The sequence below is a fragment of the Pezoporus wallicus genome, unplaced genomic scaffold (assembly GCF_028554395.1).
Source record: "Pezoporus wallicus isolate ANWC-B61680 ecotype Strahan unplaced genomic scaffold, APGP_CSIRO_Pwel_v1 contig_2012, whole genome shotgun sequence".
In the NCBI taxonomy this organism is placed as follows: Eukaryota; Metazoa; Chordata; class Aves; order Psittaciformes; family Psittacidae; genus Pezoporus; species Pezoporus wallicus.
The window spans coordinates 4,141,220-4,392,978 of record NW_026639840.1 but is presented as its reverse complement, the minus strand read 5'-3'; the positions used below and the strand labels follow the sequence as shown (position 1 = coordinate 4,392,978).

The 251,759-nt window shown below is 38.4% G+C and overlaps 2 protein-coding genes across 4 annotated transcripts; one reads left to right on the top strand and one right to left on the bottom strand.

Moving 5' to 3' along the window:
- The first annotated feature begins 40,932 nt into the window (after positions 1-40,932).
- Positions 40,933-207,259, top strand: RASGEF1A (RasGEF domain family member 1A). 3 transcript variants are annotated; one of them, XM_057416381.1, is made up of 14 exons: positions 40,933-41,242; positions 154,643-154,757; positions 184,122-184,301; positions 190,815-190,943; positions 196,139-196,276; positions 200,438-200,659; positions 200,939-201,013; positions 201,238-201,330; positions 203,115-203,217; positions 203,507-203,586; positions 204,193-204,384; positions 204,777-204,900; positions 205,406-205,478; positions 206,566-207,259. In XM_057416381.1, exons 2-14 carry the CDS (start codon positions 154,716-154,718, stop codon positions 206,588-206,590), a joined length of 1,476 nt encoding a protein of 491 aa, XP_057272364.1. In that variant the 5' UTR covers positions 40,933-41,242; positions 154,643-154,715; the 3' UTR covers positions 206,591-207,259. The 3 variants fall into 3 exon arrangements, with proteins under 3 accessions (XP_057272364.1, XP_057272366.1, XP_057272365.1); XM_057416383.1 differs by lacking the exon at positions 154,643-154,757; XM_057416382.1 differs by lacking the exons at positions 40,933-41,242; positions 154,643-154,757 and adding an exon at positions 181,320-181,477.
- A 12,417-nt stretch (positions 207,260-219,676) lies between these two features.
- Positions 219,677-251,104, bottom strand: CSGALNACT2 (chondroitin sulfate N-acetylgalactosaminyltransferase 2). Its single transcript, XM_057416380.1, has 8 exons — positions 250,955-251,104; positions 233,719-234,959; positions 226,038-226,254; positions 225,424-225,525; positions 225,001-225,179; positions 223,468-223,562; positions 221,916-221,997; positions 219,677-220,782 (listed from the first exon to the last, which is right to left on the bottom strand). The coding sequence occupies exons 2-8, from the start codon at positions 234,380-234,382 to the stop codon at positions 220,490-220,492; spliced, it is 1,632 nt and encodes a 543-aa protein (XP_057272363.1). The 5' UTR covers positions 234,383-234,959; positions 250,955-251,104; the 3' UTR covers positions 219,677-220,489.
- Positions 251,105-251,759: the final 655 nt, after the last annotated feature.

Here is a 251,759-nt window from a genome sequence, read left to right as displayed (position 1 = left end):
ACGAACATACCTGGAAGGGCCAAAACTGCACCCCCGATACAGATTAAGCTCAAGAAGGGAAAACAGCCAGCCAGGATTAAACAATACCCCCTGAAGAAGGAAGATAGGGAAGGAATTTGCCCAATAATTGAAAAATTCCTACGATTAGGACTGTTAAGGAGTGCCAGTCTGATTTTAACACCCCTATTTTACCTGTTTGTAAACCTGATGGGTCACACCGAGTGGTTCAGGACTTATGAGCTGTTAACAAAATAACTGAGGACCTTTACCCTGTGGTAGCAAATCTATATACCCTATTAACATGCTTGACACCGGAGTTAACTTGGTTTACTGTTTTAGATGTGAAAGATGCCTTCTTTTGTGTCCCTCTCTACAAAGCCAGCCAGAAAATCTTTGCATTTGAATGGGAAAGCCCTAAGAGTGGGTGCAAAACCCAGCTCACGTGGACGGTGTTGCCTCAGGGATTTAAAAACAGTCCTATGCTGTTTGGAGAACAACTTGCCGAAGATTTGGAATCCTGGGAAGCTCAGCCAGGAGAAGGGAAGCTACTGCAGTATGTAGACGACACCCTAGTAGCCATCCAGACAGAAGAGGCTTGCATAGCCTGGACAGTAAACCTCTTAAATTTTCTGGGACTTCAGGGATACAGGGTGTCTAAGAAAAAGGCTCAGGTAGTGAAACAGAAAGTGATTTACCTGGGCTATGAGGTTAGTGCTGGACAACAAACTCTGGGACAAGATCGTAAGGAAGCAATACGTCAAACCCCAAAACCCCGGACAATAAAAGAACTACTGACCTTCCTGGGTATGACGGGATGGCGTAGGTTGTGGATTTACAGCTATGGATTGCTTGTAAAGCCTCTGTGCGCACTCATTGCCAATGGAAACAGAGACCTCCAGTGGACAAAGGAGGCCACGCGGGCCTTCGACCAGCTGAAGAATGTTCTCAGGTCAGCTCCAGCTCTAGGACTTCCTGACGTGAGTAAACCATTCTTTCTATTCTCCCATGAGAAACACGGGATTGCCTTGGGGATACTGGCACAGAACTTGGGTCCATACCGACAAGCAGTTGCTTATCTGTCTAAGCAGTTAGACGCAGCAGCCAAAGGGTGGCCCGGATGCCTCAGAGCTGTCGCAGCAGTCATGCTAAACATTCAAGAAGCACGCAAATTCACTTTGGGTCAGAAAATAACTGTGCTAATGTCCCTTACGGTGTTCGCAGTGCTGGAAATGCAGGGTGGGCACTGGCTTTCTCCACAAAGATTTCTGAAATACCAAGCCATCATGGTGCAACAAGATGATGTAGAAATAGTGGTGACTAACATTGTCAACCTAGCTTCTTTCCTTAGTGGAAACGAAGGAGAACCGGTACACCACGATTGCCTGGAAACCATTGAGGCCACATACTCCAGCCATCCAGACCTGAAGGATACCCTTTTGGACAACGCAGAAACCTGGTTTACTGATGGGAGCAGCTATGTCATCAGTGGAAAATGACATGCTGGATATGCTGTTACCACCTGCAGAGAGGTAATAGAATCTGGACCTTTGCCAATAAACACCTCTGCACAAAAAGCAGAACTGATTGCTCTGACTAGAGCCTTAGAAATAGCAAAAGGAAAGAATATAAACATCTATACAGACTTGAGATAAGCATTTGGGGTTGTGCATGCATGTGGAGCCATTTGGAAAGAAAGAGGACTGTTGAACTTGCAAGGGAAAAACATCAAACATGCACAAGAAATAGTGCAACTGTTGAAAGCCCTCCAACTGCCTGAGAAGGCAGCAATTATGCACATCAAGGCACACCAGAAGGTGAGCTCAGAATTGGAGGAGGGAAATGAACTGGTGGACAGAGAGGCAAAAGAAGCGGCAAAAGGTGAGATGACAATAGAAGGGGCTCTAATTCCTGATGGGAAAATTTCCTTGGAAGGTAAGCCAAATTATGGTAAGGAAAATCAGAAATTAATTACAGACCAAGGCAGAACCTTCAGTGAGGAAGGGTGGGCTAGCACAGCACAGGGAAAAATAATTGTCCCCTCTTACCTGTTATGGTCCCTAGTAAGGAGTGAACGTAAAAAAAAAACGCACTGGGGGGGTGGATGCCCTACATAAATATCTAAAAAGAGAAATTATGGCTAGAAACCTGTATACTACTATCCAACAAGTAACTCATCAGTATCATCTCTGCCTCCAAACAAATTCCAAAAACAGCCATAGGCCAAAAATAGGCCAAACTGGGAGAGGTAATGGGCCAGGACAACAATGGCAGATTGACTTCACGGAACTGCCAAGAAAAGGGGGGTATAGATATTTATTGGTGTTAACAGATACCTTTTCAGGTTGGCCAGAAGCCTTTCCAACTAGAACTGCAAAGGCCCAGGAGGTTACAAAAGCACTACTACAGGAAATAATACCACGCTTCGGAGTCCCAGCCACTGTGTCTTCCGACAGGGGACCACACTTTTTTTCAAATGTAGTACAACAAATCAGTAAGCATTTGGGTATTGATTGGCAACTTCATACTCCTTATCACCCCCAATCAAGTGGTCAAGTGGTGAAATGAATCATCTAATTAAACAGCAAATTGTGAAATTATGCCAGGGAGCCAGTCTACCCTGGCCTCAGGCCACTTCCACTGGCCCTATTAAGGATTAGAACTAAACCAAATACACGAGAAGGATTGAGTCCCTTTGAAATTCTATATGGAAGACCATATGGGGTTCAGCAAGGAACATCTCCTCAAATGGGGGAAGAAATTATGAATACCTATGTAACAGAACTAGGAAAACAACTCAGAAAGATTGAAAAACATGTGGCTGGGACTCGGAGCAGGGGAATGGATAGCCCAGTACATAACATACAACCTGGAGACTATGTATATACAAAATCTGTCAAACCTGCCGGCAAAGAAGATCTTGAACCAACATGGAAAGGACCATTTCAGGTATTACTTACAACTTTCATGGCTGTTAAAATCAAAGAACAGGGAGCCCAGATTCATCATACTCAAGAAGGCTTCAAAGGCCCCTTGGAAAGAAACACCAGGCGGTAATCAATTAAAACTAAAATTTATTCAAACAAGATAGATATATTATAGATAGAAATGCCAAAAATTGTCTTATATGTAATCATTATATGCCAAGGGGGAGAGGGATCTGACGTGTGGGGCCAAGCCCTCCCTGGATATACCAGATATATGGGATCACAATTAAGTATTCAGCATCTAACCCTGTCTGTAATAGTTTTACTTGGTAATCAAACCAACTACCCATCTCCTTCTAAACCGGGAGACAAGAGGATAATTCAAGGAACTGTAGGAGAGACAGTCAACGTAGGATATCGATTAGATTGTAAAAAAGAAGATATAGTACGTAGAGCACTAAAGGGCAAGAATAAAACTACCTATAAGAAACCAACACAAATTAGTATAAGTACCCCAACTAATAAACAGGTAACAATTTGTAACCAAACTAAGACGACAGATTACTGGCACAATATTACATTAACACAGAATGTTGAGGTAGTTTGTCTCTGGGCTCACAAGACGAGTATCATTTAAATTTAAAATACATGTTAACTCAAGCACTACCACTATAGTGCCAATTAAAGTAGTTACTACTATCCAAACTCCAAAGATAAGTACCCGAGCCCCAATTAAGCTTGAACCCAAAATCTATGAAATTGGCCCATATGTAGTAAGGAATACAGGCCAACAACAAATACTGTTCAACCCAGAATGGTTCCTTAAGCGTGTTGAGTTAACAATGCAAATCAATACCTCCAAAATCCAGCCAGGTTGTTTCCCTTTCATAAAGACGTCCTCTGAAGGCTGGACAACATGGCTACAAAAGCAAGCACCTTTCAAGGATAGGATACGAAGAGATCTAACTGGAATACTAGGAACAGGTTTAGGGGTCCTAAATGGGATTGATTCAGAAGTACTAATGAATAAATTGGCCACTGCAACCAGTGAGTTAACAAAGCTAAGGCAGCCCCTGCAGCCTTCCTTATTGGCATTAGGAAATAGCCAATGGAAGGTCTCAGAAGTACTACCAAAATGGGAAAGAACCAAGGAACAGGATCATAGATTAATTCTGGACGCACTTGGGATAGCTCAGGATAATACATCCTTAGCTCTTAGTTGTATACAAGCACAATTATGGATGCAGTCTATAGCTGCCTTAATTATAAGGGAAGGGAGTGAAGATGTTTTTCCTATTGAATTTCGAAAAGTTATCTGGGATAATGCTAATGATTTGGAAAGAAAGCTTCAATCTTGGTGGACCCTGGTAAATTTCACCTATAACCCTATTACAAACATGGCTACAGCTTTTGTGCTCACTATATGTAATGCCACTACATTATTTACCCCGTTACTGCATTAGGATTAAACCGTGAGGGAGCAGTTCTTTATCTCTTCGAGCATAGAGTGTGGGCTTGGATGGTAGGTAAGTAATGGCAGACTGTAAATTTAGAGTCTTGCATTATGCGAGAACAACAAGGGTTTATTTGTGAAAGTAACACAATTGATGCTGAGGACATATGTCTTGACGTGGAGCAAGGCATCTGTCATTTTGAAGCTCATCCAGATACTACTCAAAAAAACTGTATTTATATATATATATATTGGCCAAGACTGCGTATGCCTAAGAACTGCTTGTACTTTCGTAAGGATAATGATAACATAACTGCTAAAAATCATTCTAATACTTGCATTTGTAACTTTGTTAAGATTATTGGATGTGACTTCACGTATTTAGCACCAATTGTATCCCACCAGTTACTAAAGTCTAATTATACTATGTATCACAAATTATCACCTACACCCATTGGAATGGACCTCACATTAATAAGACAACTGATAAAACACCAAGACTTAATTTTAAAGGGGGTCCAAGAAAGTGGAAAGAAGACCTTAATTACTGTTCATCATCATATGGATGAAAATAATTAGGGTCCTTCTAAGGGTAAGACAAGATACAAGTCATCACTGGTGGGATGTACTTTTTGGGTGGTCACTCACCGCAACTGGTGCTCTAAATATATTGCTTCACCCTACCATTGTTCTTTTAGTATTAGTTGGTATAAGCTTCATACTCTATTGTGTTATTTGTTTGGAACTGGAGAATGTTGCAACGAGTAGCAGCTCTAACTTTTTTGTCAAAGGGATATGGTAAAGCATTAAGAGATACCTTTCATAGTAACTCGCTAGGAGAAGAACCTATCTATTAGTAAAAGAATTTACTAACTTTATAGAAAAGAGGGGACTGTTGTGAAGGGTTAACAAATGTACAGGGGGGATAGGCCAAGCCGCTTGCTTAACAGTGTTACTGCTTGCTCATGCTTATTGGACTTGCAATGTACAAGGCAGTAGGTCAAGCAGCTTGCTTAGAATGTTACTGCTTGTTCATGCTTATCGTACCGTGTATGCTAGAACAAGATATGAGGACAGAGCTATTGTTGAGAGTTAGGGACCATGACTCGATTCCCATCTTTTGGATGCCTAGGCTGGCTGAAATTGGCTCTGCACTTTGGACAATGACCAAGCCTCCAGGGAGCATGCATAACGACTAGACGTGAAAAGTTCAGGCTCGAGGAAGACTCGTTTACTCCATCTTCAGACCCTCGCCCACGACCACTAGGAGGCACTGCGCAAACGCAAAGGACTTCGTAGCTCATTATAATACGCAGAGAAATAGGACATGAATATGTATAGGCGTGTTGTGCAACCTCATGCATATGTATAACTTTAGAGAATAAATGAAGAGGGAAATGATGCTGAGGTGTGCATGCCTTTGGAGGAGCTATCCCCCATGCGCCTCAGCGCTGAATAAAATCATACCTACTTTACAATTTTAACAAGGTGTGGAGTCTATCCATGTATCAGCACCTACATTGGTCCTTACACATTTTACTCGTGAAGAACACCCATGGTGCTGGAGACTTCAGCCTCAGAATTATGGTTTCAAAAAGTTTAGGGTTAGGGTTCAAAGAGCCACAAAGCCTACAGATCCAGAGACGCTGGTACTGCAAAAGGCATACCAGGACGACTAGGACACTGCACAAACATTGCTCTTTACACACATTTCTCATCTGGAATATCGACTACACTGGAGAGCAGTCTCAGTAGTAGAGTGTCAGAAAGGTTACAGTTATGGTTAGAATTAGCGTACAGGGAGACAAAGCCGACAGGTCTAGAGGCATTTTTGCAGCAAAAGGCATACCAAGTCGAGTACTACACTGCACAAACATTGGTCCTCACAAATCTTTCTAATGAGGTATACCCGTGGTGCTGGAGTCATGAGCCTCAGTTTCATGGTTTGAAAGTGTTTAGGGTTACAGTTACGGTCCAAACAGCCACAAAGCCTACAAGTCCAGAGAGGCTGGGGCTGCAAAAGCCATACCAAGATGACTACAGCACTGCACAAACCTTGTGTTTACAAACCTTTCTCATCTGAAACACATCCTGGACTGCAGACCACAGTGTCAGTATTACAGTGTGCTATGGCTACGGTTATAGTCAGAACTAGTGTACAGGGAGCTTCAAAGCCAACAGATCTAGATCAACTGGGCTTGTAAAAGGCATACCAAGACCAGTGAGACACTGCTTCAGCAATGGTCCTCACAAAACTTTCTAAGGAGGAAAAAGCCTGGTGCTGCATACATGAGCCTCAGTATTATGGTTTCTGAAAGTTTTGGGTTAGAGTTCAAAGAGCCACAAAGCGTACAGGTCCAAAAACATTGGGGCTGCAAAAAGTAGACTAAGACAAGTACGGCACTGCACAAACACTTGTCTGAAAGAATGCTTCTAATGAGGAACACCCATGGTACTGGAGTCGTGAGCCTCAGTGTTACGGTTTGAAAGAGTTTCGGGTTAGGTTTAGGATTAGGATTAGGGTTAGGGTTCCAAGAGCCACAAAGTCCAGAGAGGCTGGGGCTGCAAAAGACATACCAACATGAATAAGGTACTGCACAAAACTTGTGTTTACAAACCTTTCTCATCTGAAACACTGCTTGAACTGGAGACCACAGCGTCAGTATTAGAGTGTCCTAGAGGTTATGGTTATGGTCAGAATTAGTGTACAGGCAGCCTCAAAACCTACAGGTCTAGAGCCACTGGGCTTGTAAAAAGCATATCAAGACCAGTGAGATGCTGCACCAGCAATGATCCTTACAAATCTTTCTAAGGAGGAAAATGCCTGGTGCTGCATATGAGAGCCTCAGTAGTCCAGTTTCCAAAAGTTTCAGCTTAAGGTTCAAAGAGCCACAAAGCCTACAGATCCAGAGACACTGGGGCTGAAAAAAGCATACTAAGACAAGTACAACACTGCACCAACATTGCTCCTTACACATTTTACTCTTCAAGAGCACCCAGTGTGCTAGAGATGTGAGCCTCAGTGTTATGGTTTGAAAGAGTTTAGGGTTAAAGTTAGTATTAGGGTTACGGTTAGTGTTAGGGTTCAAAGAGCCACAAATCCTACAGGCCCAGACACACTGCAGCTGCAAAAGACACACCAAGGCGAGTATGGCACTGCACAAACACAGATTCTTGGACACCATTCTTGTGCCCAAAACCTGTGGTTACTGTAAAGCCGTGTCAGTATTATCGAGTGACAGATGTTAGGGTTACAGGTAGATTTAGGATTCAAAGACCCACCAATCCTACAGGTCCAGAAAATACTGTTTCTGCAAAATGCATACCAAGATGAGCATGTGTTGTGGTTGAAACCCAGTCAGGTAACTTGTTCACTCACTCCCAGTGAGTGGTGCCGAGCTGACAACAATCAAGGTCCGTGTCCGTCTCCCCCCCCCCCGCACCGGGGCTCTCCCCTTCCCCGCTCCCGGAGGAACGGGGAGGAGGATCGAGAGAGTGCAACTCCTACGGGTTGAGACAAGAACAGTCCAGCAACAAATCACCACTGCTACTATCAGCTAAAACAATGATAAGGGAAAATAACAAGGGAAGAGAATACGATACCACCGGCCAAGAAAGCGAGTTCCACCCGGAAGCCCCTGTCCTTCCGGGTAACTCCCAGTTACCCCCCCACCCCGGGCATGACGTGCTGTGGTATGGAATACCTCCCTGGCTAGCCCGGGTCAGGCGCCCCGTCTCTGCTTCCTCACAGCTTCCCCTCCTCCCTGGCAGAGCATGAGCCTCACAGAGTCCTTGGTCAGGGTAAACATCACTTAGCAACAACCGAAAACATCGGCTTCACCAACACTGTTCTCAAGCTAGAAGTCAAAACACAGCACTGCACCAGTTAACACAAAGGAAAAAACATGACTGCTACTGCTGAACCCAGGACAGCATGGCACTGCACAAACCCTATACCTTACTCCCATTTCTCCTTTGCAACACTGACTACTGGAGACTACAGCCTCAGTATTACAGTATCATAGAGGTTAGCGTTAAGGCTAGAGTTAGGGGCAAGGGAACATACAAAGTCTGCAGGTCAGAGCCACTGGGGCTGCAAAATCCATGCCAAAACAAGTACAACACTTCACCAGCATTGCTTCTTACACATTTTACTCATCAAGAGCACCTATAGTGCTGGAGACTTCAGCCTCAGAATTATGGTTTCAAAAAGTTTAGGGTTAGGGTTCAGAGAGCTGCAAAGCCTACAGGTCCAGAGACGCTGGCACTGCAAAACACACACCAGGACAAGTAGGGCACTGCACAAACATTGTTTTTTTACACACCTTTCTCATCTGTAATACCGACTACACTGGTGACCACAGCCTCAGTAGTACAGTGTCAGAAAGGCTATGGATATGGTTAGAATTAATGTACAGGGAGACACAAAGCCTATAGGTCTAGAGGCATTTTTGCCGCAAAAGGCATACCAAGACGAGCACTACACTGCACAAACATTAGTCTCTACAGAAGTTTCTAATGAGGTACACACATGGTGCTGGAGACATTATCCTCAGTACTATGGTTTGAAAGTGTGTAGGGCTAGAGTTAGGGTTACGCTTCAAACAGTCAGAAAGTCTACAGGTACAGAGAGGCTGGGGCTGCAAAAGACATACCAAGATGAGTATGGTACTGTACAAACCTTTCTCATCTGAAACACGGCCTGGACTGCAGACCACAGCGTCAGTATTACAGTGTGCTATGGCTACGGTTACAGTCAGAATTAGTGTACAGGAAGCCTCAAAGCCTAAAAGTCTAGAGCCATTGGGGCTCTAAGAAGCAAACCAAGACCAGTGAGACACTGCACCAGCAATGGTCCACCCAAAAGTTCCTAATAAGGAACATGCCTGGTGTTGCATATATGAGCCTCAATTTTATGGTTTCCAAAAGTATCGGGTTGGGGTTCAAAGAGCTGCAAAGCCTACAGCTCCAGAGACATTGGTCCTTATGAATGCTTCTGATGAGGAACACCAATGGTGCTGGAGTCGTGACCCTCAGTCTAATGGTTTGAAAGAGTTTAGGGTTAGGGTTAAGGTTCAAGGAGCCACAAGTACTACAGGTCCAGAAACACTGTTGATGCAAAACGCATACCACAATGAGTATAGCACTGCACAAACCCTGCACCTTACTCCAATTTCTCCTTTGCAACACCAACTGTACTGGAGGCTACAGCCTCAATTTTACAGTATCATAGAGGTAAGGGTTAAGGATAGAGTTAGGGGTAAGGGAACACACAAAGCCTGCAGGTCAGAGCCACTGGGGCTGCAAAACACAAGCCTAGGCGAGCACAACAATGCACCAGCATTGGTCCTTACACATCAAGAGTACCCATGGCCCTGGATACGTGAGACTCAGAATTGTGGTTTCAAAAAGTTTAGGGTTCGAGTTAGGGTTAGGTTTCAAAGAGCCGCAAAGCCTACAGGTCCAGAGACGCTGGTACTGCAAAAGGCACACCAGGATGAGTAGGACACTGCTCAAAAATTGTTCTTTACACACCTTTCTCATCTGTAATATCAAGTACACTGGAGACCACAGCCTCAGTAGTACAGTGTCAGAAATACCACAGTTACAGTTAGAATTAATGCACAGGGAGACACAAAACCTACAGGGCTAGAGGCATTTTTTCCACAAAAGGCATACCAAGATGAGTACTACACTGCAACAACACTGGTCTTTACAAAACTTTCTAACAAGGAACACACGTGGTTCTGGAGACATGATCCTCAATATTATGGCTTGAAAGTGTTTAGGGTTATGGTTAGGGTTCCAAGAGCCACAAAGCCTACAGGTCCAGAGAGACTGGGGCTGCAAAAGACATACCAAGCTGAGTACGGCACTGCACAAGCTTTGTGTTTACATACCATTCTCATCTGAAACACATCCTGGACTGGATACCACAGTGTCAGCAGTACAGTGTCATAGAGACTACGGTTACAGTCAGAATTAGTGTACAGGGAGCTTCAAAGCCTACAGGTCTAGAGTCATTGGGGTTGTAAAAAGCAGTGAGATACTGCACTAGCACTGATCCTCACAAAACTTGCTAATGAGGAACACTCCTGGTGCTGCACACATGAGCTTCAGCATTCTGGTTTCCAAAAGTTTCAGCTTAAAGTTCAAAGAGCCACAAAACCTACAGGTCCAGAGACACTGGGGCTACAAAAAGCATACTAACATGAGTACGACTCTGCACAAACACTGTTCTTTACACAGATCCTCCTTTCTAAGAGGATCACACATGGTGCTGGAGACATGATCTTCACTATTATGGTTTGAAATAGTTTAGAGTTAGGGTTAGGTTACTGTTAGGATCAGTGCTCAGTGAGCCACAAATTCTACAGGTCCTGAGACACTGGGGCTGCAAAAGGTACATCAAGACAAGCACTACAATCCACTAACATTAGTTCTTACAAAACTTTTTCGTGAGGACAGCCATGGTGGTGGAGGCATGAACCTCAGTATTACGGTTTCAAAAATTTTAAGGTTAGGGTTCAAAGAGCCACAAAGCCTACACGTGCAGAGACACTGGGGCTGCAAAAGGCATGCCAAGACAAGTACTGCACTGCACACATTTTGTTCCTTACACAACTTTCTCATCTGGAACAGCAACTGTACTGGATGCAACATCCTCAGTATTACAGCATCATATTGGTTACAGTTACAGTCAGAATTAGTGTTCAGACAGCCACAAAGCCTACACGCCCAGAGATATTTTGGCTGCAAAAGGCATACCAAGACAAGTTCAACACTGCACCAACACAGGTCCATGAGGAACACCCATGGTGGTGGAAACTTGAGCCTCAGTATTGTGCTTTCAAAAAGTTTAGAGTGAGAATAAGGTTTATGGTTCAGGGAGCAACAAAGGCTACATATCCAGAGACAGGTTGGCAGCAAAATGCATACCAAAACAATTACGGCACTGAACCAACATTGGACCTTAAAGGCCTTTTTCATGTGGGACACCCATGCTCCTGAAGACCTCAGCCGTATTTCCACGTGCCATTCAGGATAGGGTTAGGGTTCAGGGAGCCACAAAGCCTACAGGTCTACAGCCATTTGGGCTGCAAAAGTCATACTAAAATGAGTACGGTACTGCACCAATATTGGTCCTTGAACAACTTTCTCACGGTGCTGGAGATGTGAGCCTCAATATAATATATTCAGCCAGTTTAGGGAAAGTGTTAGGGTTCAGAGAGCCACAAAGCCCACAGGTCACAGCCACTGGGGCTGCAAAACACATGCCATGATGAGTATGACAGTGCACCAACATTGGTCCTTACACAGTCTTCTCTTGTAGGACACCGATAGTGCCGCAGACGTGTCAGTATTATGGCATCATAAAGTTTAGGGTAAGGATTCAGACTGCCACAAACCCAACACTGAGGCTGCAAAATTCATACAGAGTACAGCAGTGCATCAGCGTTACTCCTTACACACCTTTCTCATCATCAACACTAACTGAACTGGAGACCACAGCCTCAGTATTATGGTGTTATAGAGTTTAGGGTTACGGTTAGGGTTCAGAGAACGACAAAACCTACAGGTCTAGAGCCATTGGGGTTGCAAAAGTCGCACTAAGATGAGTATGGCACTGCACTAATGATGTGGTTTAAACAAAGTCAGCCATAAATCACGCAGTCACTTTCTCACTCCCCCTCTTTTTAACCTCCCCCTGCTCCCGGAGGGATGGGAAGGAGAATCAAAAGAATGCAACTCCCATGGGTTGAGGTAACAACAGTTTAGTAACTAAGGTATAACACAAATCACTACTGCTACCACCAATAATTATAATGATATAGGAAATAACAAGGGAAGAGAATACAACATCTGCTGATCGATAACTCCCTCCCCCCCGGCCTGACCAAGCACCGACTGATACCTAGTCCAACCCCACAGTAAACTAGCCCTTCTGGGTAAGGCACTGCATACACATTAGTCTTTTCAGAGCTTGCTTGTGTGGGACATCCATGCTGCTGGAGACATGAGCCTCAGTTCCACGTCACATTTAGGATAAGGTTAAGGTTCAAAGAGCAACAAAACCTACAGGTCCAGAGACATGGTGTTTCAAAATGCATACCAAGATGAGTACAGCACTGCACCGTCTTTAATCTTTACACACCATTCTCATGAGGAACACCCATGCTGCTCACTCATGTGAGAATCAGTATTATGACATCATAACGTTTAGGGTTAATGTTAGGGTTAGGGTTCAGAGAGCCCCAAAGCCTACAGGTATAGAGACATGGCTACAAAAGGCAAATCAATACGGGTATGGCTGTGGTTCACCATTAGTCCTTATACACCTTTCTTGTCTGGAACACTGTACTGGAGACCAGAGTCTCAGTATTATGGTGTCATAAAGGTTAGGGTTATATTTAGGGTTAGGGTTCAGACAGCCACGAATCCTACAGGTCCAGAGACACTGTGGCTGCAACAGGCATGCCAAATCGAGTACGGCACTGCATCAATATTGCTCCTTGCACACCTTTCTCATCTGGAACAGTGACTGTACTGGAGACCACAGTGTCTGTATTACTGTCTCATAAATATTATGCTTAAGGTTAGGGTTAGGGTTCAGAGAGCTACAAACCCTGCAAGTTCAAGTATACTGTGGGTGTAAAATTCATGCCAGGTATAGCATAGCAATGCATTAACATTGTGATATATGACTACTCGTTAAAAACAATGAACACTTATCAGAAATTCCATTAGACACACTCTTGTCAGATCTGTCATCATCTCAACCCTACATGCCCCACATTCGGTGCCATTAATAAATATTGTGGTTTAAGCCCAGCCAGCAACTCAGAACCATGTGCTGTTGTATAGAATAGCCCTTTGGCTAGTTTGTGTCCTGTTTCTGCTTCCTCCCAGCTTCCCCTCCTCCCTGACAGAGCATGAGACTGACAAAGTCCTTGATTGGAGTGAACATTATTTAACAAGAACTAAGAACATCAGCACTATCAGCACTGTTCCCAGACTAAAGTCGAAAACACAGCACTGCATCAGCTACTAAGAAGGACAAAAAATGGCTGTTACTTCTGAACCAGGGACACTCACACACATGGCACTCTACAGTCTCTGTTTTACTGTTATTGCTTATATGACTACATAGCTGCAATGCCTTGGAGAAGACTGTGCCAATGATAGGAAAATAAACTCTACAGTTACACACTAGTAACACCAATGGCTGAAAAAGCCTTATATACAAAGAAATGTCATTTAGTTTTTTTCTCCTCAAACACAGGAGATCAGAATTAAAATGTTCCTGTTACAGGATGGCTGTCTTCAGGGTGGAGAGATACTGACCAAACTACTCTAACTTCTCTCATGCAGATTGATTCTGAGCATTTCCTGTTCCAAGCATCAGCTTTTAATATTGCAAAACAATTTTTGTTTTTCTTTCAGACTCCACTATAGTGGAAATTGAACGGATTTGAGAGATTAAGCCATTAAAAATCTGAATGGAAAGATTTGTATAATGTCAAATACTGATCTAAATAGCATAATTTACATAGCCTAGGCATAAACTAGCTAATGGAGACTAACCACCAGCTGGATAGCAAAAGCTTTTATGAATCAGCTATCGTTATTAACATTTTTGGTGGATCACAAAGGGCTTTGACACCTACAAATGTTTGTGGTTTTGCCCCAGTCCTACAGTGTGAAAAAAATCCCACCCCAGTAACATTATTTTAAAACCCTCTGTTTCAATTTAGGCTTCACTATAGCTGTCCAAATACTGGTTCTGCAACACCTTTAAAATGATTTTCAAAGCTAGTAGTTTTATGTTGGTTTAATAAAATTAATCACTAGAAAACGTTATAAACTCTTTTGATAACAGCTGTGCTGAGAAAGAAACAGGAGAAGTTATGAAGTTACAGAGAAATGGAGGAGAAGAACTGAAGATGAAGTCTTGTCACTTGTGGCTGACAGGTTTATGCAGTAATTAGCAGTAATGTGGCTGTATTAGTGATGGTATGTAAGTTATGGGGAGAGTTCAAGGTTTCTTTCCATAAAGTTCCTGCAGGCCTACCTACAAGAAAATTTAATTTTATACTGAATGACAAACAATACCAGCTGTTTAATTTAAAACTGTCTCATTCCCTTCAACTACCAACCTACAGCTTCACAAGTAATAAAATAAAGAGATGAATGGCTTCTTAATTAAAAAGGAATTTAGGATGAAGCAGATATAATTTCTGCACATGGAAATAAGGAAGACTGTTTGAACCTATCTCACCTGAGACCTGTAAATGGCTTTTGTGATACAAAACTTCTCTGAAAACTCTCAAGCTGCTGTCCCCATATTCCACAAATAAAATTAGGGAGGCAGAACTGGTTTACAGAAAGATGATATAGATGATAATCATTAACAAATAAATTATAGCATACAATGTAGCAATAAACTCATCAATGTGACAGTTCAAAGTTGTGTGTTTTGTTTGAAAAGAAGGGAGAAATTATCTGAGAAATACTTTGGAAATAAATTGCAAAGTCATCGTATAGAAGAAAGACAACTGATTCTTCTTTTACAGCCAATGCCTAAGCTGAGAAGAAACCCCCATACTCTAGGGGATATCCTCAGCTGTAGTAAAATTATATAGCTAGCAGGGCACTGACACAGATCTAACATTATTTTAATTCGCACCCATTAAGAATTTTGAATCCTCAAAATTCAGCCCTCTGTGTCAGTTACTAAGAGGCTTCCCACCAGAGCTCTAGTCAGCATTCACAGCTCCAAATACACATTCTATCATTTAATTCCAAAAACTCTTTCAGTCCACAGGAGACTCTGCAGGATAGGCAGGAATGTGCAGGGCTTTCTTGAGGTCTTCTGAAAGAGCTGTCAGTCAGCTAAGGAAACAGAACTGGCCTAACTGAATGACAAGAGGACCCTGCCTGGACAGATCCAGCACAAAAGATCTCTCCCTGATTGAGAAGGAAGCACAACCTCATCTGTACAAAGTGCTCCTAGACTCATACAAACATGTCTTAACTTTTGGAGAATCTATGTGTCTGCCTTTTTCTTTCCCAGTTTCTGAGTGCCCAAGGACAGAGATGAGATTTGCAGACAGCAAGGTGAAGATCATGGGGGCTACAAAGAAAGGAGTAGTTCACACACCTGCATATCTCCTCTACCTCTGGATCAGAAGAGCAAGCCTGGGATAGTCCCAGTCCACTCAGGACTTAGTAGAAAACTAAACGGCTTCAGAGTGAGCAACAACTCCACCTCTTTTTATTGGCAACATTTGTTAGTACGGCTACAACAAAGGTTGCATTTGACTACATGGTTTTAAATTGCTATGATTTTTCTTTGGAAAAATAGCACTGTAATGTTTAGCAAGAGCTGCAAGAAAAATATAACTCAATTTTTAAATTAAAGTTGACTTTGCAGATTTCTTCAGTATTTTCCTCATGTACAAATTAAAACAAACCAGAACGCTGCTTGTGTCTTTAAGCAAACTGCTGTGGGGGAGGAAAAGGAAGTTGTATAAACACTCTTTAAATGTTAATTCCAGAGTTTAATAGTAGCTCACTGCAAGCCTATTAAATCCTGACTAAGTGCACCTGACAGACTGACAACAGCATAATGCTAATGCATGCCAGGGAAGAGCAGTAATTAGATTCTTTAAAAGGGTGAGATTTGGAGAAACTGTTAACAGAACAAAAGAAAATGGGGGAGGGAGAAGGAAAAGAATGATAACTTTTTTCCCCCATTATACATTTTTACATCTTATGTAAATCTCTGCAGAACCTGGGAGACTATCGGGGCTGTGCTATACAAACTTCTGAAATGGGAAAAAAAAAAAAATAAATCCCAAGACTACTATTGGGAAGAAGATGAGAGCTGTTTTGTTTTTACATCTTTATTTTTTGTGTGGACTGTGTGAACAAAGTAAGGTGACACTGAAAGTGTTAGATGTTAGAAAACAACCTGGAAAGGAGGTGATTCACTAGTCTGATATTTCTGCTGACTCCCTACAACTGGAAACTTACTTAGTGAATAATTTCATGAAGTGTAGTCTTTCTTTTTTTCTTTCCTGCATACATCAACAAACAACACTCATCCAAGCAGAATGGGAGGGAAGCAGATCTGGTTCACGTAAATCAATAAACACGTCATAGCGGGCCATCTCTTCTCTCTGAATGGTTGCATTATATTTCAATGGACATCCAAGTTAAAAGCCAATGTTTTGCTTTACAATACTAGCTGATTTGTTTAGTTCTAAATAATGACCAGATCCCTACTCTGAGATAATGCTCCAGAGGTTTAGAGTACTAAGAACTTTGTGGGGTTAAATTTAACATTTTGAAACTCTATTGAAATATAACATTACATCCAGCCTATTATAATATCAAAAATATGGTAAACTCCAGAAGGAGTCTGAGGTAATCTTCTTATCTTAAATTTTACTAAAACTTTTCACTTTTTTTCCAAATTATGAACAGAGAATTTCATGTTATATATCTGTTCTTTCTTTCAGACTGGTCACTGCAGCCTCATCCTTTATACTCTGTCTGTTTAAAAACAGCTAACAAATAACAAACACATAAAAACTCACACCACTTCTGAGATTCCAAATACAGTAAGACCTCTTGGTGTTAAAACTGTTTAGGTTACAGCCATGCTTTCCCAAAGCAGTGGTCTAACAAATGCATCATCCTATTTTGACAATAAGGGGTGACAGAAATCTGTGGCAGTGAAGGAACTGCAAAAAATTAACAAGCTGAGGCCATACTTAGAAAACTGAGACCAATGAGAACATCACGTCTCTTCCACTTACAGCAAACATTACATTAAGACCCAGAAGTGCATTTATGAAAACTAGATCCACTGTCTTAAACAATGGACTGATTTCAAACTGTAGGAATATTTTTATACATCTGCTTCCTTACCTTTGTAGAATAAGCTTAAACAATATTTAAAATAAAACTAAAGAAATCAGACTTCATAAACATTTCCACTTTTATTAAGCTTGTTCCTAGTTCTTGTACATATCAAAACTATCTGCTACATACAGTACTGTGGTTTTTCAAGTTATCTGTTTTACAGACCACCACTGGTTCCCAGGACCTGAGGTTCAGAAGCAAAATGATAGCAGTTAACATCCATTTCTTTGGTAGAACATTTGTGTGCCTGGTGGGAGACCTGTCTCTTAAACGGCTGCCCCAGGAAAGAGGAAAAGTCCAAGAATTAAAGTGCCTCAGTAGCAATAACTACCCAAGCTGTTCCATTGGCTCTGTGCTTGCTCTTTGTTAGAAACGACCTTGCAAAGGTAGAAAAGGCAGCAGGAGACCCTAAGAAATAGAAATTAGCACAGAAACTATTAAAGAGCAAAATCATATTCTAGGAAAAAGGATCCTGAAAGCTCACGAAAAGGTGTCCGTTTTTTCAGTTTCCCTTTCTAACTGATCTTATTTCAGTTTACTGTAGGGTACAAAATTCCACATCAGAATATCAGTTTCTAAATTTATGATTTCTTATATTGATGGATAATACATTTGGAGTTTTATGTGACATGTACTGCATCTTAAAAGACACTTGGTTTTTGTGGATCTGTGTTCCTCTCACTTAGGCTGGCGGTAAAGTATGGCTGAAAGCAGGAACTTAGAGGATGTAGGCTGCCTTTTATTATTATAAAGACATTTCCTCTAAGACTGATCCTTTTATTGTTGGACTCAGTTTGTGTCTTTAATGACACAGTGAAAATTGGAAGTGCTTGTTCACAGCTGCCTCTGTCCCTGAGTGGATCCCTTCCATCATTTTGGGTTCCTTGCAGGGGGCTGTGGTAATTTATTTGGTTACGCCAACTTCCTCACTGTGTTACCATTTGTCCACGTTAATGCAGCCACTCTGCAGATCTGTCGCCTCTCTCTCACCTTTTCCAGTTCCCATTTGAGCCATGTGGCAAATTGGCATGTAAGTGAGAGATTTAGCATTGGAGAATCTTAGTGACAGATGATCTTTGACATACCTTGCTTTCTTAACAAAAGTGTGTGCAACTGCCCTCAGGGAAATGAAACACTCTCACTTGGAACAGCCTGAGAAACTTCAAGTGGGGTGTCAAGACTGCCCACTGTTCCTTTTGTTCCTTGCTATTATTCCTCAGCATTATTACCATAATCCTCTCCAGATAGCAGCATTTGGTACCCTATCCAAAGAACCAGCAACCAGCTTCTATTTGTCACAGCTAGAGGGTCTCCTCAGCAGGGGTACCTAATACATCCAAATACTATCTTTGCAGTAAATTACAGATCACCACAGCAGACACAGCCATCCTGCTAGATTTGTGAACACAATTTCTGATCAAGTCAGCAGACTTTCACCCACCATGTGCTGTGCCCTCACACATAGCACCAAGCTGAGAAGTCTCACAATCTCTCATTTTCTATTTTGTTTTCCTATGACACCTGGGAGGACAGCCAGGGAAATATAGCGAAATTACTAGAACAGTACAGGAATAGGACTGAGGATTACTGCAATTGTCCAAAACATGCCTAAGAATAACATGTTATAATTTTCCAAGTGTGAAGAACTTAGAAGGTTTCATCTTCTCTTCCTGTTGGAGAAATCTCACATTCCCTTTTAAATAAGCAGACCCCTTTAAATAAGCTGACTTATAGCCTTTATTTGGAATGAGACAAATTGCTTGCCAGGCTTTCTTATATACACCACATATTTAGTCAACTTTGTACTTTAAAGATCAGAGAAGAATACTGGAAAAAAAAAAACAACAAAACAAACCCATAAACAAAGCAAAACAAAAATCCCACAAAAACCAATCAAAAAAACAGAAAAAAAAAAAACAACATAAAAAAACCCAAATGTATTATATTTTCTGGAGACAGCAGATGAGATGGCTGATGAGAACACAGTTTTTGGGAAGATGTCTTCTAGAATCCTTTAATGAGCGCTGCCTTTCTTCTAATATATTTATAATGCTCTGATGCAATTTGCAGACTATACTAAACCAGAGAGAGTTGTGAACATTACTCAGAGTTCAAAAACATGAGTGACAGTCAGAAGCATTAGTGGGCAGAAAATGACAGCATGAGTTTCAATTTTGAAAAATGCACAAAAACACCTCAGGAGACAGAAATAAGTATGCAGCTGGCCACTCACTGAGTGGAAGAAATCTAGTTGATACAATGTAAGAGAAGTATGAGCAACAGATACCCTCATGTTGTTGCAGCAATACTAAAATATAATACAGGCTTAGTCCAGTTGCAGGCTAAAATCACAGTGTCATAGAATCATAGAATCAACCAGATTGAAAAAGACCTTTAAGATCACCCAGTTCAACCGTTCCCCCAGAACTGCCAAGGCCACCACTAACCATGGCACTGAGGGCCTTGTCTACACAGTGTGTGAACACTTCCAGGGATGGTGGCTTCAGCACTGCCCTGGACAGCCTGTTTCAATGCCTGAGCACCCTTTGGGGAAGGAATTGTTCCTCATCTCCATCTAAACCTCCCCTGGTGCAGCTTGAGGCCATTTCCTCTTGTCCTGTCTTGTTCCTTGGGAGCAAAGACCAGCCCCCTCCTGGCTCCATCCTGCTGTCAGGCTGTTGTAGGGAGCCATAAGGTCCCCCTTGAGCCTTCTCTTCTCCAGACTAAAACCCTCCGGGTCCCTCATCTGTTCCCCATCACACTTGTGCTACAGGTCCTGCACCTGCTCCACGGAGACAACACATCACAGAGTGCAGAAATGATAACTGCCTGACATTTGGACAGTTTTTAGTGTGAGCACGCTATAAAGAATGAATTCAGTGTGGGATATAATAGCTGTAAGACTGAGTTAAAAACACTGAGTTAAGAAAAGGCCAGCAGAACAGATTAGAGCATGGAAGAGCTGATTTATGATGGAAGATTTATAGAATTAAATATTTATTAACTGGCTAGCTGAAAACAGAGACAGAATGGGAAGAGATAATCTGCAGATACATGAAAGGGTATTAACAATGAAAATAGAAGATTAATTATGCATGCCCATGTATGCAATATGCTGGCATGTGGGACTGAGTTCTAGTACAAATTTTAAATACTGAGGCCTGGACTGTTACTCAGTGGGGTAATAAGTGAAATGAATGGTCTTACAGAAAAAGCGCATAGAAAGTCTGTCAACAAGGAATCCTATAGTGACACCAACATAGTTAGCTGCCCTTTGATGATTCTTAGTGAGTTGTGGACACTGTGCTGTGATAAGCCAATTATCATGCTACAATATGGTTCTGCAGATCATACAGGACATACAGTGTTTGCTTAAATATGATTGTTCACAATAGCCATAATGGGCACCGACGATTCCAGAGTCAGTAGGAAAAAAAAACAACCACAACAATTTGTGTGCTCAGAGATGTGTATAATAAACATTGCTGAAATCACACCAGTTAAAATATTGCATGTTCTAACCTACAGTCCTAGAAACTCTTTCTTTAAGCTGTACGCTAACGATTTTCTGAAACATGATAAAAACCCTTGGAATTTGCTCTATACAACAGAGTAACCAAATAATCTGAATGTGTGAAAAGTAAATGTATTGGCTGCAACTGAAAAGCATGCTTTCACTGAAAGAGCCACGACTTCTACAGTGGTGAATGAAGTCCTAGTTCCAACCAGAAGAAACTTAAACAGCTTCAACTGTACATATTCATGTGGGGAGTAGGTGGAGAAGTACTGCTGTTACTCACTACTTACAGCAATAAATAATAAACATGCAAGCAGGACCTCAATATTTTCCTTTCTCCGAAAGATGAAGCATAAGGTCAGTGTCTGATTAGCCCACCCATAAACAGAGAAAGTAGCTGTGTACAGTGTTATCTGAAAGCCCTGTGGCAAGATTACTTATGATAGATTACTCTTGATCCCAGCAAACAGTGCAAATATAGTACATGCTTATAACTCCTCTGTTCAAATTTTTATCAACTTATAGAAAAACTAAGACAGCTATTCCATGAAACCTTCATCAGATATGTAATTAAATGTACCAAGGCTGCTCAATATCAACTTTGGAGTCATGTTCACACTTAGTAGTTTTCTGTGATAATCAGATGTACATCCTAAATGTACAAGACACATGGCATTGACTTTCCAAGTTTCAAATGAAAATATGGTCCATTTACACATAGATCTTGGAGAGAATATTCTAAAGGGATTTGATTTATTGAAAGATCTATCCAGAGCCAGTAATATTTGCCTAAGATTTACAAAAAATTCTGGGAGACTTAAACGAAATATCTGAGAAAATCAAGGATTACTGATGTTATCTTCAGAAAGAGGAGAGGTTTTTTTTATTTCTTATAAGTATTAATAAAAACCTTGTACTACTCCAAAAATTCTCATATTAGCAGTTGCAAGTAACAAGTCCTCTTAGTGAGGTATAAAGTACTTCTGATTAGCTTGCTCACCGTATATGGGATAAATAATGTCCCAGGTTGTAATTTCCATTTTTTAAAGGCTTCCCATAGACATACTCCTTGGCCATCTGTTCTCTGGACCCAATGTAAATGCATGTCTATACCATGCCCTTATGTGCTGGGGTAAGGCAGACAGCTATCCTTAGCTTCATGCCATGACGCCTCCCAAGAGAGGTATTTGTCAAAGAATTAATGACTGAGAAGAACTGCCACAGAAAGCTATAAAATAATGAATAATACAGAGAAAGTAAGTGGGAAATTAATTTACTATTTCTCATTATACAAGATACATAGGCAAATCAGGGTTGTTATGAGGCAGCTGGCTAAAACAAGCAAAAGTACAAAATAAGAATATTTTGAAGCTCCCTATTCAGACAGTACCAGGACTCAAAATAGAAGGAGAGGAATTAATGCAAAACATGCCTAACACTACTCAGAAAAACAATGATTCACATGCAGGCTCTGATTTGAGATGTCCCAAAACTACTTCCCAGAAGCGACAAAGATACACCAAATAGTTTTTTCTATATGTATAACATTGCTTACCTTCACAGGTTATCACAAGCAGGACGCTGAGCTAGGAGAACTTTTAATCAAATCCAGTATCTCAGTTTGTTTGGTTGCTTTTTTTTGTTTGTTTAAAATTTCATACTTCAAAATGAAGTATATTGATTTAGAAATACTTGGTTTAAAGAAAACTTCATCATCATTCCATTACCATGCAACAAATCCCACCTCTCTCCTGGGAGTTATAATTTTTTTACTGTACAAATACAAAACGTCCAAGTAACAAACAGAACCACTGTATTCAACCTATTTTTGAGCAGCTATACTAACAGTACTTAACTGATGTCCTCCCCTTCACAAGTATAACACCAGGGAACTTACTTAGTCACACAGGACCACATTAACTACATCTTCCACACCTGAATTCACATCTGAATCCAATTCAGATCTACATTGCTATTTCCAGAACTTCTCTATCTCTTGTTGCTTCCTTATAGATTTTTACTCTGTCTGCCTGTCCTGGGTTCAGCAGTAGCAGTCATTTTTCTCCTTCTTAGTAGCTGATGCAGTGCTGTGGTTTTGACTTTCAGCCCGGGAATAACACTGACAACACCGGTGTTTTTAGTTGTTGCTCAGTAATGTTTACTCTGACCAAGGACTTTCTGAGTCTCATGCTCTGCCAGGAAGGAGGGGAAGCTGAGAGGAAGCAGAGACAGGACACCTGACCCAAACTAACCAAAGAGGTATTCCATACCACAGCAAGTCATGCCCAGAATGTAAACTGGTGGCAGTTACCCAGAAGGGCTAGATCACTGCTCAGGTCAGGCTGGGTATCAGTCAGCAGGTGGTGAGTGGTTGTATTCTCTTCCCTTGTTATTTTCCTTATCATTATTATTATTGGTGGTAGCAGTAGTGGCTTGTGTTATACCTTAGTTACTGGGCTGTTCTTATCTCAGCCTGTGGGAGTTACATTCTTTTGATTCTCCCTCTCACCCCTCCAGGTGCAGGGGGTGGGGGAGTGAGCGAGTAGTTCTGAGTTACCGGTTGGGCTTAAACCACAACAGTTCTTTGTAGCACCCAATGTGGGGCACAAAGTGTTGAGATAATGACAGATCTGACCAGAGTGTGCCTATATGTGATAAGCATTCATTGATTTAGATTAATAGTCACTCATCCCAATGCTGATTTATTGGCTCTCAAAGTTGTTGATCTTGGAGTTTCAGCATGTTGTATCTTACTTACAGGTGTTATTTGCTGTTTTAGTGTTTATTGGTTGGGGGGCATGGGTGAGGGTTATTGTTTCACTGTACTTCATGGCAATGACTTCTAATACAATAGATTCATTGATCATGAACCTGGGCTGGTATGTGTTCCCAGTGTGGTCATCGCTGCTATACTTTGGGAGGTATATAATGGAAGTGTTTAGAAATTACACATCTTTTTTTCCTTCCTCAGGTGTTCAGCCTATGAAGGAGATATTCCCTCGCACCCTCTGCTCCCCCACCAGAATATTTACAGTGGGAGTAGATTCTGGAGGATTTAAAGATCCTGAATATCCTTTCAATGCCCTTGAAAGCACCCTGCTCCTCTTGCTGGGAACTAGCTTGTTGCTGCATTTGCTCTCTATGTTTTGCCCATGGCGTAACCGCCCTGAGAACACCCGATCTTGTCCGATAGTGGAAGCTAAGCAGGGTCTGGTTTGAGTGTTGTCTAGGATTAGGCGACGATATAGGATGACCACCAAGAGATTTTCCCCGAGGATGGACAGTCATGAGTGGCAGGGTGTGTGGGACAGTACGGGCAAGTATCTAGTCCAGTGGGTCCCTCCAGTACTTTGGAAGCATCGGAGATGGAAGGCAGCTGTATGGACTCCTCGATGACAAGTTGCAGAAACTGCTGACGGAGAGGGTGAATTGAGTCAGTTTGCCGAGGTGAAAGCCATCCAGCTGGCCCTGGACATTGCTAAACAAGAAAAGTGGCCAGTACTTTACCTCTATACTGACTCATGGATGGTGGCAAATGCCCTGTAGGTGTGGTTGCAGCAATGGAAGCAGAGCAACTGGCAACGCAGAGGTAAACCCATCTGGGCTGCTGCGCTGTGGCAAGATATTGCTGCCCAGATGCAGAACCTGGTGATGAAGGTATGCCATGTAAATGCTCATGTACCCAAGAGTTAGGCCACTGAGGAACACCAGAACAACCAACAAGTGGATAAAGTGGCTAAGATTGAAGTGGCTCAGATGGGCTTAGATTGGCAACATAAGGGTGAATTATTTTTGGCCCAGTGGGCCCATGACACTTCAGGCCATCAGGGCAGAGATGCAACATAGAGATGGGCCCGTGATCGAGGGGTGGACTTAACAATGGACACTGTTGCCCAGGTTATTCATGAGTGTGAAACATGTGCTGCAATTAAACAAGCCAAGCGGTTAAAGCCTCTTTGGTATGGAGGATGATGGTTGAAGTATAAATATGGGGAGGCCTGGCAGATTGACTATATCACACTGCCACCAACCCGCCAAGGCAAGCGCCATGTGCTTACCATGGTGGAAGCAACCACCGGGTGGCTGGAAACATACGCTGTGCCCCATGCCACTGCCCGGAACACCATCCTGGGCCTTGAGAAACAGATTTTGTGGCGACACGGCACCCCAGAGAGAATTGAGTCAGACAATGGGACTCATTTCCGGAATAACCTTATAGATATTTGGGCCAAAGAGCATGGCATTGAGTGGGTATATCACATCCCCTACCATGCACCAGCCTCTGGGAAAATCGAACGGTACAATGGGCTGTTAAAAACTACACTGAGAGCAATGGGTGGGGGAACTTTCAAGCATTGGGATACACCCTTGCCAAAGGCCACCTGGTTGGTCAACACCAGAGGATCTGCCAACAGGCCTGGCCCAGCCCAGTCAGAACTTTTACATACTGTAGAGGGGGACAAAGTTCCCATGGTGCATATGAAGAATTTGCTGGGGAAGACAGTCTGGGTTATTCCTGCCTCAGGTAAAGGCGAACCCACTCATGGGACTGCTTTTGCTCAGGGACCTGGATATACTTGGTGGGTAATGCGGGAAGATGGGGAAGTCCGATGTATACCTCAAGGGGATTTGATTTTAGGGGAAAACAGCCAATGAACTTAATTGTATGCTGTTGCCAGCTGTGTAATACTTTTATAGCCGTCAACTAGATGTCTCCAGGTCACTAGCGACTAGCCCTGACTTCCTTCCAACCCTCATCCCAACAGAGAATGATTAAAACAGACGAGCTCAGCAGTGACCAGACGAGTTCTGCGGTGTCATCAGCAGGCAACAATCCAACACTGCACAGAGTTTCTCCTGCTCTGAAAGACTGTTACAAGAAATGGAGTTCTACATCATGGACTGTAAGAGCTCAGCAGCTTTATAGGTGTTGCTCCATGCACTAAGGAATGATATCTCTCTCTTTGTGTGCGTGTGTATGCATATATATGTATGAGACAAGAGTGATAGTATATATACACCTCCAGGTGCAGGGGCGGGGAAGAAGAACGAGGGGAGTGAGAGAGCAGCTGCGTGGTTCTGAGTTACCAGCTGGGCTTAAACCACGACACTGCCTAATTGTCTTTTGATGAATCACCTTTCTCTTTTCTTATTGTTCTCTGAACCCTTTCCACAATTAAGAATGTCTTTTGTTTACACTGAACATCTTGAAATCATCACTTTCTCAAGTTTAGTCATCTCCTCCCTTATGCTTTCAGCCTGTTGTTCCTCTACTTTAAACAAATTTGGCCACTAGATACCTCAGTCTACTGAGTATAAGTGCAAAGACTATTATATCAACAGAAAGTGTCATCATAAATCTAACTGTCCCTTGACAAAAAAAAACAACTGGTGGGGATGGGAGGGGAAGCTGAAAATACCTTATGTTTTTTAGTGATACACAAATGAATCCAAAGGATACCCTAATGTAATATATGAACTTGAATCTGCAGTCAGGAATTATTTCTGAAAGATAAAATTACCATATATAGTGCATTACTAAGAGACTAAAATGTACTAAAATGATAACTGTCCTGGGTTCATCTGTAGCAGTCATTTTTCTCCTTCTTAGTAGCTGATGCAGTGCTGTGATTTTGACTTTCAGCCTGGGAACAACGCTCATAACACCAATGGTTTTAGTTGCTGCTCAGTAATGTTTACTCTAAACAAGGACTTTCTGAGTCTCATGCTCTGCCAGGGAGGAGGGGAAGCTGGGAGGAAGCAGAGACAGGACACCTGACCCAAACTAGCCAAAAAGGTATTCCATACCACAGTACACCATGCCCAGGATGTAAACTGAGAGTTACCCAGAAAGGCTAGTTCACTGCTGGGTGGGGCTGGGTATCGGTCGGCGGGTGGTGAGCAGTTGTATTCTCTTCCCTTGTTATTTCCCTTATCATTATTATTATTGGTGGTAGCAGCAGTGGTTTGTGTTATACCTTAGTTACTGGACTGTTCTTATTTCAACCCATGGGAGTTACATTCTTTTGATTGTCCTCCCCATCCTTCCGGGAGTGGGGGGAGTGAGCTAACAGTTGCGTGGTTTTCGGGGTTGCCAGCTGGGCTTAAACCACAACACAACACAATCATAATTTTAAAACAAAGGTCATACTTAGTTTCTTGCCTACCACTAAAAAAATGCATCTTGCTTCATATATGGACCAGTAAGAAAAAACTCCAAACTATGTGTTCCCATTAGCTGCAGAGGCTGCTAGGTTAGCACTGTCAAACAAGAAATAAAGATGTTAGTATTTCTAGACAACCACTTTCCTTTTCAACCCTACTGATGACTCAAGCTGTAAGAGCAAAGAGAAAAATTTCCTGCCATGTTTTAGGAAGCTCTTCAGTTTTTGTTGAGATAATTATTTTTTTTAATGTAAAAAAAAAAAAAAGACTCATGGTCACACCCAGCTTTGGTTCATACTGATAAGGAGGTTACACAAAGGTTTCTGTGCTATAACAATTTTATTACAGTATTAAATTGATGCAATATCAATTAAAAATACTGATCTCAAAAGTAAGTTTAATCAGGTTTTAAAATATATTTTTCTTAGATACATTTTTCTTAAAACATATATATTGATACTTTTAAACATATTTATTCTCTATCTACCTATTTTATTTCCTATTAATTAGCTGATAGCAAGCTACTAGTTTTCTCCTAGTAGCTTCTATTAGTAGATAGGGAAGCATGATGAATTCATAGATAAACAGAAATCCTAACTCTCTCTTAGGTAATCACCCTAGGGAGGGAGAAACCAAGTACTCAAGAGCTGAGAAATGTGAAAATACCATTATAGTAATTGTAGTAATTATCTTAACTCATCCCTGAATTAGGAAAAATTGCTACTGGTATTATATATTGTATAGTAATTTAAGCAGTGGTAAATATATCAAGTAAACACATGGTCATGTCAGGAAGACAATGTTATACACACTGTATTATCTGAAAATATGTAAGTGCAGATATTTTGGTATGTAGCATGACACAACGAGAGCCTGTATTTACATCCTCAATGCTTAAAGCTTACTTAGTATCTGTGAACAAATGGAAAATATTCATATTTAAAACTCTTGATTCATTTCCTAATTTTTCTATAGCATTCATTCAGAGAAATATCTAAAGGAAAATCAATTATGTATTTAACACAGAGCTGTAAAAAACTTCTTTATGCATTGCTGAAAATTGGCTACAGTTATCCTTTTCGCTACAGTCTCTATCAGCACAGACGTACCTGAAAAAGGTGCCTTAGGTCACTTAAAACTTTTTACCCTCCCACCCTTCCACATTTACATATATAAATAACTACAGATGTTTAAAAAATGCACTAACACTCCCTCTCTCCCACATGGACACAAAAGTCATTACTTAGGTAGCTGAAATGCTAATGTAGTCCAAGTACTCTTTAAAACAAATAGATTGAGCAATGGGTTCCAAGTCAAGTAGCACAGCCTGACTCAATCAAGTCCATGATGAGGTGAAAAGACAGAATGCATTTTTAAATTTTCCAATGATGTGTCTATTTTGCTCACTGGAGAGGATTTCTCTCTATTATTAAAAATATGATTTGGAAATAAAATGTTAATTTAACAACTCAGCATGTTAATCACATAGTTTTTTTCTACTGAATGCATGATTCGAAATTTTTGATATAAAAAGCAAGAAAAGTTACATGAACTCCTCCAATAATTCAGCATATAGAAGAGAAGCCTGACAAGGAGCAATGGCTATAAACTAAACCACAAGAAGTTTCACCTCAGCATGAGGAAGAAGTTTACATTGAGGGTGGCAGAGCACTGGAACAGGCTGCCCAGGGGGGCTGTGGAGTCTCCCTCTCTGGAGACATTCAAAACCTGCCTGGACACGTTCCTGTGTAGCCTGCTGTAGGTGGCCCTACCTTGGCAGAGGGGTTGGACCAGATGAACTCCAGGGGTCCCTTCTAACCCAAACCATTCTGTGATTCTGTGATTCTGTGATTTCTGTGAACTGTTAAGAGACAGGACTTCCTTCTACCAGCTCTTAGAAAAGTCAGTCCACAACAGCAACTTTCCTTCTGCTCTTTGGGTTCTTTCTACTCTTTCAGCAAAAGACTGATGGATCAGAGAGAGAAAAGGGATCAGCACAAATGCAGCAAATGCCTCACCAAGTTTGACAAATTCTGTATTTCAGACATTTATAATGGGCACAGAAAATGCTTGAAATCTTTGAAAAATGGGAAAGACAGAATATTGGATAAAATATCTTGAAAGTTTGTGTAAAACCACACTCTAGATCAATGATAGACAATCATTACAGCCTTTACAATACTTGTTTAAGAAATAATAGACAAATATTTTTCAGAAACCCTATTATTGTAGAATCAGAATGGTTAGGGTTGAAAAGGACCTAGGTCCAACTCCCCTGCCATGGCCGGGATGCATCACCCTAGACCATGTTGCCCAAGGCTCTGTCCAACCTAGCCTTGAACACTGTCAGGGATGGAGCATTTACCACTTCTTTGGGCAACCTGTTCCAGTGCCTTACCACCCTCACAGTATTTCTTTTGCTGTTTGGAGCAACCTAGTCGGAAGTAGGAACAAAACCAAATGACTGATATGATCAATTTCACTAGATGTTCTGATAGGAGGTATATTCTAGATGAACAGTTGAATAACTTACCATCTAGTCATTGCTCAGATTAACTTGTACAAGATCAATTTGTTTGGTTTTTTCATCTGCATAGACAAAAAAAAGCAGGGAGTGGGGAAGATAAAAGGATCTGAGTTGCCTCCACTCAAATGCAGCTCACATTCCAGAATAATGACCAAAACAGAAGATGAAAGAAGAAGATTTACATGGGGCTTATGAAAAAATTAGGCTTTGTGCTTGTGCTTTGTCTTTCTCTTTTTTCCCAGACTCATTTTCACATTGAGATTGGATTAATTTGGTGTAGACTGACTCATTCAGAACAGGTTAGGGGCTCACCTACTAGATAGCAGTTTAGCTGAGAAAGACCTGGGAGTATTGATGACAAGTAGACTATGAGCTGGCAGTGCGGCCTGGCAGCCAGGAGAGCCAACAGTATCTTGAGGTGCATCAGGAGGCATGTGGCCATCAGGTCAAGGGACTCAACACTGGTGAGGCCACATCTGAGTGGTGTGTCCAGTTCTGGGCTCCTCAGTACAAGAAAGACAAAGAGCTACTGGAGAGGGTGCAGCAGAGGGCCACATGGATGATCAGGGGTCTGGAGCATCTCTCATGTGAGGAGAGACTGGGGGAGCTGGGCCTGTTTAGTCTAGAGAAGAGAAGACTGAGAGGGGATCTCATTAATGCATATCAATATCTCAAAGGTGGGTGCTGAGAGGCTGGTGTCAGACTCTTTCCAGTGGTGCTCAGTGACAGGATGAGGAGCGATAGACATAAACTAAAACACAAGAAGTTTCACCTCAACATGACTATGTTGAAGTTGGCAGAGCACTGGAACAGGCTACCCAGGGAAGTTGTGGAGTCTCCCTCTCTGGTGACATTCCAAACCTGCCTGAACATGTCTCTGTGTAACCTGTTCTAGGTGACCCTAACTTGGTAGAGGATTAGACTAGATGATCTCCAGAGATTCCTTCCAACCCTAATGATTCTTGTGATTCAAGCAAGATTTTATCATCTTGCCTCTCACCTATGTTATGAAAACACTGCTGCAGTATGTGAAGTGATCTCAACAAATACTCTCAAAGAAACAGATAAAAATATGTTTTCATTTTGAAAATGGCCACGCAAAATTAACTGTCCATGGATCATGTTTATTAGACATGGGGAAAGCGGTAGCCTGTGGGTTTAATCTATGAAATTATAGACACTCATGCATGCATCTCAGACAGTAAACCAATTCTGCCAGAGCTGCAGTGAAGATTTTAAAGTTCTGTATTCCCCTTTTCTTCTATTATCTCAATGAAAAAGTGTTTCCAAATTAGAATTAAAAAAAAAATCCATTGTTTGTTTATTGAAATTTCTACGCTGTATTACAAAAAGACTGTGAAGACCTTACACAAGTTAATAAATACATGTTAATACATACTATTAACACTAGAAGATTCAAAACTTTCATCCAGCTGAGAGATGGTTAGGAAATAGAGAAAAGCAGAAGTCTGTGATAAAATAATTTATGCACTTAATTTCCAGTTCTTATTTCCTTGTGGAAATAGGAATGAAGTTTTGCTTTCTCTAAGCCAGAATAATTATATAATAATTATATAATTCTGAAAGCCCTTTCTACATCCAAACCCTGACTCTGCTGATATCACTGGGAGCTTTGCCAACAACTTCATAAAACCAGGTATTTACCTTTCATATTTTAACTGACCTAATAGTGATAGTTAATAAGGGTCAGTTATTGAACTGTATGACTGGAAGAACAAACATTCCAGCTAGTAGAAGGCTTAATCTCCTAAACATCAAATAATATTTTTTTTTAACATAAGTTGCTATTTCAGTTTGAAGAAAGGATTTAGATGTTAATTACTGGACTCATTATTTCTCATAATTCACAAAGTGGCTGCAGCAAAATATTTAGAAAAAAATCCCAAATAAAGGGATATATTAACCCAGATGCCTCAAAAAAGCATGCCACATCTGCAGAATTCTTTTAGATGAACACCTCTGTGCAGCTGGAAATCTGCAACAAGAACAGCAGCAATATTTATTGAAAATAGCAATATATATAAAAGAGTAAAGATGTTCAAGAAGTTAGGTCAACGACATTCTATTTTTTAAAATGTGGGAAAATTTCAAGTTTTCTTTAAAATACTCATCAATTAAGGAAATTAAACAATTGTTAATCACATTCAGATGTTTTATGCTGTTTTGCTGATTAAGTGGAAGATATACATGGTTGCAAAACAAACCACAAAAAAGAAAACAACCACAACAAAACCATGTTAGCTGACCCTTCAGAACTTTCAAATCTCTTCCGTACATACGACAGATCTTGGAACAACATCATATTGATAAATGAACAAACCAAAATTGTCTTTATTTGCTGACATTATTAAAAATTAATTGAACAGGCAAGTATTTGACAAGAAGCAAACAAAAAGAGAGCAACACTGTAATGGGGATTCTTGAACTTTCTAGTTCAAACAGGAAAAATACTGAAGCAGATAGAACAGAAAGAAACCTCCCAGCCAAGTTTGCTAATCAGTTGAGAAATTCTCACATAGGAAACCAATGACTATGTCTAATCAAACACCATTTGCAAAAGCAATAAAATCACATTTAACTAAGAAGTGACAAAAAAAAACAGGTGAACCAGAAGATAAATTTGGGATAATCTCATTGATTTAGAATTGGTGTTAACAAAGGCTTCTCTGTAGTTATGTATTTTGTCTATGGAAAATAAAATTTGGTTTGGTTCAAGTTGTTTACTGGGTGCAGCTCTTCATATACACCAATTCTGAGTATCTGCTGTCCATTCCCTGCAACTAAAAGATCTGCTGAGAACTAATCTTATCTCCTTGATAAGCAATACATTTTCAGCTGTAGACTGGTCAATTTAGTAACTGTTTCTGAATTATGTGTGAAATTAAAATTATACAAACCTAACATTAGTTAACACCATTAAGAACAAGCTATACTAATTATCTACTTGGTATTTTGGACACAGCTGCAGTAACGAGACAAACTCAGGTTGTGGGACAGATGTAGGGAAGAGGTGGTAAATTCTGCAAAGCAAGAACAAAATTCAATCCAGAGTAAAGTCAGGTATCTGGAAAAAGCTCCAGGCTGACCAGCCAGAAGGACTTTGCAAGTAGTTCCCAGTGCTGGAGAGAAGGTCCAACAATACTCAGGTTTAGGTATTGTTTCCTGATGACCAGAATACTAAGAGGAAATGGGAATCATACGCCTCCACTGCAAGACTTGGATGTAAGAAGAGCTCCTTATAACAAGAACATGATTCTTTTTCCACTACTTGAACTGTAGCTGAAGTAAATTAATTTGCAAAGAAAATACAGCTGCTGTTTCAGAAATAGCAAATGATTCAGATGTTTGGGTTGAACTTCTGAGTTAACTAGGCTTATATATATTATAGGTATTTACTTTTGCCTCTACACTCAATGTTGAGATTATTTTTCCAGTCTTTATTTGCATGATCACCTCAATGTAGGAAGGACAAAGACAAGACAAAATTAGAACTGGCAGATGCCACACCTGAGAAAGGTTAATTCTTTTTTTTCTATTGTGTTTTATCTGCACCAGTTATAGCAATATTAATAAAAGACGCATATTTAAAATTATATCAAGAACATTCTATGCATAGATGCTCAGATGATATCAAAGTAAACACACAGAGAAAACTCTCCAAGATTTTCCTTTTAGTGAAATTATCTAGATTATTTCTTTTTAAACTTTGAAATTTTACCATACTTACTAAAACATGGATTGCAGTTTCTGCAGTGAAAAAAAAATAGATGCAAACCTACTCAGTAGTCATTAGAAAATATTTCTATGTAGCACACAATTATGCCTAATAAGAATATTGTTGCACTTACACCTCACCCACCACTCAATTAGAAAGGTAATTGAAAGAAACAGCCATGCTTTGTTGAACAGATGTAGAGGTCTGGTCTTCATGAGTTTAGAAAGACTAACACTACAGTTTCTACTACCTCAATTTTAAATTAAATTGAAAATTAAAAGTGACATCCAAATGTCATACTTAGGCAAGGATGAGGCACATCACACTCAGAATTGTCATTATTAAGTAAACTCTCACTCTTTTTACAACTTTCTCAATTTCTGTCATTATATATGGTTATATCCCTGATACTACAAACGATTTCTGACTAGTGTATGAAACAGTCTAGCATGAAGCCTTTCCATAAGATTCTCTAAATCACAGTAAAAATTGCTGCACTGCATTTAGTTTAGACAGTTAATTGCATTATGTATTATGCTGTTATCAACTGTATCATTTGGCTGTTATTCATATTTATAATAAAGTCATTAATTATTACAGCATATTTAAGAGGCAAAAATCCTAGAAAGATAGAAAAAATTCCCGCTATAGAAGACTCTTCTTCCACTCTGTCAAATTCTAACCAGGTCAGCTGTGATTTTCTATGCTGAGAACCTTTCCAATATACGCTTGGATTTGTGTGTTCGTGCATGTTCACATAAAAAGAAAATAAAAAAAAAAAAAGAAGAGGTTATTAACTCCAGAAAAATTAACCCTTTATAAACTTTACATTTTTTCAGTTAACACAGATTAGTTCAGTTTTGCAAGTGAAATTTGTGGAAGACTCTCAGCACTAGTCTGCAAAGCAGAGAACAGTTTGCAGTCCCAGTGCTTTTGCCTTTGATGCTCACCAGCTCATTTTCTGTGTTTTTCTTAGGTTTCTGCATGGTACTAATAAAGCCTAATCAGGACAATAATAAGATGAGAAATAGAAGGAAAGTCAATGGTATCTTTTACAGTGAAACTCAAACAGTAAGCTATTACATGGAATTGAGGATGTGGCAAAATGTGGTGAGACCTTAGGCCAGTGACAGTTATAAAATTATGACACACTGCAAAAGCCGGACTGCATTAGGGGTTGATAAAAGCACTTGTTTGCCAGCACTGATTTCAAAGCTACTGAGGACTTAAAATTGAAATTACACTACATACATACACACACATTATTACTAGAATATTGTTTTTCATGTAACAAAGCTCTCATGGTGCAGAAGAACAAATGTTTTTCCAAACCAAGTTGAAGTCTCCTAAGACTTTAAAATCAAATCACAGCTTCTTTAGAATTAAAAAGGAGAGGATTACTTAGAAATAACAGCTGGCTCTAAAACAATCCTACTGTTGTAAAAATAGAATATCTTCTTCCAATAGCTGCACTATTTCCAGACTTTTTTAGTAACCCAACCCAATTGTTCTTTATTGCTGTGACCTCAGAATAGACATCAGTTAAATTGGGCATCCCTGTGTGATTACTTGGAGCTCACAAGTCTCATGCAATTAAAAGCATCAGTACTGACACACATTAGTGACTAACAGTTAATGCAAGGGCTAATTGATACCATCTTCCTCACAGGCCATTTCCCAACATCCATAGAAACAAACCCAGCCATTAAAATGTAATTAAATTTCCAGGATGCATAGGCTATGAACACTTCGTAGCTGAGGCACTTCACACTTTTTAACTTCTCCTTACCTCTCCAACCCAAAACAACTGCTGTGTCAGGCAAGACTTTATTTCTACCTCCCCTTACAAAAGTGAACTTATGTGTCACCAAGTACTAACTGCCAGCAACAAAAGCCAGCTCAGTGAAGCAAACTGCTTTCTAAGCAGGGAGACCAGCAAATGACAGATTATTAAGTAGTTTTTCTGGGATACAGGTATATAAATATTTTGCTAACAGCAGATGCCAATTACTTAGAATTTCAAGGCTTTGAACAATTTATTCTAAAATATATTTCTCCTATTGAAACAAACTGATTTCATTAACAACACCAACAAAAAAAGGCAATTTTAATTCCTTCTGAATCTTTTCCCACACTGTTTTTGTTTCCCACACTTCCCCCACACTCAATTAAAAAATAATCAAAGTGAAAAATGTTAGTTTGGGGTTGAGGGAGATGCTTCCACAACGGTTTTAGGGAGAGCACTGAGATTCTTAAATCAAGGTCTTTCTGTGTATGATGGTATCACTTTATATAAAAACGAAATTAGATATATGCTTTCAATTTTAGACAGCCAACTTGAGCTACCCCAAGTTTCTGGAAGAGTCAGCAATACCCAAAAATCATTCTGAGTATACCTCAATATGACTGCACTTGCCATGGGGAAATTTTGATGCTTTTGAATTAAAGGTAGACAATCACACCAGCCTCTGCTAAGAATAAAGCTGAAACATGCAGTTGAGAAAAGGTGTCTAATTTACCCCCTTATTCAACTGTCTGGCTCCTTGACACATAAACTTCTTGGGGTTTTGGTTCAAACTATTTCTGTTCTATGACAATCTAAAATGAAGTAATTCCAGATTTTAGTAATCTGGAATAACACTTGATACGTCACACTTCCCAACTCTTCCAAGTCAGTGACAGTCCCTTTTAACATTCAGTTTAAGGCATAAATTTGAAGCTGGTTTACAAGAAGAATCTTAACCACAGATCGTTGCTGGATCTGAATGCATTATTCATCTGAGGTGTATTTTCATTCATCTAGATGAACTATTCCAGAACTTAAACCAAAATAGACACATTTCTGGTGAGAAAGAAGGAAGAAGGAAGTGGAAAAAGGCCCTTCTAGCCTAGCATTTGAATGGACTGCTCATTCTGCAGTGTAAAAAATATTTTGTTAAAATATTTTCAGCCTTTGAGTTCTTCATCTTTCTTGGTTACAAGTAAATGTTGAGAGTTTGGTTCTATAACCATTTATGAATTAGGTTGCAAAAATTTTCTAAAAGCATCAATGACCAATTGTTGAAGGCTATTGCTTTAGAAATCTGAGATCATCTCAATATTCACAGATACTGATTCACTGATACAGTGCCACAGAATTAAGTTCACTTGAATACTCTGCAGGGAAACTACCGTCTTATCTGACAATATAGGGAGATGCAAATGTTTTCCGACATGGGTTGCCCACCTCATGAAGATGAGATATAGGCAGACAAAACAATTGCTTGAAAAGACACTGCAGATTAGTCAGTATCCCTTTCTTCATGATTAGGACAAAAAAGTGATAGTCAGTGTATTTTGATGAAGCATTGCATTATACATTAGGTGAAGAGGGTGGAAACCTCCAAACTTGCTAACAACAAAATAATGAACTACTGGAATAAGTTGACAGGGACAACTGAGAAACCGTACCACTGGAGTATTCAGCAACTGCAGGCAGAACCAAAAATGATGTAGGTTTAGCTTCACTGTGGCATAGGAATGAAATATATCCAATACAATACCTTTTTTCTAAATTGCCATTTAAAAAAAAAAAAACACCACCTTTTCACAAAACTGAGATTTTCTTTTTAATCTTACCAGGTTCTTAAGAAATAAAAATTTCAGCCTTTAGCCAGCTTCAGCAATCTTGAAATATTTTCACCAGTTTATATTACAATTCTTTATCTACAGATAAAAACTGATTTCTCTTTTCTACATAGGCCTCTTGTATTCTCCCTCAATGCCATTCCTCATGTTTAAAAAGTAGGCAGAAGCACAAATATCTACGCATAGCCAATGCCAGCTGTGTACAGCCATCTTTTCAGCCAAAGCACTCATCCATACCGCTTATTTCATTGGTTTAAAAAGCATAGTTTTTCATATTAATAACTTTACAGGCATAATAGCTGCCATTTAAAAAGTAGTGGTGCAACATCAGGGCGCAGATACTTGAATATAAATACATTTCTAACATCAAATATAATACTTCAGGCTGCAAATTGAGTATTGACAAAAAAAAAACAAACAGCACCAAACCTCAAACCATCAGCAGTTTTGTAACTGTTTTGCACTCTGGAATTGTACTTTATAAATCAGTGATTTCTGTATCTATCCGATCATCACTGGAGTAGGTTTGCTCTTAACAGTTAAGTTAAAGTTTCTCAGTCTATATTACTTTCCAGAACTCAATCGTCATTACTTCAACTTCAAAATAACGCTTGTGAAGAAGATATTGCACGACCAATTCTTGGATTTTGTTATTGAAGTTAAAAACAACAATGTTTTCAGCACCTATATGAAGTGCAAAATTTTGACTAAAGGGTAACTTCAGGTGGAGTTTTAAATACAACTAAACACAAAAATGTATGCCTTTGGAAGAAAACAGCAAAATAAAATAAAATATGCTTTGCTCTCATTTACAACTAAGAGCAAAGAAGAATGAAGGGATGAAACTGAGAAGCAATAACTTGGATGAGGGAAAATAAGAAATAAGTATATTGTTTGTATTGCATCAGATAAACTCAGAAAAAAAAAAAACACTGCTTTCCAGAGATTTGGGTAATTTCTTGGAAGGTGCCCAGCTACTTGAAAGATAAAACCGAACAGACAAAACCATGATTCTACAATCACGTGATTTTGCTGCACTCAACAATAAGTCAAGGGAAAGGACCAGCTCTGAGCTCATTCCATTGTATATTCGGAGATTGCTTTGCACATGGGAAAGAAAGAAAGAAAGAAAATCACAGCAGCCATATTCATATTCTTTTATATGGATGCCCTCTTGTATTCTTGTGTTTGCCTGAGCTGGCTTTGAATACTGCAATGATACAGATGTCACAGCTTCCCCAGGGAGCCAGGGCTTTATGGCAGCTACAGACAAATGCACTTACATTATAAATTTTTGTACACAACCCTGACAACTTCTGATTTACAATTAAGTCTTGACCTGTTCACTATCTCTGGAGCAAAGACTTCCAGTGATTTTGGCAATTGGTATGCTAAGGAGTATTCTGGCATATCCAAATCCTCACTATCAGGTATCAGTGAGGATGCCAACCAACTTCTCCAGAAAATAGCATTCCTGTCGTCAGCTAGTGCTTTCACAAAAAATCCTGGGTACCAGTAAAAAATACAGAAATCAGAGAAAGAGTCATACTCATGCAGCTTTTGTAATATCTATGTGTACATAGATAAGTGTAACTGAAATTATAATTTACTCTGTACTGATACTCTGAAACAAATGTTCATTGCCGAAAAAATAGCAGAAATCCTCCCAGCTGAACTGGGGACAAACTAATTCCATTTATCCTTAACCTCTCACACTGGATCAAATTTCAATGGAGAATGAAATTTGCAAAGAACTAATGCAGTATCCCATCAAGAATTTAAAGGATGAAGCTATACAAAGAAAGAGCAATTTCAAGCAAGTCCTTCCTACTTTTAAAACATTTTTCATATTCATTTCACTATTAATATTCATGTCTTATTGATAGGAACATGAGTTGGCAGTATAGAGGCATTTCTATCAGTGTGAAAGGTAGAATGAACTGTACTACAGAATAATCTACCAAGTTCATGGTTGTCTGAACTTGCATTAATGTCAATTACAGTCACTTTAATTGCTCCACAGAAGACAACAATTTATTATATCCATCTGCTTCATTTCTTTTCCATCAGTAAAGTCTGGGTAAGCAGCCAACTTCTGACTAAGGAAACACCAGTTCTGTGGGCAAAAACATATATGCATGTGTTATTTTTTTGCCAGGTGATACTGGCAACAATAACAAAGGTCACTTCAAAACATGCAGCTCTGGTTCACATCTGTAGACAGAGTTCATATGGTTACTGAGCATTTTTTACACAATACCAAGTAGGCAGAAGGGGAACAACCATCGTGTGATCATGGAAAGGGCATTATCAGGGTTCACTAATTAGTGGTACCAAAGACCTACTTCTCCTGAGGAATTTATGTCCATAGGGAGTTCAGGTAAAACGCTTTTGGGGATATTCTTCATGCTGTTCATTTACAGGCTGAATGAGGAAACTCCTCATATTCTGCAGCAGTACACAGCTCACAGATATATGGCTTTCACAACACCATGCAGTGTTAGATGCAGAAATCTATGGGTTAAAAGACAAAAACCCAAAAATAGTTGTTGTGGTGGTTCAAAGGTACAGTGAAAAAGCCCAAAGTAAGATTTTTGCCTGCAATCAGCCTAAGAAAATATTTCCTAAGCTTTTGGATACAGGCTGCTGTTCCACTTCATTGTGAATTATGAGGCTAGTAAATCCCTAGTACTTTCAGCAAAGTAAGAATTACACATATAATTAATTCATACATTTAAAGAAAAAAGTATCTGAAGAGCTCGTGTCTCATTCTCACAGGATCATCCTTATCCAATAACATCAGAATAGAAGAAAACATCATTCTGTACTCTGCAGAGGGAAACACACCTGCAACACCTAATGGATATTTACTGGCACAGTCATTTGCAGTCAATGTAAAACTACTATACATTGAGTCTTCTAATCAAGAATGCATACATACTTTAGTTCTTCAACCTTTATGCTGTTATTTATTTCTTTCCCTAGGTTTATTTGGAAAACATGTGTCAATTAATCAGGATTAAGACCATCCACTCACATTCATACTGAGAAAATAAAATGTAAAACATCACCCTTTATAGATACAGACAAATTTGACTAATATTCAGAGCCTCCAAACACCACTTGACACAGAGGTAGTAGCACTTTAGCTTTTCTTAAAGACTCTACTACAAATATTTTAATAAAGGGCCTTCAAAAGCCCACAGAAGCTTTTCAGACTTACCCTTTGATAGATGCTAAGAACTAGTTAGCAAACAGTGGGAACCTAAACACTTCTCCCTCTTTCCTAGTGACACTCAAATATTTATAGCTATCACCAACTTCCATGAAACTGTTCTGTACAAGTTTCCTAAAAAATAAAAAAAAAAAATTATAAACAAACATACGCATACAAGGGGTGTGTGAGTGCAATGAAATGATTAAGCTGCACTTTGGAGACTTAGGGTGATTAGAAACTAGCAGTTTCCCCAGAGAAGCTTCTGCCATTTAATGCAATGTTACCCACTCTAACAGCTTGCTTTTTCCTCTTGAGAATTCACTTTGTGAATCCCCAGGAAAGAGTCTGTCTCTAGCACTGATTTCTGATCTGCAGACACACATGCAAGGATGATAAACCAGAGGCTCAGAAATTATCCCAACCTTCCTTTCCGTTAGGTGTAACCAGGAAATGTCCCTCTCCCCAACAATCTCGTGTACAATTTTGTGCTTCCCAGCATTGTATTTTGTTTTTTCCCCTCTGAGGCCAAAATTACTGCCCTTGTCCTTGGCTTCCCACTCTCAGATAATCAGACTATAAAACTGGTGCAAGAAACCATGCACTGCTTTCCACACAGCCACAAGATAGGCTTCCTTTACTGAATATGTTCCGTGTACAGCCTGCAAGCCAGTCTCCAAATGAGAGAGATGACAATGTAATTGCAGAAATGCTGGGAAGTTCCTCTGAGCACAGACTGAAAAAGGGCAGGAGTAAGGAGGCTCTAAAATCAGAGAGTATCACGTATTAAAAGTAACTTCTCGGTGGCGCGTTGCAATGCTGAGCACCAGACAGAAAGAGAGCACGCAGCCACATGGTATATTCCTGCCTCTGCCTCTCTCCTCTCTCTTCTGGTCGTTCTCTTCGGCTTTCTCTCCCACCTCCTCTCCCCGCGCTGCCTTCCCCTCTCCCCCTGCCGCAGGCTGCAGAATGGGACACGCTTGCTCCCCAGCCAGCCAGCAGCTGTCACACAGCGGAGGCAGCCAGCAGCCGGTGCAAAGAGTGAGCCTACTCTGTCATTTAGGATGACTCACTGGAATCTGGCATTAATTTCTCTTTTTCTGTTAGTGGACGGAGAACAACCAAAAAGCTACACTGGTCTAGACCAAGGTAAGAGATTTAAAAGTCTTTTTTACCCTAAAGTCACCCAACGGTTTCAGGGTGCAAATCTGTGTACAAAATCTGGCACTGGAACTAATTCAGTGGGTGTCTGAACACCTGGCATTACATGCCACCAGAGTGCCTTTCTTTTGTTAACCCTGTGTGTTCCACCCAGCTATGCCTGGAGGAGAGATGGCAGGTCAAAATAGAGCATAGGCACTGTGTTTTCTCCCCTTAATGCAACTTTTACAGCAGCACTACCACCTGCTCCTGTGAACACAATAAGCTTCTCAATACTGCTAAATGATCAGGCATTGGTATTCTGCTGCTGGGAATATAGTGTATCAGGCGTCTGTCATGGTCACCGTATGGATTCGTTCCCATGGCAGTTGTTTTATCACTTTAATGAGCTGAAATTCCAGAGTCCACAGAAACGTTTCCCTGTCATTTCCCCTCCCTCTGAGGGATTCTTGTAGGATCAAATACATACAATCCATTTTCAGGCTTTTCAAAAGTAGTGCTCACTGAAACCACCAGAACAAGTCTGCTGAAGCACAGAGAGCACTGCACTACATATTCTGTCTGTATTCTTCTCTGTGGTTTTTCTTCTGTGAATCAAAAATTCAGTGTTGCAGGAAGGTTTTTGCAAGGACAGCACATGTCTCTGGCACAGGAATTTAAAGTAAAGGGGAAAGCTTCTTCTCCCATTTCTGAAATCCTGGCAAAATTCCCTTCTTCCATTTTCTGAACAGGTACAGTATTTAAAGCAGTGTTACCTAAGCAGGTTTCTGTTGGGGTTGATTGACAGTTTTTAGTAGTGATTTTAATGAAAAGCTTTACTGAACATCTACAGCTTCATTTCTGTCAATCCAATGCTTTTTACCAAATGGCTTACTTCCAAGGGTGACACCTTTAAAATTAACTCAGCATTGTGCTTTTCCCAATCTATGAACAGAATATCAGAGTAGGTAGTGCACACTGCAGAATTGTACAATCGTACCTTTAGATCTTTAATGGTCTAACTGCAGTGAAGACATTTGGTTTAGTTTACATGTTCTCTGTACTGTGGAAAGTGTTGCAATTGTAAATGGATGAACGTACATTTGTTACACATTATATGGTATTTTTGTGCAATATCTTACACGTTTATTTGTTCAGACCTCTTGTATACTGGCAATCAGTTTATTGACTTTTAAATCCACAACGAACTGCCTGACATTAGTGCTATGAAAAGGAATCTCTACTCAATGAAGATGACGGGTCCCACATTGATCACATCTAGAGAGATGACCAAACAGGTATCAGCAGTTGGTGCTGACCACTGTTCAGCGGCCAGATAGTCACCAAGACCCACAGTCTATTGATCCAGCATGAATATTTTTGGAATTAACTCAAAGACAGAAGTAATAAGCACTCCCCTTAGTTATTGCCCCTCCATGCAATCTTTTAATTAGATGAGGGGAAAACAGATTCTTATTTCAGAGAACTTAAATGACTTTGGTATGGATCTTGAGGAGGTAAGACAATGGCTTAAAGTGTCAGCACAGATTCTAGCTCATTTTCCACCAGAATATGGTACATTTTTTCATTCTACAAGACTGGAAAGCATTTACCAGCATTATGTTTTAAGATTATTTCTAATCATTTGGACAACTGTAGAGACTTCAGCATTTTTGGGATTTGCTTTTGTTTTTTATTATTATTATTGCTATTTTTTAATTTTTTTTTTCTTACCATTTAGATATGATACCTGACAGCAAGGGTACCTACTGTAGCACGTGTCATAGTCTCTGGGGTCTGAACAGCTATTTTTTAACCTGTCTGGAATACAAAATGATTCTGTTCACAAGTTGGGATTTTTTGTTTTATTTTCCTCTTTTCAGAGAAATCTGTATATTATCAGTTTTCATCAGCGTGGCTCTTTTCAGGTGAAATCTTCAGCTGTTTAAATGCAGACAATCTATTGTGATAACATTTCATTGTAACTTGGCAACAAGAGCTAAAAAAAATCAACTTACATCCATCTTGCATGCAATCCTTGTATTGTGCTGCCCCATACTCAGCAAATTAAACCCTTGAGATAAATTACATTCTAGACCAGTCAGTTTAATATCATTAGCTGGGCTGACCGGTTGTCCTAATTACAGAAGTCAAAGACTGCAGGAAGCAGCTGCAAAGTCAGCACATGTGCAAGGAGCTATTTGAAAAAGCAGAAACACATGCTTTAATTTGAGGCTTTTTTGTTACAACATGAATTATTAAGGAAAACTATGGCATTCAATATCACTGTCAAAAAATGGTCTGGCTATGATGGGATTACCACTGGCCTTTCTGTGAAGCGTCATTTCTGGTGTAATACTTTCACTGAAATAAGCAAACATTCACTTCCAATGTTATTTAGCTATGATCAGGCTTTTGGGTCATTTACTGGTGAGGTGGGAGGACAGCAAGAGGGAAATTAGCCATGCTGCTGGAGAGCAGCTTGAAAATTCTATCTAGTGTCCTGCCTACCTTACTCAAAATACAGAATCCACCATCAACGTAACTACATGTTCAAGGCGTATAACATACATAGCTGCTACACTGGAATCAGCAGGAAAAACCCCCAAGACACAGAGATGCTCAACTCTGGAGCTTTGATTGTGCCATAAAAGATTAAATCAGACACAAGCCACCTAACTGGAGTCAGGCAGCTGCTGTGATGGGTGGCCAGGGATTCCCTCAGCTCTGAGTTTCACATCCATCTTGGAATTTCACCTCCACTAACTGAAGTCAAGAGAAGCAGAAGTTTTGCTGAGGTTAGTTAAATGGATCTAGTCTTATAACTGATTTCATTCAGAAAAGATAAAGGTTCAGTGAAGTTCTTCAAATCAAAAAATCACCTTGAATAGAATCTGCTTCACTTCACTCCTCATTTATTTCTGTAAATATAATTTGAAAGTAAATCCCCATCCAAAGATGAAGAGCTCTAAACAATCAACAACGTTTTCACACAACGGGAACATACCAGCTCTTGATAACAACCTCTAGAAAGGTATCAAAATTCACCCCAACCACTCAATAAACCATAATCTCCTGCACATAGGCATGCAAAGATGGGCAAGAGCCACATAGATTCTTTCATGGTTCAATATTAATGTCACTCTTACTCAACTGTAACTCTATTCATTACACACTAAACTGAGTCAAGATTACACCTTCCTCCTCCTCCTCACCATGTAGTACTTTGTTAAAAGGTAAACACACAGTACATACAGGTAATATTTAGAACAGTTCTATTAATCATCATTAAAACAGCATTTTACATTAAACTGTACACAGACACTAGTTTTAGAGGAGGGGACATTTCCTACACTTGTATTGCTTTCGAGGAACTTCCTGTAACATAGCCTCACCAAGATTACATCTAATCTTAGCCCAAGATCAAGAATGTTCATAGGGAAGAAAATAAGGCACGTATGGTCACCAAAATACACATGGAAGCATTTTTCTTTCCTCAGAATAAAGTAATGTTAGTTTCAAACATCATGTAGATTAGGGATGAAAGAATTTGTTGGAGAGGTACTATTGCTTTATTTACCTTCAATTTCTGTATTCCTCAACAAACTTGACCACAGCAATGTCACATTTTCAGTCCAATAGAATTTGAACTTTTGACCACCCACACCAGTGAAGAGTACAACCAACTGAACCATAAAGGAGCATGTAAGATATGTGCAGTGTATCTTTGGATACATGTGTGAAAGTATTGCCAGAACCTAATATAAACACAAGGTACTATACCCATTTCAATCACAGCCAAGTTTTAACAGACTCTTCCTTAAAATAATGTCAGCAATTTTCAGTTTCTATTGAATTATTTTGTTAGGACTAATTCCTTTTCCATTATAATCTGTGTTATTTATTTATTTATTCCAAGTAGTGCTCTCTTGTTTTCTCCCAGATAAAACACAGATGGTGCAGCTTTCGAGCCACCATTTTAATTCTTTCTTGCTCAAACAAAGTAATAACAATATTGTGTTCACCACAAATTAGCTTTTTCCATACTTTTGAGCTTTGTCATAGAATTTGCACTTGTGAAAACTGATGTCTTTCAACAAATGAAACAACAGAAAACACATTTTTTTCTTCTTGTTTGTTTCATTAACGTGAAAAGTCTTTTCACTCAGCATCAGCTTACTTGTTTTCCTTTGACTGTAATTCAAATTTCCAAAATGATGAAAGTATGATATGTGTGTGTTCTCTTTATTTTTTGAGGCCACTTCATTATGGAGTTATTGGCTAGTTTAGGTATACTGTGTTAAAGACAATCTGTACGAATAACCTAACAGCTCAAAGGGAAGCAGTTTTAAGGGCAGAGTGCATTCCCTAGAGCGGTTCCAGTAGGTTATGCATTTGAAATTAATCTTAGACGTAATCTGAATTTTTGGCTATACTCAACAAGCTCTATGCAGTTTTTCCTTCCTATTTCTCCCTGTGTCTTTACCAGCCTTGTTGCATTAACATGTGTAGTTGAGAACAATGTTCTTATTTCTGAGGACACCAGCAATGTTGGGTAACATTTAGCAAAGTATGTATCATCTAAGTGATTTGTAGGTTACACAGAGGACAATACAATGACCCACTGGGTGAAGCCACTGGAGTAAAAGCCATCCAGGAGTAGGTTATACTAAGAAAATTACTGAGATTGTTGATTTATAAGGAAGCTTTGAGCTGTAGCCACAAACTACTTGAAACCATAGCAAAGTACCTATTTGCATATTGCAGAAATACCGTAATTTTTAGGGGCAAGCCCAATGCATCAAGCTGTACAAGGGCACAAGGGCATACATAAACTAAGTGTGTTGCGGAAATGGGAAATAAAGATACATAACCCTCTGTTACAGACTTCTTTCCATCTTTTACAATAAGAAGACTCAAGTTTTTTCTCTAGGTCCTAAGCAGTTCAAGTACTATCAATCACGAAATTCAAAAAGATAAAACAATCAAAAATCATATGAATGTGTGTGCTGTGTCTACATACATGTGCATGTATGACACCATAACAGGTTCAGAGGCAAAAGCAGCAAAAAACTACCTCAAAACAGAAATACGACTGCAGCTTAAAAACTCACATCTGATCATCTTTGGGGCAAGACTGTAGGCAGAAATAATAAATTCAAATAGGCATCCTCATGTACAGAGAGAAGAACATGGAAGTTTTGAGCAGATTAGCTTTTCTTCAGTTCCTAAAGCACCTACAATCTCTGCCTTGCTTACAACCACACCCTCACAGCCTTTCCATCACCACTAGATCATGTTTATACTGAATGCATAGTAAACTAGAAATTATACCATAAAACTCCAGGACACTGTTTAGGTCATAAAACACATAAAACCCTGCCATGCCATGGCGCAGCTCAGGCTTGCTTCTTGGGGACACCACTGCAGTGGTGTGCAGCAGAGCAATGCCATACCTTGTCAGCAGGTACCAAGAACCATGCATACCCCATCTACTGCATTTGGAGGCCAGGACAGATCAGAACTGGGAAATGACATAAATGATAAGCTAAAAAAAAGACAACCTCTACGTTACCAGAAATTGCTGAAAGTATCTACTACATTGCAGTTGTTCACTTTATTATAGCTGGTAACTGATTTGTAAGGAATCAGTACAGAAAGCCTTGCACTTCTAAGAAAGCCAGATAATTCTACAGCTAGTTTCTTCACCAGTGAAACAAGAAAGATTTGATTAAAACTGTTATCTGTAGTCTGAAATAGTAACCTGACAGTCATGTTTATCTTTCATAAAACAGCTTTAATGATGCTATTTATGTCTTTACATTTTTCTCATTGCTTTGCTTACTGTCCTCTGTTGCCACTAGTATTGTCACACTCTCAGTATTAGTAATACACCAATTACTGAGCCTCTCTGCTGTTTAATGGGTTTGAAACCTCAGGAGTCGAAAATAATTAAATTGGATATTTGTGCTTGCAATGAAGTTTGATATTTGATGAAAAAAATCCAACCAAACAAAAACCCCACCTAACAGTAAGATCCATATATATTAAAACCAAATGGTACCACTGAATAGTTGAGTGACTTCCAGCATACCGCAGTGATCCTGTAACTTCATCCAATTTTACCTTTGTCAAGCTTAGTATCTTATCTTGTGTAGATAAGTCCATTATTATAAAAATAGTTTCAAATCTTGAAAAAGATATAGACTGCAAGACTGCAACCTTATAACTGCTGATCACAACAGGGTGGCATCATTTCCTTCTGCTCCTTGCACATAACTCAAACCAGTTAACTAAAAGCCCCCTACCTTGCCACACACTCACCCTAAGCATGGCAATTTAATCTCAAAATGCATTTCTCACAGAAAGCTAGAAGAAGCTTCCAGAAAAAAAAAAGGGAAAGTGATCAGAGAACATGAGCTAGAATTTGACAGAGATGACAGGCACTTCTACCACTTCATTTTAAGAAATCCCAAGTTATTAATCTCAGGAGAATTGCAACATCACATCATTACCTTTTTTTTTGCTGTCTGAACAATCTACTTTTTCATCAGCTTATTGTTCTTAGATATAATGGGGAAAGATGAAAAACTGCTAGGTTTAACATTAATCAAAAGTTTATCAGTGCTACACCTCAAAGGGTAAACATAAATGTTAACTCTGTTTGTTCACTTTCTTGCAAAGGGAGTGTATAAAGTTCTCTGGAGCCAAATGCATACACACCATAAAGGATTCAAAAAATGAAAGCATGGCTTTTATGCAGTAAAAGAGAACAGAGCCGGGCGAGATTAACATCCTTTTGCAGCACTGTGATAGGATTTACTGACAGAGAAATCTCTCAGTTCCCTCAGCCATTCTCTGTATTCCCTACTGCCACATGAAAAATCTGTTTGCAGCACTGCTTTTGCTAATGAATAAAATGGACACAGCTAAGGGAGGAAGAGATAGAGCTGGAAAATGAAAGCAAGAAATGAGAGGGAAGGAAAAGGGAAAAGAAAAAAATATTTGCTCACCTCCTTTACCCCCAACATTTCCCACATTTATAATGGAATCATGGAACAATCAGTAAAGTAATAAGCATTAAGATGAAAGTGAAAAAGAAAGAAAAACAAAAGAAAAACAAAAGAAAAAGAAAACAAATACAAATGGAATGAAATGAAGTGGCAAATTATATAGGTGATGCTACAGATGTCAGCTCCCCCACACCCAGGGTTGTCCTGTAGTCCATACAGGACTCCTCCTGGGCAGGAGCTAAAATTTATGTGTTCAGATCCAAACCTCTTCCCAAGGCATTTGTACCTTAAGCTTGCAATCCTTGTGTAACGGAAGCAGGGATAATGCCTGCTGGAGAGGGAAGGGGGTGTGGGCAAGGGGGTTGGTACTGTTAGAGAACAGATACCATAGCAAAAGATGGCTGTCACTATGACATTAGTTTACAGTACATTACAAAATCAATCCAACATATTTCATACTTTTGTCTTTCATTACAGTGAAGCACGGCAGGACATATGGATTTTCTCTGTGGCAGTGGGACAGCAAAATATGAATTCTGATCCTTCTGTTGGCCAGTTCAGTATCCATAAATTGCCAATACAGCAGAATTCACGCTGCCTTTTAGTCTCCCACTGCTGGTACATGAGGGTGGGTATCCAGGAGGAGCATTTCTTGTAGATGGGGGAGGTATGGGACAGTGGATTTTATGATGCACTGAAAGACAAGACCTAGGAACAACCACTGAGATACAAAGAACATGGTGTGAGCAGATCCTTAAAAATACTGAAATAGCAGAGATGAAGGGAAGAGATGTGGATGCTAGTATATCACTAGCATAAAAATTGAAAGCTGCAGAACTAAGAAGCAATTTTATTTTCACCTGTTGTGACTCAGAGCCATGCTAAATCATGACAACCTTTTTCCACTGAACATTTAGATATGCCAGAGCCAAGCTTTCTACAGCAGTTAACCTGCTGGGAATGGGAAATTCTGTGATATTAACTGAGTACTTTGAGTAAGGAAAACCAGAAAAAAAAAATCAATAGAAAAATAACCTGGTATTATTTAACCTATCAACAACCTATAGTTGCTAAATAACAGCATTATTTTCATCCTTTGATCTGTAGTGTTAACTCACAGTAACTAATACCCCAATCACATATCACTTCTTGATATGTTTTGACAGCCAGAAAATTGTTCTTCTGCCTGAAGTTAGGAAACAATTTATTTTCTGAGGTGAAAATGTAAATACAACAAGACACAGCAGGAATAGCCCAGTCCTCCTCCAGTAAATATAATTAGTGGTACACATATTCAGCCCTCATTCAGAAACCTACAAGAACATACATTTTTTGAGTACTAAACTGCTTAGAGGGTAGTGGTTAATATTATTAAAAAAAAATATTAGTAATTGTTATGACAGCACACGCAGGACAGGCACAGGAAAGAAGAATAAACTAACTTTTTCAAATTTCAGATTGTATGAGAATTGTCCCAGAGAGGAAAAGGTAAGGAAACTAATATAAGGTCCCCCACTCTGGAATATAGACCAATGTCCTATAAGTGGTATCTCAGCCTTCTAAAGTCAGTCTCATGTAATTATATTTCATATAAATACAGTGCTTTTATCGCCTGCCCCTTGCTTCTGATCATTGCTTAGGGTCTGACTCAAAACTGCCAGCTCTTACCTAGGCCTCTGATTATAAACAACCAAATATTTCCAATAAGCAAGGCAGCAGCTGACTCCAAGGTTTTAAAGGTCAATAATTTATTTTTAGGTCAATAATTTCTTTTTAAAAATCAATATATTTGTAACTAGCTTGTAAAAGCTCCCAGCCTAAAAGTATGCTTAAATGGACAATCCAACAGGGCTTTTTTCCAAGCTGCATGGATTTTAACAGTGTTCACACTTGTCAGTTTTCAAGTTGTCTAGAAGGCTTTTTATAAGGGATGGGGAATTCTGAAGGTTTATTCTGTTCCTTTCCAGGAAGCCACCACTTCATCAGCCCCTATTCACAGCTTATCACAGACAGGGGATACTATTCAACAGCAACAACTCGGGTACATTAAAATAGGAAAAGTGTGTAAGCAATAGCTGAACAATGGCATTTCACTGTGTCAAAGGGAAGTGGGCATGGTGTGCACAGTCTCCCTGAAAGGACCACTTTCTTTCAGCTCACTCTGCTACCCAGCTGTTGCTATAAGAATCATCACTGTTTTAAAAAAGATGGTATTATCTGTGATCCAGGAGAAATGGTTGATGATAAACCCACCCATGTGTATAAATGTTTGCAATAAATAAGGATGCAACTGAATGAAATCTCTTGTCTTTCCTTGAAACTGTTTAGTTATTTATGTATTTAATTAATTATTTGTAGGCCTAAACTTTCACACCATAATGAGAGATACTCAAAATAAGCATGATTTGGAAATGTATTTGATTGAAAGGAATTTGGATAACTTCATTTCCCTGTTTGTGCTGCATCCTTTACTGTGACCACAAGCAGAAACAAACCACAATAACCACAGCCTAAGCAAAACCTTAAATAAAAAGTTACACCAGCAAGCTGGTGCTCATGCAAGCGAGAAGAGCCTATGTGAAAATAGTTTTAAGTGTTGCCTTTGGTTAAAGTTTATAGACTCCAAGGCAAGCCTCAGATATTACATCTTCAGAAGGGCTTGCAGAAAATAAGCTGGGGAGTAATACAGTCCCCACAGGAACCTAGTTTCCTAAAATCAGGTCAGCACTAGTACAAAATTAGATTCAATGTTCTGCTGACCAAAATGAAGGAGTGATTTTTTAAAAGATGATTATTGAGGGTAATAATATATCTTGCTGGAAGTCACCGAGTATGGCCCACAAACTTGCACAGTGGTTAGCTCCTTTGTCTTGCCAACATCTCCTAACACTCATTTGAAGCTCAAGCACAAATGAGAACTTATAAATTAACTATGCGGTCCAAATTGTTTAAAGTCAAAACATGCAGCACTATTTAGACAAATGATTACACTCTATATTTAAAGGGCATTCAGTACAAGACTTAGTTATCTATTATAATTGATTCCTCAATTAAATTGCCAAATTAAATTGCTGGGAGGGGGAGAGAGTGAGGAGAACAAGAAAACACCACATGAAACCAAAACCTATTCCAATTCAAATCACCTAAACATTCAAAATATGTTGGTCAAGATTGTAATTATAAAGAAGTATGATGTAGCAACCCTGGAACATACTAAACAATGATCTAAACAATTTTTTAGCATCGGTTCTAACCATATACTGTCTTGCAGTGCAGTAGCTCTGAGGCTTAGAAATCAAACTCTGGGGAGAGGGAAATATTCCTTTCTAGTAATGAAAGAACTGCCCTTGACTTAGAGAATCATCTGAGCAAAAGGACTGGACTGGAGCAATGAGTAAGGAGGCTTCACAAAAAAAGAACCCTCATTACTAACTTCTCAATACTGCAGGACTATTTTAAAATATTTTATTATAAACTTGCTTGAACAACAGGTAGTATTCTGAAGTGTGGTAAACTGCGTACCTATCCACCCCACTGTTCAGTCTTAGTAAGGTCTCATCCTCTCTGGATCCCTCTCCAGAGGACTATGTAGGCTAGACATATGGACTAAGGGAGATCCTGCTGACCACAGCCAGCATATACAGCAGTTCAGAAGGATGTTCAGAGAAGCATCTACTGCATAAGCAGTCCAGGAAATCCCACATGTGTAATCTGCAATGTGGTATTTTGTGGCTGATTAATTTTATAGAGTGTGTTAGGTAAGAACTCTCTGACTTGCTGAATCCAATATCAATTTTAATAAAACTCTAGTTGCTTGCTAATTTAGAGACACATGGTGCCACTTTATTGGTTTGTGCAATTGCTTGTTATCCGTATATGTAAGTAGTTCAGAGAAGCCTTTTGGCATACCTGTTTCTATCCAGAAAAGTAGACCTACACAAGTTCTCAATTACAAACCTAACGGTTTCATAAAAGAAGTAATTTAAGAACAGTGCAGCAAATTGATAAATACTCATATTTTTGTAACTTTCTAACATGATATCAACTGGAAAAAAAAAGTTCAAATTGAACTTGTAAACTGAAACATAACACAAAATCCAGGCATGACAAAAATCAGAGTATATTACTTGTCATGCAGACAAGGTACTGGAGAGTCCCAAACAATCATATCCTGCAAGCAGACAGTAAATGTTGCAAAAGATGTGCCTAACCTTACAAGGATCTATGGAACTGAAAAAGGATTTGTAAGCTATTCTGTTTCAGTGTCATACTCAACAAATAATACTTGGTGGGTTCCTGGTTCTGCTCCTTTTCTATAATCAGTAAATCTCTGAAAGTCATTCTCCACAGGATAATTTCCTTTTGCCATCTGATGCAGCATCTCTGTGCCCAGACTTACTTTGTTGATAAGTTCTGTAAGAACAAGGAAAAGTCCTTGTGCTCATTAAAACTGACAGAAATAGTTTGTTAATGAGACTATACCATCTCCCACAAAATTACAATTTCCTGAATTCCATGACTTTCCTTTAACTACAGCGTGTAAATCAGAATATTTTATAGATCATGACAATACTTTAGAAACAGTAGCTGATCTTTCCTGGCAATTCTCATGAGACATGTGCGATTGAACATTAACACCCCATTTCATATATTTAATATATTTATGTATATATAAATATATATATATGTGGGAATCCAGCCTTCCTTACATAGGTCCCATTTGTGTTCACACAGATGAGCCATCTACCAGCACCTCCTTAGCATCATCATTCAGACCAATAACAAAAGTGTCATCTAGGACATATCAGCCTGAGGATCTGATAGCTCTTTTCTCACTTTCGAGGCAACGTTGTGGACCTACAGGAAGCTGCATGATGGTACAGTGACAAGTATATTTTTTTAAGGCAATTAAAAAAAAAAAGTTAAAAACCCTTTATATGCAATGAATCATTTGGCTGTGCCCTTTGGTACAGCAGACTGGAACTGTAGGCTGACTTCATCTGCTACATCCTTGGTACATCTTCATTATGTCATGGCCAAAACTGCCTTCAGATCAGCCACTCCCCTTTGGACTTCTGAAGTCCTTTGACCCTCAGAAATGCCCCCGTGCACCCTCACAGGTGTTTAACTTCAGAACATCTTCTGAAATAGGAAACAACTAGATAGGAGCAAAACAAATCCTGTATTTTCAACCAGAGTTTTTTTTATTCTGACACATTGAGCTAAATTCACTGCTGAACTAGAGCAAGCTAATCCTATTGATTCCCCAGTCTGTACCTTGCTGGAAGCTGCTTTTCACCTATGACTTCCTTAGCCAGCTCTGCAGTCTAGTCTTACCCTGTGCACATGCCAGCCAGAGGACCTGAGGAGCTGTACTTGTCACATATACAAAGATCTTTAAATGGATGGTCTTCAGAAATACCCATAAAAAGACACATTTACCTCGAAAGATTCTTTTGAGACAGCTCCTCTGAAGTCACCCAGATTTTCGCAGTTTACCAGCGATGCAGCAGCAGGCTAATGCCTATGGTAGGGACAGCATGGAAATATCCATGCAAATATACAGGTTGTGTCAGCCTGTAAGATCAATTGTCGATATTTTTCCTAATTTGTACTTGGACTCCAGCAAAGGATTGCTGGCTCTGAGAGGCTTAAACCCAGCTGTTCCAAAAGAGGTTGTACTGTCTTGCCTATATTTTTCTTCAAAAGCACAGCTACAAAATCAAGTCATCAAGCCATGTGTATTTGCTGGCTTTATCTAAGCACTTGTAACACATGCATTGGCTATGATAAGCCAATTACACTCTTTTGAGACCTGATACCATCTGTTGAAGAAAACGCTGACAGTCCAGCAGGTAGTAGTTTCTCTGTCCCCAGTGGATTTCACATTTTACCATTTGGTACTCACAATTACACTTCCCAGTGCCAGAAAGGAAAATTAAGAGAAAAGCTTTAGTTATTATCTACTGTGAAAAGAAGCAGAAGAGACAAATCATGCACATGTGTATGTGTAAAGTCTGTTCTTGCATTTCCACATTTACTGAACTTCTGATTTTACCTTGAAGAGATGTAGGCTTTCAGTTGCCATAGCAACCATATTAACAAATAGCAGCATAGACTTCACACAAATGAGGTGATTGCCAGGACTTGGGGATAGTCTAACAGGCTTTTATTGCCACCTTCTCCTCCTCCCTCCCCCCAGTACATGCTTACTAGCCAACATAAACCCATCACTTTTGTTTTTCCTTATTGCATACTTTACATAACATCAAAGACTTTTGTTTAAAAGGATATACCTCTATCAAGGGTCTCTAAATTTGATATACCTTATTTTTCATGCCTGAGAAAGGGATCACATGATTGCAGCATTCTTCAAAAGGCATAAAATGATTTGCATTAATGTGTCTATCAGTGAGCTAACTGGGGGACTATAAATACTGTTCCTGTCTTCAGGACTACTTAGCATTTTTGCTCTGAAAGAGATGGGGGGAAGCAAGAAAAAGATAATCTTCTGAGACAGATGGGAAGGGGGGGAGTGTTCTGTACACTATTCAAAAATTAATGATGAATCTGTTGGTTCATTTAAAAAGTAATGATTTATAAAGGCTAATTACGCAGACCTCAACACCTGAATATTTCTATTACATGGCTTTTGTGGCTCATATACACTTCTCGAATAAATTACTAATACTCCACTGGATTAAATATTGACTTTGGCAGGGTTTTTTTCTAGAGAGCAAAATTTTATTTTAGCTGAAGTATAATAACTGCACTTCTCTAGTCTCTTCCATCTTATTTCTTCCTTCAAAGCACTTCAAATATCAGTCAAAACTATTAATTTGAAATATGGTCACATTTTCAGGATAAAGAAACTAAGACCCTACCTGAAAGAAACAGGAAAAGTCTGGGGCATGATCAACCATAGATCGTGGTATACATGATGAAGTGATTAACTATTCTCAACACCTAAGGATTTGCACAGCTGAATAAGAAAGATGAAGTCGCCCAAACAATCTCATATAATAAGCAAAGAATTTATCGATCTATTTAAATGCAACCAAAGTATATGTGTAAAGATACTCACTAAACCAAACAACAGAACTGTAGCTGGCTGAAGGATTATTCTGAATTCATATCTCCTCAGCCAAAGCAGTGACTTATCTTCTGAACTAAATTTATTTTCCACTTCACATAGGTATTACACTACCTCCAAAAGTGGCTTTCTTCCAAACTCTTAACTAGCACCATGTTAAAAATCGTTCAACAGAAGTGCACCCTTACGACACCTGGCAGCCACTATTCTACATCGCTACAATTAAGCATTTCCACTCCACTGTCCATTCCTACTTGAGGAAGACACTAGAGTCCTGAGACAAAATTTTACAAAAGATTCTTACAGCACGTAAATTAAGTTCTGCTTTTACATGTTTTGTATTAAACAAATGTACTTTCTGTTTAGCTAAAACAGACGACTATTATTTGATGTAAGGCACTACTCTTTCTACCTACAATTTCTTTTTAATTCTGCAATAAACCCTGTTTCCGCTGAGAGTCTTTCACACATATGTGGTTGGTTTGATAAAGTTAACAAGCCATAGATAAACTTGCATTCAGCTATTTAAACTCACTCTGCTCTTTTTTCACAAATACTGTGAAAACAATTAGGAACAGGTGCTGCTAGAAAGACTTATTTCTAAGTGTTTTCTCCTTCCCGCCCATATTTGCTTCCCAGGTCTCTGTAAAGGGTTAGAAAGATTAGCTTTAACACTCTGGCAATTTTGGCAGCAAATATTCAGTGCCAGCAAATGTGCCAGCAGGCAAATTTTCTTCTTTCCTTGCAAGCCATATCACCTTACTAGGATAAGCAGCTGCTATTTCACCTTTAAAGCTGACTGAATTCTTTACACATTTCATATGTCTGTGGCATGTAGCACCTTGGAAAGCCTGCACCAGCCAACCAGGCTCTGTGCTTATTTCTGTAGGGAGTTCTCTCCCAATATATTCTAATTATGCCTGAAATATTTATAGAACAGCTTCCATTTTAAAAATAGCTCAGAAGCCTAATATACCATAGAGTGGATTCGCTTCACCTACCTCAGGAAGACCACATAGCAGTTTGACAGCTCTCAGCACCACCCCAATCTACATTTTCAGGATTGCTGTGAAGGAAAAAATATATCCACCTAGCACTTCAGGGAGAATTTAGATATATAGAGAGATATATATTATACAATAACTGCAAAGTACGCAATGACATTCAGACTCCAGGATTACAAAATACCTAAGATGTAAAAACTATCAAATGGATCTTAAGTGTCCATCAGCTTATACAATATTGATTTTTACATCTTATTAACAGTAACTTTTGCAGGCTAGCACTATTCACCACGCTACTATGAGATTTTTCTTTTATTTATTTTCTTTCCTTAAAGAAATTGTCAGTTTTTGTAAGACGTTAAATTGGAAAAGTTTGTGGTTTTCCAGTCAAGAATGATTTAAAATAGAAGAGTCCCACAATACTTAGTAGCCCAGGGAACCTATGTGGGGTAAGCAAAGTCCCTGTTTCAAAACACTAGGAACTTTTTGAAACCACAGTCTCTGTTTTCAGGAAAGTTTTCTTTATAATATGGTAAGTGAAAGATGTTTATTGCCAGTGCCTATCTGCTGCATGGCTCAGGTTTGACAGTGGTGTGCACTATATGCTACACAGACTGATTTGGAGAAGGACTGAGATAATTTCTGGGTCATATGGGATGTTTATTTAGCTTAGACGTGTTGGAACTGCAAGGCAAACATCTGAAACAAAAGCTTACAAGTGAAGGCTGGCCAGACACATTCAACATACACAGGAAAAAGGGCTTTCTGCATCTGATCTTCCCGCCTTACTTGGCTGGCCACATTCAGAAGATCCGATGCCAGAATTGCAAGTAAGACCTAGACATTCAGATATCCAAAGTTCAAGCAGATTATCATACGCTGAGTCACTTGGATCCCTTGGCAGCAGAACATCAAACCAAGCTAAACCAGAAGAGGACCAAAATTCTAGTCTGACAAAAAGTAATTCTCTAGATGTGTTACGCTCTGTCAGTACCACATAATGTAATGTTATACCGAGACACCCAAACTAACCTAAGCATGCCAGTTAGTGAAGTAACAGACCTGCCTTAATGTACTTCTCTGTCCAGGTCCATTAATCCTTTTGAGAAGAAGCTAGCTTGCCAAAATGGCAAAGCAAGTATAAGCATCTCTGCATGACACTACATTATGTCCTGAAGTCGAGACTGTGTATAAAGAAAGTTTTTTGTCATGAAGACAACCAAGCAGTGGAACAAGTAGCCCAAAGAGGTTTTGCTACCACCATCCTTGGAGGTTTTCAATACCAGACCAGATAAAGCTCTGAGCAATCAGGTTTGATCACAGCTGACCCTTTATAGTGCAAGGGATTCAACTAGAGACCTTCTGAGGTTCCTTCCAATGTGATTTATCCTATGATTTGTCAAAAATAACACAGACACATATATAGAAAAACATTTCATGCACAGGAAAGATCAATTAATAATTTAATCAAAAGGGAAAAGGTGCATATAAAAGAAGGAGGAGTACGCCACATGTAAGGAGATATTAACTTTGCAACATACAAAAGTTTCTATTTGGAGAAGAAATACCACCATATTTAAAAAATAGTAATAAATTACAATAGTCTCTCATCAAAATTGTCCTAGTACTATAGGACACCTACCTTTAGTACAACAGGAGATCTACCCTTACAAAGTAGAACATTTAGGAAAACTTCACAAGTTTCAAGACAAAACTAAATGAACAGTAGAAAACTTCACCTTATGTTAGCAAGAAGTAAAAACTAGGAAATCTCTTCACTTTTCAATCCTCCAAAGTTTAATAGCTATTCTCTGTCCTTGCAATATTCACCATGCATTGTTTTCACTTTCTCTTACTACTTTCATCTCTCTTACTCAGTGGGCAAAAGGAAAGTTGCATATTGTTGTCCTGTGATTCTTCCTGAATGCAAAACTACCCTTTTGCCCTGGGTTCAGCAGTAGTAGTCATTTTTGCTCCTTCTTAGTAGCTGGTGCAGTGCTGTGGTTTTGACTTTCAGCCTGGGAACAGCGCTGATAACACCTATGTTTTTAGTTACTGCTCAAATGTTTAGTCTGACCAAGGAGTTTCTGAGTCTCATGCTCTGCCAGGGAGGAGGGAAAGCCAGAAGGAAGCAGAGGCAGGACACCTGACCCAAACTGACCAAAGAGGTATTCCATACCACAGCACGTCATGCCTGGGATGTAACTGGGAGTTACCCGGAAAGGCACTCACTGCTTGGTCGGGCTCGGTCAGCAGGTGGTATCGTAATCTCTTCCCTTGTTATTTCCCTTATCATTATTATTATTGGTGGTAGCAGTAGTGGTTTTGTGTTATACCTTAGTTACTGGACTGTTCTTATCTCAACCCGTGGGAGTTCATTCTTTTGATTCTCCTCCCCATCCCTCTGGGAGTGGGGGGAACGGAAGAAGGGGGGAAGTGAGCGAGCAAGACGGTGCAGCTGACAGAGTTTAAACCATGACACCTTTTAATATGGTGTGTGGTATTAATCACCATCTTCCTCCAGCTTCATGTCAGAGTTGGAAATTTTCTAGCATCTTCTCTGGGTGGCCATGTGCACATCATTCCCCATTTCTTCATTGCATCTAAGTGTGGGTAGCAACTGCAATTAAATTAACACATTTCAAGAGGGGTTTTTTTGTTTGTTTGGTTGTTTTTTTACATATTCAGACTCTATCTCATTTTCAACAGTGTTAGATTCAGAGAAATTAAACTACTGTCAATCCCAATAGATATAGATCAATGCATCTTTTAAAACAAGGGTTTTTTTTGTTGTTTGTTTTTCTTTATCCATGTCACTGTATTCCTTTCAGCTATTTACTTATTTGAAGGGAAAGCCAAGTATATTTTTCCACCCTCTGCCAATAAGATGACTGTTCTTTGGCTCAAGTTGCTCAATATATTCCAGACTAGAGCAGGGAAGTTATTTACCTTCAACAGATTGGCAGTGTTCTGCTACGTTAAACAGATGCCGAGTTTTGCAACTCATTTGTAACTACATATCACTGGTGGACTTAAAGATCTTTGTACATTAGCTCTTCACGGTTCCCAGAGGTCAAGATGCACATTAAAATTTCCATTCTTTCCTCCTCTGTGTTTGTGCTGTGTTCTAATTGTATTAGAAAACTTCGCTTAGCTCAGGTTGTGTGTAATTCTTGGAGTAGGTCCTTCCAAGCCTGTAAGATTTCACAGGTAGTAAGTACCACTACTGAATTCCTTGTACACTAAGTATCAGTTCTCATCAGGAAGTAAACGCAGTGAGAGCTGTGAAAGCTGTGAAAACTGCACACAAGTAACAGGAATATATATAATGATTTTGTAAAGGAAACTCCTACTCTAAAGTGTTTAGTTCTTGGACAAGTGTCTATGAAATGAACAGTTCAAACTTTCCCCTTGTAAATCTATAGATCAGCTCCTCTGTATAATCAAGCGTAACTGCAAAATCTATTATGACTTGTTAAATATGTTCCTAAAATAGACCCCAAATTGTAGAAGTATATGCTGTTAGATATTACCTATGTGCCATTAATTCACTCATTCTTCAATTATGTAATTTCTCAACAATCTAGGTCACTCCACACCTACACCATGCGTTTTAATCAATTTATATACAGTTATATACATATATAATCAATTAGAATATAAAATAATATATAAAAATATATGCAATATATGTATTCAATTTATATCGAGTTCATTCAAAAGAAATACTAAATAAAATATATATCCCATAGCAGAACATTTCAGCCTAGAAAGCGATAATCATATGCAACACAGGACAATATGAACATGGAAAAGATGTTCATAAGCACTAATGCACACCTACTGCAGTAAAACATCTAGCATTACACACCATGAGAAAGGATTGTTTCATTATCAGGGTTAGGCTAAAACCCCAGTTGATACAAAGTTGTCTCCTATAGGGAAATTTACATATAAAATTTAATGTGGATACTGTTGATAATGAATGAACAGAGCAAGAAGATAGCATGGTGGAGCATATACAATAAGAAAAACCAAGACTTTACTAGAAGACAGCATTACAACGGATATAAGAAAGAATAAAAATATAAACATTATTTGAATAGCATTTTAAAAGTGCATACTTGAACTTATTAAAAGATTCACTAACTTCTAATGAAATATTTCTACTTAAATAAGCATGATTCTGCAGAGAACCTTTTTCAAATATGGTGATAATTTTTTATAACATGATCCCTAGTAATAAATCTTTTATCTTTTGATCTTAGCGACAAAAAACATCAAATGAAAGAGCAGTCTTAGAAAAACATGAGGGTTTTTTCCATGTTTTCACAGTAGATCTACTCAGGAAAAAAAACCAAACAAACCAAAAAACAAACAAACAAACAAAAAAACACAAAAACCAGCCAAATAACAGAAGGTCAATGATGTACAGAATAATGAATAACTACTGCTGAACCCAGGACACCAATGAAAATTCATCATCACAAGCAATAAAAATATTCCCTGTTCTGGAAATGTAATTTCCAGAAATTCAGTGGCTCCCAGGATAAAATTTAAAGTAGGAACCTGGATAATAATCAGGTAGATAGATGATGAATGAAACAAAATTATAACAGACCTTATATATGTTATAACAAACATCATAAAGTACCTAGCCAATTCAGTACTGAAAAACATATTTAATGAAGTAAAATGGTTGCCAACAATACTTCTTTCATTTGAAACCGAAGTAAAATTTCTGCATTGAGGCTACTGTATCACAAGAAATTGACAAATTTCTCTGCATATAGAATCAACTAGATTGGAAAAGACCTTTAAGATAGCATGTTAAAAACAAACAAAAAGAGGTATTTCACCTAGCATACCTAGATCCTGAAATTTACTGACATGGCAGGTGTCAATTAGGAGGGAAAGGGAATTTGAATTGGCTGCCCACCCCTGGAACATCTGTCACACCCTCTCATCCTGGCCTTAGTGAACAAGTAAAAAAAATTATTTCTGAAAAGAGAAGCAAAACCCCTGCTATTGTTACAGAAATAATTTTTAAGGTCACATCCACCATTTTTATTGTTCAGCAATGTTCCTCAGAAGAAACATTATTACCAGGGCATACAAATTCTAAACCATGAAATTTTCTACAAAATGTTCATTTACTGAAGATGTATTAGGCTTCTGGTAAAAATAGTACTGGTTTTCTGAACACATAAACCTGTTGTTCAATAGGCATGTTGGAAAACATTTTCTTAGGACACATTTCTGCTATCCAACAACTCTATACTGCACAGTTGTGCAAGCCAGTCAGATCCATCACACACTCATGCATATATAAGCTCTGTGCAAAGAAACAAGCATAAACACATAGCATGAGCGACTTCACTGCAGAAGTCTGCAAAGTCAAAGTTAGAATTAGAAATCTATGCTGGGCTTCAAACATTAACATCTTACCATAGCAATTTGGTAAAAACTGCGTATTTTAAAATGCCAGCCGTGGGTGGCAATGCCTTGGTTATTTCCTACTATTGCTTAGAAATTTTATAAATATGATCTGTGTTCCAAGAACTGTTTCTCTTTTGCTGTGCAGATTTTTTTCTCCTAGTGCTACTTTTACCACTAGTGACAGATAAACCCTGTATTTTCACTTTTTAAAAGCATGTGGCATTTACTTGCCCTTTGTTTTCAATCATCCAATTTTAAACATCCAATGTACATTCCAGACACCATCTTGAATTTCTAACTTGAAGAATATATAATGAAAAGTGAAAAATGGAAACATACAAAAAATTCCTGTTAAAAAGTATTAACTGTGTTTCTACAAACAACTTTTCAATTTGTAATCTTTTTCATAAAAGCCTGGCAGAGCCACATACATTTCTCTAAGACTCCCATCTGTGTTCTTGTCTTGGTTTAACTCAGGCCAGCGACTAAGCACCACACAGGCTCTTGCTCACTCACTGCCCCCAGCAGGCTGCAGAGAAGAGCATTGGAAAGTAAAAGTGAAAAAAAATGTGGGTTGAGATAAGAAAAGTTTAAAAATAGAGATGATAATGATGATAAAAATAGAATAATAATAGGAATAGGAATAGTAAAAATTAAAATAACAAAAATGAGAGAAATAAAATCCGAGACAAACACACCAAATCACTGATGCCCAGCCAGTCTCTGAGCAGTGGCCGCATGGCCAGCCTTCCCCCTAGTTTTGCAGCTGAGCCTGATGCCATATGGTCTGGCATATCACTTGGGTCAGTTAGGGTCAGCTGTGCTGCCTGTGACCCCTCTCAGCTTCCTGTGCACCCCCAGCCTACTGCTGGTGGGGTGGTGTGAGAAGAGGAAAGGTCTTGACTTAGTGTGAGTACTGCTCAGTGATAACAAAAACATCCCTGTGTTATCAACACAGTTTCCAGCACAAATCCAAAACATAGCCCATACTAGCTAGTACAGAGAAAACTAACTTTATCCCAGGGAAAACCAGCGCAGCTGACTGATATTGTAATACAGAGTAGTTTTCTATCAGATATATTGAAACTTCAAACCCATCAAGGCACATGGTTTCTCAGAGTACTGCACACAAAAAAGAGCCTCTCATGAACTAAAAACAGGTTAAAAACTTATTTACGTATTCCTCTAGTCTGCAAGTAAAGCCTATAGAATTGGCCAGTGACAGAAATTTAATTTCTCCTAATAATAACTCAATTTTCCATTTGATTCCATTACTCTACTAAGTTTGGGACTATTATTTGACAACTAAGCTTAGGTATTGGTTTCAAAATTATTAATTTAGTTTTTCTACTTGCTACTAGGTAGTTTATTGTGACAATCTTTGGCATTATCTAGCCAGCTCTATTTGCAAATCATTAACATGGTTAGCTTGTCCCAGATGAACCCAAAATTTGGGTTGCTCAAAAGTTGCAAAATGGCTTAAAGATCTGATTCAGCTTGCTCTGCACACTGTCACTGTCCTTACGAAGAACCAGTGTCCTTACGGCATCACTAAACAAATCTACCTAAAGATCAATAGAAGAAAAATATTTACTCTCAAATAACAGCATATTCAACTGCACCATAGTAGAAGCTTTTCATTTGCAACTTTGTGTAGTAGAAGTAGGATAGTACGACCTTGTGGCCATCCTCTTTGTCAACGGCCCTGTGAGCAGAGTACATAACAGACAGAACAAGCAATGAAAACTGACGAAGAAAATGTGCATGGCCAGCCTGAGAGAAGACCTTGGAGAGAACAGAACCATCTATATTTTTTTTCTTATTACTTCCACTTAAAGAAGGAAAATTACAGATACCTCTGCTGAACTTTTCTGTAATTGTTTTTATTAGTGACAGAGCTGATTTCTAAAGCCTAGAATACTTCAGGCATATTAGCAGAGAGGGTTTTATCTTAGGCAATACCTAATCATAAAGGCAACATCTTTCTGCAGATACTAAACAGTCATCAGAATGAACAGAACACACAGATGAAGATGCATAATAGTCCTTTGATAGAGAGATATTACACCCAGTTTTTCTCCAAATGTTCCAGTATTAACTAGTGAAGAGAAATTTGATGAAGGCCAGTGCCAGCTTTTTATTATTGCTGTTTTAATATCTCCTATTCTATAGCTGTCAAATGTGTTATGAAAAAAACCTAAAAATCTTTCTCATACATGTTGAGCTCTACATTTCAGCGTAGGCAGTGTGTTCCAACAAGATATACTTGACAAGGAACAATTTCCTTTATGTTTTCAGGGGTTTTATTCATATAACATTTCCTTAAAAATGCGTCTGCATATTGTTAATTGTACATGGAAAATTACATAGAGCAAAAACATATTCAGATAAGTAGTAAATTTGTATTTTAAAATCCAAACCCAAAGGTCCTACACCCAGTTTTGTATGCCCAAAGCTTCACACCTGCATATTTGCAGTTGCAAAATTGCACAACAGATGTTATCTATGTCAGAAAGGGCTGCATAAATCTAGGACTCTAAAACTTGCAGTAGCACTTTAACTTAGTCATGACTAAATTCAGCAAAGTGAGTCATACACCATGTTTCCAGCAATGCATGCTACCCCAAAAACCTAACCTATAAAGGATTTGTACTTCTATTCAGTTTCCCAATTTACCTGCCTCAGCCTGCAACAATGTCATACTGCACTTTCACCGTGTCACACTTTCAACATATCTAGGGTAAAATCGCCTCAACATTAAGAAGCAGATAACCAGTTCCCATTGTCAAGGAAATTGTAACTTCAGAAGATAATGTCTCTTGGTTACCAAAGTCCCTGAACAATTTCACAAGTGTAGGTCAAGAGCCTTAGCTCAGACAATGTCCTGGTTAAACTGCATTTTGGTTACCTCTGTCTTTCCTTTTACCCAGTCTTGTCTAAACTAGATACTACCCCAAGAAAAGATGCATTTGCTTTATTATGCTGCCCTTGATCACTCTCTTCTGCCAACTGCTTCCTAACCTCTGTCAAGCCCTGTAATTTCCCACCAGTACTCACATCACCCAGTACTCCACCAGAAACAACAATATTGAGAATGCTGACCTATGAAGAACACCATATGGCTGCAGATGTTCTTAAGTACCATGTTGTCTAACCTGCCTCACAGTAAGCCCAGATGCCATGGTAATTAAAAGCTGGATACCATCCAGAGGCTAGTGTATAGCACACTATCAAAATTCTCCAATATGTAGAAATATTCTAATTTAGTAATAAATAATTTTTGGAAAATAGATTTAATGAGAGTTACAGCAAGAGACACAAATATAAACTAGGATGTGCATCTATAGAGAGAAGTAACTATGGGTCATCCCCATATAACCACATTGTTGGTCTAGTTAATACTTAGATATATTCTAACTATAGTGCACTGGAGTATTCTTGAAGGTGTATTTATTTTCACTCATCTTTTACTCATCAAATTCCATTTTTTTTCTATACCATTCCTGATAAGAATCCTTAAAAAAATTATAACCAGAAGTATGAAACTTTAAGCTTCATTGAACAAACAATTGTGCTAAACAAACTTCAAACAGGTATGTCTATCCCAAAGCAGCCTCATTTAAAAATTTAAATGCATATTCAAAGGAAATGCTGCTCTCATACTTCTTGCTTAACTTTGGGAACACAGAAGATATACTATCCACAATTTTCAGTCAAGCATTTTTATGACCATCAAATCAAATGAAAAATATTTTAAAGTGGAATACTCCATACAGCAACACACAGACGTGACAAAAAAAAGCTATATACTAACTAAACATTATTTTTATTTTTATTCTTTTTATTATTGCAGAAGTCAAGGCATATCTTCTCTGAATGCTCAAGAGAAAACATTATCCTTATTATCAGTATATCTTGATATTAAAATTACTAAATGTTACTTTGTTACAGAACATTTTTCTTTTCAATGCCCTCAGTGGATACCATCAAAAAAGGATGTGCTTACAAAGAGAGACTTACTTACTTTTTTTCTTTCTAAAGGCATGAAACTTACAGACAATCTATAGAGAGTATGCATTTAATGTAATTAGGCAACTAAGCGCATCCTTTACTATGCATTAACATTAAAGATAGGCTTTTAATGCATTCTAGGTATGTGTTCAGACAGTCACAGCAGAAGACAAATGACCATGATTATTGCTTTCAATTTTACTGTTTATTTCACCTCTATTCTTTGGATAAGTATTATAATGTAATAAATCAAAAGCAAGAGAAATTTCTCCAGTGAGCAACTAGCACGGCTGTGGGGAAAAAATGCCCCACTAGAAAATGTTCATCTGAAATAGTAGATCGATGTATGTAATTATATTTTAGTATGAAAAGGACTGATTTAGTAAAGTATGAGTTGGCTTGACCAGCTAAAGCACAGTTGAGAACCCTGGGTCCATAAAATTCGCTTGGAAATCTAGGTATGGTTCCCCTTCACATTTTCAGTAATTTCAGCTGCCAAGTAGAAATTGTCTCTCTTGAGGTACTCTGAACAGTTCCATACATGAAAATAATAAGACATCCATCATATGCCTATGCATGACCTTGATATAAATGGAGACCTTAGGTCACAACCATCCAATTATCACCCATGTTATTTCAGTAACTGGACTTTGATGTCTTTTACTGATTTCTATTGAAATAAGAAGTGATTCTTCAAAAGAAAAAGCTATTTGTTCAAGGAAACATAAGACAAGAGGAAAAGGGTAAAAAGAAGGCATAGGACCTATATACAATTTTTTCTTGCAAGTTTGGGGAGGTCCACTTGTTCCAAGTATCTGCCATAATTGGAAACAGATGAAATGGCTGTCCAGAACCCTTTGCCTCAACCTGATTTAATCAGTGTGCATTCCTCTGAACTCATAAACAGCGTTTCATTCTTTTCAAAATTTCTTTGTCTGCTCTGGGAATTTGGAGCCTTCCCAATCTGATTAGTTCATCAATAAAGCTACTGAGGACAAAAGTACACTTCTACAAAAGAGCTTGCTGTTCACTCAGAACCTTCAGGTTATGTTACTTTCTCTTCACGCAAGTCTCCTCCAGGAATGACTGCTTTTACTTCTATAGCAAAAAGGATGGGGGGGGGGGGGGGGTGGGAGGAAGGGGGATTAGTCAGGCTTGCACCAGTAATGTTAATTAGAAATAAACACAACACACCCACTTGTCCTATCACTAGACTGTGCATATGAGATCATGTTAGCTGTATGGTTTGTAGCAAGAGCATGACAGTAACCAAGATGACAGCACAAATGCTTATTTCAAATTTCTCTTACTAAAATACAGAGAATGTGGTGATAGCCAAATTTTTTCCCAAAGATAAAGCCCCGTCATCTATATTAACACAAGATCTCATTAAGACTAAAGCTTGTCTCAGCTAACTAGCATCAATTCTTGTATTTATCATGCCCAGTTTTAGTCAGCTGGTGCATGATTAGGGGTTCAAATTGGGGAAAGAAGAATCCAAAAAGTTGTACCACAACACAATAAGGAAGGACAAAACAACTCTTTCATATTAACCAGTCTTGAACTCCAGCACAACCTAAATGCATTTCTGAACTTTGAGAAAGGTTTCATTAAATTTCAGTGCACCTCTGCTCATATTACTTTCTAGTCAGTTGAATGCTTATCTGTACAAAACCTCCTGAGTTATGTCCATCATTACTTTCAGGTTCGTGGCTGCTCTAGCTTCCCTGACAGCATCAGAATTACTTCATTCTTCACATTGAATTGTTCTTCCCATAAATAAATTTCTCAAGTTAAATAAGTTCATTTCAAAGAGGTGTCGTCTTTTGCTAAGCACCATAAGATGTCAGTCACCCAGATGTATGATGGTCTTTAGCTACCTCACTCATCATGAACTGTCTCAGCATACACCTTTCCTTTGCACTTACCCACAGGCTTAATCCAAAATTTACTGAAGCCAAAGTGTAAAGGAAAAAGAGCCTTTTTCCTTTTCAGCACCCTTTGGATGATGTGAATTTCTTAACCCACAGTTCTCAATGAAAAAAATTATATTCAAGTAAACATGTTTCTGTCTGTTCTGGTGACCAGTCATTATCAAAGGCAAACTATTCTTTCCTTTTGAAAACATGGTACCATCTGGGGAAACCATAAAAATTATTCTAATAGTTTTTTAAAAATACTGTTGCTATTACCTTTTGTTTAATAAGCTCCTGAGTCATCACAGGAAACTTATTTCCTCAGAAGGGCTACAGAATCCACTGACCTAAATTTTCCACAGGTATGTGCACTAAAAAGATATTTTAACCTTGGGACTCAGTTCTTACTACAAGTTCTATATTTTATTCAGTCACTGTGACACTGCAGACAAAGAGAACAAAATACCAAACCTCAATTTTTTTATATAAAACCATTTCCCTTTAAAGCAATTAAATTTTTCTATCAATAGCTAATTATCTTCATGTTTCAAAATCTCACAACTCTACTTACAGGGTTGAGGGTTTTTTTTGTTTTTTTCTGTTTCAAGAATCCGTATTTTATTGTGTGCTAAGCTATGTCTAAGCTACTTAAATACTTTTAGCACACATTTTTGAGAACATCTGAAACTTCTAAAAAAACATCTGTATACTCACAGCACATTTTATGAACAGTCTTATCACCATTTTAGAAGATCATGAACAGAGGCAAAAGTGAGGTTAACTAAGAGGCACACAGCATCTACTGGGGGAATCATACAGTTGCCATTGTAACTGCATGGCCATAATTTTTGTCTTCATTTTATTTAAAAAAGAATCAAATAAAGTTTTCAGGAAGAAAAAAAGAAAAGTTATGGACATGGAGCATTCCAAGCTATTAGATTACTGCATCTTTGCACTTTCCACCCTAATAGTGTATCTAGAGAGATGTTAGTCAGTTATAAACAATTACAGAAATTGATTTGATACTAAAATAGGAATGGAGTGGATTTGTTATTATTATCTAAGAAACCCATTTCTCATTTTATTTTTATTGTTTTCCCTGATACTCTTTTGTTGCATTGCAACTAAATTAAAAGGCCCAACTGGTAGACAAAATATAACGAGTTATTGCACTGATATAACCTCTTCTGGGAATTGAAAAAAAGCTAAGGCTTTCTCAGCATGCCTCAGAAATGTTTTATGAGAAAATCATCCACAGTTCTTTCCATAATGAGAATTTGCATATCAGATACTTATTAGTTTGGAGTGGTAGGAAAGTGTTTACAAAAGGTCAAATCCTTATCTTCTTTCGTAGCCATTAAATAAAATAATTATAACATTCTTAGAAGTAGTTCGAAAATATTTTAGCAAAGTATATTTTGTTGCCTCTTGCAACTATTTATCAAAGACACCCGGGTTTAAATGTGTGGTTTTCAATCTTAACACAGACTGCATGAAGCTTAAGAACCATACATTTAAACATGTATAAGACTACAAAAATGGAGACAAATATAAGAAAGGATATGAAGAAACATTAGATTTTAGAAGTTAAATATATTAGGAGATCCCAAAGATAACATAACAGAAAAAAAAAGACAAATGAAATTTTCTAACATGCACAAAACATCTTAGAGAACCAACCGCCCACTCTCTCTGTCATTTCAACATGCTGTTCCCTAATGTATGCAAATTGTACATTTCTAACCTATATCAGTTTAACTATCTTATGCCATTGATTTTCTGCATGCACATCCTTTTATTATGGTATCATTAAAGTTACAGAGTTGTCAACCATTTAGCTAAGATAAATTTTAGCAAAAAATTTTTTTGGGGGAAAAAAAACTAGCCTGGCTTCACTGACATTTTATGAGGGCACTCATGCTATTATCAAATTTACAAACATTTTAAACTAACACGGTCATATGCTTTTATTATGCTATTAACAGAATCATCTTCTTTGCAATAAAGAGGAAACCATCAGACACCTAATTGTCAAGCTGAATTCCCTTCTGCTCATTGCTAAAATTGACTCTTTTCTAGTTGTTACTGCAGAAAGTCTCCACATAAAATCCTTAATACTGTCAGCCTCATTTTAGGGTATGTTAGACTTTCTAATGAAAAGTTCTTGTGTACTAACAAATAGGTGTTTAAGATATTACCTCTATAACACTCAGTTTACTTCCACTGAAATGTGTGGCACCAGCTAAACGCAGGTTAACTTTCTCCAGATTAAGCACTGGTCATACTGTTAGTAGTCATAACTACAGTCAGCATGAATGGGTTTCTTGTCACTGTAATTACCATAAATTCCCTATTTATCTTTTACCTAAAATACTGCACAGATTACAGAGAGAGCATAGTAAGGAATTGCAGAATCCTTTCTTAAGGCAGCCAACAGCCAGCAAAAAGCATGTAACCCCCCAGAGCAGTAAAACATAATTTTTTATCATGTGTATATACCCAACCACACTGCTATCTATAAAGTACAGCTGGAACCTGTATAAAAGTCTCACGTTAACTGTGTAATGTTTTCTGAAGACACTATTTGAGACAACCTGGTGTAGATTTGTCAGAGTGACTTTGCAGAATCTAAACATGCCAGACCTGAGCTTAAAGGCCTTCATTCACCCCTGCAGTGGATTCTGCAGAGCTATGCTGGTGCCTTTGCAAACGCCGCACTGTAGAGATCTATGTGCTAAAAGCATTTCTGCACCTCACTTTTATTCTTCATGATCCAGTAGACATAGAGACCCCCTGCTCTCCTCCATTATCAGAGACACCAAAACTTTGTTGAACAAGAGGGAAACATGTTTTTCACCTAGTGATGGACTGCCTGCTAAAGAAGTCATAAAGGTGGAGGTAAAGCACAACACATTTGGTTTCTAAATTACACCATTAATAAGAACGACTCAGAATATTCTCTGCTTCTGAGACAGCACACGTGCAGGAATGGTTTCAAAACCTCTTTGCATGTCATTGCCTTAGTTCTATTTCCTCCCAGACAGCACAGGCATATCAGGTGTTCTAAAGTCTAGGATAACTATAGTTCAGATCAGCGATCACCTATCAGTACCATTATACAGGCATCTAATTGCTGTGACAGACCAGAGATTTTTGGCAATAGAAACTAAACCAAAAATTCTTTCAACGAGAATTTTCTGGCAAAATAATCTGATTTTACAACATAGCTAGAAGTCTTCAAAAGCCCGTGATAGTTATTTTATTCAACAATTTACCAGCCATTCTGTAAGTCTACACATCTTCCTACCCACATAACAACCTTCTGAATCAATATGCCACTGGAGTGTCAAAATGAGTGTCAATAAGCTATAATTCTCACCATGTTGCAATATCTTTATTTTTCAGTCAGTTGTAAGCTGATCCTCTCCTTTCCTTGTTTTATTTCTTTTCCTTCCGTTCTAGGTCTCCTTCCAATGACACTCATTCGTGGTTCAAATAAAGCCGGAGTCTTTATTTCAGCAATAATAAATAAACTTGATAATAATTTGTTCTTCTCTGCTTACCAGTTATTTACATCTCCTTTCTAACCCTTCCCCCAAGGTTTTTAAAAAATACTATTAAAGTTAACATTTGAAAGGTCACCTCTTCCAAGCCCAGGCCTTTCTACAAACTTAATCTACTACCCCAAAAGACGGAAAACAGGCCTTTGACACCAAATGCGTCTGTTATTACCGACATTATTTAACAGGGCTGACAAAGCTGCTTGTTCTTTGTCACAGCCTCTGCCTTTCTGAGGAATGATGTGCACTGCTGTGAGAGATGAATAAAAATTGTAGAAGAGCATATTGCCATGGAAATACTTACAAATGCCTACACTTCTGAATCACACTACCACAGGGAGTTTCCAGCTTGCTGGGAATGACTCAAGTGTGTGTCTCCCAGTTGCAAATTATATTCCAATTGTGTCTAGATTCTGAAAGTATCCTCTTTTCTCATTATTTTCTTTCTGGAGTTGAGCTCCATGGCTCCTGCTCCATGAAACTAGTGTCTGTATTCTTTTTGCTTTTCTATTCTTTCCTCTGAACACATTCCATGGAAGTCACAGCTTCAAATATGGACTTTTAGACTAAAATCAAACCCTTTCCCCAAATACCTTTTGATGCTAACAGATATCTAAGCAAGGATCAGAATTATTTCAGAAATGTTGCCTGCTCTTCTGTTCCTACATGGAAATTTACAATCAGATCTTCATGAGAAGCCAGCGTCCACTTTCAATGCATACATTAACAGTAAGGCCACGATGTCCAGTTCCATGTATTTACATCAACCCTCCAGTGCAAATTAATCCTTTTGTTAGGACATAAGTTACTAAATGTCATTTGGGACTCGTTTGTGTTTCCATGCAGTAAGTGTCTGCAAAACTAAGGTACACTTTTCATATTTCCTCATGTCATATACTGTCAATTTCCAGATCTTTCAGCATTATCAAAGTTCAGTGGGTTTGTTTTGTGGGTCTGCTCAAGAGCGTTGTTGTTTTCAAGTGCATGAAATCTAGACTTTCCAATAGCTGCTCTGTGTTCAAAATGTAATGCATATCTAAATACCTTTGCTTACTTTAATCCTACTAAGCATTTTGACTAGCAAATGCCACAGAGATCAGTACAATGTCTTACTATACATCTTACTATTACCCTTTGGCAAATATTTTGTCTTTATCAGTATATTTTCTTGAATAACTGTGGGCTTTTAAGTAAGGTGCAGATTCTCTTCATTTTATGAGTGAAAATTGCCAAATGACCTTTAATATAATGAAGCAAGAATGACAATATAAAGGCTAATCCTTTGCAAATAGTAATGAGTTGCAGTATAAATTTGCAACTTAACCTTGGCTGTCAAGAAAATCAGAACTATGTTATGAGTTGCTAAGAAGAGCCTATTCAGTCTTTCCTTTGGATAAGCTCTAATAAATTGCATAACTGATTAATAAGTTGTCTAAGCAACAAAAATGTGGCAATTCAAAGTACAGTGGTCACCTTTACAAGAGTTATTGCATAAACCTTGCACAATTTCTCTCAGCACATTTCATCTTAGATTCCCTGGGTGCTATCAAAGCAATTATAATTGGAAGCACAATAGTTGTCATTAGGAAAGGCAGACCTGCATGTTATTGATCCACCCATGCCTTTGCTCTATCTTTTCACTGCCGACCAGTCCCCTTTTCTTAGAATGCAACTGGTGATAAAACACTTGTTCACTTAATTACTTTCATTAATGATGAAACTCAAGCTCCCGAACATGCAACAAAGACAAGTGACTAATTATGTATTGAGTTGTTCTTATCATATTAAGATCAGTTAATCCATGATGGTTCCTATGCAATTATTTCAGAGAATACATCTTTTTTTTCTTAGATGGAGTTTACCATCCAATGAAAAAGTAATTTTTTTAGCCCCACTATAGTCAGCCATTTTAAGATGACATCTTTAGGACACATTTAGGAGCTATAAAAGTGAAACATGCTTTCAAGCCAAGTTAGTGGGGTAACGAAATTACAGTGCTCTCAAGTGATTTGAATCTCCCTCTGATCAAAAGGAAAAAACACAGGTATAAGGGAAAATATAAATGCTTAAAAAATGCAATAAAGTATTCTCTGTCTTGGGAAATGTTGTAGCACCTGTTGTTATATTTTTTGACCTCTGCAGCACTACATGAACGCCTCTTGGTATTAACCGTACTGCAAAACTGTGAAATCATGATATGCAGAATTCACTGCTATGACACTGGTGTCTCCATTCTATCTTGTACAATGTGTCGCAGGGTTATTGGTAACATGCTCCATCCCTATACAATTTTTAATAGGACAAAAATGTTGAGAGTTTTAGAAGTGAAGATACTGAGCTTTCTGCAAAATAGTTCATTCTAAATAGCAGCAGAGTCTTGAAACAATGGATAAAATATCTTCTGTAACAAGTAACAAAGTTCCCACTTGGTTACTGTGCTCAGAAATATATTTCTTCCAATAGCTGCTAGCTCACAAAAATTCATACTACTTCACAGAGAATAATACCAGTTCCTTTGAAGGATAATTCACTGCGGAACTGCTCCCAGCAGGAAACACAGGCCAGGGCAGGCCAGCTTTTCCTTTTTTCTAACCTATGTAGTCCTTAAGACACATCTTTTCAGCATTGCACACTTTATATAACCTTGTGCCCTGAGGCATAGAACATATATCCTCAATTTCAAGTGACAAAATCAACACTCTGGCAGGCCTACAGCCCTCCCATTTGAAATATTTTGAATTTAAGCAATCAAATTTAAATAATTTAAATTAAATTTTAATAAAATCATGATGATAATGAAATCAGAAGCACCATATGGTACCCACTAGTGAGCTGGATCAAGGCTTTAGATCAATCTAATATGGGGAACGGGGTCTAAGCAGCATGTGGAGGAGTCTCCTGTACCATCAAGTTAGAAGATCATTCCTGAAAGGAGTCACTTGTAAGTAAAGATGCAGCTTTGATCCTGCATCTGCTCAATGCTGTCACTCACTTGTGTTTTTTTTGCCTAACAGGAGCAGGGGAATTATGATCTGACACTATGAAGAAGAAAAAGATTCAATTAATGGTTCTTCACCATGCACAGATTTAGGAATTAGCTGCAAGTCTGTCACTTGCTGAAAAGACCTATTAAAATAGAAGGTAAAAGGAAAAATTAAGAACAAAAGATAAAACTGGAAACAGCAAAAAGGGAAAAACTAAGCTCAAACAGGACAACAGGTCTGTGGGCTGATCCTGCTGTATGTTCATATCCAGTTGTTTCCCATCAAATATAGAGCATCAACCCTATTTACTGCACCAGCTTTCTAACAGTCCACAGGACTATGATATACAATTAATAACCCTATCCTTATGTCAAGGAAGTTTTCTTTTAATTCTGACATGAAAACAACTATTTATTATTTTTGTTCTGTTACTTTAGAGGAATAGTTCCCAGTACTACATTAAAATTTCAATTATACATAGTATAATTAAAAAGAAAAAAAAAAATCCCCCTCTAAAAAAAAACACACCCATCTTATTTAATGGTCTCTGCAAGACTAGGAGAGTGTAAATCCCCTCATATAAGAATAGGGACCTAAATTACAGTGAATAGAGTAACTTTTTTTCATGAAAATCTCTTGTTACGTCTGACTACAAAACAGTTTAAAATGAATGAAAACAACACAAAGTATTGTTAAGGAAGACTCTAAAGCTCTTGGAATACATCAGTATTTAAATATGACTATTATCTTCTTTCTCTAGTAAAACAGCAGCCCATATAGTTCAGAGCTCTTACAGGAACAAATTAGTCCGTCACCTGTGATCAGCAATGGTCTTAGCTGAAAGTAAAGCCAACCTCACTAGATTAGTCATTAGTAAAACAGAGTTGCTTTAACTCAAATTCCTTCATTTACCTTGGATTAAGTGCAAATACATGACCAACTATCAGGCTTGACCACTAACACCAATCACTTATTTGCATGTCTGCACTTTATCCCACTGAATTACATAGATAAACTCCAAATTGACAAACATGATGTGAGCAAAAACGTTTCCCTTGAAAGAAACCCCCCTCCCCAAAAAAAACAGTTGAAGCTACAGCATAGTTCCTACCACAGGCTTCTTTAAACATGGTATGCATACTGCAGTGAAATCAGGCAGACATAATTTAATTTCCTTACATTGTATTTATCTTATTAAATGCTTTAACTGTCCCTATCATGGAAACAGCTCTCTTTTAAAGGGATGGCCTACTTTAGACATAAGGTACATATGTGGCTCTCTTGAAAACCAACACCACATAGATTACCTGAATTTGTTGCTATAAACAGCAGATCAAGTATCAGCTGAAATTTCCTCTGAGTTACCATATTTCTGGGGTTTATTTGTACAATATTCTTCCACTTGGCCTGCTTTATAGTTGTACAAAGCAGTAAGTAATGCACCTTTCTGGCCTGGCAGCTATGGTGATTCATTGGAATAATTTTGCGTGATCCATAAAATACTTCAAAAATCACCTCTTGCTAGCAAACATCCTAGAAACCCTTATGGATATTTTTATGGAAACATTGTGGAAACAAAAAGATAAGGTTTGTCAGTAACTAAAACCATGTTAGAGAGTATCGCTTAAAAAGACTGCCTACAGCAGTGTGAGTAAAGCTCAGGAGAGTTAAAAAAAAACAACAAACACCACAAAAACCCAAACAAAAAACTACTCAACCAACCAAAAACCAAAAAAACCCAAAGAATCAATAACAACCCCCCAAAAAATAAAATCAAACAACCAAACAAAAAAACAACCAAACAAAAACTCCCTCTATGAATCTACTTATAATAAATTTAAGCAGCAAACCAAAAACTGAAAATGGAACTCAAAAGAATTTTTTTTCTTACCACCAAAGCTGCAGGGAACAGTTTACCAGAAATTCAAAGTCTGGTGAATAAGCCCCTAAAGGCTCACTTGGAAAAGCTTGAAAACTGACTGGAATTTTTCCATGAGGCATGAGATGAAAAGAGAGTCTGAGAGCTGCCAATATTTTGCCTCTCTACATTTGGAGACTGTGGTTTTTATCTGTGGATGGGAGAGGCAGAAAAACTTTGTGAAACCAGAACAAACGCTTTACAGTTCCATTATTTTTCCTCACAGATTTCTCTCCTGACATTAATTAAAGTTTCGTTAAGGTTATGTACTTGAAGAGTTAGTTTTCTTTTCATTCTTAAATAGCTTATTCACCTCGTGACAGATTCTGCTCTGCTAATTGCATTAAATGCTGCAGAACAGAAAGAAAAAGCTTACAGGAAGATGCTCTTGCCAGAGGTCCATGAAAACAGGTAGGAGCATACTTGCAAGTAAGCACAACGATATGAAAGATCCAAATATTCAGTCATAAAACAGCTCAAAAACATTGCACAGCCAGACAGTTCTTGCCCAACTCCTCACAGCTCAAGGACGATACTAGCATGAACTGTGTAGTGTACCTAGGCACCGGCTTTGTCATCCTCAGAATATGCTTCCAAAAAAGCAAGGGCTATAACACACAAGTTGTAGCACATTCTGCTGTAAGAGGTTAAAATGCTACTACCCCAGACATTCCTCCTGTTTCTCTGCACTGTCAGACAGTAACATTACAATGATGGTACTTGCATAAATAACCACATATGCCTAATTTACACCGAGTCAGCTATTTTTCACAGATCAGTCCTTCAGGCTGTTCTACACAAGCCACTCCCCATTGACCTACCCACTCCCATACAAAGACTGGTAGCAATATCAAGACTTATTCTAGATTTAGAGTCATAGAATCATAGAATAGTTAGGGTTGGAAAGGACCTTAAATTCATCTAGTTCCAACCCCCCTGCCATGGGCACGGACACCTCACACTAAACCATGTCACCCAAGGCCTTGTACAACCTGGTCTTGAACACTGCCAGGGATGGATCATTCACAACCTCCCTGGGCAACCCATTCCAGTGCCTCACCACTCTAACAGGAAACAATTTCCTCCTTATATCCAATCTAAACTTCCACTGTTTAAGTTTTAGCCCGTTACCCCTTGAACTATCACTACAGTCTCTAATGAAGAGTCTCTCCCCAGCATCCCTATAGCCCCCCTTCAGATACTGGAAGGCTGCTATGAGGTCTCCACGCAGCCTACTCCTCTCCAGGCTGAACAGCCCCAACTTCCTCAGCCTGTCTTCATACGGGAGGTGCTCCAGTCCCCTGATCATCCTCGTGGCCCTTCTCTGCACTTGTTCCAACAGTTCCATGTCCTTTCTATGTTGAGGACACCAGAACCAGGTGAGGTCTCACAAGAGCAGAGTAAAGGGGCAGGATCACCTCCTTCGACCTGCTGGTCATGCTCCTTTTGATGCAGACCAGGATACGGTTGGCTTTCTGGGCTGCAAGCACACACTGAAGCCGGCTCATGTTCATTTTCTCAACAACCAGCACCCCCAAGTCCTTCCCCACAGGGCTGCTCTGAATCTCCTCTCTGCCCAACCTGTAGCTGTGCCTGGGATTGCTCCGACCCAGGCGTAGGACCTTGCACTTGGCACAACTTCATGCAGGCATAAGCCCACCTCACAAGTGTGTCAAGGTCCCTCTGGATGGCATTCCTTCCCTCCAGCGTATCAACCGAGCCACACAGCTTGGTGTCATCAGCAAACCTGCTGAGGGCGCACTCAATCCCACTGTCCATGTCAGCGACAAAGATGTTAAACAAGACCGGTCCCAACACCGATCCCTGAGGGACACCACTCGTTACTGGTCTCCAGCTGGACATTGAGCCATTGACCACAACTCTTTGTGTGCAGCCATCCAGCCAGTTCTTTATCCACTGAGTGGTCCATTGATCAAATTGATGTCTCTCCAATTTAGAGACAAGGATGTCGTGTGGGACAGTGTTGAATGCTTTACACAAGTCCAGGTAGATGACATCAGCTGCTCTACCCCTGTCCATCAGTTCTGTAGCCCCATCATAGAAGACCACCAAATTGGTCAGGCAGGATTTCCCCTTAGTGAAGCCATGCTGGCTGTCACCAAGCACCTTGTTGGTTTTCAAGTGCCTTAGCATGCCTTCCAGGAGAATCTGCTCCAAGATTTTGCCACGCACAGAGGTGAGACTGACTGGTCTGTAGTTTCCCGGGTCATCTATTTTCCCCTTCTTGAAAATGGGGGTTATATTTCCCTTTTTCCAGTCATCAGGAACTTCACCTGACTGCCATGATTTCTCAAATATGATGGCCAGCGGCTTCGCAACTTCATTCACCAGCTCCTTCAGGACCCACGGATGGATCTCATCAGGACCCATTTCATTCACTACTTCTTTGTTTGCTTATGCTACAGGATTGATATTAAACAAAAAAAGGTGAACTTTCAGCTTAGATGACAGTTTTCTATCACTCACTCCAATCACTGAATTTCCCACTCAGTGGGATTTCTGGTTAGAAAAGCTAGATGATACTGTGTGTGTGGTAACCAGCAAGATTTTAAGCCTGGTGATGGGAATACCTTAAGCAGGTCAAAAGTTGAGAGATGTTTGGAATAACCACTAAAAACATAAAACTAAAACACCTGATGTTCCTCCAAATTTTCCAAGCCTGCAGAACTTGGCAGAAAATCTTGTGAAAAAATGTTGCCACTGTTTCATATTTCCCATCAGATTCTGAAGACTGAGAGTATTTCCTTATGCAGTAGTACAGCACAGATCGTTCTTACAAGAATCTGCAGGTGCTAAATTTATGCAAAACCTAATGTAATGGAGCTTTTTTCACAAGACCAAATTAACAAGGATCATTTTGCATTTCATAACCAGGTTTGTCTTTTTAAATGTTAAAAACAAGACCAAAATAAGAAAAAAGAAAAACTTTTTTTTTAATTAGTCAGGGATTTTTAGCAGCACTAACTGTAAGAGTCATCGGGACCTTAGCAATCCTCTAAATACGTGTCTAAAACTGCCTTGAGAGTGACACCTCTGGCAAGATCCAGACGAGCAAAATAAAGTTAGGTGATCAGTGTAAGGCCAACTCAGCACAGTACAGGCAATTCTTCTAATGACAAGAAAGTGGCTATTCAACATGTTAATCTGAGTTGTCATACTAGTGATTTAGTTACAACTGTTGTGGAAAAAGTAAAAACTTCTGTAACCTGGGTAGAAACTAGGGCCTATTTCTTTGACCTACACCCCAAAACATCTTTTTCATATGTATCTTTTAAAAGCTCTCTTTTTAGTAAGTATCAGTAGAATTATGGGAAAAAAAAAATGCACAGTAGCAATAGGACAAGTGGTACTGGGTTTAAATTTAAACAGGGAAAGTTCAGGTTAGATAAAAGGAAGAAGTTCTTTACTGTGAAGGTGGTGAGGCACTGGAACAGGCCTGAAGAGGTTGATGTGGCCCTGTCTGTGGCAGGTGGGCTGGAATTAGATGATCTTAAGGTCCTTTCCAACCCTAGCCATTTTATGATTCTATATAGCAGCCAATATTACACAAAGGTCCAATTAATTTCAGTGCAGAATCACAGTGCTTATGAAGAGCCACCTAAGACAGTCTTGCACAAGAAATTTACTGGGATGCTAACCACCTTATTTTAATCAGGAAAAAAAAAATCAGATACTTTAGAAAGAAAAAAATTTTGATGTAAAGTGTTCCAGCAGGTTAAAAAATATTGGGAAATGTTAATTTGAAAATTGGCTATAAGCTGCTTTTGTTACTTGAAAATCTAATCAGAATTTTCTGCAAGGGAAAAAGTTGTATTGAAAAATCTTAAGCTTTAGTGAAAACAGGGCACTGATGGGAAAAAATAATGAAAATTTAAATCAGGAACATGATATATTAATATAATAATACTAAGGTTAATTATACTGTCTTAATCAGAAACAAGACATACCTAGTTTTGTCTTTGCTTCAAACCGGGTAGAGTGGGGACTTGAATCTGCATCTTCTGACATCCAAATTGGATGTTATTACTCCTCCCTATCTGCAATTAAAAACACAGGGTGGGGGCAGTGGTGTAGATATTTATAATTCTGACAAGAAATCGGATTATGGACATAAATGAAAAACAAACTTTCATTGAAATGGTGTATTTTAAACCAGATTGAATAGAGAAAAACAGCTTAGATAGAAAAACTAAATTTATAGATTCATTCTCCTGCAGTCTTGTTAACTCATGCCAGTTTGATTACTGGAAAACTTCCCCCAGATCCTTGATATTTTTCTGAATTCTCTGATCAACAGCCACTTTGCATGTAGCGAGTTCCCAAAAAATTATGACCAGGTAGGTAACAGCATGCTATGTTAATTTTTCCTTACTAAAAAGAGATCCCCAAAATCTCTATTCTCCAGCAAACTGGAACCAACACAACTTGGTTAATATGTCACCATAGACAACACCACCAGAGTAGTGAGCATGTAACACAGAGAAACTGTGGTTTCCCCATATTGCTCTCTAAAACATGCTTTGATCAAGCCACCAGAGATGAGTGTTACTCTGCCCTAATTTACCTGTCAACTGGAAAGACAATTTTCTGCTTATAGTTGAAGGTGTCTGAACAGAGCTCACCAGAAACTGTCTCAAGACGCAGGCTTCATTTGAAAGCAAAGGTTTTGATTACTAATTCTGTGGCTGTAAATTCTAAAGACTAACTCAGTCTAAAGTCTGCTCAAGTATACTCTTAGTTGGCCTATCGCATGATTTCACATTGCCTTACAATCATGGCACTGAGTATCAATAATATGCATGAACTGCAACGGATTAAAGAGTACACAGCTTAGAGTCTCATTGTTGTGCTGTTACATCCATCTATCCAAATCTATGATTTTGATATTTTAAAAGCTTATCATGCATATCAGTAGTCAGCTGTTGGAGGGTTCAGTCATACCTCTTCAGAGGTGTGTCCTGATATTTTGTTAATATTTAGTTATAATATTTATTGGTTTTATAAATTATTATTAGACTTCAGAAATATTTTCACATTTATTTTCACAAAATATTACAGGTGTTTACTTTTTTAAAATCTAATTTCATCTGTGATACATTAGATATGCAAAAAGCATAATTAAAAGGAAAAATACTTTAAAATTAATTTACATATTAAAAAAAATTCATCATCTATTGTCTCAAAAAAATTCAGAATGCCTGCCTATGTCATCAAACTCAGCTATCTTCCACACAAGTTTTTGTTTCACCCTGTGTATGACATATATCGTAATGCCCAAGAACTTCTCAGCTACCAGCACATGATATTCTTACCAAGCCCAGGCTCTTCTGTGAAAACAGGAAATCAGCTTTTCCTTGGTATTACAACATTACCTTTTACATATGATTTTTCTAGTACCTTTTCTACAAATAATCAGGCTGTCATTTATATGTATAATCTGATCCTGTAAGTGAGCATGCAACACCATTGGAAATACTCAGTAGAAAAAGAGTGAAATAAAACACAAAATCTAAAGCATCTTCTGTTGAGATGTTTAAAAAACTAGCAAACATCCTAAATATATTTTGAAAGTATTCAACAAATACAGATTTAACTAGTAGCATAAGGAAAAAAAAAATAAAATATTATTTTCTTTTTTTTTTATTATCAAGTATCTGTGACTTCTATTAAAACTTCTTAGGGCATTTCTCTAATTATTATTTTTAAATGCTTGTGAATCTGTGAGAGAATGGCAGAAGACAGAAAGTGGGTGGAAAGATGCAAAGAACCATTGCACCAAGATTTATCTGGGAGTACAACATTGAGATTTGATAGGAAGATTTTTGGCTGAATAATCAATAAGAAGGATTTGGAGCTAAGAAAGGAGGAGGAGGAGGGCTGAGTCAGGGGAAGAAGAGGAAATGGCTACAAATTTAGCTGAGACAGTAACAAAAAAAATACCCAGATTGTCACCAAATTAATTATGCTGCAAGCTAAACTGGAAAACATCTCACCCTGTAGAGATCAATCTCAGCTTTGAAAAATATCTTTCAACAAGTACTTTTCTAAATGACTCCACCTCTCCCACCCTCCAATCTAGTCACACTGACATGCCACAAAGTATTAATAAATTAATCTCTGGGTGTTAACCTCTTAAGAGCAATGTGTGTAGGTGGGTGTGGTGTGTGGAATCAAACAGATAAAAGAAAATTAAAGAGAATTAATCTTTTTAACTGCATACATGCAACTTCAGTACTAATAATTTATTTCTGTCAGCACAGAGTGCAGGACTTAGCTGAAATAACAGGCAAAAAAAAAAAATCAAAGCTTCTCACACAGATGAGTTCACTATCATAAAACAAATGGGACAAAAGCTGCAGAGATTTGGGAAAATGGCTATTTTGTGAAAGTACTGTAAGGAAGCCTGGGTTTACTAGTTTCTAGTAGAGAAACTGCTTCAGTAATTTGGTGTGTAAGCAGTCTATTTCAGAGAGAAGCCAGCCAGGGTACACTTATAAAAAGACAGAAGAAAAAAAGGTAAAACAAATGAATTTAAAAAAGTCTAAAACAAATTCTAATCTTCTAGTCTGTACAGATGAATTCTGAAAATATTAAATAAATATCTAAATAAAATCAATGAAACATTTCAGTGATGTTCCCAAATTACTTGTCTTTGATAGCTGTTTTTCTGTGTTTCACAGTCATATGGTTTATAATTCACATTCAAAGAGCATTTTATGAGAAGTAATTTTGGGGCTTGCTACACAGTTGTCAGTGAAGAGAGAGATGGAGTAAATTAGACAATCTCCTACAGCAGTCATGAACACAGATTACTAAAAATGCCAGTCACAGAAAGCAGTTACTGAGACCCCCACATAATTGAGGTTGATTAGGCAAAAATGTTTTCAGTACAGTCAGTGAGAGTTTTGAACATTTGGTAACTCAAAACATCAAGTCTCAGCTTTACAGAGATTAGCTTTTCCCTATACATCACATTAATAGAAAAACGCCACTGCAATCTGTACAGTCACTATAGACAAAAGGAAAAGGACAGCTAAGATTAATCAATACATGTTCATACACAAATTTCTAGCAGTAATTGGTACATGTTTGTTTGAATCTTATTTTTGTAAGAACTGCTCTAAGTGGAAGTGGAGGAAATTGTTTTGTGAAGGCCACAGTCACATTTGATCCCATGTACAAGACCCTTAGATAAATCTACCTTCAGTACAGTCTGAAGGAAGTGATAAGGATCTTGCTCTTCTCTGTTCCCAATCCTAGTATATCACTACTAGTTTGGTGGAAATAAGCTCCTGATTAAATAGCTTGAGAAACAATTTCCAACTAATGCAACTGTGCTAGGTATCGGATATTTGTGTTTCTATTAGCAAGACTTAACTTTTCCTCTAGGTCTTTATAGTTAAAAAAAAAAACAAAACAACAGTAAGACAGTCTAATAAAATTATATCAACCCAATCATCTGTTTCTAAGCAGTGAGGTACCATCTGCCTTTTTCTGCAAAGTGTTTTCCTATTATTTCTATTGCTGTGGGTAGGATTTAGATTAGAGCACAGATTACACCAGCATTTCTGTTTTACCTTTTTCAAGCAAGTTCATCAACCTTAGGATTTAGGCCTGATTTTTTTTTAATTTTAATTACAATGTAACTCTCTATAGAGCTGACCTGTAATTATACTGACATGCTTTTGAAGCATGAAGTCTTGAGTATCTAACACATTTAGCAAAGCACCATATGCTTGCAGGCCTTCTTCCTCTAAGATTGGTTTCTCAGGGAAGATAAATCTGGTTCTGTGCAAACTAAATTAAAAGGTATATAACTATCTCTTATATAAATATTGATTTGGTCAAAGGGCTTTTTATTTACCTCTATTTATTTTTTAAACAACTGCTATCAGTGGCTGCAGAGGAAAACCTTAACAAAATTTGTTCAAGAACTAGAGCTTTCAGACCTGCTGGTTTCTTAAAATGTAAAAGCTTGTTGGAATAGAAGGAACATCCTTTCATCAATAAAATAGGAAATGCTAATCCAATAATCCTTGCTTTGAAATACTAAACCAAAAGAAAGAAAAAGAAAAACCTCAAACCTAACCTTCACATAAAGCCACCAACCTATTACGGGAACCACAATCCAGCACTGCCTTCATTAGTAGCAGTTTTACACCAGGCTCCTCTCCAGTAGTTAAAAGCTGAGTCTTGTTATAGCAGAGAAATTAACACTACAATTTATCAATCTGAGATCTGTTTGCTCCTGATTTATGAAAATTATATTCTTCTCACTACTTTCATTCCTAGTCTTAACCTCAGATTTGTTTGACTTAAACATTAAAAATAATGTCAATTTGTGTGTAGTGTGGCATCTAGAAAAAGAAAACTGGCATTGTACAGAAATTGCGTGTAGTGATCACAAGCAACACCACGTGCTTGTAGGATCATTTTTCTTTTTGGAAAAGCCATCCTAAGTCAGAAATACTTTTATTATTATTGAAGCCCTTCTTAAGGTTTAGAGTGTTTTTCTTGTCTTGATAGAGACAAGATTTCTTTGCAAAACCCAAATCCTGCTGCCTGGTTGGTTGGTTGGTTGGTTGGGTTTTTTGTTTTTTTGTTTTTTTTTCAGGCAAGATTTGTCCTCATATGGTTTCTTTTCTGCTTTTCTTAAAAAAAAAACCCCACTCTAAAAAGTCTTTGCAACCATTAACTGTGAGAAACCTTGTCATCCACCATTCTCTCTGATACCAAGGTTTCCCCAGTTGCCCCATTATCTTCATGGGGGCATCATAAGGCTCACAGTTCTAGAAAACAGTGATAAACATTAAAAAAAAAAAAAGTATCTTATTTCAAATTTCCTTTTCTGATAAATTTCTGATACCCAAATCACAGAAGCACTAATACACTAGGCCTTCAGAGAACAGAACTTAAATTTTAGTTCTGCCACTGCACTGATGTGTGACCTGGAAGAAATCATGCTTCTTTCTGCCACAAACATCTCATTTTTAATGGAAAGGAAAATGTGTAACTGTACGGATTTTAAAATCTCTACACATTAGCTAAATACTATTTCGCAGTTATTAAAATTATGAGTTTCCTGTATTTGTACAGTCAACATATATGCATAAAACTGATGATGTGTTAGAAAGTGTATGGTTTTATTTCACATACACTAAATACATCATCTGTATCTGACTATAAAGATTACTCTATGATTACAAAATAGCTTTATACCAAACATCTTTTATTTAGGAGTTAAAATAACAATTTTGTTCGGTGGGGAAAAAAAAATTACCTAGCCACATGCCACATTTAAAAAGATACATGTCTATAGAAGTTTGAGGTAATATATATATAATTTTATTTTTGTAGCTCTGACACACATAAATACTTTTTCTGAAAATGTTAAAGCCTAAACATTTTGCAACACAAGTAAATATAATGAAAGCTTACAGTTCAGTACTATATTATAGTTACCCATACTGCTTGATTATGGAAGGAACTTAATAAGAACATATTAGTTTTCCAGTACCACTCATTATTACTTAGAAACTGGACCTTTTGATAAGTTTCTTTGTGATATACCATATAATGTAGACATCCTCTAGCAATATCTACAAAGACTTGGATTAGGATCATGAAGATGCTGAACACTGTCATTTTTTGAAAGGTAAATTAGAACTGATCTTGGAGTAGATCACATCACCCAAAAATTGGTAACCACATTCAAGTAGTAATCATGAACTGACAAGTAACCTAAATGACCAATCAGAAATATTTCATGCATGGGTAATTCATTTCATGACTCTCTCTAGTGGCAGCAAACTGCACTAGCGCTTGGTATTAACTGTTCATGTTATTTTGGAAATGGTTTTATTTACAGGTCATTGTAAAATGAGTTTGTTTGCTCCTTATGTTCCTACAGCACATTTGAAAGTTAATTATAACAAGAAACTAAAGCTAGTGAAACAATAATTCAGTGCTGCTGAACAAAGACAGTCCATTTGAGAAAAGCTGTTCTCCAGCAAACTGATTCATTAACATAATAGGAACTGCAAAGCCAAGGCAGCATCTGTCACCACTGATAAATCACATATTTATATCTGACATAACTCCAGAATGGTAAAGACAAACCCTCAGCTAGGTTTAGAAAAGGTGTAAAATTTGTGAAATACTGCACATTCAGCTAATAATAACTTTTAACATAAATAACATAAATAACAATAACAAAAAAAACATTCCTCCAATAGCCCACCCACAAAATTAATTTCTCTCTGTCTAGACTGTAATGATGCAAAACAAGCTGCTTCAGGATGACAGTATAAAATGTGAATGTACTAAATGAAACGTTCTAGGGACCTAGAAGACTTAAGATCATAAGTGCATTTGGTATTCAAAAGACATGGACCAAATTCCAAGCTTGTCCTTGCCTCTTTTCTCAATGCTACCTTTAGAAAAATATAAATCCTTTATCTGCTTAAGACTATTGAACTTTTTTAATGAGGGATCGTGTCTTTCTATGGTATTAAATCTCCCAAGTAAAGAAGATAAATACTGAAATCAAGATTACTCTAGATAGCAACATAAATAATGCACACCATCAAAATCTATCAAGTGTTCATGTATTTGCAGCGTATCCCACTACTTGGGCCAAAGCTAGAAATAAAACTTTCTACTCACGAGAGTACAGACAGATACACCTCTAGAAGTTCAAGTACCATGCTCCTCGATTTACTTTTTTCTTTCCTGTTCTTTTTGCTCCTGCTTTGCCAGATACCCATATGCCAGTAGCATGGCAATTCAAATATTTTCCCACTGCAAATACGCATTGCTGCCTGAAGACAGCAATGAGGTATGTGGTGGGTGAAAGTAGCCCAAAGATTCCCCACACGACTTTGCAGACCCTGAACTAGACACACCGTGTCAAGGGCTAAGAAGATAATTCAGTTTCATTTTGTACTCATTTGATTGTAATTAAAATAGCATTTTCATAAAAAAATATGTTTGCATGCATGCTTATTTATGAGGGCATAATTTAGAAGTTTGTATGTCAAAATCAGATTAATGCAGTCAATAGTTATACCACATGGACTGACAGAACAACGTTCTACATTACACTGTATCTGAAAAAAAAACACATAGCACTACTTCTGAAACATAATCAGGTACATGAAGGAAATTGATGCCTGGTGTGATCTGAGAAATGAAACTTCGAGGGGAAATTTATTAGCCTACTGCAATAGATTCAGGCTTTAAAACTAGAGAAAGTGTGGAGTGCAGTTCCTTTTTAGGTGACTCCTACCTCAAGACCAGTGACAAGAAGAGGGCCAAAAAAAAGCTACTCCTGGCACTTCCTTGCCATGACAATTGAATAAAATGTTCACAGTGTCTTTTTTGCAAAGATTAACGTTTCAAGAAAGGTGAAAGACAGCTTCTCATGAAGTTAATGTCTTCATGACTACAATTCAGTAGACTCAGCAATCCAGGCCAATCACCACATAGACTTGGCTTTCAACAAATGTTAACTGGCTTTTACATTGTTAAGGGATTAACACATTATAACAGTATTAATTACATAACGTGAGCCATTTAGCTTTATTATCATCATATGTATACAACAGTATATTCTTCACAGGTAGATGATTTCCCCCTTCTGACAGTTTCTGGGAGTTTAGCTCATATGCTATAATTTGTTGGTTTGCATCTATCATGGACAGTAAGGTTTATTAAAGAAATAAATAACTTCAGCCTTCCTTTTTAGTGTTGCTGGAGGAGAAAAGAGAGAGGGAAAAAATCCCAATGACTGACAGCTCAGAACCTTTTCAAAATTAATTTATGGCATGAAGGTGCTGCCTACGCTGAAATCTGCCTTTTAAATCAGTGTATGTTACAATGGTGCACATTGATTATCTGTTTTGAAAGAGAAACATGACCCAAACATCATCTAGCCTTTATTCACTGCTCATTCTGACATGCAAGCACATGGTTAATAATAGGATTATATTTATATCAATCCTATTACATGACTGGATTACAGTTTCTGATCCCAGGGATGCTTTTCAGCCCTAACAGGGATTTTACACCCTGCATCTTTAAAGGACCAGCAGTTTCAGCCTATGAGCATTTTAGCTTCTATTTGCAGATACAAGTACATGCTGAATAAGGTAGCAAAAATGTATGCAGCTTGCACATATGCTTACACTAATAATTTTGTGAGCTCTAGTGATATAATTTGCTTTTATATTGTTGCTCTCTTATTAGACTAATTTAAGAAATTAAAAGCTACCTTTGGCAGGCTATGTTTCAAGAACAGACAAGGAACTCCAAGGCAAAGGCAAAGAACAATTTATCTCTCCTTCCTACACTGCAACTCCCATCTTGCATATTCAGACTTTACACTGTCTCCACCAAAGAGGAGTTATCTTTTATCATATCAAAATATGGTCTGAGTCCTGCTATGTCATATAAACAGGCTTAACTGTCTGAGTTCTAAAAGTGTCAATTCATGGAGTGTGGGATAATAAGAAAGCCTTTACTATTTCAGACTATATACTTGAATACAGAGTAACATTTATGTTCAAATTTTAAAACCTCAGCGCTATTAGGATAGTATTGTCAAGATAGAATAAGTATAGAACATCTTAATGCTGTTTGGTCTGGCCTATCTGGAAGGCATCACATTCCTATAAACATCCTATTAATCTTGCTGGAGACCTAATTTTTACAATGCTGAAGTAGTATTCAGTCATATGTTTTCCTTCCATTGCCATGGGTTATAGGAAAAATTCAGCGTAATTACCAGAAGAGCTTTGCTTTTATATATTACTGCTTTATTGCTTTTATGGTTAACAGAATATTGGAAACAATGGGAAAAGATGAAAGCTGATTAGAAATCTCAGTGTTAGCCCATTCTGAGTCAGTATTGAATATAGCTCTGAATTGAGGATAAGGAAAATTCATTACATATCATGAAAACACTCACAATTGAATATGAGCACTCATATTGACATCGTGCCAATCTATCCCTCCACAGCTCAGAGAGGAAAATGGTAAAAATTCTCTGATCTGCTAACTCCAAGTCAAGTTTTCCTTATTGCAGCTATATAAGGGAAAAAAATAAAAAAATAGAAGAAAACAGTAAGAAGCACAGATGGTAAATGGGTAACAAGTTCACCATCATGAATGTTGATAAAGTTAACAATTAATATGCACATACAGAAATAGTGACAGATTTCAAAACTTAGTGCAGCGCATTATGCAAACAGATATTCTGCTGTTGTGATAGCCAAGATCCCTTCCTTCCAGTTTTCATTAGGCTAAAACTTAGCTACTGGGAATGAACCAGCATAGGCCAAGTCTCAGCCATAACTGAAAGAGGTATAAACAATCATCTCCTCTCTCAAAGCAACAAAATCCTCTCAATAATCTGTACATATTCACTTGATCTTTGCATGCATTTCAACCTATAGTATTAAGTATTAAGAACAAAAATCTTTAACGTTTCACAGGTACATCCACCAATCAATCTAAAAGACCCATGGTCTAGTTTCTATCTTTAAACACCTGAAAGATAGTCTCGTGCAGTTTATGCTTGAAATTGAGGAACTTAATTGAAAGCCTAGTGAACTAAAAAACATTATGAATCCACAAAAGGATCATTTGCTTGTGAAAGTACCTGGCCTTGCCCAGCTGAGAATAAAATGGGAACACCTTTTCACTGGTTGTTTAAAAATAAATGTGGACAAAATTTACAGTCACTGACAAAACTGCCCATCTGATACAGTTTGTTTAAACAAACAGACAAACAAAAAGTTAGTGAGTCAAGAGATCTAAATGCCTGCACAGGAGGATCAGCTTATGTCTAAGTCCCATAGTCTCAAACTGTGAACTGAACATATGATGTATACTGCAAGGCAGTAACTCTAACTTGAGAATTTAAAAGCATAGAATGAGGTCAACACATTTTTTGGGGAAAAAGTGCTTACAATGCAGAGCAGTGAGTAGCCATGATGACTTGCGAGATGTGATCCTGCTCACTGAAACACGTTCCCTGTATCAGCACTTATGATTAGGCAAGAAACTGCCTGCAACAGCACTCTGCAACCACGATTAATTAGCCAGTAGATTTCAAAGGGAAACAAGTCACTTTTTCACAGTCTAGGGTCTCTAGATTAAAAAATTACAAGTACAAATGTAGGACTGCAGCATGTCAGCTGCTTACCTGATTTCATCCATCTTGAATGGCAGAGGTGCATGCCAGGCAATTTAAATGTTCTTCCATTTCACACCCAGGAGTAGAGAAGCAGCACTATGTGGTGCTGAATTGTCTCTGAAGATAACAACAATTAAAATGCTTAGTTTTCTGTAAAGCACAGGCTCTCTGGTCAGAAGATAGAGTAAAAACTTGATAACTAATGGTAAACATCTGTAATTTAGACCAAGACTTTATCTGAGTTGCTTATCAGTAAAAAAATAAATTTAAATCTTAGACTGAAATAAATGACAATTCTGCTAAAGTCTGAATAAAACCTGGACAAGCATTTGGCCTTAACATATTGCTGAATAGCCATACTCCACTGGTAAAATATTGTTAACAGTTTTATATCATTTATAATGTAAGCAACAGAAATACATATGCTAAGGTAACTTATTAATGAAGAAAAAAAGGAGTTATGTTACATCCAGTTAACAGCCATTCTAGTTCTAAATGTTAATCATAAAATGGTTTGGGTTGGAAGGGACCTTAAAGATCATCTAGTTCTAACCTCCCACTAGACCAGGTTGCTCAAAGGCCTGTTCAACCTGGCCTTGAACACATATCCAGCTTCACAAAAATGTAATGACATTGCTACAGAATGACACTTTTTTTCTGTGGAATTTTATTATTTGCTGTTATCATAGTGCACAATTATCATAGTAAATACTATTTACTAAAATATCCAGGAATGGTCAGATTTTTTATTTATCAATTAGAATTTGGAATAACATTTAGATGAAAAAAAGTTATTGTAGTTCTAGTATGAAAACATTATATGAGTAATCAGGAAAGGGAAAATACATGCTCTGTATTACCAATCATACAGCTCAAAAAAGCCACCAAAAGAGGCAGACATAAAAAGTAGAAAAAAATCAGAAGTGCAAAGAAAGAAACATAAAATGAAGAAAAGAGGGGATTCTAAGAGGAAAGGAAAGAGAAAAAAAGCATAAAGCAGAACAGAAGTTTTCTTTTGGGAGGCTTTGATTTCTAGCTTGGCTAGACCTTCACAACTTAAGGTGGCAGGTGTCACCGATGCAGGAGGAAGCACAAACCCTGGAGGCTCCTTCATTCCACTGAAGAGCAGGAATATTAAGGCCATATGACTTGTTCCTGAAGCATTATTACCTTTGACACTTTCAGCAGCCACTGCATAATCCCTAACATAGCATTATCACATTTCCTTATGTAGCATTTGACAAGCCCAAAAGTCACACTCAGAGCCATGGCTCATCAGCCACAGGTCCTTCCCAAATTAGGGCATTTAATACATTCAGGCTTGGTTAATGACCCATTTTTATTAAAATAATGATAGAACTGTGTGCACTAGACTACTAACTTTGGTACACAGGAAATTCCTACCTCTATCAAATACTCCGTGAGATGGGTTTCAGTTTCACCCTTTGTAAATAGGACATAGTAATATCTTCCTTCCTGTCATTTAATTTCTCTTATCCCATTAATCCATGTAATACATCATCTTTTAAACACTTTATATGCATATACCAACATCTGTCCAAGCTCAGTCACCTAGAATGTGGTTAGGGTTTTCAGGACAAGTTTCTTAGGAGTCAGATTGGAGTTCAACCCCAACATCCCAAACAGAGAGAAAACAGGCAAGAGTAGAGGAAACACCAAAGAACTTATGCACTACATCAATATGATAATGCATTAAATAAACACAGCTATAGGCAGACACTACTGGCAAAAAGGGAAAATATATTAACAGGAATATACACATAAAATAATATGAAATTCCTTTTTTACCAAGCATGGAAGGGATGGAATAGCATAGATCACTGCAGCAGCCCTAGGAATGAGTAATCTATTTTGAATTTTGAATGTTATCATTCCTTTCAGAAGCTTTTCAATGAATGACATGGTCCTGATTGTGTTGAAGGCAAACACTTAATGGTTTTGAACAGATTTTAAAAAATGAGTAACTGAAGTTTGCATTGTAGCAAAAGTGTCAACCTACATATGTTAAGAGCTGTCAAAGAAAGACGCCCAATAAGAAGCACCAGACAATCTGTGTGAGCACTATTTAAACCACCAATGATTGTGCTATAATCTTTGTATGTTCTTGATAAGAGCTGTTTCCAAACTGCCAGACATCAATTATAGCTCACATTGATGTTATGCAAAGTAATACACTTGCTATCACTGATTACAGCAAATTTATCTGCAAGCGTATGGTATAGTTACTCTATAAGACATGTAGCAGTCTACATAGTTCTTATTTACTAGCATGGAAATAACCAAAAGAACAGAAATTAATTAGAAATTATCCCCTTATGCTTTCAAATTAAAATTTTCACTTATTAGTAAACTGCAGACATGCAAGAACGAAAAGGCTTGCCCCCAACAAAAAAAAAAAAAACAACAGGAAGGAGGGAGAGTTATAAATACAAGATATAGATTAAGCACGTATTAATTCACTGGTGCAGAATTCACTGCCACATTGCTATGAAGCCCTAAAACTAGATTACCATGGTGCAGGTAGGCAAGTACTGCTTGCAAAATTTTGAGTAAGCTAGCTTGCACACTGCAATCACCACTTGTATTCCCTTGCCTACAAGCACTGTGGAATGTGTGTGAAGCAAAACCCCTGCCAGGGTCAGGGCTTTATTCAATGACCTCATCAATACGTTTGGCAGCAAAGCTATTGGAAAAAATCTGTGCATGTCAGAGAGTCATGGAGGTGTCAACATGCAATTAGCACCAGCCCACAAACAGTAACACTGCTACAAAGCTCTGGCTGTCTGTCAGGCAGCATATGCACTGTCCCACCTATTTTGCAGTGCTGACTGACTGTAAATGTGGTAGGTCAGCATCCAGTGGATGAAAGGCCAGCAGTATAAAGACCTGGACTTTATATTCTATCTCACAGATAGCGATCTAAGCTTTGCATCTCTTTCAGTTCGAGCCCAGAGGACTCTTGAAAATCCATCTCTGTAATTATCACATAGAATATAGGAAGTATTGAACTATTCTGACACATCTTGATCCACTATCCTAATAACCCCTGGATATTTATGGACTACCATCCTATTTCTCACATTTATGTGAACAAATTTTTATGCTTCTCAGAGTCCAAAAGTGTTTTCACAAATTAAAAGTGCACAAGAATATTTTGAGAGAGAAGGAAAATAGCAAGAAAGATGCATTTACCTGTGTCTAACACAGGCTTATTTCTCCAGGAGAAAGAAAAAAAATGCCAGCAGCAAAACCCTGTAATAATTGTCATGGTTTAACTCCCAGCTGGCAGCTAAGCACCGCACAGCTGCCTGCTCACCGCCCCCCACCCAGTAGGATGGGGGAGAGGATCAGAAGGGTAAAAGTGAGAAAACGCATGAGTTGAGATGAAGACAGTTTAATGGGTAAAGCAAAAGCTGCATACACTCAATGCAAAACAAGGAATTCATTCACTGCTTCCCACAGGTGAGCAGGCAGGTTTTCAGCCATCCCCAGGACAGCAGGGCTCCGTCACACATAACGGCTACTCAGGAAAACAAATGCAATCATTTGAAAAATCCCCTGATTTTATATGCTGTGCACGATGTCATATGGTCCAGGATACTCCTTGGGTCGGTTGGGGTCAGCTGTCCCAGCTGCGTCCCTTAGCAGTTCTTGTGCATCCGCACCCTGCTCACTGGTGAGGTGGGGTGAGAAGCAGAAACTGCCTTGACCCTGTGTGAGCACCACTCAGCAATCAGTTCAACGCCCCTGTGTTATCAACACTGCTTCCTGCACAAATCCAAAACCCAGTTACTACGAAGAAAATCATACCAGCCAAAACCGGCAAAATAATCTTGCTCAGATACCATTTTGTGCATGTAACAAAAGCATTAATTTCAATAGCTGGACTCTACTCCAGAAAATGAAATCATACTCACAGTTTGCAGCTGTAAGTTTAGCAGCAATACATAACACCGTATGCAACATTACTAGCCTTGGTGGCATTTGGTTTTCTCAACAATTGCTCAAGGCATCTGAAGAATCAAAATAATTAAGATTTGGAACCAGTAAGAACTCTGAATTTCCTTTTTTTTTCATGGAAATTTTGACAATTCAGAACTACTTTTAAGTCACATGGAAGCATATCAAGATACTCAGACACTTTTCCTTATCACACAGTTAAAATCTATTTCTTCTCTGCCTTGTTTAAAAAAATTAAAGTTTCAAACTATTACATTACACAGTAGCACTACAACATATGACATATCAGATAGGACATCAGTTACCACGGTGTCACACTGGACGTACTTCATCTTTCATTTTCTATAAAAAAAAATTATGAAGGCTATATACAGATTATATTTTCACAATTGAAGTGGTTTGTTTTATTCTTGAAGGAATTTGACATTGAAAAAATGAAACCTTTACTGACAAAATGTTGGTGCTGACTAGCCTCTGATAAAGAAACTGATGCTATTAATATTTCATTTTCACAGGCAGGAAATAAACCAAACCCCATACCAAGAGAACCACATCATTTTGGAAAATTAAGATTTCTTTTTTGTCTGTTCATTCTCAATGGGTGTGGTATTTTCCCTCCCACTCCAGATACTACTCAGCTTCAGGTTACCTCTAGTGTGTGCTCGGGACTAGACAATGCTGCACTGACAGAGCTGTCAGGGGGGTGGCTTTCACAGAAAATGCCTAGCAAGGACTCGAGCAAGTGTGCTGCTCTCCTGTCCAAGCAACCAAAGCAGTTGACATTGTTCCTTATCAGTAATAAAACCAGTTATGTAACAATCATGCAAACTAAATATTAATCAATCTGAACATAGTATCACCTAGAATAGTGATATGAACTATGGGCACTGCCTGAAAAGAAAACTAAATCCATACCCTTAAGGCCCACTTTCCATCTCATATGCCCCTAGCTGGTTGCCAGGCAACCAAAAAATTATCTATTGTGCATGTGAATTAAGAGTGGTTAAGGAAAACACAAGCACTCAAAAAAGATGTTTGCAAATACTATAAACTGCCCTCTCCTGTATGGTTTTTAGGACTTGCATGCCCTGAGCTAAGCACGCTGCCATGTGGTCCTAGGGCAGGTGACAGGTATGCCCATACTGTCATGCAGCAGCTTGCATATGTGTGTTCCCAACAGACGTTTGAGATGTAGCTTATTAAAAGGCAGCATGGATCAGGCAGCTCAAGTCAGTAAGGCAACCAAGCTATTGAACATGGTTAGATTTAGCAGTGCTTTCCAGAGGACCATAGCAACCACAGGAAATCAAGTACAATTTGGTTTATTTTTCTCAGGCAATCAGGACTTTCTTGCAATGTGTCTGCTCTGGGAAGGGATAACTAGTGAAAATGAGTGCTGGTGAGCTTGGAATACTACACCAAGACCCCGTATTCTGACCAGTAGCTAATGTCATGCGGTTTCTACACATCCACACATGTGCACACACCGCATTTACCAAAGGGAATTCTCTGCTGTGAACCATCTGTGTTTGCCGATTTAGCAAGTGATGACACATCAGAACTGAATTTCAGCACACAGTTAGAAAGGATAGCACAATGGCAGCAGGCTGAAAATATGGCTCCTGACAGAGCCAGGCAGGGGAGAAAATGGCACCGATACTAGGATACTTGTTTTCCATCAGTGTCATAATAGCTGGGGGAGGGAGAGGCAAATGCCTTATCTCCTCTGTAACAGGACAAGCCCTGCACCTTAGCAAAGTTTTGAATAATAAGGTTTATGATGGAACCCTGAAAGTATTGTTGGGTAGAGACCACTGGTGGTTATCAACCGGGCTGTCAACAGGGTTAGAACAAGTTAGCCACAGCTCTGCCTGGCTGAGGCTTGAAGATCTCCAGGGATGAGAGTCCAGAGCAGCAGCAGGCAGTCTGGGAGGAAACACATCACTCTGTTAGAGCCTTACAGGAAGGGGACAGCACGGATCCATGCTGGAGTTAAACCAGTTGTTTATGAATGAATGCCCTAGTGTTCTGTCCCTTGTCTCCAGAGACACTGATTTTCCTCAACCTTATATAATGTTATTACATAATCATTTACAGCTGGTGAATTAAAAAGGCTGGCTAAAAACAAATTCTCTCACTTGAGTATTGCTATACTTCTAGAAACTGGCACTATTTGTTATGATTGAGATATTAATAACAGTATCACAGAAATCAGCTTAATTTCCACTTGGACTGATTTTCATCTCTTCTTCACCTTTCCCTATAAATATACTGAGTCAGAAAATCAATTTTGATGATATAGATCTCAAATATACTTTTTAGTAAGGTGAAAATGGATTTGCATCTTGAAACAGGCTAAGCAAAATAATTTCTTTACAGATCCGTTTTTTAGGCACAGAAAAGCAAAAGCCTGTGGGTTTAGCCCGTGAAATTATGCACAATTGGATATGCCCCTGACATAGTAAAATAACCCTGCAAAGCAGCAATTTTGATTTGAAAACGTTCATCCACTATTCTAGCACTTAGCTGAAAGGGGGAGAAGAATGATACACTTACCACCACATGCACAATGCTTCACTGAGAGCACTTTTTCACTTTTTTGACTCCTGAGCAAGAGAGAAACAGAATAAAGAAATAAAGTACTATATGGAATTCTCTGCATTGATCTTAACTCACATTCGTTTTGTCTGTGGGACTATTCAGTGGGGCATCAGCACACCGTTTTCATGCATTCATTCCTTGAGAGCTACAAAATTATTACAGTCCCATTCTAAATCATCCATAAACAGCACAGGGAGCTCACACAGTCTGTGTTGAATTCTTATCTTTCAAACCCTAGACTAGCAGACCTCTACAGATACCCTCAATCAAAACTGAACTCTACAAAGATCTGAACAATCATCCACATGATACTCTCATCCACTCTAAAAAGAAAAAAGTTACTGTGATTTTTTTATAATAAGAATATTTAGGGCTTCTATATATTAAATACATGCAGATCCCAGCATATCTGTGATGGGCTTATAAATTTTGGTTTTCCCCTAAAAAGAAAAGATGTCCCTATAGCAAAATAAATTGCAGATTTTCTCAGGTGGCTAGAATCATACCATGACTACAGAGATTATATGCAAAGATAATTAGCTCCCATAAACAAAAAGACTTGCATGAATTCTTTCAAACATTGTGTCAAGCACTTAACACTTATTAGATGCACATCAGTTGTACCAGAAAACTAATCCCTATGCAATTGCTTTGTGTAACCACTAATTAGCCTGACGAAAGATACAGTTGTCCCCAGCCTAGCTACTCTATATTCCAGTGATTTGCCATACCAAAAGCTCAGATCCAACATAAACTTTACATATTAATGTCTTTACCTGATGCCTACAGTAGCCACATGTGAAGATGTCCTTTCTCCCAGGCACAATAGGTTACCTAACAGCATTACTTGCCTATTCCTCTATTTTCAAGGACTTCCAATTAGGATTATCAAAAACTGGCGTTACCACCAGCCCCAAATCCATTTCAAAGGGATGGTTTGACAATGGCTGGAGCACGTCCAAAGAAGGGCAACAGAGCTGGTGAAAGATCTAGAGTACAAGTCTAATGAGGAGTGGCTGAGGGAACTGGAGCTGTTTAGCCTGGAGAGAAGGAGTCACTCAAGGAGGATGTAGTGAAGTGGGTGTCAGTTTCTTCTCCAAAGTAACAAGTGATAGGACAATGACATGGCCTCCAGTTGCACCAGAGGAGGTTTAGATTCAATATTAGGAAAAAGTTCTTCATCAAAAAGGTTGTCAAGCATTGGAACAGGCTGCTCAGGGGAGTGATTGAGTCACCATCCCTGAAGGTATTCAAGAGAGGTGTGGAAAAGGCACCTAGGAGCCTCTTTTGAGCAGCGTTAGGTTAACAGCTGGACTTGATCATCTTAAAGGTATTTTCCAACCTAAATGGTTTGATGATTTTATGACATCAACACCACATTCATCCTCAAATGAATCGGAAGACTTTGCTACCTCAAGCCCACCAGCCTCAGTCTAGTCAGCTTCCAACACAGGCAGCAGCTTCTAATTAAAGACCTTAATAAATAATTGAAATAAGAGGGTCTGAGAGTATGGTACATATTGATTTGTAGAGAATACTCAATACTTTTCTATTCATTAAAAAAAAAAAAAAATCACTAAGAAACGCTTCCTCCCACAAATAATTATAATATCTCTCAGCATGCACCACAAATAGCCTAGACTGGTTTTTGAGCCTACCCTCTGGAGCAAGCCTGCAGTCAGTTCTCACCCTCCTTGGCTAGTGGTGAAACAAGAATCCCCTCCTCAATCCTGTTATTAGTCTACTGCCAACAGCAGCTTTTCAAGGTAATCTACACAAAAGTAATTTGTCATGCGCACTGACTGACATCTAGTTCTCACCTCATAGGCAAGAAAATCATTTGGCAAAAAATGTGTCTGATGCAGAACAGGTAAAAGAAATCCTCCACGTTAAAAGAATGCCAAAATGTTGAGAGAGACAGAGATGGCTTTTTTTCTTAAGACATCTGCAAAAGAAACCGAGTAACAACTGACTTCTAAATTTCCTAGGCTGGTATATAATATGAAAATAGATAGCATAGTGCCCTCAATATACCAGAATTGGCTGTGTGCTAAACAAGCCTAGAATATCCTAGAATAGTTTGCATTTTTTACTGCCACACACACCTAGAAGTCTGAAAGGAATAATCAGAAGAGACAGCTCTTCTCCAGAGACTGCTTTTTAGATTAATTTGCACTTAGAAGTTACCTAAGAGATAAGATATGCCAGTTGGTAACACTGACCAAGGAAAGGGATTAAGTATAAGAAATACCATTCAGAATGATATGCATTTCAGGACTGTGGTGTTTGCAAAATTTGTAATAAAATAAGGTTATTATTTTACTTAGGAAGAAATAACGAAATATTTTCCCTACATGAAACAAGTGGTTTAGGGGCAATAGGACAAGCAGAGTAGTACCCTCCTCCTTAAGGAATGGCAAATCCATACCGAAAATTTGCTGCGTAGTATGGACAGGTTGCTAAATATGTTTGGGGATTTACAAGAGCAGAGTCTACCAATCTGCAATGAATCATGTGAGAGCTAGCAAGATTAGGAACGAGGTTATCAGTGGGCAGTTCTTGGCAAGCTAAAACAGCTCCTCTTTCAAACAGCAAGCAGTGGGTGGGGAAATAGTCTATGAGTCCAGAAAAAACACTATGTCCTTCTATAAATCTTCTTAAAACTGAAAGCAAATATCTGTCTTCTTAAACAAGCCTACCTTGAAAGCAGCGAAGGATAACTAATCCAAGAGTTTATAATTCCTTTTAAAACCTACAGAGCAGTAACATTTTAAATCCTACTAATCTGGTATTTATACTACAGTATAAATAGCTACCACATCCTTGTTGATGCACAGGCATGATTCATTTTACTTTTTGCACTCCCCCTTCCTTTTTCCTCTCCCCACAGGCATGTACTTTTTTTCTGACTGTAACTGTAAAGGGGTGAGAAAGAAGCCTAGAAAACTTATGGACTAAAATACTAGTTATGTAACAGAAAATGCAAACAAAAGGTGGAAAAATCCTAGGATAAGAATAAAACTGCAGGCTGGGACCTAAGTTATAATTCTATTCCACAATAGCATTGCAAACACCTTAAGACTATAAAACTGTAGCACAGTATTTGCACTATTGGTAAGAGCTATTTCCAATATGTATGCTGTACTGAATTACTTGAAATGTCCATTCTGCAAAGCATTTAAGCATATAATTAAGTGTATGCTTAAGTCACACTGATTTTAAAACAGTTTAGACACACAGAAGTACTTGTAGAAGTAAAGGTGTCAGAATGAGACTGTTCCATGTGAACTACTAGATACTTTAGATGAAAACCAAAATTCAACATTTCAGTATTTGGTCCACTGCATGAAGGAAAGCTTTTATTAACTTTTCCTTGCACCAAAGGCAACCCATACCCTTAGAAAGAAAATTGAAAGAATGTGATTTTTCATACATTATAAGAAAACCCAAATAGGGAGTTCAAGGTCTTCTGCCTTGAATATAAATCATTTCAGTAGCATTTTTTTCTTGATTTATATTACACAAAGTACTGTGTACACCTTTAAAAACCAGTATACAGCACTAACTCAGGTCTCAGCTGTTCAGTTATTTCTCTAGCTTAGTTGTTAAGAGATGTTTGTCTTCAGCATTTTTCTTTCCTCCTCAGTGATGCAGAGAGAGACCAAGACACACGCAAATCTTAACCATGTACACACAACTGATTCAAACCTTCTTACCTTTTAATAAGTGTTATGTAACAATCTTAAAAGTGAAGGGGAAAATGTTGTCAAAAATATTTTCTTGTTGACCAAAAAATTCAGTCATGTAATTCTAGAATTAAGTGGTATACCATGGAAGGATCTGGGAGCATTTGCAGGAAAGTTGTATATTTTTCCCATTCTAGAGAAAGAAAAACACAGCAACTGTGCGACCTTTCCAAGGTCAAACTGCAACGAAAGTAGTGTAGAGGAGATGTCCTGAAAGGCAGGAACCTCCTGAATCCCCCTGCGTCCAGCCCCTTCAAAACCAGGCATAAATGTGCATTTGACTTTATTAAGTAGACCCATTTTTGAGTGGTAGCTTTCCTTAACAGCATACACATTCTATCGCACACAGTTGAAGTGTTATCGCAATTTCAGCTACATCTTTTGAGGTCCTTGCTTGTGTAAGATTTGCTCAGTATATTGATCTTTTTCTGCAGATCTTAGCTCTATCTTTTTCTACTTTTCAACAGGTAGATGAGCTTTACCCACAAAAAAAGAGTAATCCACAGTTGGATTACTCTTGCGATCAAACTGCTTGGTAAAGTGAGTGGTTCCTCACACTCTGACCCAGGATATGAAATCTATTAATGTGTCATATCTATAAGCAAAATTAAAACTGAAAACACAATATGCCCTTCTTAGGTAGATGGTCTTTTGAATGCTCGATGTAACTTCTCTCAGAAAATACTTTAAAAATATAATATTTATCAGAAAGCTACATGTCTGTTACTCAAAATGTAAAAAAATCAATTCCAGCTTCAACTCATCAGATATTTCTGTGAACTGAAACAGGACTCTATGTGAGAGAATAATTTATTTACACTCTGAGTTTTTAGGCTATAAAGTACTGTGAATCAAGTGACAAGACTGTCAACTATGTCACAGGTAAAAACATATGCAGATACACCCATGTATGCGTGTTGCAAAAATTGCATACAGCATTATACAGAGAAGCAACATAACTCAAAAATATTATAAAAACTCCTAAGATCAGGTGTTTTGACCAGATAAAAAATTACTAATAATTTTACATGTGTTCACATATTAATATAAATGTTATAACATTAAGAAAAATTAGATGTGCTTGGTTCAGCACAAATGAAGAGACAATTTCTTAGGTGTGGATATTCCAGTGCCTTAGACCTCTATTTATTCTGCATCTCATTCTGTGCTGTATGCATGAAGGAGCTTTTGCAAAAATGCATTGCAAGGTCAGCAGGGTGCCTGTGCAGGTACAGACATCTTTTACAACTACACTAATCACTTTTAAATTCAGATGCTATTTAAATCTAAATTTGGTCGAAGATCTAGGTTGCTTCTTTTTAAATCTAAGCCTAACAGGCTGACTACAGAGGTGATAGCAAATTTTAAATTCTGTGATATCTTCCTTTTTTAGCTATTATGAATCCCAGTATATTACTTTAAAGCCTAAAGCAGTTCTTCATTGTTTAGGATGCTTTATGTATAACTCTTTGAATGTTTTTTGGTAATTAAATATTTAGTCTCATGCGTTCTTCTCTCATTGCTCAGTTGTGTCAATGCAGGAAAACATATGTCTAAGCATAATTCATACTTGACCAACAGATTAAGAAAAATAAGTATCAAAGACTTTATTCTAACAAGATGCAAATTGCTCAAATTACCAAAGGCCAAAACCATAATTTTGGCCTAATTTTATTTGGGGATTGTTAAAAAAATATTTATTATTGGGTTTTAACATTTTTATATCCACATTACCACTTTTTAGAACATCTTGGTACAGACTGCATCCGAAGCATTGATAATATACATGTTGTTCGATACAGAGAAATAAAGCAAAATGTAGACACAAAAATGGAAATTACAGAGGACAATTTTTTCACACATAGCTAATACAAATTTATATAGTGTGAATGTGTATATAATATAGGCATATATAATTAAATGGCTTTCTACTAGTGTTATAACTGAAGAGACTTATTAAGGAGATGTAGAGTAAGGAACAAATTATACATTTGCAAATTTGCACAAAACAGAGAGAAATGATGAAAAAGAACCAGAGTACAGTGGGGATATATTTTTCAAGTTTCTTACACCGAGAAAAACTGAACCTGAAACAAATCTCTAGAAGTTCCCAGTCTTGCCAAACATTTGTCCCTAGGCATCCCATTAACTTTCAAGACACGGTGTCAGTACAATTGCTGCAAAGCATCATCAGTGCAGGTTTCAATACCAAGCTAAAGTTCTAGGTTAAGTGGCTGTTAAAGGGAAGTTTATTAATAGAGCATCATTTGTGTACTATTGCTCCCATATCAATTACATCACTTGAATGTTACAAAAGCAGGGCAAGCCAAGATATCCTAACTGGAACCAAGTCCAGATCTGCTCTTACTTTTATTGCTTCAAAGAGATAATGCTGAATACCAAGCTGCCCCAGCTGTGCCATACATTTGAAACATCTTTGCAGGGCGGATGAATTTACATCCAAAAAGCAAAAACGTGCTGCCTGTAATACTTGGTTTTCCACATGGCATTGCTGTTGTCAGCACTACTGCAACATCGAAAACAGGGAAAGGCTTCCTCACTCCTGAAGAACCATTGCATAGTTGATCTGTTGAAGCAGTGAAAGCCCCCAGCTAGCCAGGGGAATTGCTCTGGCCTGAAACTGCATGAAGGACAAAGACAATCTCACCTTGCAAGCCCCAAGAAGAGGGGAAGGAAACAATATCATGAGGTGCTGGAAGAATTTGGACAGCTGTAGTTTAAGGCAGTCAGAGGAGATGGCAATTTTCCAACAGAGGCCACTGCAGCCTGCAGCACAGCCCTAAAAAGCCAAGGTGGACAGGCAAATAATGGGTATGTCCACTTAGTACTCACCATATTGTGTCCCTTCAGGCATTCAACCTGGGTTTTCTGAAGCAGCAACACCTCACTAGTCAGGCACTCCAAGATGAAATTAAAGGTTTGTTAAACTCTGCAGAAGGCTACCTCAATGCAGGGTCTTTGCCCTCTGCCAGCCTTATATGGCAATATTGCACAAACACAACCTATATGTTATTGCTTAATCCTTTTTTCTTTTACATATATTTACTCCACAGCTTCCCAGGCTATATGGATTTTTACTGAAGTGTGAAGTTCTTATATTTTAATTATCACTCAGAAAGGTTGTTTTAAATCCTACTGTATTTGTAGTTATTCCCAGGTGTGTAATACTGATTAAGCATGAACACTTAGAAACTTTTTTGATGACTGCTAAAACAGTAAAACCAGTGCAAATGAAGCTAATATGTTGACAGTATTACGTACAGCACTAATACAAAAATAAACAATTTTGTAAAATGCAAACGAATTAACATTCACATATATTCACTCTCTTCAGTCACATTCAAACTTATTTTGTCAGAGTGTGGCACAACATCCTCACTTTGTCAAAGCTTTAACTGTGTTTCCCGATGTAATCCTTGTGGAGAGCAGTTTTGCTCTTTTCAGCACAACAGAAACATATAATCACATATAAATGACTTAACTGAAGTGATCGCCCAAATGGAAAGGCAATAAAACTAGATTTTAACTGAAAGTGCAGGAAAAGACTTCTACTTAAGAGCTGTCATAATCAGTGAAGACATTTCCAAAACACAATGGGTGGAAATCCTCACTTCCCTTTCTTTCCAGTATCTGGGCACAGATGTGGTTGCTCCAGAGCACAACCACCACCAAGGCACCATTTCCTCCCCTCATGTTCCTTCCTCCAAATGACAATGACTAGCATATCAGCAAGGCAGGTTGCATTGGCATAGCACACAGAAAATCCCTCTAGCAGAGATGGAAAACATACCACCATCTGGTACTTCACTGCTGGTGCAGTAAAGAGCCTCAGCCCAGGTGCAGCCAACCTTCAAGAGAGATTTTCTTGGTATACTACAGTACTACCGCAGAGGTTTCGAGAAAAATTACTCTGTAGATGCTTCATCACATATTTTACAACAAACAGCATCGATTCAAAGGAAAGTTAGTAAGAGTGTGCTCTTTTCGGGGTCCCCTCCTACCAGGTGAAGGAAGTCTTTTGGAACAGAATATTGCAGGTTAACTTACAGCATTGTTTTGGGGCAGAGTCATGTCTTTTAATTAATATGAAGTATTTCACCACTCTCATTTTCAAGCAACACATTAAATGAGAGAAATTAGACTAAATACACTCCACACACAATTTTTCTGTGAGCTTTCTCTGACTTGTTTCATTCAACAATTTATACCAAATTAAACCAAGAATGGTAACAGTAATAATGAATAGTAATAGTGTGACTCAAGTGAATCAAAACTTAGAAATTTTACAACTGCACCTTACATGCTTTTATAATAAGATATAAAATCTAGCCAAAGCGTATTAAAATACTGTTAAATCCACCTTTTGCACTTGGAAATATCACTTGATAAATTAATACAACTTGGTAAATAAGATATGGAAAACATATTTTGAATACTATTTATTTGTCAGCACTAGAAATCGCTGAGATGTGACTCTGGACTCATCAGTGGTGATTGAGTATTTATTGTTATCCTGATTGCATAGAATGCATACAGAGAAATATCCATAACTTTGAGACTCCCACTCTTGCCTTGTACGGCAAAACTAGAAATTAAATCAGCCGAACAGTGGAATAACTGGGAAATAAAGATTCCAGTTTGAACTGGGAAATAAGGATTCCAATTTGTATGTTTTTGACCTGTATGAAGTAGATGCAATATAAGGAATATTACATAAGTCTGTTTCATGAACGCATTCATATAAAAATTCCTTTTGAAGTTACTCATTAACAATTCATTAATAGTTTGACTAATGGACAGCCACATCATGCATAGGAGGATTTCACTTACTTGTCTCATGATGGCCTTTTTTTAATGTGCTCACAAGAGAATATAAAACAATGCAATCTCATAAGACTGGGGTTGGTCTACATCAACATTTTCCACTAAAAAAGTATAAGCACTTTACAAAACACTGTGAGTCACTTAGAGTCAGATAGGGTAGCAATTTATGAAAAAGATGATGGGGTAAAATGGGAAGAATAGCATAGAGAGTTCAAGACCTGAAGCAGCCTGCCTGAAGGCAGACCAACTACACTGTAGCTTTTGTTATTCTAATTATTAAAGACAAACATTGAAAGTTTAAATGAGATTGGCTCTTTACCTAATTTATCAATACGTTTCTGAAAGTCTAAGAGATTGTCCTACTATCTGGTTCATTTTAATAGAAATGCTTGCAAACATTCTGGGGTTTTCTGATTAAGATTAAAAAGTCAAGGTCTTCAGACAATGAAGTTATAAGGCTGACTGTCCTCAGCACAATAACTCTGCCGATGTTTCCAAGGGGTTAAGTTTGAAAATAAATGATTATGAAACTAAACGTTTTTCTGCACATGAACACATTATGATTTCTCAAATAAGTACAGAAAAAGCCACACATCTTTTAAAGAACCACATGTTTCTGCTTTTAAAATAAAAACAAATTAAAATATCCACAGGAGCTTTTACAGTGATTAAAATCTGCCAACCAACAGATCTAAGTAAGTTAATTAGTACCAGAAAAGCCTTACGTGATATGCAGTTTTAGGCAGTATCCTTTTGTCTTAAATTTAGATGAGTAAGGTAACTTTATATATAGAGAAGACTCATGTAGCAGGATACAAAAGACAAATAGCAATGTTGGAATAATTTTCACCTAATTTTTTTTTTTACCATATTTCTTATATTTGCTTAGTTACACCACAAAGCTCATACCAGCTAACAACAGCTATTTTATAATCATCTCTTTACCAAATACAAATGCCCATGAAGAGGAAACTTACTTTTTATAAGTTCAAAGAAAATATCTAATAGAGCTAAATGCCCAGCCAGAGACAAATCAAAAAGAAATTAAAAAAAAAAAAAAAAAGTGCCTTTTTGCCTTTTTTGGTGCTTTGGGGGCCTCTAACTGTTTGAAAGTCTTTGTAGCATTTTAAAATTATCTTCTAAAATAGTTGTCATTACAGCTTTCCCTCAAAAAAATAGCAAGTTGAAAACAAAATCCTGGCATGTGTTAGTTGGTTTTTAACAGTGACCAAGAGCATACACACAACATACAGGGCACCCAGTTGTAGTATCATAAACAATGAAAGTAATTTTTATTTTACTAAGGCAAATGGGTCTATGAAAATACTGAAAACCATTTTCTGTGAATACTAGCTGAAATTTTAAATTAATCTGCCATTGTATGTATGAGCATCTGTGTTTATTTTCTCTGAATAGACTATTTACTGGCAGCATTTCTAAAAGAATAAAGTTACTGACAGCACAATCCATGTAAACAGGATTCACTTCTTGCAAGCATTCACACCAAATGAAATTCAGTAAGGAGCTCTTCCAATGAAATAATAAAAAATAATAAATGCAAAGGAATAAAATGTGACTGAAGTTAATTAACACCTCCTATGTCAGCATAGGATCTAGGACCGCACAGCTGGGACAGAACATTCAGCCAGTTTTCTTATAACCAATATTCACAATTGCTGTTGAATGAACTGATGAAATTATTTGATAACTTCTCTGTGAAATACATTTGGGGAAAACATCCTCCATCAGTGACAATTTGTAGCCATGAAAAATGAAGAAATTAGTCAAATAATTAATTCTGAATTACAAACACAATTAATTTAGACAAGCACTTGAAATTACCAGTGTGCACAAATAAAAACATTAGTAGCAATTCTAGAAATGCAGCCTCTGTGCATTGTGCAGGTGAAGTGAACCAAATGGTTTCTTTGCAGAGACCCTTTCTGACTTATCCTTGTTCTACAGGGGAAAAAAAAAAAAACACACAAAAAAAAAATTTAAAAAATTGGGGATTTTGCAACTACACCTTTTATCCAGAAAAGAAAAATGGGGGAAAATGCCACTGCAGCCCACTGCCCTTAGAGAGTTCTTTGTGAACACAAGTGGGCTACAATGAAAGCATCAGATCTCTTCCCAAGCATATTCAAAAAATTTTTAGAAAATGGCTACCAGGCACTCCAGGCTGATGTTCTCCACTTTCAAATCCTTTGGCCAACTGTTATGTAACATTTCAACATTTTTCACTATTTTTCTCACCTCTAAAATTGCTCAACAGCCTACTTTGAAGTCCTGACACAACCCCTGTTTTGCCATCATACCCCAATCAGTGAAATAAGCTATGCTTTTTTATTCACATTACTATTGCAGCATGAGGAAAGAATATATTTGTAATTTTACCAGTGTCATTGAACTCCTTTTGGAGTGTTGCCTTTTGCATATGTACAAGATCACCTTCTAATTTACTGCAACTCAAGTGGTATCTCAACAGTGTAGCACATCATACAGAGTTCAGATGCCTGGTATTTTAAGGAATTTTTATATATATATATATTTTTTTTTTTTTTTTTTAAGTCCGCAACAGGCAAAGCTGTGTTTAAAGACAAGATAAGAGCAACATTTATTATATTGGAAACCTAATCAGGATAATAGGAGTCTCACAGTAACATTATTAAATCTGTGGGGAAAAGTGACAAAACTAATACTTGACTAACGCCTACATATTTCTGACTGTACATTTGTTTTTAGCAACAAAGCTTCAACAGCACTTTGTGACAAAGGCACCATCTTCATTGCATGATCTAAAGCTGGGGATCTCTGGGACACTACCACAATGCTTACTATAGTATAAATTGGGCAAGTCGTGCATTCCTTATGAGGGACTGTGAATGTTAATTTCTGGATAAAGTTTAGAAACATAGTTATGGAAGCAGACTATGGAAGAAAGAATATAGCAATTGCAGTCTTTTTTCCCAAGCCTAGCCTGAGATGTTGGCTTAGAGAAAGAGGCTTCCCTATGAGAATGTGCCAAGTCCTTTAACCCGTGAGAATTAGGGATTGCAGTGTGATTATCCACAAAAGGAAATGATTATGCATTTGAAAAACCTGTCTGTAATGGGCATTTCTTTCATCTTAGTTAGACTAAAGTAAACATTCTGCTTCTGTATTAGAAGCCATTAGTGTTATTACAATTGAAAGAATTCCAGTAGATGTAGTAAAAAAAATACCTGTATCGTTGTAAGGTTGTCTCATTTAATATTTCTTGACACCATATAATTTTTGCAGAAACTTATTTATTTTAAAGTAGACCAACTGATAATTGCTATGAAAAATAGAGAAGTTTTGTCTCTGCAAGTTCTCCCTCAGTCTGAAATGGAAGCAGTAATTTTAAGTACCATCTGTAATTGATTATAATTTTAGTTTTACTTAAGTACACTAAACAAGAAGTTTCTAGAAAGTAAGTAGAAGCATAAGGAAATAACAGCAAAACCATTTTTAAGCTATTACAATTGAAGTTTTCTTGAATTCCTGTGCAGCAAGGCAGGCTGAAAGCTTTCTCAAGCACAGTAACAACATAAATTTGTAGAAATAAGTTAGTTTAGTTTATGAATTATTAGTAAATTTGAAAGAAAATATTCATGGACATTAACTTGCATTACCACTCTAGGAAACACTGCTACACTTTCAGGCCTTAAAATGACCCTTTACAACCATCTGTGAACCACACATATCCAAACCATTTTCCCTGTAGAGTCCTGTGGATTTTATCTCTAGAGGCACCACCACCACAGCTTCTTTAACATTTGAATGCCATGCATCCAGTGTTTGCTAAACCAGTATAACTGGACATTCTTATGAGATTCCAAATTGACAGATATTGATAGGCTTTTTCTGACGTTTTATGCAATAGATAAAACTAAGGGGTCATGATACATCCTCTCACATTAATATTACTTATTTTCCTTCATAAAAATGCTATATACATAAAAATGATACATGCATATCACTTTGCTATGTAAAAGCCCTCCCCCTCCCTTGCTATGCAATATTGCCATGCTGCAATGTTTAAAATCTTAAGCAAATTGAATCCTGTGCACCAAACTGTAAATTTAATAGAAAACATAAAACAAGTTCCTTATATACTTAATCAACAACTGCAAGAAAGTCCACCAGTAAGAGTATGCCGGAATAAGAGGACAGAAAAGTGCAGTCACTATCAAGGGGAAAACATCTTAGTAATGAATAACTTATTTTTTTTTACTGATACTGTGAATTATTATGAACCAACAGTTGTCTAAAAGCTTCTACACTACAAATGGACAACCAGATTTTTGCTACTCTTTTTGAAAATGGTAAAGTATTGTATTTTTTACATTTTTCTGTCCTGATTTAAATTCAAGAACTGACACCCAATAAAGACCCAAAACAATGAAGACAATATACTTTGAGGAAAGTGAGGAAGCTGTTAAAGATTCTGTTCTCCCAGTACAAGGAAGACATTTATTAATTTTGACATAAAATAATTCTCCTCCAGATTTTTAAAGCATAGCCATGATTTTGGAACTGAAATGTGTAAACATGCACATTTGTACTTTGACTTAAATATTACATGATGTAATTATTATAACCATCTGTAATATTATTATAATCTTCCTGCAGAGTAGTGCCATCTTTTTCTGCCCTCAGTCTTATTAGTCTGTGGTTACAGTGGTTGCTTCTCCTTTATCTATCTAGATATTAAAGAGCTGATTATATGAAGAGATTACCAAAATGTGAGAGATTTCAGAAAAAGGGCATACTGACAGAAGTAAACACACAGTGGAAGTTGGAAGCTTTGCAAAGAACTAAGTACATTAGAAATGGGGAAGGTAAGTCTAAGCAATAGCCAGGAAAGAAAGGAAATTTTGTATAGAAGTGATAATATGATAACTTATGAATGATAATTGACCCATAATAGCTGGAATCTGCAGACAGGCAGAGGACCAGAAGCACAAGTGTTTTAGTTTGGCTGCTATGATATTTCCCCCCCCACCTTGGATGAATTTTAAACAATCCAGACTAGACTATTAAAGCTCCAGAAATATTAGCTGCAGGTAGACCCCAAGTGAGCATTTGAACAACTTAAAATACATTTCCCAAATGTTATATGCTTAAAGTGAAAATACACTGGAAATAAATTTCATACATTCACCAACTATATTCTGAAACTGCCAATTTCATTAAGAAAATAATTAAATTGAAAATCCATAGTCAGTCACTCATCAGTTTGAAACAACAAATTAAATACCAGCTACAGCTCCAGTCAGCCTAAACGGGTCACACAGCTAAAGCTCACTCCGTTTGAATTCTGGTTGGTCACTTCAACTTCTTTCCAAAATTATCCAGCTGAAACACAAACACTATGAGATTGGTTTGGTTGTGAATTGCACTATTTAAATAATTTAAAAGGCTGGACACAGCAAGGAATGTTCAGACAATATTTACAGTTTGAATTCTTAATTTCTTTAATTACCACAGGTATGACTAGAAAACTTGTTTCAGCCTAAGAATTTGAGAAGATGGCAGCATGGTTAAGAAGATGGCAGCAGTCTTAACATAATTTACTTGTATACTTTTTCTGCATTTTAAATACTATTGTGTGCTCCAAACACAAAGGAATCTTCACTCAAATAAAAACTTTATATACAGCATTTTATAGTAAATACTGGCCATTCCCAAACCTAAGAAATTATTCCTTCTTTATTTTGTGGTGTTGGGCATTACATGATTTTACAGTGGATATTTCTGATGTAGTTCAGCACAAAAAGTGAGGAGTAATGAATCTTGACTAATACTTCGAGCCTCTCCAGTATTCACTGTCACAAAATGTTAGCAACTAACTTAGTAATGTACAGGATTGATTTCCCATGCTATTCCTGCTGTACTTTAGTTGCCAAACAATAAAACCAAATGCTTTGTCTCAGGTAGACTAGCAATTCAAATGGCAATTTCAGATAGCTTCATTTGGACATGTTGAAGAGAGTCATTCCTATTAGAATTATTAATGCAGTGAATTTCTAAATATCACAGAAATGTAGCTACACACAGCTGGAAGAGAAAGGTGAAGAGATGCTCTAAGCTAACTGCTGCTTTGAGTTAGTATCCTTGAAGATATCCATCTAATACATTTTTAAACACTTCTAAGAAAGGTTATTTTGCTGTCTCCTAAGGAGAAAGGTCCACAGTTTATTTCTTAATCTACAAAACTTACATTCTTAATTCTTTACCTAAATCTCCCTTAACTGTAATTAAGCACTTTAGCATTTACTCTGCCCTTGGTAAGAATCCTCCCCTCCATATGACAATATTTTTCAGATCCTTAAAACTCTGCTCTTGACTCTAAACTCAGCCAAACAGTTCCTCAAACCCTTCCTCACAAATCAAGTTTTCTACAGCTGTAATTTTTCACAGCTCCTTGGACTCTTTCCTCTTGCTCTGCACTTCCCTTATATGCAGTGCCCATAATCAGGCCAGCCTCACCACCTGCAAGCCCTGGCAGAGACCAGGGGGAAATGATTGCTTTCCATGGTTTACACATGATGCCATTGCTAATTTCACCCAGAGCAGGCTCTTGCCATTTTTCTATACCATCAGACTGCTGGCCCACATTTGGTCGTCCACAATTAAATTCCGTGCTGTTTTCTGCTGCTTCACTGTCTAGCCAGCTCCCTCCCTAACCTCTTTTTTTTGTTTGTTTTTCTCTTCTGCATTTGTGGCTTTGCACCTCAGTGCAGTACTTTGCCCTTGTCTTCCTGACTGCTGTCTTGCTGGTTTGAGGCTGTCTCCCCATTTGCTCTCCACCCTGCCCATTCCCTCAGCTTGTGTCACATGCAGGGTTTACCTAACCCAAGCTACGTTACCCGAAATGCTAAGGAACATGAACAGACCTGGAAATATATTAATCCCTTCTGGAAAATCAGATAAAAGGATCTCCCCTTTGATTAATTTTATTGATAATTATTTTGAAGTGCTTTACAAGAATTTGATAAGTCTCTTCAGGGCATGTTTGCTGATACCATTGCTCTTCAAACTAGGTATCACTATCCTTAATAGTATTATAAGGCACTTTCTGCCTGGTCACAAGAAATCCATAATTAATCCCAGTCACAAGTAAATTATCTACTTTGAGGTGAAGCTCACGAAGTAATTTTCACTTTTAGAGGAGCTGAGTGTAAGACCTGGTGGTCAAAGGCCACTTCCTCAGCAGTGCCTGTGTTGTGTGGAACAGGCAGAAACATGGCAGAAACAACTACCTCTCTTTCCTCACCAGACCACCCATGCTCTGAGTTAAGGCAAATTAGACAATCCGGATTTTATTTGTTCTTGACAAATGCAGAGTGTCTATGATTTGCTGTTGCATTAGGCTCCAGCCGCTTACTTACAGGATGCACTGGGATGACTGGATCGCCCCACAGAAGGGCAGGGCAGGGCCTGGAGTCAGCCAGGGCACATGGGTAGGACATGGACAGTGGCCCCAAAGGTGAGGCTTTGAAAATTAACTATTATAGAAGACAACATATGTATATTTAATATTCATCAAAAGGTTTATTTCTTCAGACAGAGCGCATGGTTTCCATGCACACTGTTACCTTACTTTTTAATATAAGGTAACATAATAGTACAACATTGAACTATATTGGCAGAGTTGTGTAATTAACAGAGGTGGCTGAGTTATTTACTTCAAACAATCCGGCAAATATGGACATATTTCCCTGTCTGCTCTTCAATCACACTGAAGATTTGGTTACATGCTAATGGGAGCAGAAGAGAAGCCTTATCTACATGCCAGTAAGATTTTTAACTGCTACCTCTCCAGCAGTTTAAATCTTCCCTAAACAATAATTAATTAAATAAAATAAAATAAAATAAACAGAACACTAACTCTAATATTTAGCTATAAATGTTGGAATCAGAATTAAGGTTCTAGTGTCACCATTTTCATAAATCTTTCTGGACCGCTGCAGTTCATCCAAATGTTTTTATTCTAATTGTGCTTCCTATTAGACCAGTAATGAACTTTCAGTTCATTAAAGACAGTATTATAAGAGGGTTTGTAGGGTTTTGCTGTGCTTTTTATTTTGCTTTATGATTCCTTCCTTCTGAATCTTGTGCTCAGTGTGCCATCTAAAATGCCATCTAAATTCACTATGCCTTTTACATGGAGAATTTGCTTCCTAATATTCAGTTCGGTATTTCGCTCTTTAAAAATGCTTCAGAATTACCTCTTTTTTAATTATTAGTACAGCTTCAGTTCTTATCCGGATGGTGAATTTAATTTGAATTTTCCTGTTTTTATTTAGAGCTTGATTTTCTACATCTGTTAGTGAAACTTGTCGATGAAATATTAAGCCTTCAGCCAACCTCCATAAAACAGGTTTAATTTCCTTTTACGTATATTTAAGATTATAGGTTACTTTCTTGTCAATCTTCCTCCAATCTCCTAACTGCATGTCCCTCTCTCATACAAAATCCCATTTGAAACTCATTCTATTCCAGTGATCATTGTCAATGGACAAAATAATCTCTTTGCTAATGCTACTCTTGATAGAATCAAGTTGCCAAATGCAAGAGGCAGTGACAAAGGAAAAAAAAAAGAAAAACCCATGCTCTGGTTCATTCTTCTTCATCACCTATTGACATTTTATCCCCTTTCCTGTTCCAGAATCTCTAGCATCATTCTTATTGACTAAAGAGAGCAGATGATTTCTGTTATGTATTTTTTTGAATAAACTTTTCATCTTGGGTAGAATGTCTTTAGCAAACAATTAGTTCCAACCTTTTATCTATGGTATGACTTCATAAATGTAACACTTATTTGTACACTGGGTCTTGATCTGTCAGTTTCAGAAAACAGATATGTGTTTTAAAAAGCGCAAATAAACAAACAAACAAAAAAAGCAAACCATGTAAATACGTTGAAAAGCACATATGCAAATAAAAATTGCTGCAAGGCAAGTCTAGCCCTGCTGAACTTACTACCCGACCAAATAATTTGATAACTTTGGGCAGCATTAAAAGACAATATTGCAAAATATGTCCACACTTGATTATCCTGCCAAACAAGTCACATTCATGCAAGCCTCCAGTTTTCAAGATCAGAGAATTTACCTCACTTATTTTGGAAAAAAAAACATAGAAACTTGAAGGTCTAAAAGCCAGGAGAAAAAAAATAATAAAATTATATGAGCAAAACTACAAGAGCATGATTTAGACCAGGCCTGGTACTAGTATATGACCCTGTAAAAGAAAGTTTCACATCACTTCAAGGGTTATGGAATTTAGTGAATTATGCCAAAATAAATGCCACAACAGAAGCAAAATCTGGTCCTTTATTGAATCAAACACCTCCAAACCAAGCCAGGCCAAAGCAAAAGACTGAGCTACACTTTAAATTATCAGGGTCTTGCGCTGCTCTTTCCCTTGCACTCCCTCTACCTTCTTGTGCTTGCACAGCTGTTTCTATAGTTGCTTCATACAGCCAAAGGGTGGTTTGCAGTTGACAGTTACAAATGGGTTTTGTGGGGGAGGGTTGTTTGGTTTGGTTTTGCTGTCACTTAATTAAAAGCCCTACTGCTAGTCAAAAGAGCAACTTGAACAAAATGACCAAATACTGACTGATTCTGAAGGTTATGAAGGTACTGAGGATGGGGAGCAAGATGCAAACAGAATAAAATGTATCCTTGCACAATCAGTGCCACACAAACACCAGTTTGACAGATATCATAAACTATAAGGAAGTTGAGTTATAAAAGGCTCCTAGCAAGTATTTTGTCCCTGAGACTGTCCTTTCCAAAAGGCCATACTTTTGGATAAGCACTTAACTAGAAACTAACTGTAATCTGCTGGGGCAGTTCAAAATAAATGCTACAAGCAAGAAAATCTTTGTCATCCTACTAACTGAGCTGACTAAAAAACGGCAAGGTTTAAGGCAAAAAGAAGCTGAAATGGTAATACTATGTTTAGGTTTGAGGTCTTTTTAGTGCATTAGGATACATTTCTTTTTCAACCCAGGTTGTAGTTCGTTGCTGTGAGTGCCAAATGATAGCGTCACTGGTGTACAACAGAAGGAGGCAGAAACCTCTGTACTTTGCATAGCTAACAGAACAGATTGCTCTAAATTAGAAATACATTCTTTGCAATTCATCTGTTAAATTTGTACCAAAGAAGCATTTTCCTTTTGGAAAACCAAAAGAACTGAACACAGAAATCTAACTCTGATAGAACATTTGGTCCTATAAAAAGCTTCTATTTTTAGAAATTTCTAGGATTCAGTAAGAGTCAAAATTGATTCTAGGCAAATGGAGAAGACAAATTCTAATTAGGGAACTGAATTTTACTTCTTTTCATTTTACACAGCCAGAATAATTTATGTGGACAAAAAAGGCCTATACGTCACTATTGCGACTCTTTTGACTGAACTAAAAGTTCAGGTTTTGTTCAGTAGAGGGTACAGCCACTATATAAAAGTGCAAATTTGAGATAGGAAGTCAGAATTGCATCCATGGAAATAGCATTCTGAGTGGCAGAAAAAAACACAAAATGAAACAGCAGAGTCAGTCATAATTAGCAACAGGAATATCTGCATTATCCAAGCAATGCTGCCCACAGTTCACTTCTCACTCCAGAGGGTAGTGCACTTCAAATACAGCGTGTAGACAAAATTAGAGAGAAATCAGAAAGACAGAAAAACTTTCATGAGCATTGAAAAGATAATGTGATTTGATTAAACTCAATATGTTCCAAAACCAGAACCATTGTGTTACTCATTAATATCTTTGAAACAAAGACAACAGATTCTGAGGAAAAGAATGGAGTGAAAGTATCAAGCTCTGAAAACAGTGAACTGAAAATGCAGATGGAGTGCACTAGAGACTTGAAAATCAAGATCCTTACTTGTACTACCTAAGCACTTAACATGCTGCATTAACTGACACATCTAATGGTGTCACCATGTCACCACAAACATGTCTCAAGTAAATTTATCATCACTTTAGCATATCTATGAACTCTAAACCAAAGTACTTCCCTTGCTGCTTTGGAACTCCCTGTCATGTAAAAACACTGAAACATGTTCGTACCTGGGAATTTGAATCTGTTTGTCTTCCCACCACCAAGAACCTATTCTAAGGGGTTCTGACTGTGGCTCATTTCTCAAGTGTACATAACGGGCCAGTTTGAGCTAAAATCGGGTGTATCCTCTTCTGATTACAAAAATAAAGGGCCAGTTTAAGTGTCGTCCCCCCCCCCCCTTTTTTTTCCTTAAAGTGATTGTCGCAGAACTGAAAGACGTCAAAATGACAGCTCTGTAAGATAAACTTCACCGCTAATCACAGAGCGGAAATAGTTCAGCACAAATGTCAGCAGAGGAGACTACAGAAGCAGCTGTGGTATCTCATTTCTTACTGTCGTGCCAACTCATCTGAGCCAGCAGTGATTCCCCAAGCAATTTCTTTCCTTGCTGTGTCTTCTCAGGTGAAATTCCAAAGTATGTCAACTAGGGTTGATTTTGATTGGTTTGTTTTGCTCTCCCAGAGGTGGATAGACATTTCAATAACATGAATATATAACATGCAGCCTCAAACTAATCCATTTCATGTAGCTTAATCAGATAGTCACTTAATTTTCCATTAAAATATTTATTGCACACCTATTTTCAGCTCTAGAGGAGATTTCAAGTCAGTATTTCTACGGTACTGTGCCAAACTAACTTGCAATCAGCAATAGATTCATAAACTAAACTTAACAATGCTTATGTTATTAAAATGGGTTGGTGATGGAGAGAGGAATTTGCTGATTTATTCAAATTTCATGGATTTCTCTGTAACAAATTACCATTGAAATTTGAACCTGCTTTTTAGCATCCCAAATGACAAGAATTTTGAGAGCTACTGAAGGACTTTTTGAGAGCTCAGAAGTCTCATGGTCTGATGACAGACAGGGAATATACAACTACTTGGAATGCAAAATAACATTAAGTTGTAATTGTACTCTGAAGAAAATATATGAAGCAAAATGTTAAATCACAATCCATGAAAAATTTGCCTAGCTGATGAGCATTTCCAGTCCAATAGCCTTAAGTTTCCAAATTCTTTCTGCTCACAAAATTAAACGAGACAAAGAGAAATAAAAAGCAACAAAAGCTGTAAACATTAAAAATGGAAAGAAACATACAATTAAAAGCATCTGACAGTTCATGTCCTTTATTGCCTGCTAAGAACAGGCTGTCTGGAAAACTAGAAGAATTATATTAACAAGGAATCATAATAGAGGACCTGAAATGCAATAACATTTCTTTGTCTGCACCTGACAGTTACCCTAAAGAAAAATTTTGCTTTCCCTGAACTGTGAAATGGTTGTAAATCATTAACCAGGTCCTCAGGTAACAAAGAAAGTATTAATTTCTTAATATTAGAATACAAAAATATAGAAACTTAACACAACGTGCTTAGAGAGATTCCCTATATGCAAGATTTTTGCTGATATATTTAGATCTCCAGAAAGGTAGCACCTTGTCTGTGTTTTAAAACCAAATCACAGGCAGCTGGAACACAGTAGTTGCTTACTCATGATGTGGGAGCTGACAAGGCTAGTGAGAGGGAGACAGTTAGACATAGGTATACAGCTTGACAGAAAGAGAAGTCCAGCTATTTAACAGTGCAGAAACCTAGAGTCCTGGAGACACAGGGTGAAGACAGAATGTAGGTAATTATGCTTCATAATTTCAACATAGCATGTGAAGAGGCTTAAATTACAGAAGAACTAGAGGTTTGTATTTCCCCAGGAAGAAAGCAGACAATCACTTGGATCACTTCACTGTTCTGCTCAAATGATGCCCTAACAAGATACATAATTCATCAGTTTTCATTCATCAGTCTAAAAGACACCTTGCGAAGCGTAGGCGATAGAAAGGATGAGGTTTAGGCACAGACTTTTTCTTTGTTACATTTAAAGGGAGCCCAAACTCCTGTTTCATATTCTCCTATTCCTTCCACCAAACCACACAACAGTGCTGTGCCTGCTTACTTCTTGTTTTTGCCAAACAATATCTGCATTTCAAGGATGCTTTGCAGATACGTTCTTGGACTGTAAAGCCCTCTGTATGAAATGTCTTATAGACATGTACAATATGCCACGAGTATTGTCAAGGAAACACTAGTTCAAAGATAAACGCAGCAGTTGCTAAGAAACACTACAGCAGAAGAGAGATGAGGACTTGTTTACTGATACGCATGTATTTGAAACATTCACCACTGTTATTTTGGGTATCTGCATCACAAGCCACACCTATATATCTGTAATGACTAATTCTAATCTAAATTTTAATTTTAATTCTAATTCTGAAAGAATCCACATGTATCTCAACATCACTGAATTGATTTCCTTGAGCTCAAAGACCATAAACAGACTAAAAATCCTGTACTTCTGTAGAATCAGTTGATGGGTTTGAAACATTTTGTAGCAGACAGGACTCTACCATGCTTGTTGTTGATCACCACCATTGCAAAGACCTGGCTGACCTGTAGGAATTTACTTCTGCTCTACATGGGCTGTAGCAGATTTGCTATCAAGCTTTCTCAGGCAGATATTTGGGTTGTTTGATTTTTTTTAAAGAAAAAAGCATTCATCTACTGTCAGGCAGGGGAATTATTTGCATAGCTGCTTGAACAACACACATAGAGGAAATCAGCATTCCTGGAACTTTTGAAAACAATAAGCAACACAAAAAAATTAGAAGACATGTAGTATTACATAAGCTGCTCAGGTTAATAAAAGAATATTGTTAGAGCACACACTCCTCTGACTTTCTTCCAAAATTGAAATAATTTCCCTGATATACCTGGGATAAACAGTAAATGAGATTTGAGGAGAACATAAAAAATAAAGGAAATACAAATTTTTAGAGGGGCAGTTATTCAGTCATACATTAAGGGAACAACAGGAAAAAGCACATCAGGAAAACTTTAGTAAAGTTGCCAAGTCAAACATTTAGAAGGTGGAACATAATACAAAAGAAAAAAAAAATCATTCTAGTCTTTTCCTCTAGTCCTTTTGTACACATATATTATGATAGTATCTGTGTGTGAGAAAGACTGTGAGAAAACCCATTTTCCCAAGATAGCATTCAACATTTTAAAACACTGCATTTCTTCGTGCGTTTCTGTCTCCAAAAGGGTAACACTCCAGTATGTAAAACAAGATACAGAAGTTTCACAAAATAGTCATGCTCGCAAAGGAGAGCTATCCTATACTTAAATGAATCAAAGAACCCATGGAGAAAAAAATGCCAATTAAATAGGCAAAAATAAGTAAGAGAAACAGAAGTTGTAAAAACTGTTAAGCTATAAAAGTAAGTCCCAAAATTGAAGATTTCAATTTATTAACACTTGACCCTGCAAGTCTAATAATATGTAAAACACAGCCTTCATGCAGAAGAACAAATGAAAACACCCAGAATATTTAGAAGCTCACACTACTGAAATCAGCATGAGTCAGCAGCAGTCAGCTAGAGTTTGTTGAAAATTTTGATAACTCACTTGCATTGTAAAACTTGCTAGGAACAAATCAATTCAAACAACCTCTTATTCAGTAAAAAAACAAACAAAAAAACAAACAAACAAAAAAAAACCCAAAAAAATCCTCACACCACAAGAGGCATTTCAGTAAGATGAATTTTCTTTCTCCAAAGTTCATTTTTAGACTGCAATTTTTATCAAAGAAAGCAAACCAAACACCCAACTGTGAATAAATCTTTTTGATTTTAATGAAAGTCAGAGCGTCTTTTCTGACAAAGGCAGCAATAGCTGCTGTCTTTCAAGGGGATAAAAATATATCTGGACTCATATGTGGCCCCAAATAGGTTGGAAGTACATAGGGATCATTTGGATTAGCACATGGCCAACACACATTTATTTTCTGCGTTTAAATATTTTTACCAAGCAGAAGTGGAGGATTTTGTACATTGTGTGTATCCCACAGCCCAGCTGCAGGCACCCGAACATATCGCCGTGCTCCCAAAGAGCCACTCTACAGAACACAGAAGTCACTCTGTCATTCAGGCTTCCTGTGAAGCCCCCTTCTAGCAAACCCAGTGCTTTCTGAATTTAATGAACTCACTGAGCACAGGCTATGAAGCCCAGACACCTATACTTCCATCTGGCAAATCCACAAGAAATATAACGATAATCCTCTTCTTACTGCATTATGCAGGCCTGCTACACAGTACATTAGTACTATTCTAAGAAATGGTTGCTTGAATGTATTAGCAGAAGAAAAATCTTGTATTTATATTTCTGAAATTTTTATTGGAAATAGGTGAAATTGAAACAAAACAACCTACAAAAACAGTAACACAAGATATCTGAAAACAATGTCCAACTTGTAATGGGAAGTAACTATAAATTTTAGTCACTTAATACTGTTAACTACCTTTCAGAGGAATAACATCCATACCACAACCTGAGGCACTGCTCATCAGCTAAGTACAGAGAGAACCAATTTTAAAACCTATCCTTGCCAAGTTTTTGATGTCATCATAAGTACAATTATATTAAGAAAACTGTCATGAACCCAATTATGATTTCATTTTATGTCCATTTTCAACAGCAAATTAAAAGAGAAAGAAAAAAACAAAACCAAATGAGTTTTCCACCATCCACTTTTTATAGGCTTGATGTTTCCTCATTGTATTGTGATTATCTCAGTACAGAAGTTTTACACTGAAAAGACTGCTTTTAATATTACTGGTTATAAGAAAGTGGGTATGAGTAATGAAATCCTGAATAGCAGGGGAAAGATTTATTATATCTGCTGACGACGGATAAGCATTCATGAAGTGGAGATGAGTCCCAAGGAAACATGAGCTATCAAACTCTCTGGTGACTTTGGGAGACAAGTCTGCTGAATGGACAATGCTATCATCCAACCAGAAGCTCCCTGGCTCAAGGCAGGAACATGGAGAGACTTCTAGTCAAGACTGCAGGTGAAAACTTCGTGTAAAGTTAGGGAAGTATCAGCATTTTTTATAACTTTCCCAAAGGGGAGCTGGGCTGCACCAAAAAGAGTGTGTCCAGCAGGTCGAGGGAGGTGATTCTCCTCCTCTATTCTGCTCTTATGAGACACCACCTGGAGTACTGCATTCAGCTCTGGGACCCCCAACACAAATGGAATGTGGACCTGCTCAAGGAAGTCCAGAGGAGGGTCACAAAGATGCTCAGAGAGCTGAAGCAACTATGAAAACAGGCTCAGATGGGTTTGTTAAGTCTGAAGAGAAGGCTCAGGGGAGACCTTATAGCAGTCTTACAACACCTAAAGGGGGCCTACAAGAAATCTGGAGAGAGACTTTTTACACAGACCTGTAGTAACAGGACAAGGGAGAATGTTTTTAAATTGAAAGAAGGTAGAACTAGATTAGACAGTAAGAAGTAGTTCTTTGCTATGAGGGTGGTGAGACAGTGTAACAGGCTGCCCAGACAAGCTGTGGATGCCCTACCCCTGGAAATGTTCAAGGCCAGGTTGGATAGGGCCTGGAGCAACTTGGTATAGTGGAAGATGTCCATGACCGTGGCAGGGGAGCTGGAACTCGATGAACTTTGAGGTTTCTTCCAACTCTAAACATTCTATGATCTCTGAAATAAATATGTACAGTTAGGATCAAAACTGAACTCTTGACAATTTTTGTCATTGCTTGCCTTCTTAGTAAATTGACATAAATCGTTGGGATTTCAAAAGCTTAAAATGTACTAAGAAGGTAAAGAGTTTTTAGGGATCATGTTTGTCCTTTTCCCTTAAACGTGATCTGTAACAATTCTAGCAGCCTTGATTTGATAGGAAGATGATATATACTGAAATTAGAGCTATGAACTTATTTACATGGGTACTATGGACAGTTGTCCTGGGTTCAGCATTAGCAGTCATGTTTCTCCTTTATGGTAGCTGGTGCAGTGCAGTGTTTTGACTTCCAGCCTGGGAGCAAAGAGGCCCGGGGGGGGAGGGGGGCGGGCCTCGATTGTTGTCAGCCCGGCGCCACTCACTGGGAGTGAGTGAACAAGTTGCCTGACTGGGTTTAAACCACGACAACAGTAAATGGGAAATACAATATACAGATATAAACCTAAAAAAATTAAATACAGAAGTAACTGAAATCACAAGGTATGTAATAGAGAATGTATCATTCTCCATAAATTAAGGTCACACACTATTCAAAGGCTATTTGCTGAGGCCTAACAATACAAAAACATAACAGTTTTTTTTTTCCCTGTGTGGGAAATCTCTGTATTACCTAGTAAAAGAGAATCTATCAAGATAGATAGTACATTAGCTGACAGTTTTGTGAAAATTGCGTCAAAAATAGGAATCCTCCAGTGCCCAGCATTATCTTCCTAGCAACTTTCTTATAGCTATAATTTACTCGTAAGAGCTATATAGAACCAATATATTATCATGTCTCCATCAGTTCTGTAACTTTAGAAAAATTTCCTTCCTGAGGTCATTTAGGTAATTTCAGCTTCCCCAAAACATTTCACAGCAGGCAGAGCTGTAAATCTTGTAGTATATATCACCTGCAACTTGATCATTTGATCATCCATGTCTGCTAGCACCAATGCTTGACTCCAATACGCACTCCTGCAATGCGGTTCCTGATTGTGCTGCAGATGCCTGAGGTAGGTCAGGACTGATGGAGATCCCATGAGGCATCATTAAAGGCTACATAGAAACTGCTCTGGAAGTCAGACAACTAACACAGAAGGCGGTGAAATCCATGGCTGTTCTCAGATCACCTATGGGTTCCTTATAAGTTCAATATTCATTGCAACCTTACCAGAGCTCAATATTCCCAAGATCAGGGAAATACATCTTATGAAACTTAATGATGCTTCAGAGATGGACAAACTGTACTGTTCATTTATGAACTCAATTGGAATCATCTAGTGCGATGGACCACTTGAGTCAGATATTCTGCTTTTGTCAGTAACCATGGCTACTGCCATGTAGGCTTGCAGAAATTGTTTCTGAATACACAACTAACTGTTTGGTGCCATATATGATTTAGAAAGATCAACAATCGCATATAAAGAAATATTGCTTGTCTTAACTCTCACAAGACTTTGGGAAGTTGCCTACCCGTCAGATTTTGCATTGGACACTCTCCTATTATTTGTCCGTTGAAGTTAAAATGGAAGAACATAAAATTCGAACCACCTACATGAAACCAGAGAAGGATTCTGGCAAAGCAAAGAAATAAAATCAGGGAGCAGGAAGCTGGACTACATGACTGCCTGAGGTCCCTTTTATCACAAGTATTTAATCATCCTGTGAACCCATCATTCTAACCTTCTGCTTTCTGGCCCTTGGTACTCATCCTGTGCATAAGTAAAACTCTGTTATAGGAAACCTAAATGCAGATTTTCTTTTTCTGAAAACAAATAGATACCGAGCCTTACTTCTTTCCATTTATGTACTGTATTAGACTAATACTGCATTCAAATTTCAAAGTAAGAACGAAATCTCATGGATTAGCGCCAGCATTCACACTTGCTGCCATTATACTTCACAGCATACACTCTTTTCTGAGTGTTTTGCTAACATCCTACTGCAGTACTAACTTAGGCCAGTCAAGGTTGAAGCTTGCTATGCTAATCGACAAGTGTAAAAAAAAAAAATAAAAGAAGACAAACAGTATATACAGAGGAATTTGATAAACAGCAGATGAAGAAAAAGAGGAGCTGTTATGTCTATTTTGCAAATGCTCTAATCAGAGAGGAAGAAATTATCTCCCTAAGGGCTTAACTACCCCACTCCAAAGAGCATCTACTACACATTGCTCTTCTAGCAAGTGATTCTCACTCTCTTGCAAATTCAAAGTCTTCAAGCAAACTAATCTCAGGCTTCTTAAACTCACATTGGTCAGGATGATAGGAATGTATGTCACCAATCTTGATTTTCAGGCCTTATTAGTCATACATTTACTCTGCTGTCTAAGGCTTCAGCTAGTGACTTTGTTATTTTACTTTTTATGTCAGACATGGTATGTAGCTATGAAGAATGATTACTGTAGCTATTTTTTCAAGAAAATTTTTAACTAATACATATATAAATTCTCAGTAACTAAATGAGGTATACATTTGCAGAATGAACTAACAGCTCAGAAGAGGGTGTTATGGACTGTTACATAAATAAATATGCATTTCTAAGTAATTTGTTTACTTATTCAAATTATTGATGTATTTCATATCAATACAGTGTAAATGTGCCATAAAATACTTCGAGAAGACAGGCACCCATCTTGGCAAAATAATTAACTGCTAGGCAAGAACCTAACAAACACTAAACACAAAAATTTCCTTTATTGGACCAGCCTAAAGTCCTAAGATGTGCAAGCACAACATACATATGTAAAATTCTTTTTTGCTTACACAGCCAGGGATTGGTTTTTTCAGCTGATATTCAGGGGCAGCAAAGGAAGGAACATTTGCAGAACAGCTGTGCGGCAACAATCAGAGGAAGAAGTGTCAACCATGTGGGACGTCGCTATTGTGTCACACCTTCCTTGGGGTCCAAGGGACATAAGGGGGGGAACGAAAAGGGCCTCTGAAAGTGATGACAAGTTGTGACCTCCTTGAACAATCACTCATATCTTACAGACTTCGGTGAACAAGAAGCCAGCATGGAACCCCACCCTGGCCATCTCCTGAGCCCATCCTGAATCTGCAGCTGCATGTAAAAAGTTTCAGTAAGGAACAGAATAGTTTTGTCTTCTGAGGAAGGAGGAGGAAATAATGCCAGTGAATAGAACTAGCTTGTTTGATGGCTTGTATTTGCCTAAGCCCTCTTTCATCTGAGGAAAAAGATTTTCCTGCACTAGGTACTGCTGATGAGTCTCCTCATTTTCAGAAACAGGCGATTTTCCCCACAGATGTACAGTATAGAGGTATTGAAGAGTGTGAGTAATGCAAAGTTAAGTTGCCAAGAAGCTGGTCATCTGCACAATAAGCAGACAGCAAATTACCTTCAGTCCTGGGATCAGCATCCACACAGCACTACCTTTACTACCAACAAGCAATGCCATAAAACCAGGTATTTTCATCTGTATCTTTCAGAATGCTCTACAAAGATGTTTAACCAACATGCTTCCTAGCTAAAAGATGCTTAAACAGTCTTAGAAAAGTTATCTGGCATTTTGCAGATGGTTGCCATGTATTGCTTTCGTATGCATTTTTAAGGCACCCATTGAATAAAAATTCGGACTGAGGTGAAGCTAAGGTAGGTAACTGCTTGATGACATTATCACAGATCCTGCTTTATGGTAGCAATATTCAAGCAAAAAGGCAACCCTCCACATATTTCAGCAATTGATGACCTTAAAAGCATTCTTGATAGAAATACAAGCGATACTGCAAAGATAGGAAACATTTTAGACATAAGTGCAGACACAGGCACAGAAATTACTGAAGAGTAAAAATTGATTCCATTTACTAAGAAAAGGCAAACACTTTGAAAAGATTAGACTGTGTTGTGTTATTCCATTAGAAAGACCATGAAGTTTGAAGCTCTGCAGAGGCATTCATATTAGGTCTATGAACAGGTAGTTCTGACAGAAACATGCTGACTAAGAAAAATCCCTTTCTATATTAAAAAATTGCAGCAGGTCGTGGTTTAAGCCCAGCTGGTAACTCAGAACCATGCAGCCATTTGCTCACTCCCCCCTACTTCCTCCCTCCACTCCCGGAGGGATGGGGAGGAGAATCAAAAGAATGTAACTCCCATGGGTTGAGATAAGAACAGTCCAGTAACTAAGGTATAACACAAATCACTACTGCTACCACCAATAATAATAATGATAAGGGAAATAACAAGGGAAGAGGTTACAACTGCTCAGCACCCACCAACCAATACCCAGCCTGACCCGAGCACTGATCTAGCGCTTCCGGGTAACTGCCCCCAGTTTATATACCGTGCATGACATGCTGTGGTATGGAATACCTCTTTGATCAGTTTGGGTCAGGTGTCCTGTCTCTGCTTCCTCCCAGCTTCCCCTCCTCCCTGGCAGAGACTCAGAAAGTCCTTGGTCAGAGTAAACATTACTGAGCAGCAACTAAAACCATCGGTGTTATCAGCATTGTTCCCAGGCTGAAAGTCAAAAACACAGCACTGCACCAGCTACTAAGAAGGAGAAAAATGACTGCTGCTTCTGAACCCTTGACAATGGTGCTGGCAGTAGGATGATGCATCAAGCTGTTATGACTGTGGGCATTCTCATCTTTCACTGAAAGTCTCAAAATGCCATCACCCTAATGCAGGTCTCAACCTGAACTCTGCAAAATGCTCCAGCTACTAACATTTATTGGGTACCAGTGTCTCTGGGTCAGTGGGTCAGGCTTCTTTGGAAAACTTCAAAAATTACGTTCCTATGGCTCAGGAGGACTTGGGATGGTTTTAAAATAGCCAGGACATTGGAGATCTGCACCTCATATTCACTGAGCAAAAATATTCCTCAACTTCCATCATAAAGCCCAGAGCTTTCGGAAATCTTGTACTTGGCATAAGAGATACTCAAGTCTGTTAGCAGGCCAGAAGGAGTATGAGCCAGGGCCAGGCACAGAGGAGACAGCTCACAGCTGTGAAAGGTGGTGACTGACAAATGTTAAGTGGCACCTTCAGCCTTCTTCAGAGTTATGTGGCATATGGGTACAGGGACACTTTGCTGACCATGAGGCTGCACAAGCATAAGCTTTCAACTGCATCAGCTAACAAAATCCTCTTCAGGTTGAAAAGCATGCTACCCAATCTCTCCTGCTCCTTCTCCTCCTCTGCGAGGAGGAGGCACAAGGGGATGCTAGCAGTCTCCCTGTCCTCCCACACCACACTGCTTGGAGCAGCACTGCACCATCCCACCCTCTTCCATGCTGTGCCTGGCAAACAAGCTTTCTTTGCCTGAAGGTTTGAACATGCTCACACCCACGTCAAAGCTAAAAATCACACCATAATGTAGTTACCCCTCCTGGTCACCTCTGCTCTTTAGCAGCATGTGCAATCACCTGAACAGAATGAGACAAATCAGCGGCGAAATTCCCTCTCAGTCTTATGAAAAATCCACAGTATTTTTTATGAGTTATTAAGCACACAGCCCTGCTGAGTGATGATTTTGGAGTTATAAAGGTACTCACTGCAGGAATTTTTTATTCTTTTTCTCTCTTTCCATGGCAACCAGGGTATTGAAGTACTTCAGAGGAAGACAGCACCTCACAGTATATAAAATGTTTGCAGCACATCTGAATTGTTTCTTCTTTATAATGAGCCAAGCATTTTTAAACCTCTTTTAGAAAAATTGGTTGAAAAAAAAATCAAAACCTGCCCAGCACAATTTTTTCTGTCTGCTTTAACAAAAGGGTGTAGATATAGTCTACTCTTATCAGAATTCTGGACATCTAATTCTATGAAAGGACAAAGACAGCAAAACAGGACCTAGCTTGTTTCCTTACAGTTACAGGGTACACCTGAAAGAACTGGCAACAATACCAGGGAAAAAAGTCTCTATTTTAGAGACAGTTCTGTGAGGATTTGTGGAAATGCATTAATTTAGGTTTCACTTTTTTTGTCAATGCTCACAGTTCAGGATTCTGCTTTTGCATATCTTATCTGCTTGCCAGTAGCTGACAACTTCCTTCAGTTGTACAAGACAACAAAAAAAAAAAACATAGGGGAAGACTGACATGCCTAAAATATTGCTGAAGGACTCCTTTAACCCAAGCCTAGATCAAGTCTGTAGCATTTATCCCAGTCAAAATGAAGCAGCAGATTCTCTCATTCCTAAAATAGCTGAAATTATTATTGTACCATTAAGAATTTTACACGCCTGTTAGGATCACAACACAATCAGACATGCAATGGTAATGATGAACTTCTTTGATTCAACAAGCCTTTAAAGAGTTTTCAAAATCAGACTGATTTCCATGAAAAGAAGACACTCCATTACCAAGAACTGTCTTGCCTTTCTCCTGTTATCCATGTTGAGCAACAGAATTGTCTCCCTAATAGTTATTTGAACAAAGATAAACTACTTGCTTAGGTAATGTCTTATGACTGCACCTTCAACTAGTTAGCTATAGTAACATTTCTCTACTCTAAACTGTTTATATATACTTGGTTTTGTGTCCTTTTATTCCCATACTGTAGAGCACGGAAAATGAGAAAACTGAAGTCTCTTTCCCCATTTTGGGAAGTCCGAAACTGTAGTCAACCAACAGACCCTTAGTATCTTCAGCAGACAAAAGAATAAGATGGAGCACTTTGTTCTCATCCTTAAATACTTTAAAGATTTAAGATTTAAGATTAAAATGAAATCAAAACCCAGAACAAACAAACCAACCCAGAGAGTAAAATGTAAAGAAATAAACCCCTTAAGAACTGTGGGGAAATAGGTTTTAAGGTTTCCAAGCAGTGCAACAGAAAATCAGGGAAACGTTTGTATTCTCAGATATTAATAAATTAAAATTTCAACAATAAAAAATAATGAATGCTACCACTAATTAACACTTCCCAAACACTTTCACACTTGCATTGATTCTATCATCCATTTGCTAAAGAACAAGTTATCTACTCTAATGCAAATTAAAACCAGAGTGAAGAACAAATAGCCTGTTTCTTTACCAACCACGACAGAGTCTTTAGTTACCAAAAGTTATTATATAATCCTATTGGATAACATATGCACAATTGAAATCCAGGGGAGAAAATGTCCCACTAGACAGTATTGAAAACAGATTTTTCACACATTGATTTTATGAAATATATCACAATGTGTATCACAATCACAAACAAAAAAATTTTATCCTTCTGTATGAGCTCAATTTTGGAAAATGTTCCAAGACATATGTGATAATTGTGTTCCTACTTATTGTTAAAAAAAAAAAAAATTGCTATCCAAGACAAATATCTCATTTTTATCCTTTAAAAAAAAAATAATTGCCTATTTCTCAAGTAAGCTCACTTATTTATTTTCCTTTTCTTTTTTCTTTTTTTTAAATAAGCTTTATTAACAGTCCCTAATACACAATAGGAAGGGGGGGGATTACTTCTGAAGAACAGCATTTCCATGGCAATACAAGTCATCTATAGCAACAACCTCTTTTCCCAACACCTACAGCTGCTGGAGCTTTGCTTAAAATTATATAATAAAATATAGTACAAAGAACACAACCTCAATAGAGACTCTAGTTCTTCCCTTATGTATCTTAAACATACTTGGTTTTATAAGAGCCTTTAGGTCACAATACTTCTTAAGCAATTAGAATCTCTTTGGTTAGGCAGAGTTGCACACAATGTTGGCACACATTCCCAGACCCAAACTCAATTGGATAGACTCTTCATTAAGTCACAAGGTGTGAATGACCACAGCTACAAGACTAAATGCTTGGTCTTAGTTCTTTTGCAAATATTCAAATACAGGATTTTGACTGCTGCAAAGCCAGTAAAATGAAGCATAGGCATATATTAGGACATGCAGTAACACTATTTGCTTGTACGTTTTACTTACCTTTATAAATGCTTTTACATTAATATAGATCATGTCAATAAACTCAGATGTAGTCTAGCATGCCAAGCAGACTCGCTGATCTCTCTCTAAAATATATGACTGTCCAAGTCAATTAAACTTAATGCATCTGATCAAAGTTAATGCTGAAATAAGAATTCTGATAAAACTCATATATAGATGATGCATATTTGAATAGTATTGGGGAAAAGATGGAGATAAATAAGAAAGGAATATTTACACCCTGATTATTCTCTGACTGGTGTGTCCTTATAATTTTTACCAGTACAAACCTTTCAGCCTTAATACCAGCATACCAGCCACAGTTAGAAACATATGCCCTATTACCCTGTCCACAAAGCAAACCAGCAGGTGACTTCCAAAACAATTGCAAAGTAAGGGTTGAAGTCTGATTATTGTGCTGCTGCTATTAAACCCGGAGTCGGTTTTCACAATACCAGAAAGACAGCATGACTGACATAAAAATGAAGATATTTTGACATAGCAAACTGATTATTTTATTTCTAACCCTCACTGATAATTATCCCACTTTCAATCTGATCCAACTTAGAGGGAACACAAAAGCCTATTTATAAACTCAAGCATATGGCACAGATCAACAGAATTTAACTTTCTTTTCCAGGCTAAAATTATTTTCTTTAGTAAGACCAGAATGTAGCATTGATCTGCTGCTTTCCTCTTCATGTTTCACTTCAGCAGAGTAACAGCAACCCAACTGCATTGTCAGCAATGGACATTATCTTCAAGATGACTGACTTCAAGCCTGCTACTCATTTAATGACAGTACGGTTTATTCAGCAGGAAGAAGGCTGGATGGTTGCTTATGTGCAAGCAACAGTTACTATTCCCTGAAAAATTTGTAATTAATGGATAGAGTGCCTTCAGAAAAAGGTAAACATCAACCAGAGTAAAATCTAAATTGCATAAAGTGAAATTAAAATTCTGATCCATTCTAAGTAACAGCTCCTACAAAAGAAATGTTTGGTCCAAAAAAATATTCAATGTTTTGGCATTGCAGTACTGCATTGAATATTGACACTGATGTTGAAAGTAACAATGTAACTTTTGAAAGAAAGAAAATAAGAAACAAAGAAATAGAAAGAAAGTAATCCTCACAGTAAAGAACTCTTCCTAAAATCTAATGAAAATCTCCCCTCTTTCAGCTTAAAGCCATTCCAACATGTCCTGTCTCTACATGCCCTTATAAGAAGTCCCTCATCAGATTTCTTGTAGGCTTTCTTTAGGTATTAGAAAATGCCTCTAAGGTCTTCCCGGAGCCTTCTCCAGGAATGCAGGAAATGCAGTGCACCGGGTTCAGTCTGAGTAGAACTGCAGTGAGAACTGGCTTGGACTTGCTGCTGAAATTACCATTTCAAGCTTTGCAACATAATTGAGAAACAGTCATGTCTCTAAGTGAAGTCTTGCTCAGAAAATGCAGCAGCTGCTCAGTGAGTGAGGAAGCGGAAATCAGGTAGCAACAGCTACTTTATGTGATACCTGTGCACACACTGATACATACTAAGAGAGATTTCTCAACTTCCTTGCATAAATATATGTCCATATATCAAATAGGCCACACTGCTACTACATCACATTGCTACATCAATGGGAACCTTATCTTTTGATATATTCACAAATCTTAATAAGTCTTCTGAACTGGAAAATGTTGTGACTGCAACACTGTGCAGTAAGAACCAGAGAGCTTCTCTCATCCTTCATTTGCTCAGGATTTTTAAGGGGCATAATACACTACTAATTTCCTCTCCTTAAATAAAGATTCCTTCTGGTAGTGGTCAACAGACAAACAGCAATAGCCAGTGAAGAAAGCCTCCAATATCTTCTGCATCTGCATCCTCTCATATGTTTGCTTGCTACCTCAGAGCTAAGAACAGGAATGTAATTTCATTGCAGCACATTGCAACCCCAAAGAAAGAATCAACTATTACTTCTCTCACCAAAAAAAAAATTGCCTTTTTAGAACACCACACATGCAACCGGGTCCCTTACTCCTGTGCCTACACATGAAATAATTTCTTGTTAGCAGTCAATAAAGAAACTCCAATCCAAATATCAGAAACTTAAGGAAATAGTAAGGATAAGCTCATAGCCTTAGTTTCAATTTACAATGCTGTAGCATGACAGCTACAGCATCCCTGTCTTCAAGCTGCTCAGATGAGCTGTTTCCACAGCAGATTTTATATAGTGATTTGCTTGATGTTAAAAATCTCATGTTAAATTGCTGGAAAAGTAACACTGCATGAGTAAGGACTACAAATTTCATGAATTTCATTTTTTGGTAGGCATAAACAATAAACAAACTGCAGCATTGTGGAAGATAAAGACACTGCATAAACTGACATTGCATGCCAAAATCTCTCCTCTCCTGCAAAATGCAAAGAATTTACATTGATAACTTCAAGATCTTACATATGGTTCAGTGATATTTTTCATTCCATAATGATCAAAAATTTGGGGAAAGAGCAAAAGAGATAAGGGAGAAAACAGATAACTAATTACAGAGACTGCAATAATACATATTAAAGAGGTACTTTCTTGATCCCTTATGCATACAAACACATACCCGAATCACAAAATCATAAAATACATACACATAATTCGAATCTTCTATAATTTTTTTTGTGTACTGTGGGTCATGTTTCCCAGATCACTTATTCCATCTCATTTAGACTTGAGAAAGTGGAAGAAATTGCTGCTTAGCAGAAATGGAACACACCTCTTCCTATGTTACATGTGAAGAAAAGATAGAACGTAAAATCATAAGAGTGTGCTAATGAGAATGTTATTAAGGTTGCAAAATGACTGTAGTAATCATTGCAGTTACAAGAAAAGCATTCCAAAGTTAGGAAAGGCTGTGATTAAAGAAGTCTATAATCTTAACTTCAATCTCTGAAGTGTTACCATCCCATCTTCAAAATCATACTTTGCTAATTATGTGCACACAACGTGCAGTGTTCAGTGAACCAGACATCAATTAATTATTTGTTCAGTAGAACAGAGAAGACTAAACAGAATTTCAACTTATTTCAACTACCACATATGAAATAAGACATAATGACAAATTACATACTAACCAAAAACTGCTTTAAGACAGGAATCTTTTGGACAGAGCTTTCCTTCAGTGGCCATCACTTTAGTATTGAAGTGCTTCACCAACAGTCTTTTTACACTGTGCTGGCCGGAGGAGGCACTATTATCTCTTCTTTGCAGCTATGAAGTTTCTCACTCAGCATCAAACTTTGGATCACAACTTTGAGGTCCAATATAGAAAATCTCTTAACCAGCTTCCATTACACTAGTAGCACCAAACTAAACCACCTTCCAAATAAAAATCATGTTCTTAATTGATATTGATCTTTTCTAAAAATAAGTATTTTCATCCTAACTTTTCACAGGGCCTTTGTAGAATCAGAGATGTGGAAATCAGTCTGAACTTGCATGACCCAATAAATCCTAAGATTCTTAAAATCTTCCTGTCTCAGCCATTTTCTTCAAAGCTGCTGCTCTGCTTACTGGGTTGGGATTAAAAAGACATATTAGTCTTAGAGGACAAATTGACATATCTTCCCATAGGTTTTGATCAGTTTTTCTTATCTCTTCTTCCTTTCTGAAAACTTCTGTCATGTTTGCATATTTTTAACATTGCTTTTAACGCAGTAAGAATTAAGGAAAGAAAGAAAACATCAGCCCATTACATAAGCTTATGAAAGCAGTAGCTTAAATTCCTACTTTTGTCAAATATTTCAATCAAGTGGTTTTCACTTTTTTTTTTTTTTTAAATAGAAATAACTGCTCCTTGGGGCAAAAAAAAATCAGAACTGACAAATCACTCCCAGATTAAAGAAACTGAAGGAGAACTGCACAAGACTTCTTTAAAGATAAATAGTCTAGCCTTTTTATACAGGACTTCTAGAACTACACTTTGTGGCCCCAGATACATAAAGTATTGTTGAGAGACTAAGAGGAATGCAACAGCTAACTCAGAAATATACAGGGACCAAGGACTCAACACATCATATATATATATAAAATAAGTGCATATATATATATATATATATACACAGCACATTTTCAGAGTTTTGTTAGACACATTCAACAGTTTCTGTATGTAAAGAAAAAAGGACAAGAAAATACTTTCTGAACAGAAAAAAAAGGTAAAAGCCCTTTGAGAAACATAAAACTCCCTCTTCTGACATCTAACCCTGCTTTCCAGTGACAACATGCAATGTGCCTTAACTATTCTAACAGCTCAAAAGTTGTAAAACTTAGCTTGCTTATGTATTCATCCATTGGCAAAGAAAGTAATATTGTTAAGTGAATAATGTAGGAAAAAAAAAAAGTTTCTGAAATATTTTGTTTAATCCAAATCTGGATTTCTCAGTGAGAAAATGTTTGGGCAGAACACCTCTACAAGCCTAGTCTAATGTTTTTCAAATATGAGGTAGGAATTCCTCCTTTTTAACAGAGGTGTTAAATAGGCTAGTTCAAACAATGATAGACTAGTTCAAACAATTACGCTTTGGTACTGAACTGTAACTGGGCTGTCTGGCTGACATGGCTACTTTAATCAAATAATTAGCTTAATTTTGCTTAGCATACATTATAATAGTTCAGTTTTGACATATGCAACTTAATGCCCCTGAATATAGGACAGCAACATAAGTAGTCTGTTTTCCTAAAGGAAATTTTTCTTTGCTCTCAGAGGACTTCAGGCTTTTTTCTTAGGGATGATTTGACACATTAAGATGTGTATAAAGAGAATAAGAACACAATAGCCAGGGCAGAAAAGGAATCTGTAATGTCAGCCAAAAAAGTTGGAACAATTCATTAGAGGTCTAAGTCCTGTCCTTGAGGGCTACTAGTGTCTTGAAGGCAGCACAATTTACATATTTCTTTTCTTTGTTTATTGCAATCACAGAACATTTTAAAAAATATTTAGACATTGAAAGCTCAGAGAAGGTATGTTTACATAGCTGAAATTGTGAAAGGATAGGGATTTCTCTGGTATACAATGATCCAAGAGGTTTTATCCCTTGGGCAGGAAATACTAGTACTCTAATCAAGACAAATTATATTTTACTAATGTAGGCAGACACTAAAGAGACTATTTCTCAAATAAACAGTATAACATGAAGTCACTCAGTGATACACTACACCATATAATATTTGGGCAATTTGGTATTTCAAAAGAAAGAAAACAATGAGATTAAACATATTAGGACCAATTTTCATAGCAAGTTAAGCAGCAAAACTAGTCAAGTGGTTGCTAATGGAATATACTCACATTAGCAAGAGATCATAAACCTCTAAGCAAGAGTTCTTAAAACCTATTAACCTTTTTTTCCCTGCAACTCCAATGAAGCAGGAGTTGTGTACATTAGAAAATTATAAATTAAAGAGAGAAAAAAAGAACACCTGATTGGTACTTTTGCTACTAAAACAATTTTCTAGAGAAAACAAAAGACCAGACATACTTGGGCAGAAACTGAGATGCATATTAGGTACTTTGTTAAACAAATGTGAATGAGCTTAAATGCAAAGGTTTGAAAATGGTAACAGAACTCACCTTCAAGGTCAACACAATCTTTACCTCCTCTCCAAATCTTAGGATAAAGTTTTGATAATCTATGGAACTTCTAACCTTTCAAATTAAGTTGACACAACTATTAACATACTTTATAACAGGAAGACTTTGTCACTTCTATACTTAGTCTACAAGCGTTTTGCATATGAAAAATGTAATTTCTCAGTCACTGGCTGAGGAACTGGCTCTTCTTGAGCACAAGAAACTCAGCTGACCTCATATTCACATATACCTTTGACTTGAAGAGCAATAAAAATAGTCACATTTATTTTACAATGCAGCTTAAAACTAACAGCTTCAGCATTAGTATTTACAAGTAGTTTCTCTTGGAAGACAATTGGAAGACCAACATGCACCACCAGACACATCTTTAATGCCCGAGTTTTCCAGAGGATAACTAAGGCTGTGAAGAGCACAAAGTAAATCAACTGGCTTAAAGGCCAGAATAAAATTCATTAAAATGTGGAGGAGAAATTGTCAGCCTACACTGCAGCACTGCTGAAAACTACCAGAGTACTGGCATGAATCATAGTTGAGTCAGTTATGTAACACTGAAGTAAAAATAAAAGCAGTGCTCATAGGTAATGACAGGAATATTATATGCTATATGCAAGATAGGAGAGGTAATCACGTGTTTCTTGTCAGTACATTCAAATGGTGTACTGGGCTCAAACTGGAGTTTTCCACAGTGGAAAGGATAGACAAAACACAGTGACCAGGAGAGAGAAGCAGAAATGAAAATACATTTTGGGAATGCAACTGGATTATTTCATTTACAGAGCACCAAACTTCATTCTACAGTAAGTGAAGTTTCGCATAAAGTGGATAGAATTAATTGTTCTCAATGGCCACATGCACATTGTGGGTTTAGAATGAGATGAAAAAGGGGGCCACAAAGGAAAGATGTCTGTTTGAAGCAAGAAACATGAAAGTTATATATTGTGAACATGTTCACCTGTTATTACTGAATTACTTGAACAGGGTGGGTACTGATGCAGTCTTGGTCTAACAAAAGAGTGCAAACTTTGCAGAATATGGAAATGAACCCAGCACTGGACATTAAAAAGGGGAAAGAGGAGTAATGAATGGGAAGAGGCTCCTTAAAAAAAACACCTCCTAGTCAAGAGAAAACATTAAACAAATTTTTTAGCACAGTGCTTTCTTGGTATTTGCAAACGCTTGAGAAAAAAAATGTCCACCAGGAAATTTGCAGACAAATTCAATCTTCCTCAGTGTAGGGTGCTGAACTAGGCAACCTCATGAGGAGAAAGGAGCCTTGCTTTCTCTTATTCTATTATCAGATGCATTAGGAAAAAAAAAAAAAAAAGAAAAAAGTAATTTTTGAGAGTAAATTATAGGATCTAAACCGGAGCTTTAACTGAGATTGATAAGAAAAGAGTAATGATGCTCCAGTCCTAATGAAACTTGCTTAACATGGAGAGTTTAATGTGGTTTTATGTTGGTTCCTTTTCTTCTGAAACAAACTATTTCAGAGATGAGACAGACAACTAGGAACTCTGGTTAACATACTTGCCTTTTTGTATGGCTTAAATTTTGCTTCTTACCTTGAACAAAAACTATCAGCTGAAGATTTTAAACCAAAAAAAAGGAGCTAGTTTATTAGCTTAGTCTGGGCTTGCGGGAAGATTTAGGTTTCTTCCAAATTCCAAATAATTTCAAATTAAAGAAATATCAGAAGATGCCAAAAAGATTGCATTTAAGTTGTTTCCCAGCAGGTGTGTTGCACAGGAACTGTCTCATGCTGTGCAGCATTTCAGGGCCATAACAATCAAATGCCATTACAATTATTACAGTGATGCATTGCCTATAGCCATGACCCCGCCACCAGGGAGGTGCTGGCCAGTATTTCAGTAATCCTTGATGGCTTCCTGTCTAACCTTCTAATCTTTAAAGGTTCAGACATGTGGAGAAGCAGAGCACTTACTCCTAGATACTAATCCATGCTGTTTGCTTCAGATTCTAAATTAACTACTTGCAGCTTCAATGCTTTAAGATATCTCTACAGTGTGAATCCGGATATAGTGCATTGCCTCATTTGAGTGGCTGGAACCCTGGAGCCAGGGCTACAAGGTTGGGAAGGGAGAGCCCTGCCCTAGAGCAGGCACTGCACCAGCTACTAAGTAGGAGAAAAATGACTGCTACTGCTAAACCGGGGACACCTATGCAGGACCCCTACATGGTACTGGTAAATTTGATATCACTGTCTCTCATCTTCCTGAAATAGTTATTTTTTTTATCCCCATTCCAAGAAATGGATGGATGGCAACCTTCCCACCAACCCCACCTCCTCCCTCCCCAACTCCCCCAGAAGAGCACTCCTGATATGATTTGACGAAGCTCTGAGAAGAATAATTATGCCAGGAATAATGCTACTGGTTGATCTACCTGAAAGTGCCTATTATGAGCAGTCTTTCGCAACTTTCAGCAACTCACTAACAATGTGTTGCTTCCTCTGGGTGTTTGAAATAGTTTTATAACACATTCTAACGCTAAAAAATTTAACAACTGCACATACCACTTGGCAGTTCTCTCACCTGTATCTTTTATCACATGAAGTATCAAGCACTGTGTGTTATTGTACTTATTTTATTCTGCAGCAGCTATTTTTAAATAGATCACTCTGCAGAAAGTTTTTGCGAGCATTTGTTTTCACACAGCTTTACATATTTACTTGAATAAACTGTATTAGGTTTAGCACATATATTACACATTTCCATTCCAGTTTTCTTTTCAAAAGAACAAATTATATGACAGAAAAAAAACAGAACCCTGAAATACAGACATAGTCAGTAATTTTATCTAAATGTTTAGCTGAAGTTTATGCTTTAAAGATTTATGACTTTCACATTATCTCTCATTTCCAGTTACTTCTGTGTGTGCAACTTGCAGGGTATGCGCTATGCTTTATCATTTCCATATGGTTCTGAGTTCAATTAATTAAGCTGTAAGGTTTCCAGTCAAAGTACTGGTGTTGGGAGTAACGAAGATTCTGTTATAGATTTTTAAGTATCTCCCACATTGCACTAATTCACATAACCTTTATGTACCACAGAGTGCCCTGCATGTGGAAGCGAAATGCTTGGTGGGGAAAAAGCATTTAGTAGTTCACAGCAAAATACATGTCATTAGAGATGCATTTACAATGGAATTTGACTTAATAGTGATAGAGGCTTAGAGACATTGTGTTAATGCTTCATAGCAATAAGGTTGTAGCAAGCTTTTAGCGCAATATAATGATTCACAAGGTTAAAATTATACACTAAGCAGTATGTTATGTTTTCTGTACATACACAACTTGGCAAAACACAGCTCCTTCAACTTGAAAACATAATTCATAATAATTGGCATTATCTTCCAATTTTGCTGGCACTAGAAGCTCCAAAAGAAAAGGAGGTTAAACTATCCACACACCACTATTGTATAACTAGTTTTATGTCTCTCTTCACAAAAGCTTAATATTAAATCCACAGATATTGTTGTTTATGGGAAATTCATAATGAATAAAAGCTACGTATAATGTTGTTTTCAGTAAGAGGCCATTTACAGACTAGGTTCTTGCCAGCTCTGTACAAAATCCTTTTAAATGACCATGTGGAATGCCTTTGTTGGGCAATGAACACCAAAAATTATCATAAAGATTTTTGTCAGAGTTTACTTTGCATTAGCTAGAAATTTTCATTAAATGCTGTACATAAATTATCAAAAGTGGTTTCATGACATCCCTTAACAAAGGCGTAACATGAGAAAAGTGCAAGAACCAGTGTTCTTGCACTTCTCTTTCTTTTTCAACTAGGGGGTTTTCCAGAGCCCATAAAAATAACTCTTTGTTATATTCCAAGGTGAATTTTAATATGTACAGGAAACTACAAACTGACAGCTACTGTGAATAAAGCAGCCTTTTTATCTAAATGATAGGCATGCCATCCGGATCCCTGTGCCATGTTTACCTTACACATGCTGCCCTCCCGCTGATCTGAACATTTGAAAGGGTATGCCAGTGTACAGAGAACTATTCCTTGGCCTCTCTGCTAAGATGATAAGCAAAGGTCTTCTGTTCTTTATCATAGGGATACCTTTCTACCCACAGATGGCTGGTTTGAGGAGTAAACCCAGACAGAAAAGGCTGGTAGAAATACATATCAGATGACAAATGGGATTTCCAACACAGGATATAAAACCACATCAAAATACAATATTTTTTTTAGCTTTGTGCAAAATGGCAGCCAGACAATTTTTGTATTTAAAAATAGTTGTGTGAATTTGAATCAATCTAATTTTTTAGCTGCTTCTTTTAATAATGTCTAATTCATCAGACTGGCATGAAGGAAAAACATGGTTTGTACTACAGACAGTTCTACTAGGTATCCAAAAATCAGATATCAATATCAGCAAAGTCAGATATTTTACTTTCATATGTTTCCAAGTAAAATATCCTTGCAGTGACAATTGACAACTGAGAGAGCTGTAAAGACGAATCAATAATCTGCTACAATTGCTGCACGTATCTGAATTATACAGGGGTAACTGGGAGTAGCTAGAGGAAACAATTGAAATAATTGGAAATCTTGATATTATCTACATTTCCATACTACAGTCCTACTGCACCAAAAAGTTACATCTAGATGAACACATACAGGGACAGTACTGAATGCTTAGGCAAGTTAGGAATTTGGAACACATCATTAAATCCCAATACTATTTTATCACAAGCAGTGACAGATGATGACCAAAAAAAGAAACTCTGAGGAAAGACCCCTGAAGACGGCTGGTTATCAGACACTTTACACTGGCAAATTTTAAGGAATACTAAATTTTTGGCAAGCCCTCAGGAATTTACTTAATCAAAATTCATTTTTATGCAAGTTGCTCAGTTGCTAGTATATTCATACTAGCTGAAGAAAAAAAAAAATCTCATCTAGAAACAAAATAAAACTGGGATAGGTAGTTTTTAGTCCTCTGGAAATTTGAAAATGGGAGCAAAATGGGAAGAAATCACCAGCAGATCTCTTGCAATTTACAGACACATTTCTCCTTTCCACTACAACCTTAACAGAGCCTCCTGGGCCAAAACACGTAGAGGTCTCTGAATTTAAGTGACAAGAAGTAAAAGTGTTGGTTCTTTTCGGAAACCAGATTTCAGAGAGGTGAATACTGGGAGCAGCCACTGAGGCTGCAATTCCACAGCAGACCAAGCCTGCCTGACTGCTGGATTCCTCTGAAGGTCAGCCTCTGCACCCGCTCACTTTGGGCCATATATTTTGGGCCTTCCTCTCATACTGATTCCCATCACTGATCATATTTTTCACCAACATACACATCAGTAGGAAGCTCATCAAACTACCAGAAGCAAATAGTTTTCTCATAACATTTAGTTATGACAGTGAATGCTGAATAGATGGCAATAAGGACTGGAATTGCTTCTGGGGATTTCCTCTTCCCTGCACACCCCATGGCAACAGGGACCAGAGGAAAGAAGCAGAAATTGTACTTTTGCAAGGAGCTGTAGCTGGAGGCTTATCAGGTATGAAGGCAACCTACAAGCGAAATACTCTCCTTTGGTGTTAGCCAGAGTATGAACTGCAAAAAGAAAACAGTCTGCTTTTACCAATTTTATTTCCTAAATCAGCAACCAGGAGCAAGTCAATGCACATTTAGATGCAGCTACCATTGTTATTTGTTATAAAATACGTATTGTAGCAATACATTTTGAAGCGCCAAAATGCTCCCACATCAAAAGGAAATGCCACTTTACCTTGATATGTTGCTAGATGAAAGTGTATGGGTTTTAGCTTTATTACTGAAATACACAGACTAGTGAAGCAAACTGAGTTTGTACTCTATACATTAAATGCATGAAATACCAGTTTTGTTGTGGAAGACCAGAGAAAGAATAACACGAATAACCATCCTAGCAACAATGGAAACATTTCTGGAAGAAGCATTTACCAAGTCAAATAGGATTTTTTTTCTCTATACCATCGCTGGTATATTCATTGATCCTTTGTGTTGCTATGTGTAGCAGGAGAAAAAGATTTCATATATTCAACTTCATACCTACATGCCAGAAATCTTCCAGAGACAGCTAAGAGCACCACAGTATGACAGTCCTCAAAAGGCAAGTAAGATTAGCTTCAAAGGCATTTAGCTTTCCTTGCTCTGTAACTCTTTATACTCCCTAGTCTGCAACATTGCTGCACTTCTTTCCACAAACCAGCCATGACTGGTCTGCAGCCTGTCCTCCGTTAAAGCCTACAGGGAAAAAGCAAGTTAGCCAAAAGCTTATGTTTATTCCAAGTGTTCAAAATGTATAGTCCTATATGATTAATTTCTTGGTATATATTTGTACAATTATTATTTTCCTCTCAAGTTATATTTCTGAGTGGCTATAGGAATATGAACTATTTTTTGTCAGCTACTGCATTTCACTCTTTTCTCCGCCTGTGTTGCGGTCACCATCAGCATTCACATACTAAAGTACAATTAATTAATCCAAACAAGATTATGGCAAGCACTATGTAGTTTTTTTAAATAATGCTAAAATAATTTTTAAATAAAGTTTTTGTAAGTGTTTTAAATATGTGTGTTTATACATGTGTGCACACACACACAAATCAACACCCATAAAATTTTAACAAAACCAGCTGGACTTTTACACCAACCCACCACACACAGTAATGCATTGTCCCTATTCAATGGCCTAGTCAACCTCTGGTTAAACAGTAAAGCTGGGATCAGGACAGTATTAGCTGATGGTATGTCAATGGAGATACTTCATAATACGTAGCACTGTTATTTTCAAATATTATTCTAAAACAAGAACATATATTAAGAAAGCACAAAGAACTGAAATGTTCATTTTGCTTAGCACACTGAACACTGTACTTCAATAATTGTGTTTCCCATTCAAAGTCCTTTCCAACTCTCAGATCCCACTTCTCATATCACCACTAAGTTGTCACAGCACTCCTACTATTAGTTAAGATAAAATAGCCTTTTTCATATTATTTTGGATAAACCTAATATCCCAGTTCACAATAGTACTCAATGGATGCCAATGTTTTAGGAGAGTTTCTGAATTGAGACCGAAGTAATAAAATTAACATATTCATTTCACCTTCTGTTTTCCAAAATAAAAACTATTTCAGAATTAATCACATGTGAGTTAAAACAATATGCCAAAAGGTCGGAGAACATTAATTATATAGTAAAAGACAAAAGCTTATTTTTAACACCAAACACAATTCCTCTCTTTACACACAGTATTTTAAGGAACAGTCCTGCAAACTTCTACAAGCTATCCTACCTCGAACATTTCATAAAAGACCTTCCCACAGACATGTTGGGGAATAACGCACAGTGGTATTTTTTGTTCCTAACATGCTCATCATCATTATCAGAGCAATCTGACTAATAATCTCTATTTTCCTGTTAACACTGAAAAACAAATTAGTATCCTATAAAGCTTCCTTAATTGTGATCCTCTGCTCTGTAGAAATTGAAATTATGCTATAAAAATCTTTTCACACAAGTCATCATACATTTTATTAATGGTTCCAGTCATTATCTGTGAATAGGAAAGGCTCATTAACAGAACAGAGATTGTGACTAAATCACACTAGCAAGCTTGATGGCATTTAGGCAATCTTTAGACCAGATTGCCAAATCTTGCTAAATTTGTGACTTAACAGGAGCTGGTTTTGAGAGATCTGGTCAAGTTCCCTTGACAGCAACAGAAATCCCCCTATCAACTTCAACCAAGATCAAATGCAGGAAAGACAAATCCATACCCAAAAGACAAAAGCTCAGAATAACTCACCAGTATTTCTGAATGAGATGCTTAATTGTGCTTTTTTATGTTCAGGTCTGGAAACAAGTGACCCTCCACTTGGCTGACAGAGACTTCTTAAAAATACAAGTTCTAAATGATTTGTACTTGCCTTTATTTAGGACAAGCTTTTTCACAGCAGGCTTGTAAGGTGTTAGGAAGAAAGCTCATAGCAACTGTCTACAAATTCAGTTTTAAAATTGAATTGACATTAAATAACACAGATTAATTCTTTCTAGAACGGTAACCCAAGCAGTGTGCATCAAGAGAATATCTTATCTTGATGTTTTTACTAGAACTAATGCAGTAAGAAAGTTATTTATCATAATTTGTTGTCCTAAAAAAACAAACATTGGTATTTTGGGGGGTTAAAGAGTGCAGGTGAGAGTTACAGGAGGCAACAATAGACCTACCAGTTCATGAAACAATACAACAAATGGGTGCAAAAAGACTCAAAGGACCTTGCTCTTACAAATTATGTCAACTGAATTTGTGATAATGCTCACAAGAAATGTAGCAGATTTCCTGGAAGCACATTCCTGCAACTGCTTGCAAGTATGCTTTCTGCTAAAGTTGGAACAAGCTCTTTGATTTGAATGAGACAACAAATTTTAAACGGTTACACACATTCTTTGTAAATAAGGACCTGAGAAAGGATGTGGAATACAGGAATATAGGTTTTGCACAGATGATGCAAATATGGAAAAAGAATAAATTCCTGGATTCTGAAATTTCAGTTACACCCCTGCTTTGCTCTATTTTTTGTGCATCTTTAGGTCTGAGAAATACAAATAGATAAACATTCTTTTTGTTGTTAGCCATTTTTGTCAAAGACACTTGGACATACTTGAGCAACAGTTGTTAAAGTGGGTTACAGAAATTTTTCTTCCAGGAACTGCTAAAAAGACTGAAGTGTGCATTTGAAACAGGGCTGGAACAGGGCAGATTAGCATAGCAGTTAGCATGTTGGTGAAAAACCAGCATAGGTTGTCCTGGAAACTAACTGTATTGTACCAAGGATTTGTTGTTGTTGAAGTTTGCATGCAAAAAATCTCACACCAAATTTAGCATAATAGTACTTTGCATGATGTAAAGCTGAAAAATCAGTTAGCTGTAAACATTTGATGTTTGTTCAAGCTAATTAATCCTCTAATAGCTGCAGTATTCAGATGAGAAGCTCATGAGAATAGATATGTAATTAGTTTTCCAAAATTCTATTTGTGCCAATTTCATAGCATTTTGTTTTACAACCAGCAAAGAGCACAGAAGGCGGAAGGGGAGATGCTGGAGTACTGGAGAAAGTTAAAGACAGCATTTTAATGGTGGAAGCAGGAGGGACTCCCTGTATTACATACAAGGACATTAACTGCAATTATCAGGTAGACCCCAACCAAACAATTACTTTCTAAGCTCCTAGAGCACTAAAAAAGGATGAGAAATAGCCAACACAAACTTGTCAAGAACTGGTCTTGTCAAATCAGTTGTCAGGTTTAACTTCCTTCTTTGACAGGATAACTGGCCTGGTGACTAGGATACAGCAGTAAGAGTGACATATCTTAACAGTGCTAAACATACTTGGTCTGTCAGAAGGCATTCTCAAATGGAGCTTAAGAAAGTTTCTTCCACAGGGAATCAGCATAAGCAGGATCCATAATCAGTTGAAAAAACATAGTGGAACCATAATTATCAGTGGCTTGCTACTGCATTAGGAAGCTGTCTCCACTGGGATTACATGTGGTCTACACTGTAGTGTGCCCAGTCTGTTCAGTATTTTATTAACACCACCAACAATGATACAAGTTACACATAAGAAATTTAGGAATGTTACCAAAGTGGGAGGAGAGGACAGGATTTAAATTCAAAGTGTTCCTGGCAAAGTAGAATTTAAAAATAACAAGGCAAAATTCAAATTAGACACATGCATGATGCGCCCAGAGAACTGCTAGCAAACGCATTCACGCAAACAGGAGAACTCAGTGAGCAGGAGGTGTAGAGTATTACAACTACACTTAGTGTGACTGCTAAGAAATAATTTTAAGAGATGAGTGTTGGTAATTATTCCACTTTTTTCAATGCTGGTGTTTCTCCAGCTGGAATAAAGTGCCCAAATTTGAGCTCCAAACTATAAAAACTGAGGAAGCATCCAGAGAAAAGTACAAGAGATTAAAAATACTGGAAAATATCCTACAAGGAAAGATTGCAATTGTTTTGTTTACAACACACAGAAACAAATCTTTCACTAAAACTTACGTCAAAGCCATGTGCCAAGAATACTGTGTACCTCATCTTGGGTGGATTTTAAGTGATGTTTCAGGTCACTTCCAGGCCCCATTGCTATGATGCTCTTCCTGAAATATTTCCAAGACAAAACAAACCCCCTAACTGAAAGTCTTCATTGTATAAAACAGATGTAGAAGCAGAAAGGTTTAAAGAACAAACTTGCAAATGATAACAACCGAATGAGGTAATGCATATAATTAAGAAGTAAAAAAAAAAAAAAAAACCCAAAAAAAAACCCCTACTTAATCTGTATGCAATCTAAAATTAAACTATATTAACATGCTTCTCAAGAGAAGCATACACCATGAAAAGATATCACAGAAAGAAAATAATCAAAGAGCTTCCACCCTTGATATTAAGGGAGCAATTACTCCCGGTGGCCCTACATATCACAGTAATCGGAGAAATGGAGAAAATAAATAAATAAATAAATAAAACAATTCAGATTTAGCATTTAGTAACTGAGGAAAAGTTCCTTTTTCAGCTGCAGAAAAAAATAAAGATGAGAATACCTGTCTTCCAAATCAGCCAAGATGTATTTAGTATCACCTAATAATGACAAGGACCTAAGAAGATTCAGAAAAAATATTTTAAAATGTTTTGGCACTCTGGCACTGACCACAGTAGATTGAATTATGTTAGGCTTCTTAAGTGCAGACTAATCGGGCTTTCCACAGGAGATCAAATGCCTGTGTTAACTATCGATAAGAAATTGCAACTCACTTTCATGGGGCTATGATTAACTACGAATAATCTTTACAAAACTTTTTTTATGAAATCTCTTTCAGTTCAGTGAAATCTAAGAGGCACTTGAAATTACTTCACTTGTACAGACTATATATTATCTCTACTGGAAATCTGCATGAAAAAGTTCTCTCACATGTACCTACAAAGGAAAGACAAAAGCTTAAACAAAGAGAGACACTATTGCCATGGGTTTCTTCGTAGGTCTTGTACCAGTGAAGGAGCTGAGTGGGTCACAGGACTGGATGTCGTGGGAGCTGAACTGTTTACCTGGCTTTGCCATTAACTCAGAACAGCATCAGGCAAAAATCACTAAGCAGAAACCCCATTGTCTTGAAAAATAAAGCTAGTTTTTTAAATCCTGCTCAGTTGATGAAGGAAGAGAACTAAATTATTGTTACCCTGAGAGGCAAAGACCACTTCTGCGTCTTTGCACGCTGTTTTAAGAAACTCATTCAACATCCCCAGCCAGCAAACCTAGCTGCTCAAAAATAATCTATTAAAGTCCAGCTCTCCACCTTTAAGATTGACTTTACTTTACTGCATTCTATAGAGTCTTTAGACAAACGATGTCTCACAAAATGGTTAACACTAATTTTAGAAACAAAAGAGTTCACATAAATCCTTTGGTTCAGCACATAAGAAAAAAGGTGAATGCATGCAAACAGAAGGATTGGTTGAGACCCTGAGGATATGACAGAGAGATGGAATAAAAGTAGCCTATATCTGTACAAGAAGGACCAAATGTGCAAAGTGTGTCTTAGCCAGGTAGGTTATGGCAACTGTCACCTGGAATCCACAAAGCAAAAGTGTTAGAGCCACATGATGCATGGCCTACATGATCTGTCACTCTGTGGGCACAACAGTAGATCAGAATCTTTCTGGGACTCTCAGTCTGGACTTTCCATGAATTACAAAGCCAGACCGCTGACAGAGAACAAAATTCCCTGTGCCCCTACATGCAGACATATTCCCAGTGGCTAAGTCAGAATCAAACTGCAGGTTTGTGGCAGGCAAGAGCATGGGACATGACTGACATGATCTATTTCTATACATCGTCTTGTATGGCACTGAGCCTCATTTTCAGCTGACGTAATGATTTTAATGGAATTAACAATAAACTATAAGATGAAAGGGATGGTTTTACCAGAATTATGTGACAAAGGAATGCGAAAGTAGACGCATGCAACATATGCTCAAGCAAATGTTCAAAAAAGGAAGGATACAACCAACAAAATGAATCCCTTAGAACTTTGAAGCAAGGGCCTTATATTTTCTTATACCCCTTATCCTGACGAGTCATGCTTTCTCTCCTGTCTATAGCACACAGCCATAAGATAAGAACCTGCCAGCTGAGTTTTTCCAGGTGCATTTTCTGCTGAATAATGACCAAATTGTGGCTTTTTTTTTTTTTCCTGTGGTCTCATTTGTCACAGCAAGCTTTATTTATTCATTCAAGTCTATCTTCCATAGAGCGGCCTTTTGCATCTACCAGGAAAACAACGTGTCACACAGAGAAACAACAACATCATGATTCAGGCTAGAAGCAGAGTTCACTGTCTGCTGGCCCTCAGCCCAGATCCTTAAGTGTCGATGTTTATTTTGTAAGCCTTCATTACCATAATAACTATATTTTATTAGCAGAGAATTTCAAGCTCTTAATACGTGTCCGTCTTTTCATGGCTACAAAATATCTGAAAAGTCCAAGCTTTTCTTCACTTGCTTTTCACTTCAACACCAACACATCCTGGCTGCAACACCAGCCCCCCTTCTTTCCAGACATATTCTGGCACCCTCTTTCATATTGACATTTTTCTTGGAAAAAAACCTGCATCTCAGACCTCTTCACCTTCTTCCGCATTATCATCTCCAAACACTTTTTATAAAAATTCTCATATTGTGACTGTACAAACCATTTTAAGATCAAAGAGTTTGCAGTTGCCTGTAAACAAGAAAAATGCTGAAGATTTACATGAGAAATTGGTGTTTTCCAGGCTGCATTTTTTCAGTTGAGCTGCTGAGTTTTTCCTTTCAGAATTATGGATAATTGCTTTTTCCACAGCTTCTGCTTTGGTCACATGTAGCGACCGCCTGAGACCTCATGCTCTTCAGAGGATCCTCATTTTATTCTTGGACATGCACTAGGGAACATCAGAAATCATAAGACTGCAGCAATAATATTTCAGATAATAGCTGAAAGCATCAGCTTATACACTGATTGCTTTCACTGAACATTCAGTATATAGAGAACCATCTGAAGAGAAATAAAGCAAAACACAGTAAGACAAAACAAACAACCCCTTACATTTTAACACAACTTTTCAACTGGAGAGTGTTTATTAAGAGACAAAGGGTGGCTCATCATTAATGTAAATATAAATTGATTCACGAGTGGGGACACTTGGGTTTAGAGAAAATCAGTGTTTCAGTGTGATCCCACTATAAATACTTGTGCTAAGAAAGATGATCAGAAATGGAAATAGGATCCAGTAATGGAGATAGGACACTGGAAATTTGGCACGAAACTTGCAAACATTGAGCCCATGCCAAGCAAACATCTTCACAAAGGAAATCCCCAGTAAATACTCCATTTCCTGAAAAGTGTACAGCATTTCTGCATCCAGAAGTTCCCCTTCTGAATTGCAAATAGAAATGCTTTCAAACAAAAAAAGAAACAAACTTAGTACAAGTAATTTAAGCCTGTATTTAGCACCATAAAGAGTTCTACACAACGACACAATAAGGCATAGTACAGCCTTGCCAATTAGCTGTCCATTTCCAATTTTAAGCACTGAAATAAGTGTTCATAAGGACATGGATGGAAATAAAACTCGAATTAAGACATGGAAAAATATATATTCCATCCTCAACTTCCCAAGAATGCTTCAGAAAAATAAGAAGAGTAAATGCCAATACAGCCATGTGAATACCAAACCAGAGACAAGGGAGCTAACACACAGTTCACAAAGGAATCTACAGCAGAATTAGAAAAGGGACTTGCTCCCCACTTGTATCTTCAGACACTCCCAAGATTACATTGTTTTAATCCAATTTATAGTCAGCATGCAAGCCTTACTCTATGTTCTAGGATTATTTGCACATTTCTTTGTAAAGGATCATCATTCTGCTATGATCTATTATAACACTTGGAGAACAGGGGATTGTAATCTTAGTAGCATTGCCAATATGGGCAAAACTCTGCCATCAATAGCACAAAGCTATTCCCTGCTCAGGTGGCCAAAAGATTTATTGGCACCCTGAAAGCTCTCCACAAATAACATCTGTCTAGTTATTATTTGTAACATGGCCGTGCTTGGCTCATGCTTGATGGGACCTGGCAGAGATGGGATCATGCAGGCTGTGGCTTAAGGTCCACATTTTTATTTTACAGGATGTACTTCTTAGAAGTGGTCTCACTGTAATAAAGCCATTTAATATCATCTACATCAGTATGACAAGAATGTCTTCAATAAACTGCAGAAAAAGCTAGAAGAATCACTTAATCCACATTGTCTTTGCTTAAAAACAAAAGAAGAGACCTCACAGTGAAACCAGTCTGGAAGAAAACATTTTATTTTGGCTTGTGTCTCTCCATGCTTTTTAAAAATTGAGTATGTGATTGAACTGGCATCACAGGGGGGAACAAGGGTTGGGAGTCTGTCAGCTTTTTGTATGAAATGAGAACTACAGATAAAGCCTGAGGTTAAAATACTAACATCCCAGGATCACTTTCCAAAGTGCCATCAAAAGAAGTAGGATGACTCCATTTTCTTACAGGTATATAAAGTAACTGCTGAAGTGAGTTTTGTGCACTATGTTGTGTCAATGTTTTAAGAACCTAGATGTTGATATCAGTTCTACAGACCCAAGTCTCACACTCTGGTGTAAAGCTTTGGCATACTATTGGGCTAGTGCTGCTGTACTACTTCCATATGCAAATGTGTGCTTCTGACAGCATTGATCTGCACTGCAATACAGGCAGCCACTCAAAGTGGCACAGCCTGGGGTATCTGCATGATTCCCTACTGCACAACGAAGATGTGCTCTGGGAGACCTGTAAAGAATTACGAATTTTCAGTTCCTTCACCAGCCATTAATCTATGAGAAGTGTACCAGGGACAGCTAAAGTAAAATTTCTCTCCATTTTAAAGGAAGAATTTAGGAGAGTATTAGTCGTAATCTATGCATTTTCCCGATACATTTCTAGGTTTACTGTATTTTCAAAGCTTAACTGACAAACATAATCAAACCTAGTTACCATCCTGTTGTCATGATCATCAGAAAAAAGAAGAAGCTTTCTTTCAAATACAGCAGCTGATTTCAAGCAAAAGTTTCTCTTTCTTACTAACACTCTCTTAAACAAGTTGCATTGGGCAATCAAAGTCAATCTTCAGAAAGCCACAAATCAGACATCATGCAATGATATCCTGTGTCTTTTTTTAGAGTGCTTCCTCTTTCCTACTTTAAATAAACCGAAAGGGAGCACAGTTTTATTCACAGTATATGAGAAATAGTTCAAATAGCTATTTCCTCAAAATCTTCACTACTTGATAAATGATTGCAAATAAAAATGTAAGAATTCCTGCACACTGAGAAATCATGACTGTTCTTTTTCACTTTTATCATAACTATTCCAAGCTTATATTCAAAATGAAATTTTCAGCATCAAAAAATGCTTAGCTCTTGCAATCCTTGCAAATCCCTTCCCAAACTGGCAGTAGAATAATGGGTTATGAAACACCTTTTCCAGGCCAAGTTGCTACTCATCTCAGATCACAGTTCTTGGAATTTCCTCTCTCATGACTACCATCTTCTCCCTTCTGGCAAAGAGCAAGAAAAATGCAGTAAAATATTTTCTCAAAGGAGTCACTACACATGGCTCTGCTGGAGGGTCCCATAACAGTCACTGCAGCAGTCTCCAGTGTCTTGGAAATACCGCAGATGAAGCAGGGTGACAGATAAAGTCTAACTTCTTCACCAGCACCACAGTGCTGGCACCACTGAGGTTACTCATCTGTGGCCCACGACCAAAACACAGCAAGTAGCCCCAAGAGCAACCAACTGAAAAGGTCTCAGCAATATTTTCTATGACTACTCCATGACATCAAAAATACTTCACATATCAAAAATGGAGGGAAAAAAGTGTTGCCTTCCAAAGTCAGTGACTTACAATGGCAAAAGAAGACTATGTCTGTGTTAACAATCAGAAATATTAATTACAATCCACCCACATAAGACACACATAAGATCTAAATAGCACTTACACATTTAAAAAAAATTATTTGTGGTATAATTTTAATATTATCATTATATCTCAACAAGGAAGATCCAGCAGATGAGACATCACTTCTGTATTCTCTAATACCAACTTCTGCAAAAACATCCCACAGAATTCAGTGATTTCTTTGGGATTTTATTAGCTTTTCTTGTCTTTTCCTCTAAACCACTGTACACAAGTTATTGGGTGGATGGGAAAAAAAACCCACGAGAATTTTTTACTCCCACAGTAGTTTCCCACTTCTTCAAAAATAAACATACCATCATGTTTTTACACTTGCTGTAAGTTCCGCTACGTACAATTTTGAGGGGGATGGGGGTTTCCAATTTATATACGCAGTGGTATATACATTGCAGTATCAGTGCTAGCAGGAAGCTGCTCTCTAAAAAAAGGAAGCTGCCTGCCTGCAGCTTTTTGAAGGCACAGCCCAGTTTAACCCCATATGGGCCCACCTACTTTCCTCCAAAGCTGGGCCCATCCAGTCTTTTCAAGTGTGCTATGCGGTTCCAAGAAACAGAATAATAAAAGTCAGAGTAAGTGTTGATTGCATCCATGCATATGCCTAACTCATAATGCAGTAACTATGTAAGGTCACATCTTTCTAATGCTGAAGGTCAAGAAAAACTTTGCCTGGTAACTGCACATACATCACATTTAGGCTATGGCATTAAGAGGCTTTCTCTGATTCTCAGGCAAGATGATGTATGTCTTGCTTTAGACTTATTTGTCTCCTTCACAGTAGACAGCAAAAGGAGATATCCTACAATGGAAAGTCAGTACCTTTGACATTAGAGCACTTTACACTTTATTGAAAAAAGAAATATTTACAAGGAAGCTGCATAAACGTATCTGCCTTCCCAGTACCCATGTTTACTAATAACACAATCTAAATACAATTGTATTCTCCTACTGTGTCATGTTCTGATGGCATCTGCAGCAGGCCTTGAAAGGCCTGCCAGAAGGTCTTTGAATTATTTATAAGGAAGTCATCATCATTCTCCAAGTCATTGGAGAAGCTCTCCATATTTATTGATTGAAAAAAACAAACCAGAACAGCATAACAAGCATAACAGAACAAAAATAACCCCAAACAAAGAAAAACTTACAAACATTTACACTTCAGTTTCAAGCAAAATCCACATCTGTTAGCATGGAAGTGAAGCAGCATTTTTTTATCAACACAGAAAAACATTGTGCCATATGAAAATAAAAGAACAATGTACAACCAACTTAAAAATATGTTTTTCATGTTTCTTCCTTACTTCCTATATTTCCTTCTGTTTGTATAATGAAAATCATAGGAATCAGATTTTGCTTTGAAAACGGTTGCTTTGATCTAAAATAACCCATTAGATTGAGACCATAGGAGTAATAGAAGTTTTTAAAAAGTTGATGTAAACCAAAAGATTGATCAAGCACTAACTGAAAACAAAATTCATTGATGACATTGAATCATTTTGGAAAATTCAGTCTTGAAGGCACAAGTATATGAAGATTTAGTCCTTAATTCCTTATGGCCGTGAAGTCAATATCATTCTCAAAACTGACAACGTACTTGATGTAAAATATTATAAAATATTTATAAATGTAGCCACATACCATTCTTTGTGCAAATGCGTTAATTTTTAGTCTGATTTTCAAGGGAAATTAGTTTTGTGTGCGTATTCCACTTGTCTCTCAAGCTCCCCCCGTATTTAATTCCAGTAAGTAATTCAAAATTGAAAAAGGTAGAGGTCCCAGTGCTAAGAAATACCTGCTCAGAGAAGAACAACTCAGATTAGTGCCATCACTGAGAAAAGAGCTTCAGCTGCAACAGACCTGTGTGGCTGGTGCCAGCCAGCACACTCACAGCTCTATTTCATATTCAGGGAGAAAAATGAAGGCAAAACCAGAAGCCTTAAAACTACAAACACCTACACCCAACTCAGTGGTACTAATCACAACTCAAAAGTTCAGCTTAGTAACGCAGCAACAGCCAATTTCCTGCAGAAAAGAAAAAAAAATAAAAAAAGAAAAAAGAAAACCAAGTTCTACTAAAAATGTAACAGCGTCTGTTTTAAAGTTGGTGTGTAGTGAATTGTCTCTATGTTTATCAGAACTACGTGTCTTGAAACAGCTCAAACATGGATTCTCTTCAGTCCATTTTATTTTAGATATCAACAGAATGGGCACCAGTTTCTCTATATTTTTTATTTTTATGTCATATTTAAGACAGCTTAGTAGATATTAAACATATATAACAAATGATTTATTCATTATTCTGATTCAAATGATCGTATTATCACTTTCCCTTATGCTGCCATAGTACATCTCAAGAAGAAAGAAAGATTTATTATTCTTCTATCACCATAAATACACCAAGGAATAAAATCCTAAATTTCAGAGCTTTTGTTAAACGGTTTTCAGCATGCAATTAATAACCAGTCAATTCAGCAATGTGAATGTTATTGGTATTTTAATAGATATTGCTTCTTTATGACTATTGCAAAACTGCTGTCACTGGGGGGCTAGGGTGGGTGTTTAACTCTTTCATTTCTTCTCCTATTTCCCTTTTTGTCACCAAGTATTTAAGATTCTACTTTTCCCCCTTGTTTGTAATATAATAATTTGCGCTACTTCTTCCTTCTTATGACCCTCCCTTCCCTAAAACTATGCATATCAAATTTTATTCTGATCCTACAATGCATTTTCAGTGGAAAATAGCAGTGTGCTCTGAATAGTAATCCATTGCACCTCATTTTAAGGGGAAGGAGGCAAGACATATAACAAAAACCATAGAGTGAAATAGCTGGAATTCCACCCCCTGGGAAAGGCTGGATGGCAGAACCACTGTGCAATGCTGCTGTAAAGAAATGCAAAGTAAGTATTATTTTACTTTATATAATACTTCTTTTTTTATTTGAAAGCACTGGTGTAGGATAATTTATACTTAGAGGTCTATATTGTTCAGAAGTCACACTGGGCAGCCTTAGACTTGAATAAGAATTATTTCAGACATTAGAATACTCTAAAGCAGGTGCAGAAACAGAGAATCTTGGAACTATCTGAAGCCCAACTGTCCACTAGGAAATGCAGGCAAAGGCACTGCACAATGGCAAGTTTATTGTAAAATTCAATATTGTGGATATTTACTTTCAAAACCCTTTAACTGCCTCCACACGCACACCACCCACCACCCTTTCCTTCCATCACTTCAGACACATCTCTGATTAAGGGACTAACTACATGCTCCAGAGTCATCCACTTCTGCACCATCCACTTCTCAAATTTCATCTAAACACATTCCTTGTAAAAGTCAAATCCTTCTTATCCATTACTATTGTTCATTTCAGATACCATGCCCCAGAGTTGTAATTAAATATATTCCACTAACCTCTAGTTACATAGAATATATTCTATTAGCATATAATCATGTTCCTATCCTGTTACCTTTCCTTTTGAAACTATTTCTCCACGTTTTCTCTATGGAAATGCTAGCTCCATTTCATAATGGCTTGTCAACGTCTTTTGCAATCAACTTTGTGCTTTATTGATTATTTCCTTTGCCAATTATCCAGTTTCCCTAGTTTCCTTTTTTACATCTTTACTTAAATTTATATACCTTTATACAAAAATCAATATAAAAGAAAAAACACCTCACCACTGACATGCTGTCTTTGTTAACTACAAACTAATATTACCTACATAGAAAATTCCTGATTTGCCTCTGCTTGAAATAATTTTTCACTGTAGATATATATGGAATAGAGATAATTCCTTCTTTCTTATTATTTTATTTATCAGTGATATAAGAATATAATACTATTGGGGAAATTGATTCAGGTTTCCACCAAGAATTAAGTACAAAGAATGGTCACGTGAAAACTGATTAAAAAAAAAAAAAATGGAAAAAGAAAACAAAAACTTTAATTCTAGAGTGCCGGTTCCTAACTGTCAGATTTCCATGGAAAACATTATAAAAAGCTTATAGGTAGCTTTGTAGGATTTTATGTTTTTCCCCCAAAAGATAACTAAATTAAGACATTTCAGAGATGGCACTTTAAAATCATACCAAAAATCCCACAGAACTTTAGAGAAATTTTAGCAGCAATGGTGTAAGAAAGCAGCCAGTCAGAAATACCTGCCCAAAACCTACTTGCTTTTCTATGCAACATCTGTACACTCATCTTAACTAGCATGTCAATTCCCATAACTCTATAAGTAGAGAAAACAGCAAAACAGCCTTGGTTTCACTACAGCTCAAGAAGGAAAGGAGTGGAAGTTCCCAGTCACTACCCAGTAGCCCAGCACATGACACCTACGCAGTGGAAAGCTGAGACTTGAATTTCCTCTCATGTGCTACTTTTCGGTAGTACTTTCAGTTTTTCTGGGGTATAACTGTAATGGAAAACACAGGGCTCACCACAGTCCCCAGCACGCTTTGCCTGCATGCAGATGCGAAAGAGAAGAGCTGAAGCAGCTGTTTGCTGCCGTGGCAGCACAAAGCAAGGACAGACTCCAGTGTGCCAGGTGTCCCAGCTGTGAGACTACATGGTCCTTAAGACATCGGTAAGTTTTATACAATGCTGTGCTCTATACTATATATTTCCATGTGCTCCTGGTGATTTAGGAAGCCTGTACACCTCAGAGCAAACTACAGTGAGAGCATCTCTATGCTAAGTATTGCTACTGCAGTGATGGCAGAGTTCAACCACTGAGAGACATCTAGCTGTACATGATTTAGTCAAAGTCATTCAGTACTATGTTACAGAGAAAGCACATTTAAAATGGTAATATAAACTCACTGGTTCTTGTGTGTACTGTGTCATACCTAATCATATGTAACTAATTGATATCATCCATAAGGAAGATTATGTGGTGATGGCTTTATACAGTGCTGTAGTGGAAAAATAGAAAAAGAGGTTGACATTTCACATTATTATGGTACCTGATTTTTCTTTTTTTTTTTTTTCTCCTCGAGTGGAAAACCAGAAAAGACAGAAACATCAACTTAAATGAAGTGAGATGGTTTCAGTATTGCACAGGCATGTTTAAAGTGATACAGTACACTGAGAAAACCTAAACACAAATTAAAGTTAGCTTTCCAGAGATGCTTGAATTTGGTTTTTGGGGTCAGCGCATCCTAAACTCAGGTTTTAGTCCTCAGGACATCAATAATGAAGTTTCAAAGGCAGTCAAAGATAAGCATTTTGTCTCAAAGATTTCCTTCTCAGTCCCTTTTTTTCCAAGTTAACCAATTAAACAAACTGAAAGCAATAACAACACTGAAATTCCAAGAGTAAGAGGCCATTTGAATTACAATAAAACAGGTCTTCTGCTAGCTTATGCAACATAAAGTATTTTCAGTAACGTCAAAAAAATAGCAGGTTTTTGTATATTACAAATAAAAATAATTAGGAAGTGCGAGTTCTTATTTTCAGACCCATGGGATTTACCATCTTCAGAAAATGCGGTTCAGGAGTGTTTTCAGTGTAACTCCTGCTGGATCAAAACTGGTATCCTGGTACTTTACAGGCGAATGAATGCTTCTGCTGCAGCAAATTAAATCCAATCCTACACTGAGTTTCTTAGTCTGATGAATTTAAGCTTTAAGTGGATTGGTAGGGACCTGATGCACATAAGCCGTGCAATCCCTTGAGAAACGATTTTCAAATTAACTAATAAGATATTACACTGCTTACAGCTTATTAGAAAGAAACACTGAGCAGCAATAGCATATAGCTACTATGCCTGGGATCTAAAAGCTGGATTTAGCTGTCATGTCCATAATTTTAATGCATTGGTTATGTAAAGGAGTAAGTGAGAGGAGGGTTTAGTTTCATACTAAGGAAAATAAAAAGGCTCTATGGGATGTAATTGCAGGATTAGTAAAAAGTATAAGGCAGCTTTGCACCACTATTTACATGTCAAGGCAATTTATAGAAATCCTCATATAGAAAACTTCAGTAATTGAAAATGAGATTTAAAACCAGCTTGCTCTTAAAGAATGAGCAATATAATTTTTCATGTCAAAATGTTATGTGTAGGTAATAAACTGGTAAATTCTCACAAGAGACTTTAAAGGTCATCTCCCCATGGAAAAGGAATAAGATATGACAGCTCCTTGAACAATATTGATAGTTTAGGCAGTAGTACCTGCGAGTTTCCAGATATCCAAATGATAGTCTACATGTTCAAAGGATTTCTATGCATAAGAATATTTTGACAGTATTTACTATTCATCCTGAGATGAAATGCTTTGAGAATAACCTAGCAGAGTCAGAATAGGTAGCATCACAGTACACAGATAACACTTAAGCACACAGAAACTATAAAGACAGACAAGTTGGGCAGAGAAACTACAATATTTAGGATTCAGGACAGAAACTGTCAAATCCAATAATGATATATAGAATCCTGAACACAGAAAATGAGGTTATCATAAAAATAATCATTAGCAAAGCTGCCACCTCAAAACTAGAATGGCGCAAAAATTTGAGTTTGTGCACCAGAATGCATCAGTAAAGACTACCAAGTTAGCAGCTAAATTTAGGATAAAGAAGCACTAAGGAAGAAAACACAGGACAAAAGAATTAAGTGTCATTGACTGTAGTCTCAGAGATATGTCATGTACTGGTGGAACAAGTGATCTAGCTGTACATGATTGCAAAAAGGGGCCATTCAAAATGAAATATTAAACACTACAGAGAACTGAAGTGAAAGTGCTTTACTTCGAATACTTATAAAGCCACTGACTACTGCCTTCTAATTTGTGAAACCAATTTCATAACTTTCCCACTGAAACAGAAAAAGTTACCTTCTCTTTTAATATATATGACATGTTAGAGGAGCTGAAAATTTAATAAATGCATAAACAGTTCATTTGAAAATGAAGGTTATTAAAAGAAGTATTTGATGTCTGGCATGTAAAGTTTTGACTTTTAGCTGTGATGCTCATGGAGGTAGATTACATTCTGTCACACAGCTATCCTTGCAGAAGTCCTTGCACAGCTATTCTCCTGTCCTAAAGTGATACATATCAACCTTGCTGTCACATACCATTAGGAGAAGAGCTGATAAAATGTACTGGGATCCCAAGATGACATAGCTTCTTTCATCATGTTTGTCACAATATTGATTAGATTAGGTCGGAAGTCCTCCTTTGGCCTCCTACTGACCCATCACATCTCCTGGGAAATTCTACAGAGTAGGAAACAGAATCGAAAATGACTGGAACAATAGAGATGTTCAAGATGGTTATAGCTCATGGGACTAGCACAGATGTGACAAGCGGTGATTTTTACTAACTATGCATTCTAATCCATTAATCCCAAACTTGACAACTAAATATTACATCATCTTCTTCACAGTAGATTTTCACACAGCCTTTGGGTGTTCAACAGCACTAAAATAGCACATCAAATATTTTTATTTCTTTCATTGGATTACATAACAACATGGTCAATGTGCTGCCTAGTTCATTTCACCCACCAAAAATTTAAGGAGTAAATAAAGAGCAGTTAGATTTGCTCTCTGTGGAGCTTTATATCAATTGGCTTCTTCAGCATGTCTATTTTTAGATATTACACACATGCAGGATAGCTGATAATACTTTAATTCAGAGAACTATGCAACTGAGCCATATGGCATTCATCTAATTGTAGCAGTCAATAGCTAAAGACCCCTGCACCTGTTCTTGCAATTTCAATAAGCTTTACTTACTGGCATTAAACACTTCTAATATAATACATGCCCTTCATTGATGTAGCCTTTGTATATGACAGATTTGGCAGTTCTGAAGGCACAAAGGACTACTGTGAATTGCAAAATGTATTTTTTGATTTAGACAGGATGGAGGCTAGAGGTTTGGTAGTTTTTTTCCTTTTTAAGTATAAAGTCATTTTTTTCCCTCTTTCACACATGGGCTATTTTACAAATACCATCAGTAGGCACATCTGAACTACAAGGAGCCTGAGCAATAAGTTCAGTAAACGTCACTCCTTTTCCCTACACCTTTACCTCCCACATATAACACCTACTCCTCTGACAGCACCAAAACTATGGTTTGATTTTTTCTTTCTTGCTAGTGTTCCCTCCCCCTCCTTATCTTCACACAGCTTTGCAAAATATGACAGCTAAGCAATTAACATCTTATAAGAAAAATAAACGTTCTTATTTGCAGTAGAGAAATTGTAGTACATCTGTCACAATCAGTAACACCACTCAAGACAAGATGATACACACTATGATAGCCTGGGAACTACATGCTCACAAGAAACACGACCTTCCAAATTTGCTTCTTGTATGCTTCAAAGGATAAAACAACATGAAACAGAACAAGAATTGTGTATTTCATTCCTGTTTAGCATAACAGAGCATTGCATCTAGATCCCTTATTCATTTTATGTTCATCGGAATAGAAAAAATGTATCAAGAGGGGGGAAAAAAAATCTGATATTTTCTTCTACATAAACTGTTATTACCTATATGCACCTATGAACACAAGATCCAGGTTGCTACTTTGATCCTTTTCACAACTGCTAAACTTTGTTCAAAATTAAGTCCAAGAAATCCTCTCATACCATTCTTAAACTGGTCATGCTTCTTTTTCACACAGAAAAAACAAGAGTTTCTCTTAATATAACCCTAGCTTTTTTAAAAATAGAAACTTTTTGTATATTACTGAAATATTTGACAGGGTAATTAATGTTCCATAGAAAAAGACTTTAATAATGAAGGGGGAGTAAGGAAAGAACAATAATTAATTATGGATTAGTTTAATTAAACTTGCCTTAAATATGTTCTAGGATAGTTAAATTGAAAAAGGTTCATCTATCTATAGCCATAAAGATTAGTCCAAGCTCCAAAAAATTCAAACAATGTATCTTCAAGCTTTGCAGAATCTCTCCTGGGGGTTACCACTGTGCAGACTTCAATTCGGATTCAGTAACAGCTTTTATATCCAAAAACTATGGTTTGTACCTCGAGAATGTTAAAGAACCAAACATCTTAGGACTGTGTGGGAACAGTGAATTGATTTTTTTATGCATTAAGTGCTGAAAATTTGGGGGAGGGGGGAGGGGAGGAGGAGTTCAGCCACAACTGGAAGATTTTTCCTTGGAAGGGTACAGGTTGTCTCCATAAGAAGAACATTTAGAAAATCTTTCCCTAAGTTATTAAACAATAATCTCTAATTCTGTTATAATTATGCCCTTGCTCACTCCATTAAAAAAAAATGCAGTACAACAGCTGCACACTTTAGAAAATAAGAAAATCCTGAGCACAGACTGAAAGAAAAAAGTAGCCTTTCCTCAATATCATAATATACGATTAAAACCAATGTAAATATTTTTGCTACACAGAGATATTTTTGTTTTAAACACAGCCATTTATTTTTGCCCTGAACAGAACACACAGATCTCAGAGGATATTTGTCTTGTAACTCTTTATTCATATTGGCATGGGAAATGTCTTTCCTTCTTCTAAGAAAGTCATATGGAGTATGCATCTGTGAAAAAAAACTTCTGACAGCTTTTAATTTACTGTAATGCTTTAAGGTCAAAGATTACTGTAGACCATACCTGGCCTTGTCCACTTTTTCATTCCTATCTCTTCATCCTCTTTTCTGCATTCGCTCCTTACACTATTACTTTCCGAGCTCATCTGTGTCTCCTACTGTTCCCCCAAGCATGTACCTGCTCTCTGCCTTGTTCCCCTTCTCCATACTAACTCAGTCATGTGGCCCAGCTTTCTTCTGCAGCATTCTAAAGTACATTCCTCTCCTGTCAATTGTTGGCCCCTTCATTACCACCTCTGGGTTTGGATATCAGGACCAGAATTTATTCTTATTCCCTGCTTCCCTTCATCCCCCATCATCTTCTGGCCTAGGTGAGCTAGACTTGCATTCACAAGCCTTTACAATCTTCAGCTCTGTCACCTAGTAGTTTGTAGTGTAGAAAGAAGTAGCATTAGCTGAAGGCTGTAAGTTATTGTACTGTGTAGACTGCAGACTGCAAAAGAAATAGACTTGACATAGCCAGTTTTGCTTGATGGTTTCTAATTTCTCTTTCCACTACAAGAACAGAAAACCAAGACATCCTGAATTTTGTTACTTTGCAAACTTCAGGAGGCCACAAAAAGAGGATGGAGCTGCAAAAATCAATGTCATACTTTTGGACTATGCACAGCTTGCTTGTGCTGGGGTGTTTTCCTCTCCCTGGTGACTGTTTCAGTCAGAGAGTCTAAGGTATAAACATGTACCCTGCCCATACTCCCTTGTCACCTGGAGAGAAAGAGCTTGCAAGTCAAGCTTGAAAAGTACTATAGAGCATGTAAAAAGAAGTGTACAAGAACCCACTTGTTTGAAATTGCTGACATTTTGGAGAATGAAAGAAGCTTAAAACCTCCAAATCTCCAGGGCTTCAGCCAAAAAAAAAAAAAAAAACTTAAAAAGGAAAGAAATATAAGAAAAACTGCCTATCTCTGTATTTAGAAGTTCATATATTTAAGTCCCTGGAGGAAGTAAATAGGTTAGGAAACTGACAGTGAAAAATAACTGATTGAAAATAAGTCTGATTTTCTGATATAAGTTTTAATTCTGTTTTTAAAATGAGAAACAGATCTTAAAATGAAATAATCTGCAAAGGCAATACCAAATCAATTTAGCCACCAAAGGGCAAGAAGTTAGGAAAATATAGGCTAAGAATAGTCTGGCCGAAGCTTCATTTGCTTTCAGGGACTGGGCATGTTTATCATCAGTGACAGGCATCCTATTACAGTTTTTGCCACCAAGCAATAATGGAAAAGAAAATTACTACTTTTTTTCTTTTTTTCTTTTTTTTAATGCAAGTAATAGATTGTCTTACAGCACAGATTAACTGTATCCTAAAACTGGTACTGTAAGTCTCTCAGTAATACACACTCTCAATTTTCAAGAATATACTAAAATAGCCATAAGACATAAAGGATAACATTACGTATCTCATATGCTGATGATGCCTGAGAGGTAAAGCTGAATAACATCTATCACTAGCTTTGATAATGATTTGAAATTAGAAGCATAAGCCTGTACTACCTGTAGAGAAGTAAGATGGGCAAGTTAGGACAACAAAGCAACAGGTGAATATTTTGCTACCCTGAGGTGGGGTACGACTAGACCCCAGTTATCTCTGCAGTGTGCCCCGGACACTGGGAGATGCAAAGACTATGGGCAAATTACAGCAATTTCCAGGTTTCTCTGACTTGAACTATGGGCATCCATACGTGTTTCAGAACCACAAAAGAGACAGCAGTACTGAATACTTCCCAATTATAGCCAGAATCTAGTTTGGACACATTACATATATTACCTTCTCCCACAACTTTGGACCTTACTTTTGCCACAGAAAAAGTGCTCTGAAAACAGTGTTTGCATATTTAAATGAGAGAAGGAACTGGTATCCCTTACATTTTACATTTCTAAGGTGTCTTGAGAAGTGAGGATGCACAGTAAACAGCTGAAGTTCAGAGAATGGACTGTAAGCAACTAAAGCTTTGCTTCTCGCGAAACTAGTCAGCGTGATTAATGGTTCAGGTATTGAGGTGCAATAGCTTTCCCTGTAGACTGGTGCTATCCAGAAGACAAGAGTCATTGAATGAGAACATTAAATTTGATTTGTGTATTCCAAAAAGATAAATAATAATCTCTTAATTTAGATAGGTCTCTCTATAAAGGCAGCATCTTCCCATTTTGATCAAAATTTCAGCAAGGAAAAGTAAATAAAGAAGTCAGGCTGTCTAAGAGCATGAAAGAAAGGGAGAATCTGCATGAAGGAGTCCTCTCATGTAATTAATAACAACAAACTGATGGGCATTACATCTGCTTAGTGCTTTCCAATATTGTGACTCAGAACTGCACTGTGAAAGCTGTATACTCTGCTAACAGCTCCTCTCTTAAAGACTTTTTTTGTGCTGAAGGAAACTTGTCAATGGATTGAGTAAAGAGGGATTTAGAGCTTCAGTTATGGTTGAGCAAAAGATAACATCTCAGAAACTTAGGGGGTTGAAGAGTTCAGCCTAAGTACTTCATACTTTCTCACCATTCAAATCAAGAAACAATCCTCAGACATTTGATGATTGACCTTAATTTTTAGGGAACAGATTCTAGCACGCTACTGACTTGTTAAAGAATACAGGAAAATCCATAAAAATGAAGGTTAAATGCAGAGTACACACATGCATGGATGCAAACCAGCATAAAAACAGTGCTCCAGGAAGAGGTGCCCTTACCAGGCTCTCCCCCTTGCTGGTGGCTGGGTAAAGCTTGTTCTGATGACAGCAAGCTCATATTTCGCCACAAGTTTAGCAACAGTGTCCTTACCATAGTCATTGATTAATGCACTGACCCTTGACTCATTAACCTCAGCAGTAACAAAACGAAACGCAAAGGCTCACAGCCCCAGATTTTAAACTTGTTTAAGGATGGACCTTCCTGTGTGGCAATGGTGGGACTTGCAGAGTTGTCTGTGCGAATAAACACAGGATTTTTTTACCCCCTGCTTAGCCTTTTCTGAAATTTAGTAGCAATCGAAAAGTAAACAGGTAACTGTTCCAATGCAGCCTTAAATAATTCAAAGGATCACATTCTTTGCCTACCTGAAAATCCAGAGCAGCCCATGCAACAGTAAACAAACTTACTCAATTCTAAAATAATAAGAATAGAGAAGACAGATGACAGTAAGATTTAATCTAGTTTCTATTGGGCAGAATTTAAAAGAGCCTGGATGCCTCTCTCAGACAACTGAAATAGGAATGCAAGCTCTAAATAAACTTCTTCCAGGCACAGCTGCAGCGAACAGTTCACAATCTAGCAGAAACTGAAATGTGCCATTTGCTGTGGGCACAGTGGAGTTTTAACCACTGCAAGGAGCTTCAGCTATGCCTAGGAGTTTTGCTCTTCATGGCAAGCCCAACTGGAAAAACCCTGACAAAAAGCAGGTCATTGCACCATAACGGGCTTGAGCATTCCGTGTCCTTGCAGAGGTGGGAAGCCAAGCAAGGCTACAAAATGGAAGTCAAATGTTCACGTGACACTGGGGGCTTAGGGAAAAGGAGGAGGCAACTGGTGGAAGGTCAAGGCCATCCATACCTTCCTTCTAGCTCCATGATTCACCTAGTGTGTGACCCATCTCAGCTACTTCCACTTCTGCCTTCTTCAGTTTCCCCACATGCTACACAGAGAGGCTAAGGACTGCACTCAGGATACCTGGTTTGCTTCATCTTGCTACCTGGTTTTGGCACAGCTGCATAAAGGGGCCCCAAGGCAGTCCTGCAGGACACATGCACACACAGATCAGTTGGTGATAGGTGTGTTGTGAGAATTAACCTGGAGTTTCAGTGGCTTGCACGAAGTACAAGGGAATACTAGCTACATTTCAAAGCAATGCTAGTGCCAAGCAGTGAGAGAGGAGTTTTATCCTTTAAATGCTTTGCTTTCCTAATTTTTCAAAGGGCAGAGAGTAAAAAGTAATGTTGTGAGGCTGCACATCAGGCTGGGAAGCACTGGGGCATGAGGCTCTGTGGAAGTGTGAGCTCCCCAGGCAGGCCAGAGGAGCACCGCAGCCACCCCAGGAGCCTGGTTATAGGAGTACTGGAGTTCACAGCCGGAGCACAGTGCTGGCAAGCAGCAGCTCCCTTCCCTGATTTGAAATGACAGCAAGGAAAGAACTGCTTGCTAGTATAAAAACAAGCCTGGAGAGCAGAACTGAACACTTCCTCTCTGCTGTGCAGGCTGCTATGAACATGCCAGCAGGCACTACCACTGAACAGCTGGGAGAGTTGGCATCAACAGGAGCACAAATATGTAGCCTTAAGGATATTCATCACTGACACCAGGAACAACCTATGTGCCAGTGCCTGAGTCACAACAAACCAGCACTCTGGCAGATTTTACAGTCACTTACTGTAGTGATGTGCCTTGCAATTCACCATCAACTTATTACTGCCACAATACTACTGACCTCCACTTGGGGCACCTTCATACCCACATTCTGATCCAGTTATTTTCAATCCTCAATTAAATTGCTTTAGGCATGAAAAAAAAATGGAATGGGAGGAGAACAGTTGTTCGTGCCTATAGTCTTACAGCCATATCTGTAATTCCAATCACAAATTCTTCTTTTACATGATTGTCAGGCAGAGAAAGCTACTGCCAGTACTTCATACCCTCGTTTTGAGCACTCACAACTTCTATTTAAATTAGCAAGCAATCAGCACCCACAGCAATTAACATCACATACACAGAACTCCAGTTGTGCAATCTCTAGTTGTTCTTCTCTCCCATGAAAATTCTTATTGCAAGGGGTTTGTTTTGACAAGTTCTCTCTTTCTTATTCAAGAAATCTATGTACTTTTCACTGAGTTTCAAACAGATTTTCAGTTTCAGTTAGTCATGTTATGCTTGAGGTGTATGTACTATCAATATAAAGCAACAAACAGAGCTCAAAAATTTGTTTCTTCTTATGTATTATGACTTTTTCTCCCAGTTCCACCAGGGAAATTAACAGAAAAATTTTCAGTATCAGTTATGTATTAATAAGAAAAAATAACTCAAGTGAATGGATCTAAGGACCAACAGAACTCTGAATTTGGCCATTCAGTCTGAATTTTGGCTGTAATCTTTTGTGTATGACAATAAGACCTGAAACTGCCTGATGTCAAAGGCACTATCAAAACCTCAACCAATACTCAGCTACACTGAATCTAGAAAGCACACATTTCTCATCAATTCCCACTCCTTTTCAATTACATTCCCACACACAAAGCATCTTCCCCCATACCTGTCACAGCAAAGTCATTTATATTTACATATGTGCTCGTAGCAGGAGTAGTACTAAAACACTGCTCCCCAGACCAAAGTATTATATAAGACACCATCCATAGAATAACAGCTGGATACCTGTTCTGTGCAAGCTTGGGCCCCACCTGATAGAAGTCACATATGACGTCTTTCCTCACTGGTTCGTTCTCTCCTTGACAGTAACTATTCCTTCAACAATACAGACATAGCATGGATACAGACATAGCAAAAAAAAAAAAAAAACAACAAACAAAACCTTCTTAAATAATGACAGAATGCCTTTATTTCTGACAATATTTGGAATGAAAATATATGATTCCTGATGTGGTGGGGTGTTGAGGTCATATTAATATTTATGATATAAAATTAGTGCAAAAAAGAAAATCTTCCAATAAAGTCTCCCAAACCAAACATGCATCACATGTGTTAAGATACATGCACATACAGCTAATGAGATATTTACCAAACCTGAGCTAAGTTACAAGGAGCTAAGAAGACTTTAACATTTTACATGGCAATGTAGTCTGGACCAAGAGAGAGATTAGAAGCTGTTCCAATAGAGCGTTGCATTTGAATTTCTAGGGTTTACTGTAACCCATGTTAACTCAAAACAAAACTCAGCTGGTGTGAACTGAAATAAGAGATTTCAGTGAAAACACTATGAGCTTGAGTATCAAAACCAAAGTTTGGACCTGCACTGTGCACATGACTAGCAAGCCTTGATTATGTTAGTTTTCCTTGCATATAATTCTAAGCCCGACTAATTTTTTTTCACTGAAACCAAGGGTTTTGGGGCCAGGGGAAGGAAGGAGTTAATTTGAAATGGCATCTCCTAATGAGCAAATAAAGATCAGGAACCTCAGAGACTACTTATGCAAGAGCAGGGAAATTAGCTTTGCACGTTTGGTTTTCAAGAGATGAAGGGAGGAAAGAGAGAAATAGAAGTATGGCCACAGTGGAGAAATTTATGAGAAATGCAACTTGTGTGGTTCAGGCAGCTTCAGGAAGTGCTGAAAGATTTCAGAAGGTGAACAGATTCCTTTCTCATTAATGAAGGGGCCCTGACTCTAGATCTGCTGAACTCACTCTGAGTAGAAAGCTATTCAGCTCTCTCCTTTGATTGAAAGCATGAGCCTGTTACTTATGAGCTCTTGGTAGCTTTCCTTTTAATAGAAAGTTGGGGGAAGGGGGAAGAAGATGGCTGGAAGAGAGGAAGGAAAAGATGAGTAGCAAAAAATGCCGGCAGTTGAAAATGGGACTTTACAGGACAGGCCTTTGGGGAAAGGTTAAAAGCTTACAAGGTAAGTGATGCCTTTCGTGGGCTGTTTTCTTTCTCCTTATTGTTACCAACATGTTAAGAAGAAAACTTCTTTGCATCTTCAATTCACCCTTACCCTCCTACTTTTTTAAAGTCTTACCAAATTATTTATTCTGTTAGCATGGAACTAAAAAAAAAAAAAAGAATGCTGATTTTCAACTTTCTTTCTGGTGGAGAGCAGCTGTATTTGAATAATGCTAAAAAATATACTAAATAAAAAAATTCCTGACCATCTTCACTGCTGAAACAGGGAACATGCAGCTTGCTGTTCTAAATTGTAAACAGCCGCAAGCTCTCATCAGACTTTGTGTGGGCTTAAAATGTTCTTTTAGTCCCTTGCAGCTGAAAGCTGAACAGAGTTTATCTTTGACAGATTATGAAAGATGATGTTGGGCCATTTGCCATAACTGTATAGGAATGCTTCTCAAAGCGATCAGAAAAGCAGGCAGATAACTAGCTAGCTCAGTTTTGAGGACGGTATTGCCAGCCTGATGTTTCTGCTAAGGTTGCCTTATTATATTTAAGACAAAAAAAAAAATCTCCTAAACTGAGCAGACCCCTTGCTAAGAAACTGAACAGCCAACTTCAAGATAAATCTAAGTACTACCTATGTATATTGTCATGGGTCATAACTTCAGCGCTGTAACATCTGAAGTGGTATGGTATGATCTTGATTTGAGAGCTCCCAGGTATATAGGATATTAATAGTCACTTTGACAGAGACAGTACATCAGACATAAAAAAAAAAAGATAAAATCTTTACTTTTTTATTCTTGTGAGGCATCTTAATGAGACAATTTGAATTTAACACACAAAATTCATAAAGAATCTGACTTCAAAAGTCAAGCGTATCATCACAATGTAAAGGAAGGGGTTATAAGGAAAAACAGTGGTAAAAAGAAAAGGAAAGTCAAGGCGATTTAGCTCAGAAATGAAAATAGTGACTTGTGATTGCCAATAAAAAAGAGTAATATGGCTAATTGCAAACTACACAGTAAAGCACTAATGCTTTACATGTTAGGGTTCACTAGATTTTCAGGTAGTTTTTAGGAAACGGGTGGCATTTCAAGCCATAAAATTTCTGTGCATCAAAGGTTAATTCAGCAAAACAGGACCCCGCACACTGCATCCTCTCAAGCAGTACACAGTATAATTACCCAGCACATCCCACTGCTTAAACAGCAAATATCTTCTAATTCTCACTGCACTCCTAACCGGTTTCACTTGAATTTGGGTCAAATTTGGACAGGGAAAGGAGAAAACAGGTATGAGTAAAAGAAAAGCAAATAAAGAATATCTGGATACCTGAAAGTGTTGACTATTTCTACATAATGGTCTCGTAGCACCAAAAGGAAAGATTAGGTAACAGAGAAAATAACCTTTACTTGGGACTTTCTGCAAAATCTACTGAAGTCACTTAGATGAGCTCTTTTGCCTCCAGTAAGTTTTGTTCTAAGACCCAAATCTGCATCAATGGACATGATTAACTATGGCACCCCTTCTATAAGATAATTAGGAATTTATCATCATTTATTTTTGGAAGAAGAATGGGGAATCACTTGCAAAACAGTATTTTCTCACTGTTTAAAACACACACGTATACCACGAGCAATTCTGACTGCTGACTTGATGCTCTCTGATATGTGAACATACAAGACAATTGGAGACATTCCAGTTATCTCCAAAGTTAGGCCAAAATTAGTAGTTATGAATAATGTATTAGGTTTTAGTAGCAACAGTAATGCTGAGCAGAATAAAGATGAAAGTTTAGCTTAGCTGTGAATAAGTGAAACAGGTAAGCAACACACTGCTTCCTTTAACAGATACATTGGAATTTTACATCCTCAGAAGTTCAATTAAAAATACATATGTCAAAACAGAGTTTTGTGACAGGTTATAAATTGCTTTCAGATGCAATTCAGATGGTTTTGGGATAATACTAGAAAACAAAATTTTTTTGTAAAACTTCCTCTACCCTATTCATGAGGCTGTTTAGGAGAAATAGCCAGATGCCAACCTTATGAAGTTTAACCATGACAAGTCCAAGGTCCTACACCTGAGTTGGAGCAATCCCAGGCACAGCTACAGGTTGGGCAGAGAAGAGATTCAGAGCAGCCCTGTGGAGAAGGACTTGGGGGTGTTGGTTGATGAGAAAATGAACATGGGCCAGCTTCAGTGTGTGCTCACAGCCCAGAAAGTCAACCATATCCTGGGCTGCACCAAAAGGAGCGTGACCAGCAGGTCGAAGGAGGTGATCCTGCCCATCTACTCTGCTCTCATGAGACCTCACTTGGAGTACTGTGTACAGTTCTGGTGTCCTCAACATAAAAAGGACATGGAACTGTTGGAACAAGTCCAGAGGAGGGCCATGAGGATGATCAGGGGATTGGAGCACCTCCTATATGAAGATAGGCTGAGAAAGTTGGGGCTGTTCAGCTTGGAGAAGAGAAGACTGCGTGGAGACCTCATAGCAGCCTTCCAGTATCTGAAGGGGGCCTATAGGGATGCTGGGGAGAGACTCTTCATTAGGGACTATAGTGATAGGACAAGTGGTAATGGGTTGAAACTTAAACAGGGGAAGTTTAAGTTAGATGTAAGGAAGAAGTTCTTTACTGTGAGGGTAGTGAGGCACTGGAATGGGCTCCCCAGGGAAGTTGTGAATGCTCCATCCCTAGCGGTGTTCAAGGCCAGGTTGGACAGAGCCTTGGGTGACATGGTTTAGTGTGAGGTGTCCCTGTCCATGGCAGGGGGGGTGGAACTAGATGATCTTAAGGTCCTTTCCAACCCTTACTATTCTATGATTCTATTATAACTTACCATAGTGTCCTAGGAATCAATTCTGGTCAAAAGATGTATCTTAGGAGGTTCATTATCCAGCACATAGGTGAACACACTAGCCCAGATCATCAAAGAATGCACTCTCTTTCCATTAATTTCATAAAGCTTACCAATTTCCTGAGAATCTAACATTTTAATTAAGGAATAAATGACTTCCAGTCAGTAATGCTTCCAGTTGCAGAAGTTATTTTTCCTTGGATGTCTGCGTTATGTTCCAGATAAAGATGTCCAGCAGGCACTCTACCACTGCCTTATATTCCTGTGATTCTACTTTGTGAATTTTGTGAAAAAGATTGCATCTCAGAAGATGATCATGATAGTGCAGATTTTAAGAACATGATACACATGGTTCCTTCTTTGGCTTTTGCACTCTTAACAGGGACCTGTTCTCCATTACCTACCTTGTATCTTTATTGTTCTTTCTAACTGGGGGCTACCTGAAGTAAGCCTTTCCGGTTAGGCAATGGCTGGCATTTACACTCAGTGCCTTGTTATTGACAGTTTTGGCAAGGGTAAATGACAACAGGCCAGAGATGATTTTTAGTGTTCTGTGCATAAATTTATCTGTACTGTTATTCACAGATGCACTTGTTGAAATCCTGCGTTGCCTTTCTTCACTGACTTCAGTTTAAGTTTGCTAGTGTTTTGCAAACCATAAAAACAAAGTGACTACATAAAACAATCCAATATTCTGTAGATTTTTAGTTGCAGTAAACAAGCTTTAACAACAACAAAATGTATCACTCAATAGACTCATTGGAAACCACAAAACAGTAAAGCACACATTTCAACAAATTCATAGAATATGTGTTATAAAAGTTAACTAATGTACTAGCTATAATGAATAATTATCTTTTATATCATGCAATGCTAGGGCAATTCTGGGCTTTCATTTACTTTAGGAATTAACTACTAATAAGAGTACTAGCATATACAATGCTTTTCATTTTTTGTTTTAAAATCACATTTCCATTTCCTTGAACCAGCTGCTTCACTTGAACAAACCTTTCTTCAGTTGATGTAGGTGTGAAAGTGGGTAGGCATTTGACTTCATCTACTAAGTGCATAAAGCAGGATTATGCTCAGCTTACAACAGAGATATTTACAATGTCAACACTTAAGTGCCTCTATAGTCTCAAATTTCTTCTGCACCACCCAGTTTTTATGCCACTGAAACTGTAGATCCAACAAGAAACAGAGAAGTAGGAATAATGCTATTCCACCACACACCCCCCCCCCCTTTTCAGGGCTAGTCTTGCATAACATAGAGTATGACAAAAAATTCCTCAGCCTGTGTACCTCAGTGATGCAATACAGACTGGTATGTAATCATAGGAGATTTTTGTCTATAATGTTTAATATTATTCCCAAGATCTTTCTTGGAACAACATGATAGAATATAGTGTCTCTATTTAGGTAGAGAACTCTCCTGATAATGTCTATAAAACATTTACCCTGAAAGCGCACAATAAAGAATTTTTTTATCTCACTGATTAAAATTTTATTAGACTTCATTAATGAATATGGAAAGATAGTTATTTAAGTAACTTAATGCATTTGCAACACTTCATGTAAACCAAGCTGTATTTTTTACTTCAGGATAAGGCTGTTTGATTTCCTTTTAGTTAAATCTATAGCACAACTAACTCCCAGTGGGACTTCTGGTAAATTTAGGATTTCTAGCTCATCTTTGCCATGTACATGTTCTGTGGAAATTGCCACTAAGAAAAAAGGAAAATATAAAATGCTTATAAAGAATTAGTCTCCTATACAAGAAAAAAAGAACCAGATTTTCAGTGAACATTCTCAAATTATCAATCAGTACCACAACACTAAGTCATTACTATTAAATGGCTTCATTTGAAGGCAAGGCACTCTAAAATTATTTTATTGAATATAGAAAAATATAAGAGTACTACTAACTGATCAAAACTCCCATGTAATTAGGAAAGTTAAGGGCATTATGAATAAACTGCCAGGGAAATCTGCCATGACATAGAAAGCTTCTGCTTTTAAACCGCCAGCTCAAATCTTGCTCAGACTGTGTATCAATTCATGACATATATGAACACCAGCGAGGTGTGGGGGATTAAGGGGCAGAAAATGGCTTTCACTCTTGCTATCCAAAGTAATTGAAAACTTTTTGTGTTGTTGCTACATGTTTTAATTATTGTGTCATCTATGTGTGTGTATGTGTATATATATATGCATGAGCTTTGCATAACATTTTACATACGTAGAGATGCCAGTTTGTTTTGAAAGTTTACAGAGAGAAAACTAAATAACAGAGTTAACTATATTTTCCTAAACAAGTGGAGGTCACTCTTCTGAACACTGCTTAGTAATTCTTCATTACATTTATTTTTATTGAAGCCATTTCTTACAGATGGCTATCTGTTTCACAGACCCAGCCCATATCTCTCAATAATTGCTCTCCTCAGATATATCTACAGTCTGGACCCATTTCTATCCTGTCTAAGCCTGGAAGAAAAGGTGGTTAGGAAGCAAGAAATACAGGGCAAATAGCATCAACCACAGGAGGACTCTGGGAATTCTACACAGATTAGAGCCTTCTGAGCTCTAGTTCCAAAAATCTTCCACCAATATGACTATCTACTTTAGCAAGCCTTGGCATCCCCACACAAATAAAAAATTAAATTAAAAAACAGACCAGGAAACAAACACAGATCAGTTTTTAAAAAGTCTCCCGAGCTAAGAGTAAAAAAGCTCTGCTCTCTGTACACACAACTTTTGCAGATCCAAGAACCTGGTCTGATAGGGAACTCATCAAGCACCAGAAGGATCCAGCTTACCCTGGGGAAAACAATATCAGTTTAAAGTTTCCGACATGTGCATGTCTGGGGAATCCCCTTTGAATTTGCTAGATGATGTGACATTTGTTTCATGCCACTGGAGCAAGTGGCAACAACAGCAGTAATTTATCCCAATTCTGACTTGATCCATGCAGAACTCAGGGAAAATAAAGGCTCCAGAAAGACACTCAATCTTTTTTAATTTGTAGTTCACTTACATTTATTTCCTTATGCAGACATTGTGATAAAGGATTGCGCCAAAGTAGCTGGGTCATATTAATTCTTTGACTGATTTATGTCGGGATGCTTTAGTAAAACAGAAGACTAAGTAATTGTTCAGTTAATTTCATTAGCATACAGGTAGTACAGGCAGCTTGATGAATTTATTTATTTTTTTTACTTTCAACATTTATGCATATATATAGCAGGGGGTTTGTTCAACTGCAGATTAGTCCTCAGTTTAATCCAGTACAAAACTGACCATACTGGGGTTTTGGTGTTCCATGTTCAGTAATTTATGCTTGCATAGTCTAAGTCTCTGTCCTAGGATATGTATGATAGGATAAATATACATATACATGAGACGATATCCTATATTCTGTACTACTCAGCATCATCTCAGTATACATTTCTTTATTCACTGTGTTTGCGATAGGATAATGCATGTCCTCCCCAGGTAACTCAAACTATGCTGAAACACACTGTAGCTGATAGTCTCATCTACACGCATGTTTCTAAGCAGGCTTGGGGGCTCATTCATCTGTTTGCTAACTCTTATTATTCATCAAAATGCTTTCATAAAGACAAATTTTTTGAGTGCTTGATTTAGTGACAACTTCTTGCTAAAATTAAACCATATTTAACTTATTTTTTTAATGTTTCTCCATGCCTTTTGCTCATGATATCATCAAGATAGTAACAACTTGATTCTGTTCTAAAGTTATTAGAATTAAACCAACAGCTGTTAACTGCCCTGTAAACTGAGTAGATTTTAGTCCAATAACTTCCCTAATAATTGCTGCTGAATTTCTTGGCTGTCTCAACAAGTCCAACCAGTAGACTGTACAGAAACTGAATTACTTGCAGTAATTCAGGTAAAACAGATACATCATATGTTTCATAGAAATTTGTTTGTATACTAGTACAGCTGACAGAGAGTTACTGCAAGTGAGCTCAACAGCGAATCATTTCTGCCCATCAGCTGTAAAATAAAATTTGGAAAGCCAAAGAAACTGAAAACAGGAAAGAAAAACAAAAAAATAATTTGATCCCATCACTGACCTTAATGAATCTTCCAAAATACCTGTGGGAATGCTAACAATGTTGTGGTGTCATCCTGCTAAAGCAAACAGAAGGTTGACTAGTCAGACTGGCAATTTTGATCTACTAATTGTGATGCCCTGAAGCTTACAGCTTTAAAAATAAACTTATTTCTTGTTGAGCTGGTTAAAAGAAATAGCAACCCACGTGCATTTACAAAAATATCATATCAAGAAGATTGACATCAGCAGACATGCAGATTTTTCTTCCCCTGGGCACCAAATTGCTGATGTATGTACATGCTCCCTTCTTGGCATAATTGATTTTCACTTTCTGCACAGTGGCACATTCTTGGAATCACTGGTGTTGAAGCAAGCATGAATATGCAAGTGAAGGACACACTAGCTAGCATAAGACCAGAACTCCTTCATCTTGAACCCAAGCTTGAACTCAATTTAGAATAGAATATCAGCTGCTTTTAAATATTCAGCTTAAAAAGACTCTAAATAAAACTAATAAAAAGAGTGCATATTACATTAACATACATCTGTTCTTCCACATTATAGTCAAAACCATACCATATCATAAACATTAAAAATAGCTTTTTTAGTACTCTTCCTGTCCTTTCTCAGAAAGGAAGATGTGAGACAGAGTGAGCAGACTCCATTATCTCCAGAAAACGTATAACATGAATAAGAAAGGAAGAGATCTACAACTACAGTAGAAGCAGCTGTTCAAATACACCCTGACTGCCTAATTGTCATTTAGGCATGACAAGCCAGGTCCTTTAAACAGACCAGGCTAGGCCAACTGTTTTATTTTCTAAAATCTTTTATTTTTATTCAATTTCTGACTAGCTCTCCTCAGACCCCTGTAAAATGTTTCTCTTGCTACATCACTGATTTAAAGGAGGAGTATCGCCCCTTTTCACCCCACCACCTTTTTTACCCCACCTCAACCCTCTCTATTTTACCATAGCTGGTTCATGAACACCAATCAAGAATATAATAAGGACATCCATGATATATTACAGTTTTGCTTCCCAACTGGATATACTTTAAATCTCAACTAGCAGGTGAGATAATTCCTAAAAGGTATAGAATTCTACAACTGGAGCATCTGTGAAATCAGGAACAAATCAACTGCTAGTGAACTTCTTCAGACAGCTGTGCCAAGATAACCATTAAAATCTCAGTCACTAATTAACAGCCACACACCAGTATCACAGGCAACTTGTGTCAGATTATGTTAAATCTCCTGTTCTGGCAGGGGCGCAAAAAAACTGGGGATTAGCACCACGTCCTGTCTAAATCCTGGGAAAGAGCTTTCCTTTCAATCCAAGGGGGAGCTACAGTACTGAGCATCAGTGAAAATAATCAGTTTCACACTGCTCAGCAAACAGTTATTCTCAATAGTGTCACAGCACTGACCTTATACCACTGAAAACGTAGTTTGCTCTGCAGATATGTAACTGAGTTTTCACAACCAGTTTTCCCATTTCAGGTAGAACTGAAAAAACAACATAGTGATGAACCACATCTAAGCTGTTCTTATATTTTCAGCTTGGTTTGCTCTGAAAATTGCTGGATATCTCGGAGGTAGAGCTGGTCAAGTCCTCTTCAGTAAAACATTTTAAAAGTGGAAAATGCCATTTTCAAACAACAACATTCATTGGCTCTGACAAAACTTATGTGTAAAGGTTCATCATGCCCCAGGTCAGAGAGAGAGAGAGACAAATGCACAGCCAATAATAACCACAGACTGATGGTTAGAGTGTCCAACCACACTTCAAGTCTCAAGCTTAAAAAGCTTTTCTCAGTTCAGAACCATGACTTGAAACTCTTTTCTCCCACTCCCATCTGCTGCCAAGTTATTAATGTGCCATCAAGTTATTCTGCAGCATCAAATCTCTGAAATTTAGGAATCGTCAAATTTATCTAAAAGTGGTTTGAGAACAGCTTTCAAATCTTTAAACTTGTATGCAACAAGGAAAGCTTGAACATATGTGCAACCCTACAAATAAGACTAAAACCCTAATGTTCCCTAAAGAAATTTGCCCAAGGCTTTGAAGCTCTACCGACATGATACTCATTAAATTATGAATTTTTAAAAATGGTCCATACTAACTTGTGTCCATGCAAGTGCCCCATCTGAGGCCCATGTAGTTATTATTTGTGAAGTTTAACAGCATTTCCTGCACGAATTCCCTATTTCAGGACCAGATAAAATGGTTCCGTCTATAACCAAGGCCACCAGTCAATAGGCTCCATGAATATAACATGCACTTTGAATTCACAATTCTTTTTCATGTTCCAAATGACAGTATTAAGCTATATGCCTTAAAGCCTTCCAAAAAGCAAGAACCAGCATATATTGCTGTAACTACACTTGTAAAGATGATGGCCATACAAAATAGTTTCTGGATCATACTGCTCTGTGGGTATAATGTACTACTTGAGGAGAATATAACAGGCAAATACAGTAAACCCTCCATATGTTGGCCACTTTCAAGGCCTGCAGATATCTGGGTAGCAGCTCAGATTCAACCTCAGAGTAAGAAAAAAGGCTATTCACTAAACCCAGTTGTGCTTCAAATATCAAAGTGATGTGCTATATTCATCCTACTGAGTATATAGAAGGGTTGGAATAGACAGATGAAGACTGGATCACATTTTCTGATTTAGTCAACACTATAAAGAATGCCACATTCAATGAAGTCCGCTTTCTATGCCGACTCCTCTGTTGCTGTCCCTCTGCTTTCCTCACTGCAGATGCCTGTGCTTTAAATCATGTTGACATATTGTTAGATGAAGCTAAATGTTAATAATAACTAGATCTGCGTGGAAGGTAACCAACAACTGATTTGAATAGCTTGACAATGAAAGCTCCAAAGAAAGAATTTCTAGGGGAGTCCCTTTATACTTGAGGTTACAGCCTCAGATCATCATTATAACATTTGTAATTACTTGCTTTTCATAAGTATGGTTACATTTTAAATATGCACACAGGTACATTTGAATGAATCATTTCCAAAATGCTGTTTTCTAAGACCAGTGGGAAAAACCATCAACATTCTTCTTCCCTGTTTCTCACATCTATATTTATAATCTTCACTCTCAAATCAATTTCTCCCTTATTTTCACCCTTTTTTTTTTTTTTGCTAATATTCCTTAATTTTACCAGGTTTTTGACCAGCAACTTTCCACTTAAGAGGAGATGTAACTGTACTAGGAAATTGTACTTAGACATAGTAAAGCAAAAATTTACTCTCTAGATGTAAAAAATATATAAATTAAGCACAACAGTGTGAAAATATCAACATCTCACAGATGAATACCAAGGCATGGTGGGTTTAAGTAATTTGTCTCTAGCTCAAGAGGAATAGAACCCAAATATTGCAAATGTCAATCCAGTTCATTAATTATAAGATAATAAAACATGTTATACCAATGGTAGCCAGTATTTGAGAGGCTGAAGCAACATTCAAGGTTAAGACAGTCATGGTATGGCTGCTGCTGACTCACTCTGCAGCAAGATACTCTTCTGACTAGCTGGATTGAACCACACCAGTGTTGCCTCAAAAGCAAGCTACAGAACAAGTACAGGCTCTGCTGATTAAACTTGTTCTAGGGTCCACCCACCAGTAACATGAGGCAATACCTAATGAAAACATCTCCAAAATGCAAAAGATGTGTTGAGGAACACAGCTTGCATAACTACAAAAAAAATTAGACCTTACAGAGTTTCTGTATCAACAGATTTCAACATTCAGAATATAGATAGCTAAAGGTCATCATTCACACTTTACAGAAAGAGAAATGGGAATAAAAGGATAACATGATTCATCTGTTACATGCTATACAAGCTCAATTTAGGTCTTCAGCTTCCCTGATTTATAAAAATTACCTTTCCAACAACATTGCAAGACTACACAAAACAGTACCTCCCCCCTCACATAAACGTAGGTATGTATATAAACAAGAAATATACACACATATACACACCCCTTTATGTATACATACGGAAAAAAAAAAACCAACCCAGAACCTGCTAGACTGCAGAATGGAGGAGTATGGAAAAACACTTTGATATAGTGCCAATAAGCACAACATAAGGAACTGCAGAGAACAGGATAAGTCTTGGCCATTTGTCTCTACGTATATTACTTTGGATTTTATCCAACTATGGCAGAAATCAGCTCCTTTGCAATCTGTACCCTGGAGAAAAAGTACTGTCTGCCAGCTATTCCAAACCTTAGTAGAAACCTTAGGTGCTCTTCATGGTGCTTGTTGTGCAGTGGTATTACAGGACTTTGCCTATACACCAGAGCACAGATACATGACTTTTCAAGAAGAGAAAGCATACCTAGCTAGTATAGTTTTCCTTAATTAGAACATTCCTAAATTCCTACATTTCTTAATTGCAGTGACAGATCTCATTTCTAATGTCAAAAACAAAACCAAACAAAACCAACAAAACCCCAAGCAAATAAAAAAGTGTGTTTTTTTTGTTTTGTTTTGTTTACAGCAGATTGTATCCATGACTAGAGCTCAATTAAGTACATACGTTTTGCTAAGATTAATGGAGGTATGCTTCTACAAGTCTCAGCAAATGTTTGAGTAAGGCAGGAAAACGGATTAGCACAGAAACAGAATGAGATCTGATATAAGCTTTTCATGCATACTTATTTGTAGGTTTTCTGGGGTTATTCTTATGTGTAAATATTAAATGAGTTATTAGAAGGTATTCACAGCCATCAGAAAGAAATGTTTATTATACAGTGTTAGCCTATGGATTTCAACCTCCTAGTTTCAATAACCTTTTTATAAAGATCTCAAAGACATTTGAATAAGGCTGGGCAAAATTTGTCCTTTGCCCTCCTCTAGAGTTGCACACATCCTCATGTGGTTCTGCAGCAGGTCAGACCACTGAATTCAAAGCTCATACCACCTGGGGTACTTCCTCGGGTGTCCGAAGCAGGCAGCATGCTAGAACTGAGGAAATCCTCAGAGTAAACAGGTATCAGAGCTGCTACAACAGCTGCATGCTCTAAAGGAATACAGCTACAGGAGTGAGACTAACAGCAAAGCAGACTCAGCAGGGAGGAAAAGGACTGACTTTTCAAGTTGTCATGTAAGAGAAAAATCTCACTTTAAAAAAGGAAAATAAACCCACTATTAGATCTGTTAAGGCTTAGAAACCAGAAGGAATTTAATATGCAAGCAGTAAAGATGATGATCTTTTTAAAACTAATGCATATTTAGGATGGATGACAGTGCTTGTCTTCAAATGGTGAGCAAACGTGAATATATTTCTTGTACTCTTGCGTATGTGCATGTTCCCAGATTGACTTGCCATGCCCACCTACCCATACTGGCATGCTTACTTCCAAAAAGGCTTTTCCCACATTAATCACCATGGAAACCAGTGAAGCCTTCTGCTACATATTCAAATAGAGCCACTAGATAAATAAGTGTAATAATAAATATTAAAAAATTAATGAATGCCTGGAGACAATGGGGCAAACACGAAAACATCCCTATTCAAGTAAAATGAGAAACAGGTTGGGGAAAGTACATTTATGGAGGGGAAGTCTGCAAAGATGGCAACCCTCAGCTGCTTCTAGGGCTAGAGGGGAGGGAGATTGCAAGATGGCTGGATGTACCCATCAAGTGTTTCCAAGGGAGATCAGACTCTAGATATGCACTCATGCCTGGGTGTGCAACAGCAGGAGTTGGTCCAGCGCCAGCCCTGCAGTTTATGACCAGCCCTGAGCTATCAGATGATTGGCCTGGGCAATTTGGAAGGAGAAACAACTCCGGCAGAAAGAAGAATATAAACAATAATTAGCAGGGAGGGTTGGGCGGCATCCCTTCAGTGCTGCAGCAATTACGGCGGGTGCTGCCACGCGTGCCCGCATAAACAGCTTAACAGCGGGAAAGCAAAGCAGGGCGTCCCAACTCTCTTGGACCACGTCTTCCACACCGGCCTGCACAAGGCCGCGCCGCGTGAGGAGCGTGGCCTCACTCGGAGCCGGGCTGGCTGGCTGCCACCTCCGTGCTGCGCTTCGCCGTGCGCGGCAGGGATGGGTTGACAGGGTAGGAAGGTGGCAAGGGGCACGCAGGTGAGGAGCTTTCAGAGACCCACGCGGTGCCTGGGGAACGTTTTTCTGGGGCGGGGGAGAACCAAACGGGAACCAAAATCAAACACAGAAACCCCAGATGTTTCCATAAACCCAGGAGTACGTTCGAGGTATTGAGCGCGGCGCAGAGAAACGAAGTGACAGCCCCGTGCAGCTCACAGCACTGTCCCCCGCCCGCCCTCGCCCACGCACCGTTGATTCGGCTCCGTTTGAACCGGCCACGCTCGCACTCAGCCAACCGAGCGCGGCGCTGGGCGCTGACGTCACGGGCGGCGGGAGCGGGGCCGGGGTGGGCGGCAGCTCCGCTGCGGGCGGGTAGAGCTGTCAGCCGCGGTGCCGCTGGCGCTGCCGCCCCTGTCCCCGCGCATGTACACGTCGCCCAGGAAAATGAGGGTAAGCCAGTCGGATCCGGCGGTCGCTGCCGTGGCGACCCTCACCTGCCACGGGCGGGCACCGCGGGGCTCGGTGGCGCCGAGGGGGAGAGCCCCGTAACGGGCAGAGGGACGGGTTGGGTTTGCCGCAGAACTTCGCTGCGGCGGAGGCAGTGCACCGCACTCTGCAGCTGGAGCCCGCGCCCGCCAGCGTCTCCTGCGGCCAGCAGCGGCTGAGCGGGGTGTTGCGGACCGGCCAGAGGCGGATGGCTCAGTACTACCGGGAGGGTGCAGTGGAACGCAGGTGCTACGCGAGGGCGCTGGCCGCCGCCTCCCGCCCTGGGGAGCCTGGGGCTCGTGCTCGCGGAGAGCAGGGCGAGTTTCGGAGAAGCGTGCGGATTGCAGGGGCTGAGGGCGCTGCGGCTCCGCGGAGGCGTTACCTGCCCTCTCCGCGGGGCTGCCCCGCGCTCAGAGCCGGGGGAGCCGACGGAGGGGGTCCGGGGGCTGGCCTGGGAAGGCTGGGGCTGGCACTGCAGGTAACGGGTGCCGGTGGCGGCTTGGCTGCCGGCCCTCGTCACCCGCGATGGTTGTTATCAGACTGCTCCCGAAAAGGGTCTTGAAAACCAAAACTGATGCAACGATGGACATGTTAAAGGAGTTTAAAGCACTTGATGGCAAATCCGGGATACGTTTCTCCTAAAGCATCTTTTCAGCCTGTGCTTAGTTGGTGACTAGCTAACCTTAAAACCCTGTGCAACTTCGTGTTATTAGCCAGAAATGCTCATCACAGCCTGTCCAGCCTGAGAAGTAGCATTCAGCTCTACTGCTATGGACCTTAAAAGGGAAAAAATACACATTACTGGCGAGTTACATAGTATGCATAGCAAAGCTGGCTATTTCGTCATATGCTCCAGTGATTTCTCAGATTGCAATGTACTGCAAAGCTTAGGTCTAACTGATTGATCTGTGAAATACTGAATAACTTTAATGCCTGTTTGAACAGAATCATCATTTTTCATTCCATTTGGTATGCCATTAGATTACGCATTTTCTGTTTTATTTAACACTAGGCCTTGAATTCTGCACCTGGACTCCTCAGGGTAGTCTCCCTGGTCACTATTAAACAGCTGCTATATTTTAACTTACAGCGAATTACACTTTCCTTGTATCTGTATCACATATGAATACATAAAGGTCTTCTGATTAAAGTCACAAAGCAGTTCTACTTAAACATAAATAAATCTGTCACCTTGATGAACAAGTATTGTTAATAATGTTCGCGGGGGGGGGGGGGGGGTGGTGTCCCTTTCCTTATCAATGCACCTAGCATATTTACCGTCTGAGCTTAAAACCAGAAAAATGTTTTGTATCCCAGGTTGTAAATATGAATGATCACTTTGGGGAGTTTGAGAGAAAGAATGTGCCTTTAAAAGAATACCAAGTACAGTTTTGCTCTGCAATTGTTTCAAGTGCTACCTAAAAAATGATAAATAGAATTGAAGGGTTTCAGTTCTTACACCAGTTTTTGAAAAATAGCTAACGAGAGGACATATGCTAAGAGACAAGTGCAGTTAGATACAGCTGTCAGTTTAAAGGTACCGGTAATAGCCTAACCCTTTTATCTACCTAAGTGCTTTTCAGAGTGTGACAATGTTTGTTACACAGATGGTGAGACAGCAGCTAAAGAGTTAACACTGCCTTCTTTTCACTTTACCTTCTAAACAGTCTTAACTATTTCAGCAGCCAGGGGGAACTGTTTTGATACTGTGCTGTTTGCTAATATGCCTGTATTTTCAACCTTTACATACAGTAGCAGGATGTTTTGTTTAGCCTTCTGCATATGTTTAAGCTGTAACCAATTTAAAACAAACAAAAAAACCCCCACAGTTTACTCACAGTTGGTAACTACTGTATACTGATACAGCTTGTGGCAAAGAGGAGGGAGGTGGAAACCCCAAATCTTCCTGTGGTCTTTTTATTGCAACAGCAGGTTTGTTTCCTAAGCAAAAATCTCCAAAGAGACTGTTATTAGAGTTGTATGTTACAGTATATGTCATAGCATTCAGTTTCACCCGGTTCATGGTTTTATGCACCCAAAAAAAAGGGCAATTTTGCTTAGACAGTATGGCTCTCCGTGTTTTCAGTGATATCTGTGCGCAGTTGATGTTGCATTTCTGTTGACATCTAGCTACAGAAGAGGTTGAAGGATTTATCACAGGTCAAGTATTTTGGCCAAAAATCTGACTTCAGAAGAGTAAAAAGAGGGACATTAAGGCATGGTATGTTTTGTTTATTTGTTCACTAAGGCTCTGCTTCAGTATCTTTGGAATTCAGAAAGCATATTACATTTTCATCCCTGTACAGTTTTACAGCATAAAAAGCTAGGGGAAAACTAGGGAGAAAGGAGGAATCATGTACAGTGAAGAAAACTTACAGATTCTGCATCTACAGCCTGAGTGAAATTGTTTCAAATGCATTTCAAACCCCAAAGCCAGCTTATAGATGTGTGGCTGCTTGGATTCAGAATTTAGCTCAAATGCCCAGACTGCATTCAGTCAAATATGTAATTGTGTTTAATGTATGCCTGTCTAAAACCTACACATAAGACGTCCTGAAGGAAAGCTTAACCTTCTTTCTTGTTGGTTTGTTTTTTGCTGCTTCTGCAGGAAACTATGCCCCAGACACCAATATTTTCCAGCATGCTTGGTTCCAGTTGTAGTGGGCAAGTGCAGCCAGATATGGGGGAGAGGTGTGTGGACCCTGTTTATCAGGATGGGAACCTTGTTTCTGGATCACTGGAGGCCTTGATAGAGCACCTGGTGCCCACCATGGACTATTATCCAGATGTAAGTAGCCACTGAAGGGCTTTCTTTTTCTTCCCATGGTTTTCCTGCATTAATATCTGCATCAGTTAGTATAAAGAAATTCTAATTCCATCTGATTCAAGATTAAGATGTAGGCTAAATATGCATTTATTTTACTTGCAATATTCATTCAGTAAAGATCTTGCTCAATGGGGATACTCTCGGGTTTTAAATGAAAACACTTGTTAGAAAGATAAAGCTGTGTTGAAGCCAAATGGGTGCCTTAAGAACCAATTAAAAGCAGCATTAGCCACAAAATTTTCAATCTCTCTAAGCTGCTTTAGTTCTAATGCAGCCAAGATTAACTACTAACCAGCTCCTACCTAGTAAAGCAGACCTGAAATCAGCTTAAGTTTTGTTGTTGAGTTGTTTGCTTTGGGTTTTGGTTTTTTTTTAATTCTATGCATCTCTCAGGCCATCAGGAAAAAAAAAAAAAAATCAATTAAAATGGTTTCTTTCTCAAGCCTTTTTAACAGGCCGGTACTGTTATGTATGTATGTATGTTTCTAAGCCTGAAAATGATTCGGCAACTGATTAAACATCCTTAGTGCAGTCCCCTGAAGTAAACAGCATTTATAACTCCAGGGCATGCAGTGAGATTCTGAACCGAGGATATTATTAAGAGAGCACTTGATCACTTAAAATTAACATCTCTCACCAATGGGTACAAGGGATATTTAAACACGTTGCCAAAGATCAGAGAGGTTATATAGCCTATATTCCATTTGAGCTCTGAAAAAGTGGTAGCTGTGGCAGAAAAATCCCATCTCTTTATAAAGACTAACAAGAGTTAGGAAATTGAAATCACTATTAACGTGTATGCTGGACTTAACATTTGTCATAGTGAGCCATGCTATATCTTGTATGTTTCTCAATCCAGTTAGTGGAAAACTTTTTACTGTGGTTTCACATCAGCCACAATAAAATCCCTCCAAGCTCCCATGTGTGCACCACTCATCTTCATAAAGAGACTCCACATATGAGTGTTCATTGGTTATAAGCAGGAGAATTGCCAGCTGTCATCACTAGAAGATTAAAATAAGCAAAACCAGGAGATTTTAATATTCCAGTTCAAAAGTAACCCTAAACCTTTCATTTAAATATGACTAAGATACAATTTCACTACCTTTGACAGATGCTTAGTACTAATTCCTTCATAAGACACAGAAGGATAACCATTGTTAGACGTTAAGTGTCAGCTCCCTGCCCCTAAATACAAACTGCAGAATAAATGTGCAGAAGAAAGCAACAAGTAGCGCTAGTATGGTGTACCACTGGGCAGCTGTAGTTAAGTCTTCCAAGGAGTCCATTCCCATTTTTTTATGTGCTCCTAGAATACAGTTACTTGCTGCTTGGTTTCAGGAGTACAGCCAATATTTTTAAGTAGCTGCTAATACACATTCCTTATTGTCATTTGTAACATAAGATCTATTTATAACACAGCTACTCTGAAAATGGTTCCAGAAGGTGAGCATTACTTAAGGGGTCTACAATGTATTTTGGAATGCTACTGGTTTCCATGGTGTTATCCCACACCCCATGCAAGGGAACACTGCAAACCAAGCACTCATGGACCCTACCCCCAGAGGCTGCAGTTTAAATAGACAGCAAGCTGACAGCTGAGAGAGATACAACAGAAGCAATTTAGGGAACTCCAGGGAAGAATAGAAAACCGTGTTAAAGGAAATTCATCTCCTTTACAGCAGGACACGTTCTTTTAGTTAAATCAGATCACCCAATTTAGCTGAAAGGATTAATTATAAAATGAGTAGATAAATAAGCTTTGAAAAAAACTTATTTTGTTCAACTCCTTTTGAACAAAGCTTATTTTATATAAACAAAGCATATAACAATTTATATGAGGAAGGAGCATTTGAGTTACCTTTAAATCCAATGCTTAGACTTAGTATCATGTTCATTTCTATTTTTAGGGAAGTTGCCACAGAGGGTTAGAGTGATAGCCATTTAAGCTGATACACTGTCAGAAGAGTAGCCAATACTCGTGTACTCAAGAGAAAGGTACAAGTACTTCTCAGCCTCATGTCTCTGGCTACACATGCCAGGAAAGGCAGCAAGGAACCACCAGTTAATTCACAGCAAGAGAAGCTATTGGTAACAGTAGAAGAGATTACTGTAGTTTCAGAGTGACATATCCATAAGTTGCAGTACTTGTCCAAATTTTAGGATTAGTATATCTGAGCACAAGGCTTAGAAGGCATTCTCGCCTGTGTGGACGTGCAGCTGAAGACCACAGGAACCTTCCAGACAGGGGAAAAGAAAAAAGGGGCGGGGGAGAAAGCAAATACAGAGTATCTTTCTCTGCTGGTTACAGAGGCAAAACAAGAATGTATTTGCCATGTTGGCAGAACACGAGACAGGCAAAGGGGGGATGGGAAAGATAAGGGCCCACATTTGTGTCCTGCACTTTGGAGGCTTGTTTGTCTACAGGGACTTGTTCAGCACATCGAAAAATGTATACTCATGAGACGAAGGAGTTCGGGAGGTTAGGAATGGAATGTACCAGTCTGCAACCCTTGTGCCCAAGCAAAAAAAAAGTGTTTCAAGAAAATATTTCACAAACACAAAGTTCCAGAATGAGCAGAGAGTGCACAAAAAAAACATTTTTCTTTCTTTTCCCCTCCTCCTCAAGAAGACATGAAGACATCAGTGCATTCTTCAGGCAGAGAGTAACAATTCCTTCTTTAGCCTTCTGCATTTGCACTCTCTCTCTTTTTTTAAATATAATTCAGCTCATCTCTTAGCAACAACTTCAGGCACTAAAGGAATCTGGCTTCTTATTCTCTTGTAAAGTACAAGCCCTTTTGTGTCAGTTTATGTTGTTCCAAGTGCAAAAAGGATTTTTTTTTTTCCCTCTCTTCCCAAATACCTGTCACTTTTGTAGGCTAAATAAAGCTTAACTTCCAATCTCATAGCTTGTAGAAGTTTTTTTAATAATTCTTTGTCAAACTAGCTAGCTTCATAGCTAAATTTCCTTCTCCAAACCATCATCTTTATGATTAAGGAACTGGCTATGAGAGAGGGTAGATTTTTACACCGTTAAAACATTTAGCATATATGTGTATAGTAGTAAAGGCGCAACAAATCACAGAAGTCCTTGATCTAGGTAATATATGTGATATTAGTAGGAAATATTTCCTATCCAAAACAACTGTGTTCCTAACCCCTGAGACCTACCACTAAGCTGAAATGTATAGCTTAGTTCAGACTGTATTTTCCTTATTAGATAGGGAATGCTTATTAGCAGAGAGACAAGGAGATAGAGGTCGATACTGCTGTCAGACCTATAATTTTTAATTTGATTCTTAATTGCAGTTACTCCTTGTCTATGACAGCATAAGCAATAAAAGTATCACACACACACCCCCAATTAGATACCAATATATTGTAAACCAGCATATCTAGATTGACCACAATGGAACAATTTTGTTTTCCAAAGTACTGAACCTAGTTCCAGTTAAGTGACTTAAAAAATTGATTAAAAATACAGCAGATGGGTTGTAGAAGCAATAATAATTTGTTTCTGAAACCTAATAGTCCAGTGTTGTCTGGAAAAAACATTACATGGGTCCAGTACAGTTATTACAGACTACAGAGAGACATTAGCAAGCCTAAAATGGAAGGGATGCGCTTTTGTTGCCCTATATATGATCTTCCTGCAGCTTGCCAGTTTGGCACTTCTTTGAAGATCATATGAAACATTATCGAAACCAAATAAAATCTCAGGTCATCTGGGTCATACTTTTCTTGGAGTATAACAATAGGGAAATAGTACTCTGAGTGGGCCTTTCTCAGTGTCACCCTGAGATAAACGCTGTCCCATACCACATAAACTTCCACCAAAGAGACCAACACTAGAATTAGTATGAGAAGCAAAATTATATCTTTCCTTAAAAGAATGTGTTCCAGCTTATCAGAGCAAAGGTCACTGCAAGAGCAGTGTGGCTTAAGCTGTGGTTCCCTGCTACTTACACGCACAGCCATCATTCAGAAAGGCTTCTAAACTCCCAAAACAAGAATGTGGGGAAGGGATGAAAGTAGCAAAGTCTGTTTTGTTGTTTTTTTTAAATTCCCTATCTCTCAAATGCAAAATACAGTATAAATGAGGGCTGCTTCATGTTTCCAGAACAAATTTTTATACAAGCCAGTGACAGCTGATGCACCCAACAGCTGTATTCTTTTCCCCAATAGCCTAGACTCACAATTTTAAGTTCAAGGACAGCACTGATAGAAATAAACATGGAAGCTGGCTACAAAAACCAACAGAGGATAACCAGGTATAGTTTAACACACAGAACCAAACAAAACCACTCCAATCTCACCCTACCCAAAAGAAAAATCTCACAGCCCCATACTATTCTTTATGTTGTTTTATTCTGATTAGGGAGTTCATCAGTTATGGGATCATTCTCATATACATAAGCATTAAAGATCTAATGCATTGTCTGATAATATAACCAAGTCCCCTTCTGTGATCCAGGTTAGTTCTTCAGCCTAATTTTATGCCCATAACATACCACATACACTACCATAGATGTTTATAAAGCTTCTCTAAAGCTGATACAATGTCATTAACTGTTTTCAGATGCAGGTGTAAGAGCTACACTGAATTTCTTACTAAAATTAATGAACTGCAATTTTTTTGTTGTTGAAATGTAAAAATAAACTCTGAAATCCTGTAGAGACACATAAACAAAATACCAAACAGAAGCCCAGTTACTCAAATTTTCACAATATACCCTTGTACAGGATGTTAGCAACCATGCCATCAAGAAGGGTAGCCATTCTGTCAGTGTCCTGTCACTGCCCTTGCCACCTGCTCAAAGTCACTAACAGCCTGATTGTTAGGTGGCCCCAGCTGTCCATTTTCTGTAAGCAGAAGCACTACTCAGGTACCTGACCCAAACTGTTCATCCAGTTAACCCTTCTCCTCAGTTCCTCTATTCATAAATAATAGAAAAGGAAAGACTATGGATTAACACCAGCTTTCATTGTAGAGAATGAATGCTACTCCTAATTTAATACATAAACCCCAGTGCTAATCAGATTTTCAAATCAGAATGAGCATTTTTAAATGCCTTTGCTGTATCACACTCCAATGTTCTTTCATTACCTTCTTCCACAAGCTCAGGACAGAGTTGGATGTTTAATAGATACACAGTCTATTATGCTGCTTCCTCAGTCCCAGAACACTGTGGCTTTTAGTTATTTTTATTTATTTTGTTAAAAAGAACATGTCCTTTTTCCCCTTCTGATATTTGAAGGATTTTAATGCTAAATTTATGTTCTAGGGCACACTGAGTACTAAAGAGGTAGAAACATTTTTCATTAATAACACATATTATTGTGATTAGAAATAAACCCCATAACAATTTTGGTGTCCTAAAGATACGATGATTGTTTAACTACAAGTGTGTTTTAGAGACTGCAAGCAGCAGAATTCAGTAGCTAATAGTAGAGATGCCATTTTTTAGACAACTGGTCATACCTTTTATCTGTCTCAATTTACTTGTCCAGTCCAGGGTTGTATACGTGCACATTCACTATTTATATGCATACTTGGTTGTGGCCTGCCAAATCACATTTCTAAAAACACAGTGCAAACTAACAGTACACACCGCAAACATAACAAAGGTTAATTGGAATTCATTGTCAAAGAGATCCCCTACAATTCTTACAAATTTCGGCAAAAAGCCTAAAGGAAAAACTGAAGTGCTTATGAGATACTACAGTCATTACTCAGCAATTACATTCAAATACAGAAGTCTAATTTCAAACACTGTAGCAAGAGTAGGGCATGAAGGCATTGTCACTTCAACAAAACTGTCCAGAGGATGATTCAGAATGCAATGAATTACAGCTTTTAAAATACAAATGGAGAGGATATTTCTAATGAAAAATAATAATTACTGGCATTTATTAGCAGTGTTCATGCTCAAAAGACTCTGAAACAGGCCCCAAATAAGTAAAGTTAAGCTTAAAAATGAATTACTGTCATACGGTCACAATCTAAGCTAAAGCTTGTGTCAGTGATTATGGGAAAAAAGGAAGAAAAAAACCTCATAGATGAAGAAATTACAGCTGTGGTTTGGAAGACACATGAAGCAGTTTTCTGCAGCCCAGTGAAAAACAATCACTCTTAAAGAAACAAAGCAATACAAATTGTGGCGTTCAAGAGGCACAGCGCCCTGCACTGGATGTATTTCATTTGTCTTTTTGGTGAGCACCGACTAGTTTGGCATTTTAAAGGGAAATAATTTGGGAATCTGAAAACACCACAGTTAACAGCCTTGAAGCCTACAGCATTTCCTTTTAACAGACCTAGAAAAAACCACCATGTCTCTGGAGACAGGAAAAAAAAATTAAAAACTTTAAATGAAAGAAAGTTACATTTGGGGTTTGTGGAATAGTTTTTCCAAGGAAGGCAGATTATTTTGGATAAAGTTATTTAACTTTTTTTTCTTTCTACTTCCACAGAGGACATACATCTTCACTTTCCTTCTGAGCTCACGAGTCTTCATTCACCCACATGAGCTCCTGGCTAAAGTGGGACAGCTCTGCATTAAACAGAAGCAGCAGCTAGAAATGGGGATTGAGGCAGAAAAGGTAAATAAACCGTTATGTCCTTCAGTTAGCTGTGCTACTGCTGTTTATTTCTCACTTTCTCTCTCTCATTGTAAAGCTGAATAAACTGATAAAGAATAAATGGAAATTGTAATTGGGCATGCATTGCTGGATGCAGTTCCATTTGCATCTTTCGTCCTGAAGTACCGCTCCTTCTTTGCTAGCCACAAACAGGCTATGTACTACCTTACCAGTTGGATACAGTGGCTGGAAATACAGCTTTGCTACAGGTCAGTGTTGTGGACTGGTGCAATGTGTATCTGCCATGAAATTTGCCCTGCAAGCCATTTCGCCCTTTTGAGCTTTCACCAAGTTAGGACTTTCTTGAATCTGAGTCTCCTTTCTCCAGTCCCTTTCAGCATCCTATTAGAGTTGAGCGCCCTACTATAGATTATTGGTGCAGTGTTTTTCAGCTGGTGTGAAAGTAAACCAGAATTACTTCTTACAAAAATTAAGGTATGCACTACTTAAAATGGTAGCCTGTGCTGACCCATATGACTATGCAGTTTTGCTACAACTGATTAAACCAGACTAGGTCAGTTTACAATATGCACTTCAATACACATTTTCCATAACGGTGAGACTTAGACGGATTTTGACTGAAACTGAAGTAATAGAATAGTCCAAGCTGGGATGCAGATAAGAGCAACAGAAATAAGGATGAAATCAGCAAGTACTTAAAGACCTAAATTGCTCAAATCCCAGGCATGCTTTGGATCCATTCTTCTATGGTGAGAAATTACATCCTCACATTCCTAATTTTCAGCATATTGTTATCCCATTTTGTTTTCTCCTTGGTGTATCACTGCTCTTGAGTAGGAACTACAAAAAAATAACTCTGTGGTTTGGCAATACAGATCTTCTGACAGCAGTACAGACATCTCTGTCTCCCTTACTGTTCCTGGAATGTAGTCTTTTATTATGTCACAAAATTACTTCACAGGGAAAACTAATCACTTAGAGCAAAATTACTTTCATACAGGTCAGTCCCCTGATCAATTCGCGAAATAGCTATATAACTCATGGTGTAGGTGCTGGTAAATTCAAGGGGTTTGGTAAAGAAGTTGCAAGAATCACTGCATCCAGCTTTGTACACAGAAGTCATAACTGTTCCCATTGTCATTGCTGAACCAGTTCATGACTGAGCAACCTCAAACTGACACTAAATTGTAATGGTTCCTCAGGAACAGGTAACTAAACAACAGAGGTAGGAATTTGTAAAAGATGCTGGGACCATATGAATCATGCAATGGGTAAAGTTCTAGACATATGAAGACAACTGCTGTCAGCAGCCAGTGTCAAAATACATCTCTAAAATACTTGGATTTAAAAATAATGGGATAAGATGAAACTTTTGTGAATAACGATACACTTACAAGATTTTCAAATGAAAATAGTATCTGGGGACTAAATCACCCAGCTATTTAAAGCTATTAGTTGTAAAGTAGTATTATTCTACTTTACATCTATTTTCAGCAGATGTTTTAAAAATCATGGCTTCCACTTTGAAAAGGCTGTGGAATAGAGCAGCTCATACTCCAAACACCCACACTCTTACACCTTCTGCTGACAAATTGGAAATGGGCCTACAGGAAAACCAACAAACAGCAGGGTCACAGTAAAACACGAGTGTTTGGGAGGCTGCTTTAATTTCATGCTTTGCTGGTTGCTTTTCCTACCATGGCCTTGATCCCTTCCTACCCCCTTAATATAAACTGTAACGTTTTTCCTGCCCACTAAACACAAAATTCTTGGAAAACGCTACATAAGCTTCTGACATTCCTCTCAAATGACTACTTTGATGTCCTCTACTGCAAGCACCTGTATGTTTTACAGAAAAGTTCAGCCACTAGCATTCACAAACAGTTGTTTTTCTATCTGGCAATGAATAAAAACTCATTTCATATGCAGCATAAAAATTCTCAACTCCAGACACTTTGTGTATTCATAGTCATAACCCATTAAAGTATAATCAGCTACCAGCACCTTCTAATTAAGTGGTTCCATAGCAGGAAATAGCTGGCAAAAGCACTTAAAGCAGCTCTGATCATTTCTGACAGTGTTTGCTTGTGCAAGTCTCTTAAGATGGGAAGCTGGCTGACTTGCAGTCTGGATAGCATAAGAACTGGAAAAGTGGCGAGGAGCCAAGTTTTGAGGTTACACATCACAATAGTTATCATTCGTTTGTTTTTGACATTACTGGCTAGTCAGAGAGTCCTGCAGAACACAATCCAGAGTGAAGTAGATTGAAAAGAAAAACACTCTGGGATGTCATGGAGCCTGCTCAAAGCTCCTTTGGCCACTCATAAAAAGGAAGGGTTTCATGGTTTAAGGCTTCAATTATAATATACAAGTCAGAAGTTAAGCTTGACCATAAAGGATAAAATTTAACTCCCCATAAGTGCATTAGAGATTGGAAAGACCCAAACTAGACTGTCATAGGAAAGAAAAAAAAAAATTGTATAGTATTACTCAGTGGAAAAACCTGTTGTTAAAACTGTGGTGCATAATTTCTGCAGCTTGAGGGTATTTTTTAACTCAAAAGTCAAAAAAGTAAGAAATAAAACGAGAAAATAGAAATTAATTTCTATTAAGCCTGTCTTGGGATACAGAAGTCCTATCAAAAACATTATGATTTCCCTTGGGTTTTGACACCACTAAGTACTCCTTTTTAAAATCAAAAATCAAAACAATACTTATAATTGGGTCATTGTCATTAAACCTCCCTTTCTTACAAGCACAGTACTGCTATTGCCGTCCTGTCTAATTAGTAGTTGTTTTTTGGTCTTGTCTGCCTTGTCTCATTCAGTACAGAGTTGATCCACAGTACTTAATAGAAGTATTTTTCTTCTCAAAGAAATATTTATGGGAAAAATATTCCCACAGACTCGAGAGAACTCTTTGTCAGGGCTCACAAGGAAGCTCACATCTGGGGTAGGACTACAGAAAGAATAGGTTGGTAGGTTTGTTGCAACCATGGCAAAAAGGAAAATGCGTGCTGCTACCCACATATCTGTGTGATTTTTACCTAGGCTATTACAAATTACATGCATCGAGCCTGTCACACTGCTTTGGGTTTCATCAGAGTGTACATGAAACAGGAAACTCATCTTTTACTTTACTGATGTTTTATAGTATAGCATTGCTCTCAGAAAGCATACCTTATTTTCATTAACATTAAGAGCTTTTGATAAAACATTACACCTTTTTACATCTGAAGAGTAATTACACAACAAATAACATTGTTTGCAGTTTGTCTCGCAACAGATACCTAGCTTTCCATCACGATGGAAGAAGCAAATGCTAGCAACTCATGAGCAGATACGTAAGATAAGAGGTTAGTGTTCATATAGAGATGCTTGTCACGGCCTAAGGATGGATTCTGGAACTTTCCTGCCCCCATCCATCCCTTTTAATTTTCAGAAGTTAAAAAGAAAGTCTAGTTAGGATAATTAATACCAAAAATCTGTTCCACTTTTGATAAACAAAAGTGGAGTATTCATATACTTGTTAACTTAATTGAAGAAAACCACACTGGCTGGCTAATTAATTCTCTGTCACCACCTACAGATTATTCTTTTAGTAATGTCAGGCTCCATAAATTCCTTAGCAAAGAAGTATAAATTGTATTTTACCCAGGGCCAATGACAATGTGAGTTCAGAGGACAGACAATTATAATCTGGAACTCTGTCCTATACCGTTCAGAAATACCTTGAATGTGGGCTCCACAGAAGTGGCATAAGCAGACACTGCTTTGCAGGAATGTCTGCTGCCAGAGAAAGGTGATTCCTTTTGCCCTCACTATACAACTATTCTGTGCTTCTCTCATGAAGAGGATAAATTAATGTTATCAATAAAAACAGGAAAAAAATGCTAGCAGAATGCAGTTTGCTGTTCTGGGAGGAAAAAAAAATAAAAGGGCAAGAAAATTCTCTTTAGACTTACAAGGAACACTGGATCATTTTCAGATTGGGGATTCAATTGTGCATGATTTAACTTAAGAGTTCTTATCAATCATTATTGATATTGCACTGACTGTATATAAGTGAGATGTAAAGAAATGCAAAAAAAAAAATCAGCTTAGTTTGGTTGACTTTTGGTTTTGATCAAATAAACTGGAACAATACCATGATCAGATGATGTTTTGGCAGGAATCCCTACTAATTCTTGGAACACAGTCTCTATTTGTCTTAAAAGAAAATACACCAATTTCCTGTAGTGACACTCACATGCTAAGTCACCTTCTGTAAATCCCTAAGAGTGCAATGAGGAAAGCACACTGTGCATGGGGGAAGGAACTGCTGTGTAGTGGAACTTCTGTAGCTTGCACAAGTGGGAAGGTAAACACAAATGAAAGCTTCCTCTTTTTCTTCAGTGCATCACAAGCTGGGTGGAAAGATAAATACAACCTGAATTAAGTTTTGATTCTTCTTGTTTGTTAAACTGTTCTTAGCACTCATACTCCCAATTTTACAGGAGTGCTTCCTTGGATTTACTGATGCTGCTGTCTATTCTTAGCATAGTGGAATAATTTGGGCCTAACTGATGAAAAGCCTTTAAAGATTCATGGGTAACAGAAGAACTTAGAAAATAGCTCTTCCTTCCCTTTCTCTGGTTGTCAGCCTTTTGAGTAAGAGCCAATACTTTTTATTTGCAAAGTCCATCTAGATTTAGATGTCATGGAGAGAACACATGCACATCTTTCCTGACATTCATTTATTTAAATATACAACTCAACATGGAGGGTCTGATAAATTCTATAGAACAAAAATGTCTTTGTGAATGTCTCTTATGAAAGATGCTTGCTAGGGTGCTGCAGCTTGTATACATTTGAATTCAAACACTAAGGTACTGCTGGCTGAGATGGCATAAGTCAGCAAAAGTCCCATTGACTTCAATCAAGTAAGTCACAAACTAATCTGTCATCTTCCTGGCTTCATACAACTAACCTTGAAAATATCTTTCCAGTGTTTGGTAAGAGATATTACCAGTTACCATGAAAGGAGGACAAAACTATTTGGGAAACTAGCTCACAGTTTTCTTTTTGTCCTCTTCACCTATTACTAATGCAAAGTATTTTCAAGGGTGTCTCTAGTTTATGTAAACCTTCAGCAGATAATTTACTCTGCAGTCAGAAGAGCCTTTGGTCAGTAATCAACTCATTGTCTCTTTCTAGGCAAAGCTAAAATCCTTCGCTGCCAAAATCATTCAGCTCCTGAAGGAATGGACTGAAACTTTCCCCTATGATTTCCAAGATGAAAAATCCATGAAAGAATTGAAGGAGATTGCTCACAGAATCACACAATGTGATGAGGTAGGGATGGATAAACATTAAGTGGTAAAGCAATATTTGTCAACCTTTAAATATACAAACCCTGTAAACTGTCAATATAAGTGCAGGACATGGGCCAAGAGATGAACTTAATGGTCCATTACCAGAAACTGTCTACTGTATAATCAAGTGTAAGAGAAAGAGACAAAATATGAGAAATGGATGTAGTGCAAAAGGAGAAAGGACAGTGACTATAATGGCACAATATAGTTAACTTTCATCATAACTTACATTCCAACCTTTGTTACTACTCTAAGTCCCACAAGGCATATCAGCTAGTTGTATCAAATGGGCAGAGAAGAGATTCAGAGCAGCCCTGCGGAGAAGGACTTGGGGGTGTTGGTTGATGAGAAACTTAACATGAGCCGGCTTCAGTGTGCGCTCGCAGCCCAGAAAGCCAACCATATCCTGGGCTGCATCAAAAGGAGCGGTGACCAGCAGGTCAAAGGAGGTGATCCTGCCCCTCCACTCTGCTCTCGTGAGACCTCACCTGGAGTATTGTGTACAGTTCTGGTGTCCTCAACATAAAAAAGACATGGAACTGTTGGAACAAGTCCAGAGGAGGGCCACGAGGATGATCAGGGGACTGGAGCACCTCCTATGTAAGGATAGGTTGAGAAAGTTAGGGCTGTTCAGCCTGGAGAAGAGAAGGCTGCGTTGAGACCTCATAGCAGCCTTCCAGTATCTGAAGGGGGCCTAGAAGGGTGCTGGAGAGGGATTCTTCATCAGGGACTGCAGTGACAGGACAAGGGGTAATGGGTTTAAACTTAAACAGGGGAAGTTCAGGTTAGATATAAGGAAGAAGTTCTTTACTGTGAGGGTGGTGAGGCACTGAAACAGACTGCCCAAAGAAGGGGTAAATGCTCTATCCCTGATAGTGTTCAAGGCCAGGTTGGACAAAGCCTTGGATGACACGGTCTAGTGTGAGAGGAGTTGGAACTAGATGATCTTAAGGTCCTTTCCAACCCTAAATATTCTATAATTCTATGTATTACTGCTCAAGGTGAAGATGCTTATTATTTAATAGTTCATTCTTAGTTCCTAACAATAATCAGCAACTGGTTTTTTGCTGTGTCTCAGGTGACATACACAATAATTCCACAAAAGAAACTTTGCTACCTAGTCAGTCATCAGTCTTAACAGCTCTGAGTTTCTAGCCTATGAAGAAAACTAGGCCCCACAAGACTTCTGTAAAGCAAACAGATAAATCAAAATCAAATAAAACAAGGGCTGAACTGACACTTATTTTCCTCATTGAAAAAGTCACTACCAGTAGACAGAAAGAAGGACTGCAAGGGAATTAATTGTTAAGCATTTGTATGAACATGAAAGGCTTACTCGTACAGAAGCAGAAGCTGCTTCTTGTTTTTAAACCCACCACCTCAAGATATTTGAGAACAACTAGCAGGAAATGGAAAGGCAGTTGTATTATGTGTTTCTGTTGATTCATGTATGGAGAAAATGAAGACCAACAGGTTTGACAGCACTGCATGAATCAGCGATAGGACACAATACGATTAGGTGCTACCAAGTTGTCAAAAGGAAATATGTCAGTTTTATTGCATAAGCAAAGCTGTTTACTTGGATGCCACTATGAAAATGTCAGCGCCCGAGAGTAGGAGGAGAAAAGGAAATAGGATTGTAATATTCCTTCTATTCCTTTTGTAGACAAGGACAAAAAGGTTTATGTGTGTTGGCAGAGATACTACTGTGAAAGGGGACTTGGCAGAGTTTTTTAGCATTTGTATCTTAGTATTTAATTTGTCTATCACTTTGAACTAGAGTGAACTTGTGGTCTTTCTTTCTCTTCCCCTTTCCTCCCACTCTGACATGTATGAATAAATTGTCATTTGAGAAACAAGTCTTCCTGAAGTGGCTCAGTGCTCTGGCGTCTGAGGAATCTAATGACATCCATTAGTTACAGCGTCACCGTTTTGACTTGTAGCCTTGTTAAGGGGATCAAACTTGATCAGCGAAGAACTGTGCCACATCTAACTCCCAGGACACATAATTTGACATCAGTGACAAAAAACAGCTCATGCTCTCAGTATTTGTCACCACAATACTGTATAAGTATATAATAAGTATAATAAGTATACCCATACTGTGCTTCCACAAGGGATTACGGCAATGGTTTGGAGTTTTATTTTGTATTTTAAAGCTTTTCCTATTCTCCTAAGACACTATTCTCCATACATAGGATAGAAAGCATTGGAACAGGCTGCCTAAGGAAGTCGTGAATACTCCATCCCTGGCAGTGTTCAAGACCAGGTTAGACAGAGCCTTGGATAACATGGTCTAGTGTGAGGTGTCCGTGCCCATGGCAGGGAGGTTGAAATTATATGATCTTCAGGTCCTTTCCAACCTTAACCATCCTGTGATTCTGTAAAGTCAACTGAGAACTCATAGAAAGCAGTCAGATGCTTGTCCTAGTGATAGCAGACAGCATTATCAGATAGCTATTGGTACAGCCGGGGTTGTGCCGCAAGAACAAACATCTTGCTTGAATTCAAACAAGTTATTGTACTCTCATTGACTTATTTTCCAAAGTTGTAAGAAAATTCAGGGTAAGACTAAGTAACGAAAGAAAACTGCTAAATGTATAAGGGCATTTGTCTTAGCATTAAGATGCTAATAAATTTACAGTAGCTTAAGTAAACCATAGTTTTTCATTTCACTTCAGTTTCTTGATTTGCCTTCACATACTGAGATATTCCCACCTGCCTTCAAGTTTTATTCTTTGTGGTCCGTATCTAGGAAGTCTGCTTCCTCCCAGAGGTGCGGTTAAATCAGACACAGCAGCTGAAGTAAAATGATTTACAATAGAAAGCTCAGGATACCAGAGAACGCAATCAGCACTTTATTTTAGCACCCTCCACACCCTGCTCCTTTGGCATTTCTGAACACTTGTAGCACAATATCACAAATGGCTCTAGACAGCTGCTGTTCGGCAGTAATCCGGTTGCCTCAAGATGAGCTACGCTGCTTTCAGCTTTTCGTTTGATTTCACTTGGGAGTCAGATTATTGCCTTGTAAAGCAACACTCTGACACTATTATTGCTTAATTATACTATGCAATATGCAAGTATTTGGTAGTCACCGTCTCTCACATCTGGTACATAATTTCAGTCATCACTGCACATTAGTGGCTTCTTTGAACAATCACAGATTCATTGCCGTTCTTTCTAGTGTATCCAGTTGACTGGCAGAAACCAACAGAGCAAGTTGTAAACAGTTATTGTGGCTGAGAGAAATAATTTGCATGAAAGCAACAGAACAATTGTGTAGGAAAGAGAAGGACTGTCTTTGGTAGAATTATGTTTTTCCAATTTCTAAGGAGCAGGAAGAACAGGATTGGAGAACCTAGGTCATTTAAAGCAGTAACAGGAGGGATGGAAAGCAGAACACTGATCAAGTTAGCTCTTTGGAGTTGATTTCATTGAGGAATGTCTGTAGGACACAATCAATGGCAGAAAGCATTTAGCATGCCTTAGTTGTCAAAACACTGAGCAGATGGATAACAGTTCTGTGGCTTTACCGGTAGGTATCCTTATTGGTCCTATGTTTAAAATCTGCACCTGATAAACAGAAAGGCATTTTAGTTGTCCAAGAGCATGATGTGCATTGTGCTTTTACCAAAATCTTCGTATGCTGTAGTTGTTCAAAGCCAAACCAGTGTATTTTAGGGATATATTCTTGGACATATTAGTTCCCTAGGTTATGCCTGGGCTAGACTTGATAATCAGTGGGTCTGGTCACAATGAGAAGGAGCTTTTTGGCACTTTGAACACAGAGAATCTAAGAAGCCTTGTGCAAGCAAGTCAACCACCTTTCACCTTAACCACTATTAAGCTGTTTACATGGATGCCTTTGAAATGGGGGTACTAGCCAAAATCTGCCACAAGGAGCAGACCAGCGAAATAAGCGAAACAGAGTTGGGAAGGCAGGCAGGCATAGCAATGTCATTATGAAGTTGTGTGGGCAGTTAGGACAAGTTAATTTGACATAAGATTATCAGCTCAGATAAGATGAAAGAAAACAGATAGCAGGCATTTATTTTTTTCCCTGTCAGAAATTCTCTGGTGATCTGTGTCTGCAAGACCTTAAGTTTTTTAGCAGTCATTGTTTCTGCCTTTTGCTTAGGAAAATGGAACAGTGAAAAAGATCATTAGCCAGATGACACAGAACCTCCTGATGGCCCTCTCTGCACGGAGCCAGTACCAGGAAATCAAAGAGAAATTCCGGCAACCTGCTACTGACAAAGGCACCATCCTCAAAACCAAGCCACAGTCAACTCAAAAGGACATCCTGAGTGTGTGCTGTGACCCTCTGATCTTGGCACAGCAGCTGACCTATGTCGAACTGGTGAGGCACTAATTTGTGTGAATGATTTACTTTTCCATTTAGTAAATGTTAATATACTCATTGTGTAAGCTTTGCTGTGGCTTCACTGAAAGCCTCCAGTGTTTTAATCAAAAAGTACCAAGTAAGACCAATTAGCTACACCAATAACACCTCACACATCTCAACTGTAGGAAGATAAAAGTTACCAAAATGTTCTCCTAACTTTGGCTTTATTGATGGATTTTTCACTAAACTCTGTTTGTCTGTGCAGTCACAATCTCTCATCTCTCCAAAACACAGGAAAGGGTGAGCAACATTTACCCAGAGGATCTGATGCAGATTGTCAGCCACATGGACTCCCTGGATAATCACAAGGTATACAAGAAAGGGTGTGGAGGGAAAAAGAAACAAAAAATAATCAGGGTAAAGAACCTCCATAATTTGAGTACACTCTGTACAAGAAAGGCTGACTTTTTCTAGCCTGCCTTAAAAAATATCCAGCAAGATTTTACCAGGATGTGAAAAGGACATTTATCCTTTGGTATGTTGACTTTATCATGCTACACGATAGGATTAACACGTGGCCTGTTCTCTTACAGTGCCGAGGTGATGTGACCAAAACCTATAATTTGGAGGCCTATGACAATTGGTTCAATTGTCTCAGCATGCTGGTAGCTACAGAGATTTGTCGGGTAGGTATTCATAGAAAAAAAGATAGCAAAGAGATACTGGCCTTAAAGACAAGAGACAGACAATGGTCTAATAGAGATTTAAACATTAGCAGTGCAATTAAAGATAATGGCATTACTTAAGCATTAAATTATTTTCATGCTTATATGGTTGAGAGTTCATGGTCATGTTTGGCTTTGCATGTATTCTCTAGTTTTGTCTATCTTCTGTAGTAGCATTAGTCATGCAGTGAAATTAAACATGTGGAGCTTGAATTAGGAGCTCTTTTGGGTTTATTTTGTTTAAATACATCCATTAATTCTTAAGAAGATACTCATCTTTATATGCAGATTTACCAGTAAACAGCTGTTCTTCCACTGCATTTAGATGTCATTAGCATTGTCATATATACATATTTGTGGTTGAAAAATCAGGAATAAGCTTTCTTTGAAGACTGAAAAGAAGGTGGACTACAGGAAAGATTTAAAAGTGCAAGAACAGTCTTACTAGAAGTTAAAGTAACTTCTATCACATAATAAAGAAATGGAAAGTTCACTGCCCCATAAACCTTTTTCTTTCCCTGAATAACAAACTTTTTTTTATTCTTTGTCATTTTAGGTTCCTATTAATATGCACCAATTCAAGCAAATGGGACATTTTCTCTCTATTCCTACTAGTCAGGAATTCTCCTGTTCTCCTATTCCTCTTCTGTGGGAATCCAGATTCCTAGGGGAATTTCGTGAAGTTTGACATATCAATCCTAATCTCTTAGGATTTCCTGCTCTTACAGACACTTACTACAAAAACACACCAAGACATCTTCCAGAGCTGGCTTGTATGGCTAGTCAAACAAAAAGGCTAAGCCAAGCCGTTGACTACTGAATGATTTTCTTTCAGTATAACATGGAAACTGAAGTATTTATGCAAGGGGTTGTGTTTTTTAAAAAGAAAAATTAATTCCCTTGTGAAGTAGTCTGCAGTCATCACTTGGGAGCCACTTTTGTACAAGCCAGAACAAACTTCCAGATCTAAATATAGGAAAGAGCTCAATAAATGAATGTAATCCAGGCAATAATACTAGCTTAAAATTGAAAAAAAAAGAGAAAGAAAAAGAGAAAGATTGATGGCTTTTGGAAATGAAGTTTGAAAACAATGCTATATATTAATTTTGCTTTGCCATTTATATTAAAAGAAAAAATCTGCAAAGTAGATGCTCAGCATAACTTACTAGCTACCTTCAGCATAACTTGCTAGATTATTTTTGTGTCAGCATGAATGGGAATTTGTACATTTGATCATCTTCACTACCTGCTCTCAAAACATAATTTAAGAGTATGCACTGTAAAATGAGAAAATTGGGACATCGTAACTGTTCTCCCTCATATTCAGGTTATATGCCCTGGTCTTAAGTCTGCTTTTCCGCCTTCCTCATAGGTTTAGGTTTTTTTGCATATATTCTTTGGAACAACAGCTTCAGGTTATCTTTTTTTTTTTCAAGTAATGGGAAGTTGCTGAAAGCATCCAGCCTGTTTATATAAGATTCCCCAAAATGCTGAACTTCATGAATAAACAAAACCTTACATTCCCCCACAGCTAGACAAATAATTGATAGTATACTTCTGCACTTTTAACAAAAGTTAATCATAACAAAATACCTTCAATGCTATTATCATCATGAGATTTAGCTGGATCAAATCTTGAAATGTCTATTCAATCAACCTGTTACAATGCCTTTTACTGAATATCCCATCCAAAATTCAGTCCATCCCTTCCCTCTTAACAGATCTTTGGGTGGGTTTTTTTTCAGGTTGTAAAGAAAAAGCAGCGTACAAGAATGGTGGAATTTTTCATTGATGTGGCAAGAGAATGCTTCAATATTGGAAACTTCAACTCAATGATGGCTATTATCTGTGAGTATCCTTAACACAGATGACAGAAGGCACTCCATTTTACAACCTGACTGGCAAGACGATGCTCATACTTGCCCTAAATCAGCTGACTACCTCAGCATACACACTTCTACAGGGGCAGTATGTACCAGTGACAGATTAATGTGTGGGTGGGTAAGTGTTAGCTACAACTTCTGTTTCTGAAGCTGAACTGCCTTCCAAAATACATTGGTGACGATACATAAAAAAACAGAGGGCTAACATAACTGTTTAACTCGGTTGTTTCTTTCTGTCCTCTCTCTCCATTCAGCTGGCATGAACTTGAGTCCTGTGGCACGGCTAAAGAAAACTTGGTCCAAGGTCAAAACAGCCAAATTTGATGTTTTAGAGGTAGGTATAAAGTTTAGACTTTACCTAGAAATCCACCAAATACTAATTCCATACCAGAGGTTTGGATAAAACTAAGTCAGAGATCACCGAGGCAGTGGTCACCAGCACATAAACATTAGAGAGATCATTTCCTGAATTTCAAACTCCCTACTTACCTGCAGAGAGTGCAAGCTTTCTTTAAGGTTATTTCTTCCTAGCATATTTTTTCCAATTAGGTCGTTTTCACTCCAGCAGCTGCTACTTTGCTACACTTAAAACTAATAAGAGTACTCCATCTAGTGGAGATCTGAATGAAAATACTTAACCAGAACCATCACTGCAAAGATCGATGACAGCAAGTTAGAATTTTGTGAGGTTTCACCCAATAGACATTTCTCATTTCCTTTCAGGCTTCCATTAGCCATTGAAATAAAGCATAGGTGTAAAGCCAATACAGAATTCTCCTTCCAAGCAAGACAGAAGTTAGAAAAACCTGAATCTAGACGTACTAAGCATATGCTACTCTTTGAAAATTTAAGGAGAGGGCCAAAGAATTAATAAAGAATGAACTCCCCGAAGGAAGGAAACATGTATTACTTGACTGCCTTTCCCCCCCCATAAAAACAGCATCACATGGATCCATCCAGCAACTTCTGTAACTACCGCACAGCCCTGCAAGGAGCGGCACAGCGATCTCAGACTGCCAACAGCAATAGAGAGAAAATAGTCATCCCGGTTTTCAACCTGTTTATTAAAGATATCTACTTTCTGCACAAAATACATACAAACCGCTTGCCCAATGGGCAGATAAACTTCAAGGTAGGACTTTGCTATTACAGAAACTGGAATGCTACTTAAAACATTGTAAATTATAAACATTTGCCAGTTTTGAACTTCTAGTTCATTATATTACCAATTCCTTCAGCATTGCTATGATCTACTGTTTCACCAAATTTCTATGAAAGCAAGTGCTTGAAGTTGCCATGTTTATATTACATATCCAGCAGATCCACAACTGCATGTACAGAAAAGAATCTAAAAATCTGCTGGTACATAATTTCCATCAGTTAAAAGGTTAGTTTTAAAAGGTACTAAAATAGCAACAAGAAACAGCATGAATACTAAGACTGAGGGTGTGAAACTGAAACAAAAGAACTAATAGTTGGAAGAAAACAGTATTTTAATAATATTATTTTAATTACCTCATGCAGAAGTTCTGGGAAATTTCAAGACAGATCCATGATTTCCTGACATGGAAACAGGTTGAGTGCCCTTTTGAAAAAGACAAGAAGATTCAGAGCTATCTACTCACAGCACCCATTTATAGTGAAGAAGGTAAAATCCTTTACTCAGCATTACAGTGAATGAATATTCAGTATAGTGAGCACTAGACTGAATATGCAGTGGCAAACAATGATAGGACAAGGGGTAATGGGTACAGACCGGAACACAAGAGGTTCCACTTAAACTTGAGAAGAAACTTCTTCTCAGTGAGGGTGACAGAACACTGGAACAGGCTGCCCAGGGAGGTTGTGGAGTCTCCTTCCCTGGAGACATTCAAAACTCGCCTGGACACATTCCTGTGTAACATTATCTAGGTGTTCCTGCTCCGGCAGGGGGATTGGACTAGATGATCTTTCGAGGTCCCTTCCAATCTCTAGCATACTGTGATACAAAAAAGTGCAAAAGTATTAGATAAATATGTATTATCACTTCTGTATCAGCTTCTGAGGAGAATAAACTTCATTATGAAGTCTGACAAGCTACACCTACTGTATTGTAATTCTTTTTCTTCAATTAACAAACCCATGTATCTGACTGTTCTTATTTTATTTACTAGCTCTGTTCATTGCATCCTTTGAAAGTGAAGGCCCAGAAAACCACATGGAGAAAGACAGCTGGAAAACACTCAGGTATGAAACTTCCTGAGAACATGAGGTTTTTTTGGTTTGGGATTTTTTGGGGGAGTTTGTGTTTTTGTTTTTTTTTTACAGTCACACACAGGCACGTGATCATGAGCTTCCTCCTATTTGCATACACATTTTAAGACCATTTTGGCTCAAATATATTTATTTTTTCTTTAAAATTCAAATCTGAAAAATTCCATATGGCTTGGACATATGGGCAGCTTTAAGTCATTGAAAACAGCCAGACCAGTTCAGGCTGCAAGATCACTGCTGGGACTACAAAAGAGAATATGCTTTGTTTAGGCTATCAAATACAGTAAAAGAATCTACATTTGTAGCAGTTTTCAGACATGCTTTTCTCAGGGAAACAAATATATAGAGATAATAATAAATTGCTATCAGTCCTCATACCTATGCATTTATTACTCCTATAAAAAGGTGAAGTTTTATATGAATACTCTTAATTTTCAGCCTACTGTTAAGGGAAAAAGTCTCAATGATTCCTCTTCCCTCTGAGAGGGGGAAGCACCTCTTCCATGTACATTATGAGATCAGCTAATTTAGATAAAAATTCTAATACTGAGGCCAAGGCAGAAAGAGAGATTTAGAACTTTGTAAATCATGTTAGATACTTAGATTTGAAATACCCATACCAGATAAAAATGAGGGAAGAAGCCTGTATGTCCTGGGCTGCAGTTGAGCTACATTAGGATACTATTGTCCTAGACAAGACACTGCTTCCCAGTGATCCCAGTGTTTCTTAGGAAGTCCACATAAGCTTTTCATTTATGACACCCACACAATGTAACTCGCATTAAATCCAGTGCTGTTCAGCATAGTTTAAAATGACAGAACATCATGTTGCCACAGCGCATCTTAAGGGCCTGAATAATGTTATAAAAGTTAAATTTTCATTTAAAGTCAGCAACTTTATTGGAATTCAGGGATATATTCCACTTTGCAACAGCTGGAAATTTATCCCTTGAAGAAAGGCCACCAGGTAACGATGCAAGATAGATCTAATGCCCACAGTCACCAAAACTAACATTTTTTGTTGTTACAGGAAGATAATTTTATTTTTTATTACTTTTAGGACAACTCTGCTTAACAGAGCCTGAGATTCTTGGATCTGATCTGCAGACTTTGAAGCACATTGAATGAACATGTTTTTACAATCTGAAGGACTTGGACTGAGCTGAGAAAGACCTCACTGGCTGAGGTCTGTTTTGTATATACAGTAACTTTTATGAAAAAAATGTGGTAAATATTTCACATGTCAACCTTAAGGCACTTGAGTGAAGGGTTTTGTTTTTTTTATTTTGAATACAAGGGCAGGGCCCTGTTCTCAGAGATGAAGTGTATGATAGGAGATGGTATCCCTGGGGAGATCTTATTCTATTAGCATCCAAATTTTTATTTTTTATTACTTCAACCAAAATAAATAAAAATTAAAAACACACTTCTCCACTAAAGCCGATGTTCCAGTTAAGTACTCTACTGGAGCAGTATCCTACAGAGCACTCAACATGTCTCTAGCTTTGAAGTAAAGGGTCTCCTTCAAATCAGGTGTTAGTTCACACGTGTTAGTGTTTGTAGAGTCAAGGCCTTAGACATCTGCAGTAAGCATGTTCCGCTCCTACATCAGAAAATAGTGCCTTACAAGGTACTAATATCGTTTAGTGTACCTTCTATTACGCTGGACTGGAAGTAAAGAAAATAAAAATATGGATGTCTTGAAACCAGCTAAAAAGTACTCTTTAAATAAAGTGGAGAATATGGCACATGAAGTAGAGTATACCTGCCTGTAACATTGATGGTGCAGCAAACATTATTTTTGTTACACGATTTAAAAAGATAAGATGGGGTAACTGTTGGGGAATGTGTGTTTGTGTGTGTGTGTAAGTGTGCGTGCACATGTGAAGATGCACGCATGTCTAATACTTCTGGGAACTATCATTTAAATTCTGGCTGTCAGAGTAGTTTGTGTTTTCCTTTTTAAAAGAAATCAGGGATTTTTTGTTTACTATTTTGTTTGAGAGAAGGATGTCTAACCTAGCTTATCTCTGCAAAACAGGCTCAGTATGTTTTTTTTTAAAACAGTTTTTGGAAAATAGAAGTCATACATGAGCTAGGGAGAGGGAAATACTCAGATACCCCATTTGAAATTAAGGCTAAAATTTCCAAAGACACTGAAGAAGAGCTAATCACCACTGAACTGGTCATTTAATTCCCCAGGTTCCTTTGAAAATGCTAGTCTGCTCTTACAGACAATTAAAGCAAAGAACAAGTAATAAGTTTTTCCTAGTATTTTATAAGCCATGATTAACTGAGCCAGAACATGTTGAAATCTAAGGGAAGACACCATAAGAGATTGGTCAAACCTTTGAACCCAGGTTAGTACCAAACTGGAGGTGATCTATAACCCTACTGGCACTTAACCATTTCTAATTTCTTCTCTTAGTCTTGAGTTTACACATGATTTGGCTATCTAAATGAGCACCCGAGGAGCTTATGTTTTCAAGAAAAAAATAAAAAAAATACACAGTTCAGGACTTAATTCAGAGATCAGGTAAGAAACTAAGAAGAAAAAAAAAAGCTCATATTAAAACTTATTTTGATGAATTGACCAATTATTACCCATTAATAGCTTCTGTCCTTTACAGTAAGTGTTCTCTTAAGGCTTGAGGGCTGGATATACAGTAAAGGTAATTACCTGAGCCAGGCAATTAGATGATATTAAACAAGGCCCTCTAGAGTTTACAGTGGTTACAGCCTTCCTTGTAGAGCCTCACAGAGGACCTCTGCACAAGCTTCTTTAAAAAAGTATCAACTGCATGTAGATGGGTTTTCTCTTATTCTGCCTTCTGTTGAAGAAGGGGCAAGATTTGCAGGACCAAGGGTCTGGTTTGTTCCAGTCCAGTAGACTCTTCTTGCTGAGTGCCTACAACCAAGAGCAGCGCCACTGTTTCATGCAGCATCTAGGATTACTTAGAAATTATTTGCTGTATTGGACCTATAGTACGGTGAAAAATTAAAGAGCCTTCCCTCTCTCCCTGTTCCACTTTGACAAATACTTAAAAGAGTAAGTTGGGGTAAGGGAGGGAGATAAATCAACATTTTACTATTCCCATAGCATTGACATCAAAGACAAATAAAAGACAAGAACAGTCCAGAAATGGGGAAAGGATAATTCTTACGATCTGCTGCTATTTTTCCTGTGCTGAAGTACTGACCTTCAGCCCTGGATTAGAGTAAGAATATTTATACTGTATTATTACAGTGTTTTGCACTTTCAGAGATATTCTAGCTAGTAATGTTGTCGGACACTAGAAGAGGGATTGTATATCAGCTTTGTTTATGTAACTGAAATTTAAAAGGGATGCTTAAAATTTAAGAAAAAATATATATTTGAAATGCAATTTTAGAACACTTTCTGTAAATGTATGAAAAAGCTTTCACATGAATGTGCACTTCACCAGTCAATCGGTCCTAGTATATACTTGAAATCAATGCAGTATCCACATTGGTTCCTGTTTATTTTTCCTCCCTCAGTTTGATACATTCCTTAAATACTGTGTTTTGCTATTCTGAGCTGAAATGCTAAATATAAAGCTGTACCATAAAGCAGGATATTCCGTGTTTGACTGGATGTGCTTGCATTAATAAAAAAAAAACTCGCTTCAACCAGGCTTAATGTTTTCCATGGTAATTTTTCACTTGCAAACTGATCAAGCCACAAACCAGCAGCTGAATGAAGTGAACCAACCGTGTAAGGCAATACAGTTGCAATGAACCAACTGGTTACTTTCCGACTTACACATGAAATATTTAAACATCTTCCAACAAAGGCAAGAGCAATGCTACGCCAACTATATGCTGCCACTTCTAATGTGGTCTCTGTAAGAGTATTTCATGGATTTGATTCAGTGTCTCTCCTACAGGATACTTCCATTTTCCTCTATGAAAGCAATTAACAATTCCACTGTGTAAAAACGTTCTGTGTGTCCCAAGAGCTGAATTTGAATTTTTTTCCTCCCACATAGTTATATTTTTAACAGGAAAGTACAGAAACATTTGCTGGGTGCAGCACACTGCAGGGTTTCCTGTAGCAAGAGTCTGTTGACATTTCAACACTCTGGGACCTTTGGTTGCAACCACTACCCTTTTTCATGCTGCACTTTACAGAAACAAAGCCACTTCTCCAAGGTCACACAGGGACTAGAAAAGCACAGAGCTGTGACAAGAACCCAGCTTTCCTCACACGCTGCCCCAGTGCTGCCCACAATACCTCCTTTCTCAGGGATAGAAGCCCTAAAAGAAGTGTTAGATCTTGCAAGTACAAGAGCCCTGGAGGTCCCATAAGCATTTTCAGTAAGTTGAAAACTCTCCAGGGAAATTGTTTTGGTAGCCAGACATCCACAACAGGCTCCCAGAGTAGAACAGTATTACTTCCAGTCATTATGGCTCATTAGGAAAGATAATGATGTTTACCAGCATTAAGAGGATCAAGCAGGCAAGAGTCTTCCTAATGGCTAGTTCACACTCATAATTAATATGCATATTACCTCCTTGAAAAGTCACTTCCAATTATGTCCCATCCGGTCATTAGGATAAATTAGCTATTTATACAGATGTAAGACTAAACAATAAAATTGCTTTCCAGGCACTTTACTGACATTAGAGCATGGCACAGTTGAGAAGAAGTAACTCAATGCCTGTAAAATAGCTTTAGTTATGTTAGCAGCTATTTGATTTATCAAGTTAATAGTTCCCAAGAAACAGCTTTCTTTTAGCAAATAACTCATGGCAAAATTCAGCTGACAACTGATAGTATATCTTTTGGAGATAAATCACTAATCCTTCAAGGACACACAGCAGATCTTCCATCTTCAGTCTGCAACTGAAGTACATAATTTTATCAGAGCAACCCCAGCTTCCCAACTAACCAGAAAAGCTTGAAAACAGTATATGGAAGCACAATTTTGGCTCTCAATTCTCTGGAGCCATTAAATAGGACTGTGTGCACAATGAAATAATAAGAAAAAGAAGAAAGAAACAGAGGTTCCCAGGCACTGCAGAGGCTTGCCTACTGTCACTGCTCCTCAAGGTGGGCTTCGGAAGAGAGAGAAACAACATTTGGGGGTGTACTTCTGTAGTAATTTGGAGATATAATCCAAAATGTATCCATTTCTGTAACATTCACAACAGTAAAGAATGTAAAGGTTTCTATAATTTCGAACATTGTAAGCCATTTCTAACATCAACATCTTTGTGGCTTCTCAGTACCACATTCAGTTTTTGCACAGAAAACAGATGCAGAGATGATTACTACAAAATAACTTTGGGATATTAGTTTATTTTCATTATGAAATATTAAAAAGCAATCAAGTTCTGTGTCATGCAGAGTGCTGATACAGTCTCAGACAGATACTCTTCCTTATGAATGTGATGAGGAAGAAATTCAATCCACCAGGAAACGCAACATTAATTTCAAAATACTAAGCCAGTAAATATACTGTTTCTGATCTAACAGGATGCTTACCTTATGGTATTAAGAATACTTGGGCTTCTAACAACAATAAAAAACACTAGTATGTAACAAGTTCTGCAAGGAACAGTGTTTGGCAAAATCCTTGTAAGTTACTTGAAACTGTTTGCAGCACCTACCAGAAGAAAAATAAAAACACACCCACCCAAGCTAACTAAACACAGAAATTCCCCAAAACAGGAACAAAATCCCCAAACCCAAGACTATTTTCATGCAGAGGATTACTGTTACCAGCCTTACCTCAATGCAAGCTGTGGAGACTATTTCATAGGATGAAAAGAAAGCCAAAAGCAAACACAAGCCAAAGCATCAGTTTCAAATATCCTCACTTGATCTGAGTCAGGAAAAGAAAAAACTTTAAATTAGGTGGATACTTGCTTGCAATATAGATTCTTCAGGTTAAGCAGGTATCTTACAATTAATGTAATTCTGTTTGGAGGCAGAAACCCAATGAGACCCAACAGAATCTCCTAACAAAAAACTGTAAGGAGAAAATCTACACACAGGAAAGTACTTAACATCTTTTAATTGCTGTCTTTTGAGCACACTAAGGCTTCTTCTGATTCCTGAGGGTATTAGGCATTCAAACAACATCCAGTTGTTTACATTCAATTCAAAGAAGATATTACTAACAACATTCCATCTCCCAGATGTCTATTAAAACAGAAAAGGGAAGTGCAACCATTAACTGCAGCAACAGACTGTTGGGGGACTCAAAGCACAGCTGAAAATGACACATTTTGATTGAGGTCTTTAACACGGCACTAGCAGAATTTAATGAACCACTGAACTATTCATGTCTGTGGACATTATACATTGCTGAAGAACTTATCTCAATTTGGGAAAAAAAAAACCAAAACGAACAAAAACAGAAACAAAAAGCAAAAACCTAAAACCAGCCACTCCTAAAAAAAAACATAAAATCTAAGCAAGTACTGAATAAATCCACAAATTAAAGCAAATCCTTTTTTCCCCTATATGCCTCTTATCTCACTTCTCAGAAGTATCTAGTATCCAAATATCCCAAGATGAATTTCACAAGAACCCAGCAGCCAAAAAGTCACTTTGACAAGATTTTAAAAGTAAAGAAACATAAAAAAAACCTTCAACAACTGCTCTACATAGACTACATTTGCAGTCCAGAACACCATCTCACCCAAAATAACTGCATGGCACAGGAGCATACAACTCACATGTTAAGAGTAGCTTAAGCTTCGATCTGTCTCTAAGCTCCTCTCTATAGTATACCTGAGCAACAAGCAGTCTCAAAGGTTATTCTTTTTTCTTCACATTATCCCTTTAATGTGACCTTTTTTTCCCCATAGCTTCTAACAAAGTCCGAGAGAAGCCACTTAAGCTTGCATAAGGCTGCAGGAAATACATCCAAGAGCTCAGGCTCTCTCAGAGCCAAAGCCACTGCTGTACACATTTGCTTGGGTTTCCATAGCTCTACATGGTTTCACCTCCTGCCTCCTGCACAGTGCACACCACTACTACTCCCAGAAGGAACTCCCTGTTGTTTCAGAGCTGTGACACTGCTGCCTGGGCACACTTGACACCACCTTCAGCAGGAGCCTGTCAGATCATATCTGTGAAGGCTCTTTTATAGCCTCTACATCACATTTTATTTTACACTCTCATCTCTCTCTCTCTATATATATATATACACACATTTTTTAAGAGCATTTTAGCAGAAGGCTAGGAACACTCAGGGGCTACTCAACAGCATGAGCGCCCCCCACGGACACAGAAATAAACACAGGAATAAACGTGATCCTCTTGAAGAGTTTGGTAAGCCACTGGCATTGCAAATAGCAGCAGTGAGCAAACATCCTCTTTTATGTCCAATGAAGTACAGACTGCAAAGCATTCTACCAGTGGAAGAAAATTATAAAGCCTTCAAGTTAACTTGCATCAATCATCAAGAAGTTTTTACATCAGGTAGAGTAAAAGATGGGAGAACATGTGTCAAGAGACTTAAGTCATGCAAGACATGCAAGTCAAATAGCTACAAGACAACCTTGAAACACTCCTTTTGAAAGCATCACCACCCTATACACAAGGAGAGCAGTTCAAATAAACCAGTGAAATCATCACATTGAGGCACTTAATTTCCAGTTTAGAGAAACTTATTTCACCTATCCCAGAACAGGACTAAACTAACCAAAACAGAGCTATGTTTTAATACAACCTTATGCAAACATTTAGACTGAAATATAAAAGGGATTAGCTTAATATTCTATGTTCAGTTCAGAAGTACTTTTGCTGCACAGTACTGCCATACACATCTCAGCTACAACACCTATTCTTCAAATCCAGCACAAAATCCTCTTTTAAAAAGATGGAAGGCATTCCCAAAAAGCCCTTGCCCCAAAAAAGTACAATCTCAGTATCATATACCACAGAAAAATCAATAAAATCTTACCTTATTCGAACCCAGGAAAGAGATGCTGCTTAGGAAAGAAGTCAAAGAACCTTTCCCTGTTCTCTTCAGGTACCAGCTGAGAGGAGGCTATCATTCAACAAGGCCCTAATGAAGCACACAGCTGCCATCATTACTGCAAACACAGCTGTAGCAAAGGCCCCTCAAGGCGGGGTCAGGGTGAGACCCATGCAGCTCTCTTCCAGCATCGCCTGGTGTTAAGGCGTAGCACTGCCCTGCACTTTCCTATAGGAGGTATGGGCTGATCTCCCAGCTGATACACATTCACAAGGTGCTGCAGGCTATCATGATGGTAAGATTTAAACCAGCCGGAAGCAAGGAAGCACAGGGGAATTTTGTTTGCGAAGGGGTGCTGGCACCAGCCTGCTCCCAGGTGTGTCCTCCACAGCTGCCCTGCAGACTGCAATACCCACCTGCACAGCCCAAATGCACTTTTCCCTCTGATGCATTAAGAAAAACTGATACTATAACAACAAAAGGAGAGCAAAAAAACTGCAGAGCCAGTGCAACCACTGAAATGTAAGACGCAGCATTTTATCCTAGTCTCCGTTGCTGAAAAGCTTTTCAGTGAAGAGGTGGAACCCTTTAGTTTTCAAGCAGCCGAGACTAATGAGGTGGCAATGTACATCTTGGGGCATGACCCAAACACTACTTAACTTTAGCAGTATCCTGATGTTCCTCATCCTGCTTCACAGCTGAGTAAAATTTGAATGACTAAGATGTAGTTGGGGGGTCACACACACAGCAAGGGGGCCTCAGGAAAACAAAAGCTAAACCTAACTTGGCTACAGAAAGTTTTTGTCATTATACTGATGCAGGAGTCAATGAGCTACGCTAAACCATCATTTTAAAGTTATTTGAAGTTGTTTTCCTTTCAATCACAGACATGACAAAGCAAAGAGCTGTTTAATTTTATTCTAAAGGTTATATTCTGGCATGAAGTAAAAAATTCCATTTAAATATATACCTGCATTCAGATGCAAGCAGTTAGGGTTTACCCTCCACTTTTCTTTCCCTCCTTATGCAATTCTCCATTCTTAAATACAGTTTGCAAATAAGTTTTGACTTTCATAGGTGTGTGTATCTCAAAGTCCAAAGGGTCATGGGTTTTTATTTCATAAAAAGAGGTGCCAAGTATTTCCTTCTGGATGCAGCAGACCCAAAATTAAGTATTTTTTTGTTCTTTTCCACTTCTTCGCCTGTAATTTCTGATTCTCCAAACCCGTATCTACTAGTCACACCGAATGATATATTATTACACAAATTCAGGTTTGCAAAAGCACAACCTGAATTCATTCCTGTCAACAGTCTCAAGATAAATGTGGGGGGCCCTGAGCTAATCCCATTTTGACTTCCTTTAATCAAGAGCACTTCCTCTTCCCTCCATAGATTGCAAGTTCCTTGGAAAAGGTTATAATTAACGTGGCTACCATACAACAGCTAAAAAAAAACCAAAAAACAAAACACCAACAAAAACCCAACAAACAGTTCCAAAATTACTTCTTGATTTGGTGGCACATGTTCCTAGTTAAACAAATGTTACTATATTTACTACTCTAACACCAAAATGCAGTGACTCCTCCAGGAAAACACAGCTGGCTTTTTACACTCAGACCACAGCTTAAAAAAAGAGGGAAACCATGCATCAGATAAACGGCATCTGTTAAAACAGGAGGATATGGCCTAACACCCGGCTGTAATCTGAGCACCGACCCTGGGCAGGCAGTTGATTCTAACGTTTCCACTTATCTTTGCAATGCCCCAGCAGCAGGCAGCCCAAGATGAACAGCGTGGGGTTTATTCTCCCTCTGCAGGCAGAGCACACCTTGGGAAAGCCAGGAGCAGGTCTCCGTTCCTGCGTGGCAAACACCTGTCCGACACCCTGGAGCCATGCAGGTCAGAACCACAAAAACTGACAATGACCAAAGCGCACCACTCAACCCCATGATGTTCCTCCTTTGCCAGGAAATTGCCTGTGGTTCCAACTGAAGGGCCTCAGCCCATCAAACTAAGGGATGTTGTGTTTGCACCCGCTCAAACTGGAGGTGAGCAGCAATAAGGTGAGCTCACGATCAACACTGAAGCATCCATAATTAAGTTTCTGAACCTTTTCTGTGGATGGAGACTCCCCTGAGGCTTAACCTCTCTCAGTTAGGGCAATTCCCTGTTTCTTGGTAAAGTAGACAGAAAATCCAGACCCAGGCTTCCAAGAAGACAGGGCAGTGCGCAGCTATCAGGGCCCACACTGGCCACCAGGAGCTTCTGCCTGGCAGACAGGGCATCACCGAGCTCACAGGCTCACAGACTGCAGTCCCTGACAGCAGTTACAAGCCTGAGACCACACAGCTAACATCTTTCAGCCATTTAGCCAGATTTATGCCTAAAGCAACACAGAGAATAGATTTTATTATTCAAGCGAGAAATTTTAATATTCTCTCTCTTTCTTGGAAGAGGTTAGAAAACATTTCAAAGGAAGAGTTATGCTGAGTTTTACTGAGAAAGAACAAACCTACCCTGCCTTACAGCATGCAGCTGTAACCAGAAAATAGCTATGGATCTATATACAAGTGCATTGCACCTATGCTAAAATGCAGTCAGAAGTTCAGAGCACACATGTACTGACACCACTTGCAAACTCACTTTTAGTAAAGGCATATCCTACTATTACTATTCTGGTTCCATTGCAGAGCAGAAGCAATGCTGTCAAACACTGGGTGGCCTTAAATTACTGCTCTTTCCCACGAAGTTCATGTTGCCACAACCGGTTACTGTTTCAGCATGAAATATGACAAATACAGAAATAAGAGAAAAGCCTGATGTGTTATACAGAGCTTGTAAACAGAGTCCTTTGTGTTTTAAAGCCAGTTTGCAGAACTGGTAAATGGCAGAGAGCAATTCCTGCACTGCCTGGCAGTGCCTGACATGCTCACAGTCTGGCTACTAGGGTTTCCCTTGCTGGGCATCACCACTCAGCCCCACCACAGCTCCACCCGCTGGGGCTCCCAACGGCCCGAGTCACCAAAGAGCCAGGACCAGAACTGAAGGAAGGCAGATGGCTTAAGGCACAGTTGGAAGAAGTAAGGGAGGAGCCATACCAAAGGAAAACTGACTGGGTTAATAAGGAAGGTAGCACATTGAGAGATGAAACACAGCACAAGAAACACAACGTGAGATTTAAGGAGGTGAGCTGTACAAGTTCTCAGTATATAATACAGCATGTGTAATTTCTTTCAGGTATGCTAAGGACTTGGGGAAAACACATTTCCAGATTCATACATTTTTCTAACCAGTGCTGGTCAGTGACTCTGCTTTGTGTTAACTGCTCAGGAGCATAATTAACATGCCACTGTCATGCACAGCCTCATAGATGAGAAAAGGCCTGGTCAGTTAGCCTAGGTTAATGTAGCAGTGATCAATAGCAACTGCAAAATCTGAGTCTTGAAGTGGGCTCTACCCATGCTTTTTGCTTAGACTATGGCACAGAAGCAAGGAAAAGTGAAGCACTTCCAGAGGACTTTTTGCTAGAAAAACTACCAGAGAATGATGAAAAGCAGAACAGCACCAGGAAAGCAGTCACCACGTGGTGATCTTATGACGTATTTGTACAAATCAAAGTAACTTTCAGAGCAGTACGGTGAGCAGAATCATCCCCTCTGTAATTCATAGGTCTTCACCTTTCTCTATTTGGGGATTACTAGTTAGCAGCCTGTGCTCTTCTAGGGAATCCCTATTGAAATAGACAAAATAATCCATTTGTGTAAACAGTCAAGTTGAATATACTTGAAAATCATAACAACTTAAAAACTAATTGAAGATTATAAATAGCTGTTTTAAAAGTACAGATTGTAATCTCTAAACTAACCATATAAGAGACAAATAGGTAAAACTGTAAGATATTGGGGTGCATGAACTGTACATGATTAGTAATTATTCCCTGAAACTGTATATTGTAAACCATGAATAACAGTTTTTTAGTAACCGATTTAATTTCACATCTCAAAGTTGCTAATAAGCTATGCCACAACCTGCAAAGCACTATTAGAGTTAAGTATTTTCCTGCTGTAAGTGTTCTACAGATCGACTGTTAGCAGTGAAAGTGTTCCCCACAGATGCACTCAGTGAGGCATGCATATAGAATCCAGTACCAGGCAGCAGCAAAATGCATCCAAGGAGATTCAGTGCTTAAAATTGTTCTTATTACTACCATTGGGCTGCAAGTATCTTGCATTGACTTGACACAGAACACAGCCCATACCAGCATCTCTGCCTTTTGTAACTAATGCCATCAGTGATGGTTGCCTATGCTCCTAACAAGCTGCCCAGCTGATGCATGCCTTACACCATGCAGTTATTGCAGTGACCTGAACCAAGGCAGGAGAAAAGCAGGGCTCAGCAAAGGCACTTGAAAGTTCAGGAGTCCTCAACTAATCAGTTGTGTTAATACCCAACCTTGATTTCTATAATTTCTAAGAGTTAACTGTTTCTAAGAGTTCTGACTTCCTTTTAACTCTAACACATCCACTTCCATGTTTCGGCATGGTGAAATGAAAAACAAATTTTCACTGGTTTCTGTTGACTGCATTCAGCTGATGACTTCAATTGCCTTCCAGCATCAACACTGCAGATCATTTTTGAGGGCACAGATGTGGGCAACTGACACTGTTCTCTTTCCTTGCCCCTTACTGATAAGCACAACCACCCAGTGGAAAATAGCAGAAGAGACCTGGCTATCAGCATCAGCAACCTGCTGTGTTTCCAAAACATGGAAATTAGGACAAACGGATCCTTCTGGGGTACTGGCTGAGTGGTTAAGAGCTGAGGTGCAGCAATGCTTACCACCTCTGCACTACCTCAGTATCCATTCCAGTACATGCCAAGCAGCACTGGTATCAGTGAGAGGCATTTCTGATGCTTATGCTTGTGCAGCTGAACCAGAACAGCAGTAGCAGCTGAAGTCTTAAGGGCTGAAGGATCAGTAGAAAGTCCCACTTATATCTTTACCCCAAATCATCACGCTTATGTATTAATCATTTCCACTCTGGTACATTATCATTTTTGTTAGGAACCACCAGACATCTTAAAGATAACGTCTGGTATAAGTTGAAGTTGTCTGGGGAACTCACTCTGTACTTTCCTATCTGGTCTGGGTAGATACTCACTTGAGATGGAAATATGAGCTGGTTGAACTTCTTGCTCCAAATACTATTACCTGAATCCAGAGTGTCATCTGCCTTGTAAAATATTATTGTAAAAACTTATTTCAAAGAAACAGCTTAAAACAATTTCTAAAATGCAGAAATTCCATTTATTATGTTGAGAATATAAATTGCAAGAAGTCTTGCAATGTATTCTCTTCACTCTAAGTACAATACAGTACACTGTTCTCCACAATAAGTTACATAAAGGCAAATTTTATGTACATATAAAAAGGATCAGTGCCTGGAAGTATTTGCACAGCATATCTGCTATTCAGACATCAACCATTTATATCTTTAGTTGCCTTCAGAATTCTTGAAGCAAACTGAATTCATGAACAGGTCTTTACTTGGCTTGAGAAGAGTTTTCAACTCATTTCTAAATTCAGTAGAGACCATGCAAATGGTTTAACCACTGAATTAGCATTTTCAGCATTCAGTCTATAAACACATGTATTAAAAATGAGGCATGCCATATGGTAGCATATAAAACAACATGGAGAAAAATCACCTGCCTGAATTTAAACTGCTTACGTATCCCAAAATACCCAATAAGAAAGCAGCAAAGTAGTAGTGCCATTGTACAAGGCACTAAAGAGACCACAGCATAATTCTGCTTATGCATGTTTAAAATAAAGCCAGCAAGCAAAAAAAAACAAAAACAAACAAAAAACAACCCCACCCCCCACCCCCCCCCCCCCCCCCCCCCAACCCAACTAAAATGCCCTCAAACTGAAAAAGAATAAAGTTACTAAGATAATCAGTTGAATGGAGACCATTGTACGAGGAAAGGGTGTAATAGCACTTGCTTTTTTAGTCACAGAAACAGCTGACAGTGTATGATGGTCTTTCCAAAAACATATCAGGAAAATGCCAGAAAAAGAAAGCAATGGACAATACTAGCATAATAGCAAATGGGCCTCCAATAAATTTATATGGGAATGAAAACATGGTTCCTCAACTTAAAGGATGAGATGTACACACAGGACCTTTGAATAAGGAGGAGTGGAGCCAAAAATCTTTAAACAAATAAGTTTAATAGCATAGCTCAGTTCTTAGAAGGAATTCTGTGATGTGGCATCTATTGTGGGAAAAGACCAGACCCAGAAATACCCTACTGGAACAATGCTCCCAACTTGTCTTGAGTTGAGAGACACAGAGACAAGAACGTTGTGTCTGGTTTGCAGTGTGAAATTACATTATATGCTCTAAAATTCCACTTAAAGATTTTCATTCCCCTCCACCCATACGAATAACTCTATATTCAACCATGTGAATGTCTGTTAATATAGCAAATGTGGCACCAAGCCTCTGCTGTGAATCAGCAACCTGAACAGCTGACATACCAGTCAGCACATCCTGTACAACTTTTATGGTGAAATTATTTTTCACACCTTTCTCGTTTCTACAATGGAGTGTAAGTATAGTGTCCTTCTAAAGTCACAGAGCAGTGAGCCATACAGACTGAAAATACCCAAGACAACACAAAAGATTATTTAATTCTTAAAATAATGCAAATATAAAAATTGAAATGTACCATGTGGAAAAGTGTCGAGTTATACATTCCACTGATTTTCCAATCCATACTCAAGTCTCTTTCCTTGAACTACATACACTTTCCAATTTATTTGAGGTGCTTGAACTTGCAAGATATCTAGGTAACAGCGTAACAGTCAAAGAATTACTTGGAAAACAAATACAAGAACCAAAAACCCTTTAAACTCTTCTTCACTGAAAAAGAGAGGCACTGCATTGTTAAGCTGAATTAAGGCTGTAAAATGGTGCTGGTTCATTGTGAATTTGAAGTCATCGAAAGTCACAGGGTTGACATTTAACCCACTGCTTCGCTGTTAGTCCTGTAAGCCTGCTTACGGAGGTGAGTCTCGATCTCCTCCCTGAAGACCAGCATCCCAAGGTGCGAGTGAGAGGCCTCATTCATGGCTTTGGACTGGATACACATGCGATACTGCTCTGGAGTGAGTTCATCTGCACAATGCTTCTCATGCCAGAGGTGAAAGAGACCAGGGACCGGTGTCCTGATCACAATAAGGTCACCATGCAAGTACTTTCTGTAAAGGTGAACATCCTCACCACCCCAGCCTTTCACTTCCAAGTCAAAACCCCCTATGAAAAACAATATCAGAAAAAGTTATTTTGGCACACAGACCAGATGCAAGGCAAAAAGAGCAATGCTCCTTGTATAATGTATTACCAAATCTGGTGTGACATACCAGTTATTTAAGTTTTCCATGCCAAACCATGCCAAATTGAAGGAGAGGGGCTTCAATCATACCACATCCTTTGTGGTGGAAACTGCCCAGGATACAGATCATGCACTGCTGGCTTCAGAAAGTCTCTTAGAACAGTGTCCCCATATCACATTATGCATGACATCTCATGTGACAGCTGCAGAAAACTGCATGCAAATCTCACTGGGTATGCTTCTGGGTTATTTTTAGCAATCAGAATAGATTTTAGCAACTGAAAAATGAAGCAGTCATGCCTCATAAAAAGCCCTTTCTAAACGTGCCAGCAACTACTCCATTGGTCACAACTAAAAAATACAGACTAAGGAAAGGAACCTGTTTCATCATTTTAAGTTTTCTTGCCTTTCCAGAACCACAGTGTAAACTGACCCAAACTCATGCAAAATTTCAAAACACATGAAGACTTCCTTTAGCGTATACTTTACACATGGCAATAGGACTGCTATCAGCAATCAGCCTGCATTCAAGCCATTTTACAGCACATAGGGCTACATCATTACACCTTATGGCAGGCTGTCTTCAAGATGGTTTTCCAAATTTAAGCACACCTAGCTTGCTCTCAGTTTTAACAGCATGCCACAAGGGGGTGGTAATGCATACTGCTAAAGACAAACAACTCTTCAATTACTCAAGGTTATTTCAAAGAAAGATTTTGAATGCTTCCTATATATGTTAGTGGTTTATTTGAGGGATGTTTTTCTTAAACTTGATTAATTTGCTTCAGACAGTCAAAGTACAAGAAAAAGAACGATTTTAGAAGTTCTATAGTGAAAGGTTGATACTAAAAAAAATACTGTGACTTTTAATCAACACTCATCAGATGGGATATGAAAATGTAAAAAAATCTTATTTATTTCTTTGGTCAAACTTGTCAAGCAAACCTGACTGCTGCGCTTGGAAAATAGCAAACAAATGCATCACTCTCCTGTCAGTAGATAACTGAGAATTAATTTTTAAACACAATCTTTTTTTTTTTCATTTTCATCTTACCAACAGTCAAAAAGTCTGTCCGATATTGACAAGTCATCCCAAAGCCAAAATCCCGCCAGAAACCAGAATCCTTCTTGTGTACCTGCAATTATAAAACAGTTAACACTTTGAAATGCAAAATACCATGAAGGAGATATATTGCACTTAATTTTGTAGAACACTAAGCTCTTCTGTTCATTTGCTCAGTGCAGGATACATCATATAACACTTCTAGTATTTCTGTGTAATGCACAGATGTGGGCTTCCTAATTTAGCTGATGTTCACCCTTTGCCATTTGATTCCAAATACTTCCTCTTATTGCTATTTCTATGTTTCCTTTCTGCCACACCACCTCTATTTTCTATATATCTGCTCAGACCAAGCAGTGAATTTTTGGTAGTCTATTGCCAGATCATTTGTTCCCAACACTCCAATTCCTACCTGGTTTCTAAGGCCACATTTGTCTCTTCTTGTTCTGATATGATGAGAAAAAGAAAAGTAAGTTTTGCGATTGAAGGCAGCAACCATAACATTTTTCAATTCAAAAAAGCAAACACCAGAACTGTCAGGCAGCAGCTCACTCCCCTCAGCTGTGACTACTTGAGGGCACATGTAAAACCTTCCCTCCTACTTTCACGAGGATCCTTGCAAGAAATACAGGGGTGATCATTAGCATGTTTGGTTTTTTTTTCTTTTAGTAAGGCTGTGTTGCACTCTCCTTTCTCTCCTCCAAAGCTGTCTACGTCAAAGTCCCAGCTGCAAAACCCAATTTCATTTATGCAGTCTCTTGAAAGAGAGTCAAGCTGCACACTGACTGTGGCCATTCCATCTTCAGGCAACAAGGATCCAGAAATACAGCACTTCTTTCTGATGAGCCCTGAACGATCCTTAAACCTATTCTCTTGAATGTTTGTGGGGTCTGTTTATTGTTTTGACTACAAGGTTCCCTAGAAGCAGTGTGTGTTTCTCATTCCAAAAGCAAGACAAAATTAGCAGTATAACAGTCAATGATTCTAGCAGATGCTTGGATGGCAAAGGTAAAGAAATAATCTGCACAGGGTACAGCTGTCCACAGCACACAAGAAAAAAAAACAACTGACTAGACATCTTAGCCCACCTTGAGTTACATGGTACACTTCCTGCAACTATCATTTGGTAGTTAGCAAAGAGTCCATACTGAGGGAAGCCTATCAAACATCATTCATAGGTTTTTGCCTTTCACCACTTTGCTGGAACTTAAGGTGAAAATTGCTGCCATGTTATGCCACTATCCTCGTAAAATAGTGGCTTTCCAAGCCAGAATTAAACAACAGATCAGAAACACCAATTTCATTTGACTAAAGCTTTTGGGTTTTGGTTTGGGTTTTTTTAGTCTAGAGCTCCAAGTACATCTAAGATTGAGGGTTTCTTCCTATTTGATAAGATTTTCTTCCAAGTGCTTTGCCCATAAAGTGTTTAGATATGCACTGCCAAAGGTCATAAGATATCTCAAACAGACTATTAAGTTACATTTACTTTTGTTTTGATACAAAGCATAGTTAATTTCTATTCAGAATAAACCACACTGCTTACCAGTTGTTGCTCCACAGGGGCTGGTATATCTTGGTTGGCATAGACAATAGCAGGATTGTAAAGGCTGAATACCACAGGATAAAATACCTTTTTCCCTGGAATTGAAAAGGTAATTGTTACTCACTGTGGGCACACTTTCTGAAAGCAAGAAGAAACTAGGAATACTCTCTTTGTTTACATATACTCTACACGTATACATTTATATATAGTTATAAATACTTATATATGTATATTATACATATATTACATATCACAGTGTCACATTAGATGTCTGTGAAAAATCCCTGCAATAATATTATACAGTAAAGCTAAAAACCAAGTCCAAGAGACACCTTGCAATGACTAATTTTATGGGCTTGACTGTTTGCACAAGCATGTAAAAGTGTGTACACCTGGGACATCTTGCAAGGGCATTAAACATCGTGAGTATTCTGATTATGCTGTGACACCACTTCTATGCCTATTACAAAAGCCAGATAGATATTTTTCAAGGATCTCTTGCACTGTCAGTGCCACAAAGATACTGACCACATCCCACAAGAATACTCAGTATCCTGACTTGGGCATGAACTCTGAATGTGTGAGAAGAATTACAGATCTCGCTTGCAGCAAAGGTGACAAACTCTCGGTATGAATTGTCAAGCAGTCTCTCGAACTGCCTTCCTTATGAAAGCTCACAAGATGCTCCCCTCCAAAGTTTTTCCAATTATTTATATAACTCGTTTCATCAAGTGCAGAGACAGAAATGAAAGAAAAAGCAAGAAACAGCATCCAAATATCTGGTTTATAGCAGAATTTCTTGCCTGTTTATTATGTGAAGAGGAAGTATCTATTCATTCCAAACTGACATTTGGAGAAAACGGTTTCTGGCTATGACAACTCCAGAATAAGAGTAAGCATTAAAAAAAAAACAAAATAAAGCCAAGCAAATGTTTGACAGGAGGTGGTCTTAACCAACAGTCTTGTTACCTTGAGAAAGCTTTATCCAGAAGCTGGTAGAACAAACAGGCTTCATACAAACTTGAGAAAAATGGTCATAAAATTTCAGAGCTTGGTATGTAAATGTGGAACATTAGCTCAGTCTCTCTAAGGAGCACACTGTGTAGCTCTACTGAAACCCTTTCATACATGGTGTGTCTTGGCCACACAAGTGCGAGAAGACATAAATCAAACTTGTTAAGAGATTTCAGTACAACAAAAATCATCTTCCACTGCAAGTGCCACACTGAGTTTTGTTATACAAATTTACATGCAGACCAGTTGTTAAAGCAGTTAAAATGTCCAACTTTCTTTTAGACAGCCAAACCTTAAGAAAATTGTACTTCTTATACAAAAAGGCAACATGTTCTTAAAACAAGTTACACTAAGACAAAATCTCAGTCTAAATACTACTGTCCTTTGTGTGAAGGGTATTTTTCATCTTCCCAGGTTCATAGTATTGAATAATCTCCACCTTTCAAGCTAGTTTTCTATTGTCAGTTTAAGCAAAACAAGGCAACAAGACTGGGTTATAGCAACTGTAAAGAAACATACCAGGCTCAGCATTTAAGCGACAACTGTTGAGGAACTCAGCTGTGAAATAAACATCAACATCACAGAAGAACATCAGGACCTCGCCCTTTTCCCAGGCTCTGGCACCCACATCAAGTCCTCGGCCTCGGTTAAATTCCTCATTCAGAGAGACAAGTGTGTAATTGTGGAAGCTTGTTTCTCTAAAACAAAAAGAGAGCCAAATACAAAATAAATCGGGGGGGGGGGGGGGGGGGGGGCAGAATGGATCATTTATACTTTCTCAGCATTTTACAATAATTTCATTCCAGAAATTAAAAAACCCAAAACAATCCTGTTATATCATCAGGATGAGGAAAGAAAAATATCTGTTCCAACAAACAACAAAGCGTTTTAAATGCCAATCAATATTGTTTGCATTGACTGACATTGGATCAACACACTTACCCAGCTACAGATTCTAGGATGCCTTTTACTTCTGATAGCCCATCTTGTCCAAAATACACCACTGTGAGGTGAACACGCTTATCCTGATGAATACACACATCCCTGTAAGTACAAATATAAGCTGATATTAATAATTACTTGCAACACAACAGAAGCTTCAGGTGCTTAAAAGCTGTTACATGTAAAAGTATTAGCATATTTAAGTATTCTGGTTAGACTTCAACTAGCTTCTAAAGAAAACAAGGAAAAATGTTTTCCCTTTTCTTTCCCCATCTTTCCCACTTGAATCAGAAGGTTCCAATACTGTGTGTCTCATTCCAACACCTTATTTTATAAACAGGCACTCAAAAGCTGATGTAAACATGAAAATGATGTTCAAGATCATCTGTGTCCAGGTTCACAACAGCCCTGGCATTTGGTCTAGAAGTGCAATTTGAGAATCTCTTAAATCGTTTTAGAAGGAACGTTTTCTCCATATAGTAGGCTCAATTACAAGCATCCCAAGGCAGCTGCACACAATGTTGGAATCATTAGTTCTGGAAATTCATTTTGAAAAGGAAACAAGATACTGAAAAATCAGCAATAAAGCTCACTATATAATCTCATACACCTACCTAAAGTTTTGCATAAATTGTGCAAATGCCTCAGTTCTTCCAGCAAGAGGGACAATAATGTTAATGATTGATCTAGAAATATCGACTGTTTCACTCTTCACTTTCATGAGGGGTCCAAAAGGTCGGAACAAGGTGACATGCCTGTATTCCATGCCATCCATCTTCTTATAAAACAGCTCATACTGTGTCCCTTTATCTCTTTCTGTACGATAGTAACCTGAAGAATAATTCACACAAGTAATTTGTAAAGTCAAAGATCCCAGCAATTGTATTTTAGACACACTGTTTTTCCAAAGAACTATAGAAGCGGATAAATAAACCTTTAGGGAAAAAGCTTCTGGGGTTTTCCTAAAAACGAACAATTTACAAACCATCAACAATCACAGTAACTTTCTATCCTCCTACACCAGATCTGAGAAACAGTCCCAAACAAGCTCCGGCTTCCCTTGCTTCTTAGAGACCACAACAGACTTTATCATCCTACATAAACTTGTCAGGCAGCATTAGTTTGGTCTTCCCAACAGAAAGGGAATTCGGCTATTTGATATTGAAAAGGATGACCAAAATCTATTATTGCCTGTTCTTAAGGCCTTCAGTAAGGATCATCCCCAGAGCTAGTCCACAGTAAAAGCTGAGATCATCTGGCCAGCAATTAGCATAACACAAGCTGTGGGCAGAACAAATGACAGAGTAACTTGCTTGACAAAGCCTGGAAAATCTGAAATGTGATATCTAAAAAAAAATAATGTGTGATAAATGCTGGAATGCTCTAAAATTGCTTTCATTGCTGACCATTAGCTACAGTACTTTCTCTGTGATAAATAAAGACAGTGGTATTTCACTATAGCCACAGTCCTAGGCAGAAGTTTCCTACCTAACTGTAACACTGAGAAAACACCAGCAGTCCTCTATAAACCGGATTACCTATTTAGAGAAATTTCACTCTTAATGGGTTGGAAAGTCTAACCCATTCAGAATATGGGTCATTTAAGGACATCAAGGAAGCAAGTTAAGCCAACAGCCTCTCTAATTTTTTACCACAAAGCAAAAGACCAAGACTCATCTGTGGCATTGGCTCGATTGAGCTTTGTGTTGTTAATTCTGTATCCATACTAATCTGAGAGCAAGAGATGATGAGGGGAAAAATACTTCAACAGAACTGCCCTACATTCATCCCATCTCTGCTCTCCTCTCACCCACAAGGAAAAGGTGTATGATAGACAAGAAACATAAACTATTCTATGAACCAAAGAATTTTGAGCGGGCCACAGAGACCACACACCTGCCTTCAAACCATACAGCCAGTGTATCTCCATTCACTCATTCAGCAGGCCTAGACTGCCTCTTCTTCTGCAAAGCAGCCTCCAGAGCACCTAAAATCCTCTCACAGGCTCCCACCAAAAGAAGGTGGCAGGGCACAGGATAAACAAACGGTTCTGGTGACACAACGGGTTGTCTTTTGTGCTCAGTATACTGTCCATATATATATATATATATATACACACACACACACATGCTGTGGTTATTGTCCTTTTTGCAACTGAAATCAAGAGGGGTCAATGTATGTGAAGGGAACAGTCCTCAAACTTAGAGCAGCTTTGTTTTGTCTGCCTTGAATAGAAAGTTTTGCCTCTTCTCTCTCTCTACTATCCCCATACAAGTATTCCTCCATGCTCCTTCCTCCCATTACTTTCTCATTCAACACAAGAAGCAAGGAATGCATACACCACCTTGCCCCAACTTTTTTCCTCTATAACCCAGGCTCCATTTCCAAAGAGTCCTTTCCCGAGATCTACCTAATTCCCTCCATACTCCTCTGCTCCAGCCTCTCTCCCCAAACCAAATCCCTTTTCATTCACTGATGTTGCTTCTTCCTGCCCCATCCTGTATCTGCCCAACTGCCATTCTTTCACAGCTCCCTATACCACTCCTACACTCAGCTCTGTAATGCACCCTTTCCTGCAGGCAAGCATGTGCACTGGCACACCTGATGGGATACATGGATGACCACCACACAGGGTGTGTGGGAGATATGTTGTAGCAGAACAAGCTAATGCCTTTACACTGAAAGTCAATGGTGTCTGAATACAACTTTTCACCTTAAATGCTTTTTACCCTATGAAAAAATTTTGAAATGAACACTAAGAGACAGAAATCTGTATTTATTCTTTTGTGAACACAAAACTGCATAAAATATGCAGCACATTTTAATGCTCAGCATGACAGTTTCAAATCAGTATTAATTACAAGTACTGAAAAGTGTGTTTCAAACAATGGAAGTCCACAGTGTTGATTCTTAGAAGAAGAAAAAGATCTTAAATCCCTCTCAACCCTTTTCCCCTTCAACCCTTTGTGCTGCATAGTCTAGCACTGTACCTTGAAAACAGCTTCTTGGTTACTGAAGATGATTACAGCTGATGCCACCATGGCATTTGTGCACCTTGCCTTCATGCAACACAGCAAATACTTGTACCAGTAATCCTGCATAAACTCACATTCAGTATTTCAGATTACATTCCTTTCTTTGGTATCTAATAGCTGTTTACAGATGAAAATATGATTTATAAAAGTGAAGTTTTTGAAAAGCATGTCACAGTTGTCAGTCAGTTATCTCTAATCAAAGGACAGGCTTAGATGTCAGTTTGCAACAGAAGGCTGTAGTACCGAAGAAAAATTTGTAGATTGAAGTAACTTTAAAAAACTACCATTGCTGTTAGTTCATAAAGACCTTAATATGAATTTCAGTAGTGCCTTGCCAACATTTAATTGCTAGGAGATTCCCAACTTTTGAATCTCAGCATCCTACCAGTGCCATACTTTTTAAAATAGTATATGCTCTTCACTATGAGCTAACCTCCACAGGCAATCTACTAATTTGAATACTTTTATGGGATTAAAGCTTCTACACACAGAAGCCAGAACTGAAACAGTCAGAAAAAGAACCCACATCTGTTTTACTTCTTAGCATATTCAGGTTTTTAACACTTGGGACTGACTCATGTAATAAAACTTGCTATCTCACCTTCCAACTAGCATATGCTGGCTGCCATCCAAAATAGAGCTCTACAAGCAAAGAGGTAAAAAGCAGCAGAAATAATTTAACAGCTGTTATTCCTGGTCATGAAGCTTTAGTCCCTTCTCAGAGTTCTGTTTCTCACCAAACAAATCTAGGAATACTAGGAATCAATTACTATTAAAGCCAAAAAGCTGTTCTTCTATTGCCTTGAATACTATTATTTCTTTTCCAGCTACCATGCATGTTACCAAGAAAGTGTTTATGGAATTTAAGAGATGTCCCTTATTTCTGTATACTAAAATCGTCAGTTGAAGTTCCAGGACACTGGCCAATTTCTGGTCATATGCAGGTCATACTAAAGGGCGTATTTTGCATGATAAGCAGTCAAAACTGTTCTGTGGATGGCAGGGACTCTGGAAGTTTTGACCCTGAGCTTGTAGGGCTGGGATAAACAATCTTTTATATGCCAAGGATGGGCTGGAAGTTTTCCTTGAGATTCAGACCTAAAGACAGTTTCTGGACTTTGCCCAGTTACAACTGGAAACACAGAAGCAAGAGAAATAGACCCAAACAAAAGCAATCGAATTCTGATAGACATTCAGTAACAAGACCTTCATTAGAGATTAGCTAACCAACAATTAACTTCTGAAAATACACTAATGCCTCTATTTTCCAAAAGTTAAACATCTAACCAACGGAAGAGCTTTTAATAACTTGATAAAATAAATGCATTACACTGATAAATGTAACCCAAATAACCCAGTTACACTGATAGTAAAGTACAGATGTCCATGAAAGCTCCTCAATGAGTTTTGCATCACTATTCAAGATTTAATGTCCTAGGCTTCTGAAGAAAGGGGATGGGCAGAGGTAATACTATTATGCTCTTCCCATTTTACTTATCCTCTGTTTCTGAACATCAAATACTGATCTCAAAAAAACCTATTTTTAATCCAGGACTATCTTAGAATGCCCAATTCATCAATTAGGTTCACTGTTTGTAGTCCTAGACCCCTTCATTTGTGAAAATATGTAATATTCCAACTTTTATCCTCTCTAGGGATACACTTCATCCAAGAACAGCGTACTCCCATTTCTCATATGCTTAGATCTAACAGAAATATTAAAAAAAAACCAACTTCAAAGTGTTTCTCAAACAGCAACTGCAGAACAAGACTTTTTTTAAGGTCAGATTTTTTGTTCTGTTAATATTAGAGTTTTGGAAGTTTCAATTTAGGCTGCAGCAAAGCAAAAAAGGTAACAATGCAGCAAACAGCCCTACAGAACTGACAAACTTACTGATTTTCTCTTCATCAGCAAAGCAAGTCAATTAAGTCTTGTTGAAAACTAATTTTGAGCTTTCAGAAAGTATCTTCGCAGTTGTAACACATACTTGCAAATCTTTTTTAACTTGGTGTTATTACTCAAAGCTTGCCAATAGCCATGATGTAGTTGTGACAGCTCTGCCTAATCACAGCTCCAAAACAGATTAGGATCATTACTTTGTCTTGCAACGCTAAAAAAATAACATCAGTTTGGATAACACCTGAACAGGCTGCTCGCTCTTGTGGATACATCTTCCTGGCACCACTGGTAGAAGTCAGAATACCTTTATATACAGACTACAGAGGCTGAGCATGCAACAAAGGAGCTGCGTGAACAGTTGAATCAAGGACACAAAATAAAAAGCAGCAACAAGAAAGAACCCATCAGAATGCATTTTTGCCTATGTTCTGTGGTCTAAGCAGTGCTAGAGTAATAAAAACCAGTAGATTCAAATACTGTGTATTATTTGGTAATTAAATATACTTTTTAAGAAAAGTGTATTTAGAAATTTGCATTTATAGAACAGACAAATTTAAATATGCAAAAGGCAGATTAATTTTTAATTCATGTCATTAATCTCTGTTGTCACAAGTGACTCCAATATACTTAAATCCTAAAACACAGGAAGAAAAACAATTCTTGATGCTTTTACGAATCGAGCCAGTGGGCATCAGAGGCAATGTAAATGCTGGGGAAGACCTTCAGACATATTCAGTGGAGGTAAAACTGCCTGTAAGAGATTCTAGACTTAAACAGCCACCAAATTCTCTGAGGATCTACTAATACACCTGAAAGTGCATAGCACAAGAAATTATATAGTTCAAGGTTTAGCCTAGTAAAAAATAATAGTCTAGGAAAAAATAATTCCCAGAACCAAACATCATTTATCTACATGAAAATTTAGCCTGTTGAGGTAGGAAGCTTCTACAACAAAAATGCCCGTTTCTAGTTTAGCTTGTACTTGTGACATAGTTTTGTGGGTAAGTTTTGGTAGATCGGTATGCATTAGTTTTTAAAAAAAAAAAAAAAATCCTTCAAGTCAGAACAAAAGCAAATCAGTCTATGTTAATGATGGTTATGTATGAACTAATGCAGTATCATGTTCTCTTTTGAACCAGACCCCCCCCCCCAAAAGAAAAAAAGTCCACAAGTTCCTCAGCCTCCTGTTTTTCCCGTTTCAAATTGCATAAAACTCTAGTCTTACTCCTAAATGGCTTATCACAAAATAATCTATTAACAATTGGAAAAGACACAGAACTTAAACTATTTATCTCAAATCATCTTTAACAAACTGTTTCTCTAAACAAGCAATGCTACTCCAGCAACAATTTAGTTGTGCTCATTGGACAGTTACAGGACCTCTTGCAAGTTCAAGTAGATAAACCAAGTCCACCGTAACTTGAAACTACCAGTTTGATAGCTTAAGGGAACAGTGTTTTCAAACTAGAAAGGCATACGCTTTCCAACTAGGCTTCCATCAAACAAGGATACACAAACTGACAAGGGAGATAGTGCACTAGAGCTCAGTCACAGGGCTGCAGGGCAAAAGACTACAGGTATCACTGCCAGCTGGTTCCGTTTCTCACCTCTAAGCTTTGGAACAACAGTGGGAGGAAAAGTGTTAATATTCCAAAACAGCCTGTTTTTTTTTGCTGGCCTAGCATCTAAATTAACCAATAGTATTCACACATACAGAAACATGAAATACCCAACAAAACCCACAATTTCTGTCTGGAAAACAAAACAAACAGAAAAAAACAAAACAAAACGAAAAGAAACAAAACAACAAAACCAACCAAACCGACAACCCACATTGATATGCATTACTACGGCTAGTTGCTATAGTAATGCAACATAAGCAACATCATAAAAATACTTTTTTCTACAGTTCCTGTAACCCTATGCTTGAAGGGAATGTCATTACAGCAGTTTGATTTCCAAAACCAGTTATCAATATACTGGTGTGAACAGAAGCAGGAGTATGAAGTAAAATTTTAAGGTCCTAAATCTGCTTGCTCTTGTTCCTTGGAGGTCTGCAGTCACTATAGGCAGTGCACTAAGAAAAATAAACAGCTATTTCAGTAATGGTAAAAAGAAAAAATACATCAGAGTAACAGCAAAGAAAAAAACAGCTGCACACTTAATATAGAAAGAAAACAATTAAAAGACTGCAAGGATGACTACCTCCAGACAAAATAATATGGCTTTCAGTAAAAACTGTACCAAGAGCCTAACACTGCATTGGCTGTGTTATACCAACACAGTTGAGTGGATTCTACGCCCTGTGCCACCTTCTGGAATGAAGAAGAGTACTTGCATTAAGCTTTAATCACATTAGCTGTTAAAAGCAGACTTTCTGTGCTACAGACCAATTACATCATCTTAGACTGAAAGAACTGATTATTTCAAGGCCAACAGTACTTTTCTCCAGCATGTTTGCTTAATAGTGCAGACATCAGTACTGCTGAGATCCAGAATCCCTTTTACAGTAATGCTTTTATAACATGCTCCAAATTTTGTGGGGCTTTTTTACGGCAGCATGAACCGTATTTAATACTGTAAATACAAAAAAGAGATACCAGGACAGGTTTGATTATCTCCATCAGCATTTTACTGTACCTTGAAAGCCAGCTTCTGTAGAAATTATCACTAATGCATCTTTTAAGGGTGTCACTAAGTGAAAACTGCTTTTAATATCTGCTTTATGTGCTACATGTGTCCTGTAACTAAACTTGTAAGTACTGAGAGAGAACTGAAGAGAGAACAACAGAACAGTTCAAGGTAACAAAGGACACAAGTTCTTCAGCTGACAAGACCAGCGTACATAAGCCTACCAATGATCTCCCTCCAATATAAAAGGGTGTCAAATCTAAGACAGTCAGTAGCCTGAACATTAACTAAAAGTAGTATAATAAGTGAAGAAAAACCCTGTAGCTTCATACTGACTGGTTTAACTATGCTGGAACAAGAGAAATTAATTTCTCCCTCCTGCTGCCAATCAGTTTCACTGGAAGTCTTTCAGTTATTTAGCACCATAAGCATTTGTGTTACACTGACTTCAGCTACAACCAATTATGAATGCCTCAGTATTTTAGGCAGATACAGCTGTATCCTGTACACTTCTTGTGGTGAGCCCTTCTGAAATGGATTTCTTGCTCCCTACTCAAAACACAAGATAATGAAGCATTAATAGTCTCACCATTAGAAATAAAAGTTCTTAGTATGTAACATCTGTTCAAGACTATATTCAAGTAAGTAAACTCCCTAAAAAATACAAATACCATTAAATGCCTGTTGTGACATTCTGTTATGGGGCTGAAAAGCTTGTAATAAACATACCTTCTATGAAATCATTTTCACTATACAGCTGCCTCTCTCCTACTCCATCATCTTCATCTTGTCCATCTTCTTCATCTGGATTATTGATGACTTCTAGGCCAGCCTCAATAACTTCCACCAATTCATCTCGCTTATCCTTTCTAACAGGTTTCTCTTCTGGATGCCGAGTGAGCCCCATTTCCAACTGAAATACTTTCATGGATGTAAAGCTTTCAAAAGGAATGACACCATATTCACTAGGCAGTTTAGCCCCCACGCTCACCTCAGCTTTGTCAATCTGTGAATGAAGAAATTCTAGGAGATCATTGGATGATTGTTCTTTAGTGCCCTGGTAGTTCATACCATTGACCCTTGGGCTCTTTTTTTCCTGAAGGGATTTCAATTTATCACTCATTTCTTGAAGCTCTTGTTTTAACTGGGCAATCTGACGTTTCAGACTGGTAGCTCTGTTTTGATAATGCTCTTCTTGCTCCTGCAAGAGAGCTTGATAGTATTCTTTGCCCATGCTTTCGCCTACGACACCAGGCAAAGATCCATTATCGTCTGTTTGTGGAGCACACTCCAGCAAATACATAAGCAAGACTAAACTGAATAGTAAAGCAAGGCCCACTAATAGCCAACGAGTCCTGGCTTGAATTACTAAGCCTCTTCTGGGCATTCTCATGTTACTACCACTTCCAATTCAAAAATATGACTTATCTGCTCTTGCTTTTCAGGGAACATCACCCCGAAGTTCAAATCTTAGAAAGACAGAAGAAGTATGCCCGCAATAGTTACTACAAGTTTTGATAAAGTAGCTGATGTGCAGTTTTCAACCTTTGCCTTAATCAGGTGTCATTGCAGAGATATAAATCTGAAGTTCCTATGTCATCCATAACCATCAACTGTGAGTTTGGTTGATGCCATAAAATTTGTTCAGGATTTCCTACCCCAAACGAAAAAACCTACAGAGGGCAAGGAAGACAGAAGACACCAGCAAGGAGTCATACTTCCATTTCCTGTTTCAACCCTACTTGGATGGTTTCAGTCTATTTGAAGTTCAGTGAGCAAAGTCTGCAGAAGTAATTTCATGAGTTTTGAATCAGCAGCAATTTTTCTCCCTGTGTGAGGGCAGTCTACAACTTAGTAACAGTAATTTTCATTGGGTAGTCTGGCTTTTCCTCTGGCACTTGAGTATTTTATTCCACTTCCCCTCCTTTCCTTAGGATCTGCGGTTTGAGTCAGCAAAATGAAGTCAGAACCTAAAATTAAAAGAAAGGTGCATATTAGAGCTACAAAGCAGCTAGTCATCTGAAAAACACATGAATAAAATTGTAACACATGGATGCAAAGGATTGCTGGGGGAAGGAGTGGGAAAAGGAGAAAGAAAAACATTATCTCTTTCCATTGCATGATCCATCAGTGATTCCCTTTGACATAGTATCTGAAAAAAAAAGCAATATAGACAGTCTAATGAAATACATTTTTCACAAAGTTAGCTAAGGCAGTAAGGGCTCTTCTAGTCTCATCAAATTTTATTTGTTTTACCTCCCCCATTCTTTCTTGGGTTTGATTTTTTTTTGTTTTGTTTTCCTCTGTGGGAAGAAAAAAACCACCATGCCCTTTCTACTCCTCTGAACTGAAAAAAATTCCAAGAACTGTTTTGAAGCAGCAGCAACAGATGCTTGCATTTACATCTGCATTTACATCTGCTATTAAGTAAATATCTTTTAGGAGATAATTATTTACTCATGAGTAAAGTTTTGCAGATTTAAACATCAAAGTCCACAGAAACAGCATTTCAGAATAAGTTAAATTCAAGAGAGATTCGAATTCAAACCCTAATTCCCAACTGATGGCAGGCAGCCTCAGACTACCCATTGTCTAACATTTCCGTCTTTTGATTTGGTTAGGCTACCATCAAGAGGCATTGACCATTTGCATGGGTCACACTCTTACACTGCTGAGGCTTGGAGGAAAAGGCCAGGGAAAAGAGACCACAGTAACACAAGAGGGGGGATACCAAAAATCCTACTCAGTAACAGTCAGCTGAACAGTTTACAGGCCTCTTCAGTGGCAGCATAAAGAGCTATAATTAAGCTCGATGCATGTTAGTCTACATTCTCACAATAAAAAAATACTTAGGCTTAAAACTTGGATGTATAAAATAAGTGAAGCTCATTAAAATTTATCCAGTGATCTGTTAGCTGTGCATTCATTCTGACTATGCTGCGTAACTTGTTTGGGGGAAGTTCTGGGACCTTGAATAACTTCAGTTTACTTTCAGTATTCTTATAACATTAGAAAAGAGATTGCGCACTCCAAAACTCCCTCTATATGGGTTGGACAGGCTGTTATCTAACACTGCCAAGCAGCCACAAACTCCATCTTCGTCTGTCCTTGTAAATAAGTAATGATGTCTTGATGCACTTCATGTGCTTACAAAAACCTTGCAATATTTCTCCCCAGTTATGTCTTCCCTTGTGACATTTCTCCTTTCCCATCCAGCTTCCACCATCAGAATATTCTTTAGTGAGAACCATGTACCACATACCAGCAGTATCACAATACTTAGCATCCTCATTTGCAAGCAAGCTCATATTACAACGTCTGAAAAGTTAAATTATTTATTCATACCACCAAAACCAATGCCTGTGATAGCAGATCCTAACTTTGCATGCATGTCGTGTACACTGAGTTTTACAAGAGCTGCATACTTCAGAGTTGTCCATCTGAAGTCTACAAAACTACTTGAAGAAGTTACTAGTATTTCTGGTACTGAGGTCCCTGCCTATAACCCTGTTCACAAATAAAGTGGAAGCATTATGTAGAAATTCTTAATAGAGCAGCTTAAAGATAACAGTTATTTGAAACTTCAGCTTTTTCAGCCAATGTAAAGCTGCTGGCCACTTTGGTACATAATAAGTAAGTTTTATGAACTGAATTCTAGATGACATCCTTTTAAGTCCAAATAAGACAGAAGTTAGTCACTCCTCATTGCACAAACACAGCATTATATAAGCACAAGTTAAATGCCTACAAAGGGTGATCAACACCAGATGTATCCTCAGACTACTGACCAGGGTCCAGATGTGGTGAATCAAGGGTGACAGAAGAAAAAAACATCTTCAGGATAAAACCAGTTCAGAAATGATGAAAAAAACAGAAATGACATCATACCATCCCAAGCTTTCTTAAGTACCAAGCTGCCTATGTGATGTTTTTTTCCACATTTCTTCCTGAATTTTTGTTCTGTTAGACCACAAGAGGTGAAGCCACAATTAACTGCATAAAGAACCATATTATTTTTAAACCTACATAAATACTAGACTGTACTAAAGCCACACCATGCATAAGCTAGCACATCTTAAGTCAAGGCATACTGAGAAATTATCAAACTACCTGACTTGCATAAAATACTGACAAACCCAATTCCAACTATTTTTCATTGCACAGCCTGTCAACAACAGCAACATTTCAGCATTGCTTATACACAAACATAGGCACCATGGTACATTTTGATAATGGCCAGTGCAGGTAGCTGTACACCATGGCCAGATTTGGTTCATCGGTGAACTTTTAACTTAAAGCCACCAAAAAGTCATGCAATCTCCCACCACCATCGGCTTTAAACACTCAGTAACTGTTGTTACGTGATAAACAGATGTCCCCAAAGGTGGATCATTAGCCTACTAGGCCTTTATTCAATTATTGATCTACCAATAAATTGTCCTGTCCTCACTTTGATGAGTCACTAAGTTTCTTTAGGTCTCATTCATGTCTTAGAAACAAGTGACAGATTTATTTCCTGTTATGTGTCAAGAGGACACAATCTACCAGGAGATTAAGGTTACCTCAGACAACAGCAGAGGGCAATGAAAGAGCCATTCTGTTCTTAATAATTTTAATGGCGGCAACACATACATCATTATGGTGAGCATGGATTAAAAAAGCCAGCATGCCTCCACAGGGGCTCCCCACTTGTACTGCATCACCAACACAATGACAAAAGATGATGAGTAACTGCAGATTTCTGAGTCTTCCCTACAGGCACTTTCCCTGTTTACACCAGCGGGCTGGTTTGTGGCACACTGCCTTCAGGGGTGCTTACGGAAGAGAAACAACAAGCTGTTTCTGAAGCAATGGAAACTACGCGCGGTAGGCTGTAAAGAGCTTACTGATTCTTTTCCGTCTAGGCTTTAATTATTCCTTCATTAGTCAAAACTCTTCTCTAGTGAGCTAGTGGCAATCTTATTAACAAGACAGCCTTTTTGCACAAGATAGGCTTTGCTTATTTATCTTTGACAGTTTTCATGCAACACCATAAAGAACAAGCATCTTTCCCACTACAGCTTCCCTGTGGCCTTGAAAGGCCAGGAGTGTTTGTGCAGACAGTTACGCTAAACAACGTTAAAATTTTAAATTACACATGGAGAGGTGAAGGGGTAAGTTAATTTGCTACAGCAGACTTGTATATCTCTCCCTTCCCCACCTCCACCCCCGCCTCACCCAGCATTAGCTCTGCTAAGAGTCACCCTAAAGGAGTCAGATACAATTTTCATCTTCCATCCTTGAAGGCATGAGTGAAGCCAGTAAGAATCCTAATTCTCACCCCATCAGTAAAGAAGGTTTTACAAGCCCTCTGTTTCACTATGCTCTCTTTTCAGAGAAGCACTAGCTTTGCATATTTACAACCCAAATCTGATATGAACTAGGTCTGGCACAGCACTATTTTAGGAATTCCAGTAAATACTCTCGAGCTGTAGAAGATGATCACAAGAGACAGCAGGCTGTGAAACCCCAGAATTAGCAAAACCACACAGGATCCCAAGAATCACAATAGGAAAATTAATTCAGCGTCACAAGGCACATCTGAAGTTTACAAAAAAAGAACAATAAGATATGTAGAAATAAGTAATCACACAGAAGGCCTTGGGATCAGCACTTCAGTGTTTGAAGATTAAGTTCCAAATCTTTAACTTGCACATGCTGGTTTTTCACATTATTTCAATTCTTCTAAACAAGTCCATTTACAATATTCCCTATGATTTCCAAATAATGAGACATCTGAGGCTTATGCAATGTTTATGAAGATTTGCAAGTTTTCCAGAAGCAACTGGTTGTTATTCTTCCTGCATTTCCAGGGCCTGATGTATATTCAACTATGGAAACATTTCTGTTCCTTACAAAAGAGCTCATTGATTCTCCAAGCACAAGGGAACAGACCAGCATGCTAACTGAAAATGCTTTTAAATTTGTTTTTATTATATGACCATTCTGTTTTGGTTCCTTGTTGCAAAGGATGAGCACCTCTTTCTAAAGAGGGGAAACAGTCACGCTTAGAGCGGTGACCTAATTCAATGTACACTTGGGCTTCATGCCAGACTGTACCAACGGACATTCCTCATTTCAGCACGTTCTACTTTAGACATGTCCTTTTCCTTCGGCATGCCCTAGATGGTCATAGTTTAGCAGCTTATGAAATTCCAGCTGATTTTCATAGTTGCTTTATTGTTCATAATTTCACCCAGATGCCACAGATATTCACAGTCTTAAACCCCCCTCCACACACAAATACTTCTCTATTTGGCAAGTTACACAATGAAAACAAAGTCAATATCATCCCCTCTTACTCTGAAGAGTATCATTGAAAACAGAATTCCTTATGAATGTCAGAGAAACACTGCACACAGCTCTCCTCACTCACTGAAACCAGCACAAAGCAAGTTTGCTGTCTTTGCTGTCACAGACAATCTTTGCATAAACCCTAGTATGAGAAACCTCAAACCATACCCAAGTACACAGAAACACATTAATTTCTGCTGTGTGCAGTCCACTGAGGCATAGCCTCAGAAAAAACACAGAAATTTGTTCAGGGCTTTTTTTATACAGTTCTCATCAAACAAGTACCAAAGTCAGATTTTTCGGTTCTTGGGGAGGTTAACAGAAAAGGAAAAGCCAAGAGGAGAAAAAAATACCCAAGAGAAGAGTTAGGGGCCACATTTCTCATTTTCCACAGAAAGCTGATTTTTAGTCTAGTATCTCACCCATACAACACTGACTGTAAAGAGCATGGTTTTTATCACAATTCTACCATCTAGTTTGCTTTCATCACAATTCTACCATCTAACTTGCTTTCAGCTACAACTCTGCCTCCCAAGCACACACATACAACACTGGACAGGAAAGAAGCTGAAACCCACTATAAATTTATGGAAAGAAGATATGTATTCAAGAAAGCCAGTAGGAAAGTTAAAACAAGCATGAAGTATTTTAGCCCTTATCAATTTAATAATAAATCCTGAAGAAGCTGAAAGTTGCACTTACACACACATCACAAGCACTGTCCATGGTAAATCAATCACATCATGCACAAGCATCAGCTGATTTTTAACTTTTCAACAGTTTACAGCATAGTACACTGTTCCAGTCATAACATGCAACTTTAGTGCCTAAGTAAAGAACTCCAGCTTTGCTACTCGCATTATCTGACACTACAGTGACTTTCTTCTTCCAGCTACCTCTTAGTTATTTCTATCAAAATTTCCTCATATCCTCCTCTGTACCTTCCCAGCATATGCACATTACCTTGGCATGCTCACATGGACAATACTGTATAGGACCAAACATGTAAGAGTACACACTAACACCCCTCAACATCACAGAGCAGTTTGTGCAAAAAGTTATTTCTCCAGACACTGCAGATCTAAAAAAACCCAAACAAACAAAAAGCGAGACATCTGCCTTGGAAGATGAGGTGACAACCAGTCCCCCAACAAATCTAATTCAACCCCAAAATCTGCGATTCTTAATTCTTATAAGCTTATCAGCTCTACTTGGTTGATAAATATAAAAACCAGTTGCATTTGGCTCACATCCATCAGTTACTCAACAAACTCCACCCAATATCAGATATGTAGTAATCTGTGTTTCTGCAGCCAGCTTCACCTGGCTGCTCATCTGCTAACAACCCAGTATAAAGCTGAGCTATCAATTTAGCATTGCTCCTATGCATTCTCTGCCTTCTTTGTTATTGAGTCTTGCTGGTAAACACCGCTAAAGCTAGAGTCCCATGGAAGGTGCAGGGGGACAATGATGACTGCACATTGAGCATCTTACCTGAATTTTAATTAAGGATGTGGAAAAGAAAAAAAACAAACAACAAAACACACAAACAAACCACACAAGCCAAGCCAAAACAAAACCCACCACCCAATCAACACAAGAACTAAGAACTACAGCATACATTATGAACAGCCTTCAATGAATTATTTGTGAATTATGCAAATTAAAGTGCATGAGCATATATGCAATAGGTAACTTTAGGTATTTGTTTAGCTCCTAAATGGGAAGAAAAAAAATTAAAAAAAATCAGACCTTTGGCACAAGGATCATAGCAGTACCCACAGGACGCCAGGAACAAGTAGTTTAGGCACTGGAACCTGTAGGAAAAAGTTACTTCAGGCACTGGAACCTGTAGGAAAAAGTTACTTCAGTGATGGGTGACAACAATCACAGGACTTACTATTCAAAAACAAAATAATCCCTATGCAAAGGGTTTATTCACCAAAGTAATATTTTGGTTTTGCCAGCAGAAATGCTATGCTCCAAAATAAAATTAAGACTAACCGTCCACAGGCTTCCACTGTCACATTTGAGACTTGAGTACACAGGGAACACATATAGGGTTTCTTATCTTCCTTGTTTCATGCAACAGATCAACTCACTGTCAACACTGGAGAGAGACTATCAATAAGGAATTCTGCTTTTATCCAGGATCAGGTCCCGTTTATTAGTTGCATATTTTCAGGAAATGTGACAAAAGAGCACACTTTATACTAACCTTCTTAAAGAAAGAAAACATAGAAGAAAGTAGGGTTTCATTTTAATACTGGTGTTCAATCATCATAAGATCAAGTGTGTCTAGGCTCTATCAATCAAGAATGTCTGGGTCTTTACAGCCTTCCCAAACCCTCTCTTGCAATTTGTGCCTCAGTTTCAACAAGTTCACTGGCATGTGTTTTCACAATAGCAACACAGACCTTCAGACCTGTACTGCATACCACTTCCTCACTCTGTGTACCTGACCAGAAGACAAATCAGCATGCCAAGCCAACAGAATACGAAACAGTACGAGTTTTATTGTCTCCATTCTCAGAGAAAGCAAGCAGAAGGTGATATCCAACAACCTAGGAGTGGTGACATTTTTGCCACAACAGCCCCTGGAAAAAGCAGTCCTGCCATCATCCTCAAATGAGGGAAATATTAACTGCAATGAAATGGTTTAAATTCAATTCTTACATTATCTACTGTGAAATAACAAGGAAAAATACAGCCTGTTGCTGAAGCAGTTTTATCTCCCAGAAGTTAGAGAAGCAAGTTACTGTTTGTCCCAGCATTTGTTGTTCCTACAAAAACCCAAATGCATTACACAGTTCAGGGGACAAATGAAAGAACAACATTATTCACACTATTTACTTCATACCTAATCCAAAGTAAGCAATGAGTTTATGAATAGGAGCCCTGCTTTGGCTTCCAAAGCAAGCCCATTTATCTGGAAAGTGCTGAATTGAAATTGGAACTTGAAAACCAACCAGCTACACCTTAACTATGCTGGTCAGTATTATCCCGTTTCAGATAAAGCCAGGAAATAAAAATCAACTCATGGTCACTTTACTGTTGTTATGAAGAGAGACATCTGCTTGGCAAGAAAAAGAAACTAGTAGGTAAAACCTCCTAGGTAAGGCTAGCCAAAGGAGTTTTGTTTGTTGGTTTGTTTTAAAATTATTACTGAATAGCTATCCTGAAAGACTCACTGCCTTCAGCTGCCATAGGATGAATAATGTTTCTATTTTACACACCTTTTCCTATAATTTACACTATTTAGCTTGTGGGGTTTTGCACTGCTGTGGGCACTATTCCTCTTTTTAAATCTGGCAAAAGAGCCTCAAACTCTAAACTTAGAGAAGCAAGTCTTCCCCTTACTGAAAGGGCATTGAAAGAACACTACTATTATATGTCTACACTTATTTTGCCAACCCTATTGGTTGCTAAAGTTCAACCAGAACTGGGAACAAAAGAACAAGTAGCTACCTTAGTACAATTATCAAGGAAGCACTTTCTCCTGGTATTCCTAACATCTCGTAAGCAATGATTTTTTTTTTACACAAGCATTAGACAAAGATCTGACATACTTTTACCATGTGCTTTGCAATACACTTATTAACAAAATAATCTGTGAGGGACTGTATAAATTACACAGGCAACAGTAACACGGCAGTGAGGTGGGCTCCCAGCCCAGGGCACACCACCTGAGCAGCCTTACTCAGACAGCAGTACTCAGGTCTGTTCACTGAAGGATGACCTCAGAACAGCACATGTAACACTGCACACTAACAGGCTAAAGGACAGCTACATTACTGTGGAGGATAGTTTAAGCAAGACTAAATCACAGTTCTTAACAGCAACTTTAGCTTATCTTCAAGGATGCATCGTAGTCTCTACTAGAGTACATCCAACGAAATCTTTGTACTCCTTTCATACGACAGAGCAACAGCTGCAGCAAGAAGCAGTAACCCCAACACGTTACAATGCCCAGTAGTCTTCAAAAGGGTAGTGCTGAGGGAGGTTGGGTTGTTTTGTTTCATTGGGTTTTTTTTATTTCAAAGGAAAACAGCCTGTTTTAAAAGGACAGAAAAAACAGTTACACTTAAAGAGCGCCACCTTACAGTGAATAAGGAAGGATAAAATACTCTTTAGACACACAAAGCATCTAAACATCTTATGAGGCCCCAGCTAAATACTTCCCACACACAAGAAGAACACGCCTCAGCAAACGCAATAGAATATTAAAAGGTAACTTGTGATCCTAGCTTGGGTGCACTGCATTTGCACAGCATACCTACATTTTCGCTGATGCTATTTTCTATTCATTAACAAACCAAACACTTAGAATGACTAACATTTTCCATTGTGGAAATGTTCTTAGCCAGGGTGTTCCAACAGTTGGCCATCTAATTAGCTGTCATTAAAAAAAAGAACCCACCAAAAACCACATACAAAAAAAACCCCAATGGTTAAACACTTAATCCTGTGGAGGACTTAGAATATTATTTTACCTTTTTTTTAACCTCCTAATTTTTCTATGGTAACAGCTATACTGTTTTCAAGGAGGTAAAAATCCAGGTTATGATGAAGTGGCAGCAGTTGAAGTGAAAATAGCAAGAAGTTAAATTCTCAAGTGTGTTCAACTTTCTTAAAAAGACTTTCAGACCTCTATGAATATATGCCTTTAAAGCAGAAACATATAAACGCAACTGATTTAAAATTCATAAAAAGTTTAATTGGATAATTGTACACCGAGTACTACCATAGCAATGTTCTCATTAAAGTTGCAATTTACTGCCAAATTTTGTAAGGGGGTACTCTGGACCAATATTTGCATAGAAATCTCTTCATTCCAAGTTTGAAGAGCAATAAAACTTCTGAAGTGACTACAGGAAGACAATTCTGTGCATTTTGTCCAATTGGTAAAATATCTGGAAGTGGCTTAAAAAAACCAATTTGATACAGAAATCCTGAGAAAAATGCTGCCTTGGAAATCAACCACTCAAGTTTTTCTTAAACTGAATCAGCTAGCTTAAGTTCACATGTGGTACTCAAGACTGGGCTCACTTTCCTAGTCCTCGGTCGGTGAATCTAAGAGGGAAGGAGGAGCATAACCTACAAATATTTTTAGAATGGCTAAAAATCAGAGCATTAGTTTAGGTTCTGCTTTCAGCACAACAGATCAGCCATGAATGTGTCACTAGAAGTGAATGCTGTATGCTAAACAACTGAGAAACATCTGGTGTGTTCCAGAAGCACAGCTAGATGTACTTAAGTAATCTGCAATTTTTTAATTTGACATTATAACTAAGCATTAACTAACTCTTAAAGGACTAGCAGTACCAGGCTTCACTGAAAGCACAGAAGCTAGCAGCTTGTCAGAACTATCAATCTTTTTTTTTTTTTAAGTTGCCTTGCATTGAAAAAGACACCAGTATGAAAAATAGAAACACCAAACACTCAACACTTCACATTATTGTGCTCCACCTCTGTTTTGTTTTTCAAGTCCCAGAAGTCAGCCTTTAGACCGCTTGGATCATCTTTCCTCTTCTGTTCAGGAAAAGACAATCATAATTCAGAGGGGAGAAAAGCCAGGAGTTTCTACAAACCTCTTGAATTTTCCAGGTTTCTCATGCCATTCCTCTGTTCTGCTCATATTTCACAATATTTTTATTTTTTTTTTGCTGGTTTTGCTTCCCAGAGAGAACATACAGGTTATCACCACAGGTAACTGTTACAAGCTATTCAAAGTGCCACATCTAACACATAGGCCTACCAGCAGCTATTTGAACATTGGTTTAAAGTTTTGTTACCTTCTCTTGGCCCCTCAGACCAGCTTAAATCCTTATTATACTTCTACCTCTCCATCTATCCAGGTAAACCTCTACTAGAAGCTCTGAGAACCTCTGACAGAAACCCTGAACAACTAAAGAGCAACTCTTAATGGTTAAATGCAAACTTCGAAGCCACTGGTTTATGTCTAAAATCTGGAATAAAACCAACCCAAACCAAACAATAGCAGAATGTAATATAGCATTTTAGATGCTAGAATGCAGTCCTGTTCCAAACACTGGGAGCACTGAGGCAGCTTGCCCTGCACAGACATCTCACTGGAGCACTGCTTCCAAACTGCCCTGGGAAGAGGCAGGCACACCAGTCATACTAGCCCCTCTCCAGCCAGTAGCAACCACAACTAATATTCATTCTCCTACTTTGCAAACTGCACATCTTTTCTTTAGAAGGCTTCTACCTGTAGCAGAAGCTCCCAGAATACATGAAAGATGGGCTAAAATACTATAACTCAGCAATCTTAATTTCCACTCTACCAGAGAACTATGCAACACACAAGCCATCTGCTACCCCCAGGGCTGAACAGCATCAAGAGTGCTGACAAGCATCTTATTTTTGACACCACTACTTGGAGAAACCTTTAAGAGACAGCAGAAGTGCTACCACATGTCATCTGAAAGCTACTGCCAAAACACTCTTCCAGGACAGATTTTATTTCTTAGAAACTGATGACCTTGCCCTCCATATTATTTCCAGAGAGCCTAAACTGTGCTTGAGACTAGCATTTTGTATTTTCTGAGTGTGCTTCAAAACACAAGCTCATTTACATCATTTCCTCTGCTTTAATGCATTTCAACTGCAGCAGTGCCCCCAGTGAGCTTCAGTTGTTTTCTGTGTACTGCTGCTCAACACCTGCCCTTGCAACAAAACACAAGCTAAAGCCAGAAAAACCATTTAAGTATTATTTTTACTGTGTCTACAGAGAAGATAGGCATATGCAAACATGCAGAACAGAGCAGCAGAAAATTTGCCTGGTTAGCTACCTTGCTACAATTAACTGTCACACATTAAATGTCATTGCAAATACCAACATCTACAAACAAAATTAATTACAGCATCTCTGTAAAGCAGCACCTCAGCTCTAAACTCTCAAGGCTTTCTACAACTACACACCTGCAAGCCAGAAACTGTCCTTCCTTCCCTGTCTTTCACTAGTAACTGGCATCTGAAAAGTTATTAGGGCCTTTTTCCCTACAAGATTACCTGGGACTAGTCTCCTTGATTGCGAAATCTAAATATGTTAATACAAAACTAGCCTAGCTTTGTATGCAACTTTTTGGAGAACTCAAGTGTTACTTTAGTTGTGCACATTTTTTCTTTAGTCACCTATAGTGTACATACACTCAAACTCCCATAGGTTTGCTCTTATCCCTCTGTCTACTGAAGTTATGAATTAACAGTTTAGGTCATTTCTGGCCATAGCAGGGAAGCCGACTGGAACACTCACTTTTGACACCATCAGGACATGTACACTGCCTCTCGGGTCCTGATCCAGGCTTTCTAGCCAGACACTGTAAGTGACACCAGTACCAGAAAACCCAGTACCATGAAGGAGAAGGATCCTCTTCACCCGTGAAACAGCAGCCTTTAGTATAGGGGAGGAAGAAAGAGCAAGAAAACCAGTGAGACAGACCTGCCCTTTATCACCCACCCACTCCACCAGTGAAAGACTTTAATACAAAGGAGGAAGAAGGTGTATGAAAAACAAAGACACACCTGCCTTTTCTTTCACCCACCAGCTGCCAACAATCCTCAAAGGTACCTACCGAGACACACTCATCCCCCTCCCCTGCAAGCCAGCCAGGCAGATGGGGTCTAGACAAAGAACTTCCCAGGACCACGATAAGGGCAAAAGGAAGTTATCAGACCCGAGAGCATGGTGCTGGAAGGCACTTGAACTGCAGGCAGACACTAATCAGTAACAGGCCAATCACTATCGTTATTTTTCATTACAGTTGGAGATTATTAAGAATGACAGGAAATGGTTAGATTAAAAAATTACATGCAAGATTTCCTCACATCATAGCTTCCTCATCTCAAGTCGTATCTGGATACTCTGAACTTTGCTTTGACACACTGACACAACATCGATGCTCTTTCCAATGCTCACATTCACACTCACAGTACCTGCAATGGCTTGCCAGCTTTATTAACTCACTAATAAGTTTCAAAGCATTTGGTCCGTGAATAGGAAGAGCCTTTAAAAACAGGAAAGGTACAGCAGAGATCATTCCAAGATATACTTCCCACTGTGTGTTACTCTGAAATAATTGTGGAGCAAGGGTCTACTACTAGCCTTACTACAAACATAAAAAAAACAGTATGGGCAACCTAGTGCCAGTATATAAAATGTACAAGCTTCTCACAGGTGTTTTAGCGTGCCATATTTTCATGTGCAGCAAAATCTTCCAGGATTCAGGAAGCAGCTCATTTTCCTTTCCCCTTCAACATCTGATCTTTAGTGACCACATACAGCTTCAATGATTATCTAGTTTTTAAGCAGTTTCTCAGCTAGCAGCGGCCATCAGAATCACCAATTTAGATTAGACACACATCAAAGTGTAAGATACACAAAAACTATTAAGCTGTCTAACCAACCTGTCTACATTTTCAAGGATACACAAGATACACACAGCCTTAAACAGTCTTAGGTGAAAGCAGCAAGTAGATGCACCTAAAAAAGTCCTCAAGACTATCCTGTCTCACTCCTTTCACATCAGAAGACACTGACGACAAGGAGGACTGCAACTTGCAGAACTGTTTCTGCCTTCAGAAATGTTTACTGCTTTTCAAAAGAGCTTCATAAAAAAGAAATTAAGAGTATTACAGTCATTGCGCACTTTCAGATTTTTCTAATGAACAACAATATTAATGGATTTTCTTGGCTTTTCTAATCATCATTCAGAATGGAACTGTTCTGGTGTTCTGAAACTGAAGCTGTGGCTGTAACTCAAAAGTAAAACTGTATTCCCATTCCCTTAAAAAAACAAAGCATTTTATTTCTTTATGTATGTCTTGAGAACTATGATCACATTTTCCCATTTCCAGCACTAAGCTTGCAAGAACATAATTAATTGCATTGATAAAGCGCAGTATCTCTTTCCCCCCCCCCCCTTTTTTTACAAAAGCTATTATGCTTCTGAAACATTTTCTTTTCATGGTGGCCTTTGAGAACTCTCAGATTTATTTATTTAAGAAAAGTCTTTTGCTTGAAATCCCTATTTATTATTCTATTTTTCCAGAAGCAAGACTATTATAGTCTCTTCCCATACTTTTATTTCGGAGAGCTGGTCTTCCAGAGGGACAGATACACTAACAAAAAACCAAGCACATTGTAAGTTCCAGTGCTTATTCAAAGCCCAAGTTTTATCCCGCATCCATGTTCCTGCTTCAACATTATTTAAAGAGAAAATACTGCAAGTCATGAAGCTTGCTGCACGATGACAGGCTGTTTCAGAGTTACGAAAAACATTGTGCAATTTGTTTTCTGCAGTAAAAGAACCTGGCCTCATGTTTCTCATACCCTCCCTCCCCTGAGTTTAGTTTTATTTCTTTTAAAAGCAGAGGTCATTCTGGTGATCCTTTTAACAAAGAGGTCCACAAAACACTTCTTGCAGGCACAAAAGTACCATGGAGCAGAGGTAGAAAGTGTTTTTCCAGATATGTTTGTGGGTTTTATTGGCAACAGACTGCAGCTGTTTACATTTAACTATGCCCTCAAACAACGCTTCTCATCATCTGAGTCATTTCTGACTTGGGAAGACCTATATCCCAGGACTGGAACTTAACTGCAAAGAATTCAAATTCAAGAATAATTTGGTACAACTTCTAACATGATGCAGCAGCCTTAATGACAGGTTTAGGGATTTCTGTTTGTTTTTTTTTTTATTTCCTCCTTTAAGCCTGAGAAGGACACTGAAATAGTCATGGGATCAAGAAAGGAAAGAACTATTCACTATCAGCTAACCTTAATCATACTGAAGTTTTCATGGGTTTACTCCAGGAACAGACAAGCTAAACAATGTGTTTGTGCTGTACAGTCCTGCACTTCAAAAATCATTGTTCTTCCTTCCATTCTCAGCATACTGATGGTTTAGGACAGCAGCACTGGAGCAATCAGTGCAGGTCTCTAGATACTTACAAGAAGGACTTACTGGCAAACAGTTGCCCATAAAAGCCTCAGGGTATAACTGAAACTCATAGCTAACACCCAGTCAGCAAAATGCATCTATGTCCACTGACAGCTACTGGGAATACTTCCAAGCCACTGCCTTTGACAGTGTTTGGGGACTCACTATCTAGCTAATAAACAAAGGGAAGCCCGAAGTTTCCTTCAAACACAGTGAAGCAAGATAGGAACTTTCAGCTAGTGCATGCTGGAAAAGAAGAAACTGTCTCACTCACTCAGAAGAAACTGACTCATTCACAGTCACCAAGAAAACAAAAAGAAAAAATTTTTTTTTTTTTTGCAGTATGGCCTTAGCTTGAGGAATATTCAATCTGTTAGAATAATCTTACTCGTTTCTGCACCTCTTCGAGTTACCCATCAGAGCAATAGAACACACTTGGTCCTTCTCCATCATCTACAAACTGATTAGAAGAGATCAGCGTCTCAATTTCTGCCTGATAAAAACACTTGAAGAGGAAAAAAAAAAAAACACACAAACACAACTACAAAACCACAGAATAGAGTAAATGTTAATTAAACAGATCTGGATTATACTTCACTAGAAATATGCAGATGCAAGTTTAACATTTTGTACATTCAGCTTTAAAAGCTGTCTAGCAAATGGCAACCTCCCTGTTTCTGCTTTAGTATTTGTCCTACAAATGAGTTTGCTTCAGGATTAATAGATCGATATCAATGATAGAATTTTATTTTTCATGTTCAACCTCAATACATTCCAATTTCAGTTTTTAAGAGCACAGAATTTACAGAGCAAGAAGCTGGCTGACAAAAAGGTGGAGATGTAAACCATAGTTAAGTCTAAATATCCCGCTGAAAACAGTGAAGAGCACTCTTATCATCACTTCCACTATTTCTGGGAGAAAGGCGAGAGGATTTGGGGTTTCTAGCGGCCCAAGCGAGCTCAGACGCAATCCCCAGTCAGCCAGCCCGTGCACTTAAGGGGGAGATGACCGCCCCAGCTCTGCGCTACCAACGCCCGGTCACAGCGAGATACGAGAGATCAGCACTGATGCCTTCTGCACAGGTTTTCACCGCATTTCCTACGCTGTCCCCAGATGCGCCCATCTCCAAAGAAATCACTCTCCAGCACATTTAAGGCTAGTTAACACAATGGAAACGCACCCGTGAAGAGATTAATTTTATTGTCAAGACAGAGCTAAAATAAAAACCGAATCAGGTCTGTAAGGCCCCCGCAACGAGGGCAACTAGGAGCCGTCTAGAGCCCATCTGTCTACATCCCGGCACCGCTGCCACCCCGGGGCAAAGCGAAGCGGTCACCAGGGGCCGGTCGGGGGGTAGCCCCCTCCTCTCCCGTCCCCTCCGCCGCAGGCCACTAGCTCGGGCTGGCCGCAGCACCGCGGCACGCTGCGCGCCGCCCGGCGCAGTCCGACCCACTCCCGGCGGGGAGACGGGGACGAGAATCGTCGCGATGCCGCCACCCGCCGCCCAGACTGCTGGAGCTGGTTAGCACCTTCCCCTGGCATCAGGGAGATGGCCGCAGGCCAGCCTCCTCGGCGGGAGGCAGGTGAGGGGACGAGTACCCGGGTGAGGAGCGCAGCAGACCAGGGAAAGGAGTGGGGGGCCAGAGGGTCCCAGGCCGACCGTACTCACCGCGCGGGCCCCACCACGGAACCGCGTCCCCACTTCCTGTGCGCTAGGAAATGAGCAGGCGGGGCGTCTCCGCCGCGGCCCTTAAAGGGGACGGCACCGGCCGCCCCTCACCGCCTCCGGGGTGGGACTGGGCGTCGATAGCGAGAGCGTTGCGCGGCAGCCTACTTCTTGCCCACACTCCCCCACGTGGCGGTGACGGTGTCTCACGGAGGGGCCCAGCGGGGCCCGCGGCCTCCTGCCCGCCCAACGCCCAGGGGTGCCCTGCTCCGCACGCCGCCTGACACACATCCCGGCAACACACGCACGGCTAGCACAGGCTGAGGGCTCTGGTGTGCCCTGGGGAGGAGAGATGTACGTGCCTGAGCGTTAACGCTGGGGATGTAATAGATACACTCCTGTGCCGCTGGTAGCGACTGCTAGTGAGCAACGCGCGGAGCTACCGGGGAGCGGTCGTCAGGCGGGTTTGCTCATCGACCCTCGGCCAGGCGTAACGCACACAGACCGCGGCAGATCTCGGACACGGGGAGAGAAGGGCACATCTGGCCTCAGGCCCATGGGCCTGCACCGGGCCTCCCTCGGCTGGCGCCGGCCCGCGGCGTACTCAGCATCCCGGTCATGGCAACTGCCGCTGCAGGGAAGCAGCCGTGCTGCTGGGTGAGGGCCGCGCTTGCTCTGCGCTGCTTTGGACCAGCAGCCTGTCTCATACAGTTGTTCTCCCAGGACAGGTGCTCCTCTCCGGCCACAGCCATGGCACTGTGCGAATATGGATGGCAGACATTGGTGTGCCAGCCGTGGAGATCAACGG

Excerpts from the sequence above, each read along its gene's own strand:
- CSGALNACT2 (XM_057416380.1), bottom strand. The coding sequence starts at position 234,382 with ATGAGAATGCCCAGAAGAGGCTTAGTAATTCAAGCCAGGACTCGTTGG. Across the intron at positions 226,255-233,718 it reads TGAAAATGATTTCATAGAAG|GTTACTATCGTACAGAAAGA; the intron begins GTATGTTTATTA and ends ATTATTCTTCAG. Across the intron at positions 225,526-226,037 it reads CAATTTATGCAAAACTTTAG|GGATGTGTGTATTCATCAGG; the intron begins GTAGGTGTATGA and ends TTGTACTTACAG.
- RASGEF1A (XM_057416381.1), top strand. The coding sequence starts at position 154,716 with ATGGCAGAACCACTGTGCAATGCTGCTGTAAAGAAATGCAAA. Across the intron at positions 184,302-190,814 it reads CCATGGACTATTATCCAGAT|AGGACATACATCTTCACTTT; the intron begins GTAAGTAGCCAC and ends CTACTTCCACAG. Across the intron at positions 200,660-200,938 it reads AGCTGACCTATGTCGAACTG|GAAAGGGTGAGCAACATTTA; the intron begins GTGAGGCACTAA and ends TCCAAAACACAG.